This window comes from Staurois parvus, unplaced genomic scaffold, assembly GCF_062004578.1.
Source record: "Staurois parvus isolate SC_StPar_1 unplaced genomic scaffold, SC_StPar_1.0 ptg000154l, whole genome shotgun sequence".
Classification (NCBI taxonomy): domain Eukaryota; kingdom Metazoa; phylum Chordata; class Amphibia; order Anura; family Ranidae; genus Staurois; species Staurois parvus.
This window is the reverse complement of record NW_028317950.1, coordinates 15676313-15964670: the sequence shown is the minus strand read 5'-3', so window position 1 is coordinate 15964670 and position 288358 is coordinate 15676313. Positions and strand designations below refer to the sequence as shown.

Below are 288358 nucleotides of genomic sequence, written 5' to 3'. Positions count from 1 at the left end.
TGCTTTGTAGTGCTCTGCATAGCAGAACAATACAAAGCAATATGCTGACACTGTAAAACACACACACAGTACATTGTAAATCAGTACACAATTAACCCTTTGATCGCCCCAGATGTTAACCCCTTCCTACCCAGTGATATTAGTACAGTGTCAGTGCTTTTTATTAGCACTGTAACTGGGGATGTCAGTGACAGTCAGTCCCCCCCCCCCCCCCAGTGTCAGAATGCCTGCTGCAGTCCTGCTATGAGTCGCTGATCGCCGCCATTACTAGTTTAAAAAAAAAAATTTGTAGACGCTATGACTTTCACGTAAACCAATTATTTTACATGTATTGGGATTTTTTTTTACAAAGATATGTAGCATTTACATTTTGGCCTAAATTTATGACGAAATTTAATTTTTTTCAATTTTTTTACTGGACATGTTTAATAGCAAAAAGTAAAAAATATTGTTTTTTTTTCTCAAAATTGTCGGTCTTTTTTGTTTATAGTCCAAAAAATGAAAAACGCATGAAAGGCGATCAAATACCACCAAAAGAAAGCTCATTTTGTGCTGAAGAAAAGCACATAAATTTCATTTGGGTGCAACGTTGCACTACTGCGAAATTATCAGTTACAGTAACACGGCGCTGTATTGCAAAAAATGGCCTGGTCAGGAAGGGAGGTAAATCCTCTGGGGGGCAAGTGGTTAAAGAATTGAGCTCTGTCATTTCTAAGCCATTGTTCCTCTTTTTTAGGGACTCTTAAATGACTGGCATAGTACCACTGGATTTAAAAAGGGATCAAAATATTTACCAAGTAATTAGAGACCTGTTTAACTTCTATAGTTGGGAAGATACTGGAGAGTTTAGTAAAAGACCACATAGATGAGTTCTTGCTGGCAAAAAATATTTCAAGCAACAGACAGCACGGATTCATGAAAGACAAAAGTTGTCAATCAAATCTGATTTCTTTTTACGAGGAAGTGAGCAAAACCTTGGACAGAGGGGTGGTTGTGGATGTGGTATACTTGGATTTTGCAAAAGTGTTTGACACAGTTCCCCACACAGCTAATGTGTAAGGTAAAGTCTACAAGCTTGGAAAAATCAGTATGTAAATGGATAGAAAACTGGCTAAAAGATCATATTCAGAAAGCAGTGGTTAATATTCTGAATGGTCTAGGGTTGTTAGTGGTGTACCCCAAGGTTCAGTGTTGGGACCCTTACTTTTTAATATATTTATAAGTGATATAGGGTCTGTGATTAAAATTACTGTTTCAGTCTTTGCAGATGACACCAAGCTGTGCAGTGGAATAACGTCCTTACAGGATGTCTCCAACTTACAAGCCGACCTCAATGCACTGTTTAATTGGGCAACTATGTAGCAAACGAGGTTTAATGTTGAATTGTTAAATGTAAGGTTATGCACTTGGGGGCTAAGAATATACATACATCATACATACTAGGAGGGGTACAACTGGGGGAATCAATGGTGGAGAAGGATCTGGGAGTTCTGATAGATCATAAGCTTAATAATTGGCATGCAATGCCAAGCTGCGGGCAAAATCCTCTCTTGTATTAAAAGAAATATATACTCCAGAGAGAGAGAGATCATTTTACCGCAGTACAAATCATTTGTAAGACCTCTCTGGAATATGCAGTTCACTTTTGGGCACCAATTCACAAAAAGAACATTGGGGAACTTGAGAAAGTGCAGAGAAGGGCAACCAAACGGATAAGAGGTATGGAGGAGCTCAGCTATGAGGAAAGATTAGAGGAACTGAATTTATTCTCTCTTGAGAAGAGGAGATTAAGGGGGGATATGTTCAACATGTATAAATACATCAGTGGTTCATATAGTGAACTCGGTGTAGAGCTATTCACCCTGAGGCCATCACAGAGGACAAGGGGGCACTCTTTACATTTGGAGGAAACAAAATTTAATCTCCAAACACAGAAAGGTTTCTTCACAGTAAGAGATGTGGAATAGACTCCTTCAAGAGTTGGTTCTGGACAGCTGAGTGGATTGCTTTAAAAAAGGTCTGGATTATTTCCTAGATACACAGAATATAACTGGATACTAACAGTTATAGGTAAAGTTGATCCAGGCAATATCCGATTGCCTCTCGGGGGATCAGGAAGGAATTTTTTCCCCTGAAGGAGCAAATTGGATCATGCTTTGCTGAGTTTTTTTCATCCTCTGGATCAACTGTGGGTATAGGATTATAACTTTTTTTGGACTTTGGTCTTTTTTTTTTCCATCCAGACTAACTATGTAATTATGAGTACATGCAGTACTTATGTGACTAAGGATCAGCAATGGCTCAATTCCCAGCAAGAACTGCTGATGCTGTCTTGTGAGTTTGAAGACAAAGCTGTGTGATCCTGTATGTTCCCAGGTAGTAACTGTTGTCTCAGCTCCAAAGGAGGTGGCCTGTCCCATGAGGTGCTCTGTGGCTTTGAGACAAGGAATCATCTGCTGGACCAATGTGAATTCTTGAAGGCAGTCAAGCAAGAGCAATTTTCCGCTTGTTAGTGAAAGCAGCCAGTACGACTTATCAGAGCGTGAGGCAAACCGTTCAGACCGCACCTGGAAGGAATAATTAGAATCAAATATCACCTTAAACCACATTTAAATACCAACAAACCTACAAAATGCAGAAGTCTCAAGAATCCCAGCTTAGAGGAACAATTTTGTCAGTGTTTTTAAAACGGGGTCAAAGAGCTTCTCATTAATTAATTTTAATATAGACAACTTCTGGATCCTTCAGCTACTCCTATTGGGAAAGCAAAACTGAGGTGATATAATATAAAATGGTGTAGTGCTAACACATCATACTTAAATGCATAAATAATACATATATATGTGCATAAATCATAAATAACAATCTCTGGTGATATGATCCTATCAGGATCCAATAGTGAAATATATAAAGTGAAACGTGGAAAAACAGGAAAAATCCTGTTATGTGAAAACACACATCCACAAATCCACAAGCCCCCCTATCCCCAAATGAGGGATCAAAAACCAAAAATACTGAAGTGTATACTACCGTGAATCCCCTGCCAGGGAGATAATTACCTAACAAAAAGCGATAAGTGCTATGGATAAATACACTTAACCACATATGACCATCAACATAAATGAAAGTGAAAAAAATACTCATAAAAAACTTAAGTCCACATATAATTGTCCAATTTGAAGAAATCATATATAAACGTATACACTTGATCCACAGATGAAAATGATGCAGGTGATGAATTGAATAAGTGATCACAGCAATAGTGAAATATCCTCAAATGGCCAAAATGCCCCCTCACCTTCTTACAGTGACCACAAGGGTCAGCTCGCTTTTTAGGATCACACCACGATCCTTACAGGTACTAATTCGTCACAGCATAATATCGACACGGGATCCCATCAATGTTGGCACTTACGCCTCTCAGGTCCCCTCCAGATAAAGTTATCCGCAATACCGCTCACTCTCCCATAAAGGATCATATTAATGAAACAAAAAGATCCTCCATAGTGTAATCCAGTTTATTTAAATACACACATTAAAACCACCAATTGCCCACTCACATGTTATCCATAGAAAAACAGGTTTTCACCTCATGCTATGGGTGTACTGCATGGGTATTTGGTGTACCAAAATGGCGCCCTTTCCAGAAATGACATCACCGCATACTGGAAGTTCGTCACCGCATACCAATGCGTTACGTCACGCTAATCACATGACTTCATCAGGGTATCACTATTAAAACCAAGGTGATCCTGACATGAATGTGCTTGTAGACAGCTTAAATGAGGCATTAATTAATTGGTTAGCGGTAAAGTAAAGGCTGATTTGTTGGCATTTCTCGCTCGCACAATTTGAATAAGCACATTTTGTTAGTTTCCCTTATTGCCATTTTTTTATGATTCTTTCATTACTATTCCTTCTCAGTACGGTAGAACATGAGTAGATTTATTTTACTATTTACTATAACTAGTTAATAGGCTACTGAAGAGATAAACGGACAGCTGAAACAAATATGTTAGAAGTGTTGTACCTGTCACCACTCTTCCAAGTCTGCAATTTCACATTATTGGTCTGCCCCCTGTTTACTTATACAGTTAATCTAGGCAGTGTTATAAAGTGACAAAGGATCAATAAGGTAATTTTTTAACACTTTTTGACCACCAAATGTCCATCAGAGAAAAGCAACCTTTCTGCCTGCATTCGCTCATACATTCTCCCAATCAAATCACATTTGCTGGGTTCTACCAAACGACTGGACTTCTTTATGGTTAAATCCTGATGTCTGCCTTGTTTACTATGCAGTTTACTGTGCAGTCAAGGAAAGACCCTTTTTACTTTTTCAATACTTTCTTTCAATACTTTTGCAAAACTGAAACCAGCAGATTACTGGTCCAATTGCCCAGACCACCAAACTCCACAGAGTTGAAGAGAGATCCTTGCGTAAAGGTCTTCATAATACAGCACACTTCCTGAAGTGCTGAATACCCGATCCCTCGCTCCACTCTGTGGTTCCTTCCATGAAACTGTATGTAACTAGTGTAGTCTGTAGTGATGTATAGGGTCAGAAAATGGAACCTTTCTTACTCTATCCAAAACAAAAAAAAAAATCCAATCCAAAAAAATACATATAAATTATTGTCCAGAGTTCCACTTCACAGTGTAATTTTGTAAGTCAAAATATTATTATTAGTGTTATTATTAATACTATTTTTCTGCAATATTTTGTAAAAATAGCTGTAAATGACCTAATAAGGGATTTCATCAATGCACCAAATATGTGTTGTGCTGTAGACAGCTGTCTAATATGTGTTAAGGAGCTATGGACACTGTTACACAGTCTGAAACCCTCAATACACTGAGAAATGTTTGTGTCTCTGGCAGGCTTTTAGGGTAATTGTAGGCTGAGGGTGAGGTGGCCAAACTGCACATCCAAAAAAATTCGTAAAGTAGCTGTTCATATAAACTGTTTATTTAAAATTTTGATTGGAAATCTTGAAACATATTTCAAAGTTTATCCATATTTTTTCTGTCTCTCTCACATGTAAGGCAAAGGCAAATATAGTATCTATTTTGTGTCCTGTTCTTTCCTAGTTTAGATTATCAATCTTATGATTCCTCTACCCCTCATTCTGCCTTTCCCTGTACTTTGCGGTCTGCTGTTTAATCCTTTCAGGTCATCCAGTGCTGGAACAAAGCAGGACAGGAGTCTGGTTGTTTAATCAGATGCTAATACGCTCTCTGGTGAACACTTGTATAGTAATCAGACCCTGTCTGCTGACTGAAGTTGTTTTTGCTCCATGTAGCTGAGTATACCTATAATTCATTGGCCCACAGACCTCACCCATCCGTGACATGGGTAGAGTAAACATCAAAATTTAAATTCTGAAGCTGTAGTGGAGCTTGTGTAGGAGCAGCTGCACAGTTCACCAGCTCAACGTCTGTTGAGTTGATATATAAAGGGGCCCTGTTGAAGATGTTCCCTGCAGCTGATCTTTTCCCAATTAATGACTTACAGTGGGGAAAATAAGGATTTGATCCCCTGCAGATTTTGTAAGTTTTCCCACTTACAATGAAATGAAGGGTCTATAATTTTTATCATAGGTATATTTTAAATGATAGAGACAGAATATTAACCAAAAATCCAGAAAAAAACACATGATACAAATGTTATAAATTGAGTTGCAGTTCAGTGAGTAAAATATTTAATCCCCAAGCAAAACATGACTTGGTACTTGGTGGAGAAACCCTTGTTGGCAAGCAAAGAGGTAAAACATTTCTTGTAGTTGGTTACCAGGCTTGCACACATCTCAGGAGGGATTTTGGACCACTCAGATCTTCTCTAAATCCTTAAGGTTTCTTGGCTCTTGCTTGGGAATTCGAAGTTTCAGCTCCCTTCAGAAATTTTCAATAGGATTAAGGTCTGGGGAATGGCTAGGTCACTCCATGACCTTAATGTGCTTCTTTTTGAGCCACTCCTTTGTTGCCTTTGCGGTATGTTTTGGGTCATTGTCATGCTGGAAGACCCATCCACAACCCATCTTCAGTATTCTGGTTGAGAGAAGAAGGTTCTCATCCAAGAATTTACAATACATGGCCCCGTCCATTGGCCCCTCAATGCGGCAAAGTTGGCTTGTACCATTAGCAGCGAGACAACCCCAAAGCATAATGTTTCCACCTCCGTGCTTGACTGTAGGGATGGTGTTCTTAGGGTCATAGTCAGCATTTTTCTTACTCCAAACACGGCGAGTCAAGTTAATGCCAAAAAGTTAAATTTTGGTCTGATCTTACCACACCACTTTCTCCCATTTCTTCTCTGAATAACTTAGATGCTCATTGGCATGCTTCAGATGGGCCTGTAGATGTGTCTTCTTGAGGAGGAGGACCTTGCAGACGCTGCAGGATTTCAATCCATGGAGGCGTATTGTGTTACCAGTGGTTTGTTTGATGCCTGTGGTACCAACTGTTTTTAGATCATTCACAAGCTCCTCCTGTGTAGTTCTGGGCTGATCCCTCACTTTTCTCATGATCATCCTTACCCCATGAGACAAAATATTGCATGGAGCTCGAGGGCGATTGATGGCTATTTTTTATTCCATTTGCGAAAAATCGCTCCAACAGTTGTCTCCTTCTCACCAAGCTTCTTGCTGAAGATCTTGTAGCCCATTCCAGCCTTGTGCAGGTCTGCAATCTTGTCCCTGACATCCTTTGACAGCTCTTTGGTCTTGCCCATGGTGGTGCCCAAGAAAGATAAGATATACACGTATCAAGTTGTAGTTAGGAGCAACTTCTTAAATTGACAGGACTAATCTGTGTACCACAAGAGCACATAGCCAGTCTGTGGAAGCCAGAATTATTTTTCATTGGTAGGGGAAATACTTTTTACTCACTGAACTCAATTTATAACATTTGTATCATGTTTTCTTCTGGATTTTGATATTCTGTCTTAATCATCTGCAGGGTATCTAATAATTATTTTCCCTACTGTACCATGTCTTGTTCTGTACTGTGTAGAGACTGCCATCTTGGCTTTGGAGCCTTCGTCGCAATCAAGCATCAGCCGGAGACATGCAAAAATTACCAGTCCACAGAATGAATGAAGCCAAAGTAGGAAGAGTTTTCCACTGTAGGTCCTCGTGCTGTATCCTCTCCCACATCGACCACCCCCCCCCCCCGCCGCCACATTTGGAATTAGTTTTTTCTGGCTTTGGCAGGTACTATCACCAAATACCGCTCGGATTGTCTAGGTGTTCCCAGCTGAAGTTCGGCCCCCCTCCCTGCCTGCAAGCTTCTGGCTGAGACACGTCACAGGTCCAAGGAGAGTGTGGGACCATTCACAGGGCACAGCCCGGCTCACGCATGTGTAGTGGGAAGCTGGCTGTGAAGCCACAAGGAGTCACATGGGGCTTCACACAGTTAACTTGCTGATGCCGGGGACCCGAAGATCACTGAGGAACTGGCCTGAAGGAGGATGACCCTGGATCCCTGGACAGGTGAGTATCTGTTTATTAAAAGTCAGCAGCTACGTTTTTTTACTTTTAATTTTTGGAAACCTGGCTGAAACTCCTCTTTAAGCAAATAGATAATGTATATCTATTTATTATTTTTTTTAAACCAAAAAATTAATATTAAAAAAAAATTATGACTTTTTAAGTCCAGTAAATTTGAACATTATATACTAGCAACATGGTGCCTGTCTGTTGAATGAGATGCCATATAGATTTTATTTGGAGAGTATAAATGTAAACAGCTTCTGCTGTGCTCTGTAAATTCAGCATCATGGATGTGCACTATATTATACAGGTGAAACTCAAACAAATTTGACTATCGTGCAAAAGTTCATTTATTTCAGTAATGCCACTTAAAAGGTGAATGTAATATATGAGATAGACTCATTACATGCAAAGCAAGATAGTTCAAGCCGTGATTTGTCATAATTGTGATGATTATGGCTTACAGCTCATGAATACCCCAAATCCACAATCTCAGAAAATTAGAATATTGTGAAAAGGTGCAATATTCTAGGCTCAAAGTGTCCCACTCTAATCAGCTAATTAAGCCATAACACCTGCAAAGGGTTCCTGAGCCTTTAAATGGTCTGGTTCAGTAGGAATCACAATCATGGGAAAGACTGCTGACCTGACAGTTGTGCAGAAAACCATCATTGACACCCTCCATAAGGAGGGAAAGCCTCAAAAGGTAATTGCAAAAGAAGTTGGATGTTCCCAAAGTGCTGTATCAAAGCACATTAATAGAAAGTTATGTGGAAGGGAAAAGTGTGGAAGAAAAAGGTGCACAAGCAGAGAGGATTGTCAGGAAAAGGCCATTCAAAAGTGTTGGGGACTTAAACAAGGAGTGGACTGAGGCTGGAGTCAGTGCATCAAAAGCCACCACACACAGACGGATCCTGGACATGGGATTCAAATGTCATATTCCTCTTGTCAAGCCGCTCCTGAACAACAAACAACGTCAGAAGCGTCTTACCTGGGCTAAAGAAAAACAGACCTGATCTGTTGCTCGGTGGTCCAAAGTCCTCTTTTCTGATGAGAGCAACGTTCGCATCTCATTTGGAAACCAAGGACCCAGAGTATGGAGGAAGAATGGAGAGGCACACACTGCAAGCTGCTTGAAGTCCAGTGTGAAGTTTCCACAGTCTGTGTTGGTTTGGGGAGCCATGTCATCTGCTGGTGTTGGTCCACTGTGCTTCATTAAGTCCAGGGTCAACGCAGCCGTCTACCAAGAGATTTTGGAGCACTTCATGCTTCCTTCTGCAGACGAGCTTTATGGGGATGCTGACTTCATTTTCCAGCAAGACTTGGCACCTGCCCACACTGCCAAAAGCACCAAAACCTGGTTCAATGACCGTGGGATTACTGTGCTTGATTGGCCAGCAAACTCACCTGACCTGATTCTCTATGGGGCATTGCCAAGAGAAAGATGAGAGACATGAGACCGAACAATGCAGAAGAGCTGAAGGCCGCTATTGAAGCATCCTGGTCTTCCATAACACCTTAGCAGTGCCACAGGCTGATAGCTTCCATGCCACGCCGCATTGAGGCAGTAATTGCTGCAAAAGTGGCCCAAACCAAGTACTGAGTACATATGCTTATACTTTTCAGAGGTCCGATATTGTTCTATGTACAATCCTTGTTTTATCGATTGCATGTAATATTCTAGTTTTCTGAGATTGTGGATTTGGGGTTTTCATGAGCTGTAAGCCATAATCATCACAATTATGACAAATCACAGCTTGAACTATCTTGCTTTGCATGTAATGAGTCTATCTCATATATTACTTTCACCTTTTAAGTTGCTTTACTGAAATAAATGAACTTTTGCACGATATTCTAATTTTTTGAGTTTCACCTGTAGTATATCCAAAGCCAAATCTTTTTTTATAAGTTTTAGATAGAATAGGGAATGATTAAAACCAGAACAAACAGAATGGTCACCTGAACAAGTAGAACGGGTAAATCTTCCCCCCATCCTTGAAGACCCATCTCGTTGGAACAATTTAAAAATTTGTGGCGCCCCGGAGACTGTCTTATCACATCAACTTCCTCACTATGTCTGGGACCTCTTTAAGGCAGTCATTCCATCACTTACTTCTGTTGATCTTACTATAGACAGGGTAAGTAGAGTACCCAAACCGTCTTTTCCCCCATCCGATATGCCCCGAGATGAGCTGCTAAGAATACATTTTTTCCAGGTGAAAGAAAAACTCCTTGAAGCTTTCTGTTGTGCTGATAACCTGCCCGAACAAGCTGCTAACCTACAAGTGCTTTCAGACCTTTCTCAACATACCCTGCTGCAACACAGGAACCTTTCAACCATCACTAATGCAGGCCATACATGGGTCGAATTCTGAAATAATTTTCTTTAAAAAATCGGAAATTTTATGCATTTTGTAATCCGATGGCACCACTATTGATTTAGAAATTCAACCGACCAAGCCTTCAATTTTACCCTATGTTGCTACAGAAATGAATTTTCATAGCCAATAATTTTCTTTTCTTTACAGGTCACAGCTCACGCTCATTTCTTTAATATTTCACGAACGATTCTCCCATCATTGATTAGAAATTCGTTAGTTTTTCAAAAAATTTCCAACATGCCCAATCACTCAAATTCGATAGTCACACGAAAATCGGCCACTTCTGTGACCCACTAATGGTGTGAAATTCAAACGAAAATTCTTAAAAAAGATTTTCAAAAGAATATTCTTTTGGAATTCGACCTGTGTATGGCCGGCTTAAGGCTCTACGAAACAATAGGATCATTTATCACTGGAAGTACCCCACTAAGCTTAATAGCACTAACCACCTTATATCCTCTCTGGATGAAGGCCTCTGTCTCCTGCGTACCTGGAATTTAATTCCCTATGCACTGGAGCACAACCACTCCGCCACACAACAATCACCTCCTGCCCATATTTATCAAGATTGGCAAATCAAGCCACAGCATAAATCATCATCAAAGAAATCCTGAGGCCTATTATAACGTTTCCACATTACCTCAATTGGATTCTCCAAATGCAAGAGGTACCCGCCACCATACCAAGTGCCTCACTACATTGGCAGTTTTTACTGCTTAGTCCACATTGGACCCTTTTCTTAACATTTGCTTTGTTGTTTTGACCATATTTCTGGTCTTTTGAAGTTCAGGGCACCTCAGTCCATGTTCTACGTTCACATTTTTTGTCTCACTATCTTCTATTTGCCAAAAGGGTGTGTCTGCAGGAAACTTATGACTTCTTCAATGGAACGCTCACAAAATCTAATCTCCCTTCAGGAACTTATAAAAACCATCTGGCCATATCCAGCTATTTATCTCATTCATACCTACCTTAACTTGACTTTACTATGTCAACCCTCCCAATCGACTGTCCATATCTTTTGTCCACCACGTCATGGGTATTAAATTCCTCTCCATCAATGCAAGAGGACTCATTCATCCAGTTAAGAGACTATCCGTATGGCAAGAAGCGCTCCATCAAAATGCAGATGTATTGGCGATACAAGAAACACATTTTCATATGAATGCACCCCCCAAGTGCTCGCATAAGAAGTATCCTCATATCTTCACAGCTTCCATCCCAGCAAAGAAGAGAGGAGTACTAATAGCCATACGCGATCTGGTCTCTTTTACTCTCAAATCCTCCAATATTGACCCCGAGGGTCACTGTAGTATTCTGGTTTGTATTATGAATAACTTACTATTTACTTTATCAACTGTTTATGCTCCCAATGCACACCAACTGAGATTTCTCCGGAAAGTTCTCAAAAAGGTTTCACAGGTGTGAGCTGGGAACATTATTGTAGATTGTAATTTAAATAGTTCCTCCTCACTTAAGAATCGCTTTTCTTCTTTACATGCTCTTCTCAATGGTGAGGAACTTTATGACGTCTGGAGATGCCAACATGCTAATGAGAAAACTTGTTCATACTATTCTGCCAGATAGTTTCCTTATTCCCGAATAGATTTTTGCTGGCAGACAAATCATTATTACATAGTTTCTAACTCCTCTATCTGTGATATAACATGGTCCGACCATGCACCTGTCACACTACAGATAAAGGAAGGAAATAATTTTAATAAAATTTTAAATAATTTCACGCTTATGAAGATGTCAAGTACTCCAAAACACAGAAACTCAGGAGGACATTACTAGACACCTAAAATAATTCTTCCACTTTAATGACCCCCAAGTCAGAGGGTCCTTTACTAATTGGAACACCCACAATGCCTTCATAAGGGGGTATCTTCATTAAATTAAATTCCAAATTTCAAAAACCCGCTCTGCAAAATTAGACAATCTCTTATCCAAAATACACACCTTAGACTCTCTAAACCAATTTATTCCTACCACTGCATTAGCTATGCAGTTATCAAAACTCTGCCATAACCTCAGAGAACTATTGTGTACCCAACATGATAATTTGTAATGAAAACTTAAGCTTCAATACTATGCTAACAATAATAAAGCAGGCAAATTCCTGACCCGTAGACTTAAAAGGACTACAGTTAAAATCTCTCATATCATTTACCTTACATCCAAAACCAAGCTTGAAAACCCCCAAGCAATTGCTGATGCCTTCGTGGACTACTACCACTCACTCTATAATTTAAAAGATGACCCTACCACTCCTTAACCTTCTGAACTAGCCATACATAAATTCTTGACATCACTTAGGCTTCCATCCTTATCAGTTTTTCAATTAGCAGCATTAAATGCTAAAGTCACCCAGGGCGAATTAGGCCATACTATTCTCTCCCTGCTGAATGGCAAAGGCCCAGATGGCCTTACCAATGAATAATATAGAACATTTAAACACATCTTAATCCTATATCTCCATCATGTAGTGCAGGAAGCATTCTCCACAAGCGCATTTCCAAAAGAGATGCTTAAGACATATATTGTCACCATTCCTAAACCTGGCACAGACCACGATCTTAGCTTGGAGAACTCTCCTGCATCAAACGGAACCAAATCCTTTAAGTACTAAAATCAGACTCCCTATTGAAACACTAGAAGTACTCATACCTTGTCTTTCTGTTAAACGATGGTTGAAGAGCGGTTTACAGTGGATAGATGAAGTATTGGAGAATGACAAGCTCAAACCCTTTACATCATTATGTAACCAATTCAATCTTCCTATTACAACCCAATTCATGTACACTCGAATTGTTTACTTTCTTTCTAAATTCACAACACCTGTAATCTACATAAATTCTAACGTGGAGATTTTATACCTCAGCTAATATGAGCACAAAAGGCATATTTCCCAGTTGTATCATACTCTACAACACACAAAAATGTATCAAATCTCCTCCTTTGCTGAAATGGGAATTTAACCCTCAATGAGCGACTGCTTCTCACTATAACTACTCGGCATCTCACTGTATTAACCATTGGGAACTTACTCAAAAAATAGTGACTAGATGGTGTAGAACTCTACATCAATTAACAAAATTCTACCCTTCTTTCTCCTCCTTGTGTTGGAGAGATTATGGACAACCAGGAAACATCTTCTACATCCTTTGGTAAAACTTTAACTAGCTTCTGGAAGAAATTATTCAACATCATGGCAGATTTTACTGGTGTAACACTACCTCCAGAACCAGCATTAGCAATCCTATATCTTGGCATAAATAAATTTCCGCTGCCATCTAGAATGGTAATCACACATATACTAATGGCAGCTAAACTGGTTATTGCCAGACACTGGAGAAACAACTTCTCCTTTAATCCCTTGGAAGTCTTAGCCCAAGTTAATCTTAATTACCACTATGAAACAGTTTTAGCTATTCGATCATCCTCTTGTAGCTCATTTGATAAAAACTGGAAAATCTGGGTCGATTGATATAAATGATACCCCATACAATCTATTGATAGTCTTTACCACTCATTCTGCTGGATGATGATTATAATGGCCCCTACATGACACACATTTTTCACACTTTTGTACTTTGTACTCTGTTTTGTACAAAGTACCTTACTATACCTTCGTAGTTCCTACTTGTAACTTAATGATACTTTAATGGTACTCTATTTGTATCTTGCACCCTCTGATGCTCTAATAGAGTTTGTATTCTAATATGACTACGCTAACTTATCACTGTACTGAAAGAAAAGTTTAATAAAAAAGTTATTATGGAAAAAACCTTTTTTTTTTTTTTTTTTTTCACAACACTGTTGAGGGGGGAGAGAAGCCGACAGGGGGAGAGAAGCTGGCTTTCCGCTGCTGCAGAGGGCTGCACAGGGTATCCTTCTGTAATTGTGCCCTGCTGCACTGATTCCTCCTGCTGTCCTGCCCCTCCATATGCCATGGCACCCTACAGGAGGACTGGTGGTGCTCCCTTTCAGTGACCCTGGTGGTAAGCACACTCCCTTCAATTCCAATTGGAGATTCCAAACCCGTGAACCATTTTGAAGGCTAGCTAGCTGTAATTAGTCACAATAAATTGGATTAATTCTGTAATATTGAAGATGTATTTTGGCTTATCCAAGGAGCTTCTTTGGTTCTAACAAACTAAAACTGGTGCAGAATATGAGAAAACAGTAAGGACACTTGCTGATTAGAACTCTGTAGGGGTCCCTCAAGTTTCTGTCCTTTAACCCCTTCTCTTCTCCATCTACACCTGCTCCCTTGGTCACTTGATAAACTCCCATGGCTTTAAGTACCATCTCTATGCTGATGACACACAAAGCTATCTACTCCTCACCTTGCTCCTTCAGTCTCCTTTCGCATTAGTAACCTACTAGGTGACATATCAGCATGGATGTCACTCCACTTCCTCAAACTAAATCTTTCCAAAACAAAGCTCATACTATTCCCTCCAGCCCGTGCCCCCTCACCTGACGTCTCCATCAAGATCAATAATACAACCATCAGTCCCTCCCCTCATGCCAGGGTACTAGGTGTAATCCTGGACTCCCATGTGTCCTTTCAGCCCCAAATACAATCACTGTCCAAATCTTGTAGACTTCACCTCCGCAATATCTCCCAGATACGCCCATTCCTAACCTCGGAAACCACTAAGCAACTTATTCACTCCCTTGTTATCTCTCGCCTTGACTATTGTAACTCCCTCCTCACTGGCCTACCTAATCACAGGCTATCCCCCCTTCAGTCTATCATGAATGCTGCTGCCAGACTCATTCGCCTTACTATCCATTCCATATCTGCCATCCCTCTCTGCCAATCCCACCACTGGCTTCCCATTGCCCAACGAATAAAATTCAAAACATTAACAATAACAAATAAAGCCATTTATAACTCTGCCCCAAATTACATCACCGATCTTGTCTCCAAATATCACCATAATCCGTCCTATTCGCTCCTCCCACAACCTCCTGCTCTCTAGCTCCCTTGTCTCCTCCTCCCATGCTCATCTCCAGGACTTCTCCAAAGCCTCTCTCATCCTCTGGAACTCTCTATGCCAATCTATCCGCCTACTCTGCCCACTTTTAGGCTATCTCTGAAAACCTATCTCTTCAGGGAAGCCTATCCTGCCTTTAGCTGAGATCCAAATCTTCTATTTCTCCTATCAGTTTATCCCCCACAGTTATTACCTTTTGTAACACGAGCCCCTCCTTCTTAGAATGTAAGCTCCAAGGAGCAGGACCCTCCTAACCCTCTTGTATTGAACTGTATCATTGCTGTATTGTCTCCCGTTATATTGTAAAGTGCTGAGCAAACTGTTGCGTTATATAAATCCTGTATAATAATAACCAGAGAAACTGAATAAGCAGTGAATGGCTTTAACATTACAGAATACGTCCAGCTGAATGTAACTATTAGCTATACCATGACCTGACATTTTTGCAGGACAAATCATCAGCTACAGATTGGCTGATTGCCACAGAAATCCCCTTTTTACCAGAGTGTAGCAACTGCACATTATCATGAGTGTAGGCATCAATCAGGTGTTTGTGGTGAGATCTCCTACAACATTCGTCAAGGCAATGTCAACATTTACTCTTCTAAGCTCCTGGCCTATGGATTGTTGACATGTTCCAATAGAGAATGTACTTTTTGCTTTCTGAAACTGAACATGTATGTTTTTGTTGTGGCAGCATCAAGGTGACAGTGATTTTAATATTTTTACTTTCTTGTTTCTCCATAGTTTATCTATTAATTGTGGAGAGTTGTGAATGAATTACTTGAGGGAACTCTCAATGGCTTATTGCAATTGCTCCTTCTCTCTATTACCAATTATAAGGATAACATATTGAGACAGGGAGTGCATTGGCTTCCCCATGTACAGGTATATAATTACAATCTGAATGTAGGGGTGATTTATTAAAGGCAAATTAGGCCATTGTACTACGCATTAGAATTTTCCCTTGAACTTAGTAATTGTGAAATTACACTTTACAAAAAATACCCAATCACATGAAAGGACAATAAAAGAAAAACAAAACGCATTTTTGCTTGTACATGATTGGATGATGGCAGTTAGCAGAGCTGCACATCATTCACCAAGCTTTGGGGATAATTCCCTTGCAAACTGATTTGCCTTTTGCAAATCATCCCCATAGACACAAGGAGGTTGAATAACTAAAGGCTAGCAGTCTGTGCACTGCACGTGTACTGTAAGTGCAGTTGCTCTAGATCTGAGGGCAAGCTCTGCTGATTTTTATCATCCAATCATGTTCAAGCAAACATGCTGTTTTTTTTTATTTCCCTTGCATGTGATTGGGATTTCTTTGCAAAGTGAAGCTTTGCCTCGTTTACTTAGTTCTGGAGCAACTGCACTATCCTGAGGAAGTCACGTGTCCACCGTGACGTAACGCGTAGATACGCTAGTAAGAGGGGCCTGAGCGGCATATGTAGTGATGTCATATCTGGCGCGGGCGCCATCTTGGTGCACCGAATTTCAATACTCACGCATGCAGTACTCCCATAGTGTGGTGTGAATGCTGACATACATCTGCTGCAATGTGAGTTGGTTTTGTTTACATTTTAAAGCTTAATAAACAGGTTTACACTATATTAGTTATCTTTTGCCTTACTGGGGGACGTGTTTGGAGTACTACCTGTCCAGCAATACTACCTATCATTGGATGCCTACCCATTAGAGGAGGAGGGAGTCCCACCACCACTGCTGAGGAGATCCTTTACTGTCCTGGAGGAATACTGTGTTGCTTGATAGGCTCATTGGTCCTGAGGGGCCTGGGCAGGAAGGTGAGGGGGCACCCCAGACACTGAGGATTGGCACGAATTTGCTCACAGCTGCATGAGGAGTGTTTTGTCCCATCTTTATGAACATTTATTGATTACCAGGCTGCCCATGGTGTTTCCGCATATTTTATCCTGTTATAATCCACCAAGTTGCATGCATCATATTCCCGGCAAGGGACACACACACTGTATTGCACTTATTGATCCCTCTATGGAGGATCCTTTTCACAAGGGGTTAGCTCTATGAGAGTGTATTGTTTTATCCTGGTGTTAATTGATGTGCTATATTTATGCTTTTCACATATATTGTTTTCACTTTATTTACATATTTTATAACGCTGCACTACACTTATATCATATTGCATCCCTTATTGGTGCCGAGGTTGTGGCATTTTAGTGCTAGCTGCTTATTAGCTCAATACGCATAGTAGCGCAGGAGGATTTCACTTTTTTCTGGTGCCCACTGCGCATGCGCGAGTCACACTGTACATCCCGACTGGTCCGGCAGTCTTCTGGGACCTGTGAAGGCACTCAGTAGACTGCAGAAGGAAGGGGGGTGCTGAACTTCAAAACTGGGTATTCGGTCCACACCCCCCCCCCCCAAAGACAAAAGGTGCCAAATATGGCAGTGTGGGAGGAGGAACAAGCGGAGCTTCCACTTTTGAGTGAAACTCCATTTTAATTTGAGATAAGCTGCAGTGTGCCAGGTCACTGCCTGGTTTGGCCTCAGAGGTGAAAGGTCAGAACAAAGACAGAGCAAGTACATACTGAGTTTCTTCCTTCAGTTCTGTAAGAATAAGTTCCTTAGTAGTAGGACAAGATAGATTCCTGATCTGGCTGGTTTATGAACTGGTCAGGCTACAAAATCAGGAACCCAGCAACTTTGCAGCTAGTGGATACAGTTGATCAGACTGATTAGGAAACCTGGCCCAATCATTATAGTGCCCTATAAGACAAGTGGTGCTGTCTGTCTCCGTCTGCGTCAATCAGCTTCCGTATTTAGCAATATATATGAAGATCTGTCATACCTGACACCAGAACCTTTATTTTTAATGGTGGTTGGATCATGAATACTTTTGTCTGGGGGCTATTTTACTCATATCTCCAGAATAGTGAGATGCAAACAGTGTTTAAATGCAACTATTTTTTGCAAATGTTAAAAAAGCTTAACATTACATTGTCCCTTTGTATATACTGTACATACAGATACAACTAGATACAACTTAGAGAAACTACACATAAATAACAACGATATAGAAAGACTAAGTTTGAAAATTTTTAACACGTATTAACATGATTTTTTTACATAACTAACCATCAATAAATACTGTATCTAAAAAAATTGAATCCATTCCATGTGTAAAGGATTGTGTTGTCTTTTTATTTATTTTTTTTAATAAACATGTCATATCTGCTTGATGTATAATCAGGCATAATCTTATCAGTGTGTGTATTTGTTATAAAATCCTTGTTTATGCATATGTCTATACAGTTGTGTCCAAAATTATTCAACCCCCACTGAAATTGAGTGTTTTGGCCAGTTTGACATTGCTTTTGATCATTCAGTCATCTTGCTTACATTTACATTAAAGAGGCACTTGTAGGTCAGACAAATATAACATAACAGTTATAATGAAATAACCACAAATGTCTTTTCTGTGCTCACAGCATTATCAGTTTTATTCAACCCCCAAGTGACATTCAATCTTAGTACTTAGTACAGCATCCTTTTACAGTTATAACAGCTTTTAAACGTGAAGCATAGCTTGACACAAGTGTCTTGCAGCGATCTACGGGTATCTTCGCCCATTCTTCATGGGCAAAGGCCTCCAGTTCAGTCACATTCTTAGGCTTGCGCACTGCAACTGCTTTCTTTAAGTCCCACCAGAGGTTCTCAATCGGATTTAAGTCTGGTGACTGCGATGGCCACTCCAAAATGTTCCAGCCTTTCCTCTGCAACCATGCTCTAGTGGACTTGGAGGTATGCTTGGGATCATTGTCCTGTTGAAAGGTCCAACGTCTCCCAAGCCTCAGGTGTGTGACGGACTGCATCACGTTTCCATCCAATATCTCCTGGTACTGAAGAGAATTCATGGTACCTTGCACACGCTGAAGCTTCCCTGTACCTGCAGAAGCAAAACAGCCCCAAAGCATGATTGACCCTCCACCATGCTTCACAGTAGGCAAGGTGTTCTTTTCATCATAGGCCTTGTTCTTCCTCCTCCAAACATAGCGTTGATCCATGGGCCCAAACAGTTCTAATTTTGTTTCATCAGTCCACAGAACACTATCCCACAACTTTTGTGGTTTGTCCACATGGCTTTTGGCATACTGCAGTCGACTCTTCTTATTCTTTGGAGACAGCAAGGGGGTACGCCTGGGAGTTCTGGCACGGAGGCCTTCATTACGCAGTGTGCGTCTTATTGTCTGGGCTGAAACTTCTGTACCCACATCTGACAAATCTTTTCTCAGTTCCTCAGCAGTCACACGGGGACTTCTCTCCACTCTACGCTTCAGGTAGCGCACAGCAGTCGAAGTCAGCATCTTCTTTCTGCCACGACCAGGTAGCGTTTCAACAGTGCCCTTTGCCTTGAATTTGCGAATGATGCTTCCTAAGGTGTCTCTTGGTATGTTTAACATCTTTGCAATCTTCTTATAGCCATTGCCCTTCCTGTGAAGAGAAATCACCTCTTCTCTTGTCTTCCTGGACCATTCTCTTGCCTTCACCATGTTTGTAACCACACCAGTAAATGTCTAGAAGGAGCTGAGTATCACAGTCATTTTAAAGCTGCCTAATTGGTGCTTATTATGCTTGATTGCTGCTCGGTGACATCCACAGGTGTTTTCAATACCTGATGGAAAGCACCTGTATGAACCTCTGTTCTTCAGAGTGGTAGTCTTTAAGGGGTTGAATAATTGTGGCAATGAAGAAACCACATAAGAACCATTTACTACTGTATTACATAAACAATTGATGTCATTTTAGTTGCATTTGGGTAGTTACAACGTCCTTGTAGGATTTGATTCTGAATACAATTCCAAATGTACACTATAGTCCCTAAACCCCTTTACAGCATTGGGGGTTGAATAATTTTGGACACAACTGTATATCCAGAACGCCTGACAATACAGGGGAGCATAGTAGTCCAGTTATTCCGGAGTATATTCTTCAATAATCGGTCTCCAAGGCAGCCACCTCATTGATGCCATTCGGGGGTCAAAGGATACTGCAAAGGCAAGGGTGCATTTAAAGTAGAATTCCAGTGAAATCCTAACTATACCCCCAATTCGAAGCCTATTCTAACTACCCTGTAAAGGAAAGCTGTCTATACTTACCTCTTCTGAAGGCGCTCCGGACCGCTCATGTCAGAGGTGGCTCTTTAAGTAGGCAAATTAGGCAGTTGCCTAAGGCCGCACGCTCACTTAATTTGCCTAACACAGTGTTTCTCAACCAGGTTTCAGGTCCTCAGGGGTTCTACATGACAATCACAGACAGCTGACAAGTAGATCAAGTCTCAGCCAACATACAGAGTAGCAAGGGAACTGGCTGTAATAAGATCTATTTCATAGCGCAATCCTTCCCACCAGCCACTCCTTTCCTCCTGTCCACCCAAGGTGCTTGTATGTGAAATCACCTGGGATGGACGAGAAGAGAGGAGAGGCTGGCAGGAAGGATTTCACTATAAGAGAGGTTCTATTACAGCCGGTTTCCATGCTACTATGCATTTGAAGAAAACTGCTATAACAGTATACCCTGCTGTGTGCCCCGTGTCCTGTTGTGTACCTTGCTGTGTGCCTTGTACCCTGCTGTGTGTCCTGTACCTTGCTGAGCCCCAAGATGTACCCTGTGTTCTTCTATGAGCCCCATGATGTGCCTCATGTTCTGCTGTGAGCTCCATGATGTGCCTCATGTTCTGCTGTGAGCTCCATGATGTGCCCCATGTTCTGCTGTGTGCCCTATGATGTGCCCCATGTTCTGTGTGATGCATGTTCTGCTGTGAGCCCCATGATGTGCCCCATGTTCTGCTATGTGCCATATGATGTGCCCAAACCCTGCTGTGTGCCCTATGATGTGCCCCATGTTCTGCTATGTGCCATATGATGTTCCCCAAACCCTGCTGTGTGCCCCATGATGTGCCCCATGTTCTGCTATGTGCCATATGATGTTCCCCAAACCCTGCTGTGTGCCCCATGATGTGCCCCATGGTCTATGTGATGCATGTTCTGCTGTGTGCCCCATGATGTGCCCCATGTTGTGCCCCATGTTCTGCTATGTGCCATATGATGTGCCCCAAACCCTGCTGTGTGCCCTATGCTGTACCCCATGTTCTGCTGTGTGCCCTATAATGTCCCTGTAAAGTGTCCTATTGTGTCCTATAATGTACCCTGCTATGCCCACCCCCCATAATGTGCCCTGGTGTGCCCCATAATTTGCCCTGCTGCCCCCCCCCCCCCCCCACCGTATTGTGTCCTGACCTCCTGTGCTCTGTTCTGCTGCCCCCTGTACACTGCTCATCTCCAGTTAAACCAGAATTGAGCATCTGTGCAGAAAAAAAACAGCACAAGTTTCACATAAAATAGGTAAGTTTTAATATTTTTTTTACTATTATTTAATGCTATTTCTTAAAATAGTTGTTATATCACAGCTCACTGATCACACCAATGTTCCTTGAGTTGTAAATTTGAACGTTATTTCAGAAGTTCCCTGAGATCTCAAACCTTTTTCCAGGGTTTACGCGAAGGTAAAAAGGTTGAGAAACACTGGCCTAACATATTACCCCAGCTTTGAGTAAAAAGAGACCTTAACGCTGCTATGCTCAGGCAGTGTTAAGAGCCCTGTCACACTCACCTCTTTTGTAACCCATCTGAAGCTCCCCTCCAGCCAATGTGGAGTGACATGGTATCCGAGCACGTCACCCCTCCCATCCATAGGACAGTATTATCAGTGCTTGGTCTACAAGGAGGGGCACTCCACAGGACAGCGTTAGTGCGGCAGAGGAGGGGTTAGTGGAGTTACAGCAGTACGGCGGTTGGCATCTCATGTCTCGCCAGTGGTTGGTATGTACTGTCAGCCAGGAAATGCTGCAGTCCTGTTTTTAATTTTGGGTGGGGTGGCAGGGGTCGGGGGCTGGCACTTTAAAGTTTTCATGAGATAAATATAGTGGCTACCATTCTTGACCTCCTTCTGAAACTCTGGTTTCTTGGCCATATAGAAATACATTACTTATGAGTCACTGATCTAGGACGAGCATGCATAAGGGCCCATTCACAGCCCGCACTCCAAAACGCTGCTGCCGGCACACTGAACCAACGCAGTTTGGTATAAGGGCAGCAGCGTTTTCAGCTGCAGAGTCGTGCTGCAGAAGGTGATGTGGTGCACTTATCGCATCACATAGCTCTCTTCTTTTATTTTGAGTGAACTTTATTTGATGTGTACAAAGTGACGCTTGATTCATGTCACTGCACTGCATTATCCATGAGAAAAAATGCAGGTAAATGCATATAGTGTGAACGGGCCCTAAAGTGAGTCAGACGTTTTCTTTTTCTGTACTTGATAAAGCACTGTTTTCCTCTATGGTAAACCCTTTTCTTTTCGCCTTCCATAAATCAGGACTGTTCTAAACAAGCTGATTATCTAGCACAGCCTTTTTTAACCAGGGTGCCTTCAGGTTTCTTCAGGGGTGCCTTGGCAAAATGCCCAAAAATTGTATACAAGCCAGTGGGTGGATCAAGCCTTTCTGTTAGTCACACAAAGCCACAGCTTTTTCATTGTGCACCTTTCTAACCTTCTAACTGCCAGTATCGTATCAACCAATTTTTGTCATCAGTTAATAAGGAGGACGTCTGCCTTGTTTGCCTCTCCCTGCCCCTCTCCGTCAACACTGGGTTCACATTAGCAGAATGAGTGAAAGAAACGAAAATGCTGGAATAATAGTCAGTACCAGTGCACAAAGGTGTACTTGCTTAGCAAGAATACATTACCTCTAATGTTTGATGTCTCATGTCTGATTGCTGCTACATTATGTAAAAATATTAGTTTAGTTTTTTTACATTTTAGAATAGGGTGCCTCGAGATTGTGCAGTTTTAAAGTGTTTCTTGACTAAAAAAAGGTTGAGAAACTCTGATCTAGCATACATCATGTTCAGATGAAGCCAAAGCTAACTTTTAATGTTCCATCGAAGAAAATTCATATCTCCCTTAGGTTATAGGCATGTGAAAACTAGGTGTGAAAATCTAAGAGTTAAAAAAAAACATGAATTTATAAATATGCAAATTGCTTATTGACTGGTGTAACTTTGATGGCTTCTGGCAGAGAGGAATGGATTATTTTAGATTTATGTAATTAGTCTTTTTCCTCCTCGAAGCTGTATTTAAAGGCAAAATGTGGCACTAGAAGAACCAGTCTGCTTTGTAGGCTTAGTTATTTTTGGGAAATACAGTCCACCAATGGCACAAAAAAGAAGGTGGCTATGTGTTACTCAAGCTGCAGAGAGTCTTGTGAATTACTTGAGCCATAGAGAGTCCTTTCCCACTTAATTTCCCATTGCTGGATTTACTCATAAGAGTTATCCATGCAGGGTAAACTTTGGCAATGTAAATATAATCAAATATTATATTATAATCAACTATTATATTATATCCAAGCTTTAGCTTGAAAAGCCCCCCTAGTTCCCCAAACTACAACACATATGGCCCTCTAAAAGATTTTATACAGTCTTTGTCTCTCCCCCTCCCAACAGCTGTTGTGTACAGCCTTCAGGACAATGATGTAAGAGGCCACTCTGATGGGGACATACATGTAGGAGGACACTCTGATGGGGACACTGATGTAAGGGGGGGTCTTCAAACTTTTCAAACAAAGGACCAGTTTCCTGTCCTTCAGACATTAGGAGGGCCAGATGGGAGTAGAAAATGTCCTGGGCCTAGCATCAGTGAGAATAAACATGGCCTCAGGGTACGTAGTCAATAGGAGGAGGAGTTGTACCCCACCATTGGTATTAGTAGAAGGAATAGTATCCAATCATTGTTGTGGAAGAAATAGTTCCCCATTGTTGGTGTCAGTGGAAAGCATAGTGCACCAAGAGCTAGATAAAGGCTTTCAAAGGAGTCGGACCATCTCTGGCCCTTGGGCTGCAGTTTAGAGACCCATGTTCTAAATCATATCAAGCTTATTACAAAAGAACTCCAAGTAAAACCTATTCATTCTTTTCAGTTTTATTCATTTATAAACTGATTTTTTTGTCCTGCAAATATTTGTAAAATATATGATGTGGCTGTCATACTGAAAAGTTTGGAGACTCCATCCTAAAATAATGAGTCTCTATGTTGTTTGGATCTGAAATTAGGAGTGGTTTAATATTTTTGAAAAAGACACTGGGTATGGCTGACACAACTCCCTCCACAAAAAAACTGTGTCAGCCTACAACAGAACTTAGCGCCGGTTCACATATATGCAGATTGGAAGCGGATTGAACCGCGTCCAATCCGCATGATATGTGAAATAACATTGCTTCCTATGGTGCCTGTTCACATATGTCCTGTGCACTGGCAGTGTGGATTCTGTGCAGTCTGGTTCAGGTGCGGATTACAAGCTATTGACTTTCATGGGTACCGTTTCTAAACCGCACATGTCATCAGTTGTGAATAGGATAAATCCCTGACCTGAACCTGATGTAAACCTGTCCTGAACCTGATGTAAACCTGACCTGAACCACTGAACAACTACTGTGTCAATTAGCTGTGCTGCACATGTGTGAATCAGCACTAAGAGTGTATTTCTGGCATATAAAACATGGGGAAATGTACATATTGTATGTTGCAGATATGTACTGCATATGTTGTTTTCTTTATTTTGTATTGACATAAGCTTTAAATTAAAAACAATCTTACACTAGGGCTGACTTTGTGAATGTCTTGGCGATAAGTGGCTGAGGTTCTAAGCAATAAATATGGAAGGAGGTGATGGAGGAGGGGATTGTGTGCACCTATGCCCCATACCCTAGGGTTGTTTTTTTTTTCCTTGAGGCTCTTGCTGCGAAATGGAACAGCAGAGAAGGGGATGCTACAAGCCGAGACAGACTCTTTATGCCACCTATTGCACTATACTTCTGATACTTTGCTTTGAATTAAATCAAACCCTGTGATTTTGGAAAAAGGAGTCAGCACTCAACAACAAATGAAATTTCTGTTGGGGCTCTGTACAAAACAGTATACACAATTACACTGTCAGGAGCGTGTAATGCATTTGTTCCATGGCAGTTTCCGGACTCATTCCAACATCCCGCTTTTGGCTGAGATGCACGCTCCTTGTCTGACCATCCACCTGCAGGGTGATTGATGTAGACACAGCCTCTGGGTGAAGATCAAACCTGTTTTAAGCCTACCAAGCCATAGGTGTCATGTTTGTGATAGTGTTTGCAACACATTCTTCAGGCTGCCTGTTTACCTGCCTTGTTCCTGTTCCTTGACCTTTACCATCACCAGATCCCCACTTTGCCAGCTAGTTTGGATTTCCTTGTTATCGACCTCAGACTAGACTTTGGACTCTCTGAACTCTGCCTGCTTTTTGACCATGGATTTGACCCTGACTATTCTGTGAACTTTGTCTGCCCTGAATCCAGACTGCCACTGGACCACTCTGCCTGTCTGCCAACTGCAAGTACCTATTTTCCATTCTTAGATTGTGCCTGCCCCATCATGGTAGCTAGGCATCATAGCGTTGTGTATAAGACCTGGGACAACTGAGTACTGGTAGGTCTGCTTGCCTTATGGGAAAGGAGGCTGCTCTAGGGGAAGAACACAGAGCCAGCTATAGTCCCTGACCACCAACACTAGAGGTAGGCGTGATAGACCCTTGTGAGGCCAAACTGCCAAGTGACATCTGAGTATTTTGAAAATGGTAAAAGTATCAAAGATTAGAATATGATGAAAGATGTTTTATGACATTAAATTACAAATTGGATTATGTCATACAGAAGAGTTTTCCTGTAAAATATGTTTCAAGAATTAAGGATGTGACAACCAGATGAATTACTGTGTATGGGCACAGTGTTGGGGTTAAGAATATTTTATGGCACTAAGAGAGCTAGGAACTGGCCACACAGAGAGAGAGTTTGTAGCAAAGAGACTGAATGTGTTAAAGAGGAACTTAATTTCCCTGCTTACTTTTTTTTTTTTGCCGTCACCTTTTACACTGGGTTATCTTTAATAAATGTACTCATGCCCAGCAAATCAAGTGTTGATCTGTTGTGATCTATCACTGCACGCTGCACACCAGGACCCACATTGCCATTGTAGGGATCTGCTGCCCTCTACTGTCTGCAATTGTAAGTGGCTGTGCTTCTTACTGTCATAGAGTTTTTATGTACATCAATTCCTTTCCCTGCTTGCTGGATCAGAAACCCCAGATTGGGGGACTTTTATATTTTTTTAAAGTTGAGGTCAGACAACAGTTGGAGGACACCACCATGACCGCTGATCATGTCTTCAGGTCTCCAACACAAAGACAGATGCCACATCATCCTCAGGGGCCCCTGCAACTGGATTTTACTGCAACATTCATCTGGAGGTATCACTATTAATAACTATATATAACCGGATATATGTGCTCCGTTCCATCAGGACGCATGTCGGGCCCTTTGCTGTTAATACCCATTTGTACATTGGATGTATGTACTGTTGTTCATCTATTCTTATATAAACCTTGTATTATTTCTATACTGGTGTGCCACTATATGCTTATGGCTAATCTTATGTCCTAGTTGCAGTAGTTCCACTGCTCCCAATTACTTTGTTTAGATTATTAATTAATTTCCCAGGAAAGGAATCCCCTCTGTTTACAGAGGTCCTGTCCTGGTTGGAGGCACTGGCAACTTTATTATTGACTGGATCAAAAAAAGAAAAAATGGTATTAAAAAAATGATAAAGTGTCTTTTTTTAAAAATAGGGAAGGGGGAGGAAAAAAATGGCGCAAAGGGGTATTTTGGAGTGAAGGTCTGCTTTAACGAAAGCAGTGCTGCTGGTCACATTAAATTCACCATGAAAAAAGAGCTGTGAACACAGTGACAAGCAGAGTAAAGAGCGCTGGGCACAGCAGTTAAGGGTGGGATCCAACGAACTGTCCTAGCTATTCTAATGAGAGTCTGATGGATTGAGGCTAGAGTACAGAAATTTGCTTGGTGAGCTAATCTCGCCTCCTGGAGGATTGCCTGTCACAGACGCACAGCTCCTTGCGGCTTTGCAGGCAGGAATTAATCATGAGACTGTAAAACAAGGGAGGAGGTCACCAATGGTGGCTGGACATTACTCCTAACTCAGCAATCAACACAGCTCTGGACAACATGAATACCAATAGGGCACACCTAAAATCTTAAGGTGGCCATTCCTCCACTAGGCAGACAGTCTTGGCATAATGGTACTCAAACAGCTGCATTAGTCAAGCAAAGTACATGTTACAAGAGACTCAAAATGTTATCCAATAATCTATGTTTTATGTCTCATCCATCCCTTGAAGACCTGAAGAAGCATACAGTGATAGAAATAATATCTATGGACAGTAAAGGCATGTACCATGACCCATGTTTAGTGTCCATACTGCCCATGACACATGCATGATGCACTGATGAAGCCTAGAAGCTCAAATAGTATTACCCACATGTCTACCATGAACATTTGACGTTTACCTACAACTCCTTTCATATTGACCTGTGTTTTCAAGGGAGCTTCCCCTGAAGTCTCCCTGCTTGTACTTTGCACTATACTGAAGGCACTTATCTGGTGCCTACATGACGACAACCAGCAGTACTGTGCTGAGGTGCAGATGATATAGTGCACAAGTCACTGTTCTATATCAGCAAAGGCTCTAAAAACCCAACTACTGAGTTGTTCACCTTAAAGCATGCTATGCCATCCTTTTTTACCCATACCTCTATCCTTTTTAAGATCTTTACCAACATATTTTGTAATCATAACTGCAGATAAAAGCCAGCAAACATTATCTAAGTCAAGATGTGGTTTGCTTTCATATATAGAGCTTTTCATTTTCCATTCTACTGTATATCATGTACAGAAAGGAAGGATGACTGATTTTTACCTCATCTATAAAGAGTCTTGTGACTCCCCTCTGATGCTTCTGTTACCTAAACCACTGTAGAAATTATCTTATGTCTGTAGGCGCTTACCAATATCTCCACAAGCCTTGGCAGTGTGTTCTTATGGGTGAAACTATAGCTATGGGCAGGGGCATATTTGCCATGAGGCAAACTAGTCATTTGCCTAGGGTGGCATTTTTCAGGGGGGTGGCACTGGCACCGCCCCCTTGTCAGCAGTGATCAGAGAGCAGTGCCGTTATCTAGGCTTGCATGTCTCCGCCACCTTCATGGGAATGGATCCGATCCGTGATAGCCTGCTGGAGGACGGGGGGAGAAGGTGTCCAGTGTCCTACTCCCCAGACCGAATCACTTGCAGATGCCGTGCCGCGATGTGTGGGCTGCTTAACCCAGCTAGACTCGCTCTGCCCGTTAGACGTTAGCATTAGCTAACCCCTCCCCTTCTCTCTTTTATCCGGCCACACCCCCAGGAATTGGGATCACTGAACAGCCGGATCTGCAGGGCAAAATTATAATATCAGAACGAGCGCTGGAATTATAAGAAGCAGCTAGCATAAAAGGTAAAAACCCCTGAACCTTCTAAAAGACTTATGTATACAACATGCGCGCTGAATAAAATTCATAACAAAGTGGTAAATTGTCAGGGTGACAGTGGTGGTAAATCATAAAAACATCATCGTCTCTAGGGTGAATAACCCAAAATTGAGTAGTGAGTACCGTATAAAATAGTGATGCATAAGCAATATAAAAGATTCATATAAAATGTATATCGTAAAGTGACAGTCAATATTAAATCATTAGTTGACAGCGGTGACTTCGGTGGTATGGTGAGTAAATGTAGATTGCACTAACCAGATAGTGCATACAAATGCGCATTTGAGTGTTTGGACCAACTCCTGGTCATCTGCGTCTAGGCATCTGGAACTCAGGATCATCTGGTGGGCTTCAGCAGGAATTACAGCGCACCCTAAGGACTTCCAGGTAACCGGAGTACAATCAAATAAACACCAGGGGGAGCCAACGCTTACAGCTGTCATCAATGGTATCCTTGAAGAGGAGGGCTCATAACAAAATGAGCCCAAGCACAGAGATATCCATAGTGCAAAATTGCTTTAATAAATGATGAATAGTAACAAAATGCAAAGAGAAATACACTCACATGTATATGATTAGAAAGAAAAATGGCCGCTGGCCATATATGGAAAGCCACATGGGTATGTCACTGAGGGCAGCTTCCTGACATGTTTCGTGCAAAAGCACGTTCTCAAAGGCAGGGCACACATGAGTCGGAAGAGAGGAGGAGCCTCCGCTGATCTGAGAGTGCTGCCTTACCTCGACTCTGTCCATTATCTGTATGGGGAATCGGGGAGAATGGAGCAGAGGGACGGGTGCTGTCTGTGGAGGAGAGAGGGAGCCCTGCCAGGGGAGGTAGATGATGCTGGCTGGAGGTGGTGCTGCTGGGGATCTGCAGGATGGAATTGGAAGGGCCCAGAAATGAGTAGCTGAGCATATGCAGTCAGCTCACTTTCCCTCTCACAGAATGTTGAGTTGTGAGAGAGAGTAGACTGTGTGTGCTGGGTAGGGAACAAAGCCAAGTGCAATTTATTTATTTTGGGGGGGGGGGGGAGGGCACGCATCCAAAAATTGGTACTTCCTGACATTTGCCATGTAGAGAGGGGAGGGCAATGAAATGTCTGGAGCTGTAAAGGTCAGTCTATCTCTCTATAGCAGGGGTGGGCGCAGCAACGGTTCGGCGGGGTGGCTAATGCTGGCTCGGTGGGGGGGGGTGGCATCCAGTTTTTTTGTTGTCTAGGGCAGCAAAAACCTAAATACACCACTGACTATGGGCCAATCTGTCGATCTCTATTGTTTCCTCTGATGATAGGCTAGCACTTTTAGTTGCATCCCCCTCCATGTTCCATTGATGGGTGTGTGTGTGTGTGTGTGTAGGTAGCTTTTAGTATATTTATATCCAAAACTGAGAAAACATCAACATTTTATCAGAACAGAGAGTAATGGGAAATCTATCAATGAGGACACCTGTTCTAGTTTTCAGGTTACTACTGAGAAATGAGATTTCCTTTCACTTCCTGACTGCAGTTTTAACACATTTTCATAATAAAAAAAAATCTCTCGTTATCGTATTGCGCCAAATTCATGAAGCACCTGCAACACTTCTGGCAGCGACTCATGCACCAAATTCAGGTAGTTCTAAAATGTGCCACTTCTACATTGTGGTGCATTCAGTGTGCCCAATTCAAAATAAAATACCAACAGTTCTTATCTTACGAAAGTGGAGATAATTAAGAACAACTCTCTTTTGGCATACAGACAGAAACTGGCACAGAGATTTTGCAAATGTGTCTTACGTGCATTCTAAAAGTAGTGCAGCATGCACCAAATTCAAGTACAAGTTCTAGACAGGTACATGGGTTTGATGTATGCTGAACCACATCTAGAACACATAAGAGATACTTTAGCAAAATCTGTCTGCATCAGTCTTTATGAATTCTAGGGAATGTTTTTACTATTGCTACGCTTTCAGGCTAGTGCTCCCATTGGCTCCTAAAAACATATTTCTAGTTCCCAGTAGGTTCCTCACTTTATTTTTTAATTGTTTTAAAACTAGTCTTTAAAATGCAGGTGAAGTCCACATCCCCCATTCTGACAACACTGTTCCTGTTTAGGAGGCAGCTCAGGGAACATAGCCACCCCCGAATAGAAGGCTGGGAAAGGCCCCTTACTGACAGGTAGAGAAAAAAAAAAGAAATTGAAAACAGTGACACTTATGTAAATACTACAATGTATACTAATATTTTTGGATTTTTAGACACTTTGGACCCGCTGGATGGTTTCTGATATACAATCTGCCCCCCTGTACCACCTTTAGGGGTTGTTGCCAGAGTAAGTACCAGTCTGATGGCACTCAGTTAGCTTTAGATATTTTATTTATTCCCCATTATTGCACGATTATCTATAAAAACCTGCGCCGTTACCTTAAAACATCCGCCGTTTGTTGCCTTTTGTAAAAGTTCTGGGAAATTTTTCTGCATCAATAATATATAGACAAAGCATCTCTGTGCCAGCATCAAGCCTCAGGCTGTTCTGGAATTATGCAAGGCCTGTCAGTAACCCCACATTCTGCGGGAGAAGGGGAGATACAGAGAAAAGAAGGCTGGGAAAATGATCATTAATTTTTTCCTCTCTAATTTGCATTTTTCGTGTTGAATAATGGATCGGCTTGGTCTATTTTTCCTCCTCTTTCTTGTGCCTGTGATAGATCAGCTTGTCTGGCTAGGCGGCACAGTATTTCAGGGCATCAAGGTGGCGAGTAAGCTGGACAAGATAGAGAACACATTAACCCACTGGAGACCAGAGGAGCGTTCAGTGCACACTCTCAACATGGAAAACAAGACATTCCATCCTATGCCCTAGCTTGTGACCTCAAAGGAACTCTATGATGTGGTAGCGATAATGATGGCATAGAATTTCCTCCTATGGCTACTGTGCTGAGCATTGGTAATTTAAAAATTGGCAACCACCCCAATTTACACAATTTAACAATGTGCATTAACAACCGATTTTAATTTACACAGCATTTGCAAATATGTGTGGAAGCCAAGGAAGCCTTATCAAGGCTTCTCTATATAATGCGATCCTAACTCTAATTTATGAGATCCTCCATACTGGAGCCTATATAGTAATGGAGAACTTTAGGGCAGGTATGCTTGAAGGGAGCCTTTCCTCAGTAAAGGAGCAGTAACACACCAGAAGCTTAGCAGAGCGTAATGGCAGTTGAAGGCGTCCAAGGTGTTCCCACACCAGATCCAGCAATCTAATGGAAAATGACAATTGTCCCAATTTATAACTAGCTTTTAGAGTAAGATGCACATGAAAGGCCTTTGCACAGAGCAAATTTATATGGTCACTTTCCAGAGCACTTCTAAAAGACCTTATTTTCCTTTAAGGTCTTGGGGTTGTTTTGTATAATACAATAACAGTTGCAACCCCCAACTGTCTTATATGAGTAAAAAGAAATTATTTAACATCTTCACTATAGACAAAAGCATATGCATATAACACCACTAGATTTAAAGACCTCTGTAATCTTTAACAAGGCTGCAAAAAAACAAAACAAAACTACAATACACCAAAGCCACATGCACTTGATGGGGACAAGGCCCCTTTCCCACAATCCCTGTCCCAGTGAATATGAGGGTCTGTGGGAATTTGCGGGGGGGGGGGGGGGGGGGATGCTGGACTTAGCAGAATCTATAAGCTTGTCTTACAATGAGATGACCTCCAGCTATCCACCTTCCATTGTACCCCTTATTCCTCATTCACTAGAAATTACTAAATAAACATATTGCAACCTTTAATAACCACTAGCCACCCGCCCGCCCACAGTACATTTACTGTGGCCAGGCAGCACCGTCAGGCTCAGCAGCATACTGTTTCGACGTCTGGCACATGCGCACTAGCTTGACATCCCATGACCGCTGTATAGACACAGTGGATCATGGTGCTCTGTACCTGATCATGTTAACAGTCAGGGTATCATGTGATCACTGTGATCAATCATAGTAAGCAAGCTGTCATGAATGAAAAGCCATTCATGGCAGATAACTATTGCTTATAACAGTGATCATCACTGTTATAAGCAATAAAAATGTAAAAGGAAACAAAATACCTTAGATTGTACACCCCTTGAGGGTTAGGGACTGATGTAAATGTACAATATATTTATATGTAAAGCGCTGCGTAAATTGATGGCACTATATAAGTATCTGAAATAAAATCCCAAATCACTGCCCCTCCCACCCCCCAGAGTAGTACAGTGTCATTATGGTGACACAGAACTACTCTGGTGAAAGTATGTAAATGCAAGTATGTATATAACAAAAAATATAAAACAAAACCCAGTGGTCATTAAATACCACCAAAAGCAATCTCTATTTGTGTGAAAAAAAGATACAAATGTAATTTGGGTACAGTGTTGCATGAATGAGAAATTGCCATTTGAAATAGCACAGTGCTGATAAGCAAAAAAATGCCCCGTTCATTAAGGGGAAAAACCTTCCGGGGTGATTAAAAAAAACATCTTGTATCTACATCACTGGATGATATAATTGGCTCCATATCATTTGGCTCCATATCATTTGACATTTTTGGCCATCAGTGATAAGGGTCTGGATATGGATATTTATTTATTTTTTGGCACCAGTTCCCCTTTAAGATCCACACTGTGTTTTTTTTTTTTTGGGGGGGGGGTTCATTAAAGTTAAGTACCAGTGCCTGTTGGCTGGCTTTTGGTCTGATATTCCAAAAGAGATAGATGTCAGATACTATCACCTGCCAAATCATGTCTTTTGTGCTGTTGTCTTTATAGTTTTTATCACTATGGTCATAAATCTTCTTGTGCTGTTGCATTAGGCTGACAAAATTGTCAATGTCTATCCAGCCAGACATTTATTTGACAGAAAATTAGAACTCCTTGTTCAAGGCACACACCTCTCTCCAAAAAGACACATCTTCCTCTCCAAGATGGCTAACTCTACAGGACAGTAGAAAAATCAAACTACTGAACATCATTTTCACTTTTAGTTACGTTCCATTTATGTGCACTTTGCATGTGTTGTGTGTTGTGACATGCTGCATTTTTACACACCTCGATGCTCCACGCCACTCTGCTTAGCTGTGGTGTGAATGGGGCAAAAAGAAAACAACTAATTTCTATGTGCCCTTGCAGAGACCTGCATTATTCAGGTACTGAAAAATGTGGTCTCTCTATATGATGTGAATGAGTCCTAAAAAGCATACCTGTCACAATGCAAAAGTACACTGTGCCTACGTGCACATTATGGAAAGGGTTGTGGGAACCACATTTCTGCTTCCAATGCATCTTCTCCTGGTCTTCTTTCAGGTCCAGAGTTTTCTGATTTCAGCCATATGTCAGCCACAGGTGACATAACTTTCACACATAACTAGATAGATAGTATATAGTGCTAATCCAATACACCACAACCATCATTTTCAAACGTATGTGACAATGAATGTCTCTATTCTTTTGGATGTAACTGGAGAATTGTAAATTATAATTACTGTTTATAGTAAATATATTTATGTTCGCCGGCTCTCATTAAGGCTCCATTTACACCAGTGTGAGTCCCAGGATTTCCAGTGCAATTTTAGGGTGTGACTTTTAATGCAACTGTGATGCAATTTTACACTCTCTGGGACTCAAGTTGCATCACAGTAGTGCAGGAACCTTTTTAAAGTCCTTGCAACTTTAGTCACATAGATCCAAACAAGTGCCATTGAAAACAATGGGCTGCAACTTGTCATGCGACTTTGTGCCCACAGTCACGTGACAAATCGCACAAGTGTTAACAGAGCCTAATTGACGGGTAGGTTACACATTAACACGCTCATGCTGGCAACCCTCCTGAAAACTGGGAGATCTGAAGAGCTTGCTACTTTACTGCAATGGGGATACCAGACTTATGCAGGCCATAGATGGGGAGAAAAACGGCAGATTTTTCTTTTAAAAAACGAAAATTCGGTCGTTCAAGCGGCCGACGTTGCCATCAATGGTAAAAAAAATCGGCCGATTTTCATCCCTTCTACAGCCAGCAAAAAGTGTCCCTGAAGAGAGCTCTGCTATTTCTGACAGTTCCTTGACATTTACAGCGGTTGAAACATTGTATCTATTTATTTCCATTTAGGATACAGATGTTTTTATTCGGAAACAAATAGATACAATGTTTCAACCGCTGTAAATGTCAAGGAACTGTCAGAGAACTGTCAGAAATAGCGGAGCTCTCTGCAGAGACACTTTTTGCTGGACTGGAATTATTCTTATTTTCATCCTACTTCTTCTTCTTCTTCTTCTTCTTCTTCATCCTCATCCTCTTCTTCTTCTTCATCCTCATCCTCTTCTTCTTCATCCTCATCCTCTTCTTCTTCATCCTCATCCTCTTCCTCTTCTTCATCCTCTTCTTCATCCTCTTCCTCTTCTTCTTTTTCTTCTTTTTGTCTTCCTCTTGCAGGTCACTGCTCATGCGCAGTTTTTTTATCGGTAAAAAATCGGCCGATTCGCCCACTAATTGCCGCGAAAATCGGCCGATCGGCAAAATCGGCCGATTTTTTTCCAACTTTACCGAAAAAAAAAAACGGCCAAAATACCGAAAAACGGCCGACCAAATCGCCCACTAACGATCCGAAAATCGGCCGATTTTCGACCCATCTATGGCCTGCATTAATGTCTGGCGAGCCAAGCTTGCAGATTTAATTTTTTTTCTAAACACCTGTTCAGCACCACGGACAGTTCCAAATGCACATTTTCTAGGAAACACATTGCTCATGCTGTATATGTGCTGCTGAAATGCACAGAAATGAAGTTACTGTGTAAGTGTCTATGCACACTGGGCTTAAAAAACACCAGAAGAAAAAAAGCTCATATAAAGCGTTTTGTGCACATGTTTAGGCTCCATGCACACCAGTGTTTTTTTTAAGCTAAAAATATGGAAAAAATGCTCTAAGTGTCTAGAAGCATTTTATTCGCATTTTTACAGTACATGTAGGAAAAATTCTGTTAGGAGTGCTTTAGTAGCATTTAGGAGCATTCAGTGTTTTTTTTTTCTGCTGGAAAAACGCTCTCAAAAACTCTACAAAAACATTTTTTCTGCTTTTAACTGCTTCCCCACCGCCGTATAGCAGATATACTGCTACATGGCGGCACGGGTGCACAAAATCACGTATCTATACATGATTTCAATTTCCAGGTAGGGGGAGTGCATCATTACCCACTGGCACCTGGTGATTACCAAAAGTAACCAACGGGGAGGAAGACTGGTTTTGTTTGCAGCTCAGGCACACTGCTCAGGATGGCTGTGCACAGCTATAAGCAACAAAAAGACTGACAATTTTGAGAAAAAAAAACAATATTTTGGACTTTTTGCTATAAAACATGCAGTAAAAAAATTTTAAAAATAAAATTTCGTTATAAATTTAAGCCAAAATGTATTCTGCTATATGTCTTTGCTAAAAAAAAACCCCAATACATGTAAATTAATTGGTTTAAGGAAAACCCCATGCCAAATTGTTTTTTTTAAATGGCCCCTTAGGTCTGAGGGACCCACACTTGAACTGAATCAGTGAATGTAATTTATTATTTGAGCTTAAAGCGGAGTTTCACTCACCTGTCAAAAAATAAAAGTCAGCAACTACAAAAACTGTAGCTGCTGACTTTCAAAAAACAGCCACTTACCTGTCCCTCGGTCCTGTGGTGTGTCCCCTGCAGCCCGTTTCACCGGCCGTCCTGGATTCCAGAAGGTCGGCATCTTTAGTGTGTGCACCCAGCTGTGACAGCTTGCGGGGTACCCACTGCACATGCGCGAGTAGCGCTGCGCTTCATGAATGGTCCTGTAGTCTTCTGGGATCTGTCACGTGTCCCAAAAGACTGCAGGGAGGGAGGGAGGACACCTTCCGTTTCCGATCACCTACGCAATTGGAACGGAAATAGGAGCGGGTACCTGTCAAATTCGGGTACCCACCCCCCAAAGGTGCCAATCCTTAATGGGGAGCAGGGGAGCAGTCCTTTAAGCGGAACTTCCCCTTTTGGGTGGAGCTCCGCTTTAACCCCTTAATGCTGGTGCCTCCCGGCCCTTTAAGGGGTTTCTGATGTTGGTAAGCGAGGTTTATGATCATGTGACCGCTGTGATTGGATATCATAGCGGTCACATGATTGGAAAGCTCCCAGTTGCTACTTGCTTTCAGTTAGGCGCTGGTAACTGTGTCTGTGTGATCTCAGCACAGGTTTGTTTATTTTATTATATTCAAATATGCAACCTCTTGGCACGAAGGGGTTAACCACAAGCCTACAGGGCACTTATACCCCCTTCCTGCCCAGGCCAATTACCAGCTTTTAGCACTGTTGCACTTTGAATGACAATTGCGCGGTCATGCAACACTGTACCCATATGAAATTTTTATCATTTTTTTGTGACAGATAGAGCTTTATGTTGGTGGTATTTAATCACCTCTGGGATTTTTATCTTTTCTTAAACAAACCAAAAACCACTGAAAATTTTGAAAAAAAAGAAAGTTTTTTCTTAGTTTTTGTTATACAATTTTGTAAATAAGTGATTTTTCTCCTTCACTGATGTGCGCTAATGAGGCTGCAGTGATGGGAACTGATAGGCTGCACTGATGGACACTGATAAGTGGCACTGATGAGGAGGCACTGATGGAAATTGACAGGCATCACTAATGGGCACTGAAAGGCAGCACTGATAGGCAGCACTGATGGGCGGCACTGATAGGTGGCACTGAAAGGCACCTCAAATGGGCACTGATATGGGGCATTGATGTGGCACTGATGGGCACTGGCACATGGCACTGATGGGCACTAATAGCTGGCACTGATGGACACTGACAGGTGGCACTGCTGGAGCTACACTGATCATCAGGGCACATTGATCATCAGTGCTCTGATGATCAGTGTACATGTCCCCTCTGCGGAATGCCGATTACCGGCTCTCCTCTCGAGCTGTCAGTGTGACAGCTCATGGGGAGAGAAATGCCGATAACACAGCTGATCACATAACCGAGCCGACATCTTTGGCTCTTTCTGTGGATCGGTGATCCGCTGTGTCCGGGGGACACAGCGCACCACCGATCGCCGCGCTCTGGGAGCCGCGCATGCGTGGTTAGAATGGAAGGACGTCATATGAACGAGAGAACCACCTTAAGTCCGTCATATTACTATATGGCGGGCGGGAGGTGGTTAAAGAACTATAGGCAAACCTTTTTTTTTTTTCATTTTGAATAGAGCAAGGGAAGTTTATAACCCCTGACAGATTTTTTTTCACCATCTGTATCTGATTGTGGAAATTTCCCTTCATTTCTAGTCCCATAGCCAAACAGGAAGTGAGAGAAAATCCCGGCAAATTAAGGAAGTTCCTTAGAGACCCCCAAGTCAGCATAACTAGTGATCCCATCGGAAGATTTTTGGCATTTTCTTTTACTTTCACTTTCAATAATAATGGTAAACAGGACAAGTGGGGGGGGGGGGGTGAATCACTTTAATGGGGGCACAGACAACAATAAAAAAATTTACAGGGTCTCTAATCCCTCACCACTCTATCCAAAACTAAAAAAAAAATTTGCCTTTAGTTATACTTTAATTTCCAGATATAGTTCATGCTTTTATATGGTATGGTAAAAACACCTATTTCAATTCTTTTATATATAAAGTGCAGCGCTATCTCTAAATATAATAAATAATAATATATAATAATAAATATAAAGTGCAAAACTAATTATACAAGTGCTGTAAATAATACCACAAGGTACTAAATTAAATGTGCAAATTAGTGCATACAAAAAGAAAGTGCAAACCGTGTATTCCAATTCTTATAAATAAAGTGCAAATTAGTGCTAATCGTAATCACTCCAACCATCTGTTGATAAATAAATCCACAGAAAATAAATAAATATAATGTCCAAATGCAACAAAAAACTATTATTTTTCTTCAATCTTCATGCATGTGTCACACGTGACCACACTGTGTAACTCCAAACTTTAGCCGTGATGGCCTCTCACCTCCTTACCCCGACCCCACAGGGTCAGCACGCTTCAAACAGGACACCTCTTTGATAGCTCACCAGGGCCTCGCCTCTAATACTCTATCAGCAGTCAGCTCCTCGGTTCATATATAGACAAGAGAGACTAACATAGTGTAAACCTGTTTATTTACTGATGAAAGTATGAAAAAGATTGCCCACTCACATTTATATTCGTCTTTTCACAGGCCTTCAATACCCCATGCTATAAATCTCCTGCATGGGTATTTTAATACAGGGATTTCAAATATGGCCGCCACGCCGGAAATGACGTCACCGCGCGTGACGCAACGCGTCGGTACGCGAGGAGGATTCTGGGAGCGCGGTGACGTCATTTCCGGCGTGGCGGCCATATTTGAAATCCCTGTATTAAAATACCCATGCAGGAGATTTATAGCATGGGGTATTGAAGGCCTGTGAAAAGACGAATATAAATGTGAGTGGGCAATCTTTTTCATACTTTCATCAGTAAATAAACAGGTTTACACTATGTTAGTCTCTCTTGTCTATATATGAACCGAGGAGCTGACTGCTGATAGAGTATTAGAGGCGAGGCCCTGGTGAGCTATCAAAGAGGTGTCCTGTTTGAAGCGTGCTGACCCTGTGGGGTCGGGGTAAGGAGGTGAGAGGCCATCACGGCTAAAGTTTGGAGTTACACAGTGTGGTCACGTGTGACACATGCATGAAGATTGAAGAAAAATAATAGTTTTTTGTTGCATTTGGACATTATATTTATTTATTTTCTGTGGATTTATTTATCAACAGATGGTTGGAGTGATTACGATTAGCACTAATTTGCACTTTATTTATAAGAATTGGAATACACGGTTTGCACTTTCTTTTTGTATGCACTAATTTGCACATTTAATTTAGTACCTTGTGGTATTATTTAGAGCACTTGTATAATTAGTTTTGCACTTTATATTTATTATTATATATTATTATTTATTATATTTAGAGATAGCACTGCACTTTATATATATATTTATTCATTCACTTTAGTTGGTTAGGAGTGTTGTGTCAGCAGCTTGGTGAATAGGGCCCCATTCCTAGCGCAGGTAGTCCTTGCATTTAGATATGTCAATTCTTTGTACTAGAAAAAACAATACTTGACTTTTTTGCCTTGTATTTTTTACATTTGCAAACCTTTATTGATTTATAGAAAAGTTTGGAGCCATGAAGGAATTCTAGTAGTTAAATAGCACGTTGCTTGCTGCCATTTCGCAGGCTATGCTGCCTACTGCTGGTCAATGTAAAATAGGCAACATAAGAGTTTTGAAATGATCATACATAGATTGTGTGTGTGTGTGTATGTATATATATATATATATATACACACACACACATAAAATGCTTGTTTCAAAATATTTTGTGTGTGTGAGAACATGTGAACATACAGCTATCATTTTAAGAAGTACTGCTGAAAGTGGAACTGAGTTCAAAAAGTGAAGACTTGTTATGTTTTAATCCTCATGCACATGTTTATACCGTGACTGTTTTTGGTTTTTGACGTTTTTTCCTACAGCCAGTAAACCCCCCAGCATGTTATTCAATGTGTCCATGAACACATAGACTGTAATCTACGTTTTTTGGCAGGGGCATTTTTGGCTGGAAAAAAAAACCCAGGACTAGTGGGTTTCTAGAGGAGTTTTTTAGCTGGAAAAATGCTCTAACGCTGAAAAATGTGGTAAATCGCACAAACCAGCATTTTTGGATGTTTTTTTGAAAAACAATTTGGGGGGGGGATAAAAAAAACACAAAAAAAACGCAAACATGGAAAAACGCAGCTAAACGCTAAAACAAAAACGCTGAAAAACTCATGTTTTTAACATGACTTTACACAGCTAACATTACCAGCAATATTAAAATGCCCAGTGTGCATGGAGCCTTAATGTTAATTGTGTCTAAGCGGTAGCCTGAAACATCTGCCTTTTTGTCTTGAATTTTGCATGGGGTCACTTGGCAAGGGGGAGGAGCCAATAACACTATGGGGACCCCAGAAGAGGAGGATCATGGCTGCTCTGTGCAAAACCACTGCACAGAGCAGGTAAGTATGAACCTGGTTGTTATTTTAAGAAATACAGTATGTTTACAATTACTTTACAGAAGCAGTTTGTGTTACGGTGCTGCGTTATTTTAACTGACAATTGCGCGGTCATGCAACACTGCACCAAAATTACATTTATGTCCTTTTTCCCCCCACAAATTGAGCTTTCTTTAGGTGGTATTTGATCGCCTGTGCATTTTTATTTTTTGCACTATAAAAAAAAAAAAAGACTGACAATTTTGAGAAAAAAACAATATTTTGGACTTTTGCTATAAAACATGTCCAGTAAAAAATGTAAAAATCTAATTTTGTCATACATTTAGGTCAAAATGCATTCTGCGACATGTCTTTGCTAAAAAAAAATCCCAATACGTGTAAATTAATTGGTTTATTTGAAAGTTATAGCGTTTACAAATGGCAGTATATACAGTTGTGTTCAAAATAACAGCAGTCAGACATCACTAACCTGATCAATCACTGTTTTTGGTAGAAATTATATTTCTACATGGCAAATAATTTACTAGCAGGTGTAGTAGAGAAATAGAAATCCAACAGACCCAACAGTCATGACATGCATGCTGCTGATTCTGTGTAATTGAATCACTAATTGAAAGGGGCATGTTCAAAATAATAGCAGTGTGGAGTTCTATTAGTGAGGTCATTCATTCTTTGAAAAACAGGTGCCAATTGTTGCCCTTATTTAAGGAAGGAAGGCAGCAAATGTTGTACATGCTGGTTACAGTGCATTTCTCTCTGAAATTCTGAGGAAAATGGGTCGTTCCAGACATTGTTCAGAAGAACAGCGTACCTTGATTAAAAAGTTGATTGGAGAGGGGAAAACATATAAAGAAGTGCAGAAAATGATAGGCTGCTCAGCTAAAATGATCGCAAATGCTTTAAAATGGCAACCAAAACCTGAAAGACGTGGGAGAAAGCCAAAAACTACCATTCGAATGGATAGAAGAATAGCCAAAATGGCAAGGACTCAGCCAACAATCAGCTCCAGGAAGATCAAAGAAGGTGTAAAGTTCCCTGTGAGTACTGTTACAATTAGAAGACACCTATGTGAAGCCAAGCTATCTGCAAGAAGCCCCCGCAAAGTCCCACTGTTGAAAAATAGACGTGCTGAAGAGGTTACAATTTGCCAGAGAGCACAATGACTGGCCTAAAGAGAAATGGCGCAACATTTTGTGGACTGATGAAAGTAAGATTGTTCTTTTTGGGTCTAGTGGCCGGAGACAGTTTGTCAGACGACCCCCAAACACTGAATTCAAGCCACAGTACACTGTGAAGACAGTGAAGCATGGTGGTGCAAACATCATGATATGGGGATGTTTCTCATACTACGGTGTTGGGCCTATTTATCGCATACCAGGGATCATGGATCAGTTTGAATACATCAGAATACTTGAAGAGGTCATGCTGCCTTATGCTGAAGAGGAAATGCCCTTGAAATGGGTGTTCCAACAAGACAACGACCCCAAACACACCAGTAAACGTGCAACATCTTGGTTCCAGACCAACAAGATTGACGTTATGGAGTGGCCAGTCCAATCCCCGGATCTTAATTCAATAGAAAACTTGTGGGGTGACATCAAAAATGCAGTTTCTGAGGCAAAACCAAGAAATAGAGAAGAACTGGAATGTAGTCCAATCATCCTGGGCTGGAATACCTGTTCACAGGTGCCAGAAGTTGGTTGACTCCATGCAACACAGATGTACAGCAGTTCTCAGAAACAGTGCTTATACAACCAAATATTCATGAAGTCATTCAAAGGAAAGCAAAATCTTCAAACATTTTTCAGTTTATATAGTGAATGTTTGAGTTTGTAAAGAAGAATACAAACACTGCTATTTTTTTGAACAGTCTAATATTCACTTTTCTTCAAATTTTTTTAGAGGAACAACACAAATTTGATATATTTTTCTTCATATTTTGATTTGGAATAGAATGTGTAGTGTTCCCAATGCATTTGTGTGTATGGAAATAAAAGCTATTAGAAGGATTTTGAGCTTTATTCACTTTTTTCAACACACTGCTATTATTTTGAACACAACTGTATACTGGGATTTTTTTTCTTAATGTGACTTATGGCAACTTCTGGCAGGACTGCGGCGGACATTCTGACACTGGGGGGAACTGACTTGGGGTCACTGACATCCCCAGTGACACCAATACAATTATCAGTGCAAAAAAAAAAACCCCTGACACTGTACTAATGGCACTGGGGAGGAAGGGGGTTAACATTTGCAGGCAATCAAAGGGTTAACTGTGTGAGGGGAGTGTTTCACTAGGGGGCGGGGGGTGTACTTCACAGGAACACACTGATCCGGAAAGCTGTGCTCAGTGATCTGGACCAGTGTGCTCAAACTGACAGGGAGGAGAGCTGCAGTGTAAACACTGCAGCCGTGCTCCATGTCAGTGATTGCCGGTAATCACCGGCCGGGACCCAGTGATTGACACCCGCGGCCATGATCGGCTGTTGCGCACCCCCTACCCGAAATGCAAAATCACGTATATATACGTGATTTTGCGCAGCGGTGCCACCCTGCCGCGGTATATATACCGGTTAAAGCAGTATTAAAGCTAAAAGCAAACATTTATTGTATTGCAGCTTACCACTTCTTAGATGTGATGGCTGCAATAGTTTTCTTTCCTTTATTTTCATCTGGTGATACAGCTGGTAAGTCTGTTGTTTTTCAAAAGAACAAGCCCTCTTGCAGATAGATGAGTTTACAGGGATGAGCCAAACCATCTAACACTGGCAGGGGTGCTTATATTAATCAGCTTTTATTGATGTAAAACCTTTATCCTAAAAGGAAAATTAACTGTTTACTGTACCTGATAATAAAATGTTAGCTGAAGTTTGGCTTCTACTTTTTAGTGTGTTTAAATCTGTTAGTACTTCTAACAGTCCTCTCCCCCAGACTGACAATGCTGCTTTTCAAATGTGCTCCTTGTGCTCCTTCATCCAGATTCATGTTCTTGGCCAGATCAACAGGTGAAAACAGAGGAGAAGTCTAAAAAATTAAAACGAATGCAGCTACCACATCTAAAGATTGATGAGCTGTAATATATTGCATTTTTGGGTTTAATACCACTTTATTTGGCCTACATGTGATGATGCTAATGGACTTTCCACAGCCTGGAGTATTGCATCCTCTTCAGCTTCCCCTAGATCTAAGGAGCCTATAACTCTTGCATGGGAAGTAGGAGTACTGCAAGGCATGCTTTTTTCTGCATCCCATAGCCGGACTTTAAAAGGGGACTAATGACTGTGCTCAGCAGAAGTTGGGCAGTCCAAGGAAGATTAGGAGATGTACAATGCACTTAGCGTATAGGAACAGATGCCAAGAATCACTTACAGAGTGGAAGACCATGCTGTGTCTTTGAAAACAAACTAACATATACTGAGAATTACATCCAGCATATGAAACCGGAGACATTCTACTGTGCAGAGTCCATACATACGGAATAATTATAGATAATTAGAATAAAGCTAGCCATACATGAATCATTTTGGGAGAATCACTCCTCCACCCTCAGAACACACTGATCAGTGTTGCCAGTTATAGCCAGTGGCACTGATTGTTCGGGAAGAACCCAAGAGGTCAGTTTTACAGAAGTCGATCGTTAGATAAACTTCTGTACAACCAGCCTTGCCCATACATGAATCGAAATTCAGCCGGTCCCTGCTGAACCAACTGAATTTCGACTTGTGTATGGCCACCTTTGCACCTACCGTGTAGGATAAGATTAGTGTTACTGTCAATCAGCCGCATACATAGAATATGAGCAGATACTAAGAATGACACCAAGCACAAAGAACATGGGAAGTTCGATTGTGCAGTGTCTGTACACACAAGGTAAGAAATAATACTGAGAATAACCCTCCATACAGTGGCTTTGTGCAGCATCCATGCATACAGAATGATTAATGATACTGAGAATTACACTTAGAATACAGAACAAGACTACTTTATACTCTGTGCAGTGTCCAGTGCTACGGCACATGTCCATTCCCCACTCTGATACAGTGGGGCAAAAAAGTATTTAGTCAGCCACCAATTTTGCAAGTTCTCCCACTTAAAAAGATGAGAGAGGCCTGTAATTGGCATCATAGGTAGACCTCAACTATGAGAGACAAAATGAGAAAACAAATCCAGACAATCACATTGGCTGATTTGGAAAGAATTTATTTGCAAATTATGGTGGAAAATAAGTATTTGTTCACCTACAAACAAGCAAGATTTCTGGCTCTCACAGACCTGTACCTTCTTCTTTAAGAGGCTGCACTGTCCTGCACTCATTACCTGTATCAATGGCACCTGTTTGAACTTGTTATCAGTATAAAAGACACCTGTCCACAACCTCAAACAGTCACACTCCAAACTCCACTATGGTGAAGACCAAAGAGCTGTCGAAGGACACCAGAAACAAAATTGTAGACCTGCACCAGGCTGGGAAGACTGAATCTGCAATAGGCAAGCATCTTGGTGTGAACAAATCAACTGTGGAAGCAATAATTAGAAAATGGAAGACATACAAAGATCACTGATAATCTCCCTCGATCTGGGGCTCCACGCAAGATCTCACCCTGTGGGGTCAAAATGATCACAAGAACAGTGAGCAAAAATCCCAGGACCACACGGGGGGACCTAGTGAATGACCTGCAGAGAGCTGGGAACAACGTAACAAAGGCTACCATCAGTAGCACACACTACGCCGCCAGGGACTCAGATCCTGCAGTGCCAGACGTGTCCCCCTGCCTAAGCCAGTACATGTTAGGGCCCGTCTGAAGTTTGCTAGAGAGCATTTGGATGATCCAGAAGAGGATTGGGAGAATGTCATATGGTCAGATGAAACCAAAATAGAACTCTTTGGTAGAAACACAACTTGTTGTGTTTGGAGGAGAGAGAATGCTGAGTTGCATCCAAAGAACACCAAACCTACTGTGAAGCATGGGGGTGGCAACATCATGCTTTGGGGCTGTTTCTCCGCAAAGGGACCAGGACGACTGATCCATGTACAGGACAGAATGAATGGGGCCATGTATCGTGAGATTTTTAGTGCAAACCTCCTTCCATCAGCAAGGGCATTGAAGATGAAATGTGGCTGGGTCTTCCAACATGACAATGATCCCAAACATACCGCCCGGGCAACGAAGGAGTGGCTTCGTAAGAAGCATTTCAAGGTCCTGGGGTGGCCTAGCCTGTCTCCAGATCTCAACCCCATAGAAAACCTTTGGAGGGAGTTGAAAGTCCGTGTTTCCCAGCGACAGCCCCAAAACATCACTGTTCTAGAGGAGATCTGCATGGAGGAATGGGCCAACATACCAGCAACAGTGTGTGCCAACCTTGTGAAGACTTACAGGAAACGTTTGACCTCTGTCATTGCCAACAAAGGATATATAACAAAGTATTGAGATGAACTTTTCATATTGACCAAATACTTTTTTTCCACCATAATTTGCAAATAAATTCTTTCCAAATCAGCCAATGTGATTGTCTGGATTTTTTTCTCATTTTGTCTCTCATAGTTGAGGTCTACCTATGATGCCAATTACAGGCCTCTCTCATCTTTTTAAGTGGGAGAACTTGCACAATTGGTGGCTGACTAAATACTTTTTTGCCCCACTGTAGATGTCCATCCTACACACAGTACATGGGTGACATGGGGATTCCAGTGTACAGTACATGGATACTGATACGAGTACATCTTGTATTTATTAGTGATAGCAGTGAGGGAATATGGGATTCTAAACCAGAAGAAGAGATTACAGGTTCTTTACCATTTGGTCCATTTAGCACTGTGATTTAGCCGTAGCATGGGTGTACCTGTAATTTTCATGAGTATTACCCACAGTTTCCCATAGACTTTCTGTTACGTCCTGTGCTTTTGCCATGTTTTTTGAAAGCACACCAAAGATCATGCAGCAGGCATGACTTTTGGTATGCTTTCAGAAAATATGCCAAAAACACACAGCATAATAAAACGGTATAGGAAACCATACATAGAAAACTGGGGGTACACCCACAGTGTAGAATCAAGCTCTCCAGTGTAGGAGGGAATGACACCATAAGAAAGGGGAATGCCCTGCCTTTTTTTACACTACAGGTTTTTTTGTGAATGAGTAGTGGTACCATGTACTGCAAACTCATTCACATAGGGGGGGCATCGGGATATGGGGTCCCCTTTGTTGAATTCCGATAAGCCCACTGCCTGCAGACTAGCTATCCTGACACTGATGAGTTGCCACCAATGACAAGATTCCTAATGCGGTGTAATCTTTGGGGCCCAGTCACATCTTTGCCTTTTGGTGATGTATGTAAAACATTTTTAAAACGTTTTAAGGCACAAACCTTAAAGAGGTTGGATAAAAAAGAAAATAATTTGTAAAAAATGACACAAAGTCACATCGCCAACCACCCATCCACCTGATATTATCCTATATGTATGGACTCTGCACAGTATTTCTCTCATCCTGTATGCTAGGTGTAATTTGCAGTATCTTACCTTATTCTGTATGTATGGACTCTGCACAGTATTTCTCTCATCCTGTATGCTAGGTGTAATTTGCAGTATCTTACCTTATTCTGTATGTATGGACTCTGCACAGTATTTCTCTCATCCTGTATGCTAGGTGTAATTTGCAGTATCTTACCTTATTCTGTATGTATGGACTCTGCACAGTAGCACTACTCATATTCTGTATACTAGGTGTAATTCTCGGTATCTGATCTTATCCTGTATATATAGACTGCACAGTTTTACTTCTCTTATTCTGTATACTGGGTGTAATTCTCGGCATCTGATCTTATCCTGTATGTATAGACTATGCATAGTATCACTTCTCATATTCTGTATACTGGGTGTAATTCTCGGTATCTGATCTTATCCTGTATGTATAGACTATGCATAGTATCACTTCTCATATTCTGTATACTGGGTGTAATTCTCGGTATCTGATCTTATCCTGTATGTATAGACTATGCATAGTATCACTTCTCTTATTCTGTATACTGGGTGTAATTCTCGGTATCTGATATTATCCTGTATATATGGACTGCACAGTTTTACTTCTCTTATTCTGTATACTGGGTGTAATTCTCGGTATCTGATCTTATCCTGTATATATGGACTGCACAGTTTTACTTCTCTTATTCTGTATACTAGGTGTAATTCTCGGTATCTGATCTTATCCTGTATATATGGAGTGCACAGTTTTACTTCTCTTATTCTGTATACTAGGTGTAATTCTCGGTATCTGATCTTATCCTGTATATATGGAGTGCACAGTTTTACTTCTCTTATTCTGTATACTGGGTGTAATTCTCGGTATCTGATCTTATCCTGTATATATGGACTGCACAGTTTTACTTCTCTTATTCTGTATACTAGGTGTAATTCTCGGTATCTGATATTATCCTGTATATATGGACTGCACAGTTTTACTTCTCTTATTCTGTATACTAGGTGTAATTCTCGGTATCTGATATTATCCTGTATATATGGACTGCACAGTTTTACTTCTCTTATTCTGTATACTAGGTGTAATTCATGATATCTGATCTTATCCTTTATATATGGACTGCTCAGTTTTTTACATGGAGAACTGTCATATTCTCCTTATTCAAACCCTTTTTCTGAAACAAGTCGGCATAGTATGATCTTACCACTCCTAGAATTCCCTCCTGAGACTCCTGCAAAATCCCCTGAGAAACCTCCAGGCCTGTTATTAATTTTTTGGTCATCTTATCCCAACAATTCTCAAAGGGATCAGGTACCCCTGAGAATCCATAATCTAATTCAAATACTAGTTCTATCTGCTATATTGATAATTATCTCAGAATTTTCTTTGATCAATTTTCCTCCCTGCTTCCACCCCACCTGAATAAAGAAACTCCAGCTCTATCCGCAGCTTGGCTATATTTACTTTTTCCCACTTTAGTTGACAGCTTCTTGAAGAGAGAAGAGATGTCCTTTTTAACATCTTCTGATTGGTCACGGTGCTAACCACTTAAAAGCCGTCTAGCCCGTACTGTCATCCCTGCAAGGAGAGCAGAGAAAGACGCTGGGATTTCGAAAGTCTGCGGCCTTCTCTCCTCTCCTTGCAACCACATGCGGCAAGTGGGAGGGAGGAAAAACAGCGCAAAATCATGGACTAAGTTCTACAGCTGAAAACCTGGAGCATTGCTGCCTAATATGCCTCCATCGTCTGTCTGATGGCCGTCACCAAGGTATACATCCCCACACACCCTTCTCTCCCACTCTCCGCCCACCATTGGATTGGTGCAGGGAGGTTTCCCACACCGCTTCTGTGTGAATAGCATGCAATTTGGACAGAAATAACATTCCTGTTCAAATCACTTGCTATTCTTTGCGGTGCAATTTGCATCCATACATTTTGTATGAACGCAAATCACATCGCAAAGTATCAATACTCGGTATCGGCATCGGTGCATCCCTAATTCTGACAGCAGGTGGCCTTCCCGGTCATCAGAATACAATGGTCAGTGTTACCAGCTATAGTCAGCACTCAGCAGCACTGATCATTCAGGAAAAACTCAACAGTCTGGTTGCATACAGATTGATCAACTTGTGTATAACCACCCTGCTCATACATGGATTGAAATTCGGTCAGTTCAGCAGGGACTTTCAATTCTTGTTTGGGCAGGAAAGAGGATCTCCACCTTAAAACAAAAATAATAATTCAGTACAAATACTGTAGCTGCTGACTTTTAATAAACACTTATCTCTTTAGGGATCCAGTGCTGTTCTTACCTGGGGCAGTTCTTTGCTGGTCTTCAGGTCCAGCATTCCAGCACCAACATTCAGCGCTTGCAGCAATTGGTTGTAGTGTATTCTGGCAGTGTGGGGTGGGGGGAGAGAGTCCCCCTGTCAGAATACACAGGGGGAGGTGTGTTGAATAGTGTTGATGCAGAGATGTGTCAGTTTTTGTGGAACAAAAAGAAAATTGTGTATACACGGCTTAAGGCTGGTCATAGATTATTTATTTATTTAATTGAACGAGAAAAAAAAAAAAAAAAGAACTGGATCCCTCATCCACACACATTCAAGATGTGGTATTGTAATCTGACAGTGAGGAGCCTTCAGAATATAATGATCATTGTTGCCAGCTAAAGCCAGTGACATTGATCGTTTGGGAAAAACCCAACAGGCTGGTTGCAAACAGGTCGATCGATGGATGAGCTTGTGTACAGCCAGCCTGCCCATACATGGATCAAAATTTGCCCAGTTCAGCAGGGAGCAGCCGAGTTTTGATCCATATATAGGCAGGCTTTAAGAGGATCTTCAGCCTGGAAAGAAAAAAAAAAGTCAGCAGCTAGAAATAGTGTAGCTGCTGACTTTTAATAAACTGACACTTACCTTCCCAGGGATCCAGCACTGTTCTCACCCGGACCGCTTCTTTGATGGTCTTTGGGTTCCCAGTGCCATCATGCTTACTGTGGGAAGCCAGCTGTGACTCCCTGCAGGAAACCGGCTCCCAACTGCACATGTGTGAACCACGCTGTGCCCTGCATGGACCTGCAGCTTCCTGGGACCAGTGACATGTTCCAAGGGGGAACTTCAGCGGATCTTGGAGCAGGTACTTGGCAGAAATAAGTTCCTGCTCCCTAAAACAAAATAACTAGGTATCTACTCCCAGAAAGCAGCAGTTTCCAAAGGTGATAGAGGAGGGTGGGAAGAGCAGGAAAAGCTGAACTTCCCCTTATAATTGAAGTTCTACTTTAAGCTGGTCAAAGATGGTTTGAAATTCAGCTGTTCGGCTCTGCTGTACAGTGACATATGATCCTGTCCAAGTGTACTTAGATAAACTGCAGCTTGTCTGCATTTTATCGCAAATTATTGCAGTGCAGCTTTGGGCTGCATTTCAGTGTGAATAGGGCATACCGCTCCATTTCTGCCACCCCCCTCTGCCAATCCCTCCACTGGCTTCCGATTGCGCAACGGATCAAATTCAAAATCCTAACACTGACGTACAAAGCCGTCCACCATACTGCCCCGAACTACATCACTGACCTAATATCCAAGTACCACCCAGCACGCACACTCCGCTCCTCACAAGTCCTCCTTCTCTCTAGTTCCCTGGTCTCCTCCTCCCTTGCCCGCCTCCAGGACTTCTCCAGGGTGTCACCCATCCTCTGGAACTCCCTGCCCCAACCCATCAGATTATCACCTACTCTCCTCTCCTTTAGGCGCACCCTGAAAACCCACCTCTTCAGGGAAGCCTACCCCACCCCCTGCTAACTTGCCAACCTCCTCCACTCTTCCTACCACCCCATCCCCCACAGCTATCTCCTCCTGTGCCACCATCCCCTCCCTCCTAGATTGTAAGCTCGAAAGAGCAGGGCCCTCGATCCCCTCATGTTTTGCATTGTATTGGTATTGTTCTGTCACATGTTCTGTCCCCCTTTGTAATGTACAGCGCTGAGCGAACTATTGGCACTTTATAAATACTGTATAATAATAATAATAATAATATAGAAAACAATTGCTTTCTGCGTGTCTTAGCAGTGACTGGCGGTTTACACTGCGGGAAGAATGCTGGTCACTGCACTAGTGTTAATTGGCTTGTAATAAACATACATTTACCACGGGATCAAGTGCTGTCTTCACATGGGCCAGTACTTTGCCAGTCTTTCAGTCCTCATTGTCAACATCTTGACTGTGGGAAGCCATTTGTGACTTCCAACTGCTTTACAGCCAGCTCCCCACTGTGGGAGTGGAGCAAACTTCTGTTTTTCTCACATAGGCAAGAAGAGCAGAAGTGGGAGCGGGTACCTGTCAAAACTAGGTACCCACTCAGAAAAAATAAAAGTTCCAATACAGGCAGAGGAGGAGTGGAGGAGGGTCAGCAGAACTTCCCTTTTTAAGTGAAGTTCTGCTTTAAAGGCGAAGTTCACCTTTTATAAAATAAATATTAAATGCACATGTGTTTGCAGGTCTAAAAATGGTCTATTTTTTTTTTTTTCTCAGGAGCCTGAAAACTATTGCACCCTCAGTCAGTGGATCATAGGTGCAAGGTCAGGCTCCTGTAGACAAGTCCTTCAGCTTTCTTCCCGTACTTGTGTATGGCCTTTCTGTTTGAAAGTTGTAGAAAGTGTCAATTAACTATGAGGGTTCTCATTAGAACTACAAGCCATCTGTGCTGGTGGCAGACGGGACTTTTATTTCATTCATTCATTTACAGACTGCTATGAATAAATGACACGGCTGTGTGGGCGGAGCCCTGCACAGCCGCGCTGTTTTCAAAATGGAGAGGATCCCCTGCCCACTGTGACAGGGAAGGGGGCTCTGGTGGTAGGAGGTGGGTGAGCAGGAGCATGTTACACCCTAAATATGGGTGTAGCATGTAACATGCTCCTAAAAGTGAACTTAGCTTTTCACAACTCCTCTATACCAAGTCATCAAAGACTAGATGTTTCAGTGTCATAGCTCTGGAGCTTTAAGTTATTCTCCAGCTAAATAACATGGGACACAAGTCCAGAAAATGTAAACCTATACACCTTACTTACAAAAGTGAAGAACGCAAAGTCTATGTGACAATTGCTTTTGTATATTGGGTTGCACAGTGGCTCAGTGATTAGCACTTGTGCCTTGCAGCACTGGGGTCCTTGGTTTAAATCCTGGTCAGGACATCATCTACATGGAGTTTGCATGTGCCCCCTGTGTTTGTGTGGGTTTTGTCCAGGTAGTACATTAATTGGCTCCTGTCTCAATTGGCCCAAGTCTGTAAGATAGGGGGCTTGAAGTATAAGTTCGAGGACCAGGACTGATGTGAATGTACAATTTGTAAAGCACTGCATAAATTGACAGTCCCGATAAACAAATGTAAAAAGAATACATCCTTGTGACCCCTGCATCTATATTACTGGGCAGCCAACTGAGGCAGATCTGTCACAGAATTAACACAGGAGATGAGACAGATTTTTACTCCAAACAGACACCCAATGAAGTTCATTCTGAAAAGCTGAAGAAGAAATTTATCAACAAATTTGCAGTCTTAAAATCAATCTGTCTCTTTGCTCCTGTTTAGCATTGCCTTGTGACAGATATGATACATGTCCCCAGTATCTGCTGTATACATTATGTAAAAGACATCAATGCAGAGTATATTAAAAATGTAAAAAAATGACAGTTCTTGATAATGAACACATTTTCCATCATCTGTATATTGTAATTGTCTCCCATACACACAGGTGGTTGCTGATAGCAATACGACTAACATACCATAGCAATTGCTTGGTGTTTGTAAACATATATGCCTGTACTGAATATGGAGGCTGCAAGTACTGACCACCTTCTGAAAATACCAGTTACCTGACTGTCTCTGACATCAATACTTTGTTAGACTTGAAATCCAGAGCTCTTTATATAAAACTCTATATATACTAGTTCATGGTCAGCGCCTCAGAAAGTACTGAAACCATTGGATCAGCATGACAGCCAGGGAACTATCACTTTCCGAAGGAGAGGTCAGCAATGGCAGCCTACATCCTTTAGCAGTGCAGGTTTTCCTGTACTTCTATTGTGGGTATATAAGGGGTTTACACTACCTTGTTCAACGCATAAAACACCATAAAGGGGATATAAGGGGCTGATATTGCTGTATCCTCCTTGGCACCAGTATTTTCCTTTCAATAGATTTTTATTGAACAATTTGTTTTTAAGAGATACAATTGCAACCGCTATCGTGTACAGGTAGGGGCATGAAATCGATGACTGACAAGTCAAAAGTGGTTGTGCATTAAATAGGCAAACTGTAACAAGCGAAAAAGTAGTCTGGTGCCAGTATTTTCCAAGTAACAAATTTGGAACCAACATAGAGTGTGAAGTCAGAACCGATTGTCCCAAATCAGTGGCTCGGAAAGTACTAAAGCTATTAGAGCACCAAGACCGCCAGGGAACTAGCATTTACAGAAGAAGAATGCATATTATCTCAGATACAGGTATCCTTTATTAGTGTAGGAGAATTAAACACTCAACAGAGTTTATATAAGCCTTTTGAGAACCATAAAATCCAGGTCTTGTGGTGGTTCCCTTTGTATCCCTTTTTCCTCCTTAGTTCCATATTTTCTAGCCTAAGTTGTTTAGGCCACATACACAGTTATATCATGGCCCACCTTGAGTCAAGCTAAATCTATTTCACTTTGGCCACAGATTGTAGTCACCACATTATTGCATTGTGAGCCTCTAGATAGGAAGACAACAAGACACTGGTGGAGATAATAGATTAAGGACCTGGATCTTAGATACCAGGACATACTATTTATGCAGACTGTGCAGCTGCACAAGGACATGCTGGGGGGTTAAGGACCTATTATTGTGAGTCTAATGGATGTAGGGAGGCCAATAGTTGAATGAGAGTGGGTCCAAAAGCTGCACAAGGACTCTGAAAGTTAAGGGTTCATTAATATATTGTATATACAGTATGTGGGTATAACAGACGTTGGGACCCCTTCCTGCTGTCATATAGACCTGGATATGGCTGACTTCTAGCTAGCTATGAATTCATGCACAGTAAAGAAATGTTTTTACTTGGGTGATGGTTCAAAAACTTGTGTCACACAGGGGTCATTTGGGGTCTCCACCGCTGCTAGATACAATGGGGTTTAAGGCTTCATTCCACACCATACGTGCAGAAAAACTGATGTGCAGATTTCACTTGCAGAGACATCAGCTTTCATGTGCGTTTCAATGAGTCTTATACACTGCAGATTCCTGCATGTGATACTAGTGCTGTGGTGTGAACAGGGCACATAGAGAACAATTGATTTTGTTGTGCTCTTGCAGAATGCGTACAGAAAGACTGACATCTCTGCAACATGGTATGAACGAGCCCTTATATAACAATAAAACAAGTTACCTTTCTGAAAAAAATGTTTGTCCAGTTGACAATTAATATTTGTCAGATTAATAATAACATGAAATTAAGGCTTCGTTGTGGCTTTTTATGGATTAGTCTGGACAGTCCTGCTAAATGCCACCAGAATTGCTGTTAGCTTAGTGATATCTCCAGCAGGTCTCTAGAGCAGCCTTTATTAACCTTTTAACCCCTGAAGAACCCCTAAAATAGTTTTTGGGTCTGAAAATGCCCCTTGCATTGGTAATCAGGAGGAAGAATGCACCGTTTACAGTGGTGGTCAGAGTTCCACCCTTACTGGCAGCTAAAAAGATCATATTGCTGGCTCTGTCTGGTGGAGTTGCCCACATGGAAGAAAAATATATTTTAAAAATATTCTTCCCAGATATATTGACATATATTTGAAACACTACAATTTTGGCCGTATTCAATATATATATATTGAAATTCGTTTTTTATATATTATAAAATATATGAAAAATATTTTTAAAAATACATTTTCAAATATACTGTATGTCTGTAAAAATACATTTAATCTACATTTTTGGAATGCATTTACAAATATATGTAAAAATATATGTTATTATTATTACATCCAGTTTATATAGCGCCAAAGGGTTTGCTCAGCGCTGTACAATATAGGGGGGACAATACATGGCACAGTACAACAATAACAAACAACGTACGAGGGGTAAGAGGGCCCTACTCTTTCGAGCTTACAATCTAGGAGGGAGGGGGTAATGGTACACTAGGAAGTGGCTGAGGGGGATGAAGTGGTGGGAGGAATGAGGGAGAATGGCCGTTAGGTGAGTGTGGGGTAGGCTTCCCTGAAGAGATGGGTTTTGAGGGAGTGCCTGAATGTGAGGAGGGAAGGCGACAGTCTGATGGATTGGGGCAGTGAGTTCCAGAGGATGGGGGAGGACCTGGAGAAGTCTTGCAGTCGTGCATGGGAGGAGGAGACCAGGGAGCAGGATAGAAAGAGGTCCTGTGAGGAGCGAAGGGTACGGGTAGGGCGGTACTCGGGGATCAGGTTGGTGATCCCCATCATTTATCATGTTAAATGATAAATCATCGTTTATCATGTTAAAATGACTTTTGTATATGGTAAGAAAAATCTGAAGGGTATATTTAAAAAAATGTTTTTTTAGATATTTATAATATATAAAAAATGCATTTCAACATACAGTGTGTGTATGTGTGTATGTGTGTATATATATATATATATATATATATATATATATATATATATATATATATACAGCTTAAATTGTAGTATTTCAGATATATGTCAATTTAAAATATATTTTTCTTCCATGTGTGTGGCCCTGGAAATATGCAGGCACCATCAAATGGGAGGTCAATCAGCTGTAGCCCTAGGAACCCCTAGCAACCTCTGGAGGAACCCTGATTGAGGGAATTTTAATGAACCAAATTCAGTCATCTCACAAGCACCATTTATCTATACTGTATGTTCACAGACCTCACATTAGTTATTACAGCCTGCAGGTGCCTATCATTGTACAATGCCCATTTTAACAGGAAAATTTTGCTCCAGAAAATGTAATGTTTATCATGAATCCAATGCAGCTCCTTTACAAACATAAATAGCTCATGCAAGCTCCAGGCTTGTCATATCAGTTTTCTGTTCATAAACTAACAACTGTAGCTATAACTGGTGCCCCATTATGGGGTATAACAGATAAATATTGATATAACTTAGTATTTGCCAAAACTCCAAAAGTAAATGGGTGATCAGGGGCTTAAAGTGCATTACAGTGTGAAGAGTTTGGCAACTATACCCGCCCAATGGGCACTGTACTGAGCAGTGTTTGCTGTACCAGCAGCATAAAAATGATTCCTTCTGTTTTGAACACAGACATGTCATCAGAAATGGGCTTTACCCATCATGGCGAGGTCAGGCTTATCTGCTTGGCATGTCTTCAATTCCCTGGGCAAAGAGCTGGATGAGCTGATGGTGTACCCTACAGTAGAAAAGAATGAGACAATGAGACCACCTCTATCTGAAAGGGAATGTATTTTTGTGTATATTTCATGTTCAGGACTAAAAAAAAATAGGTTTCACGCTTCAGATAAATATAAAGCACTGCATTAGATTATTTTTTATTTAAGGTATGCAAAACAATATAACCGCATGGTATAACAGACCATGTAGAACAACCTCTGACAGTATAGATATGTGAATCTCCACCAAACAAAGTAGAGGAAGTCTAATTAGATAATTTTTTAACATTTTCAGCCAGCAGGTGAAGCTGTAGACTCCTTTTCACAGGCTGTTCTGTCTTGCTGTGAAATGCCTTTTCTTTACAGAGCCCAATAGCTAAAGCTCAAATTACATGGTACAGAGAACAGTGCTCATCACATCAGTACTGCTCTCTGCGCCATTACACTGTGAGCACCATGGTGATCTTTACTTGGGAAGCTTGTCAATGATGATTACTTTGATGCGGTTGGCCAGCTTAAACATGTATTGCAATGTATGTGAATGAAAAATCTCTGTTTTTGTGCAGAGTTTGCTAGAAAAGGAGTGTGCAGAGGGTCCAGTCATAATTGTTAGTGTTAACATGTGGCCACACCCCTTTAGCACCTGATTGGTTATGTATGTATAAACTATTTGGATTTGAGTACAGGTATATCTTAATTCAGGGGTGTGGAAATTTTTTTTTAAAAAAACTACTTGTCCAGGGACTAAATCGGGGCCCCAATCTACTTGTCCTTATGACAATCTACTTGTCCAGTTTTTTTTTTTTTTAACCAAAACCATATTTAAACTGAGCTGCTTTTAGGAATGTCTGGGGCTTTTAAAATCAAAAGGGCTTTCTGGCAATTTAAATGTTTAATATTTTTGACATTGCACTGTTTATCTCCTCCTCCCCTCCCTGCCTGTCTCCAGCACCGCCCCCGAGGACTAGCAGGGAGGAGAGATCTTGCAGTGTGATGAGTACCGATTGGGTGTTTGTCAGGAAAGGGGAGTGTCCGGCTTATCCTTTATCCCTTTTGCTGCCAGAACCATTTTTGCATTTTTTGTACAAGTTTAAAAAAATCATTTTAGGCCTGAAGATTACATAAAACCCCCAAACATTATATATTTTCTGAAAGCAGAGACCCTAGAGAATAAAATAGTGGTAGTTCATTTTTTTTGTGTTGTTTGATATTACCGCAAAATTACAGTTAAAAATACACTTAAGTTAATTTTAGGGCACAAAGAAAAAGCAATAAATTACCCTATTTTTTGTAAAATATAAAATATGAGGTTGCACTGAGTAGATACCCAACACGTCAAACCTAAAATTTGTGCGCGCTCGTGAAATGGCGGCAAACTTCAGTACCCCTTATTTTCTATAGGAAACACTTTTAAAGCCCCTTATAGGTTATCAGTATAATGTATGGAGGAGGTCTGGTGCTAGAATTATTGCCTTCATTCTGGTGTGTGCGTTGATATGTAACATGTATATCGCAGTTGATGTTTTCATGCATCGACGCCCCAGCGTGTACTTTTACGTTTGTAGGTGCATATATGTGGGGTGGGGGGGGCCTCAATTTTTTTTGGGGGGGGGGGTGTTATGTGCTTGGGTGTAACTTTCATTTCATTACAATTAAAACAAAAAAAAACTTTTTTTTGTACTTAATTTTTTTTCATCACATAAGGGACAAAGTTCCCTATGTGATGACTTTTGGTGACAGGTTCTCTTTATTGAGTCACCCGAGGTCTAAAAGACCCTGCATGTCTCCCCTGTGCTCCACTGAATGTAATGCAGTGCACATCGCACTGCACTACGTTCTTTCCCGGCCTCTATGGCTGGAAATTTGTCAACAGGGACCTGGAAGTGCCATTATAACGTCACTTCCAGGTCAGGACAAGAAGGGGAGGGGAGCAGACATGTCCGCTGTCCTCCCTGTTCTCTAGCTGATGGCGGTGAACCAGTCTCGGGTCTGCAAATGGCCAAGCGGAGCCCGGGAGACATCACACAGGGGGAGGTTCACATGAGGGGGGAAAGGGGGGCAGAGGCTGGCACTGTGGGCTGTGTGGAAGTAATCGGTGGCAGTGCTGCCGCCCAAATGCATCCACCTGACAGGTGAGCCCTGCTAGGTTAAGAAAAAACAACCTGCCCGGCACCCGGAAGTACATGTCCCAGGTGGTGGGCAATATAAATTCAAACACTCCATCACGGGTGCAGGCCTACTGCCACAATCACCTTACGAGGCTGATACCAGGTTAAATGTTGGTACTTACACTGCTTCAATTTAAAAACATATTTAATGATTACAGAGCTGTGGTTATTTGGTCTGCCTGGAGATCAACTTTCAATTGCACTTGTTCACTCTTAGTGCTGCTATTTGCAGATTACAGTAGGCTAAGACAGAATTGGTTACACATACTAGTTCTATATGAAAATAGATATTCTAATGAATGCACAACTTTACTAAATTGTATCTATTTTTTTTTTTTTAATATGTAGAGTTCCACCTTAAAGGAACATTCAACATAGTTCATGGGATGGTTAAATTATATAGATGTTCTCCGTTTGCAAATAAAGTACATACATACAGTATCACCGTTGGTTATAATAAAAGGAATCTGTCATTTTTTACTCCTTTAATAACTAACCCTTCTCAGGCCAGTTTTTTTTTTTTTTAGAGCCTTTGAAAAGATCTGATACATCTGAATATTGGAGAGCACCAAACCTCCTCTCTCTCCTCCCAACTGCGAAACATTGTCATGTGGTGGAGGGGGCAAGGTCGTTAAAGTGTTAGTTCACCTTTACCAAAAAACTGCATATGCAGGTAAGGGGCTCTGACCAAAGTTAAATAATACGCTTGCTGTAGGTGTAGGCCATTTACACACCTCCCAAAGCCTGACTGAGAAACACCCAGCAATGGCATCATCCAATCCTGCCTTGTTGCTAGGATGTTTCTAAGACACTCCCAGACACTTCAAACCACTTGCATGCACTCTATCACAGTAGTTCAACAATGATGCAAGAGGGCGATCGTGGACCACACATGTGCGGGGGTTTGAGAGCTCACTCCTGTGATAATGGGTGTGCGCAGTAACTACTAGGAGTATCTTAGCAACAAGGATTTTGGAGGTATGTAAAGGGTCTACACTTATAACAGGGGCATTGTTCAACTTTACTTAAAGCTGCACAGTGTGTTTTTACTACTTATTTTGTAATTTCTGACACAGACAGATGTGGAGGTTATACAGAGATTAGGCCCAAGGCTTTAGCAGGCTAACACGGTCGAAGGGGAGCACAATGCAGGTACATATCTGTCCATGAGGATGGGCTTTCAGGTGAACCTGTCACTTTGTGTCTACATAGGCAGCAGACGTATCCTCCTTTTCAAACAAAATCCTGCTTTTCAAAAAGTACAGATTTCATTTTTAATAGGAGAACCTCTCTATGGATAGTTGAACCTATATTTGTCTGCAAATTCCCATTCAACAATAAAAACAACCCCTAGTGGTAGTAAAACAAACTGCATTGTCACTTTTGAGCCAACAGAGAGTATTCCTTTTCAATAACATAAAAAGACTAATGCCAGTGATGGCTACTATTTGCAAACTGTATAAAAGCACACACAGTAAGATTCGTGCCAGTGATGGTTGCTATTCATGTACAGTGTTCCCTCGCCACTTCGCGCTTCTTGTTTTGCGGCTTCAGTGCTTCGCGGGTCAGCAGCCACATTGTGGAAAGGAGCTTTGTTTCATGTTGATGCGCGAGAGAGAAGGATCCCTGCATGTTAACCAAAGAGATGAGTTGACTCAGAGTACTGTACATACCACGGGCTTTCATAAAGGCGCGTGATTGGTTTCCAGTGTGACATCGACCAATAAGAGTACAAGTGGATTTATCCCTGTGAGTTGATTGTCTGCGCATCATTGCAGCCTCACCTAGCATCTTCTCTTGTGTCTCGCCAGTCTTGTCCATGATGTAATTAGTAATTATAATTGTAATTAGCACTGACACGTTTAAGTAAATATGTATACAGTACTGTTGTAATTTTTGTCTTAAATGAGTAAAGTATGAATACTGTTTACATATTTAAAACATTCTTGTACAGTACCCACATACACAAAAATTCCTGGGGGCAAATACTACTTCGCGGTTTTTCAGCTTTCGCGGAAGGTTCTGGTCCCCATTAACAGCGAAAAACGAGGGATCACTGTACTGTATAAAAGCAAAAACAAGTACACGAGAAAATTGTTCTGCTTTACTCTTGCTCAGCACAATCTCTCTTACCTACACAAAAAATGGCAACCATCCCAACCTATAACCAGCCTTAGCAGTAAGGTGCATATGGAAGGGCAATGCACATCACAAACAAAGGATTTCCCAGCAACACTTACCAGCCAGCCTGCAAAAAAACCAATTTGGCCCTGTCACGCTGACAACTCGAGAGGAGAGCTGGTAATCGGCTTTCCATGGAGGGGACATGTACACTGATCATCAGGGCACTGATGATCAGTGTAGCCCCTGCAGTGCCACCTGTCAGTGCTCATCAGTGCCTCGTGCCAGTGCCACATCAATGTCACATATCAGTGCCTACCAGTGCACATCAATGCCACATATCAGTGCCCATCTGAGCTGCCTTTCAGTGTCACCCATTAGTGCCAGTCAGAGCCACCTATCAATGCCAATCAGTGCCACCTATCAGTGCGCATCAGTGCCAGTCAGTGCCTAGAGATAGAGAGAAAACAGGTGGCGCACACACCTAGTGCATTATCCAAGGTTTATTGTAGGAGTGAAAGAATAATAAAAACATACTCACAGACGAAGCATGTATCTAAAAAGCATAGAAAAATGACAATGGCCACAACGGCAGGCAAGGTGCTCTCACTGTCAGTGCGGTCAAATGGCTGACGCGTTTCGGGGACAAATCCCTTTCCTCAGAGCTGATGACCAGCCTCTGATGCAGATGTATGATGAATGGAAAGTGGGAGCCTTGCTGTTGATGCCTGAGTGGGATATTAAAGCACACTCCCACACCATCCCACTCAGGCATCAACAGCAAGGCTCCTACTTTCCATTCATCATACATCCGCATCAGAGGCTGGTCATCAGCTCTGAGGAAAGGGATTTGTCCCCGAAACGCGTCAGCCATTTGACCGCACTGACAGTGAGAGCACCTTGCCTGCTGTTGTGGCCATTGTCATTTTTCTATGCTTTTTAGATACATGCTTCGTCTGTGAGTATGTTTTTATACCCTTGGCTTCCCTTTTGGCTGTGCATATCCTGAGGCACTGGAGAGTACATACGATATCCGTGCCAGTCAGTGCCGCCAAACAGTGCCAGTCAGTGCCATTATATAGGGAAGATTTAGAAATGGTAATTGTGCCTAAGCAGTAACTTGAAAATCTACTTTTGGTCTGTAATCCTTTCTGAAAAGTAGCAATATACTTGGTTTGTGATTGTGCCTAGGCATTCCTGCGCTACAGCCTTCTAGCTGTATATTTGCAGTGAAGGATCTAAAGCAATTTGGTTACATTATAACGTGTGTAGTGAACTTTAAGGGGCCTTCCTCCACTGATCACCAATGTAAAGTGGTCCTTTCAATGACCACCAATCTAAAGGGGCCCTTATTCTGTGTCCACCAATCTAAAGGGGTAAATTCTGGGATGTGCACTGATGCCACTTGAGACAGAAGCATACTTGTGCCAGACACTTCTGCCATTATCCTGTGTGGGCATGCTGGTTTGTGTGAGACACTTGCAGACGCAATGCACAAATGTTGGTTCATGCCAGTGCATGTGCATCCATTTCCAGAACTGGTGCAAAATGCCCTATTTAAGGAAGGAATCAGTGACAGAAGATTGCTGGGTGATCTTCAACATGTCCATGTTCTTTGCTCCCCTGTATTCTGAGTTTATCTGATTTCTTGTTACCAATTCCACTCGCCTCTGGACTACCCTCTGCTTGACCTTTGGTTGTGACCCTGGCTCATTTGAGGACTCTGCTTCTCCTGATCAACCATGCATAACTCTGACTTGGCTTCTGACATTTCTGCTCTCTCCATCTGTTTGATCTCTATGTATAAACATTTGCTCTGGCTCCTGACCACACTGTTACTGCTTATCCTGACCACGGCCCGGATCTTGACCTTGATCATGCCTCTCCAGTTTCTCCATACCAGTGTGATCCTGCACCACCTTTATCCTCTACGGGTATCATCACACCGCCTACTGCTAAACCTAACTTACTCCATCACAAGTGTACCTTGTGTTCCTGCTGACATACTCTCCGGCTTGACCGCCTGAGAACTACCCACTTGAACACTTCCTGGAGCAGCCACCATAAAAGAAAATCTGTCAGCACCTGTGCTTCTGTGAGCCTTATACCCCCTGCCATTACTTGCAGGCTGTTTGGACCATAGCTGCAAGGGAATCCCCTAGTCACTTTGGCCTCCAGACATGTAAAGCTGACAGGGGAGAGACCTGTGTGTAAACAACATAGGTTTGTCTCCTGCCAGCAAGGACATGCTGCAGCATGTCTCCATAGTAAAACAGCACACAGTTAACCCTTTGATTGCCAAAAAAGTTTCCCCCTTCCTGCCCAGTGTCATTAGTACAGTGTCAGTGCTTTTTATTAGCACTGATCACTATATTAGTGTCACTGGGGATTTCAGTGGCAGTTACTCAGTTCCCACCCAGTGTCAAAATGCCTCCTGCAGTCCCGCTATAAGTCGCTAATCGCCGCCTTATACTAGTATAAAAAGAATTAAAATTCCAGTATATATACCGCAATTTGTAGATGCTATAACTTTCACTTAAACCAATTAATTTACAGGTATTTGGATTTTTTTTATTTAGCAAAGACGTAGCAGAATAGATTTTGGCCTAAATTTATGATGAAATTTGATTTTTTTTTTTTTATTTATTTTATTGGATATGTTTTATAGCAAAAAGTCAAACATATTGTTTTTTTTTTTCAAAATTGTCGGTCTTTTTTTGTTTATAGTGCAAAAAATAAAAACCACAGAGGCAATGAAATACCACCAAAAAAAGAGCTCTTTGTGAGAAAAAAAGGACATCAATTTAATTTATGTGCAGCTTTGCATGACTGCGCAATTGTTAAAGTAATTCAGCGCTGTATCACAAAAAATGGCCTGGTCAGGAAGGGGGGTAAATCCACTGGAGGGTAAGTTACTTACAGGATCATTGTATGCCTACCTTACCTCCTCAACAAAGAGCTGTGCTAGAAAAATTGATATTTGCAGACAAATTAACGCAAGCTCTGAAGCAGTTGAAGACCACACAGGTTACCTATGCAATAATATAAAAACTTTGATCACAATCTCTTGCCCTACTTTCTCAGAACTCACCCCTCAGTGCAACTTCTAGAGTTATGCACAATAGACAAAGACCCCACACAGGTGACAATTTACAGACTGATTTTGCTTCTCAATGTCAACTTGAAATTGTTTGCTAAAATACTGTATTAGTGATTCTCCTTCTTCCCTGTACCTTCTCCAGGCTTACTGGATAATGTAGGGTTTTTCCCTGGTAGAAAAGCCCATGATGACACTATTAAATTCCTCAGAATTCACCACTGGTTAACTCTAAACATTAATCCAGATTCCAGTTGGAATTGGATCAGATTCTAGTTATACCAGACCATTTTAGTGGAGCCTGTCACTGTTTGGAATTTGAATCATTTCTGGGCCAGAATCTATACATGGGAACCACCAAAAAAAATTAACTGAAATCATATTGGTCCATGCCCCCAAGCCACTGCATGGCTATCTATTCTTTATTCATGTGCAGTACATGATATCAACGAATAATGTGATTTTATAATTTCAGTGACCATTCCATGTGCACTCCTCCAAGTGACCCTACATATGTTTGGATCCACAAAACTAGGCAGGTCACCAATTTCTGTTCAAAACATTTTCAGAAAAATTTCTATATTAACAAGTCCTTCATTCAATTCACAGGCAGGCATAATATAAAGCAGCATGTTCCCAGTAAATGTGCCAGGTATGGGGTGAAGTGGTATTAATTGTGTGAGAGAAGCACAGATAAAATTCAGTGGAGGGATGGCAGACACTAAGTGGTTGGTAAGGTAGATGTGTCTGGCAGCAGCATTCATGATAGACTGAGGAGGGAATAGCCTATGGAGAGGTAGGCCTATGAGAAGAGAGTTGCAATAGCCAAGGTGAGAGTTAACAAGGGAGTGATTAAAGAAGCTTGCTAGTTTCATTAGTTAACAAGCTGTGATTTTTAGAGATGTAACAAGGTGAAGTCTACAAGCTTTTGACAGCGATTGGATTTGGGGTCAAACGGACAGGTCAGAGTCTAGGATTACGCTAAGTACCCTGATGTGAGAGGAGGGACTGATAGTTCTATAATTGATCTTGATGGAAAAGTCATAGAGGAGGTTGTGTGTGTGTGTGTGTGGTTCAGCTCGGTTTTAGAGAGATTTAGTTTAAGGAAGTGATTACACATCCATGTTGATCTATCAGTTAGTAAGTTAGTAATGCAAGAGGAGACTGAATGAGTGTGGTGAGGAGTATAGAGCTAGATTTTAGGGTCATCAGCGTAGAGATGGTATTGGAAGCCAAGGGAGGTTATCAAGTGACCAAGAGAGGAGGTGTAAATAGAGAAGAAAAGGGGTCCAAGAACAGAGCCTTGGGAGACCCCTACAGAAAGAGGAAGTGGATAGGAGGAAACAGAGTTATAGGTAACACTGAAGAAGAGCTGTGATAGATAGGAGGAGAACCGGAAAAGAACTGAATCTTGGAGACCAAGGGAGTGGAGTTCATTGGTGGTCAACAGTATCAAAGACCAAAGAGAGGTCTAGTAGTAAGAGTATAGAGTAGTGGCCATTGCTTTTACCAGTTAGTAAATCATTAGTGAGGTTTAGAAGGGCAGTTTCTGTGGAGTGCTGCAAGCGAAAGCCAGACTGCAAGGGGTCAAGAAGGTTTTCAGTCACGTAGGTGCTCAGATGGTTGGAGACTGAGCATTCTAAATCTTTACAGGTGAATGGGAGCAAGGAGTTGGGTCATAAAGTGGTTGTAAAGGCTCACTGTTTTTTCTATGCATGAAGGTAAAAAAACCTTCTTTGTGCAGAAGCCCCCCCCCCATACCTACCTGAGCCCCCTCTTATTCCAGCAATGTGCACGAGAGCAACGCCTCTCCCTGGGCTCTCTCTCCTCACTGGCTGAGACAGCAGCGGGAAGCTATTAGCTCCTGTGCCTGTCAATCACAGCCAGTGAGCCAAAGAGGAGAGTTTGGGGGTGGGGCCAAGCTGTGCTCTGTGTGTGAATAGACATGCAGAGCAGTGGTTCAGGAGCAAGCCTGCTTGGGAGCCCCCATAGTAAGCTGCTTGCTATGAGGGCACGTAGCAGGAGGAAGGGGGCAGGAGCACCAGCTGGGGACCTGAGAAGAGGAGCATCGGGCTGCTCTGTACAAAACCACTGCACAGAGTATGGCATGCCAAAAATTTGCCTTTAATATCACTGTAAGTTGTTCAGGTTGGTGGGGTCCAGTGAGGGCTTTTTAGGTATGAGGGTGATCTGTGCATGCTTTAGAAGGTGGCAGTAGATAGGGGGAGATTGAACATGTGAGTGGGAGAGCATAGGATAGAAGAAGAACGTGACCAAAATCGTTGCAAAGGAACAGGATCCAGGGGACAGTTGATTAGGTGGGCATGTGAGAAAACTTTGATAACCTCTTCAGTAGTAGTAGTAGGTTCAGGCTCAGTAGTAGCAGGTTCAAAAGAGGAAAATGTTGAATGTGCTGTTACAGGGTATATTAAATGGTGAAGATATCTGTACAGTGGAGGTGTCCTCATGAATTTCATCCATCTGGTTTTTTAAGTGATTGGCAATTGTGGAACGAAAATCGAAGTTCATCCCTTTTGATGAGTATATGAATAAACAAAAAGATAAAAAAATGAAACAATGTTTGTATCTTTCTGTTTTAGCTGCTGAGCAATGTTGTTAAAGCGGAGCTACACCCAAAAGGGGAAGTTCCGCTTTAAAGACTGGTCCCCCGCTCCCCATTAAAGATTGGCACGTTGGGGGAGCGGGTACCCGAATTTGACAGATACCCGCTCCCACTTCTGCTGCAATCGACTTGGCGATCGGAAGCGGAAGTTGTCCTCCCTCCCCGTAGTCTTCTGGGACATGTGACAGATCCCAGAAGACTATGGGGCCACTCAGGAAGCACAGCGCTACTCGCGCATGCGCAGTAGGCACCCGGCTGTGAAGCCGCAAGCTGTCACAGCCGGGTGCTCACACTGAAGATGCCAGTGCCTAGAACACCAGACGGCTGGTGAAACGGGCTGTGGGGAGGACACAGTGGGATCGTGGGGCAGGCGAGTGGCTGTTTTTTAAAAGTCAGCAGCTACAGTTTTGGAGCTGCTGACTTTTATTTTTTTACAGTGTGAGTGGAACTCCGCTTTAATTTTGTCAGGCTGCTTTTTTCTTTTTTTTGACAGATCCAATTGACAGGACTTTTCTTTTGTTTACACTTCAGCTGACAGCAGGGGAACTCCACACTGACAGTTGAATGAGTCATCGGTTGTTAAGGACATGGCGGCTCCGCTTCTTAACAACCGGTAATTGCCAGCTTTTTTTTGTTTTTCAGGCTTTTTTGTGTGTACATTTCAGCTGTCAGCTGGGGACTTCGGCTGAAAGCTGAAAGAACCAAAAATGAAGGTATCAGTTTCAGGTATCGGAGCATTTGCACAAGTACCAATACTTGTGCACATGCTTAGTATCGGCACCGATACCTGTATCTGTGCAACATTAGTTATAACCCTTCCTTACTCTATCCGAAATAAAAAGAAAATGTTGCTTTTAGTTCTACTTTAACTTCATAAAGGCATATGATGTCTCCCAGTTAATTCAGTAGGATACTTACAAAATGCATGGCTTCAAATTTATGGGAGTGGGGACCTATGATGTAGGAGAAAGGGTGGACACACCCAATCATATGTTGCCAGGAAGTATTTGACAGGGAATTATCCATTATCTTGACATAAGCAAACATCCTCAAAGTGTTTCTAAACATTTTTTTTTTAATAACAAGCCTGTTATACTTACCTTCTCTGTGCAATAGTTTTGCACATAGCAGCCCCAATTCTCCTCCTCTGGGGTCTCCTGATGGAGCTCCTACTTCCTCCCCCATTCAAAGTACCTCCTTCAGCAAGCTACTTGCTAAGCTTTGCCCTGCCCCCTACTTTCTTGTCATAGGACAGGGGTAGGCAACCTGCGGCTCTCCAGCTGTTGTAGGACTACAAGTTCTATCATGCCTCTGCGAGTCATAGCTGTAACTGTCAGTTTTGTAATGTTGCAATGCCTCATGGGAAATGTAGTTCCACAACAGCTGGAGAGCCGCAGGTTGCCTACCCCTGTCATAGGATATGATTGACAGCAAGCTTCCCTGTGAGGAGAGTGGAGAGAGACACTGCTCTTGTTACATAGTTGCATAGTTAATCTGGTTGAAAAAAAAAAAGGCACACACAAATGATAAAAACATTCATATACACTATCCTATACCCATAGTTATCCAAAGGAAGACAGAATAAACCCAGTAAAGCATGATCCAATTTGCTCCTGCAGGGGAAAAAATTATCCTTCCTGATCCCCCAAGAGGCAATCGGATATTCCCTGAATCTTTACCTATAAATATTAGTATCCAGTTATATTATGTGCATTTAGGAAAGAATCCAGGCCTTTTTTTAAAACAATCTACTGAGCAGGCCAGAACCAGCTCTTGAGGGAGTCTATTCTACCTTTTTCACAGCTCTTACTGTGAAGAAGTCTTTTTATATTTGGAGATTAAATCTCTTATCCTCCAGACGTAAAGAGTGCCCCCTTGTCCTCTGTGATGACCTCAGGGTGAATAGCTCTACACCAAGTTCACTATATGAACCACCGATGTATTTATACATGTTGATCATATCCCCCCTTAATCTCCTCTTCTCAAGAGAGAATAAATTCAGTTCCTCTAATCTTTCCTCATAGCTGAGCTCCTCCATGCCTCTTGTCAGTTTGGTTGACCTTCTCTGTACTTTCTCCAGTTCCCCAATGTTCTTTTTGTGAATTGGTGCCCAAAACTGAACTGCATATTCCAGATGAGGTCTTACTAATGATTTGTACAGGGGTAATATGATATCTCTCTCTCTGGAGTCTATACCTCTTTTAATACAAGAGAGGATTTTGCTCGCTTTATAAACCGCAGCTTGGCATTGCATGCCATTATTAAGCTTGTGATCTACCAGAACCCCCAGATCCTTCTCCACCATTGATTCCCCCAGTTGTCCCCCCCTTAGTATGTATGATGAATGCATATTCTTAGCCCTCAAGTGCATAACTTTACATTTAACAAGCACAATCAGCACTCAAGCCCACAGTGAATAATCCATAGAGTTCACAAGGTGGATGGATGGCTGGAATGGTGGATGAGAGAAACACGCTCTGTCCAGCAGTTCCTAGCCAGTGGATCTGGATAACCCCTCACGAGCATACAAAGGAAACAGAGCAGGGCGCCAGATTAGTGTATGGTTAGAAACAACACTTTAATGCCATTTCTCACTTACATCTGAAAGACCTGTAGACTGCTCCAGATGTCAGAGTGGTGGTGCGATATACCGTACAGCTCACCGCAATGTGGATGGACTGATAGGGCTGCAAGGCTCAAGCAGGGACCAGCTGCAAGATGGTAAATTGGCGGCGTCTCTCCTTTCACTCACAGCACTAGCAGGAAGGCAGACAGGAGAACATGATAGGCTGTGGGTGGGGGGCGGACCGCAGTCCTGCCTTTTTATGCTCGTAAATGTGTTGCAGTCCTCCACCCCCGCAGTGGGGGGCGCCTTAATGTTGTATCCACATGAACATGGACCACCTGGTCCCAGGCATTAGTGAGTGCATCAGGGCGAGTAGGCCCCGCTCACAGCCCCAACACCACAACAGCTTTTTCTTCTTACGTGACCCTGTGGATCATCTGGTTCTCCATGATTTAAAACCATTGTCTCATAAGTACTGGAGGCACACATGAACCCCTAGGGTTTTGCCCCCCACCATTGCACCCTACCCTGTTTTTTCTAACTGCACCTGGGTTCTAATCCTGCTATTCTACTCTATTCTCACCTGCTTAAAAAATCATGCAGCACTTTTCTACCTATAAATACCTTTATTTCTGCCCATATTCCTGTTAGAGAGATTCTGACCACTTCCTATTGCAGAAACTAATCAGGAAGTGTGGGGAAATCTCTTCAGTGGGGACACAGCAAAAAATCCTGATAGAAGTTCTTACCCTTCCCCACTCTATACAAAATGAAAAACGTGATCAGGCAATTAGCCAGAAAAAGGGGGTATTTTTGTACAGTCTGCTAAGTACTAAAATATGATGTTACATCTCTATTTATAAAATATATTTCCTGCCTTGTAGTCATTTATCGCTGTACCGAGTCAGCTTCTGGAAAGAAAGCAACATGACGCAACACCTTCATGCAACACTGGAGGGCACTAGTGCTTTACAAATTTTCTCTTCATCTCTTATCTCTAGCCTCTTTTTTTTTTTTTTTTTCATCTCTTCTAATATTCTGCAGAAACTTTGTGATTTGTATAGTACTGCTTGGACCTTGAAGAAGGGGACATACCCCGAAAGCTTGTCCTCAAAATTGTATGTTCGTGCAAATAAAAAAAAGTATCACGGACAGTACTCAATTGTTTTTGTCGCAAATGCACTAATACGGCTACAATCACCTCTTCAATTCTGAAACCTGAAAAAACTGACATGACAGTTCAATTCTTAGATTCTTATATTAGGCTCACGTCTCATTCTAGGTTGATGTTTTAATACTAGCAAATGTGTTCACGCTCATTAACTGAATAATTTCTGGAGTGGGTCAGGTTTCACTGTAACCCCATTGCCCCATTGTGATTTTGAAAAATTCTTTAAAATCCCATAAATCTTATACTCCTGTCCAGACTTCTGCAAGATTCCAACTGTTCAGCCCTTGGGGAGCCACACAACCACTGCTGAAAAATTCCTAGGTTCTTCTCACAAAATCCTATTCAGGCTTATGGATAGGCTGCTTATTAGTACTAGTGCAGACCGCTTCCCTATAGGAATGATTTGGAATTTTGCAGCAGTGACTGTGCAGTGTGGACAGGTGAGTGTAATTTAAAGTGATACTGAACCCTGAATTCACTCTGTATGGTCTCCCACAGTACACACAACATGGAAATGCAATTTTTTTAGTAAATATAAACTGATAAATACCTTTTCTCATCAGCAGCTAGAGCAGTCTTGTGACTTCAGCAGAGCACTGGTTAAAGCTTGTAGTAGGAGTTTTCTTTCTGCTCTAGGAAGATGCAGGACCCCCCCCCCCTCTTTCTGGACAGGGCTGATTGACCCTGTGCTGATCACATGCACTCTCCCAAGAAGAAAAAACACCTCTCTAACAATACACACCAAACTGAGCATGTGCATGTGACTACGGATTCAGTCTGTGTCAGGTGGTCATTTCAACAAGAAGCAAGGCAGAGAAGAAGGGATCAAGCAGCCTTTTTACACATCGCAGAGGATTAAACCCTTAATCCTGCATGTACAGACTGATTTTACTGTTGTGGCTTTAGTAACACTTTAAGGCTTCATGTACATGGGACACTTCTGAACTATGGAAACTGACTGCTGAAAAACGTAGGTTAAAAAAAGGTCTGTTTAGCCGCTTTTATGAGCGTTTGCATTTAGAAACGTTTTTTAAAGATAACCTCAGGAGACCTTCCAAAATGCCCAGAATGCACTGAAAAACAGTAAAAAATTAACTATTTCAGACATTTTGAGAGAGAGAGCAGAAGCAGAGAGAGCAGTATGTGTTGAGATTAGCTGTCTTTTTTTTTTTTTTTTTTGTAGTGTTTGGATGTGTTCCAGATCATTTCTGTGCAGAAATTATTGCAGCAATGTCTATCATTTTCTTTCATGCGAAACCTCAAACTATGGTGTACCGGGTCCATTTGAGTACCAGGAAAACGCTTTGCATGCATTTTTCATGATGAAAAAAAGGCTCTGGACAGCATCTGGAAATGGAAGAGTTAAAATTTTCCAAACGCTTATAAACGCGGTTAGCCGCATTTACAAGCGTTTGGAACGCTGATAAAATCTACTCCTGAACGTAAGTTTTGTGCGTTTAAAAAAACGACTGTAAACTCAACTGCCTGTAAACAACTGTAAACGATGATGTGTACATGGACACAGAGGAAAATATTAGGGAGAGTTCAGGGGCTGCTGGAAAAAATGCTGAATAGCTCCTAAACGTCAGTTTATCAGCTGCAGTGTACATGGAGCCTAAAGTGTAACTAAAGGCCCGGAGAAGACTGCAAGTTAATGTGAACAATTTGCAATAAGAGAAAACTCATTCTGTCCCTAACACTATATGGGTCATTTGAACCCTGATCAGCTGGATTAGAATGGCCAATAATGGGCCAGCCAATTGTCAGTGTGTAAGGTACTGCAAGTGGTAATGCGCTATATTGCGTTACCATGGTCTCATTCACATAGGCGTAGAGGGTTGTACACTCACAGAATTCAGCATATTCCTGCACCCGAGAGTCACAAATGTTTTTGTATAGCTGTGTCCAGCAACTTTTACAAAACAAACACAGGCTGACAGACATGGAACGTTGAGTGGAAAAATATGTGCAGTCAGCGCTAACCACATCAAATAACCAGCTGCTGTGCAATAAGTGTAGATACAGCAGGCACAATAAGTGTTAAACACGTCACCATTTTTCTCAATAAATATATTTCTAAAGGTGCTATTGACATTAAATTTTCACCACATGTCGGTAACAACCCATGCAATTCATACATACAAAGAAACCAAAACAAATACGTTCAGAAATTATGTTATGTGTAATAAAATGGAATGACACAGGGAAAAAGTACTGAACACGCTAATTGAAATGTATTTAATACTTCATACAAAATCCTTTGACAGCTTCAAGATGCCTCCTGTATGGAGAAACTAGTCACATGCATTGCTCAGGTAAATAAGCCTTTTTTTTTTTTTTTTTTTTTAAACCGCCTCCCACCCGCCATATAGTCCAATGACGGGCGCAAGGCGGTTCTCTCGTTCTGGGAGGACGTCATATGACGTCCTCCCATTCTCACCACACATGCGCGGCTCCGGGAGCTCCCTCGGACACAGCAGATCACCGATCCACGGAAAGAGCCAAAGATGTCGGCTCGGTCATGTGATCAGCTGTGTCCAATCACAGCTGATCGCATGTAAACAGGAAAATGCCGGTTATCAGCATTTCTCTCCTCACGAGCTGTCACGCTGACAGCTCAAGAGGAGAGGAGAGCCGGTAATCGGCATCCCTCAGAGGGGACATGTACACTGATCATCAGGGCACTGATGATCAGTGTATCCCCAGCAGTGCCACCCTCAATGTCCATCAGTGCTCATCCATGCCACCTGCTAGTGTCCATCAGTGCCACATCAATGCCACATATCAGTGCCTACCAGTGCACATTAATGCCACATATCAGTGCCCATCTGAGCTGCCTTTCAGTGTCACCCATCAGTGCCACCTATCAATGTCTATCAGTGCTGCCAGTCAGTGCCGCCTAACAGTGCCAGTCAGTGCCACCTATCAGTGCCATATATCAGTGCTGCCTTTCAGTGCCCATCAGTGATGCCTGTCAATGCACATCAGTGCCACCTACCAGTGCCTCCTCATCAGTGCCCATCAGTGCCACCTATCAGTGCCCATCACTACAGCCTCATTAGCGCACATCAGTGAAGAACAAAAACTAAGACATTTTTTTCAAAATTTTCAGTGGTTTTTGGTTTGTTTAAGAAAAAATAAAAAACCCAGAGGTGATTAAATACAACCAAAATAAAGCTCTATCTGTCACAAAAAAATTCAAAAAATTTCATATGGGTTCAGTGTTGCATGACCGCGCAATTGTCATTCAAAATGTGACAGTGCTGAAAGCTGGAAATTGGCCTGGGCAGGAAGGGGTATAAGTGTCCTGTAGGCTAGTGGTTAAAGCACTAGATCATTTTTGATTGAATGCTTTACATTGTAGAGGAGAGATGTGGGGTCTTATTGACCCCATATCTCTCCATAAAGAGGATCTGCCACTGCTCATTTCTATCACAGGGGATGCATGCATTCCTTGTGATAGGAATAAAAATGATTAAAAATCACAGCGTAAAAAAAATTTAAATAATTAAAACAAAGTTTAAAGTGCCCCCGTCCTCCTATGCTCGCGCCTAGTGATGAACACATATGTAGGCAACAGCCACAGATGTAAATGGTGTTCAAACCACACACGTGAGGTATCGCCACAAACGGCAGAGCAAGAGCAATAATTCTAGCACTAGACCTCCTCTGTAACTTTACACTTGTAACTTGTAGAAATTTTTAAATCATCACCCATGGAGATTTGTAAATACTGTAATTTGACGCCATTCCATAGGTGTGCGCAATTTTTCTATTAACTATATGTTTATTAATTTTTATTATACAAAACTACTTTAAACAACATCATGCAGTACAAAAATCCATACTTAATTACATCCTCCACCCCCCCCCCCCCTGCCCCTTATCTTCTAGGTCTTTCCATTTACTTCTTGTTCTTCATTTGTTGTTCTGTCTTACTATTTCCCCTCCTACCTTTTTCTTTTCCCTCCTTTCTTTCCTATCATTCCCAAACTCTTATTTATTTTCTTTTTCTACTACACTCCAACCGCTTCTAAAAATCTGTTTGTTTTTTTTAATTTATACCATCCTTCCCAGGCTTTCTTACATTTTTCCACTTTATCCTCCTCTATCTGATATAAATCTTCCGTCTTGTATATATACTCAACTCTATCCATCCAATCTTTTATTTTTGGGGACTCTGTTGTTTGCCAATATTTAGGAACAAGGCTTATGGCCAAATTTAAAAAATGGAACAGTATCATATTTTTATATTGCTTATTGATATGTGCCATTGTGCCTTACTCCCACATTCCCTCCAACACCTCTGGCCTTAATTTATGCATCACATTAGGTGTAACATACCATCTTATTAGACATTTATAATTAATTTCAGCTATATTCTTATAAACCACCCCATGTATTAAACTAAACATTTTATTTTTTTGTTGCTCGTTCCCAATTTTATTCCAAGCTCGATTTCCCACTTCCAAAAACTTTTGGGATGCTGGTCCCTCTATTTCAGTAAGGATTTTATAAATCCTAGAGATAATGTGTTTTTGTATTCTATTTGTACTACACAATTGCTCCAAAGGATACATTTCTTCCTCGGTCCTTAGTGGTTGTGGGAGCTTTGCAACAAAATGTCTTTTTTTACAATACCGCCACTCATCTAATGTGGAAAATATTTCTTTGTTATTTTTCAATTCCTGTAAAGAACATAAAACCCCCTTATCCACAATATCTTTCAAACGTGCATTTCTATCAATTATCCTTTTCCCTGAAATATTATCATTCCCGGGTGGGAAAAACTTAGTTCCTACCAACGGGATTGACAATGCATTAAACTTCCAATCCTTCTACTTGTTCATTTCAGCCCAAATCCTAAATACATTCCATGTCAATGTGCTTGTGTCCTCATCCCAAGTGCGGAATTCCTGTGGTATCCAAATAAACTTATCTAATGGTGCTTTACTAAGTGAACTCTCCATTTTTACCCAACTTCTCCCCTGTGCATTATATATCCAGTCTACAATTCATGATAGTAACACCGAATTATAATATCTCTTAAAATCTGGCATATTTAATCCCTCCTTTATTTGTTACTGCATAAAACTTCATATTTAACTCTTGTTTTTTTGTTATCCCACATACAGTTGTGTCCAAAATTATTCAACCCCCACTGAAATTGAGTGTTTTGGCCAGTTTGACATTGCTTTTGATCATTCAGTCATCTTGCTTACATTTACATTAAAGAGGCACTTGTAGGTCAGACAAATATAACATAACAGTTATAATGAAATAACCACAAATGTCTTTTCTGTGCTCACAGCATTATCAGTTTTATTCAACCCCCAAGTGACATTCAATCTTAGTACTTAGTACAGCATCCTTTTACAGTTATAACAGCTTTTAAACGTGAAGCATAGCTTGACACAAGTGTCTTGCAGCGATCTACGGGTATCTTCGCCCATTCTTCATGGGCAAAGGCCTCCAGTTCAGTCACATTCTTAGGCTTGCGCACTGCAACTGCTTTCTTTAAGTCCCACCAGAGGTTCTCAATCGGATTTAAGTCTGGTGACTGCGATGGCCACTCCAAAATGTTCCAGCCTTTCCTCTGCAACCATGCTCTAGTGGACTTGGAGGTATGCTTGGGATCATTGTCCTGTTGAAAGGTCCAACGTCTCCCAAGCCTCAGGTGTGTGACGGACTGCATCACGTTTCCATCCAATATCTCCTGGTACTGAAGAGAATTCATGGTACCTTGCACACGCTGAAGCTTCCCTGTACCTGCAGAAGCAAAACAGCCCCAAAGCATGATTGACCCTCCACCATGCTTCACAGTAGGCAAGGTGTTCTTTTCATCATAGGCCTTGTTCTTCCTCCTCCAAACATAGCGTTGATCCATGGGCCCAAACAGTTCTAATTTTGTTTCATCAGTCCACAGAACACTATCCCACAACTTTTGTGGTTTGTCCACATGGCTTTTGGCATACTGCAGTCGACTCTTCTTATTCTTTGGAGACAGCAAGGGGGTACGCCTGGGAGTTCTGGCACGGAGGCCTTCATTACGCAGTGTGCGTCTTATTGTCTGGGCTGAAACTTCTGTACCCACATCTGACAAATCTTTTCTCAGTTCCTCAGCAGTCACACGGGGACTTCTCTCCACTCTACGCTTCAGGTAGCGCACAGCAGTCGAAGTCAGCATCTTCTTTCTGCCACGACCAGGTAGCGTTTCAACAGTGCCCTTTGCCTTGAATTTGCGAATGATGCTTCCTAAGGTGTCTCTTGGTATGTTTAACATCTTTGCAATCTTCTTATAGCCATTGCCCTTCCTGTGAAGAGAAATCACCTCTTCTCTTGTCTTCCTGGACCATTCTCTTGCCTTCACCATGTTTGTAACCACACCAGTAAATGTCTAGAAGGAGCTGAGTATCACAGTCATTTTAAAGCTGCCTAATTGGTGCTTATTATGCTTGATTGCTGCTCGGTGACATCCACAGGTGTTTTCAATACCTGATGGAAAGCACCTGTATGAACCTCTGTTCTTCAGAGTGGTAGTCTTTAAGGGGTTGAATAATTGTGGCAATGAAGAAACCACATAAGAACCATTTACTACTGTATTACATAAACAATTGATGTCATTTTAGTTGCATTTGGGTAGTTACAACGTCCTTGTAGGATTTGATTCTGAATACAATTCCAAATGTACACTATAGTCCCTAAACCCCTTTACAGCATTGGGGGTTGAATAATTTTGGACACAACTGTATATCTGAGTATCACTTTTTGAGTAACCTAAAAAAAGACCCCGGTAGAGATATTGGAAGCATATTAAACTTGTATAAAATTTTTGGTACTATAATCATCTTAATAATATTTATCCACCCTATCCAAGACAGCCTTCCCACGGATGCTTACCTAAATTCATCCTTTATTTCATTTATTAATGGAATATATTTTACCTGTTATAGATTTTTTTATAGGCAATGTTAATTTTATTCCCAAGTACTTTAGTTCTTTTTCTCTCCATGTAAAGATGAATTATTTTTGTATAATTTGTTTCTCAGCCTTTGGGACATTTATATTTAAAATCTCACTTTTTCAGGGATTCATTTTTAGGTTGGATAGCTCTCTGTATTCTTTCAATTTTCTCATTAAATTTGGTAATGTTAGTCTGGGGTTTGCGATATAGAACAACATATCGTCTGCATATGCTGCCACTTTATGTTAGATGTCCCCTATCCACATTCCTTTGATGTCTGCACTATTTCTAACAGTTGCTAATAGAAGTTCCAAAGAAATCACAAACAGCAATAGGGATAGGGGACATCCCTGTCTGGTTCCATTATATATCCTAATAAATTTTGATAGTGATCTGTTTACCTTCACTGAGACTGAGGGATTCCTATATAACTCTTTTATCCACCGTATCATTCTAGGTCCAATTCCTAATGTTCTCAGCGTGTCAGTCATAAATCCCCAATCTACTCTATCGAAGGCATTTTCAGCATCAACCAATAAAATGATTCCCGGTACCCCTCCTCCTTCATTCTTTTGCAGTAATGTTCTTAGGCCATTGTCCTTTCCCTCTCTATCTTGGATAAATCCCACTTGGTCTAAGTGTATCCAGTCAGACATCAACTCTTTCATCCTTGTTGCTAGTACCTTCGCATACAGCTTTGTATCAGCATTCAACATAAATATAGGTCTATAGCATGTCACACTGAGACTAATCTTTCCCCTCCCCTGGGTATCCCTGTGATATATGCCTGCAGTGATTCCTCCCTCATCTCTGTCTCTTCTCCCAGTGCATTCATATAAATACACAGTATGGGGACTAGATGTTCTTTAAACTTCTTATAATTTCCCACGGTGAATCCATCGGGTCCGGGGCTCTTTCCTACAGCTGTACTCTTTAGTGCTAAATTGACTTCTTCCATTGATATTAAACTATCTAAAGCTGTTAATCTAGTTTAATCCAATCTAGGCAAACTGGCCTCCTTCAAATAAATCTGCCTCTTCCCCCTCCTCTCTTCTTCTGATTCCTTCTGATTCTTCCCTTCTACTCCATATAGACTGCTATAGTATCTCTGGAATGTATTGGCGATGTCAATGGTTGAATAAACCATTTCACCTTTTTCGTTTTTAATTTTATCTATAAAGTTCCTTGATTCAATTTCTTCATTAGATATTTCCCTGGTTTATTCCCCCACCGATATCTTTCTTTGGAAACCCCATTAAATATCTTCCTTGTTTCTTGTTCCATATAATCCTTTAACTCCTCTCTTTTTAATATTATCTTTTTATGTAATTGTTCCAGTTGATGTAGTTCTTACATTAATACCCTGATTCTTTTTCCCCGATCTTTCTTTATTTCCACCCCTATTGCAATCAGTATACCTCTAATATAGGCTATATGTGCTTCCCATACTGTGGCGATAGAAACCTCCTCGGATTCATTTAACTTAAAATATTGATCTATTTCCTGCTTTACTCTTTTTTCCACTTCTGCATCTTGTAAATTGGTCTCATATAATCACAACATATTTATTTTATTCTGTTCCCTTCCAAACCATAGTCTCATTGTGACAGGGGTATGGTCCGATATAGATATTACATCTATGTTAGTTTTCACCAGAGACTCCAGAAGTCTATGTTCAATCAACATATAGTCCAGTCTTACATACATCATAAGCGCCGCAGAGAAGGTATAGTCTCTTTCCCTTGGGTGTTCAACCCTCCAGGCGTCCATCAGCTGGCAATGATGTAACTTTTTTAAAATATTATTTAGACTCCTATCTCCCTCTCTCCGGGCGCACGATGAGGCATCCATCTCTGGGTCCATGCAAAAATTTAAATCGCCTCTCACAATCATACTACCCCTTTTAAAGTTTTTTTTTTTAATCATTAAAGTGTTTTTTTTTTTTAAATTGCATTTGAAAAATATATTAACTTTTAAAAACTGTCCGTTTCTGTTTTGGTTTTCGGCCAAGTGCATCCTGAATTTTTGGTTTCAGCACCAGAATTTTAATTTCGGTGCACCACTGGCAGTAAACACTTTTTTTTTTTTTTTTTTTTTTTTAAGTATGGTTTACCCATGGCTTTCTTCTCTCCACGGGTGATAAGATTGCTCCACTTCACAAGGGGTCAGTGCCAATGCTTGCATCCACACAGAGTCATCCACCATAAAAAAAAAAATGTCCATAGTATAGTCATTTTAATCGTATTCAATGGTATAAATAATAAAAACATCTACCATAAAAACAGTTATACAAATGCCTCTTTGCAAACTTACATAAGGGGCTGCCAGACAAACAAGGAATGACAGCACGACCTCTAGCCCTTAACAGTGCTGCTCAAGCTAGTCCCTTCCCCTATGTGAATGAGTACCCCTGCATATTCACAAAAACATTTACTCCTTTAACCACTGAAATACTGGGCACTTTCACCCCCTTCCTGCCCAGGCCGATTTTCAGCTTTCAGTGCTCTCACACTTTGAATGACAATTGTGTGGTCATGCAACACTGTACTCAAACAAAATGTTTATCATTTTTTTGAGTCAGAACGTTCTTTTGGTGGTATTAATTCTCCACTGGGTTTTTTATTTTTTGCTAAATAAACAAAAAAATGTTCAAATATTTTGAAAAATAAAAGTATTTCTTAGTTTCTGTTATACAATTTAGCAAATAATAATTTTTCTCCTTCACTGATGGCATGAGACTGCACTGATGGGCACTAATAGGCAGCACTGATCATCCGGGCAGTGATTATCAGTGTAAGTGTCCCCTGTGTGAATTTTCTGGTTACCGGCTCTCCTCTCATCGCGCTGTGAGGAAAGGACTGCTGATAACCAGCAGGTCTGTTTACAATGTGATCAGACACAGCTGGCAACATGGTAAAGGGTCGCTGTGATTCGCCCCTTATCGCGATCTGTGATAAGCTAAGTCCGATCACAGAGTGCACCTTAGGAGGCACGGTTGTGGGAGGATGTCTATAGATTCCCTCCCAGAACTGGACGACTGCTCTGTATCCGTCTCTTGGCTATAGCGCAGTTGGGAAGAAGTTAATATAAAACAAAGTCCCACGATGTACATCCACTGCCAATTGCTTTGTCTAGCTACAGTATGTATATTCACATCAAACACTATGTCTGACATCTGCCAGCCCAACAAAAGAAAAAATCCATTGACATAGGGCTGCTCCTGTTGCTTCACCTCTGTGAGATGACAAGTTTGGCAAATGACAGCTGACATAAACTAAGGGTTTAAAAAAGAAAAAAAAAAAAAAACTTGTCCTCCCTCTCCTGGCCTTCCAGGGATTCCCAGCCATGTACGTGAATGGGGCCAATGTCACAGGTTGTTAAAGACTTGGAACAGCCAAGGCTGTAAGCTCACCCCTACTCACCAAAAGTATTTTCTACAACACGACTGTTAGAAGACCTTCAGTTTCCAGCGTACCTCTTGTGGTGAAGCCTCTGACAGAAATCTGAGCTGTACAAGAGTATGCGTATTGTGGTTTACATTCAAGAAAGCCCATCTGCAGCCTTACTGGCTGACACATATGTGTCCATTGAAGTGGATGGAAATCGCTACATGCCAATACAGATTAGGCTGTTTCAAGCAGAAGCTGTGCAGGACTAGAGAGGCTGCACAGTGAGGATCTACAGACAGCAATGTTGTTATAATATATTTTGAAGTGGGTGGAGATAAGTGCTTTTATCCTGTAGAGCCCATTTAGATCTATGCTTGTGCATTAGACAGGTGCTGTTGTATTCCTAGTAGAGGCCAAGCTGATGAGAGGGCTTCCCTTACACCTCCTGTCCAGGAGGTGACAGGGTGTAGCAGGACAAGGAGTGGCACGTGTGCCTGTGGTAGGTCCTGACACCGGATCACACAGATGGAGCACAGGAACTCGCAAGTGCAAGAGTCAAAGCAAGCCAGAGTCAGCAAAAACTGAGAGGTACCAATTCAGAAGGCCGAAGCAGGATCGGAAGCCAGGCCTGGGCCCATATATGGGCAAAAGAAGTATAAAAAAAGCAGGCAGAGGATGGAGTCAGAAGACAAGCCTTGGTCAACAGTAGGAGATCGCAATCAAGGGCCAAGCTGGGTCAATGAACTGGATAATCAGGATGAAGGTCACTGAAGTTGATGATCACTCAGCAATTCCCTTTAGTTCTGTTATGCCTTAAATAGGCCACTGGGTGCCAAAATCCAGTGCTGGATGTGTATGCTAATGCGCATACAACCCTGCACACACAACCCTGACTCTGTGTACTGGTCCATGAACTGCTCCATGCGTACACACAGATCTTCAGGCATGGCCTGATCTCTCTGACTAGTGAATTGTTATGCTGTGACATGTGTAATTGACATGTATTTCCAAGTTAGGATTTAGCAGTTAAGGCTTAATTATAACTGTTAGCGATGCATCAAAACACATCATGACGAATTACATTACCATTGACTTCTAAAGGCTTTCCAACATACTAAAACAGACAAAAGTTGGAATTATACTTTACCATGTTGCATGGTAAAATGGGACATTAAAGTAAAGTACATGTAACCCTTGTAGTGGATTGTGATAGACAGTCCACATTTTATTAGATGATCAGTAAAATGACAATTTTATAGTCTTGCTACTTTCTGCTTCTTGCTCTTTAAATTCCTTACTCTCTTAAGAAAACAATCAGATATAAGTTGACAGAACAATGATAATTAAGATGGCGCCTTCATCCGGAGTCTCACCCTAGGTGACTTTAACATAAACAACCCCCATAAAAGGGAATGATTCGTTTTGGGGACAATGATTGGAAGATATCAACACGGATGGAAGAACACGCAGAAACCCAGTGGACTTTTCACCTAATCAATGTATATGCTTTGCCTGCATCATAAGCCCTATAAATGATACTGTTAGTTCCTCAATAAAACAGAATATTAGGAAGTTGGCAAACTGCAACAGTGTCAGTGTCTTTCTTCCACGTGCACGTAATTCTATATTAATTTGGCTCACTGGTAGATCACGGTAAATGGTCTGTAGGTGACCTAGTCCAAAACTCCCTCATTTTGTAAAACAGCCCATTCAGTTTAATCACTTGCTTACCGAGTTAGTTCTGAAACTTCTCCCCTAGATGTAAAAATCTGAATTTTTTTTACTAGAAAATGATTTAAAATCGCCAACATTATATATTTTTTTTTAAGCAGAGGACCTGGGAAATAAAATGGTGGTTGTTGCAATTTTTATGCCACACAGTATTTGCACAGCGGTTTTTCAAATGCACTTTTTTTTTTTTTTTAGAAAAAATACACTTCAATGAATTCTAATGCACAAAAAACACAATTTTTTTTATTTATTGTTTAGTCAAATATACAAGATGGTGTTTACCAAGTAAATAGATACCTAACATATCACGGTGAGAGCCAGCGCTGCAAAACGGTTTCCTTTTTTTTTCTTTTTTACACTGCCTCAATGAGTAACATCTCTTGTGATAGCATGGGTTGTGACAGGTCCTCTTTATGGAGAGATCTGGAGTCTATTAGCTGGGGAAGCTGAGGGAGGAGAAACAGCAGTACACTGATCTTCCAAGTGAATGTCTGTGCGGGTGGGGTGTCAATACAAGTCTGATTATTGGAGGAGAGCACACTAAGTTCCCAGCACAACTAGTGAACTGACCACGGTGTGCAATCCTGCCTAGTGTGGTACATTTTTATTGGGAAAGCAGAAGGTCTGGGAGGAGCAACAGGGATTCCACACAAAGGAAGTAATACAAAGGGAACAGGCTACTTTCTCATACAATTACATATTACAGTAGACACATATCAGGGATATGAAATGTTGGGTTTACATATTCTTTAAAATGGACCTAAAAGCAGCACTTACAGTGTCTGATAAAGGACTATAAATGCACTTGTCAAAAAATATCAGAGGGTATGTGTGTAATGTATAATAAACATGAAGTGCAGAGATATTGGGCAGCACAGTGGCTAAATGGTTAGCACTTCTGCCTGGCAGCACTAGGGTCATTGGTTCGAATCCCAGCCATGGCACCACCTGCCTGGAGTTTGCATGTTCTCCCTGTGCCTGCGTGGGTTTCCTCCAGTTACTCCAGTTTCCTCCCACACTCCAAAGACATGCTGGTAGGTTAATTGGATCCTGTCTAAATTGGCCCTAGTATGTGTATGTATGAATGTGAGTTAGGGACCTTAGATTGTACACCCCTTGAGGGTTAGGGACTGATGTGAATGTACAATATATATGTGTAAAGCACTGCGTAAAATGACGGCACTATATAAGTACCTGAAATAAATAAATATGGGAGATGTTTTATAATGTCAGTACTTGAAGCAGACCTTTCTCCCCACGACACAAAATGAGTACACGCACCTTTTGCATGCATGTGCATAAACATCTTGAAGCCAATTTTTTAATCCAAGGGTTTTTGAAACACTTATCTTGGCTTTTGGCTGCACAAGTGCCCCCCTGGGGAAGTCACATCACCGATGCATTCCATGGAGATCTCACTGGATTTTGCACAAGCACTTGGATCTAGCATGGCTTGTCATTCTTTAACAAACTGCCAGGTCTTTGTACTGCCCATGTGTGAGTGTGTGCAGTACAAACACAAGTGGTTTAGGGTTTTTTTGTATTGTGTAGCCCCTTCCCGTCCGCCCTACAGTAGTAGTACTGCTACAGGGCAGCACGGGTGTGCAAAATCACATATATATATACATATATACACACACACACACACGTGATTTCGCAGTTCCGGGTAGGGGGTGCACGCAAGGCGTGCCTGTGCTGCCATTTGTGGCCTCAGTTGTCAATCATCGGGTCCCGGACAGTAATTACTCGCCGGCGCCCGGTGATTGCCAAGCATCTCCGACGGGTGGGGGGGTGAACTGTTTGTAGACAACTGTTTGTAAACTCCACAGATATAGTGTTCTGTCCAGGATTCAAACCAGTAACCTCAGTGCTGTAAGGCAGAAATACTGACCACTAAACCACTGTGCTGCTCATTTGTTACACGTGTCTTCCTAACCAGCATTTAATCTGAGAAGATGCATTTTAAAACACTCCTTTTCTTATCATCCTGTGCACTCAGAGACCATGCACAGTGTAGGCAGAACATCTTCCCCAGCCAATGCTCTGCCTCTGCAGCCCCTTTCTACCAGGATGAGTGTGGCTCCCTCACAAATAGGGAAACGCAGTTGTGCTCCTTAAAGCCCCACCCTGTGCAGCAGGAAACAAAATGACCCTTGTAGTGCGTTCCCTGAAAAAGGCAAGGGTTTAATGCTTGTTAAATCTAGGGGTAGAGGAATACACTGTAATACTTGCCTTATTCCTTGCTCTGGCAGACTTCCAGCATGCATACAACTGGTCCCCCCAAACTGGCTTTCCTTTGGCACTCTGTCCGGCGGTCATACTCTGCCATCATCAGGTACAATGTTGTACCATCTATTGGGTGTGGAAAAAGTTGGGGTGGTTGGTAAAGTGGATGTCACTTCATGGTGTAGTGCAGCACCTTTCCTCCTCTGCTTTGCTACATTTTGAACATATAGGGCCTAGGGGTACACTGAAGAGAAACTGGGAGTAAAATAAGCCCCTTATCTGGTGTCAGTGGCAGCGATAGTAACCCCCGAACATTGTTGTCAGTGGAAGCAATAATAAACCCCAGCATTGGTGTCAACGGAAACAATAATAAATCCCAACATTGGTTGTCAGTGGAAGCAATAATAACCCCAGCATTGGTGTCAGTGGAAGCAATAATAACCCCAGCATTTGTGTCAGTGAAAGAAATCATAACCCCCAAGATTGGTGTCAGTTGAAGCAATAATAAACCCCAGCATTGGTGTCAGTGGAAGCAATAATAAACCCCAGCATTGGTGTCAGTGGAAGCAATAATAAACCCCAGCATTGGTGTCAGTGGAAGCAATAATAAACCCCAGAATTGGTGTCAGTGGAAGCAAAAATAAACCCGAACATTGGTGTCAATGGAAGCAATAATATACCCCAGCATTGATGTCAATGGAAGCAATAATCAACCCCAGCATTGATGTCAATGGAAGCAATAATAAATCCCAGCATTGTTGTCAGTGGAAGCAATAATAAACCCCAACATTGGGGGTCAGTGGCAGTAATATTAAAGCCCTTCCTTTCATTAGTGGTCAGTGGCAGTGTTATTTACCCATCTTTAATTGGGGGTCAGTGGCAAAGATAATTTAACATTACCACCCACGCCCCCCATTGTTGGTCAGTGGCAGTGATAAATAACCCCCCCCTTACTGTATGTTTATGGTCCGTGGAAGGTGGAATTCTCCCCCCCCCTCTTTTATTGGTCGTCAGTGATTACATAGCCCTGATTTCGAGAGACAGTCCCTCAACTGGAACAAAGTCCCTCTGTCCCTCCTTCCTCCTCATTTGTCCCTCATTTTGCTCTGATCTACTGTATATCGTTGTATGTAAAATGCACTACTTAGCTATCAAAAAGTGTTTCCCAGTGCTAAACATTTCATTCAATTTCTAAATTACCGCATTTGTAAATTCCAAAAGCCAATAGAAAGGAATAGTAGTAAAAACACACTTGTCAGTTTAACCAATTTTTTTTTTTGTACAATTCTCCTTTAAGGAGGGCATGGCAGGTGGGTGTGTTCTATGCCTACATACTTTTGCTAATAGGTGTCCCTCGTTCCCATCTCAGAAAGTTGGGAGGTGTGCTATGATAATTTGCTACATCCTTTCTTTGTTGGTCCGTGGCAGTGAAAATCTTCCCCTTCATTGGTGGTCAAAGTTAGTAATAATCTCCATTTCATTGGTCTTCACAGACAGTAATAATTACCCCCTCCCTCTTTAATTGGTGGTCCCTGTGCCTAAACTGCATGATTGGTGACAACACTTGGTCCAGAGCTGGCACAGCAAAAACAAGAAGTGAGGACCCCATGGACTATTGGATGTGGAGGATGGACCACTGGCCAAAGACAAATCCCTGATGAAGTCACATGATCAAATAATGCAACACATTGGGAGGAGCTGGTGACGTCACACCAAATAAACTGGAAGTCTACGGTCCACCTCCTGGGAAGGATGGAGATAGATTGATGAGCACCAGAGACCAGGAGGAGGGCATTGCATGTGTGGCAAGGGAGACCCCACTACTAGACCCACTTGTGAGGTCTTGTTACAAGGTGAGAGCATAGTAATGTCAGTGAAGGCATACCTGAACACGGTGAAAGTATTTTTCAATGGAGGATTATAAGTGCAGAATAAATATATAACAGATGTCACAGTTGGAATATTATATAACACACATACTTAGAAGAATATATGGACACTTGAGAGTTTTATTGTTATTATTTTATTACATTAAATGGTGTATATCATTAACGTATAAGTTGAACTTGCTCTATAGTTAATAACGCAATGGCATCCCAGTCTCAATCTGAAGGGTTCAATGTTGGCCCGCCCTTTGCAGCTTTAACAGCTTCAACTCTTCTGGGAAGGCTGTCCACAAGGTTTAGGAGGGTGTCTATGGGAATGTTTGACCATTCTTCCAGAAGTGCATTTGTGAGGTCAGGCACTGATGTCAGACGAGAAGGTCTGGCTCACAGTTTCCACTCTAATTCATCCCAAAGGAGTTCTATCAGGTTGAGGTCAGGACTCTGTGCAGGCCAGTCAAGTTCCTCCACCCCAAACTCGCTCATCCATGTCTTTATAGACCTTGCTTTGCGCCCTGGTGCGCAGTCATGTTGGAACAGGAAGGGGCCATCCCCAAACTGTTCCCACAAAGTTGGGACCATGAAATTGTCCAAAATGTCTTGGTATGCTGACGCCTTAAGAGTTCCCTTCACTGGAACTAAGGGGCCAAGCCCAACCCCTGAAAAACAACCCCATGCCATAATCCCCCCTCCACCAAACTTTACACTTGGCACAATGCAGTCAGGCAAGTACCGTTCTCCTGGCAACTGCCAAACCCAGACACGTCCATTGGATTGCCACACAGAGAAGTGTGATTCATCACTCCCGAGAACACGTCTCCACTGCTCTAGAGTCCAGTGGCGGCGTGCTTTACACCACTGCATCCAACACTTTGCATTGCACTTGGTGATGTAAGGCTTGGATGCAGCTGCTCGGCCATGGAAACCCATTCCATGAAGCTCTCTATGCACTGTTGTTGTGCTAATCTGAAGACCACATGAAGTTTGGAGGTCTTCAGCTATTGACTCTGCAGATAGTTGGTGACTTCTGCGTACTGTGCACTTCAGCATGCGCTGACCCCACTCTGTCATTTTACGTGGCCTAGCACTTGGTGACTGAGTTGCTGTTGTTCCCAGTTGCTTCCACTTTGTTATAATACCACTAACAGTTGACCGTGGAATATTTAGTAGCAAGGAAATGTCACGGATAGACTTATTGCACAGATGGCAACCTATCACAGTACCATGCTTGAATTCACTGAGCTCCTGAGAGCGACCTATTCTTTCACAAATGTTTGTAGAAGCAGTCTGCATGCCTAGGTGCTTGATTTTATACACCTGTGGCCATGGAGGTGATTGGAACACCTGAACCCAATGATTTGGAGGGGTGTCCCCAGAACTTTTGGCAAGTGTGTGTGTTATTTAGCACTGCCCTATGAATGAATGTGCTCTCTTAGAGGGCCTTCAACACATCAGGAGGATCTGGATTTCACGGAGAGGTGCATTGCTTCTAGCACCCCAACGCTTGTGTGGTGCAACTCATGGTAGAACAATGCCTTATGTGTCGTGCTGTGGAAAAAATGCACCATGCCCTAGATTGTCATGGGCTAAGGTTCTTTACAGCCCATTGATTACAAGCAAAACTAAACCCTCCTATTATGTTACATCTAAGTAAGCTTCCATCTTAACCTCTGCTTGTTCTGTACACTGCTGATGGTCCTGGAGGGCAGGTCTGGTGCGTCATCGGAGCTGGCTGTCTGAACCGAGAAGAGGCAACCAGCTGAAGATGACTAAGCTGGTGGCACTCAAACAACAGGCGGCAGCAGGACATTGTTGAATTCATTGTGAGGATATTGTTTTGAAGAGCACTATAGCACTACAGGTAAGGGCGGAACAAAACATGGAGGAGCTGAGGGAGATATGATTATTGCTTGAAGACCTGTCTAGCTCCTCCAGGCATGGCACCAGGGGTCATTTGGGCAAACAAACCATTCCACCTCAACAAGGTGGCAGTACCATCGGGAATGGCAAAATGTGTGAGAGTGGTAGCTGCTTTCTGTACACCAACCTCCCCATTTACATGCATCAGGCAGGACATCAAGAGGGAGATCTGGAACATTGACCTAGATCCTGTCATATTCTGTCATTCTAAAACACTCCATCTCCATATCTACTGGTCTGGCTGTCTGGCCTCTGGACTAAAATGCTGGCACCTGGCTCCCCATTTTACATCTACAGATGACATGTAATAACTGCACTCTATGAACTGCCATGACATGCCCACCTGGGTGAACAGGTTAGGTTCTTCAGAAAAGGTTTTTTTTTTTTTCATCCTTGAAATGTCGGGTTCTTGCTTCTCTGCCTTGTCATCAAGGTCTGGCTGTCATCTCTCATGCACATGCATGTATTGTTTTGGATAAAAATTGGAATAAACAATGTAGTAAATACTATTGCTGTTACTGGGATATGACAATACTTGGATGATGGTGCCTATGGTACTACAGTGCCTCTGGATGGATGGATGTGGGGTGATCAGCAGGGCACATATCTTGGTTTCTCTGTGGGTGATGGGTGTGGGTTACGGCTGTGAAAAGCAATGGGACTGGCGGCTGGGATGGGGGTCTCTGTATCTTGGGGGGGGGGGATGTTGTGATGGAGGTCTCTGCTACTTCTCTGGGGGGGGGTGGCTGTAATGGATGTCTTCATATCTCTGGGGAAGTTTTTGCGTTTCTGGTGGGGGGTGCCTTTGATGGGGGTCTCTGTGTTTTTTTGTGATGGGGGTCTCTGGGGGAGGGGGGAAGGATGGCTGTGATGGACGGGTCTCAGTTTTTTTTTCTCCGGTGGGTGGGTGTTACTGTAATGGGGGGTTACTGTAATGGGGGGGGGGGTTCTCTGTATCTCAGGGGCATGTTGTGATGGGAGTCTTTTCTGTTTCTCTGGGGGGTGGGGTGACTTTTATGGATGTTTCTGTATCTTTGTGGAATGGTTATGATGGGTGTCTCTGTGTTTTGGGGGGGGGGGGGTGCTGTGATGGGGATCTCAGTGTTTTGGGGGGGGGGTGGGTGCTGTGATGAGGGTGTCTGCATCTCTGGGGAAAAGATGACTGTTTAGGGAGTCTGTGTTTTTTTCGGGGGGTGCAGTGATGGGGGTCTCTGGAAAGGTGCAGTGGATGTTATGGGGAGGGGGTCGCTGTATTTCTGGAGGGGTGGGAGAATAGCTGTGATGAGGGTCTCTATAACCCGGGGGGGACGGCTGTGATGGGGGTCTCTGTGTTTTCTGCGAGGGCAGTACTGCTGTAATGGGGGTCTCTGTATCTCAGAGGGATGGCTGTAATAGGTTCTTTTTTTTCTGTGGAAGATATAGCCGTAATGGGTATCTCTGTGTTTTTGGGGGTGCTCTGTTGAGGGTCTCTGTATCTCTGGGGAAGATGGCTGTGATGGGGGTCTCTGTATCTTGGGGGCAGGGATGGCTGTGATGGGGGTCTCTGTATCTTGGGGGCAGGAATGGGGGTCTCTATATCTTGGGAGCTGTGGCTTTGATGTTGGTCTTTGTGTTTTGGCAGGGTGGAGGTTGCTGTGATGGGTGTATGATTTGATGGGGGTCTCTGTATCTTGGGGGTAGGGATGGTTGTGATGGGGGTCTCTGTATCTTGAGAGATGTGGCTTTGATGGGGGTCTTTGTTTTGGCGGGGTGGAGGTTGCTGTGATGGGTGTATGGTTGTGATGGGAGTCTCTGTATCTTGGGGGTAGGGATGGTTATGATGGGGATCTCTATATCTTGGGAGTTGTGGCTTTGATGGGGGTCTTTGTATTCTGGCGGGGTGGAGGTTGCTGTGATGGGTGTATGGTTGTGATGGGGGTCTCTGTATCTTGGGGGTAGGGATGGTTGTGATGGGGATCTCTATATCTTGGGAGTTGTGGATTTGTTGGGGGTCTTTGTATTCTGGCGGGGTGGAGGTTGCTGTGATGGGTGTATGGTTGTGATGGGGATATTTGGGAAGGGGGAATGAGGGGTCTCTGTATCTCTGGGGGGGGGGGGAGAATGGCTGTGATGGAAATCTCTGTGTTTTAGGGTATAGAGGTGGCTGTGATGGGGATTTCTGCATCTCTGGGGTGCTGTGATGGGGGTTGTTAGAATTTTGGGGGGCATGGCTGTGATGTGGATCTCTCTAGTTTTGGGGGGACTTGCTGTGATAGCAGTATCTGTATCTCTGGGGGGAGCACTGTGATGGGGCCTCTGGAAGTATGTTTGTTATGAGGGTCTCTGTATCGCTAAGGGGGAAAGGGCTGTGAAGGGTGTCTCTGGGGGAGGGGATATGTCTGTTATGATGGTCTCTGTATATCTGAAAGGTGTGTCTGTTATGGAGGGGGGGGGGTTGTATTATTGGGGGGTATCTCTGTTATGTGGGAGATTTGTATTAATTGCAGGTATGTCTGTTATGTGGGGTGTTTGTATTATGGAGGGGTATGTCTGTTAATGGGGGGGGGGTCTTTGTATTATTGGGGGTATATCTGTTATGTGGGGTCTTTGTATTACTGAGGGGTATGTCTGTTAATGGGGGGGGGTCTTTGTATTATTGGGGGTATATCTGTTATGTGGGGTCTTTGTAATACTGAGGGGTATGTCTGTTATGGGTTTTTTTTTATTATTGGGGATATGTTTGTTGTGTGGTTCGTTTTATTACTGAGGGGTATGTCTGTTATGGGGGGGTCTTTGTATTATTGAGGGGTATTTCTGTTATGGGGGGTTTTTAGTATTATTGGGGGATATGTCTGTTATTGGGAGGAGGTCTTTGTATTATTGGGGGTATGTTTGTTATGGGGGGGTCTTTGTATTATTGAGGGGTATTTCTGTTATGTGGGACATTTGTATTAATTGGGGGTATATCTGTTATGGGTTTTTTTTGTATTCTTGGGGATATGTTTGTTATGGGGGTCTTTGTATTATTGGGGGTATGTCTGTTGTGGAGTGTTTGTATTAATTGGGGGTATATCTGTTATGGGGGGGTCTTTGTATTACTGGGGGGTGTGTCTGTTGTGAGGGTATTTGTATTAATTGGGGGTATGTCTGTTATGGGGGGTCTTTGTATTATTGAGGGGTATGTCTGTTGTGGAGGTATTTGTATTACTGGGGGGTATGTTGTGGGGGTCTTTGTATAAATTGGGGGTATGTCTGTTTTGGGGGTCTTTGTATTAATTGGGGGCATGTCTGTTATGGGGGGGTCTTTGTATTATTGGGGGTATGTCTGTTGTGGGGGTCTTTGTATTAATTGGGGGTATGTCTGTTATGCGGGGTCTTTGTATTACTGGGGGGTATGTCTGTTGTGGGGTTATGTCTGTTATGGGGGGGGTTGCTGTATTTCTGAAGGGGTGGAAGAATGGCTGTGATGGGGGTCTCTGTGTTTTCTGGGGGGGGGCAGCATTGCTGTAATGGGGGTTTCCGTATCTCAGAGGGATGGCTGTGATGGGGTCTTTTTGTCTGTGGAAGATATAGCCGTAATGGGTATTTCTGTGTTTTTGGGGGTGCTGTGTTGAGGGTCTCTGTATCTTGGGGGCAGGGATGGCTGTGATGGGAGTCTCTGTATCTTGGGGGTAGGGAGGGCTGTGATGGGGGTCTCTCTATCTTGGGGGTAGGGATGGTTGTGATGTGGGTCTCTATATCTTGGGAGTTGTGGATTTGATGGGGGTCTTTGTGTTTAGGCGGGTGGAGTTTGCTGTGATGGATGTATGATTGTGATGGGGGTCTCTGTATCTTGGGGGTAGGGATGTTTGTGATGTGGGTCTCTATATCTTGGAAGTTGTGGATTTGATGGGGGTCTTTGTGTTTAGGCGGGTGGAGTTTGCTGTGATGGGTTTATGATTGTGATGGGGGTCTCTGTATCTTGGGGGTAGGGATGTTTGTGATGGGGGTCTCTATATCTTGGAAGTTGTGGATTTGATGGGGGTCTTTGTGTTTAGGCGGGTGGAGTTTGCTGTGATGGGTGTATGATTGTGATGGGGGTCTCTGTATCTTGGGGATAGGGATGGTTGTGATGGGGGTCTCTATATCTTGGGAGTTGTGGATTTGTTGGGGGTCTTTGTGTTTTGGCGGGGTGGAGGTTGCTGTGATGGGTGTATGGTTGTGATGGGGGTCTTTGGGAAGGGGGAATGTCTGTTATGAGGGGTCTCTGTATCTTGGGGGGGGGGGTTAGAATGGCTGTGATGGAAATCTCTGTGTTTTAGGGTATAGAGGTTGCTGTGATGGGGATTTCTGCATCTCTGGGGTGCTGTGATGGGGGTTGTTAGAATTTTGGGGGGCATGGCTGTGATGTAGGGGGCCCCATGAGATGCCCCTGGTACCTTTTTCATAGGCTTTTTTGAGTTTGGGCAAGGACACAGGGGCCCCATGATCCCTTATTGCCCGGGGGCCCCATGAGTTGGCAGTCCGCCCCTGGGTATGTCTGTTGTGGGGGTCTTTGTATTACTGGGGGGTGTGTCAGTTGTGGGGGTATGTCTGTTATGGGGGGGTGTTGGTATTACAGGGGGTATGTTTGTTGTGGTGTTCTTTGTATTAATGGAGGGTATACTTGTTATGGGGGTCTTCGTATAGTAATATATACTGTCCCCCTCTCACACTGGAATCAGTAGAAGGCGGTCCACGGTGCGGAGTGTCCTGGTAGGGATGACAGGTCGCCGGTCACGTGACGCGGGTGCCGCTGGCTGTCAGTACCGGGCTCGGCCGCTGGGGGCGCGGTGAGTCTCCGGAGTAGAGGCGGCACCGGGAGATCCTCTCACGCACACAGCCGCCACACCGGGACATGCTGCTTTCCTCTCCGCCGACGCTGCTGGACTAGGCCGGGGATTGTCCCCGGAACGGAAGCTGGAGCCCGGGCCTCGGGGGAGGCCTGCCCGCGGACATGTCCGGGAAAATAGAGAAAGCAGGTAAGAGAGGACGGAGGAGAGGAGGCCCCGGTGCTGGGAGAGACAGCGGAGCCCCGCCCGAGCCTGCCGGCTATCTGGTCCGCATCAGGCCGCTCCCTCCACCGCCCCGGGGAGCACATTCTACCGGAGCTCCGCCAGGCCATACTGACTGCATGCTGGAGGGAACAGTGATTGTAGAGGAGGGAGGTGAGGGGGGGACAGTGATTGTAGAGGAGGGAGGTGAGGGGGGGACAGTGATTGTACAGGAGGGAGGTGAGGGGGGACAGTGATTGTAGAGGAGGGAGGTGAGGGGGGGACAGTGATTGTAGAGGAGGGAGGTGAGGGGGGACAGTGATTGTAGAGGAGGGAGGTGAGGGGGGGACAGTGATTGTAGAGGAGGGAGGTGAGGGGGGGACAGTGATTGTAGAGGAGGGAGGTGAGGGGGGACAGTGATTGTAGAGGAGAGAGGTGAGGGGGGACAGTGATTGTAGAGGGAGGTGAGGGGGGACAGTGATGGTAGAGGAGGTAGGTGAGGGGGGACAGTGATGGTAGAGGAGGGAGGTGAGGGGGGGGACAGTGGTTGTAGAGGAGGGAGGTGAGGGGGGGACAGTGATTGTAGAGGAGGGAGGTGAGGGGGGGACAGTGATTGTAGAGGAGGAAGGTGAGGGGGGGCAGTGATTGTAGAGGAGGGAGGTGAGGGGGGGCAGTGATTGTAGAGGAGTGAGGGGGGACAGTGATTGTGGAGGGGAGAGGTAGGGGGGGGGACAGTGATTGTAGAGGAGGGGAGAGGTAAGGGGGGGCGGTGATTGTAGAGGAGAGAGGTGAGGGGGGAGGGACAGTGATTGTAGAGGAGGGAGGGGGGACAGTGATTGTAGAGGAGGGAGGTGAGGGGGGGGGACAGTGATTGTAGAGGAGGGAGGTGAGGGGGGGGGGACAGTGATTGTAGAGGAGGGAGGTGAGGGGGGGACAGTGATTGTAGCGGAGGGAGGTGAGGGGAGGGGCAGTGATTGTAGAGGAGGGAGGTGAGGGGAGGGGCAGTGATTGTAGAGGAGGGAGGTGAGGGGGGGCAGTGATTGTAGAGGAGTGAGGGGGGACAGTGATTGTGGAGGGGAGAGGTAAGGGGGGGACGGTGATTGTGGAGGGGAGAGGTGAGGGGGCGACGGTGATTGTAGAGGAGGGAGGTGAGGGGGCGACGGTGATTGTAGAGGAGGGAGGTGAGGGGGGGGGACGGTGATTGTAGAGGAGGGAGGTGAGGGGGGGGGACGGTGATTGTAGAGGAGGGAGGTGAGGGGGGGGGACGGTGATTGTAGAGGAGGGAGGTGAGGGGGGGGGACGGTGATTGTAGAGGAGGGAGGTGAGGGGGGGGGACGGTGATTGTAGAGGAGGGAGGTGAGGGGGGGGGACGGTGATTGTAGAGGAGGGAGGTGAGGGGGGGGGACGGTGATTGTAGAGGAGGGAGGTGAGGGGGGGGGACGGTGATTGTAGAGGAGGGAGGTGAGGGGGGGGGACGGTGATTGTAGAGGAGGGAGGTGAGGGGGGGGGACGGTGATTGTAGAGGAGGGAGGTGAGGGGGGGGGACGGTGATTGTAGAGGAGGGAGGTGAGGGGGGACAGTGATTGTAGAGGAGGGAGGTGGGGGGGCAGTGATTGTAGAGGAGGGAGGTGAGGGGGGAGGGACAGTGATTGTAGAGGAGGGAGGTGAGAGGGAGGGGGGACAGTGATTGTAGAGGAGGGAGGTGAGGGGGGGACAGTGATTGTAGAGGAGTGAGGGGGGGGCAGTGATTGTAGAGGAGGGAGGTGAGGGGGGAGGGACAGTGATTGTAGAGGAGGGAGGGGGGACAGTGATTGTAGAGGAGAAAGGTGAGGGGGGAGGGACAGTGATTGTAGAGGAGGGAGGGGGGACAGTGATTGTAGAGGAGAAAGGTGAGGGGGGGGGACAGTGATTGTAGAGGAGAGAGGTGAGGGGGGGGCAGTGATTGTAGAGGAGTGAGGGGGGACAGTGATTGTGGAGGGGAGAGGTAAGGGGGGGGGGGGACGGTGATTGTAGAGGAGAGAGGTGAGGGAGGTGAGGGGGGGACGGTGATTGTAGAGGAGGGAGGTGAGGGGGGGACGGTGATTGTAGAGGAGGGAGGTGAGGGGGGGACGGTGATTGTAGAGGAGGGAGGTGAGGGGGGGACGGTGATTGTAGAGGAGGGAGGTGAGGGGGGGACGGTGATTGTAGAGGAGGGAGGTGAGGGGGGGACGGTGATTGTAGAGGAGGGAGGTGAGGGGGGACGGTGATTGTAGAGGAGGGAGGTGAGGGGGGGACGGTGATTGTAGAAGAGGGAGGTGAGGGGGGGACGGTGATTGTGGAGGGGAAAGGTAAGGGGGGGATGGTGATTGGGGAGGTGAGGTGAGGGGGGGGACGGTGATTGTAGAGGAGAGAGGTGAGGGGGAACGGTGATTGTAGAGGAGAGAGGTGAGTGGGGACGGTGATTGTAGAGGAGAGAGGTGAGGGGGGACTGTGATTGTAGAGGAGAGAGGTGAGGGGGGACGGTGATTGTAGAGGAGAGAGGTGAGGGGGGGACGGTGATTGTAGAGGAGAGAGGTGAGGTGAGGGGGGGACGGTGATTGTAGAGGAGAGAGGTGAGGTGAGGGGGGGACGGTGATTGTAGAGGAGAGAGGTGAGGTGAGGGGGGGACGGTGATTGTAGAGGAGAGAGGTGAGGGGGGGACGGTGATTGTAGAGAAGAGAGGTGAGGGGGGACGGTGATTGTAGAGGAGAGAGGTGAGGGGGAACGGTGATTGTAGAGGAGAGAGGTGAGGGGGGACGGTGATTGTAGAGGAGAGAGGTGAGGGGGATAGTGATTGTAGAGGAGAGAGGTGAGGGGGGATAGTGATTGTAGAGGAGAGAGGTGAGGGGGGACGGTGATTGTAGAGGAGTGAGGGGGGACAGTGATTGTGGAGGGGAGAGGTAAGGGGGGGAAGGTGATTGTGGAGGGCAGAGGTAAGGGGGGGGACGGTGATTGTAGAGGAGAGAGGTGAGGTAAGGGGGAGACGGTGATTGTAGATGAGAGAGGTGAGGTGAGGGGGGGACGGTGATTGTAGAGGAGAGAGGTGAGGGGGGGACGGTGATTGTAGAGGAGAGAGGTGAGGTGAGGGGGGGACGGTGATTGTAGAGGAGAGAGGTGAGGTGAGGAGGGGACGGTGATTGTAGAGGAGAGAGGTGAGGTGAGGGGGGGACGGTGATTGTAGAGGAGAGAGGTGAGGTGAGGGGGGGACGGTGATTGTAGAGGAGAGAGGTGAGGTGAGGAGGGGACGGTGATTGTAGAGGAGAGAGGTGAGGGGGGACGGTGATTGTAGAGGAGAGAGGTGAGGGGGGACGGTGATTGTAGAGGAGAGAGGTGAGGGGGGACGGTGATTGTAGAGGAGAGAGGTGAGGGGGGACGGTGATTGTAGAGGAGAGAGGTGAGGGGGGACGGTGATTGTAGAGGAGAGAGGTGAGGGGGGACGGTGATTGTAGAGGAGAGAGGTGAGGGGGGACGGTGATTGTAGAGGAGAGAGGTGAGGGGGGACGGTGATTGTAGAGGAGAGAGGTGAGGGGGGACGGTGATTGTAGAGGTGAGGGGGGACAGTGATTGTAGAGGTGAGGGGGGACAGTGATTGTAGAGGTGAGGGGGGACAGTGATTGTAGAGGTGAGGGGGGACAGTGATTGTAGAGGTGAGGGGGGACAGTGATTGTAGAGGTGAGGGGGGACAGTGATTGTAGAGGTGAGGGGGGACAGTGATTGTAGAGGAGAGAGGTGAGGGGGGACAGTGATTGTAGAGGAGAGAGGTGAGGGGGACAGTGATTGTAGAGGAGAGAGGTGTGGGGGGACAGTGATTGTAGAGGAGAGAGGTGAGGGGGGACTGTGATTGTAAAGGAGAGAGGTGAGGGGGGACAGTGTAGAGGAGGGAGGTGAGGGGAGGGGGCAGTGTAGAGGAGGGAGGTGAGGGGGGACAGTGATTGTATAGGGAGGGGGGGCGATGAGAGAGGTGAGGGGGGGGGACGGTGATTGTAGAGGGGTGAGATGAGGGGGGGGGGCGGTGATTGTAGAGGAGAGAGGTGAGGGGGGACGGTGATTGTAGAGGAGGGAGGTGAGGGGGGCAGTGATTGTAGAGGTGAGGGGGGGACAGTTATTGTAGAGGAGGGAGGTGAGGGGGGACAGTGATGGTAGAGGAGAGAGGTGAGGGACAGTGATGGTAGAGGATGGAGGTGAGGGGGGACAGTGATGGTAGAGGAGGGAGGTGAGGGAGGGACAGTGATGGTAGAGGAGAGAGGTGAGGGAGGGACAGTGATGGTAGAGGAGAGAGGTGAGGGAGGGACAGTGATGGTAGAGGAGAGAGGTGAGGGAGGGACAGTGATGGTAGAGGAGGGAGGTGAGGGGGGGACAGTGATTGTAGAGGTGAGGGGGGGGCAGTGATTGTAGAGGAGGGAGGTGAGGGGGTACAGTGATGGTAGAGGGAGGTGAGGGGGGGACAGTGATGGTAGAGGGGGGGGACAGTGATTGTAGAGGAGGGAGGTGAGGGGAGGGGGGGCAGTGATTGTAGAGGAGGGAGGGGAGGGGGGGCAGTGATTGTAGAGGAGGGAGGTGGGGGGGGGGGGGCAGTGATTGTAGAGGAGGGAGGTGAGGGGGGGGCAGTGATTGTAGAGGAGGGAGGTGAGAGGTGGGGACAGTGATTGTGGAGGTGAGGGGGGGGGGAAGTGATTGTAGAGGAGGGAGGTGAGAGGGGGGGACAGTGATTGTAGAGGAGGGAGGTGAGAGGGGGGGGACAGTGTTTGTAGAGGAGGGAGGTGAGAGGGGGCGACAGTGTTTGTAGAGGAGGGAGGTTAGAGGGGGCGGCAGTGATTGTAGAGGTGATGGGGGGACAGTGATTGTAGAGGAGGGAGGTGAGGGGTGACAGTGATGGTAGAGGAGGGAGGTGAGGGAGGGACAGTGATGGTAGAGGAGGGAGGTGAGGGGGGACGGTGATTGTAGAGGAGAGAGGTGAGGGGGACGGTGATTGTAGAGGAGAGAGGGACGGTGATTGTAGAGGAGAGAGGTGAGGGGGGACTGTGATTGTAGAGGAAAGAGGTGAGGGGGACGGTGATTGTAGAGGAGAGAGGTGAGGGGGGACGGTGATTGTAGAGGAGAGAGGTGAGGGGGGACAGTGTTGAGGAGGGAGGTGAGGGGGGGCAGTGTAGAGGAGGGAGGTGAGGGGGGACAGTGATTGTATAGGGAGGGGGGTACGATAAGAGAGGAGAGAGGTGAGGGGGGGGCGGTGATTGTAGAGGGGTGAGGGGGGGACGGTGATTGTAGAGGAGAGAGGTGAGGGGGGACGGTGATTGTAGAGGAGAGAGGTGAGGGGGGACGGTGATTGTAGAGGAGAGAGGTGAGGGGGGACGGTGATTGTAGAGGAGAGAGGTGAGGGGGGACGGTGATTGTAGAGGAGAGAGGTGAGGGGGGAAGGTGATTGTAGAGGAGAGAGGTGAGGGGGGACGGTGATTGTAGAGGAGAGAGATGAGGGCGGACGGTGATTGTAGAGGAGAGAGGTGAGGGGGGACGGTGATTGTAGAGGAGAGAGGTGAGGGAGGACGGTGATTGTAGAGGAGAGAGGTGAGGGGGGATAGTGTAGAGGAGGGAGGTGAGGGGGGGCAGTGTAGAGGAGGGAGGTGAGGGGGGACAGTGATTGTATAGGGAGGGGGGACGATAAGAGAGGAGAGAGGTGAGGGGGGGGACGGTGATTGTAGAGAGGTGAGGTGAGGGGGGGATGGTGATTGTAGAGGGGTGAGGTGAGGGGGGACGGTGATTGTAGAGGAGAGAGGTGAGGGGGGACGGTGATTGTAGTGGAGAGAGGTGAGGGGGGACGTTGATTGTAGAGGAGAGAGGTGAGGGGGGACGTTGATTGTAGAGGAGAGAGGTGAGGGGGGACGTTGATTGTAGAGGAGAGAGGTGAGGGGGGACGTTGATTGTAGAGGAGAGAGGTGAGGGGGGACGTTGATTGTAGAGGAGAGAGGTGAGGGGGGACGGTGATTGTAGAGGAGAGAGGTGAGGGGGGACGGTGATTGTAGAGGAGAGAGGTGAGGGGGGACGGTGATTGTAGAGGAGAGAGGTGAGGGGGGACGGTGATTGTAGAGGGGTGAGGTGAGGGGGGGATGGTGATTGTAGAGGGGTGAGGTGAGGGGGGACGGTGATTGTAGAGGAGAGAGGTGAGGGGGGACGGTGATTGTAGTGGAGAGAGGTGAGGGGGGACGTTGATTGTAGAGGAGAGAGGTGAGGGGGGACGTGATTGTAGAGAGAGAGGTGAGGGGGGGACGTTGATTGTAGAGGAGAGAGGTGAGGGGGGACGGTGATGTAGAGAGGAGAGAGGTGAGGTGGGACGGTGATTGTAGAGGAGAGAGGTGAGGGGGGACGGTGATGTAGAGGAGAGAGGTGAGGGGACGGTGATTGTAGAGGAGAGAGGTGAGGGGGGACGGTGATTGTAGACGAGAGAGGTGAGGGGGGAAGTGTAGAGGAGGGAGGTGAGGAGGGACAGTGATTGTAGAGGAGAGAGGTGAGGGGGGACAGTGATTGTATAGGGAGGGGGGACGATAATTGTAGAGGAGAGAGGTGAGGGGGGGACGGTGATTGTAGAGGAGGGAGGTGAGGGGGGACAGTGATTGTAGAGGAGGGAGGTGAGGGGGGACAGTGATTGTAGAGGAGAGAGGCGAGGGGGGACAGTGTAGAGGAGAGAGGTGATGGGGGACAGTGATTGTATAGGAAGGGGAGACGATAATTGTAGAGGAGAAAGGTGGGTGGGAGCGGTGATTGGAGAGGTGAGGGGGGGGGGGAGCGGTGATTGGAGAGGTGAGGGGGGGGCGGTGATTGGAGAGGTGAGGGGGCGGCGGTGATTGGAGAAGAGGGAGGTGAGGGGGCGGCGGTGAATGGAGAGGAGGGAGGTGAGGGGGAGGCGGTGATTGGAGAGGAGGGAGGTGAGGGGGCGGCGGTGATTGGAGAAGAGGGAGGTGAGGGGGCGGCGGTGATTGGAGAAGAGGGAGGTGAGGGGGCGGCGGTGATTGGAGAGGAGGGAGGTGAGGGGGCGGCGGTGATTGAAGAGGAGGGAGGTGAGGGGGCGGCGGTGATTGGAGAAGAGGGAGGTGATGGGGCGGCGGTGATTGGAGAGGAGGGAGGTGAGGGGGCGGCGGTGATTGGAGAGGAGGGAGGTGAGGGGGCGGCGGTGATTGGAGAGGAGGGAGGTGAGGGGGCGGCGGTGATTGGAGAGGAGGGAGGTGAGGGGGCGGCGGTGATTGGAGAGGAGGGAGGTGAGGGGGCGGCGGTGATTGGAGAGCAGGGAGGTGAGGGGGGCGGCGGTGATTGGAGAGCAGGGAGGTGAGGGGGGAGACGGTGATTGGAGAGCAGGGAGGTGAGGGGGGAGACGGTGATTGGAGAGCAGGGAGGTGAGTGGGGAGACGGTGATTGGAGAGGATGGAGGTGAGGGGGGAGACGGTGATTGGAGAGGAGGGAGGTGAGGGGGGACGGTGATTGTAGAGGAGAGAGGTGAGGGGGGATAGTGTAGAGGAGGGAGGTGAGGGGGGGCAGTGTAGAGGAGGGAGGTGAGGGGGGACAGTGATTGTATAGGGAGGGGGGACGATAAGAGAGGAGAGAGGTGAGGGGGGGGACGGTGATTGTAGAGAGGTGAGGTGAGGGGGGGATGGTGATTGTAGAGGGGTGAGGTGAGGGGGGGATGGTGATTGTAGAGGGGTGAGGTGAGGGGGGACGGTGATTGTAGAGGAGAGAGGTGAGGGGGGACGGTGATTGTAGTGGAGAGAGGTGAGGGGGGACGTTGATTGTAGAGGAGAGAGGTGAGGGGGGACGTTGATTGTAGAGGAGAGAGGTGAGGGGGGACGTTGATTGTAGAGGAGAGAGGTGAGGGGGGACGGTGATTGTAGAGGAGAGAGGTGAGGGGGGACGGTGATTGTAGAGGAGAGAGGTGAGGGGGGACGGTGATTGTAGAGGAGAGAGGTGAGGGGGGACGGTGATTGTAGAGGAGAGAGGTGAGGGGGGACGGTGATTGTAGACGAGAGAGGTGAGGGGGGACAGTGTAGAGGAGGGAGGTGAGGAGGGACAGTGATTGTAGAGGAGAGAGGTGAGGGGGGACAGTGATTGTATAGGGAGGGGGGACGATAATTGTAGAGGAGAGAGGTGAGGGGGGGACGGTGATTGTAGAGGAGGGAGGTGAGGGGGGACAGTGATTGTAGAGGAGGGAGGTGAGGGGGGACAGTGATTGTAGAGGAGAGAGGCGAGGGGGGACAGTGTAGAGGAGAGAGGTGATGGGGGACAGTGATTGTATAGGAAGGGGAGACGATAATTGTAGAGGAGAAAGGTGGGTGGGAGCGGTGATTGGAGAGGTGATTGGAGAGGTGAGGGGGGGGCGGTGATTGGAGAGGTGAGGGGGCGGCGGTGATTGGAGAAGAGGGAGGTGAGGGGGCGGCGGTGAATGGAGAGGAGGGAGGTGAGGGGGAGGCGGTGATTGGAGAGGAGGGAGGTGAGGGGGCGGCGGTGATTGGAGAAGAGGGAGGTGAGGGGGCGGCGGTGATTGGAGAAGAGGGAGGTGAGGGGGCGGCGGTGATTGGAGAGGAGGGAGGTGAGGGGGCGGCGGTGATTGGAGAGGAGGGAGGTGAGGGGGCGGCGGTGATTGGAGAGCAGGGAGGTGAGGGGGGCGGCGGTGATTGGAGAGCAGGGAGGTGAGGGGGGAGACGGTGATTGGAGAGCAGGGAGGTGAGGGGGGAGACGGTGATTGGAGAGCAGGGAGGTGAGTGGGGAGACGGTGATTGGAGAGGATGGAGGTGAGGGGGGAGACGGTGATTGGAGAGGAGAGAGGTGAGGGGGGATAGTGTAGAGGAGGGAGGTGAGGGGGGGCAGTGTAGAGGAGGGAGGTGAGGGGGGACAGTGATTGTATAGGGAGGGGGGACGATAAGAGAGGAGAGAGGTGAGGGGGGGGACGGTGATTGTAGAGAGGTGAGGTGAGGGGGGGATGGTGATTGTAGAGGGGTGAGGTGAGGGGGGGATGGTGATTGTAGAGGGGTGAGGTGAGGGGGGACGGTGATTGTAGAGGAGAGAGGTGAGGGGGGACGGTGATTGTAGTGGAGAGAGGTGAGGGGGGACGTTGATTGTAGAGGAGAGAGGTGAGGGGGGACGTTGATTGTAGAGGAGAGAGGTGAGGGGGGACGTTGATTGTAGAGGAGAGAGGTGAGGGGGGACGGTGATTGTAGAGGAGAGAGGTGAGGGGGGACGGTGATTGTAGAGGAGAGAGGTGAGGGGGGACGGTGATTGTAGAGGAGAGAGGTGAGGGGGGACGGTGATTGTAGAGGAGAGAGGTGAGGGGGGACGGTGATTGTAGACGAGAGAGGTGAGGGGGGACAGTGTAGAGGAGGGAGGTGAGGAGGGACAGTGATTGTAGAGGAGAGAGGTGAGGGGGGACAGTGATTGTATAGGGAGGGGGGACGATAATTGTAGAGGAGAGAGGTGAGGGGGGGCAGTGTAGAGGAGGGAGGTGAGGGGGGACAGTGATTGTATAGGGAGGGGGGACGATAAGAGAGGAGAGAGGTGAGGGGGGGGACGGTGATTGTAGAGAGGTGAGGTGAGGGGGGGATGGTGATTGTAGAGGGGTGAGGTGAGGGGGGGATGGTGATTGTAGAGGGGTGAGGTGAGGGGGGACGGTGATTGTAGAGGAGAGAGGTGAGGGGGGACGGTGATTGTAGTGGAGAGAGGTGAGGGGGGACGTTGATTGTAGAGGAGAGAGGTGAGGGGGGACGTTGATTGTAGAGGAGAGAGGTGAGGGGGGACGTTGATTGTAGAGGAGAGAGGTGAGGGGGGACGGTGATTGTAGAGGAGAGAGGTGAGGGGGGACGGTGATTGTAGAGGAGAGAGGTGAGGGGGGACGGTGATTGTAGAGGAGAGAGGTGAGGGGGGACGGTGATTGTAGAGGAGAGAGGTGAGGGGGAACGGTGATTGTAGACGAGAGAGGTGAGGGGGGACAGTGTAGAGGAGGGAGGTGAGGAGGGACAGTGATTGTAGAGGAGAGAGGTGAGGGGGGACAGTGATTGTATAGGGAGGGGGGACGATAATTGTAGAGGAGAGAGGTGAGGGGGGGACGGTGATTGTAGCGGAGGGAGGTGAGGGGGGACAGTGATTGTAGAGGAGGGAGGTGAGGGGGGACAGTGATTGTAGAGGAGAGAGGCGAGGGGGGACAGTGTAGAGGAGAGAGGTGATGGGGGACAGTGATTGTATAGGAAGGGGAGACGATAATTGTAGAGGAGAAAGGTGGGTGGGAGCGGTGATTGGAGAGGTGATTGGAGAGGTGAGGGGGGGGCGGTGATTGGAGAGGTGAGGGGGCGGCGGTGATTGGAGAAGAGGGAGGTGAGGGGGCGGCGGTGAATGGAGAGGAGGGAGGTGAGGGGGAGGCGGTGATTGGAGAGGAGGGAGGTGAGGGGGCGGCGGTGATTGGAGAAGAGGGAGGTGAGGGGGCGGCGGTGATTGGAGAAGAGGGAGGTGAGGGGGCGGCGGTGATTGGAGAGGAGGGAGGTGAGGGGGCGGCGGTGATTGAAGAGGAGGGAGGTGAGGGGGCGGCGGTGGTTGGAGAAGAGGGAGGTGATGGGGCGGCGGTGATTGGAGAGGAGGGAGGTGAGGGGGCGGCGGTGATTGGAGAGGAGGGAGGTGAGGGGGCGGCGGTGATTGGAGAGGAGGGAGGTGAGGGGGCGGCGGTGATTGGAGAGGAGGGAGGTGAGGGGGCGGCGGTGATTGGAGAGGAGGGAGGTGAGGGGGCGGCGGTGATTGGAGAGCAGGGAGGTGAGGGGGGCGGCGGTGATTGGAGAGCAGGGAGGTGAGGGGGGAGACGGTGATTGGAGAGCAGGGAGGTGAGGGGGGAGACGGTGATTGGAGAGCAGGGAGGTGAGTGGGGAGACGGTGATTGGAGAGGATGGAGGTGAGGGGGGAGACGGTGATTGGAGAGGAGGGAGGTGAGGGGGGAGACGGTGATTGGAGAGGAGGGAGGTGAGGGGGGAGACGGTGATTGGAGAGGAGGGAGGTGAGGGGGGAGACGGTGATTGGAGAGGAGGGAGGTGAGGGGGGAGACGGTGATTGGAGAGGAGGGAGGTGAGGGGGGAGACGGTGATTGGAGAGGAGGGAGGTGAGGGGGGAGACGGTGATTGGAGAGGAGGGAGGTGAGGAGGGAGACGGTGATTGGAGAGGAGGGAGGTGAGGAGGGAGACGGTGATTGGAGAGGAGGGAGGTGAGGAGGGAGACGGTGATTGTAGAGGAGGGAGGTGAGGAGGGAGACGGTGATTGTAGAGGAGGGAGGTGAGGAGGGAGACGGTGATTGTAGAGGAGGGAGGTGAGGGGGGAGACGGTGATTGTAGAGGAGAGAGGTGAGGGGGGAAGGTGATTGTAGAGGAGAGAGGTGAGGGGGGACGGTGATTGTAGAGGAGAGAGATGAGGGCGGACGGTGATTGTAGAGGAGAGAGGTGAGGGGGGACGGTGATTGTAGAGGAGAGAGGTGAGGGGGGACGGTGATTGTAGAGGAGAGAGGTGAGGGGGGATAGTGTAGAGGAGGGAGGTGAGGGGGGGCAGTGTAGAGGAGGGAGGTGAGGGGGGACAGTGATTGTATAGGGAGGGGGGACGATAAGAGAGGAGAGAGGTGAGGGGGGGGACGGTGATTGTAGAGAGGTGAGGTGAGGGGGGGATGGTGATTGTAGAGGGGTGAGGTGAGGGGGGACGGTGATTGTAGAGGAGAGAGGTGAGGGGGGACGGTGATTGTAGTGGAGAGAGGTGAGGGGGGACGTTGATTGTAGAGGAGAGAGGTGAGGGGGGACGTTGATTGTAGAGGAGAGAGGTGAGGGGGGACGGTGATTGTAGAGGAGAGAGGTGAGGGGGGACGGTGATTGTAGAGGAGAGAGGTGAGGGGGGACGGTGATTGTAGAGGAGAGAGGTGAGGGGGGACGGTGATTGTAGAGGTGAGGGGGGACGGTGATTGTAGAGGAGAGAGGTGAGGGGGGACGGTGATTGTAGACGAGAGAGGTGAGGGGGGACAGTGTAGAGGAGGGAGGTGAGGAGGGACAGTGATTGTAGAGGAGAGAGGTGAGGGGGGACAGTGATTGTATAGGGAGGGGGGACGATAATTGTAGAGGAGAGAGGTGAGGGGGGGACGGTGATTGTAGAGGAGGGAGGTGAGGGGGGACAGTGATTGTAGAGGAGGGAGGTGAGGGGGGACAGTGATTGTAGAGGAGAGAGGCGAGGGGGGACAGTGTAGAGGAGAGAGGTGATGGGGGACAGTGATTGTATAGGAAGGGGAGACGATAATTGTAGAGGAGAAAGGTGGGTGGGAGCGGTGATTGGAGAGGTGAGGGGGGGGGGAGCGGTGATTGGAGAGGTGAGGGGGGGGGCGGTGATTGGAGAGGTGAGGGGGCGGCGGTGATTGGAGAAGAGGGAGGTGAGGGGGCGGCGGTGAATGGAGAGGAGGGAGGTGAGGGGGAGGCGGTGATTGGAGAGGAGGGAGGTGAGGGGGCGGCGGTGATTGGAGAAGAGGGAGGTGAGGGGGCGGCGGTGATTGGAGAAGAGGGAGGTGAGGGGGCGGCGGTGATTGGAGAGGAGGGAGGTGAGGGGGCTGCGGTGATTGAAGAGGAGGGAGGTGAGGGGGCGGCGGTGATTGGAGAAGAGGGAGGTGATGGGGCGGCGGTGATTGGAGAGGAGGGAGGTGAGGGGGCGGCGGTGATTGGAGAGGAGGGAGGTGAGGGGGCGGCGGTGATTGGAGAGGAGGGAGGTGAGGGGGCGACGGTGATTGGAGAGGAGGGAGGTGAGGGGGCGGCGGTGATTGGAGAGGAGGGAGGTGAGGGGGCGGCGGTGATTGGAGAGCAGGGAGGTGAGGGGGGAGACGGTGATTGGAGAGCAGGGAGGTGAGGGGGGAGACGGTGATTGGAGAGCAGGGAGGTGAGGGGGGAGACGGTGATTGGAGAGCAGGGAGGTGAGTGGGGAGACGGTGATTGGAGAGGATGGAGGTGAGGGGGGAGACGGTGATTGGAGAGGAGGGAGGTGAGGGGGGAGACGGTGATTGGAGAGGAGGGAGGTGAGGGGGGAGACGGTGATTGGAGAGGAGGGAGGTGAGGGGGGAGACGGTGATTGGAGAGGAGGGAGGTGAGGGGGGGAGACGGTGATTGGAGAGGAGGGAGGTGAGGGGGGAGACGGTGATTGGAGAGGAGGGAGGTGAGGGGGGAGACGGTGATTGGAGAGGAGGGAGGTGAGGGGGGAGACGGTGATTGGAGAGGAGGGAGGTGAGGGGGGAGACGGTGATTGTAGAGGAGGGAGGTGAGGGGGGAGACGGTGATTGTAGAGGAGGGAGGTGAGGAGGGAGACGGTGATTGTAGAGGAGGGAGGTGAGGGGGGAGACGGTGATTGGAGAGGAGGGAGGTGAGGGGGGAGACGGTGATTGTAGAGGAGGGAGGTGAGGGGGGAGACGGTGATTGTAGAGGAGGGAGGTGAGGGGGGAGACGGTGATTGTAGAGGAGGGAGGTGAGGGGGGAGACGGTGATTGTAGAGGAGGGGGGTGAGGGGGGAGACGGTGATTGTAGAGGAGGGGGGTGAGGAGGGAGACGGTGATTGTAGAGGAGGGAGACGGTGATTGTAGAGGAGGGAGGTGAGGAGGGAGACGGTGATTGTAGAGGAGGGAGGTGAGGAGGGAGACAGTGATTGTAGAGGAGGGAGACGGTGATTGTAGAGGAGGGAGGTGAGGAGGGAGACGGTGATTGTAGAGGAGGGAGACGGTGATTGTAGAGGAGGGAGGTGAGGGGGGAGACGGTGATTATAGAGGAGGGAGGTGAGGAGGGAGACGGTGATTGTAGAGGAGGGAGGTGAGGAGGGAGACGGTGATTGTAGAGGAGGGAGGTGAGGAGGGAGACGGTGATTGTAGAGGAGGGAGGTGAGGAGGGAGACGGTGATTGTAGAGGAGGGAGACGGTGATTGTAGAGGAGGGAGACGGTGATTGTAGAGGAGGGAGGTGAGGAGGGAGACGGTGATTGTAGAGGAGGGAGGTGAGGAGGGAGACGGTGATTGTAGAGGAGGGAGGTGAGGAGGGATGGTGATTGTAGAGGAGGGAGGTGAGGAGGGATGGTGATTGTAGAGGAGGTAGGTGAGGGGGATGGTGATTGGAGAGGAGGTAGGTGGGGGGGGGGGTGGCGGTGATTGGAGAGGAGGTAGGTGGGGGGGGGTGGCGGTGATTGGAGAGGAGGTAGGTGGGTGGGGGGTGGCGGTGATTGGAGAGGAGGTAGGTGGGGGGGGGTGGTGGTGATTGGAGAGGAGGGGGGGGAGGTTAAGGGGCGACGGTGATTGGAGAGGAGGGAGGTGAGGGGGGGCTGTGATTGGAGAGGTGAGGGAGGGGGGATGGTGATTGTAGAGGAGAGAGAGATGAGGGGGGATGGTGATTGTAGAGGAGGGAGGTGAGGGGATTATAGCAGAGGAAAGTGGGGTGAGGTGGAATTGCATTCGCAGAGGAAAGTGGGGTGAGGTGGAATTGCATTCGCAGAGGAAAGTGGGGTGAGGTGGAATTGCAGTCGCAGAGGAAAGTGGGGTGAGGTGGAATTGCAGTAGCAAAGTGGGGTGAGGGGGAACGGCAGTAGAAGAAAAAAGTGGGGTGAGGGGAACGGCAGTAGCAGAGGAAAGTGGGGTGTGGTGGAATTGCAGTTGCAGAGGATAGTGGGGTGAGGTGGAATCGCAGTCGCAGAGGATAGTGGGGTGAGGTGGAATCGCAGTCGCAGAGGATAGTGGGGTGAGGTGGAATTGCAGTCGCAGAGGAAAGTGGGGTGAGGTTGAATTGCAGTCGCAGAGGAAAATGGGGTGAGGTGGAACTGCAGTCGCAGAGGAAAATGGGGTGAGGTGGAACGGCAGTCGCAGAGGAAAGTGGGGTGAGGGGGAACGGCAGGAGCAGAGGAAAGTAGAGTGAGGGGCAACGGCAGTCGCAGAGGAAAGTGGGGTGAGGGGGAACGGCAGGAGCAGAGGAAAGTGGGGTGAGGGGCAACGGCAGGGGCAGAGGAAAGTGGGGTGAGGGGGAACGGCAGTCGCAGAGGAAAGTGGGGTGAGGGGCAACGGCAGGAGCAGAGGAAAGTGGGGTGAGGGGCAACGGCAGGAGCAGAGGAAAGTGGGGTGAGGGGCAACGGCAGGAGCAGAGGAAAGTGGGGTGAGGGGAAACGGCAGGAGCAGAGGAAAGTGGGGTGAGGGGGAATGGCAATAGCAGAGGGAATATTCTGGTAAGAGAGGTGTGATGAATACGGTAATAAAGGCTCAGGGTGATGGGAAAGGTGATACAAATTTGAGGTTTTCTTGATCCTCACATTGATGAGGTCTGATGTAAGGTAAATGATTCTACTGAATAGAATATGAGGCTTTTAGAGGTATGGATGGACAGGAAAACCCTGAGGAACATATTGTCTGCTCTTCGGGTGGAACATATGACATATTCCACCATCTGTGGCTTCACAGCCGGTTTCGCTGCGCCTTGAGATTGGCCACACAACCTTCTGGGACCTGTGAAGTGTCCCAGAAAAATGTGGGGGGGAGGAGGAGGGGGCCAAACTGCTGGCTGAGTTCCGGTACCTGTCAAAATCAGGTACCCCCAAAAAAGTGCCAAATGTGGCAGTTGAAGGGGGGGGGGGGAGGGGAGAAGTAAGACAAACTGAACTTTCCCTTTTGTGTGGAGCTCCGCTTTCATAGCATTTAGTTATATTGACAGAGTTTGTATATGTACAATCAAAATATCTTTGTTTCCGGTTTGCTATGTGTCAGTATTTAGAATTTACATTGAAGACATTTTCCTTGTTTGCATGTTATCTTTCACTTGAACACTTTGTGGTTTGTATTGAAACATGTACTTTTGCTGACAGCTTATACATTATATTCAGGGATGCTATGCGGAGGAGTGCCAATTGATTCCACTTTACATAATTCAAGTGTGGGATGATTTCTGATCGGCTAAAAGTATCCAATCATTACATTGCTTCACTGCTTCCATCCCTCCCTATAGCAGAAATACTGCAACAGGCCGGCAGGGCTGCGCAAAATCACATGTGTGTATGTATGTATAGATATATATATATATGTGTGTGTGTGATTTTGTATTTCCTGGTAGGGGGTGCGCACGCCACAATACCTGTGCCATTGGCGGCTACAGCTGTCGATCACCGGGTCCCGGCCAGAGATTCCCCGATGACACCTGGCAATCGCTGAGGAACACTGACAGGGGGAGAGGTCTGTATGTAAACAACACAGATCTCTCTCCTGTCAGCGCCAACATGCTGCTTAGTATTGCTCTGCATAGCTCTACTGCTACAGAGCAGCTGCTCTGTACAGAATCACGTATACATACGTGTTATCGCATTTCTGGGTAGGGGGTGCGCACATGCGTGAGCCAGCCTTGCTGCCCGCCCGCCCTTCATCACCGCCCATGCCGATCAGTGGGTGCTGGCCATTGATTGACCGCTGGCACCCAGCAATCAGCTCTGTATCTCACAGAACACAGCTCTGTGAGTGTAAACCACACAGAGCTATGTTCACTGTCAGGCAATCTAGTTTTTGTTCATTCCCTTAGCAGGGAATGAAAACAGCTAAATCCACAGTAAAAGCAGCACAACACAAACACTTGTTAGGCACATATTTAACCCTTTGATCACCCAGTTAACACCCTTCCTGCCCAGTGCCATTAGTACAGTGTCAGTGCTTCAGTGCTAAGCAGGGAATGAAAACCCGCTAAATCCACAGTAGAAGCAGCACAACACAAACACTTGTTAGGCACATATTTAACCCTTTGAGGACCAAGGGACGTATTGGTCCCATGTTTTTAATTGCGTGTATCATCTGAATAAGAACTTAAAACTCTTTTTTTTTTTTTTTGGTTTGAGTCAAACTATTAGTTCTTCTCAACAAACAACAAATGGATCTAGCTTTTTGCCAATTATTTCATGAAATGGCTTAGTTACAGCAACTGAAGTGTACGAACTTTAAAAACAAAAAAATTGATTCTTTTGGCGTTCCAAAATCTTACGGTCCTCAAAGGGTTAACCCTTTGATCACCCCAGTTAACCCCCTTCCTGCCCAGTGCCATTAGTACAGTGTCAGTGCTTCAATGCTTTTCATTAGCACCGATCAATGTATTGATATCACTGTTGATGTCAGTGACACTAAGTCAGTTCCCCCCAGTGTCAGAATGCCCGCCGCAGTCCCGCAATAATTCGCTGATTGCCACCGTTACTAGTATAATTTTTTTTTTCAATTCCAGTATCTATACCGCCACTTGTAGATGCTATAACTTTCACCTTAACCAATTCATTTACACTCACTGGGATTTTTTTTAGAAAAGACATATAGCAAAATACATTTTGGCCTAAATTTATGCCGAAATTTGATTTTTAAAATTTTTTTTACTGGATATGTTTTATGACAAAAAGTCAAAAATATTGTGGGTTTTTGTTTCAAAATTGTCGGGTTTTTTTGTTTATAGTTCAAAAAATAAAAAATGCAGGCGCAATCAAATACCACCAAAAGAAAGCTCCAGGCACAGATGAACCAGATTCTGAGTGCTCCAGTTTTGGTAAATCTCTCCCATAGTGTGTCAGTAGTGGTGATGGGGAGTGGAAAGAAGCTGTCTATGACCAACCTTACCGTTTCTTTGTTTAATCCATAAACGTCTTGTCCGCTGTGGGTCATGTGATCCGTGCTGCCGGGCCTGTGATGTGTTTGAGAAGAACTATTTAGCTTTGGCTTCTGATTGGTTACTTCTGCCTAAACCTTAGGACTTTTAAGTCATTCAGCAGGGATCAAGTGACCAATACCTTAGCTATGTGACTCAAGAGGCAGCAAGGGAAGCAATGGTAATGATATTCTGTGTACATGGACATTATTTTCCAGCATTTGAAATGTTCATCAAGCGCAGGTTGGCAGCTCCCATGTACCTCCATGGTGTAGTTTGGATGACAGTTCTGAGGCAGCGTTTGACCTGTCAGTGATTCCTTTTTTTGGATGAAGACTGTCCCATTGAAATGAGTTTTGTATTGAAAGAAAAGAGGCCCAAACCCAGCCTTCGGTTACAATTTTCATTTAATTGTGTTTAATACTGTAAAGTTAGCATTTTACAGCAATGGTCATGTACTCAAGTCCTAATTCCCTTGCTTCCCTTTTAGATACTGTTTTTAGCAGAAGACCAGCAAAATAAGTTATCGTGTTGCTGTCTAAGCTTCCTCCCAAACCAGATTTTAATGTGGGCCAGTGTGCATTTTAGTAATACAGTAACACCTCGGTTTACAAATTGAATTCGTTCTTCAGGACTTTTCATACAGCGAAAAATTTGTAAACCGAAACGCCATTTCCCAAAGGAATGCATTGAAAACCAATTAATCCGTTCCTGAGGTCAGAAAAAAGAAAACGCTACTAAAATACCTCATGAGTTATTTTATCAAGTCATGCAGTATTTTAGTAGTGACAACCATGTGTTAATGTTTCAGCTGTCAGCGGGGTTCCCCACTGACAGCTGAATGTAAAAGAATTGCCGGCCATTAAAATAAATAATTTAAAAAAACGGCGTGGGGTCCCCCCTCCCATCCATACCAAGCCCTTCGGGTCTGCTATGGATTTTGAGGGGAACTCCCACGCCACAATTTAAAAAAAAAAAAAAAATGGCGTGGGGGTCCCTCCAAAATCCATACCAGACCCTTATTCGAGCATGCAGCCCGGCATGTCAGAAAAGGGGGGGGGGACAAGCGAGCGCCCCCTCCCCCCTCACTATAGCTCAGAAATTCAGCTGTCACTTTCCCCCAGCTAAAAGAAAGAAAGTTTCCTTTTAGTTTATTTCCGAGTTAAGATAAACAATGTTTCCTTTTAGTTTCTTAAAAGAAACAACATTTCCGTTATCTCTGGAAAGTGACAGCTCTGTGAGCTATAGTGAAGAAAAAAAAAAAAGCCGGCAATTGCATTTAAAAATCGGCACCGACCTACGCAAAAAAATTAGTAAAAAAATTGTAAACCGAGGCATTATTTTCAATGGATTTTCATTCGTAAACTGAAAATTACGTTAACTGAGACGTTTGTAAACCGAGGCATTACTGTAATTAGATCTGCTTTTCTTATCTCATGGGCTCTAGTATGGTGACTGGGCATAGTGGAGGTACAAAATCACTCAGAGTTAGGTGGATGACTAGAGTAGACCTCTATGGGCAGCACAGTGGCTAAATGGTTAGCACTTCTGCCTGGCAGTACTAGGGTTGTTGGATGGAATCCTGCCTGGAGTTTGCATGTTTTCCCTGTGCCTGCGTGGGTTTCCTCCAGGTACTCCGGTTTCCTCCTACACTCCAAAGACATGCTGGTAGGTTAATTGGATCCTGTCTAAATTGGCCCTTGTATATGAATGTGAGTTAGGGACCTTAGATTGTACGCCCCTTGAGGGTTAGGGACTGATGTGAATGTACAATATATATATGTAAAGCACTGCGTAAATTGATGGGGCTATATAAGTACCTGAAATAAATAAATCAACCTGTCACGTGAAAAGGATGTGTAATTTCAGAATGCTTATGCCATAATGGGCAGCAGAAGGTGCCATTGCATGCCCTCACTCACACCTCCAGCTCTCTATAAGGGTACCTGGGACCCCTGCTCATAGGGGAGGCTTGTATTTACAATGCACATACTGACCTCTGCTGGTGGGTGTTTTGGTGCTCGTTGTAGGATCCATTGGTGTGCCGAGTCCCCGGACTTGCAGAAAAGGTCTGTGCTAGATCTTTCACCATTGGAGAGGTGGAGGTTCACAGGTTAGTTTAGCTCTACAGGTTTCATCTGTGTTCTCTTTCAGATTACACTGACGTGACGTTCTTTTTGAGGGAATCCTCTCCAAACTACTGACTGCTTCGTCATGGCTAGGACCCGAAAGATTATTTTCTCTAATACTGATAAACTCGCAGCTTGTTTTTACCCTGAAATCATAGAACCATTGGTTTCCAGGGAAGAAATGTACAAAAAAAATACAAATAAATATGTCCAGTTACCTAGGAGACGGAGTATTGTAGTCAATTAAGACCTTTGTTGCTGGCGTTTCCCCATTGTGACAGTCACAACATATTTATTATGTTAATCTCCATGTTGATGCTGACTTGTAGAGATGAGGCATGTTAGGATTCTTCAGGGAGAACATCTCCTATTGCAGTTTTGTTTAGAAACGTGGGCTTATAGGAATATTTGGGTGAAGAACTGTGAATGTTGAATTCAAATTACATCTGATAGTTAAATAAGCACTTTGCAAAGTAACATAGGTAGAATGAACTACCGTATATACTCGAGTATAAGCCGAGTTTTTCAGCACATTTTTTGTGCTGAAAAACGGCCCCCTCGGCTTATACTCAAGTCAACGTCTGCAGATGTCTAGCAGGGGGACAGAACAGAAGGGAAACTAAGTACAGGGGTAGGCAGGGGGCTGCTGTCTTTTACCTGGCTCCGGTCCCACGACGATCCGGTCCAGGAAGCGCGGCTGCTCCTTCATTCGGTTCGTCCACTGGATGTTCGCGCGGCTGCTCGGCTCCGCTTTCTCACTGGTGATTGGCCGCCAGAACTGTAGCTCAGGAAAGACACACAGGCGGCCAATCACCGGCGAGGAGGCAGAGCTGAGCGGCCCCGTGAAAATCGAGTGAAGGAGATGCAGGTAAGTGTGCCGTGCTTAGGTGCTGCTGCAACCACATATGCTGGCTGCAGCAGCACCATACTGGAACAGGGGTCAGCAAGTGTCAGTGGGAGGAATAGTGCCCCATCATTGGTGTCACTGATACCAATGATGGGGCATTATTCCTCCCACTGACACCAACGATGGGGCACTTTTCCTCCCCCCCACTGACACCAACGATTGGGCACTATTCCTCCCCCCCCCCACTGACACCAATGATGGGGCACTATTCCCCCCCCCCCCCCCCCCACTGAAACCAATCATGGAGCACTATTCCACCCCCCACTGACACCAATCATGGAGCACTATTCCACCCCCCACTGACACCAATCATGGGATACTATTCCTCCCCCCCCCCCCCACTGACACCAATCATGGGATACTATTCCTCCCCCCCACTGACACCAACGATGGGGCACTTTTCCTCCCCCCCACTGACACCAACGATGGGGCACTATTCCTCCACCCCCCCACTGACACCAACGATGGGGCACTATTCCTCCACCCCCCCACTGACACCAACGATGGGGCACTATTCCTCCACCCCCCACTGACACCAATGATGGGATACTATTCCTCCCACTGACACCAATGATGGGACACTATTCCTCCCACTGACACCAATGATGGGACACTATTCCTCCCACTGACACCAATGATGGGACACTATTCCTCCCACTGACACCAAAGATGGGACACTATTCCTCCCACTGACACCAAAGATGGGGCACTATTCCACTGACACCAATAATGGGGTGCCTCATTTCCCACCCTCGGCTTATACTCGAGTCAATAGTTTTTCCCAGTTTTTTGTGGTAAAATTAGGTACCTCGGCTTATATTCGGGTTGGCTTATACTCGAGTATATACGGTATTTTATAGAATCTGCTGCTTCATAACAATGATGTGTCCTGTTTATGAACTGTCTTTGCTGTCCCATTTGTGTGATCACATCATTTGCAGGCTGCTATATCTAGTCGTGGTGCCTTATAGTGGCTTTTTCTGAAAGTCCCCTGGAGATCTACGTGGCACTTGCAAACTCTAGCTTTAGGTGCTTTGCTTCTAATTCACCCCCAAATGCAAATGAATGTTTGCTGAAGGGTTGCTCATTCTGCATTTCTTTGACATTTATGTCAGATTGTCATCTTTTTGTCAAGTTGCCCTTTGTTTCAAATGTCACATGATGTATCCCAGTTAAAATGAATAAATCCACTTTTATTGAACAGGAACCATTGGGGTGTAAGCTGATCTCCTCATGCCCCATCTGTCTTGGGAAGGGTTTTAAAGCCCAACTGAACCCTCACTGTGACGCTGGAATTTACTCGAGGGCCCCTGCTCAGGCTACTATGGTCCTATAGGATAGAAGCTGCTGATTAGTGAGGGTGCAGGCTGGAGATGAGTCCACCTAGAGCAGGGGTGGGCAAACATTTTGACTTGAGGGCCGCAATGGGTTCATATATTGGACCCGGGGGCTGGACCAAGAGTAGATGAATGATGTGTATGTGTGAATTAATATAAATTAAATTAAAATTTGTAACATTAATTGTTTAGATTAAGTTAGGGTAAAAAGCATAAAAAGAGTTATTTTACAAAACTTTTATGCCCCCCACTAGCTGCTGGCCGGCCCAGCCACTACCATGCCATCCATAGTAAGTATAGTAATATTCCCCCATAGTAAGCATAGTAATTCATCCCCCTATAGTAATTCATCCCCCTATAGTAATTCATCCCCCTATAGTAATTCAACCCCCCTATAGTAATTCATCCCCCCTATAGTAATTCATCCCCCCCATAGTAATTCATTCCCCATATTAATTCATCCCCCATATTAATTCATCCCTCATATAGTATTTCATCCCCCATAGTACTATTCCCCCCCAAGTAGTAAGCCAAGTCCCCCCTGTGTCAATTCACTTACCTTTGCTCCGCGCGTTCCTCTCGCCGTGTTCCCGTGCCGTTCCGGTCTTCAGGGCGGACTGTGAGAGGAGCCTAGCTCCCCTCACGTTCGTCACGCTGCCCCGCCTACACACATCCTGACAGCCAATGTTTGCCTGCCCTGGCTGTTTTTTTTTTTTATCACGCTCCGCAGGCCGGATTAAAAGGTCCGCCGGGCCGTAGTTTGCCCATTGCTGACCTAGACCCAAAGATCGCAGCAAAGATGAAAAGGGATTTCCCAGTGTTGTTGGCAACAGCAGCAACCTCAGTTTGGTCCATCAAACCACACCCTTACACGTTTTGCCATGCCCCAGGGCTTAATCAAGGATGCAAAGCACTTGGGGGCATGGCTTTGATGGACCTAGCTGAGACTGCCCTTACTTGCTAACAACATGGCCGGGAAAGGTGTGCAGCAAGCGGGAAATCCCTTTTCATCTTCCCTACTGCACCCTCAGTTTAAATTGGCTATACATTTTTCAGATGTATCAAAACAAAAGGTGTTCAGAGTTTTTGTTTTAATTCTAAAGTAGAAAAGTCTGTCCCTTGCCAGCAGCTGCAGAGAAGGTCCCTTGCTCTTTGTGGGAAAGCAGTGGTCTTGTTGCAGATGTCTGACATGCCCTTTGCAGGGGGTGTATCAGATCTCTGCAAAGATACCACTGCTTCCAAACAGAGAGCATAGGTCCCACTCTGCTTCTGCTGAAAAGGACATACTTTTCTCCTTTCATCAAATCCCAGAGCTTTCAGGCACCTAGGAGGCATAGGTGCAGTGTCCAGCCCTGCTGCAAACTCTGTGACAGGCTGAAATACTTGGCAGCTGGGTGCACTACTGACCAAATACGTTTGTGTACATTTGCCCCAAATACAGAATTCTGTGTGCGGGGTATACATCCCTGAAAGTATATGGTTGTAAATGTGAGTACTGCCCAGCATAGTGTCCAGGTGCTGATCAGCCAAACTGCCCATGTGCATGTAGCTTTGTACTGTGGCTGCTTTAGAATAGGGGTCTCCAAATTTTCTTTTTTTTCCAATGGCCACAGTCCTACAGGCTTTAGGGGGGCTGGACTGTGGCCATTGGAAGAAGAAAATGTCCTGGCATCAATAGGAGTAAACCATGCCCCATCTTTGGTGTCAGTGAGAGGAATTGTGCCACATTGTAGGTATCATTGGGTGGGAAAAATAATGCCCCAACGTTGATGTCACTTGGAGGAATTGTGCCCCATTATTGGTGTCACTAGGAGGAACTGTTCCCAATTGTTGATGTCACTGGGAGGAATAGTGTACTTTCATGGGTGTTAGTGGAGGGAATTATGTCCCATTGTTGGTGTCAGAGGATGAAATATTGCCCCAAGGGCCAGATAGAAGCAGGCAAAGGGCTACAGTTTGGAGAACACTGATTTAGAAAGAAAACAAATTGTAAGACTATGCACACTTTTGTTTTGATGCACCTGAAATGCATTTAGCTGATTTAAACTGGTTCAATTGGGCTTCAGTGGTAGTGAAGGTAAGACTTATAAAATCTGCTGACCCTAAAGGTCTCTCCTGTCATAAATTACCCCCACCCCGCCTGGCAGTGGGTAATGTGATCTGAGCCGCACATGCGCAGCTCAGACCACATTTACAGCCCGCTCTGCGTGCTGCTGCAGTGCGACTCCCATGCGCCTCCGATAGGAAGTGCAGAAGGAGGACTGGGCATAGATGGAAGCCGCGGGGACCAGGGTGAGTCGTGACAGCGCAGCACTGGAGGGCTCTGTTTGTAGGCAAATCTTTCATCATGTACTAATATGCAGTGCATACTCGTATATTATGACTTAAAACTGGCGGGGGGGCATTTATTGTATTTTATTTTCTGAGTTTACTACCGCTTTCAGTTAGGGGTAGTCTTGGGTGGACAGTGCCTGCTGTACAAGTAGAGTGTATACCCCAGCTATGACCAACTACTTTACAACATTATGACAGCAGGAATAATGCTTTTAGATATCTTTGAAAGTGAACCTGTCTTCATGATATAATACATAAACCAGTAGGATAGCCGTCGCCTAAAAAACCTTTTATATACCATTGGATGGGTTGGACAGCTCCTAGGGAACATGGAGCAAATCTCAACCTTCTCAATGTTTGAGGAGGGGCACAATGGCATCAACTCCTATTCAGTTTGACGTGACTTGAAATTCCTATTGTATATCTGAAAACATCACAACAGTAATTTCATTACCAAAAAGATAATATAACTGGATTGTGCACCTTTGGAGCATCCGGCTGTACTGTGGAATCTTGGTATGTCAGTAGCTCTTCCACTTTCATGCAATCCAGCATCTGTTCACCAGATGTTGGCACCTGACATGCAATGAGAGAATTCATGGAATGGCCTGCAATCTGTAAACACTGCTGCATCTTACTGAAGTCAATTTGTTGGATGATCCAGAACTAACCCCTGTCCACTGAGCTCCAGAATCTGATACATCTGAGGTTAAACATTGCAGACATTGGCGGCATCCACTTCCTGCCCCCCCCCCCCTTTTTTTTTTTTTAAGCTTCTGCAGAGCTTAAAACATTTTGTCTGACGTGGAGAGGTTTTTACTTTATTGCCATTTGACATAAAAGTATCTGTCTTGTGGTTTTCCAAATCACTTTGTGCCATGTGTCTGTGACAGATAAGAAAGCTTCAGAGGGCAAGTTGAATTTTCGGCAGTTTCAAGAGACCCTTGGCTACGCAGAGCAAAGCAACAGGTTTGCTTTAATGTCCGCTCTGCCAGCTGCTCTTAATAATCGAATCCTTTTGCTTCTTTGCTGCAGCATTCGGCCTCAGGAAGTGAAGGGAGGAATGGTCATTGGTCTGTGTTCCTATTGGGGATGGTTACTGTCATTGACCTCAAGGCCTCATGCACACAGGACGTTAGAAAAAACTCTGCTAGAAGCTGTCCTCCTAGCAGTTTTTCCAGAGAAAATGCCTGACGCTTGTAAAAGTATCTAATGCTTTTACAAACGTTTAGGGGCGTTTACGAGCGTCAAGCACTTGGGTGTTCATTTCATTGGCCAGAATGATAATCTATTCTGGCCATTGAAATGAATTAATGCTCAAGCGCTAAACACGCTTCGTGTTAAGAGGCATTTAGCCACATCTTGTTTTTTTTTTTGCCAAAACACTGTTCCTGCTAGTAAACGCTACTGCTACTAAAATTTTCTAAAAGCCTGTGTGTATGGACACATAGAATAACATAGAGGGCCTTTTGGAAGCAGTAAAAAAAAAAAACGCCTGATGCTCTTAAAAGTGGCAGCAAAAACGCCCTGTGTGCATGAGGCCTAATTGGGAGGTTTTCACCAGCACAGAGTAAGATGTTGCACTTTGTTAGTGGAACAGCCGGTGAGGGGTGACAACAGGCAAAAGTGGTCTGTCCTGTAAATTCTGGAAGATTTCCATTTGCTTCCTGTTTTGTCATTAGGACAGGAGGGGTAATATACTGCAGGCAGGGACTGTCATCAGTAAAAACCAGAGAGAATCTCTACCAATTCTGTGTACAAATAACAAGATAATGTTTTGTTGGATGTCCCCCTGTAGGTTTTGTGGGCTAACAGGCCTCCTTATCTCTGCGTTCAGCTGGTGATGTGGTATACATGAATGTTCTCCTATACTTAGGCTTGAAGTAAAAAGAGGAAACGCATTGACTACATTAAAAATAAACTCTAATTTTTCTTCCACTAATTCAATTGTTTATTAAGTAAAGATGGTTTTCACTTCCACAAATGTAGCATTTGTTTTCTTCCTTCTGTATGGGACTGTGTAGGGAACTGTTAAAGCTGAGCACAAATTATTGCAGTTCTGCAAACATTGCTACCTCAAAGTGCATCTCCGGGCAAAAATAAATTTACAAAGTTGATGGTAATAGTTCTCCTTTTCATTCTTTGTCCTTGTATAAAACGTTTTCCTCCTCATTGCTGTGTATTTCTTTCTCAAAGTCACTATTTTGTGCAGACATTTACATGCGTTCATTGTAGATGGACCGTATGAGCTGCCGCCATTGCCTAGGGAATTGAAGGCCAAGGTATTGACATACAATGTGGAGATGCCGGCACAGAATTACCTTGTGCCTTGGTCATCCAGAATGATTGAAGGCCTGAGGTCATTCTGTGCATGCGCCACCGCTGACTACACATTGATGTTTACGTCTCCCCATATACGATTTGTTTACTCACCAGCAAAATGATTCAAAGCCAACGTCATTCTGCACTGCTGTCATGAGAATAACTCACTCAAGGCAAGCAATTTAAATATCACCAATGTGTGGACAGTGACACATAGTATGCATCTCAAGTCATACAGACATAAGTGCATGTATGTGCAATACAAACCACCTTTTATGTGGAATTTGCTGCTAGTATACAGCCATGTGCATGGGGCTATTCGATGGGCATATTTATGAAAATCGGCTCTATTCTGGCTGCCTGTCTCTACCCCACCCAGCTCCACCATCCTCAGTCCCACCTACCATCATTGCTAATATCTCAAATGACTATGGGACATGGATGACACATCCAGAGAATGGGACATTGGGAGGCTTGATAATCCCTGCTTCAAGCAGCTGGATGTAGCTCCAATGAGATGGGAGCTGCATTTTATTGAAGTGATTTCAGCACAAATAGGTTAGGATTCCAAGTAGTTTGTCTTGTGAATGGGAAAGGAGGGAAGTCATAGAAGAATATCTTAAAGCATCCCGGAGATGAGCTTTAAGTATATATTTTTTAATTGAAAGCAGTGTATCTGAATATAATTTGGTATCAACTTCTTGCGGCTCCAATATAGCAGAGCTCAAACTGGAAGCGGGAGGGACAGTACAAGGAGCCAGTTTGCTATTCTGCATCGCTCACATTCTAACGAGAGACATGCGTATAGGAGAAAAGAGTACAGTGAGAGTGCTGAGCTCATCAGTCTGTTACCACTTCTTTCACTGTCCAGCCACAGCTGGGGAAAGGAACATACCCCAATTTTGTTTTTTAAATCCCTGCTTACTGGGTTGCAGGTTATACACAGTTCAGATACTCACCTACCCAGCAGATCCACATTCCCCTGCTGAGATCCTCCACCGTTTGGGTCCTGCGCCGACATGCTCTTGTGTGATGTCATCAGGAAGCTGCCTTCTCTTCCAGGCTCAGCCAGTGGGCTTCCTGATGACGAGCCACTAGACAAGCCCCCACCCCCTCCTTTTGTGAACGAAAGACTGTGCCTCCTGGAAAATGTGACATGCATATCCCAGGAGGCACAGGGAGATATTTGCAAAGTGGAGGGGAGGTGGGAAGTTATTTTCAGGGTGAAGATGCCCTTTAACTGTAGCAGAATAAAATAGTCTCTTGCCTTGCCAATCAAGCGGTTGTGCTGCATGTCAAGGCTGTGTAAATCTCAGGGCTGGATGGACAGAAGTAACATTTTGGCAGGTGAAATAGCTCTGTTATGTATTTTTTTTATAGTACAATATAGCTGTTTGCCTGGAGTTTGGATTTAAAGCAGAAAAAACCCTCTGTGCTCTTAGTCTGTTTCAATTACCTATACTTTACCTTCAGAAAATAGATGTTGGCCTATAATAAACATACCCAACTGCGTGCCTTGAACCCTTCTTGTCACCCAAGTAAGTGTTTTTCCTTTCAGGAGTACAGTGCAGCATGGGGAATGGGAAATTCTAGTTGCTATGTAAATGGTGAGCAGTGCAATCATCAGATCCTATGGCCCCAACTCTGGCAGTCAGTGATGGAATCACTGACAGAGCTGTCATTGGACCTGTAAAGGTAGTGATGGTTTCCAAACATTTCCACTCGTGCATTCCAATGACAGAAGAATTCATTATAACTTCCTGTTCATGCTTATACTATCTGAAGAATGTCATACATTAGCAGCATATTCCACTGGGAAAAATGAGTTTGAAGTTTGTTTAAAATAATGTACAACTGTTGAATTTCATGTAGCAGATAAAGTCAGAGGTCCATTTTTGTATTGGCAAATTGACTTAATGTGGTAGTAAAGTCTAAGTATTCATAAAGATGTTTTCTCCCCTTCTCCTACATATCCTTCATACCCTGTACAAAAAGATCTACTGTATGTATGTACTGTATTTTTTTTTTTAAAATCCTGACCGGTTCGGTCACATGACTCAGCAGCTCTGACTCCCTTATGTAAGAAAGCAGACAACAAAGGTTGTGAATTCCGGGAGCCACAAAGTCACCAGTAGGCTCTGACACAGGGGAGCTGGAGCTGCTGGAACATGTGGACCAGATTAAAAATAGGTAAGTGCACAGATCTTTTTATATAGAGGTATATGGGGGGGCATGTTTCAAGCTTTTCTTTAACTTTAAATTAAATGTCCAGTTTTGGTATGGACAAAGCTCTTTGTTGCTGACACTTTCTGCTGCATTTGACACCATTGATATTAAAATATTACTGTATTGCTTAAACATCTCCATGATCTAGAGCAGGGGTCTCCAGACTTTCTAAAAAAGGGGCCCATTTACTGTCATTCATACTTTAGGGGGGCTGGACTTTGGCCTGTGGGAGTAGAAAATGTCCGTGTCAGTGAGAGTAATATTGCCCCATTATTGTTATCAGTGGGAGGAATAGTTCCCCATTGTTGATGTCAGTAGGAGGAGTAGTGTCCCATCATTGGTATCAGTGGGAGGAATAGTGCCCCTTCATTGGTATCAGTGGGGGAAATAGTGTTCCATCGTTGGTATCAGTGGGGGAAATAGTGTTCCATCGTTGGTATCAGTGGGGGAAATAGTGTTCCATCGTTGGTATCAGTGGGGGAAATAGTGTTCCATCGTTGGTATCAGTGGGGGAAATAGTGTTCCATCGTTGGTATCAGTGGGGGAAATAGTGTTCCATCGTTGGTATCAGTGGGGGAAATAGTGTTCCATCGTTGGTATCAGTGGGGGAAATAGTGTTCCATCGTTGGTATCAGCGGGGGAAATAGTGTTCCATCGTTGGTATCAGCGGGGGAAATAGTGCCCCATCGTTGGTATCAGCGGGGGAAATAGTGCCCCATCGTTGGTATCAGCGGGAGGAATAGTGCCCCATCGTTGGTGCCAATGGGAGGAATAGTGCCCCATCGTTGGTGCCAATGGGAGGAATAGTGCCCCATCGTTGGTGCCAATGGGAGGAATAGTGCCCCATCGTTGGTGCCAATGGGAGGAATAGTGCCCCATCGTTGGTGCCAATGGGAGGAATAGTGCCCCATCGTTGGTGCCAATGGGAGGAATAGTGCCCCATCGTTGGTGCCAATGGGAGGAATAGTGCCCCATCGTTGGTGCCAATGGGAGGAATAGTGCCCCATCGTTGGTGCCAATGGGAGGAATAGTGCCCCATCGTTGGTGCCAATGGGAGGAATAGTGCCCCATCGTTGGTGCCAATGGGAGGAATAGTGCCCCATCGTTGGTGCCAATGGGAGGAATAGTGCCCCATCGTTGGAGCCAATGGGAGGAATAGTGCCCCATCGTTGGTGCCAATGGGAGGAATAGTGCCCCATCGTTGGTGCCAATGGGAGGAATAGTGCCCCATCGTTGGTGCCAATGGGAGGAATAGTGCCCCATCGTTGGTGCCAATGGGAGGAATAGTGCCCCATCGTTGGTGCCAATGGGAGGAATAGTGCCCCATCGTTGGTGCCAATGGGAGGAATAGTGCCCCATCGTTGGTGCCAATGGGAGGAATAGTGCCCCATCGTTGGTGCCAATGGGAGGAATAGTGCCCCATCGTTGGTGCCAATGGGAGGAATAGTGCCCCATCGTTGGTGCCAATGGGAGGAATAGTGCCCCATCGTTGGTGCCAATGGGAGGAATAGTGCCCCATCGTTGGTGCCAATGGGAGGAATAGTGCCCCATCGTTGGTGCCAATGGGAGGAATAGTGCCCCATCGTTGGTGCCAATGGGAGGAATAGTGCCCCATCGTTGGTGCCAATGGGAGGAGTTGTGCCCTATTGTTGGTGCCAATGGGGGGTAATAGTGCCCCATCATTGGTATCAGTGAGAGGAATAGTTTTCCATCATTGGTGCCAGTGAGAGGAATAGTTTTCCATCATTGGTGTCAGCGGGGGGTAATAGTGTTCCATCATTGGTGCCAGCGGGGGGTAATAGTGCCCCATCATTGGTATCAGTGAGAGGAATAGTTTTCCATCATTGGTGCCAGTGAGGGGGAATAGTACCCCATCATTGGTATCAGTGAGAGGAATAGTGTCACATCATTGGTGCCAGTGAGAGGAATAGTGCCCTATCATTGGTGCCAGTGGGGGGGAATAGTGCCCCATCATTGGTATCAGTGAGAGGAATAGTGCCCCATCATTGGTGCCAGTGAGAGGAATAGTTTTCCATCATTGGTGCCAGTGAGAGGAATAGTGCCCCATCATTGGTGCCAGTGAGAGGAATAGTTTTCCATCATTGGTGCCAGTGAGAGGAATAGTGCCCCATCATTGGTGCCAGTGAGAGGAATAGTGTTCCATCATTGGTGCCAGTGGGGGGGAATAGTGCCCTATCATTGGTATCAGTGAGAGGAATAGTGTCACATCATTGGTGCCAGTGGGAGGAATAGTGTCACATCATTGGTGCCAGTGGGAGGAATAGTGTCACATCATTGGTGCCAGTGGGAGGAATAGTGTCACATCATTGGTGCCAGTGGGAGGAATAGTGTCACATCATTGGTGCCAGTGGGAGCAATAGTGTCACATCATTGGTGCCAGTGAGAGGAATAGTGTTCCATCATTGGTGCCATTGGGGGGAATAGTGCTCTATCATTGGTATCAGTGAGAGGAATAGTCACATCATTGGTGCCAGTGGGAGGAATAGTGTCCCATTGTTGGAGTCAGAAGACGGAATAGTGCCCTATCATTGGTATTAATGGCAGGGATAGTGTCCCATTGTTGCTGTCAGTGGCAATAATTATGGCCCCATTGTTGGTATCAGTAGGAGGGATAGAACCCCAAGGGCTGGATAAAGGCACGCAAAGGGCTGCATCTGGCCCCTGGGCCACAGTTTGGAGACCACTGGTCTAGAGGGTACAGTGCTCAGTTTGTTCAAATATTTCTTGTCCAAGAGATCACAAAGGGTCACAACAGGAATACATTTATCCTCTTCACCTCCAGTACATTATAGGGTGCCACAGGACTTCATTCTGTCACAAGTGTTATTGTCATATACATGATCCCACTAAGAAATTATCCAACAAAATATTCTTAGCTGTTATTGCTATGTAGATAACACACAACTCTACCTGTCCTTCAAGCCAGACTCTGCTGACCCTGTGACCAAGATCATCAGATGTCTCACTGACACATATTACTGGCTGAAGATGAACCCAGACAAGACGGAAGTGCTTTTAACTGATGGGCAGAGGCTAATGACAAAGTGGCAGCAAACATGTCCAATTGGTTTAAATCTTGGGGATACTAATCTCATATATGAAGATCATGTGCGCAGCCTGGGCTTACTCCTGGACAGTGACCTGTTGATTAAGCAACAGTTATCTGTGGCCATACTCTTTCCACCATTTCAGGAACATTAAAAGGATCAAACATCTGATTTCAGTTGAGGATATGCCAACATTGATCAATGTGTTGTAACATCCAGATTAGATCATTGCAACTTTCCTATTGTCACCCTGAGAAAGAACTACATCGCCTGCAGAATGTAGTAACCAGGCTACTGTCTGACCAACCCAGTCATTGCCACATCTCACCAGTTCTTTGCTTCCTATGCAGGCTTCCAATCAAATGGTGGATTTCATTTAAAATCGGCCTACTTATAAAGCCATAAATATCTTGGGTCCCACTCATCTGACTGAACTTCTGGTTAACCATGCTCCCACACACTCACTCTGCTTTTCAGAGAATGGAAAATTGCACCCTTGCCCAGAGTCATCTTATAATCTTTTAGATCTCGTGCATTCAGCACAAGTCATGCAGCATCCACACAATGAAACTGCCTGCTATCCATTTCCCAGCTAGCACCCTCTCTGGAAGTTTTTACAAATTGTCACATCTATTCACCCAGGGTTATAGCAATACCTGACAAATCTTGACAACCGCAATGCCAATTTGATAACTGCTTTGAGTCCCTATGAAGGAAATCGCTTCAGAAATATTATTATTAGGATGCACCATGTATTTCACAAGTACTCAAGATGCCCGAAACTGATACTTTACGGTGCGATTTGCATCTATACAAAATGGACACATAGAATAGCATGTGATATGAACAGAAATGCGGTGTGATTCCTGTCCAAATTGCATGCGGTTTCCTCACTGCTCCTGTGTGAACCCAGGCTGTCATAGCCTGAGTTCACACAGGAGCGGGAAATCTCCCTGCACTGATCCCATGCTGTCACACCAAGCACGGTGCTGACCAATCAGTAGCTGTCTAGTCTGTACTGTCATCCCTTCAAGGAGAGGAAAGAAAGCCACGGGTATTTCCAGGGGTGGACTGACAACTCATGGGGCCCCGGGCAATAGGGAATCATGAGGCCCCTGTGTCCTTGCCCAAACTAAAAAAAGCCTATGAAAAAGGTACCAGGGGCATCTCATGGGGCCCCCTACTGACCCCGGGCCCTCTGGCAGTGCCCGAGTTTCCAAATGGTCAGTCCACCCCTGGGTATTTCAAATCTCTAGATCTGTGAAGCGGCTTTTCCTTGTGTGACAGCATGGGATCAGTGCAGGGAGGTTTCCCACACCACTCCTATGACAAGCCTGGGTTCACAAAGGAGCAGTGGGGGAAACTGCATGTGATTTGGACAGGAATTGCACCACATTCCTGCTCAAATCACATGCTATTCTTTGCGGTGCGATTTCCATCCAAACATTTTGTATTGACGCAAATCACAATGCAAAGTACTGGTACTCGGTATTGGCGAGTACTTGATCAAAAGTATCGATACTCGTACTCGCTGATCAAAAAAAGGGTATTGTGTATCCCTAATATTTATTATTAATATTTTGTTTTTTGCAGGCATCTTTGAGTTTCTGTGGGAACTGTGTCATAACAGAGATACTTTGTCACCGTTTGTATTGGTATTTTAGACAGGTAGAGGTTTGTTTTAGATAAGCACTCATCCTTCTCAGTGTCTGTCACAAGTCATGTTCACATTTAAAGTTGAACTATAGGCAAATCTTTTTTTTTTTCAATTTTGGATAGAGCAAGGGAGGGTTATAACCCCTTTAGGATTTTTTTTCACCATCTGTGTCCCATTTTCAGATATTTCCCTTTACTTCTGGTCTTATAGTCAAACAGGAAGTGAGAGGAAATCCTTACAAATTAAGGGAATCCCTTGGGGACCCCCAGGTCACCAAAACTAGTGTTCCCACTGGAAGGTTTTCCCTCTTACTTTTCTGGGGACATCCTTTACTTTCACTTTGAATGATAATGGTAAACAGGACAAACAGGCATCTTCCCAACGGGGGCACAGACAGCAATAAAAACTGACGGGTTCTAATCCTTCTCTACTCTATCCAAAACTGAAAAACAGTTGTTTTGCATTTAGTTGTATTTTAATTTTCCTAGTCTTGTCTTTGTGTTTAATATGCTGCATAATACAGTACCACTTTCAGTTTTTAATTGATAAATCTAGTGCTTTTGCCTGTTCTAGCTCCAGTTAGAGCTCTGCAGCCCAATGACAGATGGGCGGTAGGGGAAAGACTGAGCAATCCTCCCTACTGTGAGAGCACTCAGTACTACCAGTCAAATATCTTCCTGATGAATCTGTTTTCATTTCAGACTCAACAGGTGCTGAAACCACATGAGAGTGAAAACCTGAGGCTCTCACAGCAACTGTGTATGGAGAAAGGGGGACATCTGGGCAGAGCACTGGCTCCAGTTATGATCTGTGAGTGGGGAGGTTTGGTGCAGGGAAGCCAAGTGATTACACCAGCTGGGGCCTGTCCATTTGCTTTGTTGCTTTCCTGATATGCAGAACCCTTGTATATCCCTTTAATGTGAACGTTTGGATAAATTGCTGAGATAAAAAACAATTTTCCCATTAGGGCTTCTGTACGCATTGCAAGGATTTTTATGCAGATTCTGCCTTTGTTAAAGAACAGTTCCAAGTATGGCATTTTATACATAATTATGTTGCTCCAGCTTGGACCAATGTACCTGTGTATGCCATACCTGTGGTATCTCTCTAGAAGCTTGAAATGACTTGTAAGGATTTCCCACTTCATTGATCCCCATTGACTTCTGGGTCCTGTTCCAAGCAATTGCCCTACTGCATTCTACACACAGTAGGTTGGCCATTTGGCATGGGCTCTGAATGAATGCAAAGCATTCTCTGATTGGACAAGGAGGAGAGGGTGACGCCACCTCCCTTCCTCTCCACCTTGCCCAGTCAGGGAACACTTTGTATTCATGGCGAAAATGCTAAACATTCTTTGGTGCTTGTGCTGAGCTATAGAGGAATCCCACAGCAATGGTATGTGCAGAGTCAGAGCCAGTTCACATATATGCAAAAAGGAGGTGTTTTATTATTATACAGGATTTATACATCGTCAACAGTTTGCGCAGCACTTTGCTATATAAAGGGAGAAACTACAGTTACAATACAATAAAAAAACAACTGGATTAAGAGGACCCTGCTCATTAGAGCTTACAATCTAATAGGGTGGGGCAAGTGGTACCAAAGGTTATAACTGAGGGATGTGCTGAAGCAAGTGATAAATGTGTAATTGGATGTGGTTTTGAACCGCATCTAATTTGCATGACATGTTAAATAACTTTGGTTTCTGTTGTGCCTGTTCACATATATGCAGTGCAACTGGAGTGCGGATTCAGTACGAAATGAAAGAGTCCTGTCAGTTTTCTGAGCAATGCGGTTCTGCTCAGGTGCAAATTCATTGACGTCTATGGGAATGCTTCTTAATCGCATGTTTCATCAGCTGTGAACAGGATAACATCCTGACCTGATCCTGATCTAAACCTGACCTGAACTACTAAACTACTATTTTTGTCAATTAGCTGTGAAAACCGAGCTTCAATTCACACTGCACATGTGTGAATCAACACTTACATTGGGCTGTGCCATAGCTAGCAGACCTATTCAATGTAGTCTGATGGTGAGGAAGTCTCCCCACTGTCAGAATACAAACATTTAGCAGGGAGGATTACCCCATCCTCCTCGAATGGTTGGATGGTAAAATGTATTTATTTTCTTTTGCTCAACCCATTGGTTGCACAAAAAAAGACAAAAAAATGAATCATCTTTGGGCTACCTTAGGTGGGCTCTGCTCGTGGATTCCTTTGTATTTTAGAGGCAAATATCTCGCCGTCTATTGATCCAGGTGAGACATTGGTCTTCGTACCAGCAGCAAAAATGAATCATCTTAGGGCTACCTTAGGTGGGCTCGGCTCTTGGATTCCTCTGTATTTTAGAAGGCAATATCTCGCCGTCTATTGATCCAGGTGAGACATTGGTCTTTGTACCAGCAGCAAAAATGAATCTTCTTAGGGCTACCTTAGGTGGGCTCTGCTCTTGGATTCCTTTGTATTTTAGAGGCAAATATCTCACCGTCTATTGATCTAGGTGAGACATTGGTCTTTGTACCAGCAGCTTCCCCCCTTTGGAGGGTGTTTTGTTAGTTTATGGTGACCTTAGCCTGCTGTGAAGGACAGCCTGCTAATCAGTATGCTTAGAAGCAGGATAAGACCCTCTCAGGGTAAAGTGTTGGTCAAACCCTTATCTGGGAGGATATGTGCTCTGGGAAGGCAGGAGAAGGGAGGTCAGCAGTGTTTCTCTAACAGAGGAAATGTATCCTTCCCAGCCACTCTTTATCAATAGCTGTCCTCATTTTGTTTCATTCAATGACTGCTTTGATCTCTGTGAGCTGGGCCCAAACTTAGATAACTGTTCATTGAACTGTGCAAAGCTTGCATCATGTGTGGGATTCTGGAGGCACCGCACTATACTGATATTGCAAAATTGCAGGCTGTTTCATGGTATTTGCTTTCTAGTTTATATTTTGATGGTTGATTCTCGTCTTTTCTTTTTTTGTTTTAGAAGTCTTGTTCAGACTGTGCTGAATATTGCTGCCTGTAACCATTTGCACCGTAGTTCTGAAACTCGTCATTCTGGCCTTTGTATCATGTGGTCTCAGTCAGGCTGTCTGGAGGGAATGCTGCTTCTGTTCCATGCTAATTGGCACTCTTGTGTCAGCCGTTTACTCCATATTCTCCTGGAAGCTTACAAGTTGGGGCAGATTTCTGCATCTACTTAACAGGGATCTTTTGGCCTGACTTTTATTTACCTGGGGAAGTTTTCATGAGCAAAAGGCACAGCTGGCAGACACTTTACAGCCTGCAGATGGGATGCTGGTTGTCCCAGGGCTTTGAAACCTTGCAAGGCATTTGTTATCCTTCAGAAGTAAATGTTGTTTTGACTCTCCCTGACATCCTTCTTGGCTTCTGGTTTGCCAAATGTTTATTGCATGTAGTGACGATATTCTCATTATAGGTCAAAATGTGAAATTATTAACGAGGAATATTAAAAGTGTTTGTGTTGGGAGTGTGATGAAAGGACAGAATTGCTTTCTGTATCATTAGGGCAGGCATGATAGGCTGGGGCTTTTTGGACCACTTGAAGTCCCCTCATTTCTTTGCAGCTTAGCTGGTTAATAGATTTAAATTGTTTGAAACCCTGGCTGCTCTCCGGGTGATAAAGGCTACAATTCCTTACATTATTTTACTGGCAAATAGTGTAGAAAAGTTCAATTTTATTTACATTGAATATTGTCTCCTAAATTAGAACTACAGCCTATTTTTTAAAAATCCAGCTCAAACTTCTATAATATAAGTCTACTGCACAATTCAAAACATGAGTTTATTCTCTTTTTTTCCTTTTTTATATATGCAGTGATTCTGCCATGAATTCCCCATCCTCTGTCATGGTGACCATGCTCATTGGCCTGCAGTAAACTGCATTGTCACTCATTCTTTCAGGGTTAGGAGGAGTGGGTGAGCTGTAGAAGGGTTGTGACTAGAGACTTACTTTAATTACCAAAGTGCTACCGTGTTTTTCTGAAACTGAGCTGTCCAGGATGATTTCATTATAATGGTTATGCCCTCCTGCAGGAAACACAAGACCGAGAACGTTTAAAGCGATTCTAAAGGTTCATTTTTTTTTCTTTTAAATAACAAACATGTCTATACTTACCTGCACTGTGTAGTGGTTTTGCACAGAGCAGCCTGGATCCTCCTTTTTTCGGTTCACCCGCAGGCTCTCCTGGCCCCTCCCTCCTGTTGGGTTCGCCCACAACAAGCAGCTTGCTGTAGAGCAGCAGGTGCCCCTATGTGTCCATTCACACACGGAGCTGTGTCTTGGCCCTACCGCCTCTCTCCTCATTGGCTGACTGGCTGTGATTGACAGCAGAAGGAGCCAATGACTCCTACTTGCTGTCTCTGCCAATGGGGAGGCAGGTAGCTGTGACAGCTGAGGTGGTCATTCTCATCACTGGATCGTGATGAGGCTCAGATAAGTATTGAGGGGCTGGGGGCACTGCTGCACACAGAAGGTTTTTTACCTTCATGAATAGAATGCATGAAGGTAAAAAACCTTCAGTCTTTACAACCACTTTAACCACTTCCCGTCCGGCCGTTGTATATAAACGGCCGGACGGTGGCACTGCAGGGTCGGGTGGCCGTCTATAAACGGCCTCCCCGCACCCTGCTTGTGCGCGCTCCCTGGGAGCGCGCAGCACCACGATCCGGTGCCCACTGTGTCCTCCGGACACAGTGAAACACAGATCGTCGGACGGGACCTCTGTACGAGGTCCCGATCATGTGATCACTGATAGGCCAATCAGTGATCACATGCAAAGTAGTAAGCAAGATGTCACTTCTGACATCATTGCTTACTACGTGTGAAATCTGTGAATGATCACAGAGGTCACATGGTACAAGGCTATTCACAAAAGCCTTGTACCATGTGACAAGCTGTGACCAATCACAGCTCACTCAGTACTTCTCAATGAGTGCAAGAATGCACACAGAGAGAAAGAGAAATGATTGCTTTTACATCCTATATGGGTGTAAAAGCAATCAGTGTAAAAAAAAAAAAAAAAAAATCTTCATCACCCCCCACAAGTAGTACAGTGTCACCATGGTGATACTGTACTGCTAGGGTGACCGTATGTAAAAAAAAATAAAAATAAAAAATAATATAAAAATGTAAAAAAACATGTTTAAAAATTATAATTTTTGCTTATAAACTAATTTGGATTTTTTTTTTTTTACTAAAAAGATAACGGAATAAATTTTGGCTAAGATTTATGATGAAATATTATTTATTTCCAAAATTTAAAAAAAAACAAACACTTTTTTTCAAAATTTTTGGACATTTCATTTACATAGCAAAAAAAATACAAATCCCAGTGGTGAATAAATACCACCAAAATAAAGCTTTATCTGTCTCAAAAAAAATGGTAAAAAATTCATTTGGGTACAGTGTTGCATGACCGCGCAATTGTCATTCAAAGTGTGATAGCACTAAAAGCTGAAAATTGCCCTGGTCAGGAAGGGGGTAAAAGTGTCTGGACAGGAAGTGGTTAAAGCCTCCCAATATCTCCCAGCCCTCAGTGATTCCTGACCCCATATACACACTCGTCTTGAGCTCCGTTTTTTTATATTTACCCACTTTGATCTTTCTGCATTTGGCACAGACCCCTGCTGCAACTTAAAAACCACATGTGTGGGCCAGTGGGATTTGGGGTGAAGGTGAGAGGGGGGTATGGAGATGGGTTGCATAGCAGTACACCATTTCTCCCTTTACTCTAGTGACCGCCATAAACATTTTCCCCATGTACGACAGCTAGTTACCTTTGTTCAGAAAGCAGACCTGGCCTGAGTGGGAAAGCCTGTCCCCTGCCAGCGATGAAGGGCCCTAGCTGTCCCTGAGGAAGCAGTACTGAGTCAGAGTTGGAACTCTGTAATTAAAAGTAAGTGTAAGCTTTGCTTATTGAGGAGCTATAGGTCTAACCTTGCAGGGGTGTGCTGAACCTCGGCAAAGAGACCACTGCTTCCACTGAGAGTACAAGGGTCCTCCTCTGCAGTAGGCTGGCAGGGAACAGGCTTATCTACTTAGGCTGCTTTCTGAAATGAACCCCAAGATTTTGTATACCTTTTTGTTTTATTGCACCCGCAATGTATTTATCTGATTTAAATTGAAGGTGTAATTGAGATCTAAAGTGAACCTGTTGCTTTATCTTTTATAGTTCATTTTAAAGCAGAGCTGTGCTTTGTTCAGTAAGGGCCCAAATATAAAAGTGCCCTAAGGCAGTTTTGTACATCTTTTCCTTAGTCCTCCATTGTCTTTTTTTCCGCATTCTTCCTAGAGTTCAGTAAACCAGGAGATGCCTATATACAGTAGTTGTGAACAGCAAACAGACGAGATCTGCTGTGATGATAGGAAAGGCCCTTTCACAAATCTGTGTGTGTTGCAGACATAATCCTTTTTGACAGCTCTGATAAATATTTTATTATTATACAATGTAACGCTATTTTCTAACAGCATATAATTTAAAATATGTTCATGTCCACTTTTACATAGTTATGTCAATTTAAAGGATGCATGGCTTGTTCTGCAAGTCTTCACATCTTGTATAACAAGCATTAACAGGAACGGTCCCCACTCTGTCCCCCAGCACATAGACATCTGGATAGTGTACAGCTATATATTGTTTATGCTCTTAAATTCTCAAAACTGAGCACTTTTCCCTTAAAGCTGACTTGTTTCTAATGTAAACAGAAAAAGCAGCATTACACTGAAGTTTTATATTCAAAGGAGAAAATTGAGGCTTCCACCTTTTCCTCTGCTAGGTGCCTGCCTACATTGCTGATTCAGTTCTTCAGTTTGTTCATAGCTAGTGGTTAAAGCGTTAAAGCCAGGTAACTATTATTAGGTGGGGGATGGCAATGGGTGCCCCATATTTCTCTCTAATTGTTTGGGTTTTTTTCCCCTTTCTTTAAATATGTCTGGCCTTCTGTTACTCTAGTATGCAGGTTTTTCTTGAACATATTGTATTATTTTGCCTTTTAATGCATTGTTGTTTTTTGTAATTGTTTGCAAATTTTTAACTATCCCATTAAGGGTTCAGCTAATTCCCAGTGCTCAAAAAAGACACTGCATTATCTGCCTGTTCTGAAGTTGCCATTGCTGACCTGTGTATAAATAACTATGGGGTTCTTTAAAAAAAAAAAAAAAAAAGTACCTAGGTGGATGCAGCATTGGTCCGATGCTGCATCTGAACCCCGCAGCTTCTAAGACTGAGATATGAGCGAGCAGAGACTGCTGATCACTCAGTTCTCAGTCTTAAGTGAGCAGAGACCATCTCTCTGCTGTGCCCCTCCAGCTCCAGGCTGTAGAGGGGAAGAAGCGTGTGGCTCACTGAGAGGCTGAGCCAGCTGCCAGTCCAGACTTCTGGATCTATCCCGACTGTAAGGTTGGGATCCCTCCAGAGACTGGACTAGCTGAATGATGTCAACCGACAGCGGGCTAAAAACAGGTCACAGGAGTGCAGAATGACCTGCACTCCTGTGATTCAGCAATTGTAGTAGGGCTAAAAAGCTTTGGCCCTACTTCTCCTTTAAAGTGTAACCACATTTCTGGTGCAGTTACACTTCTTTTGAACCTCGTCTTGCCCCAGTCCTCTTCCACCAGTCTTTCATTGCTTGCTGTGCCCATTGCCCAACCTCCAATCTTATATGATCTAGCAAGGTGAGGCAGAAGAGCTATATGTTGAAAACTTCTGTTCCATACCCACGCATGTGCTGTCATTCTCCATCCAGTCCTATAGAGAATTGCTTCATGCTCCAGTACAAATGCTTTTTTAGGAATAAATGGCTCGTGTACAACTCCTAATGGATTTAAGCCCCTTTTACACCTGCAGATGGAGCTGTGTATGATTACATATAGGAACTTGAATAAATGTGGGATGAATCCCCATTGAAAGCAATAGGAGGCTAACAACTCCCACAGCTAATTGCGGCTGCTCGCATGTAATCGTTCATGGAGCGTTTACCTACAAGTGATCAGCCCCAAGACTGATCACTCATAGGTAACTGCGGCTCTTAAGAGGTTTCATTAAAGTGTTAGTAAACTGCAAAAAAAGAAAAACAAATTTAAAAAAAAAAATCTCCCTGCAAGTTAAGAACTTAATGTGCTAGTATGCATCACATACTAGCACATTATGAAAGACTTACCTGAAAATGAAGCCCTCCAGCAGAGCGCTGTCATGGCTCCCTGAGGTTTCCATCTTCACCCGGTCTTCCTTCGGGGTTCGCAAGCTGTGGCCATCTGATTTGTCAAGCCGCGATGTTGTCACTCCCGCACATGCAGGCAGGAGTTTCAGCTGCAGCACAGCTCTCTCAATGGATGGCATGATGTCCATTGAGAGCGAAGTGCACCAGTGACATAACCAGCACTTCTACAGTAAATATCTCCTAAATGGTGCTCGCAGGGTGGATTTGATTTAAATCACTAGTGAAAAGGCTCGATTTAAATCATAATTTTTAAAGAGCAGCTGTCATCTCTGTCCCTCAGCGGCTCCTCTTCTGACCTGCTGTTGAGTCACCAACAGTGCCATTCTCTTTAATGGGATGGCTGGTGATGCGGCACTGACATAACAAGGTGAGGGATGTGGTGGCAGCAGGTGAGTGGATGACCCCTAACAGGCTCTGCCATGATGGATCTAAAATGACAGGTGCTCTTTAAGTGTAAGGAATCCAACTCATCCTTGCTGGTAGTTAGAATCTTTAATATTTGCAAACCAAATGAAGCTGTCAGTTTAGTAAAACAGCGATATCAGAACCGATTTTAGGTTAATAGGTAATCACACATAGTTGAACTACTCAAATTCTTTTATTTCATGTTTTTTCTTATGGTTACTGAGATTGTGTGAATGCATCAATGCAGTGCATGTTATCTCAGCTTGCAGAGCTTGGATTCATTGAATGAGTTTACCAAAAATATAAATATTGCAGAATACACAGCATTCTTCATAACTAAGCTCCATTTCATGCTGAATAAACTAAACTACTAATGTATCTTAAATAGAAAACTATCTTTAGATAGATTTTTATACCACAAGCATTTTATTAAAATAAATTAGATAAAAATAAAAAAAATACTAATTAAATAAAAAAAAATATTTTTAAATTTGTTTTTTTTTTCTCTAATTCATCAATTTGTATCTACCCTGGGTGCACATTTAGGAGATATTTACAGTACCTACAGGTAAGCCTTATTAAAGGCAGCACAGTGGCTAAATGGTTAGCACTTTCGCCTGGCAGTACTAGGGTCGTTGGTTTGAATCCCAACCACGGCACCACCTGCCTGGAGTTTGCATGTTCTCCCTGTGCCTGCATAGGTTTCCTCCCACACTCCAAAGACATGTTGGTAGGTGAATTGGCTTCTGTCTAAATTGGCCCTAGTATGTGTATGTAGGAATGTAAGTTAGGGACCTTAGATTGTACACCTCTTGAGGGTTAGGGACTGATGTGAATGTACAATATATATGTAAAGCGCTACATAAATTGACGGCACTATATAAGTACCTGATATAAATAATAAAATATTCAAGGCTCTCCTGTAGGTAAAAAGATACAAAATTGAGTTTACATCCACTTTAACCTTTGTGTCTCTTGGGGAGATTTGACCTAGCTTTCTGACGTGATGATCAAACAGGAAATGAAGATCTCTTCCTTACTCGGGCACTGACAGCAGTATGAAGGTCTTACCCTTCCTGAAATGTTTTGCAACTGCTGCTGCAATAAAAACCTGAGTTGGTTGTAAAGAAAAAGAAATTGGCAGGGATGTTGAATGGGTCAAACTGTCCCAGAGTCTACATTGCCAGACACCAGTCAATTGCATCCAGACTTGATTGGTTGCTCTGATACAATCCCGTGTGAAACCGTTCTGCCACTGATTTTGTCGCTGTGGTGGAGAACAGTTTACTCTCCAACACTTTACATCCTCCACACTTCACATAATAGGAAATGATATGAACACAACAGTTACCTCATCTCCTCTCCAGAACAAAGAGGGTGCGATGGAAGAGGTGGGGAGCACTCTCATTGTCACAGTGTGGGAGAGGAGAATGAGCTGAGTAATTTTAACACCCACTGCTAACCAGAGAATAAGGAAGTGGCTAAACAAAAGCCTACATGAGAATTCCCAGTAGGGAGCCCTTGTGTGATTTCTTGATAATACAGCCCTGTCTAACAATATTATGGAGTCACATAGATAGTCTTACCTCCACTTAATGGAATTAACGTACAGGTGTTAATAAATGGAGTCTGTTCAGAATGGACATTTATTGTCACTACATAATCAGTTGGTGCATGTTTTGCTGATCCTGAAACACAAAGGTTGCCACAAACTGCAAACTATGTTGTAATGCTGAAAAGGGGGCTTCCAGTACTAATCCTAATCCCATACATGTAAAGATTATGTAGTCAACCTAGGGGCTGCACCCATGCTATACAAAAGAGATGGACAAATCTCCCCCTGTGCCTAATGTATTATGAACGCTGGCCTTGTTAGCCACCTGAACTGTGGCTGCATCTGATTGAATGCTTCTGCTGTGCAGCTGACTATTTTCCACCCTGCTCCTTCAATGTTTTTAATCAACAGTTGTTGGCCGGAAGGAGAACACTGATGGAATTTCAACCGGTTCATCTGGAACTGGTCAAAATGTGGACATTCCATGGCCAGAAGTGGTTTATACTGTTTCTCTGCAGAGCGGTTCTGGGTTAATGCATGAAGTTATTTGGCTTTTTTAAGAAAAAGAAAAAGTCCAACTCCTGGGCTATATATATATTAAATATATACTTTTTCTTTTTTTGTTTAAGAAGCACCAGTACCTTTTCTCTGCCTCAAGATGTCCTCAGTCTTCTGAGTTGACTACCCAGAGGACCTACTGTAAGTTCAGAGAGTTATGGACCCACCCCTGAGGGTCTTCAGAAGAAGGCACAAAAAAAAACAGCAAATACTGTAAAGGGAGAAGCACTGGAGAATATTGGGGACTGAACCCGGGGTTGTCAAGGTACCTATAGGCATGCGAGAATGTTTACCTGCTGGACTGTTTTAGTTGGATTGATGAATAACAGTATGTTTGTAGGTCTTCCCTGATCCTGCCTGCTTGGGGAAGAACAATTAGATGGGATTGATTTTTCCACCCGTTTGCTTTTGCTTTACCCCAAGACAAGCTGTCGCTTCCATTTCTCGCCTTTCATTATAATCATTCAGTAGCTAGATGATGTACGTGTTATTGCCCACCATATTTGTGTAGGCATTTTTAGAACACCTGGTCTAAACCCTAATATCCTTTTTATATCCTAATATTATTTTAGGGATGAGTTGACATACAAAAAATCCTCTTTAAATCTCTGGCAATTTTGTAATGGTTCTCTGGCAGTAGGAAAAAAAAACCTTTCTTACAGTTAAATGAACTCTATCTTCCACTAGACTTAGGGGAGAGTTACTAAAACTGGTGAGTGCAGAATCTGGTGCAGCTGTGTATGATAACCAGTCAGGTTCCAGGTTTTATTATCAAAGCTTAACTGATCAAACTGAGGTTTGAAGCTGATTGGTTACTGTGCACCAGATTCTGTGTACTCCAGTTTTAGTAAATCAACCTGGAAGATTGAGGATACAATGTGAGTACAGAGTATCATAGAACTGCTCCCGAGAAGGTGAATGGGCATCATAATGGCACCCTGCATTTATAATGTAATTTTGTAAAGGCTGCCCCTTAAGTGTCATGTCAGCGCCACTTTTTGCATCATTGAGGTCCACCCAATAATGGAGAAGACTGCATGCCATATGACTGGCCTGAAGACTTCTGAGCAAGAGAAAAAAAAAAAAAATATATATATATATATAAATACAGCGGATAAAATAAGTATTAAACACTTCACCATTTTTCTCAGTAAATATATTTCTAAAGGTGCTACTGACATGAAATGTTCACCACATGTCAGTAACAATCCATGCAATCCATACATACAAAGAAACTAATGTAAATAAGTTCAGAAATTAAGTTATGTGTAATAAAATAGAATGACACAGGGAAAAATATTGAACACACTAAGTTTGAGGTGATTGTAAGAACACACTAAGTGAAATTTATTTAATATTTCATATAAAATCCTTTGCTGGTAATGACAGCTTCAAAACGCCCCCTGTATGGAGAAACTAGTCACATGCATTGCTCAGGTGTGATTTTGGCCTATTCTTCCACACGGTCTTCAAATCTTGAAGGTTCCGGGGGCCTCTTCTATGAACTCTGATCTTTAGTTCTTTCCATAGATTTTCTATTGGATTCAAGTCAGGTGATTGGCTGGGCCATTCTAGCAGTTTTATTTTCTTTCTTTGAAACCAAATGTAAAGTTTCCTTGGCTTTGTGTTTGGGATCATTGTCTTGCTGAAATGTCCACCTTTGTTTCATCTTCATCATCCTGGTAGATGACAGCAGATTTTTATAAGGAATGTCCTGGTACATTTTTCCATTCATCCTTCCTTCAATGACATGAAGTTTGCCAGTACCATATGCTGAAAAACAGCCCCACACCAGGATGTTCCCACCTCCAAACTTCACTGTTGGTATGGTGTTTTTGGGTTGATGTGCAGAGCCATTTGACCTCCAAGCATGGTGTGTATTATGGCTTCCAAAGAGTTACATTTTGCTGTCATCTGACCAGACTATGTTCTCCCAGTATTTCACAGACTTCTCTGCACATGTTGTACACCAAGCTTTAAAGGAACCTCAACATGCTTTTTCTTCAGCAATGGAGTGTTGCGTGGTGAGTGCGCATACAGGCCATGGTGGTTGAGTCCATTACTTATTGTTTTCTTTGAAACATTTGTACCTGCTAATTCCCGCTCTTGGACAACTCTTCTGATAATTCTTTTCACTCCTCTGTCAGAAATCTTGCGAGGAGCACCTGGTCATGGACGGTTTATGGTGAAATTATGTTCTTTCCACTTCTGGATTATGACCCCCAACAGTGCTCACTGGAACATTCAGAAGTTTAAAAATCCTGTAACCAATGCCATCAGTATGTATTGCAACAACAAGCTTGTGAAGGTCTTGAGAGAGCTCTTTGCTTTTACCCATCATGGGATTTTTCTTGTGTGACACCTTGGTAATGAGACACCTTTTTATAGGCCATCAGTTGAGACTGAACCAGCTGATATTAATTTGCACTGACAAGGGACAGGATTGCTTTCTAATTACTGATAGATCTAAGCTGGTGTCTTAGCATTATATGCCTTTTTGCACCTCCCTTTCTTCATGTGTTAAATACTTTTTTCCCTGTGTCATTCCATTTTATTACACATAACTGGGGCAGCACAGTGGCTAAATGGTTAGCACTTCTGCCTGGCAGTACTAGGGTCGTTGGTTCGAATCCCAACCACTGCACCACCTGCCTGGAGTTTGCATGTTCTCCCTGTGCCTGTGTGGGTTTCCTCCAGGTACTCCGGTTTCCTCCCACACTCCAAAGACATGCTGGTAGGTGAATTGGATCCTGTCTAAATTGTCCCTAGTATGTGTATGTATGAATGTTAGGGACCTTAGATTGTATGCCCCTTGAGGGTTAGGGACTGATGTGAATGTACAATATATATGTAAAGCGCTGCGTAAATTGATGGCGCTATATAAGTACCTGAAATAAATAAAATAACTTCTGAACTTGGATTGCATGGGTTGTTATCATCATGTGGTGACAAATTTCACGTCAGCACCTTTAGAAATATATTTACTGAGAAAAATGGTGATATGTTTAATACTTTACCCGCTGTACACACACACACATGCGTACACACACACACGCACGACTGGAGGAAGAGTTTTGGAATCCTGAATTGGGCTTAAGGCTACGTTCACACTAGTGTTGTGTGCAGGCTGCAGAGAGGCGTTTGGGAAGAGTTTTTACCGCCTGCACCCGCCTCGGACAATTCTGCACATTGCAGCACATGGTGCTGTTCTAACGGGAGCGTTAGCGTCACGGCAAAACGGACTCCTCTGGTCGAGTCAGGAGGCGTTGAAGCCTCCTATTGTAGTCTATGGTGCCGCTCCGCAAGCCCTGTTCAGCCCTGTTCCTAAAGCTGGCCATACATTGATCGAATTTCTGATCAACTGGCTCAAATTTGGGCAGTGGGTGGGCCTGTTGGCACCTTACTGCCCAACATTTTTCGATTTGATAATCGATCAAAACAGAGATTCATTGCCGAATAGGCCAGTTAGCTGCAGTCACAGTTTGGCAGCACCCACTGTATTCTGAAATTGGGCAGCGCCACCAGTCTGAATACAAACATATTACTGGGAGATTTGTCCATCCTCATCATTCAGCATGGTTGGAGGGATCTGTTAGATACTGTGAGTAGAATGAAAAAAATCTATTTGCGTATGGCGAGCTTAAAGTGGGGTGCATACTATGAGAAAATCGGAAGAAAGATGTTATATGAGGAATGATTGGTCGGTTTTTGTGTAGTGTGTACACAACTTTTGACATCTGATTCCCCAAGTGACAGACTCCAAAATTATTTTCGTACGTCAACAGAACTAACGATTCTTGTTTATGGTTTTCATATGAGAAAAATCAGATATGAAGGACTGCGCATGATCAGAAATGATGAAAAAAAAAAGCCTTTGTCGTACGAGAATTTCCATACGATTAGTGCCATCCTTGGCTTCTACCTGCTGTGAAACACAGAGGAAAACTGGACAATCGTTTGCCCAAATTGCACACGGGATGCTGGGAGATGAAAGGCCAACAGCAGATACTTGTGCTGGTACTGCCCCTAGCTTGACCTCTGCTGTGTGGGCCTCTGGTCCATTGACTTTACAGGGTTTATTGGTTTGTGTCCACACTAACCCAATTGGCTTTGTTTTCTGTGAAGTCATGAATTCAGTAGGCAGGAACAGACATTGGTTTGTTTACATTGGAGTGCTAATCAGTCTCCACAATGCCAAACAGACAAATTCTCCCCTTTTGTCTATTTTTCACCCTTCTCTCCCCTTCTTACGTTTGCTGATCCCTCCCCCACTTTTTTTTCTCTTTGCGATATAGTTTTCTTTAAGATCTTAATAGAAAAAAAATCTTTCTCCCTGCAAGGCCATGACCAGTGAGAGTGCAAGTTAATGGCAGTCTGCATCACTTCATCAGCTTAATTAGTGTAGCGTAATAACCATCCAGTATAAATGAAAGGTCTGCAGCAGAGCCATAGGCGGAGGGGTCTGTTTGGTCCTGCTTACGCATGGATGGCTCCTAACAAGACTCTTTGTTTCATTAGCCTGGTGGAAGCGATGATTATGGGGATGTGCCTAGCGTGAAGTCCAGCACCAGTTACCCTGCAGGATTAATCAAAGCCCTGTGCTTTATTTAACCCACTGAGTTACATGCAGTTTACTCCCTTTTAAAGTGGAACTCCGGGTATTCCGGGAAGTACATTTTACTCTATTATCGAACAGTAGATTTGTAAATCTGTTCAGCCAGTCTCATGATATATGCACTCCTGCCACACAATATCGTTTTGGTTGACTCCATTGTTAAAGTCTACAGTTTCTTGTGTCTTTTATAAGCCCACTGCCTGATCAATGGACAGTGACTGAACCCTATGTAGTTGGTGACATCCTCCCTGTGATCTTTCTTTTTCTTTAAGCTGCCAAGACACATTACCTTTAGGCTCCCCCAGTGCTTGCAACATGATAGTATAACAGTGCTGCAGAGAGCGGCTTTTACCATGTCCATTATTACTTCTGCGTAGACGAAGTTAAGTGTTTTAACCGTTTTTAAAGTGTAGGACAATCTGCAGTACATAGAAGTCTTGGAGGAATATGTTTAGGAGTTAATGGATCTGTGAGTTATGAGTTAATGGATCTGTGAGTTATGAGTTAATGGATCTGTGAGTTATGAGTTAATGGATCTGAGAGTTATGAGTTAATGGATCTGAGAGTTATGAGTTAATGGATCTGTGAGGTGTATGTTGGGCCTAAAAAACCCCCCAAAAACATATCAGTACATATCTTCAATATATGCACCTTTTCACAGTTTATAAATGCTGCAACTACAGAGAAGTACCTGCTGATCTGCGCTCATACCTTCCTATTTAGGAGACAGAACTCCACATATTTCCCCCCCCCCCCGTTCCTCTCTACTTGCATGCAATGTAGGTGATGTAGTTTTGGGGGGGTGCTTATGTCAGTAGGAACTGAGCTCTCAGCAGCTGCCCCTACTAGTTTTTACAAGCCTGGTGATGATGTCACAGAAAGTAATTACATCTGTTTCTGCTACAAGATCAAGATAAATGAAAAAAATATATAATACCGGGACATTCTGTAGATGAGATCAGCGAGAATTCAGGGCACATTTTGGTAATGTCTGGGCATACGCATTAAAGTAGCTTCTGCTGTCACTGTGACAGATATAATTTACATAGGGGGAGAGGAAGAGTAGAAAATTGTCAAAAATAATAAGAATTTTTTGTGCTCTGTCAAAAAAAAGAACCAAAAAACAAGATAAAGTACAAAAAAATTGAAGCTGCAGCATACGCCAGTGAATGCATTCTCACACCAAACCACAGCAGAAGCCAATGCTTTGTGAGCCCAAGAGGAGAGAGAGATGCCGCTCCCATGCACAATGCTAGATGGAGATGGGGCTCAGGTAAATATAAGGTGGGGGGAGGGAGCTGCACCCAGAAGGTTTTTTACCATAAAGGAGAAGTATAGCCAAAGCTCTCTTGGCTGTATTTCTCCTGTGAATCACAAGAGTGCAGTTTGTTCTGCACTCCTGTGACCCATTTTTCCTCACTCAGCTGGTCCAGGCTGGGGAAAGGTCCTGACTTCAATGTCGGGATTTGCCCCAGAGTCTGGAGCGGCACCTGGCTCAGCATTGTGCTGAGAGCCTGAGCCAGCCGCTCCCTTCCCCTTCACAGCCCAGAGTGGGGGGCAGAGCAGACAGTGGTGACTGATACTCCCCGCTCTCTGCTTAGAGCAGCTGTGAGAATTCAGCGATCAGTGGTCATGTTGCCATTAAGGGGAACCCACTCTTTTTTGGATTAGTTATTGTATATGGAGAATATGACAGGAGTTGCTGGAACACACACAGGTGGGGAGGGGCAGAGTTTGGAATTGTGTCAGTGAGGTCTGTCCGTTTTTTGGAATTTCCAAGACTGCCTCTGCCCACCCGTCTGATGGTCCCCCTGTAACGAAGGTGTCACACTTGGGTGGACTGACACATTTACTCCCCAATACAGCTGTATTCCATTTCCGTGGTAGGATTGGCGTCTACTTGATGCGTACGCCTAGTAGGATTTTTGTACAATTGAAGCTAATCCTAGTACCTTGAAGAGTGTGATTGTACCATGTGTCCTCCACCTACGGATATGTGCATTTCATCATAGCTGGGTGGGAGTTTGTCATTGTAGTAAACACCGTCACACCTATAGCTCAGGCTGTGATGTCAGCTTCTAGATGAATGCCTTCCAGCCCTGAATTTCTGATGGGTGATTCATGCAGTTAGGAAGGAGAAATATGCAGGCGTGTTCAGGTTATTTCTTTCACTTTCATTCATTGTCACTGTGGTCTCTCCAGCAGCTTTCATGTATGAACCAAAAATGTATATCAGTAGGGTCATAAGTGAGAGTCAAGTGTAATATAGTGTAGTGACCACAATAGGGAACCTGTCATGGGGTATACATGTTGACTGACTTCCTAAAAATACTCTTTGCCTGGTTATCATTCTGGTGCTTTGATTGTCATACCTTCTGCCACTGACTTGGATAAGTTTAGAGATGAGGGATTCTGACTTTTTCAGAAGAAGAGCAGCAGAGACATCTCCTGAGTCTCACCTAACAGGTAGTTGTCTATTAACACCGTTGATGATCTGGTGTCTTTGGAAGCCCAAAAGCTCACCCACTAAAAATGCAGATTCGGTATTTCCTTTCTGGAACTGAATGAAAATATCCTTGTGTCACACCTTTCTGGTCTTATCACCAAAGGCTTTCCTGACATCTTCAGCTTCATTAGTAGGTGGATTTGTGCAGTCTGCTGAGAATTGGCCTGTGCATTCTATTCCCTGGATGATTCCATGCTAAGCAACCAAGTTACATCATGTCTGCTGTTTGAGGAATGGGGCCCTTCATGGATTTGCTTGGAGAAAACAGTAAGTGTTTGGGCTTCATGTAGCAGAAGTGGTGTACAGCTAATTGGAATGTATACACTTTCAAATGATTTTTGTAATAAGTTACTACCCCAGCGCCTCTACAGACAGGCGCAGGCTGAGTGATTGGATAGATGCTGTGCCCTCCTGTTATATAGGTTTGGTAAATTTAAAGGAGATTGTACAATCAGATTGTATAGTGTATGGCCACCTTTATACACTTAAAATGACCTTGTTGTGCTTCAGTGTAATTAATTGTTAACGGCACACCAAACACAGAAACAAGCACAGTGACAAATGCAGTAAAAAATGTGCAATACGCATCTTGCCAATATGCCCTATGAGCTTCTTTGCCACGTATAGCACAGCCCATTGAGATCAACAGGCTGCCCTATGTGTGTCACTGGAAAAAACGAGCCAAAAACATGTGCTCCATCTACTCTAGGTGTGAATGAGGCCGGAAAGTGTAATTTGGTGCGTTTACACAGAACAACGAGGCTCCATTCACATCTGTGTGTTTCCAAATGCATGCTTTGCCATGTGTTTCAGAAACACGCTGCAAATGTGTATTGGTTGTGTTGTCATTACATGTTAAAGGCACCCCAAGTGCGGCAAACGCCAAAAACTGTGGTAACACACCATGCTCCGCTCCAAAAAAAAGTTCTGTGGTGATTGTTTCCTGAATGGGCTGCCCTATGCCTGACGCCCAAAATAAACGTATGCGGGAATGCTACATGGAGATGTGAATGGGGCCTGACAACTGACTGTCTGTCCATTCCCTCCTATGTACTTGTATAAAGATGGCTATGCAATCTGATTGTACAATTTCCTTCAGAGTTACCAGAACTATGCAATAGGACACACCTGAACAATCCATTCAATTTGGGTCAAATCAGACAGGCCCTTGTACTACATAGCTGATGGAAAGAAGGTAGTATTGTAATGAGGGAGGTGTGGTCCAGAGTGGAGAACACACCCTATCACACCCTCTGCTGTGATGCAGCAAGGAAGTGAAGGCTTCTGAGAAGTGGACTACAGGAAGTGAATGCTGAGAGACCATCAACAGGAAATAATGCAATCTGAAAATCTGTTCAAAATCTCACAAAAATTGACAAAAAAAATGACATGTCCTGTGGATGAGGTTGAGAAAAGCACATTGGGAAGGCTGGGCTAGAAATGGCATTGGAAAACACTTCTATTTATTATGAAAAGTGAAATTCTGCCCAAAAAAGGTGAATTTATCCTGTAAATGTTTCTTAATATTCCCCGATTAGTATACTTATTCCTAAATATTATAATAAATTGTATACAAGTAATTAGTCATTTACCAGCCTGTATGTACTCCTTTGCTACCAGGCCATTTTTCATGCTGTGATAGTTTGACGTTTACTTTGCCGTGTGACAATGAACCCAAACAAATTTTATATAATTTTATTTTAGAAAGCGGGAACTTTACTTTGGTAGTATTTAACCGCTTACCGTCCACCATATAGGAGAAATACTTCTACAGGGCGGCACTGGTCAGCAAAATCACGTAATTTCCTAGCAAAAAAATACTGATTTTTTTTTTTCATGTGAACAAAAAGTGTGAGAAAAGGCTTGGTCCTCAGGTGGTTAGAAGAGTGAGTTATGTGTGGCATAAACTTCTAATGCTGTGCATAAAATGTCCCCACCCCCCAAAATGACCCCTTTTTGCAAAGTAGACACTCCAAACTATTTGCTGAGAGGCATATTGAGTCAATAGAAGAATTTTATTTTTTTTACCACAAGTTTTTGGAAAATGTTTGGAAAAATTGTTTTTTTTTACACAAAATTGTCACTTAAATGATTTATTGCTCACACATGCCATGGGTATATGTGGAATTACTCCCCAAAATACATTCTGCTACTTCTCCCGAGTATGGGGGTACCACATGTGAGAGACGTTTTGGCAGTCTAGCCAAGTACAGGACCCCAAAATCCAATAAGCACCTTCAGGCTTTTAAAAGGCTTTATTTCCTCATTACACTTCCAGACTACCTATCACAATTTCGGAGGCCCGGAAATGCCAGGATAGCACCTAACACCCCCAAATGACCCCTTTTTGGAAAGTAGACACCTCAAGAAATTTGATAAGAAGCATGGTGAGTATTTTGCAGATCTCATTTGTTGCCACAAGTTTTTGGAAAATGAAGAAAGAAAACAAAAACATATTTTTTTCTTTTCTTTTTTTATATTTCAAAACCTTGTGAGAAAAAATGAGATCTGCAAAATACTCACCATGCCTCTTTTTAAATTCCTTGGGGTGTCTACTTTCCAAAAGGGGGTCATTGGGGGGGGGGGGGGGTTTGGTGCTATCCTGGCATGTCAGGGCCCTCGATAATGTGATAGGTAGTGATGAAGTTGCGCACCTTCAGGCTTTCAAAGTGGTCATTGGATTTCAGGCTCCTGTATGTGGCTAGGCTCCCAAAAAGTCTCACACATGTGGTATCCCCATACTCAGTAGAAGTAGCAGAATGTATTTTGGGGTGTAATTCTTCCTATACCCATGGCTTGTGCGAGAAATATATCATTTAAATGACACATTTGTGTAAAAAAAAAGTGTTTTTGTCATTTTCCAAAAACGTGTGGGAAAAAAAATAAATCTTCCATGGACTCAATATGCCCCTTAGCACATAGGTTAGGGTGTCTACTTTCCGAAAAGGGGTCATTTAGGGGTGTTTGTACTATCCTGGTATTTTAGCACCTCAAGAAATGTGATGGGCAGTCAGAAAGTAAAAGCTGTGTAAATCCCATTATCTATACCATAGTTTGCAGATGCTATAACTTTCACACAAAGCAATCAATATACACTTACTGGGATATTTTTTTGCCAAAGACATGTAGCAGAATACATTCTGGCCTAAATTTATGACTGACTTTGAATTTACTATATATTTTTTCATAGCCGAAAGTAAAATAAAATTTTTTTTTTAAATTTTCGGTCTTTTTTTGTTTATAGCATGAAAAATAAAAAGCGCACAGGTGATAAAATACCACCAAAAGAAAGCTCTATTTGTGTGAAAAAAAGTACATAAATTTAATTTATGTACAGCATTGCATGACCTTGCAATTGTCAGTTAAACTAGCGCAGCGCTGTATAGCAAAAAATGGCATAAATTACATTATCTATACCATAGTTTGTAGATGCTATAACTTTCACACAAAGCAATCAATATACACTTATTGGAATTTTTGTTTTACCAAAAACATGTAGCAGAATACATTTTAGCCTAACTTTATGACTAACTATATATTTTTTATAGCCGAAAATAGAAAATATTGTTTTGTTTTTTTAATTTTGTTTATAGTGCAAAAAATAAAAAGCGCACAGGTGATCAAATACCACCAAAAGAAAGCTCTGTTTGTGTGAAAAAAGGACATTAAATTTTGTTTGGGTGCAGCATTGCATGACCGCGCAATTACCAGTTGAAATAGCGCAGTGCTGTATAGCAAAAAGAAGCCTGGTCAGGAAGGGGAGTAAATCCTCAGGATGGCAAGTGATTAAAAAAAAAAAGTATTATTTTGTTATCTTAACGAGTTCCGTGTCGCTATATAGCAGAAATACTTCTACAGGGCAGCACGGGTGCGCAAAATCACGTGTATATATACGTGATTTTGCAGTTCGAGGTAGGGGGCTCACGCAGCTTGCAATTTGTGGCCTCGGTTGTCAGTCACCGGGTCCTGGACTTTGATTACTCACCGGCACCCAATGATCGCCGAGTATCTCCAACAGGGGAGCAGAGCGATACAAAGCAGTGTGCTTAAAGTGAAGCACATTGGCTCTTGCTGCTGTCAATTAAATGCGATGAAGAGGAAGTGGGATGGAGGGGTGCTAAGTCCCTTTGTGTGTGTGTGTCTATGGAGCATGACTCCGTAGACACACAGGTCGCGAGCGAGCACGCAACGCATATACCCTTGGCAAACAGCTTGCTATGGAGACACACAGAGAAGAGGAGCCAGGATCGCTGGCAAGGGACCCGAGAAGAGGAGAATCAGGGCCGCTCTGTGAAATACCACTGCACAGAGCAGGTGAGTATAAATGTTTATTTTAATTTTTTTTTTAAAATCTGCCTTTAGTAACACTTTAATGACAAAGCTACTGCCAAATAAACGGGTCCATACCAGAAATGTAAAAATTGTTGTGGTCAATGGAGGATGAACAGCTGTGATAGGCAAAGTGATTAGATAAAGTTTAAAAGAGGAGAGAAGGTCTGCTTTACCAACCTTTGTGCAAAATTTCCTTTTCTCAGTGATGTTACAATGTCCATATATATATATATATATATATATATATATCTATATATATCCATCTGGCAGAAAAAACACATTAATAGCTCAAAATATTTTTTTCCATTTTTTAGGTTATCTTAACTGCTTTCTGCCTGGCCTGTTATAATATGGCGGCCGAGCAGCACCGCTGTCATCATGAATGAACATTATATGATGTCCTCCCAGGATCGCGCCCCATGGGCCACAGCAGATGACAGATAAGTGTACTGGGATGCTGCTGGTACCATCTGATTGCTGTGACCAATCCCAGCAGATTACATGGCAATTGTACACAATGTACATGTGTCTTGCTGAATTTTTGTTCACTATATGGCACTTATTTTTAATTGGCACCATACACTTATGAATTTTTTCCCTTTTATATAAGGGAACACATATTTATCACTTAAAGTCCCTTACAGGGACAGAGGGCACTTTGTGTGTTTTTGCCATTTGGAAAAAGGGATTCACTTTATTTAGAACAGGTTATCCTGTGTTTTTTCACTTAAGTGCACCTGAGTGGATCCATTTGGATCAGAGCACTGTGTGTATGTAATATATTTTATTATTACACTGTATATATTGTATGTATGTTTGTTATCAATAACATTGGTACACTTTAATATTCGTTTACATTCTGATACATATTAGATTAGCTCTTCACCATTTGTTTACTTTGTCGTTTCATCTGTTAAGGCCAGGTCAGGTCAGCTTAATACTTGTAGGATATCCATATAGCGCAGAAGGATTTATCCAGTATTAAAGACATTTTCTGTGTTTTTTTTTTTGTTTATTTACCAAAAGATAAATAAAAAAACTCAGTGATGATTAAATACCACCAACAGAAAGCTCTATTTGTGTGAAAAAAATGATACACATTTAATTTAGGTACAGTGTTGCATGCCTGAGTATTTGTCATTCTACGTGTGTCCTGGTCAGGAAGGGGGTGAAAGTGTCTGGTGCTGAAGTGGTTAAATAACCCGAAATATAGTAAGCCTTCTACTAGCACACAGGAGGCTTTTTTAGTGATTCTTGAAGTGTCTGGGTAAACTGTCTCCGGAGATCTGCTGGGAAATTTGTGAGTTATTTTTACTCTTCCTGTCTCTTACATTTTGCATAGAAGGATGGCATTCTCCTGTCAGCTGTATGCTACATGGCACTTTGCTGACTCCACATTATTATGTACTGTTATTGTGACGCTGGCTAGTCTTGATCTGTGTAATGCCTTCTAAAGTGTATTTATTGCACAAATGTATTTTCTACTTTATTAATTTCAAACCTTTTATTTTTCTTTTGCTTTTAAAGCAGATTTTCATATTTACCGTTCCGTTAACTAGTTTGTAGCTTATATCTCCCGCTGCCGAAGATTACCCATTCACGCGAGTTAACGATTATTCATACAAGTAATATACATTTTCTTTGCAAACATCTTTGTGCTCGGCAGTCCATTGCAGACTCTAATTTTATACTGGAAGCCTGAATAGACTCTTCATAGCTGCAGGGTAAACGTGGTTTACATGTACTATTACATAATGTGCCATTTGGAATCTTGCTGGTCATAAACACATATAGACGATGGGTTTAGGTGTCTTTACTATTTTATCCCTCTGCAGTTATGCGATTCACCTTACAGGGGTTTTCTGACTGAAGCTGGCTACACACAAGTAGATTTTCAAACTAACATTCATGTGGATATTTGTATGAAAATTCTTTGTACGTTCAATGACTTGAACAAGTAGTCAACTTTTCTTCTAAGCTACTGCAACATTTTGTTTGTATTTAACAATTGATTTTGAAATGAATGTAATTTCCCAAATGAAAACCGCATACACTGTTAGAAATCTGTTCGTTTGAGAAAAATCTTCCATCTTGCTCCTTAGAATATCCTCCACACATCAGTTTGACCCCACTAACAATTAGAACATTGAATGAATGTTCTTAAAGCAAAAGCTTTCAAAATAAATTCTACTAGTGTATAGTCAGGTTTTCTGGTGATTTATCCAGTTCTTCATCTAATTGTAGAACAAGGATAGGCAGCCTTTCAGTAGTTGAGACCTATCTGGACAACATGGAGGAAATCAAATATCCCCAGGAATTTGGTGTGTGTATGTATGTGCATCGTCATGAATAAAGCCTCCAATAAGAACACATAGTATGTCACCCCCCCCCGAACACAGTAGTATCATCTGCCCAGTCTCCCCCACGCACTGTGGTGTCCTTTGCCCCCTTTCACAGCATTTTACCCCCCATAATATACTATGCCCCCCAACACACAAGTGTCCTCTGCCCCAACACATACACATGGTAGTGTCCCCAACAACCCCCCCCCCCACCTCACAGTAGTGTCCTCTGCCCCCACCCCCCGTGCATAGTACTGTCCTCTGAACCCCCCTTCCTCCCACACACACACACATAGTAGTTTCCTCCTCTGCCCCCCCATAGCACTGTCCTCTGCACCCCCCCCCAACAGTAGTGCCCTCTCCCCCCACCCCCCCACATAGCACTGTCCTCTGAACCCCCCTTCCCCACACACACAGTAGTGTTCTCCTCTGCCCACCCAACCCTCACAGCCTCCAACAGTAGTGTCTTCTGCACCACCCTTCCTAGCACTATCCTCTGCATTCACCCAGAGCGGAGTCAGAGGCAGCACAATGCTGGATGGAGGGCAGGAGCTGCCAAAGTTAACTTTTCATGTTAAGCTGATGATTGGTTGCTAGGACCGTCTAGAAACCAATCTCGTACCGGTTAACTTGCAAAGTTAATTAAAGCAGCTACCATGCTGCCGTCCTCCATCCACCACTGTTTTGCCTCTCACTCCACTCGAGAAGGAGAGCAGCGGAGACTGGGGGAAGCATGCTGGGAGAGCATGGTGATTATTGCTGGAGGCTATAGACGCTGGCAATAACTGCATCGAAAAACGGACAGGCTGGTTGTACCCAAGTCGTACAACAAATGAATTGGGTACAATCAGCCTGCCCATAGATTGTTTGTATCTTGGCTGGTCTCTGCTACCGGCCGAGATTTGAATCATCTGTGGCCAGCTTTACTGCACCTAATGCTCATCTGTTCACCTCCAATTAAGGGGAATTAAGTGATTTTCCTTCCTTCAACTAATGGTGAAGGAAAGAAAATTGCATAATCTATGGCAGGGGTCTCCAAACTTTTAAAACAAATGGCAAGTTTACTTCCCTTCAAACTTCAGGGGGATCGGATTGTGGCCATTGGGAGTAGAAATTTCTTGGCATTGGTAGGAGTAAACCATGCCATAGCCTTGGTGGTTAATGAGTGTAAAAAAAATTTACATCATTGAAGTTAGTTGGAGGAATAGTGCCCCATACTTGGAATCAGTGGGAAAATTATTTACCCATCATTGGTGTCAGTGGAAGGAATAGTTTCCCATCACTGTTGTCAGCGGGAGAAATAGTCCCTCTTCATAGAAGGAGTAGTGACCCAAGGGTCGGATAAAGACAGATAAAGGCAAACAAAGGACCACATCCGGGCCCCTGGGCCACAGTTTGGAGACCACTGCTGTCTTTAAGTGGTTGTAAGGGCTCAAGGTTTTTTACCTTCATGGGGTAAAAAACCCTTCTGTGTGCAGCAGCCCCTCAGCTCCCCCCCAATTTTTACCCATTGGCTCCCGCTGCTGTCAATCACAGCCAGTGAGCCAATTGGGGCTGGGGGGGGGGTTGGACTGAGCCGTGGCTCTATGTGTGAATGGACATGCAGAGCAGTGGATCAGGAGCCCCCATAAGCTACTTACTCTGGGGGAACTTACCAGGAGCCACAACAGGGGAGCCAAGGAGAGGAGGATCAGGGGCTGTTCTGTGCAAAACCATTACACAAAACGGGTAAGTATGACAAATTTTTTTTTTTTTTTAATTGCCTTCAATATCAATTTAAGTATAGAGACTGGAAATGTGTGTATGTGGAGAAGGGGCTGGGGGTGCTACATGTGCTTAGGGAAGTAAGGGGAAAAGGAAACTAGGTTTTAATATTTCCGAATCCTTTATGCAAAACACTGTAGTAACTCCCCAAAATATACAGTCACTGAAAATCCACTATATATTCCCCCCATCAACACAGTCAGTGTTGTTGGCGGAACCCCTCTCTTTGCACTATTGTATGCTAACAGTGGGAGGTTTCCCCGCCGTCAAAATACAATGATCACTTCCACTGACTATAAGCACTAAAAAAGAAACCCAACAGGCTGGTTGTACTGAAGTTGATTAATAAATTTCCTTCAGTACAACCGGCCTGCCCATAGATTGACCGAAATTTAACCAGTTCCTGCTGTACAAGCTGAAATTTGGATCCATCTATGCCTAGCCTTACCTAGACCCTGTAGCCAAAACCTGTGCAAATGTTTACATTCTTCCACCAGCTTCTTCACCCGATGCATGCAGCTCCCCATTGCTCTACAGTTCTCAATAGACCTATTAAAGTGCTTGTAAAGCCATTGGCTCCCACTGCTGTCAATCACAGCCAGTGAGCCAATGAGGATAAGGGGGTGGGGCCAAGCCACAGCTCTGTATGTGAATGGACACACACAGCAGTGGCTTGGGAGTGAGCCTGCTTGGGTGCCCCCATAGCAAGCTGCTTGATGTGGGAGCGCTTGGCAGGAGGTAGGGCCCAGGAGTGCCAGCGGGGGATTGGGCCTGCTCTGTGATAAACCATTGCACTGAGCAAGTAAGTATAATTAGTATTTTAAAAAATTGCCTTTTCATATCACTTTAAGGCCTCATGTACACTTCTGCCGATAAACGTGAGTTTAGGAGCTTTTGACGTTTTTTTTTTTTTTTGCCAAAGCCCATGAACTCAACTCCATAAAATAAAAGCCTATGTGTCTATTCGCTCATAGGCTTTTAGCAGAGTTTAGGGGTTATGAGGCAGTTAAACTTTCCTCTCCTGAGCACAGAAGAATCACGTTTAGGAGAGGAACGTTTTGGCCAAAAAACGCTAAACGTGACAAAAATGCGTCTAAACACTATCCGCATTTAGTGCTTTGGTGTTCATGTCAATGAAAAATACTTTGGTCAGTCATATGAATAAAAGTCCAAGTGCTAAATGTAGTACCATTTGTGGAGTTTAGCGTTTTTCTGCTTTCAGGAGAGCTAAACATATAGGGGAGTTAATGTGACAGCACAGTGACTAAATGGTTAGCACTTCCACCTGGCACTACTAGGGTCGTTGGTTCGAATCCCAACCCCAGCACCACCTGCCTGGAGTTTGCATGTTCTCCCTGTGCCTGCGTGGGTTTCCTCCGGGTACTCCAGTTTCATCCCACACTCCAAAGACATGCTGGTAGGTTAATTGGCTCCTGTCTAAATTGGCCCTAGTATGTGTATGTATGAATGTAAGTTAGGGACCTTAGATTGTACACCCCTTGAGGGTTAGGGACTGATGTGAATGTACAATATATATGTAAAGCGCTGCGTAAATTGACCGCGCTATATAAGTAGCTGAAATAAATAAAATAAATGTGTACATGAGGCCTACAAGGGAATTATTTCAAGAAAGAGCAGTAATTGCCAGCAGAGTGTAACAAACGTACACTGCAACGCAGGAGGCAGAGCATGTAATGGGTAAGTCTGAATGATCACATGTACATCTATAATTACATGTATACTTCTAGAAATACACAGATACAAGGTTTTTAATGCAATATCACTTACTGATCAGATCTACATCAAGATGCTCCTGCTCTTTTATACATTCCCTTTAAACAAAAGTGTTCTGATTCCTATGTGCTGCATGGAATGATAGCCAGAGCAAGACTGCCATCGATCTGAGTAGCTATTGTTTCTGGGCTCAGTAATTGTAGGCTGTTTTCTGTGCGCACATCAGGAATGCACCACATCATGTTCCCAGCAGAGAATCTTCCATCACCAGCTGATAGATTTAATTTAAGGTGTGAATCCTAGTTTGTCGTCATGGGATAGCTCAGAGATCACCACTATAACAGTGACAGCTGTGCTTCTGTCAGACAGGCGCCTCTCATCAGGTCAGTTTTAGTTATGTTGCCAGTGACTTCTGGCCAGCAGCTTACAGTGAAGAAATTCTGATTACAGAAATATTGCATCTTTATAGATTATAGGTTTGGTTTTGTAGAATACAGCTTGCTATATAGACAGGGATCCTATCAATCTTCCCTGCAGCATGTCACAATGCAATTACTTGATATCCAATAAAGAGGTGCCTGCATTGTGGAGTGACAAAGCTAAGTCAAGCATTTCAGGAGTGCCTCTAGATTTGAGATGCACACCAGCCCTGGGTTCATGTAGATGTATGAGCAGGCACTCATTTTTTTGCTGGCCTTTAAATATGGCAATATTATACTTTAAAGCAGACCTATAATAAAATAATGCTCGCTACTTTAAAGCTGAACCACAGGAATTTATAAAAAAAAAAAAAAAGTAACATCAATTACTAACATATATACATCAATCTGTCTTTAGCTTCCTCTACAGCAGCATTGGGGCACCACTCTGAGCCCAAAACAGGGCTTTACTGCTTTGCACCCAAGGGGGGACAGTACACATATATGGTGCTGCTGTTTTGTTATATATTAGGCAGTCTGCGTCCAGTCCTGGTACACTAAAGTCTGCAGTCTGCGTCCAGTCCTGGTACACTAAAGTCTGCAGTCTGCGTCCAGTCCTAGTACACTAAAGTCTGCAGTCTGGGTCCAGTCCTGGTACACTAAAGTCTGCAGTCTGCGTCCAGTCCTGGTACACTAAAGTCTGCAGTCTGGGTCCAGTCCTGGTACACTAAAGTCTGCAGTCTGGGTCCAGTCCTGGTACACTAAAGTCTGCAGTCTGGGTCCAGTCCTAGTACACTAAAGTCTGCAGTCTGCGTCCAGTCCTGGTACACTAAAGTCTGCAGTCTGCGTCCAGTGCTGGTACACTAAAGTCTGCAGTCTGGGTCCAGTCCTGGTACACTAAAGTCTGGGTCCAGTCCTGGTACACTAAAGTCTGCAGTCTGGGTCCAGTCCTGGTACACTAAAGTCTGCAGTCTGGGTCCAGTCCTGGTACACTAAAGTCTGCAGTCTGGGTCCAGTCCTGGTACACTAAAGTCTGCAGTCTGGGTCCAGTCCTGGTACACTAAAGTCTGCAGTCTGGGTCCAGTCCTGGTACACTAAAGTCTGCAGTCTGGGTCCAGTCCTGGTACACTAAAGTCTGCAGTCTGGGTCCAGTCCTGGTACACTAAAGTCTGCAGTCTGGGTCCAGTCCTGGTACACTAAAGTCTGCAGTCTGGGTCCAGTCCTGGTACACTAAAGTCTGCAGTCTGGGTCCAGTCCTAGTACACTAAAGTCTGCAGTCTGGGTCCAGTCCTGGTACACTAAAGTCTGCAGTCTGGGTCCAGTCCTGGTACACTAAAGTCTGCAGTCTGGGTCCAGTCCTGGTACACTAAAGTCTGCAGTCTGGGTCCAGTCCTGGTACACTAAAGTCTGCAGTCTGGGTCCAGTCCTGGTACACTAAAGTCTGCAGTCTGGGTCCAGTCCTAGTACACTAAAGTCTGCAGTCTGGGTCCAGTCCTGGTACACTAAAGTCTGCAGTCTGGGTCCAGTCCTAGTACACTAAAGTCTGCAGTCTGGGTCCAGTTCTGGTACACTAAAGTCTGGGTCCAGTCCTGGTACACTAAAGTCTGCAGTCTGGGTCCAGTCCTAGTACACTAAAGTCTGCAGTCTGGGTCCAGTTCTGGTACACTAAAGTCTGGGTCCAGTCCTGGTACACTAAAGTCTGCAGTCTGGGTCCAGTCCTGGTACACTAAAGTCTGCAGTCTGGGTCCAGTCCTGGTACACTAAAGTCTGCAGTCTGGGTCCAGTCCTGGTACACTAAAGTCTGCAGTCTGGGTCCAGTCCTGGTACACTAAAGTCTGCAGTTGGGTCCAGTCCTGGTACACTAAAGTCTGGGTCCAGTGCTGGTACACTAAAGTCTGCAGTTGGGTCCAGGGCCTAGGAGTGCTGTCCATGTTGGGAGGGTAGATTTCTCTCTCACTTCCTTTGTGGTCACCTGATCGGGAAGTGAGAGCAAATCAGTCCATCTGAGACAGAAATTGACAACAAGCTAGTGAAAATTTGAACCCCTCCGGTGCAACTGGTGGTCCGCCTTAAAAATGAGCACTTGTTCATTGAACAAGATCATTGAAGATCACGTTTGTTTTCCACGTTTTCTCTTTATATATTTTCCAGCTTTATCAGAATACCTGCGTGTGCAGTCTGGTACAAGCATGCATTAGAATCTGTTCAATCCTTATTAAGTCACCTTCTTAAAATGCCTTTCTCATTACACCATTCTTTGTCTAAGCTGCTTCTGTAAAGAAAAGCTTCGCAGTGTTCTGGTGCCCAGATATGTTACGTTGGTATAAAGAGTTAGGCTTAGGTTCACACTGCTGTTTTTTGTGTGGCTTACTTTTGCGTAGCCACAGCAGACTATTTGAATGGGCTACAGTACCTGAGAGAAAACACAAGGATGTGTCTGATGCCATGAAAAGTGGAGTGTTCACTTGGCCATCATTTACAAGATGTTTTATTGAGAGACAAAAAGGTTTAAACAAGTATACCAGCATATGACTTGTACCATACAGTCAGTACATTCAGCTAAATAGTGCCAGGACCTAACTGGGTTTTTGGGGGTATTCAGGTGTTTTTGCCTTCTTTTGGATCAACTGTAGGTATAGGATTGTGTATATGTGGTTTTGTTTGTGTTTTTTTCCTATTGGTTGATCTAGGTGGACTTGTCTTTTTTTTTTTTTTTTTTTCTTTCAACCTGATTAGGTAACTGATCAGATCTAAATGGAATGGACTGTTTAGAGCACAGGTGTCAAACACAAGGCCCAAGGGCAGAATCCAGCCCTCCAGGCCATTTCATGAGGCCCTCAGACCTCCCCTGCAGCTGTGGCACCCCTGTCGTCTCCACCTTGTCTCAGTATTCGGCAGAAGGGAGGAACGCAGAACTCCTCTGCCAAATCCTGCACTTCTCCATGCACCCGCAAGAGGTTCATCTCTGCAACCCTCTACCCCTGGTCTCAGTAGTTGGCAGCAGAGAGAAGGACAGAACTCCTCCTACAGATCCTGCGCTTCTCTGTGTAGCCGTAGCACCCCCTTGCCTCTAACTCCCCTGGTCTAGGTCGAGGCAGACTCCAGCCCTCTGGTCCTCCTCCAAACTATACCTTTGGCTTTCCAGCTCCTCCTCCAACCTCTTCCAGGGGGGTGTTCAGGACATTTAGCCCTTTGAGGGCAACCATAATGCTGATGTGGCCCGCCATGAAATTGAGTATGACACCCCTGGTTTAGAGAGTCCCTTTCACTGCATATCTGCTTAAAGCAGGGCTTGACAAATTTGCTTTGAACCTAGGAGCCAGCTAAAAAAGCTAGGAGACAGGGTTTTTTTTTTACTCACAAAGCTTTGTAACCTCAATGCATTCGGATTGGCTAATGACAATGGAAAGGGGAGTGTGGAAGAACATTTCCCCACAGCAGCAACAGATCTACTAGGGGAAGGGGCAGAGCATACATGGAGGTGTCGGTATGCGAAGAAGAAAAGAAAATATTTGAAAAACCAATATTTTTTGCTATAAAACATATCCCATAAAAAATGAACTTTCTTCACAAGTTTAGGCCAAAATGTATTCTGCTACATGTCTTTGGTAAAAAAAAAAAAAAGTGTATCTACTGGAATATATGAATATATTTACACTAGTAATGGCGGGAAATCAGTGACTTATAGTGGGACTGTGATAATATGGCGGGCATTCTGACACTGGCTAACTGACATCACCAGTCACACTAATACAGTGATCAGTGCTAATAAAATGCACTGTGTCTGTACTAATGATACGAGGTAGAAAGGGGTTAACATCTGGGGCAATCAGAGGGTTACCTGTGTGTGCCTAGGGTGTGTAATGTAACTGCACTGTGCACTGTTTTACTAAAGCTCCATACACGGGCTGAATATCGGGCGGTATCAGCTGTTTTAATAGAAGCTGGCCAACATTCGTCCCGTGTGTATGGCAGCTGATCCGACAGAAACTGGCCGAATGTCTGTCTTCTGTCAAAGGGGCATGACCGAAAAAGGTCTGCCTTTCGGCATCCGTGCAGCCATTGACTGAGAGTGCTAATTGCTGTGTTCTGGTGGGGGGGAGACCATCCCGCTTTCAGAACATAATCGCTCAGCGGGGAGATTGCTGTACTAACATCGGATTGTTACTATAGAGTGAAAATAGGTATACGAGCGCTAGGTAAAATAGAATAAGCAGCTGGCATTAAAGGCCAACCTCCAACCCTAATAAAACATACATATTCAGAAATGCATATAAAATGGTGACTTATAAAACAACCAAATAAAATATAGATATAAATATAAAAATACGTTGTGGAGCGCTACGATGAAGGTGCTAATAGCATCTAGATATGATGCATAAGGTGCGATAGTGACATCCAATATTGAAATAAACGTCCAGTATATCAAAAGGTGAACTTCCATGCTTCCAGTGAATGTAAGAATGAGTATATATTGCACTAACCAGATAGCGTATTTGAGTACATAAACCACTCCTGGTCATCAGCATCCTCAGGGATCATCTGGTATACGTCCGCACATCAGCTGATCATCCGACTGCTACTCTCCAGAATAACTCCAATCCAGAGGTATATGGACCAAAACATGTACTAAAGGAATGCACCTTAAAATGCTCATGAACAAGTGAGCCAGAAAAAGAGTGCTTGATAGTGCAGGATATTTTTGTTAGTGTGGCAAAACAAATGACAGGAAAAAACACTATGCACTCACATCCGGCAAGATGAGTATGGAAAACAGATTCAAAGATGGCCGCCAGCCATTAGGGAGGAGCCAAGCCAGTGACGTCACGCCGCACGGCCACGAGGAAGGCCGGCATGGCACTAACACAATGTTCAGCGATAATACTGTAAACTGTATTAATGACACTGGCTGGGAAGGGGTTAACTGTGTGCCTAACAATTGTAATGTGTGCTGCTTTTACTAATAAATCTGGCTGCTTTTTCTCCACTAAACTCTGATTTCAGGGAGAAGAACAGTCAGATTAATCTCTGTGTACAGAGTTCTGTTTGTCAACACAGAACTCTGTGCTTTGATTGGCCACAGCCGATCAGCAGGTTTTCCTCCATTATCATTGGCTGTGCCCTGCTGACAGGCTCCTGCTGTGCCCATTCACAGCACCAGTTAGCAGGGGGGCGCCAAACCAGGACATACACCTCGACATATGGTTACCCCCTGATGCCTGACTGTGCTGCCCATTCACAGCAAGAGTTAGCAGCGGGCGCCAAACCAGGATGTACACCTCGACATATGGTTACCCCCTGGTGCCTGGCTGTGCTGCCCATTCACAGCACAAGTTAGCAGGGGGCGCCAAACCAGGATGTACACCTTGACATATGGTTACCCCCTGGTGCCTGGCTGTGCTGCCCATTCACAGCACCAGTTAGCAGGGGGCGCCAAACCAGGATGTACACCTTGACATATGGTTACCCCCTGGTGCCTGGTTCATAACATTCTCATGCTTATTATCCCGTGCCCCTTATATGTCCTCACCTAATAATTTGTGAAGCGCTGTCATGTCCATCCAGTGGCCTCAGCTTCCTTAGTGGCCGTTGGCTGCCTGTCAGCGTGTATTACTCCAAAGACGTATGCTGGACAGCTGAGGACAGCAGCAGAGGAAAGGTGTTGTGTCTTCCCTCAGGGAACAGCTGTTGACATTATTGTGTCTGGTAGGAAGTTGGATATTCCAGCCTAGCTTGTGGGATGTACTGATTTCCTTTCTAGTGATACGTCTGCTGACACAAGGATGTGTGTAGGCCTGATTACATGGCCATTCACCAAGAGAACATATTATCAGGGGCTTGCCAAATGGCTTTAATGGGAAAGATCACTTTTCTTTCATCCTTCATTATTCTACCTATATATTAAATCAAGGAACTGAAGTTGCTGTCTGCAGATTAGAGCTCTTCCAAGAGTACATAGGTTCACAGAGGGACACATCCAAGAAGCGCTGGAACTTTAAAGCCAGGTTTACATGTACTTTTTTTTTTTTTTTTCAGCTATACAACGGGCTGAAAGAAAAAAAACTGTCAGATCCTAGCATCCACACAAGGGATGTGAGTGCAGGGATCGCCACTGCTACACTGTTGGATTCAGTCAGCAAGCCCCCCCCCCAATCGGAATACACAGATCAGTGCTACAGTCATTGATGGCAAGCACTGGTCAAAGGCTGGTTGTTCAGCATGACCATTTGACACAAGTCGGTTGTTAGACTGTCTTTTGTTGAACAGAGAGAAGTACACATTGAAAGTCGGCTGGATCGGTACGTGTGTACGGAGCTTAAAGTGATTCACAAAACAGCCATTTTTTGATGGCAACACAAGCTCCCCATTCATCAGGCCTGCAGGAAAAATACAACTATTATGTAAACATATACAAATCAAACAATTCTGTGAGAAAGACCCTCTTCTATATAGTGCCTCAAACCAGTATATAACAAATGAGAACAAAACATATCTCACATAGAAGCACCAAATTCATTTGTGAGCAGGATGAATAAAAAAAAATCATAATGGGCTAATAATATGTCCTATGATAAGATTGTGTATATAAAGCAGTCTTGTTTTTACTGAAATACCATTGATTATATATATTTGTAATAATTTTTTACATTTTTACAATTATTTTGTAGCATTTTCCCTGATGAAGGGATAGCATGTTTTGCCCCTGAAATGTGATGGCTGTTTTGTGAACCATTAAAGCTGTTTTGGTATGTATAAATTTCGGTTGAAGTTGAGTGTAAATTAGAGCTCTCTGGGATTGAAGACTTCCGGGGAGTTGTTCTAAGGCATATAAAGATTCATGCAAGATGGCAAAAAAGCCTTTAGAATCACTTTAACTTCTCACATGCTGTACATGTTTGCCCACAGTGTAGAAGATTTAAAGTGAGCTTAGGTTCACTCTAAAAAGTAACTCCTTTTTTGTTGAGAAAAAAAACCCACTAGCCTCTGGGTGATGTGTGTACATTGCAGGGGGCAAACGTTGCAGATTCCTACATTTATTAATTCTGAAGAAATAGCTGTTTGTTTGGCTGTGTCCATGTGCCGAGTGAGTCTGTATGGGAGTGGTTTCATAATTACCAATCAGCTGCTGCTCCTGCAGGAAGTGTTTCCGCATTCTGGAAGTGTTTCCGCATGTGCATTTTTGATGCGTTCCAGTTTGGTTTTTATGTGTTATTGATGCATTTTAGTGCGATTTTTGATGCATTCCAGTGCGGGTTTTTTTACGCATTCCAGTTCATTTTTTCCCCTCTTTTTCTTCAATTAAAATAGGGATATGAGCGTTGCAGTGCGTTTTTGGTGTGTTCCTTTGCATTTTTCTGCGTTCCAGTACAGTTCTGTGCAGAAAAAATGCAGCCTGTTCTACTTTTTTTTTTCTGCAACCGGAACAAACTGGAACTGCAAGTACTGATGTGAACTATGACATTGACAACCATATAACCTACTTTTTCTGTGCATTTTGGATGTAGAAAAAAAAGCAACTGAAATGCATGTAGTGTGAACTGGCCCTTAGACGTGTTTTCCCTTTGGGAGTATCTCATCAAAAGAATATTTTTGTTGCAGGGGATGCCCAAAATTTGACTTGTATCTTAGTGCAGACTGCTGGGAAATCGGTAAGCCAATTACACAAGCAGGAAACAATGTTTCTGGGGGGGCCTTCTGTACACCATCTATGTACAAAACATCTCCAGGTAACCATATTGCATTGCATTTTACATAAAATTACAAGGTAATTTTTAATAACATCCAATCACAACATGACTTTTGTGTCGCAGTTGTATATGTTATATTATTTTTTATGCACAATTTTTTTCCCCCAGGAAAGTAGAGAAACATTTGAAGTCCTACTTATTTTTCAGCCAAATGCTAAGGCCCCTTTCACACGGGCGGTTAGATTTCAGCTTTTAGCTGCAGTTAGAAGAACTTGCTTACCGCAGCTAAATGCAGACAATGCATCCCTATGGCTCCATTCACACACTGGGTTTAGCAACGTTTTCATAACATACGGTTTTATGCGTTTAGGAAAATTAAAGTGACAGCTTCCAGGAGCGATGTACCGCAGCTATCTGTACATAAATGCAGTTAATCGCAGTACAAGGAAATAAAAAAGTCAACAGTTGCATTAGAAAAGGCAAGAATTTACTACCGCAGCTAAACGCAGCCGCATGTAAACGCAGATAAACGCAATGTACAAATGCAAGTGATCTCTGTGCCAGGAGTGTTGGAATTTGTAAGCCCCAAGGAGCAGGGCCCTCCTATCCCTCTTGTATTGAACTGTATTGTTGCTGTATTGTCTCCCTTTATATTGTAAAGCTCTGAGCAAACTGTTGGCGCTATATAAATCCTGTATAATAATAATAATTTCAAAATAAACCTGCATTTACAAGCAGCAGAACAACTGCCTGTGACAAAGAGGCCTAATAGCTGCATAGTATTCCTGTTGAAGTCATTCAAAGCTCTCGGTTTACTCTTTCATACAGTCATAACATGAAACTTCTCGGTACATGCCATTTTTATTATGATGATCCCTGGCTGGATTGTGATTCACCCTCCCCATACCCTGCAGTGCATTCTTCAGCACTCAGCCGCTACAGCAGCTGCTGTGTTGTGGTTGTGGAGAAGTGCTATTTAGCGCAGGATTGTGGTCTGTAAGCCGCTATGTGTTGATGGTGGCTGTGCAGACTATTTCTAGCTGTGTGGTTTATCAGAAGAGCTTCTTTACATTACTCATGCTCGGTACTGTCCCTCCATGCCTGCAGCAGCTGCTGAGACACAATGAGACTGTGCATGTTGTGCCCACTTCTGCTTTTCACCATCTTCAGCTATGAAGGAGCATTATAAGATCATGTAGCTTTTCCTAAGGTATAGGGAGTAAATGCAGCTAGACGACCCTCCCGTTTCCATTCACAAGTGAATGCTGCTTTCTGAAGTCAGGCTGGTTGTGAAGGACCTTGATGCTGTTGTGCCTGTGCATGTTCTTGCTGCAGTTGTTATTTGGCCTGTGCTGACAAGCTTTTACCCTATAGGAGATTAAAATCATCAACATGGCTTCTTAACCAAAACAAGTCAATGAAAATTCAAAAGCAGCTTGAAGGAGGTTCAGTGCATATGTTAGGGTTCATGTACACGAGGCATTTGGAAAACTCTTCTGAATGATGGAAACGGACTGCTGGAAAACGCAGGTTAAAAAACGTCAGTTTAGCCGCGTTTGTATACCACATTTATCCGTGTTTGCGTTTAGAAGCGTATTTTGAAGATGACCTTCCCAAATGCCTAGAATGCCTTGAAAAATGGTAAAAAATTAACTATTTCAGACATTTTGAGAGGAATAGAGAGAGCAGAAGCAGAGAGAGCAGTATGTGTTGAGATGACCTGTCGTTTCTGGTTGTATTCACTGTGGATCCCATCATGAGCATAATCCGGCACGTTTTACCATTTTTTTCCTTCGCATGAAACCTAGAACTGACTGCAATGGTGTACCGGGTCCATTTGAATACATGGAAAACACTTTGCAAGCATTTCTGATGATGAAAAAAGGTTCCGGACAGCATCTGGATATGGAACAGTTAAAAAACGCTTCTATACGTAAACGCATACGTAAACGCTTATAAATGTGGTTAACCGCGTTTACAAGCATTTGTTGTTTGAAGCACCAGTAAAATCTACTCCCGAACGCAAGTTTGGTGCGTTAAAAAAAAATAAATGACTATAAACTCAACTGCCTGCAAATGACTAAATGACGTGTACACATAGGAAAACATTAGGGAGAGTTCAGGGGCTGCTGAGAAAAATGCCAAACAGCTCCTGAATGTCAGTTTAGCATCTGCAGTGTACATGGAGCCTTAACATGTACAGCCCTAAATGTGAGTGCTACTTGGTCCGGAATTCAGCCAGACATTCATTTGCCTTTTTTTTTTTTTGCCTCAAAACACCAGGTTTTCATGCCGTACATGCCAAACCACCCCTGTTCATGAGCCCTAAATGATCTCAGAGGTGTCTCAAGCTAATCTCAAAAACAAGCTACAAAGCCATTCAAAACAGCCCTGTTTAAAGCTTCATTCCAAAGCATTTGCTTCAGTGTTCAAAATTGGTGTGTATTTATCGATATTGGTGCCTGTGGCGTGTGAAGAACCTTGGGGCCCGTGTGAAATCCTTTCTTACTGTCATGAGAGCTGTGGACGCAGGCTTGTATGTGAATGAGTGTTCTGTAAGCGGCTAGACCTGCAATTCTCTGACACAATGTAAAATTTCATCACTGAGTTTGTTTCCTTCTTCATTTTAAAGGCTAACTTCACCTTGAGCATGTCACAATCTACTCTCGTATTTATGAAGTCACATGTTCCATCACTCCTCCTCATCCCTTGAGCCCCCCCCTTCCTAATAACAGTGGGTGGGGTTCTACTCCCATGCAGCGGCTGTTGCATTAAAAGAATCAGGGCAGCTGTCCAGGGAAGGACCACAGTAGACGGCTTGTAGTTCTCAGTGGTCTACGAATTTGTTGATAAGCGTGCTCGTGGTCTATTCACTCTTCTTCCAGCCTTCTAACTGAACGCCCATAAGGAGGTGCGGGAGTCTGACAAGGCACCCCTGGTCCACTGATTATGAGTGCAAAGCTTTGCAGGCTCCTGCAGGAACCAATAATAAATGCACATTTTTTATTCCTGAAAAAATAAGTTTATTTTTTCCTTTAAAGGTGAATTTGGCCTTTATAGTGGAATTCTAGCGGCACGTTTTTCAGCATTATGTAGGCTGGGAGAGGATTGGATTCTCTGCTTTTATTATAGTCTCTGCTAACATTCCTCCCCACTACCTTTCCTTGTGGCTTCTGCTGCTACTGGTACAACAAAAAGTGAAGGGAAGTAATCCCAGTACAGGCACAACAGCAAAAACTTGGAAGAAGGTCAAAGTCTTTCTCACTCTATTCACAGCAAATAAAAGATGCTCTGGAGTTCCACTTTAAAGAGTGGTTTTGCTTGTGCTCTGATTTGGAATTTGTAAACACTGCATCTTTTTACATTATTACATCTGTGCAGGTTTACTCAGAAAAATGTATATTTATGTCCTCCTAAAACCTGACAGGTTCTGCTGTGTTAGCTGCTTGGCATCAGGCTGAGAACACAAACTGCTGTCTCCCTGCTCCTGAGTTTGCACTGAAGCATCACATAACCGAGCCTCAGTGCTTGTGTACATTCTCCTTATAGACTCTCTTATTTGATGATGTGATATGCACTCATAATCTGGAAGACAGGCAGTTGACAGGCCAGCAGCTGCTGGATCTTAGACGGGCCTCTCATCTTTGATTCTCAGTAGAAGAGACCAACTGAGACAAAGCAAGTAATGCTAAATAAATAAAACCTTAGATTGTAAGCTTCTCAAGGGCCTGGAAGGCTGTGAATGTGCAATATATGTAATAGACAGTGCTTTGTAAGTACCTGTAATAAATAAATAGACATTTTTCCTATGTAAGCCCAGATTCTTGGTCTAATAATAATTGGTTCTCTGCACACCTTTGTCCGTCTGTAGAACATACCTTCTAATGCTTTTCTTTGATTTTTTTTGTTTGTAGATAGTCAGCGTTCCCACCTCTCATCTTTCACTATGAAATTGAAGGACAAGTTCCACTCTCCTAAGATCATCAAGAGAACGCCTTCTAAGAAAGGGAAACCTGCCGACCTGACTGTAAAACCTGAAGAAAAACCTGTTAATAAAGTGAGTGATCCACTTTCTTTTTCATGATCTCCTCTTTTGTATGCTGTGTTTCGGTTTCAAGAACCATAAAATTCTCTGCAAGAATGAACTAATAGGTGTTCAGCTAGAATAAGCCCCCACCAGCTGGCACACACCTTTGCCACACTACCCTACCACTACTTTGCTCTGTTGGAATCCCTTAGTAAATAGTCACATCTTCTGGGTATGGAAGAGCATGTGGCTTCCTCCCAGCATGCGGTGTTTGGGTCTAAGCATCCAGTCGCCAAGACATAAAGCTGTAGTGAGGGTAAGGAAGAAGTTATAGAAAACTTTGAGAGCTAATTTTCCAAGGCTGAGAGCTGCTCTCCAAGACTTAGACTGGGAGGGAATATTGGCATCGATGAACACAGAAATGGGAGTTCTTCAAAAAGACTATGTGAACACACTGCAAAATATATTCCCATGGGCAACAAGTTTTTAAAAGGCTAAAAATCAAACTTGTGTGGCTTACGGCCAAAGTTAAAAAAGCTATAGATAAGAAAGGAACTTTTATTAAATATAAAAATGAAGGAATGCTATCATTGTTTAAACATTACAAAGAATATAACCGAATATGCAAAAAGGAAGTAAAGGCTGCAAAAATTGAAAACGAACGACAGATTGCAAAAGATAGCAGGACCAACCCCCAAAAACTCTTCAAATACATTAATAGTAAAAAGGTCAGGACCGAGCATGTAGGCCCTTTACAAAGTAATCTAGTGTGGGTGACTGGGGATAAAGAGAAAGCAAATTTATTTAATACCTTCTTCAGCTCTGTGTATACAAAGGAGCATGGGTGAGCTCTTGTCCATAATGGACATGGTGTTGACGCAGCTCCAGATGATCCACATTGGCTCACAGCTGATATGATCCAAAAATATTTAGACAGTATAAAGGTGAATAAAGCACATAGACCGGATGGCATACACCCACGAGTCCTTAAAGAATTGAGCTCTGTCATTTCAAAGCCATTGTTTCTCATTTTTAGGAACTCTTTTAATGACTGGTGTAGTACCACTGGTTTGGCATAAGGCCAATGTGGTACCAATATTTAAAAAGGGGTCAAAATCTTTACCAAGTAATTATAGACCTGTTAGTTTAACTTCTATAGTTGGGAAGATACTGGAGAGTTTAATAAAAGACCACATAGATTTCTTTTTATGAGGAGGTGAGCAAAACCTTGGACAGAGCGATGGCAGTGGACGTGGTATACTTGGATTTTGCAAAAGCGTTTGACACAGTTCCCCACGTGGCTAATGTGTAAGGTAAAGTCTACGGGCTTGGAAAAATCTGTATATAAATGGATAGAAAACTGGCTAAAAGATCGTATTCAGAGAGTAGTAGTTAATGATTCATACTCTGAATGGTCTGGGGTCATCAGTGGTGTACCCCAAGGTTCAGTGTTGGGACCCTTACTTTTTAATATATTTATAAACAATATAGGGTCTGGGATTAAAAATCCCATTTCAGTCTTTGCAGATGACACCAAGCTGTGCAGTAGAATAACGTCCTTCCAGGATGTCCTCAATTTACAAGCCGACCTCAATGCACTGTTTAATTGGGCAACTATGTGGCAAATGAGGTTTAATATTGATAAATGTAAAGTTATGCACTTGCTAAGAATATGCATGCATCATACATACTAGGGGGGTACAACTGGGGGAATCAATGGTGGAGAAGGATCTGGGGGTTCTGGTAGATCACAAGCTTAATAATGGCATGCAATGCCAAGCTGCGGTTTGTAAAGCGAGCAAAATCCTCTCTTGTATTAAAAGAGGTATAGACTCCAGAGAGAGATATCATATTACCCCGGTACAAATCATTAGTAACACCTCATCTGGAATATGCAGTTCAGTTTTGGGCAACAATTCACAAAAAGAACATTGGGGAACTGGAGAAAGTACAGAAAAGGGCAACCAAACTGATAAGAGGCATGGAGGAGCTCAGCTATGAGGAAAGATTAGAGGAACTGAATTTATTCTCTCTTGAGAAGAGGAGATTAAGGAGGGATATGATCAACATGTATAAATACATCAGTGGTTCATATAGTGAACTCGGTGTAGAGTTATTCACCCTGAGGTCATCACAGAGGACAAGGGGGCACTCTTTACGTCTGGAGGAAAAGAAATGTAATCTCCAAATACGGAAAGGTTCCTTCACAGTGAGAGCTGTGAAAATGTGGAATAGACTCCCCTTTAAGAGTTGGTTCTGGCCAGCTCAGTGGATTGGTTTAAAAAAAAGCCTGGATTCTCTCTAAGATACACAGAATATAACTGGATACTAACATTTATAGGTAAAGTTGTTCCAGGGAATATCCGATTGCCTCTCGGGGGATCAGGAAGGAATTTTTTCCCCTGAAGGAGCAAATTGGATCATGCTTTGCTGGGTTTTTTGCCTTCCTCTGGATCAACTGTGGGTATAGGATTATAACTTTTTTTTTTGGTTGAACTGGATGGACTTTTGTATTTTTTCAGCCAGACTAACTATGTAAGAATTACAGGTATGGATATTTTATATATAGTTACATTAGTCCTGCTTGGACAAATGTACTTATGCACATACTATACCTGGCTGATGCCCTTGGAAGTTTGTAATCACTGAAGTTGACACCACTACTCCAGTGCCCTCTACTTGCCTTTGGGTCCTGTGCTGAGTGGCCGCACTTCTGCTTATTGAACACAGGAGATTGGCCGCAAAGTGTCCTGTGATTGGTTAAAGTGAAGTGGCGGACAGTTGAAGCTACTCTGAATTCTTGATGTCTCTATTTTTGTTCATATAATGTACTACATTATATTGTTGTACTGCTTTTTTAATTTTAATAAAAGTAGTTTTTTTAACATGAAGAGGCGGGCAGTGACATCATGCTCTCCACCTTGTCCAATCAGAGATCACTTTGCATTAATTCAAAAATGCAAAGCACTCTCTGCATGGCATCCGTAACAAGCAGAGTGCAGCAGGGCAGCTCGACATGGGACCTGGAAGTAAGTGGAGATGACTGGAGTTGTGGTGTCTACTTCAGTGATTTCCAGCTTCCAGGGGCATCGGCCAGATCTGGTATATATGTAGTTACATTGCTCCAAACTGTACCTGGAAGTAAGTTTAGATCAGCGGAGAAGCGTTGTCTACTTCAGTGATTTCCAGCTTCCAGGGACATCGGCCAGATCTGCTATATATGTAGTTACATTGCTCCAAACAGGACCTGGAAGTAAGTGGAGATCAGCGGAGAAGCGTTGTCTACTTCAGTGATTTCCAGCTTCCAGGGACATCGGCCAGATCTGGTATATATATGTAGTTACATTGCTCCAAACTGGACCTGGAAGTAAGTGGAGATCAGCGGAGAAGTGGTGTCTACTTCAGTGATTCAGCTAGGTGTAGTATATACAAAGTTACATTGGTTCAAGCTAGACCAATTTAATTATGTATAAAATCTCAATACATGGAATTCATCTTTAACCCTGTGTAACCTCTGACACCATGGAACCTGCAGTGTGTTAACATTTTCACCTCTGAAGGAAACAAGAGTTTATGGATGGGGAGTATCAGGGGGTTCTTCTTAAATGAGCAAAATCTCTTTAAATGTAACTTGTCATTAGAGAATCATGGAGGCTGCCAATGCTGACTTAATGCTGGTTCCCGGACTGTATTATTTCTGTGCTTTCTGTTTCACTGACATGGAACAAGTTTGCACATCTGAAGCATGAGACTTGGTTTGCTGCACACAAGTTCTCTGATTTTTTTCCCTTTCTGTGTACTGTAATTGCTCTCCTCTGCTTCTAAGAATGTACATGCTTGGCCTGAGTTTTTCATTGCACATCCATTTAAGCTGCTGTACATGGGTTTGAAGTGTTTGCTTTTATCAGGCAATGTGGATTGTGTCACCCTGTGATATTATCTGGTCTTGTTGCTTGATCTCCCACCCCACAGCTGTAGGATGGGATGTGAGTTGTACTCCTGGGAGAATGGTATTCCACCACACCCCACAGCTGAGGATTGCCTCACCCAACTGCTTGAAAGGCTCTAACTTCCATGGCCAAATGTTCACATCCCAGCGGAGAGATCTGAGCTTCAGCTGGTTCATGTCTCTCCCTGTAATAGTTGGTGCAGTCTGGCAGCCTTCTAATTCCATACATGGAGCAGGGATCAGTGCTGCCTACAACACTTGTGTGATTACAGGGTAATGTAAAAAGCCACAAAGAGTACATAAAGAGTTAATGCCATTGACCGACATTTAACCATGTCCCTGCATGTCTTCCAAACTGCCAATAATATCTACATGTACATGGTCCAGTTATCATACATTTTGGATCATTTTAGACTAAGTTCATTGTTTTATATCTCTTCTAACTTATGCAGGCCACAGACGGGTTGTTTATCGGCCGAACGAAAATTCGGCCGATATTCACACCGTTATTGGGGCAATGTCATCGGCCGATATTTTCGCGGTTCTTCTTGTTTCTTTTTATCGGTCATGCTGGAAAATCTACAAAAAATGGCTGTTTTTTATAAGCATTGGTGGCAGCAATGACCGATTTTCCATTTATCGGCCGACAATTTGGTCGATAAACGTCCCGTCTATGGCCTGCATTAGCAAAAGACTCTTTAACCTAATCTATTATGCAATTGGATTATTACCAGGTGAGACGCATAATGACCCTCATTATGTTTCCATTCCTGTTTGCGCTGTTCAGAAGTTCAGTACAGGGACTGAACATCCTAATCTGTAATATTTTGTCATGTGTACACATGGGTAAATCTGATTCAGCCCTGGTTCACACTGATGCGGTGCGGAATTCACAGCGTTTTCTATGCAAATTCCGCATCACACCCCATTCATGCGAACGGCTGCGGGTGTGTGTTAAGAACACCCCAAAAGCGGTCCACAAAACGCAGTGCGATGTGCAGAATCGGATCACATAGGTGTGAATACCCATGCGATCCAATTCTAGTGCGGACCCAAAAATGTGTGCTGCATCTTTTTGGTGCGGGTGCGATTAGAACCATACAGAATGTATGGCTCAAATCGCACCGCACACAAATCGCATGGGATTTGCACAGGAATGCGGTGCGGTTCCTGTGCGAATTGCACGTGATATACCGCACCGCATATGTAAACCCAGGCTCAAGGATGGTCCTGAGCTCACTAGAGGTTGGGCAGGTTAGTTGTCACATATAAGTACCTATTATAGAGAATACATACGTGTATGATCTTATGGTTATAAGCATGTTTAAAGCCTAGCACATTGAGCCTGTCTTTGGTCTGACACACATTATATGGACAGCAGGTTGACTCCTCAGGAACCGGCTGACATTTCAACAGTGTATGGCCAGCTTTCCAATTAACAGCGGCCTGCCAGTCTGCCGTGTGCTCGCCTTCATTTGGCCATTGGGCTGCCTTTCTGCTAGACAGATAGTCACGACAAACCTGCAGATTGATAGGGTTAAGGTTTACATATACTTTTAGCTTTCATTACAGATTACTTGCTGTGAACAGTAATCTATCTAGCACTGTAATGTATGAAATCCATTATTTTGTGTTGGATGTAAATGTGAACACTGCTCTTGTACATAGTAAGCTGTTATCTAATCATCAGCTTTAACTCTTAGCTGACTCATTAACATGGGTAAAATCACTAGCTCTGGTAATGTGTGACATTTTATGGTTTAGATGTGTGAGCCCCCTGCAGTGTCATTCAGAATACATGAGTTTGGAAAGTACAGTCAGGTCACACAATGACTGTGAAATACTCCCAGATCATAGTGAAACTCTGAGCCTCCAAGTTTCTGTTGAAACCATCTTATATTCTTGCAGAATTTGCTAGAAAGAAGCAAGAGAATTGAGTGCTCTTCGATTTCAGAGGGTTTTTTATTTTTTTTTCTCATTTTTTTTCAAGGTAGTTTTGAAAATGACACATGTAATCTTCTGTAGGGTGGGTAATTCAGGAAGAACTATGACACACTTGGATAGATGATTCCATTATATCAGTGGTCTGATGCACATGCACTTCTGCCGCAGTCTTTGTACCGTCATTTAGCCACTGTGGCTAAATGGTTAGCACTTCTGCCTGGCAGTACTAGGGTCGTTAGTTCGAATCCCAGCCACGGCACCTCCTGCCTGGAGTTTGCATGTTCTCCCTGTGCCTGCGTGGATTTCCACCGGGTACTCCGGTTTCCTCCCACACTCCAAAGTCATGCTGGTAGGTGAATTGGATCCTGTCTAACTTGGCCCTAGTATGTGTATGTATGAATGTGACTTAGGGACCGTAGATTGTACGCCCCTTGAGGGTTAGGTACTGATGTGCGCTGCGTAAATTGACGGCGCTATACAAGTACCCGAAATAAAAAGATAAATAAATAAAATATATCCAGACCACACAGTAATGGTTGTTAAACCTCCTTCTTCCCCACTTTTGCATCTCGAGCTTCTCTTATGCTACTCTCCTTCTTTAGAACACCTTTCTGTATGTCACTAGAAGTCTCAAAGCCCAAACAACTATTTTAAAACCCTCTTTTTTTAAGTAGACATAGAACAGCCAGCTTCCCTATGTACCAATATACCATTATTGTACCTTGGGTGCAGAAAAATAAAAGCTTTCTTTGATTTTGAGAACAAGGCCTTACCTTAGCCCTTACTATATTTCTTAGAAAGCTTCCTCATTCCCTGGTATGTAGATTGAGGACAGAGAAGCCAGTAAGACCCAGGAAGGAATTTACCAGGTGATCTCATTAGCACACACATCCTTCACCTATCAACTATGTTTTCCACAGCCTCCCCGGCATCTCTCCATGTGTGCATTTGATTGCCTTCCCCAGCATCCCTTCACATGGGCTCAGGCCGCATGTAGCTGGCAAGACCTGCCTGATTGGATACAGACTGATTGGATAGATGGTGTGTCCTCCTATTATATAGTTTTGGTAAATCTAAAGGAGATTGTACAATCAGATTTTACAGTGTATGGCCACATTTACTCACCTAAAATTACTCAGATGCACTTTCAGTGTCATAATTATCGGCACACTAAACACAGAAGCACACACGCATTTTGCCACGTGAAAAAACGGGTGAGAAATGCAGCAAAATGCACAGTAAAGAATGTGCGACTCACACCACGCCAAAATGTCCCATGAGCTACTTTGCCACATGTAGTGCAGCCCATTGAAATCAACAGACTACTCTATGTGTGTCACTGGAAAAAACGAGCCAAAAAACAGTCTCAAGTTATGGCTGGGGCCTGAAAGTGAAATTGTTTTTTTTTTTTTTTTACACAAGATCAATGAGACTCCATTCACATCTGTGTGTTTCTGAGTGCATGGCAAACTGCACAGAAAATGCATGCTTTTCCATGCATTTCAGAAACACACTGCAAATGTGCATCATGTTGGTGTTGTCATTACATGTTAAAGGCACTCAAAGTATTTTATTTATTTATTACAGGCACTTATATATAGTACCGGCAATTTACGCAGCGCTTTACATATATATTGTACATTCACATCAGTCCCTAACCCTCAAGAGGTGTACAATCTAAAGTCCCTAACTTACATTCATACATACACTAGGGCCAATTTAGGCAGGATCCAATTAACCTACCAGCATGTCTTTAAAGTGTGGGAGGAAACCCACACAGGCACAGGGAGAGCATGCAAACTCCAGGCAGGATTCAAACCAATGACCCTAGTACTGCCAGGCGGAAGTGCTAACCATTTAGCCACTGTGCTGCCCTTCGTGCAGCAAACACACCAAAAACGGTGACAACGCTATGTGCTCCGCTCCAAGAAAAAGTTCTGAAGCTTCTCTGGGGCAATTGTTCTGTGATTCAACAAGGAAGTAAAGGCTTCTGGGAGATGGCCTACAGAAAGTGAATGCTGAGAGATGATATACAGGAAGTGATGGAATCTGAAAATCATTAAAAAATATTCTAATAAACTGCCAAGAAATTGAATCTCCTGTGGATAAGGTAAGTGAGAGTAAATCACATTAGGATGGCTGGGTCTGAAATGGCATTGGAAAACACTTTTTTTTTATTTATGAAAAAGGATATTGTGCCCGAAAAGGTGAACTTACCTTTTTAAGTTTGCCATAGATGGATCAAAGTTCTGAAGGGACCAGCTGAGTTTAGATAATTTGGAATTTTGTTTTCAATCAGTTCTGCAGCCAGTTTGCTGCCGCGCTAATCGGTGTTTTCTGACAGTGGAGTTTTGCTGTCCATATACAACAGCGCAAAGGGGACCATTCCTCATTTCACCTCGAATGTGTGGATAGAGGAATCTATCTCTGATCCAATAAAAAGAAACTGTCCGCATGGATAAATTCCACTTGACCCCTCTTTCTAAGGGGTTTGACATGTTTGGATTAATGCGGTTTTATTTTGCACTGACTTTAACCTGCATGATCCTATACAGTTGTAGTCTCTGTGAGGCTTATTTAGGTAATATGTCTTTTCTATATGGCTCTTTTTGTGTGTTGTACATGATTTGTGGTGCACATTTTTGCCTTCTGCCACATTGTATCTAAAAGCGTTCAATAATGGATTTTTTTTTTTTTTACAGTAGAAAAAACTTTATCAGCTTTAAGCCTTGTACACATGCAGCAAAATCAGCCAGTTCAGCAGGAGCTGCCCGACTTTCGGCCCGTGTGTACAACTGACAGGCTTATGTCAAACAGGCATGCTGGAAAACCAGTACCTGCCTGGCTGCCAGCGCTGATAAGTGTGTTCAGGTGGGGAAGGGGGGGAGGCACAAAGGTTCAGTGGGGGAGACCGTTGCACTAACATAGCTTGTGTCACTGCTGCAATGTCTCATTTTCTTTTCGCTCAGCCCACCGGGCTGCACAAAAAAAACTTCTACTCACCAGGCTTTAGACAAGATTCTCATTCCCAGTTTAATTTTATTTGTGCATCTTTTGATGTTTGTCTTTAATTTGAGGTGGGGGCTCTGCAATAATTTAATTAAAGGCAGACCTGTTAATCTGTGCGATAAGATATCAACTACACAAGGAGAGCATTTAGATTTGTATTTTGATAAGGATCAAGAAAGTACACCTATTATATATCACTTCAGGCCTAAAAGCAGCACCTGCTTCTATACATATTGATATTACTACATCAAACTGATCTTCCTATAGCGCTGAGTGAAATTATATTGAATGTTCTCAATACATGACCATTCTTTCTTTTAGACTCTGAGCCGGTTGGAGGAACAGGAGAAAGAAGTCGTCAATGCCCTACGCTACTTTAAGACCATTGTAGATAAAATGGCTGTAGACAAGATGGTGCTGGTGATGCTACCGGGATCCGCCAGCAAAGTCCTGGAAGCCATTCTTCCATTGGTGCAGGCAGATACACACACGCAACAAAGGTAAACTTTTCAGTCTTGAGCTGGTGCAGATTTCACTGCAGTCTGCTATTATTGCTTTATTTGATTTGACTTACACGTGTGTATGGGAATAGTGAAAAGGGGCTTCTTGTGCAGTTACAATACTTTTTCTTTCAATGAACATCACTTGCATCAAAGATATGCGTTGCCATTGACTTAGAAGGACAGTCATATATTCAGCAATGATCAAAAGTCCTCCAATTATGCAGGCCCTATTTTTTGTTTAAAATGCACCTTTAGCTTTTTCAAGTATGCCTAAGAGTGCATTTTTATCTGAATGAAAGTCAAGTATTGGTGTGACAAATCTAGAGATGGGGAGGCCCAGAAAATTTGGGGGGTGTTTTTTTCAAAGCTTTTTTTATTCCATAAAAATTGAAAAAAAATAAGTGTGGAATATGTTTTTTACAATGATAAATATATCTGACATTGTATTCAAACTATATAACATGAAGATCTTAATGAAAGATTTCTAAGACTCTATGTAATGTCTCAAATTATTAAGTTCTTTCAGTTGAAGACAAGCAAATCCTGGAATACAGTTCAGGTAACACTGTACTTCTCAATGCAGTTGTCAAACAAGAGAAATATGGATTTCTGCCACGAGGGGGCACTGCAGGGAAAATTCTCCAATTTAGCTTACTAATGGGCTCCATCTTGTACCTCCTAGTTGGGTGATTTTTGAAATACAGTAGATAGTTTGTCCTCTCAGGCCTTAATTGACAGGTAAGAGGGTACATTTGTCTGACAAATTAGTTCATATTTATAACCTTTAAATGATTCCTATTAATGTTCACCATCACAGCATAATGTTTACCTATAGTCTGCTCAGTAAATTGGTTTTCTTTTCCTCCTCTCAGTAAAATGGTGACACCAATATCTAGAGCAGTGGTCTCCAAACTGTGGCCCTGGGATCAGATGTGGCTTTTGCTTTCCTTTATTCAGCCCTTGAGGCAATATTCCTGCCACTAGCAACAACAGTGGGGCACGATTTATTTATTGACACCAATGATGGGGCATAATTCCTTTCACTGACACCAACAATGGGGCACTATTCCTCCTACTGGCATCAACTATTTCTCCCCTTAATACCAAGAATCTTGTATTGTTTACCCGCACTGGGCACAGCCGTACCCCCAAAAGTCAGAAGAACAGTAAACTGGCCCTTTCTTTGGAAAGTTTGGAGACCCCCGATCTAGAGTTTGGAAATATTTCCACAGTACAGTTTCTGCTGAGAGCAGAGCTGCAATTTGTAAATATTGTGAGAAGAAATATTCTTTTCCAAATGATGCAAGGATGACAGACAAAACACATCCTGGCATGCCAGAGGTCCCCTGAAGACATTAAAAATGCTTTATGGAATTAAATGATGAGGACCATAATGAAAGTAGCTTTTCCCATTCCAGAAACACTCTTTTTGCTGCTTCTGGATCATCACAAAGTATTACTTCACCAGCAGCATCTTCAGATAAGGAAGTGTTACAAACCACATCCTCGCAAAAATACACAATCTCTTCATTTATAGATAAAATGACACCTGGAAATCAGAACACTGATCAAGCAATATATGTATCTGGATCAGCATGATCAACTACTAAAAATTCATACTGGCAGGAAGATATTAATTTATTGTAAGGGAAAAGAGTAAGGGGGGCGGTTACCTGTTCTCATGTATAGTTAAAATGTTCTTAGCATATACAGTCTGTGATTCTATTTTTAACAAAAAATACAATTTTAAAAAGCAAGTTTAGTTTATTTACTGAATAAGCTGTAGCTTTATTTCAAGTGTAATGCTTTTATCTATTATTATTATACAGGATTTATATAGCACCAAAAGTTTGCTGAGCGCTATACAATATAACAGGAGACAATACAGCAACAATACAGTTCAGTACAAGAGGGTTATACACTGTATTTCACATTCCCAGTGTAACAAAATGACTTTCAATTTGTAAAACTATTCCACACTAATTTGTTTTTAAATTTTTCAAAAATTTCCATTTTGAAAAAAATGTTTTTTTCCCATGGCTTTACAATTTCCAGAAATGTTACATTTCTAGGCAAGTCACCTGTCAGCTTTTTCCAGGGATGGGTAAGGGGAAGAATAGAAACTAGACAAGCACAGCAAACATATCTCTCTTCTTCATTCATCCCCCAGTTGTGCCCATAAAATGGGGTGGTTATCTGATGTGGCCCAGGCTTAGTTGGGTGTTTGTGGACAGTTATCTGTTACTGTCTACATCCATTAATTCCTAGTTTTAGCTTGAAAAGTCCAGCCTCACAGAACATTTCCCTTTCTCACCTGTTGCAGTTTTTTAAACCATACACAACAATTGTGGATTCTGAATATGTTTCTATGGACAGCAATGCTTCGGCCTGCGTAAGGGATGCCAGGTTTGATCATGTGACATACTGTTGAAGTGATTTCACTGGAGTACCAAAGTCCAAATAGGGCTACTACAGGTAGTGTTCCCTAGGAAGTAATACTCAGTATAAACCTGATAAGGCTTTATAGGACCCCAGTATTATTATTATATAGTATTTATATAGCGCTAAAAGTTTTGCTCAGCGCTGTACCAGTAGTTGAGGCATTCACAGGCTTCTCATTTCAATACTTCCTGTACCCTGAAGTTACTTTTAAGGAGACTTGTGAATCTACTACTGAGCACTGCCTAACATCCTACTGCTTTCACTTAGTTCTCAAGTTGTTCACAGCAGCACTGGAATCCAGGTTGTGTTGAACGTTAACATAGTAAATTAGCAGTTTGTGTTAAAGGACACGTGTGCCACACAAATATCCACCTGTACTCCTTTTGCCTTCCTTCAGATGATCCACAGGTACCAGTGCTGCAGAAAACTGCCAAACGGAAGCCCCACTTTTTCTTACTAGAACAGTCTTATCATTCCTATCCAAATCTAAAAAATCAACTTTGAGGGAGAGCCTGTCTCTTTGTAGGCCTACAGCAAGTCCTCATGTTCTTTAAATTCAAGCACCAACTTGTGCCATCTCCCTAAGCTAATATTCTAGGGTGCCCTTAAACCTCATGTTCCCCCTTTATACAAACAGCAGCTGTTGGAATTGAAGTCATGTTTACCACTTGCCTACCAGGCACTTTTACGCCCTTCCTGCCCAGGCCAATTTTCAGCTTTCAGAGCTGTGGCACTTTGAATGACAATTGCGCGGTCATGCAACATTGCACCCAAGTGACATTTTTAACATTTTTTTCACACAAATCGAGCTTTCTTTTGGTGGTATTTAATCACCACTAGGTGTTGTATTTTTTGCTAAACAAACAAAAATATACCCAAAATTTTGAAAAAAAAAGCGTCTTTCTTGGTTTCTGTTATACATTTTGCAAACAGGTAATTTTTCTCCTTTACTTATGTGTGCTGATGAGGCAGCAGTGATGGGCACTAATGTGCATTAATAGGCAGCACTGAAGGGCATTGATAGAAGGCACTGACTGGCAGCTCTGATGGGCACTGTTTGGCATTAATAGGCAGCGCTGATGGGTACTGTTTGGCATTAATCGGCAGTGCTGATGGGTACTATTGGGCCTGCACTGATAATCAGTGCCCTGATTATCAGTGTAGATGTCTCCTATCACACTTGCCGTTTATCGGCAGTATTTTACTCATACTGTGACAGCGTGAGGAAAGTGCTGCCGATAAACGACAAGTGTGTTTACATCGTGATCAGCTATGATTGGCCGTTTACCAACGATTGTGATCAGCTGTGTCCAAAAGACACAGCGATCACAGAGAGTGTCGGGTGCATGCTGCAGCATGTGTGCAGGGGCCATGATTCTGGGAGGATGTCAATAGACACCCTCCCAGAACTGGATGACCGCACTGTAACTGTCATTCGGCTATAGCATGGTTGGGAAGTGGTTAAGCCCACCACCTCCTGCACCTCACCGTTTGTCTATTGATTACAGCGATGGAGCAATATTGAGACAAGGGAGAGAGTGGACAGAACATGACCTCTAACTGGTATTTGCATAATATGGTGCTGCATGTTTTTGTGTCCTGGGTCACCCAAAAAGATGCTGAACTAATTTTAGGAATTGCTATTTTAAAGAGCAGATGATGTTTGGAAGAAACTTCCAGCAGAGGTAGTGAGCCAGTCAACAGTAAATAGCTTCAAACTTGCTTGGGACAAGCGTAGATCTATACTCAGACATAAAAGTTAACAAAAATAAACAAAACATCCCCCACCCCAAGAAAAAAAACCCGGCAGACTCGATGGGCCACTCGGTCTTTTTCTGCCGTCACTTTTCTATGTTTCTATGAAATGTAGGGGTAGTCCCCTCTACATAGCTGTATGTACAACCAGTTTGCAGTGTATTTTTAGTACAGGTACTCTATACACAAGTCTAATTCTGGTACATGTTCTCAAATCATCTGTAGTAAAGTTCATGAACAAAGTTTGTGTATAGCCATTTCATAAGTGTATGTTGTATTGCAATAGGCTAATGGATAAGAGAGGAGTCTTTTAATTTTTTTTCAATGAGTCATTGATTTTTTTCCTCCTTGTTCACAGTACTGCTATCGCCTCCTGCTACAACCGAGTGTACCAGTCTCTTGCCAACCTTATACGCTGGTCTGATCAGGTCATGCTGGAGGGTGTCAACTGTGAGGACAAGGAGATGGTATCCACTGTGAAAGACGTCATAAAAGCTGTGCTGGATGGTGTCAAGGTCAGGAGTTTTCTTGCAGAATATGAATTTGCTTTTGAGGGATTTCATTTGGTTCTCACATCATACACTGATCAGCCATAACTTTATGACCACTGACAGGTTAATTGAATAAAATTAATTATCTTGTTACAATGCAATCTGAAAGTCAGGATTTATTAGGCAGCAAGTAAACATGTTGTCCCTGAAGTTGATGTGTTCAAAGCAAAATAAAGGGCATCACAATCTGTTGTGTATGGGGCTGCATAGCCAAAGACTGGTCAGGGTGCCCATGCTGACCCGTCTGCAGCCTAAAACACCTAGAATGGGCACGTGAGCATCTGAACTGGACCCCAGAGCAATGGAAGATGGCGGCCTGGTCAGATGAATCTCATTTTCTCTTACATCATGTGGATGGCCAGGTGTGTGCATCACCTGGGAAAGAGATTGCATCAGGATGCAGTATGGGAAGAAGGCAAGCTGGCAGAGGCAGTGAGATGCAGTGTTCTGATGGAAAATCCTTGGGTCCTGCTCATCATGTAGCAGGATCTATACCACCTACCTATACAGTAGATTGTTGCAGACCAAGTATATCCCTTCATGAAATCCGTATTCCCTGATAGCAGTGGTCGCTTTCAGCAGGACAATGTTCCCTGTCACACTGCAAAAATGGTTCAAGAATGGTTTGAGGTGTTGACTTGGCTTCCAAATTCTCCAGATCCCAATCCAATTGAGCATCTGTGGAATGTGCTGGAAAAATGTCTGATCCATGGAGATCTCACCTTGCAACCTATAGGACTTAAAGGATCCACTACTGACGGCTTGGTGTCAGCTACCAAAGCATACCTTCAGAGGTCTAGTGGCGTCAATGCCTCGATGGGTCAGGGATGTTTTGGCAAAGGTGGACCTGCTCAGTATTAGGTGGGTGACCATAGACGTATGGCTGATTGGTGTATAATGAAGATACACTCAATTTACTAAGCAGTTACAGTCATTATTTGCCATGTTATTTGTGCCAGTGAGTGTCAGCAAGAGTAGAATAAATCAGTCACATTGCTAGACAGAACAATTGTTATAACCAGGAACACATGTCTTTATAATAGCTTTGTAGTTTCCACGTATTCTACTAAACCAAGTCCACAATGCAATTTTTACAGAATACACTGATCATTAAAGTGGAGTTCCATTCACTCTGTAAAAAAAAATAAAAGTTAGCAGCTACAAAAACCGTAGTTGCTGACTTTTAAAAAAAACAGCCACTCACTTGTCCCACGATCCCGCGTTTCCCCCGCCGCAGCCTGTTTCACCAGTCGTCCTGTATGCCAGGCGACAGCATCTTAAGTGTGGGCACCCGGCTGTGACAGCTTGCGGCTTCACAGCTGGGTGCCCACTGCACATGCGCGAGCAGCGCTGCGCTACCTGAATGGCCCCGTCATCTTCTGGCACCTGTCATGTGTCCCACAAGACTTCGGGGAGGGAGGGTAGGAGGACAACTTCCGCTTCCGATCACCTAGGCGATTGCAGCGGAAGTGGGGGTGGGTACCTGTCAAATTCGGGTACCCGTTCCCCCAACCCCCCCCTTCCCAAAGGTGCCAATCCTTAATGGGGAGCGGGGGACCAATCTTTAAAGCGGAAGTTCCCCGGGTAATCAGTTCAATAGACTGGCTAAACAGAATTAAATATCTTTGCTAAGTAAGAGTTCAAATAAAGTGCCTTGCAAAAGTATTCATACCCCTTGACATTTTTCACATTTTGTCATTTTACAGTCAAAAATGTAAATGTATTTTATTGGGATTTTATGTGATAGACCAATACAAAGTGGTACATAATTGTGAAGTGGAAGGAAACTGATAAATGGTTTTCAAAATTTTTAACAAATATCTGAAAAGTGTGGCGTGCATTTGTATTCCGCCCTCTTTACTCTAATACCCCTAACTAAAATCTAGTGGCACCAATTGCCTTCAGAAGTCACCTAATTAGTAAATAGAGTCCACCTATGTGTAATTTAATCTTAATATAAATACAGCTGTTCTGTGACGCCTTCAGTGGTTTGTTAGGGAACATTAGTGAACAAACAACATCATGAAGACCAAGGAACACATCAGACAGGTCAGGGATAAAGTTGTGGAGAAGTATAAAGCAGGGTTAGGTTAAAAAAAATATATCAAAAGGGATAACAGGCACATGGTGTGGCAGTCCATGTATGTTTGATGAGTCCCAAATGGGCAGGGGTGAAGGTAGTCCAGTAGGCACTAAGGGCAAGCTGCGTAGGAGCGAAGCATAACTCTGCAGAAGGGAAAACGTTACCCATGGCTACAGACTTCTCACCCTTTTACCCATGAGCCTGTTTTTAAATTCTATGATGTGAGTTACTACTTATCTTTTTATTAAATACCTTCACAGTACACACTTAGAGGCACTGTGTTTCTTTGTTTATAAAAAAAATATCCCAAGCTTTGAACATCTTAAGGAACACTGTTCAATCCATCATCCAAAAATGGAAAGAGTATGGCTCAACTGCAAACCTACCAAGACATTGCCATTCACCTAAACTGACAGGCCAGGCAAGGAGAGCATTGATCAGAGAAGCAGCCAAGAGGCCCATGGTAACTCTGGAGGAGCTGCAGAGATCCACAGCCCAGGTGGGAGAATCTGTCCACAGGACAACTATTAGTCGTGCACTCCACAAATCCGACCTTTTATAGAAGAGTGGCAAGAAGAAAACCATTGTTGAAAGAAAGCCATAAGAAGTCCCATTTGAAGTTCGAGAGAAGCCATGTGGAGGACACAGCAAACGTGGAAAAGGTGCTCTGGTCAAATGAGACCAAAATTTAACTTTTTGGCCTAAAAGCAAAGCGCTATGTGTGGTGGAAAACTAACACTGCACATCACTCTGAACACACCATCCCCACTGTGAAACATGGTGGTGGCAGCATCATGTTGTGGGGATGCTTTTATTCAGCAGGGACAGTGAAGCTGGTCAGAGTTGATGGGAAGATGGATGGAGCCAAATACAGGGCAATCTTAGAAGAAAACCTGTTACAGTCTGCATAAGACTTGAGACTGGGGCGGAGGTTCACCTTCCAGCAGGACAACGACCCTAAACATACAGCCAGAGCTACAATGGAATGGTTTGGATCAAAATATTTTCATGTGTTAGAATGGCCCAGTCAAAGTCCAGACCTAAATCCAATTGAAAATCTGTAGTTAGTCATGAAAATTACTGTTCACAGACGCTCTCCATCCAATCTAACAGATCTTGAGCTATTTTGCAAAGAAGAATGGGCAAAAATGTCACTCTCTAGATGTGCAAAGCTGGTAGAGACATCCCCAAAAAGACTCGCAGCTGTGAAAGGTGGTTCTACAAAGTATTGGCCTGGGGTCTGAATACAAATACATTCCATACTTTTCACATATTTATTTGTAAAACATTTTTAAAATCATTTCTCATTTTCCTTCCACTTCACAATTATGTGCCACTTTGTGTTGCTCTATCACATAAAATCCCAATAAAATACAATTACGTTTTAGGTTGTAACATGACAAAATGTGGAAAATGTCAAGGGGTATGAATACTTTTTCAAGGCACTATATGTGAACTCTCTTACTTAGCAAAGATGTTTAATTCTGTTTAGCCAGTCTTTTGAACCAGTTACCCCTTCCAGGCACCAGAAATTCCACTTACACAGTACATCTTCGCCTGGGCTTGTGAGTTAACAAAGATGAAGATGAATAATGCAGTTTTAAATAGATCTATTTAATTATATAGATCATAATGACAACTGTTACAGTGTAAGTTTACCTTTTCACAAAAAATAAAAATGTGAATGAGCACCCTGCACTCGTGAATGTACTAATTTAATGCATGACCAGAGTATTCCTTTAAATAGAAATATTTATTACACTGTGATGTTTCCAGTTAGGGGCTGTGGTGCCTGTGCACACCCCTGTCCCTTTCTGAACAGCATTACAAAATCCTACAATGACAGCATGTTTAGTGGATTATTCCATCTGAACATGTGCAAAGTACTTGGCTGCCCTCATTTTTCCAGCAGCCAGGGGGTTAAACCAAGCCATGCGCCTGGCAGCCTGCATGTCCCCTCTGGGGAGACACAGCTGGAGTCTGAGTCTGTGAGGTCATCCAGGCAATGAAGTCAGATATTTGGGAGACTTCCAGGCCTCCTCTCCCTCCTTGCTCAGCACTGTATAGCCTTTGTTTAACCTTTCAGCTCCCCCCATCTTTTCCTGCTGTCAGTAAGCTGTTGGGGTCTCTGCAACCTTATTATCAGATTGTGCCTATAGTACAAAATGTGATCCTCACAATGCTGTGCATGGCCTGCTTTCCTGAATCTGCTGACTTCTTATTTATACCAGCTGAAATGTTTGCAAATTTTGCTCCAACACAGTGGGGCTCACATCTGTCTACTGTGAGCACAAATGTACACCAGATTGTAGGATCCAAGGAGCTCACAGCTTATCAACACCTGAGCTGCCTTTGTTAGTCATTTGTTTTCTTTCTTTGCCTGTTGCTCTGAAGCTGTGTAGTTTGTTTTTAGTATAGCTGGATTTCCTTTCATATTCAACATTATAAGAATTCTCCAGACTTTCTGCTGTAGGTCATGAAAGACTGGTTTGAAGGACTACAAATGGAACTCAAAATAAAGCTGTGACTAGGCCACGTGCAGCTAAAGACATGTACTTTCATGTTGAATGCTCTAGCTTGCAGAATCAGATTTTATCTGCTGTAGATCTTCTTTTAGTAGTCATTTGATTGTGCAGGCATAAAATGTACTCCTCTGGGCAAACTGTCCTCAAGGTAATGCACAGCAGTTTATTCATTGACTAACTTGGCTCATCAGGAAAAACTGTGGAGTTTGGAATAGGTTTTCTGACTTGGATGACATTCTCCCACCCAACAGTGGCAGGCATGATGCCAATTGAAGGAGGGAGGGAGTGTCATTCATCCAGGTTACAAAACCTGTTCCAGTCAATATTCTCCCTGAGATAAGTGATGCTGGCAGCCATGAAGAGAGTGAAGGATAAATGTGCCCTATTCTAATAAAACACAAAAAAGGCAAAGGGTTAATTTACAGTTAGGTCCATATATATTTGGATACAGGCACCATTTTAGTTTTTTTCAGGTATTTACCAAAACATATTCAATCTATAGTTCTATAATGGATATGGGCTGAAAGTGCACACTCTCAGGTTTAATTTGAGGGTATGTACATCCAAATTGGAATTACAGCTCTTAAGAGTAGCCATCCCCCCCTTTTTCAAGGCACCAAATGTAATTAGACAATTGAATATAATCATAAATAAAATGTTCATTTGTAATATTTTGTTGAGGATCCTTTACTGTCAATGACTGCCTGAAGTCTAGAACCCATGGACATTACCAAAGACTGGGTTTCCTCCTTTCTGATGCTTTACCAGGCTCTAACTGCAGCTGTCTTCAGTTGTTCTTTGTGGGTCTTTCTGCCTTTAGTTTTGCCTTCAGCAAGTGAAATGCATGCTCAATTGGGTTGAGATCAGGTGGCTGACTCAGCCATTGCAGAATATTCCACTTCTTTTCCTTCAAAAGCTCCTGGGTTGCTTTTGCAGTGTGTTTTGGATTATTGTCCATCTGTACTGTGAAGAGCCATCCAATCAACTTTGCTGCATTTGGCAGAATCTGGGCTGACAGTATATCTCTAAATACTGCAGAATTCATCCGGCTGCTTCTGTCTTCTGTCACATCATCAATAAACACCAATGACGCAGTGCCACTGGAAGCCATGCATGCCCATGCCATCACACTGCCTCCACCATGTTTTACAGATGACATTATGTGCTTTGGATAATGAGCTGTTCCAAGCCTTCTCCACACTTTTTTCTTCCCGTCATTCTGGTACAGATTAATCTTAGTTTCATCTGTCCAAAGAATACTTTTCCAGAACTGGTCTGGATTTTTTAGATTTTTTTTTTTTTTTTGGCAAAGTCTAATCTGGCTTTCTATTCTTCAGGTTTATGAATGGTTTGCACCTTGAGGTGAACCCTCTGTATTTGTTCTCATGAAGTCTTCTCTTGATTGTAGACTGACAATGTTACTGCCACCTCCTGGAGAGTGTCTTTCACTTCTCTGGATGTTGTGAATGGGTTTTTCTTTACCAAAGAGAGGATCCTACGATCATCCACCACTGTTATCTTCTATGGACATCCATGCCTTTTTATGTTGCTGAGCTCACCAGTGCGGTCTTCTTTCCTCAGAATGCACCAGACTGTTGATTTGGCCTCTCCTAATGTTGCTGCTATCTCTCTGATGGATTTGTTTCATTTTTTAAGCCTTTCAATGGTCTGTTTCACTTGCATGGACATCTCCTTTGAACGCATGATGTAGGTTCACAGCAATAGATTCCAAATGCAAATACCACACTTAGAATCAACTCCAGACCTTTTACCTGCTTAATTGCAGGTAAAAGAGCTGTAATTCCTAAACCCTTCCTCCAGTTTGGATGTTCATACCCTCAAATTATACCCGAGAGTGTGCACTTTCAGCCCATATCCATGATATAACTATAGCTTGAATATGTTTTGGTAAATACCTGAAAAAAACTAAAATTGTGCCTGTTTCCAAATATATATGGACCTAACTGTATTTTCAGAAGCATATAGGCTTCAAGCTCATTGAGGGGTGGAAGGATCCTGAAACTTTCATAGTTTGTCCTCAGCAGTGTATAGTCTTCAGGTTCAGATAAGAAGGAAAAAAAAAAATCATGAAACACTCATTTTGTTATCTAGGTATCTGGAAGCATGTTACTTGCCTCCACTCTTCCTGCATGGTCGCATTGGTACGTGGCAATTGTTCAGTTTCACTGTAAAGAGGGTCACAGACATTATGCTCTTTTATATATATATATATATATATATATATATATATATACAGTCATGGCCGAAATTGTTGGCACCCTTGATATTTCTCCAGGAAATCATGTATTTCTCACGAAACGTATTGCATTAACACATGTTTTGCTATACACATGTTTATTCCCTTTGTGTGTATTGGGACAAAACAAAAAAAGGGAGGAAAGAAAGCAAATTCGACATAATGTCACACAAACCTCCAAAAATGGGCTGGACAAAAGTATTGGCACCCTTTCACAACTGCGGATAAATAAGAATGTTACAAGCATGTGATGCTCCTGTAAACTCACCTGGGGCAAGTAACAGGTGTGGGCAATATAGAAATCACACCTGAAAGCAGATAAAAAGGAGAGACGTTCACTTAACCTTTGCATTGTGTGTCTGTCTGTGCCACACTAAGCATGGACAACAGAAAGAGGAGACGAGAACTGTCTGAGGACCTGAGAACCAAAATTGTGGCAAAATATCAACAATCTCAAGGTTACAAGTCCATCTCCAGAGAACTAGATTTGCCTTTGTCCACAGTGCGCAACATTATCAAGAAGTTTGCAACCCATGGCACTGTAGCTAATCTCCCTGGTCGTGGACGGATGAGGAAAATTGATGAAAGATTGCAACGCAGAATAGTCCGGATGGTGGATAAGCAGCCCCAAACATGTTCCAAAGACATTCAAGCTGTCCTGCAGGCTCAGGGAGCATCAGTGTCAGCGCGAACTATCCGTCGACATTTAAATGAAATGAAACGCTATGGCAGGAGACCCAGGAGGACCCCACTGCTGACACAGAGACATAAAAAAGCAAGACTACAGTTTGCCAAAATGTACTTGAGTAAGCCAAAAGCCTTCTGGGAAAACGTCTTGTGGACAGATGAGACCAAGATAGAGCTTTTCGGTAAAGCACATCATTCTACTGTTTACCGAAAACGGAATGAGGCCTACAAAGAACAAAACACAGTACCTACGGTAAAATATGGTGGAGGTTCAATGATGTTTTGGGGTTGTTTTGCTGCCTCTGGCACTGGGTGCCTTGACTGTGTGCAAGGCATCATGAAATCTGAGGATTACCAAAGGATTTTGGGTCGCACTGTAGGGCCCAGTGTCAGAAAGCTGGGTTTGCGTCCAAGATCCTGGGTCTTCCAGCAGGACAATGACCCCAAACATACGTCAAAAAGCACTCAGAAATGGATGGCAAAGAAGCGCTGGAGAGTTCTGAAGTGGCCAGCAATGAGCCCAGATCTAAATCCCATTGAACACCTGTGGAGAGATCTTAAAATTGCTGTTGGGAAAAGGTGTCCTTCCAATAAGAGAGACCTGGAGCTGTTTGCAAAGGAAGAGTGGTCCAAAATTCCGGGTGAGAGGTGTCAGAAGCTTATTGATGGTTATAGGAAGCGACTGATTTCAGTTATGTTTTCCAAAGGGTGTGCAACCAAATATTAAGTTAAGGGTGCCAATACTTTTGTCCAGCCCATTTTTGGGGTTTTGTGTGACATTATGTCATATTTGCTTTTCTGCCTCTGTTTTATATTTGTTCCAATACATACAAAGGGAATAAACATGTGTATAGCAAAACATGTGTTAATGCAATACCTTTTTTGTGTGAAATACTTGATTTTCAGGAAAAATATCAAGGGTGCCAACAATTTCGGCCATGACTGTATATATATATATATATATGTGTATATGTATTGGGTATTCTGTTGTATTGTATCAGCATGCTGATTTCCATTATTTGGTCCTTTCAGGAACTGGTGCGATTGATGATTGAGAAGCAGGAGCGGCCATCACCAACCAGTCCAGTGAAACCAGCCTTACCTGCATGCAAATCAGACAGGTGAGCCTCAGAAAGTGCTATGTGCCTTTTTATTTGGAGTAGAATAATGGCGGCAGTCACTAGATTTTTGGGTTTTTTTGCAGCACGCAAGAGTTGCCTTTGTCTGAGAGAGAGCTGGAGATTCTTAACAAGTCACCTGAGCCACCTTGTAAGGATGTTCCAGTAGACTGCGTGGAGACTGATGAGCTTGCTCCACCCAAACCCCCTTTACCTGGCATACGGGTGATGGAAAATGGGTAATTTAATGGTTTTTAGTTCAAACAGATATTCAGCTATAGAAGTTGTTTCTAAGTAGAATTGGACTGTCTTCCCCAAGTGCCGATGTCACCCTCCCCATAATTTGGCCTTTCTAGACAGTAGCCTTGTGTAACTATGGCCTGACAATTCGATAAAATATTCGGTTCTGTAATTTTTTCTTTTGCAGCCCACCTCCTGCGTTACCTCCAAAGAAAAGACAATCTGCACCTTCTCCCACCCGTGTGGCTGTTGTAGCACCTATGAGCCGAGCTACAAGTGGCTCCAGTTTACCTATAGGCATCAATACACCGGTAAGATGTTGCTGGTAAAAGTCCTGCTTCAAAAATTACGATGAGGTCTTTTCATGGCTCTCTAATTGTCCTTTTTCCACTAAGGATTTTGAAGTGAATTGTTATGCACATCGACGGTTATCCGGAGGTAGTCAGTCATATGGTGGTGAATCCCCGCGCCTTTCTCCATGTAGTAGTATAGGAAAACTTAGCAAGTCTGACGAACAGCTCTCTTCCCTGGACAGAGACAGTGGTCAGTGCTCCCGAAACACCAGCTGTGAGACTTTAGGTAAGACCAAGTAACAGATTGTCATTATTTAGCATAACTGGCTTTGCTCTTCTCAGAAGGAGACTGTTTCCTGTTTGTGGTTTTTTGGGAGTTTGAGGTCTCACATACATGAGTTAAAAGACAAAAGTGACAGTTCTAAGAAATGAGCAAGGCACAGACTTTGTATAGTGTCAGAAGGGTGAGAAACCAGAAGAAGCAGCTTCCTTTATTGCAACTCACTATTCTCTTCCTCCAGTAGTCATATATATGTGTGCTTAGAGACGCTAAAGCCTGGTATAGACAGGCAGTTTTTTTATCGTTCACCCCAGAGGCTGAATTAAAAAAAAAAAAAAGGAGCTACCTGTAGTACCTATGCAGTGTTAATACATCGAACTCTCCGCTGAGCTATTGCTTTCTGATAGGGGGGCTGCTCCCACGCCAAAACACATTGTTCTGTGCTCGCAGCCACTGGCTGCAAGTGCTGATCAGCTGCTGATTTTCCAGCATGCACTTTCAACAGAAGTTGGACAGGCTGCTGTACACACTAGCTGAATGTTGGCCGATTTCTGTTGAACCGGCCAATATTCAGCCTGTGTGTACCAGCCTTCAGAGATGTTGCTAGCTTTATGAACATCCATTTCAACAGCAGCTGAATAGCCAGGTTTATTCTTCCAACTAACTGAGGAAAAGGATTAGGGGCAGCTCAGCATTGGCCTCAAGGAGACACACCACTGATATGAGCACCATAATGTGTAAAACATCAGCATCTAGATCCAGTGTTCCCATTTTTCAGTAGATGCTAGAGAGTTAAATACGTGGTTTATATCTTTCAAGGTCTCTGATTTGCATTTCGAGGTTAATTGATCATCAGATTAAAAAAAAAACCTGTAAAGTCTTTAGCTGATCCAGAGAAAAGCCTTATAAGTTTGGTCCAAGGGCTTCAATTTGTTCCAGCAGGGACAAAAATCCTTCCTTATGCCCCAAAACCTGTTGGATCCTCCCTGATGAACGTTATACACTGTTACCCCTTATAATTATTAGCAGCAATTTATACTGTGGCTTAGTGGTTAGCACTTTTGCCTTGCAGCACCAGGGTTCCCAGTTCGAACCTGGTTAGGACACTATCTGCATGGAGTTTGCATGCTTGTGTGGGTTTCTTAGAGGAACTCCCGTTTTCCTCTCACATTCCTAAGACGTGATGATAGGTGAAGCGGCTCCTTTACAAATTGGTCCTAGCATGTGTATATGTGCATTTAAGATAGGGATCTTAGATTGTAAGCTCCTTGAGGACAGAAAGTGATGTGAATGTACAAATACGTTAAGCGTTTCGTAAATTGTCAATGCTTTATAAATGTTGTAACAAGTAACATATTCCTTGTGTATTTGGGAACACACCTAGCCCCTTTTGTGAAACCATTTACTAGTTCAACTATAACAAGCTCCTGGTGAAAATTGCTCTTTATTTTTACAACTCAAATGGTAAAGAACCCTTTACATGTGCAAAGATTAAATGTTTTAACATGTGCAATGATCATACACTGTGTGTGTTTTTTTTTTTATTGCATTTTAGGTCATTGAGAATGTAAGGTGAGGGGTAGATTTGCCAGTGAGGGTGGGAACACCAAAAGGTTCAAAGGGAGATGCAAAAAGTTCAGAAATTTATCAGTGATATCCCTATGGGCTATCAGGGTGGCATGTCTACTACACAATCCATCCGTACATGAAATCGCAATTCTGGGTGAACTAACCATAATTTAGCGTTGCTATGAGGGCTTAGTTATAGCAAACATTTTATTGTAATTGTTCTGATTACTTTGTCTTTTATGCCTTCATTACAGATAACTATGATCCAGATTACGAATTCCTGCAGCAAGACCTCTCTAGCACAGATCAAGTACTGGGTCAAGTAACTGGAGTCCTCAGTCCTCTCCCCGAATCCCTAGGAGAGACCGGTTCCCCTTTTCACGGACAAAACTTCCAATTACCTCCCAGCTCTCCTCAGCACTCAGAATCCTCTCACCCCTTTACTGTAGAGACCCCTCCTGCTCTTCCCGAGAAGAAACGCAGAAGTGCCGTTACCCATAACGCGGATGGCTCCCGAGTCAGCTATGAGAGACATCCCTCCCAGTATGACAATATTTCTGAGGACGATCTGCTGCTCCCCCCTTCTAGTACTCCATTTGCTGCTGTTTCCCCATTTCAACCTGGGAACACCCCTCAGGTGGATTTCCTTGGTGATTTTGTAGCAGCAGAGAATGACGACATTTCAGAAAAGCCTCCACCTCTTCCCGAAAAGAAGAACAAACACAGTGAGTTTCATGATCTTCCCACTGCTGCACAATGCTTTGTTTTGTACTGTGGGGCCCTCTGTACAGAATCATAGGGTTTGGCAAGAATTTGAGTTTGGGCCAAGGCGGCAAAATGTCAAGGGATGAAGGGCTGCCATTAGTTCCACTTTTACCGTATTTGTCTATCTAAAATGAAAGTCTAGTCATACTGCTATATATGTCATTGAAATTCATGAATGTAAACTGTAATTCTGTGCAGTCAGTCTTGTGATTGTCAGTTTCTGCCACATCGCACACCCTAGTAGTTTGCAACTCTATTTCCTGTTTCAGGTTTTGTATTTTCACTGTCACCTCTCTGCCTCCAGACTTTCTGTTGGACAATTAATTAACATGATCACAGTACTAATTCACTTTCTTGTGAGCAGGTAAAAGGGGCTCAGGTTGCTGCAAAGCTCAACCAGATAATAGTAGTCTCTGTTTGTTCGCTAGGAAGTGTGGCTGAACAGAAGTGACACAAATCTTTTGCAGCTAAAAGAAAACTTTGCTTTTGCAGCAAAATCTGCTCCCAGAGCTGTGTGCCCCCAACTGTATGGATGTAAACACTGGCATATTCAGAAAAAGATTTACAGCCATTGAGGTGGATTTACTAAAGGCAAATAGACTGCACACTTTGCAAGTGCTATTGCACTCATTTATAAATGTGCAGCTTCACTTTGTAAAAAATACCAAGTCAGGTGCAAAGAAAATAAAAACCAGCATTTTTGCTTGCACATGATTGGATGATGGAAATCAGCAGGGCTATAGCGCTTTTACAAATCTGTTGGGAAAATTAAAGAAACTGCAATTGCAAAGTGCACAGTCTATTTGCCTTTAGTAAATCCACCTTGTAGTATCTCTTGGGCTGTTGTTGATTTTGATAGGCTGGATGCATGCAACATCTGGCATTCCCCGTGCACATAAACATGACCCTCTGCACAGAGGTATGGGTCTTTAAACCCGTTTGAATATGGTCTTAATGTAATTATTCCATTTACGAGGTTCTGCGCTTGGTTAGATCATTCACTGGTAGTCAGCCTTGTGTTTGAAGTAGTGGTGCACTGAAATGAAAATTCTGGTACCAAAACCGAAAATTCAGGATGCACTTGGCCGAAAACTGAAACCGAAATGGACAGTTTTTTAAAATTTTATATATTTTTATTGCAATTTTTTTGGAAAAATATACACTTTAATGGTTGGGAGTAAAAAGGGTCGTGGAATGGCGCCAAACTACGGTACTTAAAAATCTCCATGGGTGATGCTTTAAAAATTTCTACAGATTACCAGTTTAAAGTTACAGAGGAGGTCTAGTGTGAGAATTATTTCTCTTTCTCTGACGTTCGTGGTGATACCTCACGTGTGTGGTTTGAACACCATTTACATATGTGGGTATGGCCTATGTATGCGTTCACCACTACGTGCGAGCACGGGGGGATGGGGGCACTTTAAAATTTAAAAAAAAAAAAAAAAATTTTTTTTCTTGCACTGTCCCTTTAAAAAAAAATTTAATCACTTTTGTTCTTATCGCAAGAAATGCATACATCCCTTGTGATAGAAATAATTAGTGACCGGTCCTCTTTATGTAGAGATAGAGATCTCTCCTCTACAATGTAAAGCATTCGATCAAAAAAAAAGGAATCTAGTGCTTTAAAAAAAATAAAATAAAATAAACTTACCTGCTCTGGGCAGTTGTTTTGCACACAACTGCTCCGATCCTTTTCTTTTCAGGTGCCCCGCCTGCGCTCTAGTTTCTCCCCCTCAAGCAGTTCCCCCAGAGAAAGCTGCTTGCCCTGGGGGCACGGCTGCATGCTTGCTCCTGAGCTGCTGCTCTGTGTATCCTTAAGACACATAGAACTGCAGCTCAGCCTTGCACCCCTGCTCTCCCCTCATTGGATCACTGGCTGTGATTGACAGCAGCAGTCTTCGCCAATGAGGTCCCTATACAGCTGAGGCTGTGGTGAACATTGCTGGATCGGAGGGGGCTCAGTTAAGGATTGGGAGGAGGGGGGCTGCATACAGAAAGTTTTTTTTACCTTCATGCATAGAATGCATGGAGGTAAAAACCTTGAGCCTTTAGAATCACTGTAAGCATTCCCTTACAAGTTACCCCCGGCATTGTTCATATCCTAAAATGGCGTGCGTTGGGTTTCTTTCATCGTAACATTTTGCGATATTCTTGGACAAGTGCTCATCTCTTCACATCATGCTGCTCAGAGACTGTCTGCATGAATTAGTCAGCTGTGATAGACTTGAGATGCCTTTGTCTGCCTCAGGTTGGCATAATTGAACAGCCATATAAGGAATCCCGCGCCCTTGGACGCAAGCCATCCACAGTTGTGTTGATTAAGTGGCTAAGCGTCTGCCCAGCATTTGGGAAATCCTTGCGGACCTGCTGTAGGCCTAGGCAGCTCTTGCAGGTCTGGTCATTGGCGAGTAGGATGCCTGGGTTATCCTACAGTATTGATGCCATTGCTTGAAGTGGAAATTAACTCTACAATGAAGATCATTGCAACAGCAAGGTTTTCAACTGTCATAAATGGGTTAACCATTCATGACAGCTGTGATCACTTGTGATCTGTGATTGGCTACAGCTAATCTACACTGCTAGATTGTTGACATGATCGCTGGGACCTGAGAACCGGGATCCTCATTCCACAGAGTCTGGTCCATTGAAGGAGGGGGGCGCACTGCACACCCCAGGGAGTACGCAGCACCCCCCTGAACCATAGCAGGCAAAATAACGTATGTGTATGTGATTTTGCCTGAAGGTGCTGTCCAGCCTCATATGTACTGCGGCTGGTCAGTAAGTGGTTATTGTGTTCACATTTACTATTTTGAGCCATTTGAGCCAGTTGATTAATTTCTAGGCTCTTTTTGATGTATTTACCAAGCCTACAATGACTGCACCGCTGAAATAATCCTGCTTACATGGGTGGATTGCAAAAGTGCAGGTTATTTGAATCATTCAGAGGACTGACTTCTCCCTCTCTTTCTCTGTCTCCATTTTTTGATAGTTTAAATTAGAGAAAGAAAAGGCAATAACATACTGGTCAGTGACATCAGCGTCATGTGAGCACCCTGTACTACATGTTTATTTAAAAAAAAGAAAACTGTTTAACCAGTTCCCGTCCAGCGATGTACCCATACATCACTGGACTTTCGCTGCAGACATCACCCATGTATCTTTTTCTTTTTTTTTTCTTTTTTTTTAGGTGCAATTGCTATTATAAGCAGCGGGAAGGGACACAGCTGTGACCTTTTAAGTCAAACTAATATGAGTTATGTCAGATTTGGTAATACTGGAAATTTCAGGGTTTTTTTGTATGCAAGTGGAGTTTCAGGTTACTTTTCAGAATGTTTTAAGTTTTTGCTTTACTATCTGTTTTAATAAAAAGCCTGTTTGCAGAGCTCAGCAGTTAAAAGTATTCAAAGTAAAATTTATACTGACTTGTGTATAAAGCCAGAGCAGTGATTCATCCCCTCCCACTCCAAACAAGTCTGTCCAAGGCTTCAGTCAGGTTGGCCGATCCTAAAGTCATGCTCTGGGAATCCTTTGTCCTGTGTTACATTTTTCATAAACGTTCAATTACATAAAAATTACAATTGAACCAAAACCATTATAGATTCCCATGATAGGATCCCATTGTGGACATCACTGGATCTAGAAGGGGGCTCAGATAAGTGTTAGGGGGGCTGCTACATGCAGAAGTTTGTTTCCCTTTATGCATAGAATGCATGAAGGTAAAAAAACCTTTTGCCTTCAGAACCACTTTAAAGCTAACCATACATTCAGCAACTTTCAATCGAACCACTGAGGGATTAAAAATAGTGATTTGATGATTTCAATCGACTTTAAGGAGTTGAAATTGTGGATAAACCCATTGGAATATTTTGATAATTGTAGGCAAAAGTAACCCCTCCTACACAGGAAGTATGTAAGTATTTTTGCCAATGTCAGGTGGATGGTCTGGAACAGCTCTGCTGAGAATATAGGACTTCAGGCGGATCCATTCGAAAAGCTGTTAGCCAAAATGGATGGTACCCAAGCCTCGCTGAATAGGAAAAAAACCCTAAGGATTATATCTGTAATGTAGCCATATGGTGCTGGACCCTGTGTAATGGAACCCTGTGCAGTGTTTGTTCTGACCAAGGTGCTTTCCAGCAGGGTGCTGTATGGGTCCAAGGTAGTGGCCCCCGAAGCAGAAAGGGGGACCGAGTCCTTTAAGGTCTGCATGACAGAGCCTGCCGTGATGGGTGAAGGTTGGACTCCTGTTACAATTCAGAATCCTGCGGAGGGAATGGTAACTTTACGCTTGCAGTGTTTTTTTAAAAAGAAATATAACTGGTCATTCTCATGGTGGCTGTTCTTACAGAGGCCACCTTTTGAACCAATATATCAAAATTTGTTCTGTTCTAGTCGCACAATAATAATGCACATGTGATGCTAAACCCCACAAAAATTAAACTGCACTCAATAACATTCTGTAAAACTTCTGTGATAATGAAATGATGATTTACTATGCATATAAATCAATACATATATATAAATACCGATACCAGTGATTGAATATCCCAGTCTCAAACCACAATATGCAAATAAAAAGTCCAATTATAAGCTGAAAGCCCGGCTTGCTTCAGAACTAGACTTCACCTCCGTGTAACGAAATTCAACATTAATTTCAGCACCCAGCCGTCACCAGGTGAACTCTCAGCTTAAAGATATGACCTTCCACTAAGTGTTCGGTCAACAGCGCTTTTGGTAATACCAACGGGACCAGGATTGGTTCCTCCTCTCCAGTTAGGGCTCCAATTTTACACGCGTATCTCCTCCTCCACCAAGTTCTGCTCCATGACATGCAAAGAATATTGCAAATAGTGCCTTATCCTTAAAATACTTTACCTCAAACAACATATGTATTGCACTCACATGTATAAGGTACCAGCCCGCATCGAGGTATACAGCCAATAAAATATGTCGCGATGTTCGCAATTGCGTTTCGTCACAGGGCACATGACTTCTTCAAGGGGAATTATTTCTATTGCCCTGTGACGAAAAGCGTCAGCACTGTGCTTGGATGACGTTACTACATCTATACGGAACCTGGCAAGTGGTCTGGATAGTACACAGCGGTAAATGCGAACATTGCGACATCTATTTTATTGGCTTTATACCTTGGTGTGGGATGTTGTCAGGCATACAAGCACGTGAGGGCCATACAAACTATGGAGTACCATTTTGAGTTGCTGCAATTAAAGTTCAGCGAAATGGACTAGCCCGTTGCGTCATTTTTTCACTTTGATTTTCGGGGTGTCTTTAACTTCAGTCCTCTGTAGGTTTACAATTTTCATTTCTATGAAACGATGGGGCATCCTTATGTTCCTAACACATTACCCAGTCCATATCCGTATAGATATCCAGCATGATATTTTTCCCCATTGAGATCTGATCTGTTTTCAAAGTGTTCCTTTCATTTTTTTGAGCAGTGTATATATGTATTGATTTATATGCATAGTTTTGCATCATTTCATTATCACAGAAGTTTAGAATGTTATTGCTTGTGGCTTAAGTTTTGTGAGGTTTAGTATCACATGTACAATATTACTGTGCGACTAGCGCAGCACTTATTCTTGGTTAGTATGAGAGGTCACTGAACGCACTGCGGCTAGATTTTACATTTTTGTATTATATTTTATATCGCATTTTATTTTGGTTAGTTTTTTTTCACCAGGTGTATTAATTTATTGTTTGGGATAAATCTATAGCAGCCCCATAAGGATTGGATTTTTGGATTTTCACCTTTTGAACCAATTACAGAAGTTTAATCTTTTGACTCGGAAGGTGGCTTTTTTGATTACTGTCCCTTTGGCAGGAAGAGTGTAAGAGCTGGCAGCCCTTTCATGTAAGGAGCTGTTCTTGGTCTTGCAAAATGATGAGGTGATGTTGTGTCCCCATCTTCTTGCCCAGAGTGGTTTTTAGTCTTCACTTATATCAAGACCGTGTCTTGCCTTTCTTATTTTCCTAGTCCACAGTTGACAGGGGAAAGATCTCTGCATACTCTGAATGTATTTTGGATGGTCAGGATTTACTTGGGTTTGGCAGCACAAGTCAGGATGCCTGGTTTGTGCTGCCAGAAGGGCATTGAAAGGGCAGGCGGCTTCCAGGTCAACTTTTTCTCATTGGATTCACCGGTATGACTTGAAGAATAAGGTCCCAACCTTTCAGGTGAGAGCACACTTTATCAGAAGTGTGGGGGCATCTTGGGCTGTCTGCCATAATGCATCATTTGTCAGGTTTGCAATGCCGCTACATGGTCTTCAACTCATAGTCACAAGGTTTTACCAGGTGGATGTCAGACACACGGAGGGTTCTGCCTTTGGCTGCAGTGTATTGCGAACAGCTGAGTAACTCTTTTTGGGATTAATGGCGGTGGTTATTGTGATAACACCCACCCCTCAAGGACGTCCCACATAGTCATGAATAGCCTGCTATGGTCCCATGATGTACGATAAAGAAAATTTGATTTTTTCTACATACTTACCTGTAAAGTCCATTTATTGGAGTACATCATGGGACACGAAGGTCCCGTCCCGCCCCTCTTTTTGGAGTTTCATTGCTTGCTACAGAAACTGAAGTACTTCCTGTGTAGGAGGGTTTTGTATAAGGGAGGACTTCCTCTCTGATTGGTCGGCCAGTGTCCATTCACCTATAGGTGGCATATAACCCACATAGTCATGAATAGCCTGCTCTGTGTCCTGTGATGTACTCCAAGAAATGGATTTTACAGGTAAGTATGTAGAAAAAAAAATCCAATTTTTGCAAGGTGAGTATGTACTTGGGGAAGATCGGCTAGTTTGGAAGAGCGGAACAGGCAAAGGCAATAAATGCACTTGTCTGAAAATGTACTTATCCTTTTATTCATTGGAGAGTATGTTTAGATTCCTCCACTGCATTGCCTGTCTATTACAGTATGCAATTTTATATTCCAGTGATGACATATATGCGTTTTGTGGAGGACTACTCAGAGCCCCAGCCATCTGTCTTCTATCAAACTCCGCAGAACGAGCAGGTCTACCAGCAGAAGAACAAACTTCTGCGGGAGGTGTATGGCATTCATGATTCGTTCAGTAGTGCAGAATCCGGAGTTGAACGTGCTCCACCACCTGCCCTACCCCCTAAACAGAGGCAATTGGTAAGTGCCAGCATGCCGGTCTGTCTCTACAGCTCTGCTGCTTAGTGATAAATACTGCAGATTAAAAGGCTGTCATCATATATGTAGCCTTTACATGATTGGTTTTCCTGCATTACCCTATTGTTTTTTTACCGATTATGTTGAGGATGCACATTTCACTTGCAACTAAAAATGTAATTACATGTGACAATTATCATCATTTAGTGAAGAAAACCTAGACTAAAATAAATACAGAAGCTGCCATATCGCCTGCTGAAAATACTAATTGCTGTTTGGGCTGATATGGCTACAGAACTTTGAGTTGCCAGTCCAAAACAAGTATATGCAGGAAATGAAGCCATGGTAACGGCAAAACTCCACGTACCTCAAAGCAACAGGTTCAATTTTAAGGCTGCCCTCCCCATCTGCACATACCCCACATCCATGTGCTTCCTTACCACTCTTTTTGTCCAGTAGAAGCATTGAGTGGAAGCAACCTAGAGTTTATGGGGCTAAAGACTTCCTCCCCGTTCCTGAATCACAGGCCCATACCAAAGCTGTTCAGGTGTTTCCGTTCACTTCCAGAAACTGAATGAAGTAGACTGAAAGAATGATAGATATGTACAGGTGAGTCTATTAGTACCTTAAAGAGCAGCTCTAAACAGTAGGTGAACACTACAGATTAGCAGATGGTCCTGAGCTGTGTGGATGGGGCACAGTGTGAGGGGAAACCATTATTGCATGTTTTGGATCCTCTGTGGACTGAAACATAAGTGGGTCCAGTTATGAAGATACTATTCCCAGAACACTGGGCTACCCATTTAAACTGCCAGCATCTGGGCTCCTTTTTCAGTTTTAGCTGGAGTATAGATTAGACTTAGTCTGGCTGTGCTGTGAAGTACAGCTCCTCTGCCCCTGAATCGGGCTTTAAAAATAATCTATTGTGGAGCAAAGGAAAAGAGTTTCCTAATAAAAAGAATTAGACATTATATTGAGTAATGCTTTCTAAAAATAGCCAATGAAATCACCAGTTATTTCACAATATGTGAAGCAGCTGTAGCACAATGCCTTCGTGCATCATAGATGAGCTTTTCCCCTGCATAAAGATCCATGCATTATAAAATTCTAAAACTTTATATCATTATATAGATTTAGGAACTATTACTTCTGTTTCCTAAGAATATCATATGCTGAATCAATTTGTTTATTCAGCATGACACACGGTGATGCATTAGAATAATTGGGAAGTTCAGTAATAAGGTATCCAGCATGTTAAAAGGAAACTCCACCCATTTCTTTATTTTTTTAAATCTTTTTAGCTTTGGGTGGGTGCTGTTGGGTTGAATCACCTCATATTTTCTTGTATTTTTGGCTGCCACAGTGATACATTTTCCCAGATTTAGTGTGTGCTCCTTCCCACAAGGCCACAACAAAGCATTCCTCCCTTGCATATAGAATGTGCAAATATTGCTTTGTTACACTATAGAGAGTCCATCGTGGGAGCGTGACACCATCGCTTGCTTTTGTAATAATCACAGGACTGGGAAATCAGCTGGGGATAGTTCAACCCCATCTCTGAAATGTTGAATATTACTGCATATCTGTATTATTAGTTTTTGGTAGGGTTTGGCCCACCCTACATTTTTCTTTTAGTTATCGGTCAGGTGAGTCACTGCTGGTTTCTTTATAGGTATTGGGAACTCCAGCTCACTGTTCTAGTTCTTGGCTGTATACAGTGTATCCTGGAGGAGACCTTGAGCCCTGTGGGCAGAATGAGAGGGATCACTCAATGTGCCATTCATGCTAAACAGCCTGGATGGAAGAATCTGCAGTGGTGGCTTTTTAATTCTGATAGCAGGTGACTACCAGAATACCCAAACAGTGTCTGCATTTGATAAAAGTGCACCGTTCGACTAAAATTTCTTTGGACAAAAGGCGATTGAAAGATCAACTTTTGTAGAGCTGGGTGGTGCCAACAGGGCCATCTACTAAATTAATTTCAGCTGATTCAGCAGAAATCAGCTGACATTTGGTCTTTTTATGGACCGCTTTTGTTACCGTGGCAACTAAAATGTGGTATTTCCCATTACTCTTTGTAATGGAGAAAATAAACATCAGTAGAGTGTAAAATGTTGCCTTTGAATAAACTTAATTCTCCACCTTCCTAAAATTTTAAAATACTCAGTTTTTGGTGGGTAACCCTTTAACTTATGAAAGCAGAGGAAGATCTGGCGCTCAGCGTGTAAATAAGCATTCAATAAAAGAAGGGGGGAAATTAGACGTACGTCATGTAGAGTAAATGAGGTGGTTCAACATGAACTTGCAAAGAACATGATCAAATCATATTAGCACACAGGTGGTAAATGAATAAAGTCCATAAAAAGTCTCTGAGTACTGATGTCCTATAGAGTAAGGCCAGCTCTGTATACAAAGATAAGGAAGAGAAGAAACAGGAGGTGCCTCCTGTTTCTTCTCTAACCTTTTAACTTATGTCTGGTTTGTGTTTTTAAAATGTAGACATTTTGTGTATTGTTATTGCACATTGCAATATGTCAACCACCTTCCTAGTATCTAGACTTTCATGAAAAAGTAGCTCTAATAACTTATCCAATTGACATTGTAGAACTCTTTGAGGACTATGAAGAGTTAATAAGAGGACACAATGCAGCCCCATTTAAATGCCTTTTTGGCTTGCCTGCCCGAAGAAATTGGAAGAATACCTAAAGAGAAGCACATTTGGGGTGTGCTGTGCAAGAGGGTGAATTTTTTTCCTTTCCTTGAAGTGTAAAACAGCTGGAGTTAAAAGGAAAGTGATTCAGATGTTGTTCACCGCGTGTCATATTTCACTGGAAATCTCCTCTGTCCCATATCATGGCCTTTAATCACAGTGTCCTGGGTTTTATGAAAAAGCATTTCTGGCCCAACTATAGTAGAGATATTACTGTTTAATGAAGTTAAAGAGGACATCTTCTAATCGGTGTTTGCATTTAAAGTGACAGCATAACTCCAGTGCAATTACAAGTTATTTATGAGGTCCTGGTGGCTCGATCAGTCATACACATTCAGAAGAATTTAAACAAATAGAAGCTTTGATTGTGGCCACTTATTTCTTTGCTTAGTATGAATCCGTCTTTATCACCCAAAAGAGAGCAGCATGACATGTCCTTACTGTAGCTAAACTGAGCTCTGTGGAACATGCAGCAAGCATTAAAGACGACCCTTAAAGTGGCAGATCTTTATATCAACATGTTAAATTATTTGCATGGTGGAACAGTAGGCATCTAGAGGTACCTGTATGTATTTTTATATATCTTTCTGGGAGCTCCAAAGCTGCATATTTCAGCTCAGACATTTGAGCCCTTCCCCACCCTTTTCACTACTTGCATATCATTGTTGGCCTGTCAGTGTTATAGGCAGGCTCACTAACTGATGGCAAGGTGGTTTTGGCAGGTAGGCACTAACCGCTGTTTATCTGAACTGGAATTTGCATGATTGGGATCCCCAGGTTTTGAGATTAGTGGGGCTCACCCCTTATCACAAGTGTCCTTGGAAATGCTTCCATTGCTGAGAAAGCAGGGGATGTGTCTAACAAGTTCTGTTAGCCCAGAGCAGTGAGATTGAGCACTGGGTACTATTGGACTGTACATCCATTTTTTGACACAGTGTGCAACTGTAGGAACATTGAGGTAAAATGATGTAAAAGGCTGTTATTAGTATGTTTACCACAATATTTAAGTTTGGTTCTTCATTTTATGCACCTACCTGGGGAAAATTCTTGCATATGCTGCATGCTCCTTGGAGCTCAGTCTAGCCAAACAGGGGCCATTTTTGGAACCTTACATGCTTTCTACTGCCTGGAAATGCTGGTTCATATTGAGTTGCTTAATGACAAGTGTAATTGAAATCCTCTTCATTTGATTAGAGCTCAGGCTTTATGTTGATGTGGTGCTGTTTGTATCTGCCTTCCCTTTATTTTCTCTTCCACCTGCCTCTCTATCTCACTTTTTCCAGCAGGCTCCCTTTGCTGCCTCTTCCTTCTCCTCTGTCTCGTACTGTGCACAGCCAGCCAAAGGGGTCTTCAACGTACCTGAGGACAGCAGCCACCCTCAGGGCATCAGTCTCTCAGTCTCTAACTGCTTTCTGAGCCGCCACGGCTCTTTCCCTGTGCCTTCGGTGAGTGTCTGCTCCATTGCCTGGCGCGTCTGTGGAGTGTAAGGGGAGGACTGTTGCATGTGATTGGTTCTGGGGGTGTTTAGCTGTGTGTTTCCTTAGAATGCAAGCCCTGTACTTTGCTCTCTTTGCAGCTTGACTTATCTATGTCTGTTCTTGACTTGAGCACATACTGGGGTTTATTTACTAAGGCTGGTTCACTCAGAATCTGGTGCATCTATGCATGGTAGCCAATCAGCTTCTAACCTCAGCTTGTCCAATTAAGCTTTAGCAGTAAAACCTGGAAGCCGATTGGTTTCAATGCAGAAGTGCATGAGATTCGGAGTGAACCGGCTTTAGTAAATAAGCCCCACTTATTTTGTATACTGTTAACCCTGGTTAGTAGCCATGACCTGAGTGCAATGCCCTTTTTACATGTTCATTTAGGCTGGCCATAGATGGATCCAGATTTGGCCAGTTCAACAGGGACCAGCTGATTTCTATCCATCTATGGTCATTCCCATATAAGAGGAGTCGACCTTGTGATCAACTACTCTTGAATGTTGGAAAACTTGTGTTTAATCAGCAACATACAGCCAGATGGGTGCAGTGCTGATCAGTGTATTCTGAGCAAAGTAGTTACAAAATGTCAGCTGTTACTGTGTTTCGGTGATGGTGCTTTTCAAACGCATACTTCTCCACCTGAAAAATGTCATTTTGTACACTAGACCGTACACTTTTCAGAATGATTTTTGTTATCTCGTATCCTAATGCTTGTGCTTGCTGTTGAAGTATCTCTTCAGCCCAGTGGGAGATAAAGTTTTGCAACTTGTTTCTGCCGAGTGCGTGGCAGTGTTCTGTAGACAGCTGTATGCAGCTGTGCTGTCCCTGCAGGCGATGAGGCAGATATGAGCATTTCTCACTGGAAGCAACTGATCCTTCAAAAGCGACTACAGTTCTGTTCTTAAAGGCCAGCCCCTCCCAGAAGTGAAAGTTGGATCCCATGCTGACCTCCTCCTTCTTTTTCTTTTTTTTTTATTTTATTTTAAATTGGAGAGACTCCACTGTTGAAAACTCCCCATAAGAAATCTGTTTCAGCCAAATTTCCACATCCATTACAAAGCCAAATGATGGTGTCACACACCCCCAACTGCCAAAGAGTGACACCTGTGTTATGGCCACATAGGACAAGGTTAAGGTATAACTAAAGGCAAAATGCCTTTTTAGTTTTGGGTAGAGTGGAACACCTGCCAGGCTTTTATTGCTGACTGTGCCCCCCGTTAGGGAGATTCACGCCCTCTATTTGTCCTGTTTACCACTATCATTGAAAGTGAAAGAAAATCCTAAATTTTGGGTTGTCCCCAGAAAAGTAATCAAGGGGAAATTTGCCAATGGGTACACTAGATTTGGTGACCTGGGGGTCCCCAAGGGATTCCCTTAATTTACAGGGATTTTCCTGCTTCCTGTTTTTGGCAATGGGGCAGGATGTGAAGGTATATCTCCTCAATGGGACACAGATGACAAAAACAAATCTGACGGGTTATAACCCTCCCTTGCTCTTTCCAAAATGGGGGAAAAAAAGTTTTGATTATAGCTCTACTTTAAGGTACAGACTGCACCAGGTACATTATGTCCTACCAATGAAATGTTAGACGTAATGAATTTTGAATGAAGCTGACTTTTAAAAAATTTACTGTATCTTTGTTTATCAAACACTAGCCCGAAACCCCATACAGATTAAATGGCTACTTATGCCCTAACCTAACTGGCCTAGGTTACATTGTGATCTTTGTAGTAATCCAAGCATTGGATCTAGAAATCTTTAAGGGTAACAATATACACTTGGTGGTGACAACCCCTTTTTATGTTTAAAAATGTCAGTGGGTGATTGCTTCTACTGGTCCCCAAGGTGTCAGTTTTTTCTTTTTTTTTTTTTTTTTCTTTTTTATTATTATTATTATTATTATTATTGTGTGTTTCCAATTACAAAATATTGGATGTCCGCTATAGGTCCTGGTAACCCATACTACAGTTCTGTAGTACAGGTTAGCATTTAAATAATGGCTTTTTGCTCCTTCACTGGAAAACCAGTGTGGTTGGAAGGTCCTAGTCTCATTCACACTTGGAAATAGAGCAGTCAGTGGATTCATATGGCTAGAATCACAGGTGGTTGTGAATGGCTGCAGCAGGGAAGCCTGTACACCAGCAATGACAGACTGACAGTAGCTGTGGCTGTCCACTACTGTTCACATGTATCTGCACAATCAGCCTTTACCTGCAGATAGGTGCATATGACCTACCCTGGACACAGACTGATTGCATCCAAGGTCCATCTGTCCCTTACCACAGATAACACCTGGTTATGTGCATACATTCGAACAATGGTGGATAGCCAAGCCTTCTATTAGCCTGTCATTGTCTTTTGCGGGCTTATCAACTGCAGCTTTTTGTAACCACCTATTATCCCAGCTGAAGGGTTCCACAGGTTCTTGAAGCAGGAATCCATTGACTGTTCTATTCACAAGTGTGAATGATGCCTAGGGGTGCTAAATTGCCCGGGGTTGAAAACTGCCTGGGCCAGACTCCCTGAACCTAGAACAAATGTATTAAAATGTGCACACTTTAAAAAAAAAAAAACTGCCCAGGGATGTCAGCGGAGTTGGTCTTGTGGCCAAATATCTAGGCATTGATTGCAAATACTACTGAAGGAGGACCCAAGGTTCAGGCAGAGCCACCAACTGTTTCCCACCCCCAACAGAAGTCATGTGACTGGCCGTTGTACAACCTTGGAACAATGACTTCTGATACAAAGTAGGTTTATGCTCTCCCTTTCTTTTTATCACCTTACAGAAAAGGTTTTTGATTTGGTTTTGTCTGCTTTAACAAGTATTTGACAATAACTGCACTTTTTAATATAACATACAAAATTGCTAAACAGGCCGCTTGTAACTGTAACTTAGTGTTACAGTAAATGATCTTTCTAGTTCAGTCTGTCAGCAGTGATTTTCTTGGCTCTTTGCTGTTCTCAGCGGTTTTTTTCTTATTACAACACTGGGCTGATCACGTGACTCCAGCAAGACCCTCCGCTCAGCACTCAGGATGTAGGAAATGAGTGAACTCTGTGTGTGAGTTTTAGCCCAAGCTAGAGCAGGTAGAAATCTGCAATGATATTCGCTACAGTCAGTGCAAAACATGGAACAGACCTGGAGAAGGTCATTTTATGTGCGGCAAAAGCATAGGGACACTTTAAAGATATCATAATTGTCTTTTTCATGACATTTATATTACATTTATAACTCCCAAGTGTGATAATAGAGTTAAAAAGTCAGAGAACCTCATGGGATTCTAACTCTTAAGACGTTCTCAAGCTGTCACGTTGTCTTTGATTGTATTGCTGGAGGGAACTTATGAACAGCTTGTTTTGGTGTAGCCAGACACTCACCTGTTGGTAACTAGACTCTCAGTAAAAATAACCCGGCTCAGTCAGCTTTTACACACTGCTCAGCTATGAGCACTTCGCTGTGGCCAGAGCTGGGATGCACAGCATATGGAAAGGAGATTAATTCAAGGAAGGGAGGAGGAATAGAGCCAAGTTCCAGCTTCCCCACTGTGAGAGCGCATAGCTGGGATTCCACAGGCAGACTGTGGCATGCAAGAATCTGAGGAAGGAAGGAGGCAAGGAAAGGAGGGGACGTGTGAAAGGAAGGAAGCTGGGGGTGAAGACAGAGGGTAAAATATAAAGAACATAATAAAGATTGTTATATGCGACTGTGCACATAAAGTATAAAAAGTACAATATGCCAGTGGGCACATAAAATATAAAGAGTATAATATGCCAGTGGAAACACAAAGTACACAGAGTATAATATGCCAGTGTGCACATAAAATATAAAATATAATAGGCCAGTGTGCACATGAAATATAAAAAGTATAATATGCCAGGTGTGCATGTGAAATATAAAAAGCATAATATGCCAGGTATGCACATGAAATATAAAAAGCATAATATGCCAGGTGTGCACATAAAGCATGAAGAATATAATAAAGATTGTTACATGCCAGTGGGCACAGAGCTATGTTATCTCATGACTGCTATTTCTTATTACACTAGTAGGTCACTTGCATGTAGGTGTGTAAATAAGCTGTGTTGTAAAGATAAGCCATTTAAATTTTTCCTTTTATTTCCTGGCCTGCACTGAGACAGACAGTATGATTTTGGTTGCAATGGTTAGCTCAAGCAAATGCCACTTTGACTTGTTTTATAGATGCAGGCTCCAAGGCCATCATCCTCACTTGTCTACATAGGGAGTCACTGATTTAAAAGTGCGAAAGCCAAGCGTTCACTGGGTGCTTGTTCAGAGTCAGGGACTCAATAATAAAGCATGACTGAGGATGACAATACTTTCTTGCACCTTTTAAAAAAAATCCATGACTGGTTCCCTTTAAGTAAGCCTCCTATTTATTCATCCGAGGGCTTAGTGTTTAGAGTGCAATGTTAAGTAGTGACACACAGTCACCCATATTGGCCACAGTAATATGCAGTCACTTACTTTGACCAATCAAAATTCTCGCTTCATGGATTTAGAGCAATCACCCACAAACTGTAGTTCATGGTCCTCTAGAGAGCTTCAGGCATGTAGGCTAGTTTAAGTCAAGTAGGCATTTTTACCTATGGCTGGTGGGCTGGAGAAAACCGCTATGCCTTTTATCTTTCCAGTCCTGCCAAGAGTAAATATGTTTCTTCAGTGCATAGTTCATTCAGGTCAGGAGCATAGGGAAGATAGCAACCAGGGCCCACCCCACATTGACCACCTGAGTCTACCCTGGGGTCCTCCTATAGTGAGCAGTCTTGATTTGAGCCTCCATTGTGTTTAAAATGCAAGTGGCAGACGATGAAGAGCAATATGTATTCCATTTTGTGTGGTACTCACTGCATTATTGCAAAAAATGGGTGGTGGAATGGGGGGCGGGTGGGGGGTGTTGGACAACCAAGTAAAATTGCGTAGTTTGCTGCTAGGCATCCAGGTACGGTGGGTCTGTATCATTTAGTAGAATGACAGGTATGTCTTGGTGCTGTTACCCTTTATGCTGTAATATACACTTCTATGTTCATGCTTCTAGTGAATGAATTAAGAGTGGATTGTGGAATTTGTTTCATATGTCTCCATCAGGGTTAGTTAAACTTACTCTAGGTGACATTTTCAGGGTCAGTAAATTTCCTTTTGTGCCAGCTACTAAACTGCTTTTACACTAATCTGCTTTTCTTTTTACCTTCTCTCCCCCCCCCCCCCCTTCCTTCCCGCCCATCTTCTCTCCCCAGTACAAATCTGTATTTCGCTCCTACTCCCAGGACTTTGCTCCCCAGGCTCCTGCCCTCCCCTTGCTGAGTCCTGCCATCTTCTACTCCTCCCGATACCCCCTCCCAGATTCTGTGCCCCCTCCTCCTGTTGTGCCTCCAGCCTCCCTCTGTCCTCCTTTAGCCTCCTCTCAGGGCGGCAGTGCCTGTGGGACCCCTCCTGCCTGCCTTCCTTTTGAGCCGCCTTTCAGCGGCTCTCTCCAGACATCAGCGGTGAGAAAGGGAGGGGGCTCAGCTGGACGGGTTTAATGGGGGCATTTGTGAATGGCAAACCAGCTTCTTGTCTGTCTTCCATTCTCATCAAGCCTGCGCTGTGCTGCTCCAGCTTTCATTGCCTCCCTGTGCTGTCTGTCAGTGTGCCTAGTGTGCTCATTGTACTCATACAATAATCATTTTTGGTGAAAGAATATGTCCATTAGCATCACCAACTCCTTTCTTGAGTCTAGGTCAATGTACTTATCTGGTTATATGACATGACTTCTGAATTAGAGACTAGTCTGACTCATGATAGATTGTGAAAGAATGCTGGTGATCTTCCAAAAACGTTGTTATTAAATGTTATCCAAAGGGTTATTTATTTTTATCTATTTGTGAATTTGTAGTTTTGGTATGTGGTACCACAGTTATTAGTTTCCAGATTCAGGTTATAAAGCCTTCAGTACTGGAAATCATAGATGGGGTCTAAACAGAAAACCCAACTTTATACAAAAAGTTGTTTGTTTTGGGCAGTGTGCAGAAGGGTTAGAATTGCTAAAGACAACCACACACATCTGTACAACGTCCTCTTGCTATATCAACAATAATGTAGTGCGTGGGCATGCCTGATTTGGATACACTTTGAATTGATGGGAAGACCCTCACAGTAGTTTTGGCAAATTTCGAGTGTATGTGGGTGTGTGTATATGTATGTGTGTGTGTGTGTGTGTATATGTATGTGTGTGTATATATATGTATGTATGTGTGTGTATATATGTATGTATGTGTGTGTATGTATATATATATATATATATATATATATATATATCATTTTTTTTTTTTTTTTTTTTAAACATGTAAACACAAAAGTAAACACAAAGAAACTTAGGTTGTTAGTGGACATGTCTAACCCAGGGAGTGAACGCAGGATAAAAGCCTGCAACTTCCTTGACAGTAATCAAAGCTGATATTAATCTTGGGTGGAGTTGACCTGTGAGGAAATATTCCATTATCCCAAAGCAATACCCCAGATGGAAATCAGAATAGCTATGAATTGGGGATTCCGTTTACTAAAATTCACTTTGTAAATGTGGTTGCTTAGTCCCCTCAGGACTGTAGGTGATTTTTTTGGGGGGGAGGGTGTGAAGACTGGAACAATGTCAAATTAGTAGTTTTCCTCTTAATATAAAGGCTTCATAGATTTTATAGCCCATCAGTGAGAGGTTTGGTGCCTTTATTGGAACATTTTAAACTGTGGTGCTTTGGGTTTGATGATTTTGTTTTCTCAAATATGTGGAAGTGACCGGTGACATGGCCTGAGGCATACATATGAGCATACATGTTAATGTTTTGTGCAGGCCACTCAGTGTCGGCTCTACTTTAGGGAACAACCACAGTCCGCTATGTAAAATACAGTATATCCTTGACACATGATAAAGCAGACAGCTTCTTTCCAGACAAAGGTGTGTTTCCCGATTCAACCATTTTTGTCTAATTGTGGAAGAATTAAATTGTGTCTATGGATCATAATTTTAGCCTGGATCAATTCTGTACTGAGAATCGTGTGCACTCACAAAAGCTGTTAGGAGTTCTTCCAGGTTTTTCTAGATTTCAGCTGACCTTATACTCTCTTTGCTGCCACCACACACTACAATAATTCTACATTCACAGATATGCTATTGCACATATTGATATTTGTACTTGCTGCATAGCTGGAGACAATCTCTTGTATCATTTTTCAGCCATTTCAGGCACAGAAGGGGTGCAACAGGAAATCGGCTGTAAATTAGAATATATCTCTTCTTTTAGCACAAACATCCTTAGTGCTTCTAAACATTTACATAATTATGTGAATATTTGTGAATGTGTTGAACAGTGTTATGTCATAAATTGTGAATTGGGTTTGTAGACCCCCCCTTGAGAACATATTTCTTCTGAAAGAATTATTTATCTGAAAACATCTGAACCAGCATAACAGAACCACTGCCAACCATTCCCTCCACCCTATCTATTCCCACCATAGAATGAAAATGCCAATGAGGAGGCGGGCGATGGGGAATATGTCAACCTGTATTCCTCCGGGCAAGGCAACGGAGCTCCCCTGCCCAGTGATGGTGTAAGTAAAGACGCAGCCAGGGTGAAAGGGGCACCAATGGGAATTAAAGATAAACCCAGCCCTTTGCATGCCCAGCATTATGCAACGCATGCCTCCTCTGTCCTCCCTGCTGCGCCGGACCACTGCACCGCATGACTGTGTAAGAGAAGTACCATCCTCTCCTTCTCCGACCCCTCCTTTACCTAACACTAACGTTTCAGTCCAAGATTAAGATACCCATGCACTTCCTGAAATTAACATTTTGTGCATGACTTTACCCATAACCTGTTTTCCATGTAAGAATTACACCATAATTTCATTTGTGCCATGGTATTAACTAAATAGTGCATTCTTATGTGTGATTACTGTATGTCTAAAGGTTGCTGCTTTACTCAAATGTTATGTGAAAGGGCAAAGCCTGGAGATTTCTGTGGTTGGTGTTCAGTACAAAGAACCCATAGCTAAGGCTCACTATTTTTTGTTTGTTTTTTAGCACTGAGATTATTTATAAAATATATATGGGGAGCGGGATTTATTAACATTGGAGCAGACACAATCTGGAGCAACTGTGCATGGCAAACCAATTGGCTTGTATCTTTCATTTTCAAAGCTTAAATGAACAAGCTAAAGGCAAGAGCTGATTGGTTGCCAGATGCTGTTATGCTCCAGTTCTGGTAAATTCACCCCATGGTATCCAACAAAAAGCACCGTGAAATCCTGAAAGTTAATTGGTTAGAGAAGATGGGCTTGAGGTAAAACATGTTCATTTTGCGAAGGGAATGTTCACTTACCTTAGCGAAGTAGGTGAAGTTAAGTGAAAATTCACTTTGCAAAGAATACTAAATCATATTCAAGTAAAATTTTAGATTTTTGAGATTTGTATTTGTTTTATTTTTTGCTGTCGTATATATTCAGATGACTGAAGTCCGCACCACTTTACCTCTCTACTAAGCCAAGTGAACATGCTGTTTTCCTTTAGTAAATCAACCCCATTGTATCTAAATAATAATACTGCTGGCTTTGGGATAACTGAACAGAAACTATGAGATATTTCAGTGAAAGATGTCCACTGTTCATATGTAAAGCGTTAGATTAATTGTCGGTGCTATATAGATACCTCTAATTATTATTATATAGGATTTATATAGCGCCAACAGTTTGCTCAGCGCTGTACATTACAATGGGAGGCAGTCCACGAGACAGTACTGTAACAATATGAGTCAATACATGAGGGCTTCGAGGGCCCTGCTCCTTGGAGCTTACAATCTAGGAGGGAGGGGATAGTGGTACAGGAGGAAATAGCTGTGGGGGATGGAGTGGTATGAAGAGTGGAGGCATTCAGTAATTAGCTGAGGGCGGGGTAGGCTTCCCTGAAGAGATAGATTTTCAGAGTGCGCCTAAAGGTGAGGAGAGTAGGTGATAGTCTGATGGATTGGGGTAGGGAGTTCCAATTTGAAGACTGTAAATATCCACCTCTCCTCCTACCCATGTTGCACCGTTAGGAGAAATCCTCCACTGAAGTTTCCACCAACACTTCCAGGAGTTTTTTCCCCCCTATGTTCCCTGCTGTGCTTAGTGGTTCCAAGGCAGATTCCCATGTCTCTACAAGATACATTAGTGGCACAGGAGACTGACACTCCTGGAAGTGTCGGTTATAGAAGAGACATCAGTGGAGGATTTTTCTATAATAGAGCAATGTGAGCAGCAGGAGATATAAGTACTTACAGTCGTCTTTACAGGCAGTTCTTTTGCAGGCAAATTTATTTAAGCAACATTTGATTCCAGTAAGTGTTTAAAAACCTTTTAAGTTGAAAGCATTACCCGGTAGCAGTCATTTGGTCTGTGGAATTTGTTGATGGTAATTTTTCTTTTGCTTAATAGAGCAACACAGCTTTGAAAACCCAAAACCTAGCTCCAAATACTTGGGCAGCCTCTAATCCATTAGAATGAACCAACCCTCACTTGTGAGCAGGAAAACCTCAAAATGCTGTCCTTGGTTTTTCCTGACTATGGAACATCCAGACAGCTGCCAATATTGCTTGGGGGTCGATAGGAATGGCATGCACACATCAAAAAGGCTATTGAACAATTGCATCTTAATGCCACCCAAATGATATTCAAGCAGCTAAATAGCTATTGGTCAAGCCATGGATCATCTGTAGTGGTGCTGATAGTTGGCAGTGGTGTGAAACAGGTTTTCTCTATGGGGCCATCACTTCTGTTCATAATACATTTGAAAATTTTAGGAATTCCCTAATAAGCTGTGTTCACCTTTAAAAAGTCTGCACAAGCTGGTGTGGCACTCCCATCTTTTAAAAACTTCAAGAAACTCCTCTGGGGGTCCAGCAAGACCCCACAGGTGCTGGTGAGCAGGCTCTGGGACCACAAACCACCCATCACATTAAAACGCATCCACATAAGGTTCAGCGCTCCTACATCACAAAGATCACTAATCTTATTATTTTTATACAGGATTTATATAGCACCAACAGTTTGCTCAGCACTTTACAAAATAAAGTTGTGTGTCCTCGTTAACAGCAACATAGCACCAGCCTATGAATACTTTACTTGATTTGTGCTTCAAAAGGCTTTTCAATTATCCTTTGTCAGCTAGTAAGACCATTTGTAGACAGTGTTGTAAAAGATCACCCATGAGACATTGGAGATGTTACATAAAAACTCAAGATTATAAACCGCTAATGTTCCACTGCTAAGCATATCCTCTAAATTCTTGAAGCAGCCCATCAGGAGTGTATTTTCAAGAAAGACAAGTCTCAAAATAGATTTGTACAAATGGAGGCAGAGGGTAGTGTTGATGAGGACCAGTTCCTGAAATCAGTAATAACGTGGAAGCCAGTTTTTTTTTTTTGTGTTTGTTTTTTCAACAAATGTAATTGTTAAAGTTTCCAAGCTGATAGTACTTGTTGTCATTGAATTATTTTCCAGAGTAACCATATATTCCTTCAAAGATGGAACTATATTCTGTTGTAAAGTGCCGCATAAACTGTTGTCGCTATATAAATCCTGTATAATAATAACAGTGAGGTTTTTTTTTTGTTTTTCATTTTAGATATAGTAAGGAGCTCCGCTTTCTTTCCTTTTCTGTTTTCCCGTTTCTGTGCTAACGTTACCCTGATCGGTTGGGTGTCACTGAGACAGGAAGTGATAGGAAATCTCTGCAACGAAAAATGCATTTTTAAAAACCTGATACATTTAAACCCTTAACCACTGTGCGCAAAGTTAAAAAAAAAAAACCTAAAAACATTTTGGCTGCAGTTGGGAGAAATAGATGTTTATTCAATAAGAATAGATACAGAGGGACTGGACATTAAAGCCAGGGAGGATCTGGCATGATCTGTTGCCTGCTTGTGCACAGGTCATGTGCCACCATTGCGCAACATGCTAAAATAATTTTCATTGGAATTGCAGCAAATCCTTCAGTGGTGGAATCAGCTAGTTGGGATCTGTGACAATTGTGTGCTGCCTAAACGGTACAAAAGTCCTTCTTTAGACATGAACACACACAGGGCTAGTAAAGTGTATAGTGTATTTATTCCAGCCCTTCCCTCATAGAGAAGAATCTAGAGAACTTGCTTGTTAGATTGACAAAACAGAGTGAGTTGTATGCAGCTTGGAATAAGGAGCCGCTTGTCTGTACAGACGCCTCGAAGTCAGACCTTCAACACACTGCATAATGATAAGCAATTGACTTCGCATAAGGAATACTGATGAATTGTAGTTCCAGCTGCAGACAGTTATCCATAGAGAAGTCCTTTAATTGGAAATGGACGGCTGAGAGGCTGACCCAGATATGCGATGAAGGCCTTGATAGTTATTTACTCTCCCACCAGATGGTGACTAGCTCACCCTGTGTTTGTCCTCAACAGCTAGCCAGTGTTGTGATATTTATATTTTAACAGATTAAGCCATGAATGTCATTGAGTATGTCTATAAGATCTGGACATGCATCACCCATATTAATATTTCTTGCGCACATTGGAGACAGTAGAAACAGAAGCGTGCAGTTGGTTTTCCCATTCTACGTGTTTGAAATCAACGTTGGTATGAAAAGGCAGAGAGCTGCTTGCAATGAACCCCAGGCAGGGTTCAAATGCAACAGCTGATCTAACATATGTAAGCTCGAAAGAGCAGGGCCCTTGATCCCCTCATGTTTTGCATTGTATTGGTATTGTTCTGTCACATGTTCTGTCTCCCTTTTGTAATGTACAGCGCTGAGCGAACTATTGGCGCTTTATAAATACTGTATAATAATAATAATGACCGTTCTCAGATCAACACAAATGATTCTGTTTCTTAATATGACCTGGATCATATGAAGGTTTCAAACATGCTTGAGAATCTGCAACAAAGGAGCGTTCATTTTTGCTTGCTTCTATGTAATCAGATTATTGTAACTGTTTGGGTTCAATGTCACAGCCAGTAGCACCCTCCAATGACACCTTTAGGTGTATCTTTCACAAACCTGGGCAGCATGACCATATAATGGAAAAAATGCAAATGTCAATGTTACCTTTAGTGATATCAACATGTCAGCCATAGGCAGCTGAATAATAAGAGTTGGATTTGGTCCTGCCATTTGTAACTCGAAGCTCCAAAATGCTTGAGGAGCAAAAAAATATAAATTATTTTCAATGAAAATGATTCACATCTACACTCCAAATGCCGGAAGCTCAAACAAGTTCTGCAGCTTTTTTCAGTCGCTCAAATTGGGCAGATTTGCACGGTTTTAATTGGTTTTAATCCCATGGAAATGCGATATTCGCACGTTTTTGCATGATTTTTTACTCAAATGAGAAAATAAAAAGTAATATATGAATGTAAAATACACAAAAATCACCATAAATAATAAATGTGTAATATTAAATAATAACCCCTACCTTAAAGTGACACTAAAGCTTTGTGGGGGTTTCTTTTTTATAACAAACATGTTATACTTACCTGTTCTGTGTAGTGGTTTTGCACAGAACAGCCCCGATCCTCTTCTCTTTGGTCCTGCAGGCGCTCCTGGCTCCTCCCATGAGCAGTGCACTCATGGAAAGCCGCTCGCCATGGGGGCAGCGCTGCTTGCTTGTCTTTGAGCCACTGTTCTATGCATCCGTAAGACACATAGAGCCGTCAGAAGAGTACCTAGACAGCAGAGGCTGTTGAGAACATTGCTGGAACGGAGGGGGGTTATTTATCATTTATTTATTGTATTTATGATTATTTTTATTTGACATTTAGTTACTCATTCTTTTTTATTATTTTTATTAGTAGTAGTATTAACACCCTAATAGTAAAAACAATAAATAATAAGACAAATAAAATTTTAACCCTAACCTTAACTCTAACTCCTTTCCCTAGAAAAATAATAAATAAACTTTAAAAATTTTATTTTTCTCTATTGGCTAATAAAAAAAAACGCAAATAAATGCAGCCTGAATCAGAGGAGACAGAAGGGACATAACTTCAGCTCCCTGAATCTCTTGATCTACTGATTGTTTTGATATGTGGTTTTCATGGAAGGTAACCTCTGCTTGTGGATTCTTCCCTCATACTGAGTGTCAGTTTTTCTTTTGGTGTCAGGTTTGCCATTTGTAACAAACTTCCAACTTTATATGATGTTTTAAAAGTTGTATAGCAAATATTTGATAACTGCCACTATATTTTTAAAAATATATTTTTTTTAAATATATTCTTCAGTTTTTTTAATATATAAAAAAGTAATTTTAACATATTTTTACATATATTTGTAAATGCATTCCAAAAATGTAGATTTGTATTTTTAAAGACATAACAGTATATTTGAAATTTATTTTTTATTTTTTTTTATATATTTTGTAATAAAAACACATTTCAACATGCAGTATATATATATAAATATATTGAATATGGCCAAAATTATAGCAGTTCAAATATATGTCAATATATTTGGGAAAAATATTTTAAAAATATATTTCAAATATTTTTCTTCCATGTGGGTTGGTAGTTCATTGAAGATTCCTGTCAGTATATCTGCTTGGCCGTAAATCTTGTACGGCAAGCAGATATTCTGACAGGTCTGCAGGAGACCTGCTTGGCATCAGCGATCTACTGATTGCTGGTGCAATGTTTTCCAGGCTTCTTCGGACAAAAATGTTTAATGCACATTTTTTACCGGCAAAAAATGTGTATTTATTATTTTTGTCCAAAAGGAGAACTTATCCTTTAAACCCTCGAGTCATTGATCAAGAACAAGGATGAGACCAGGAGTTCTGACTTAAGTCTACAGCCCTGTTCCAGGTCCGTGACTTTACCCATTGAAACCAGAAGGTCAACATGGTAAGCAGACTAGCAGCATTCAGAAAGTGGTTAGCAAAGACATCCTCCAATATCTCTTCATGACATTGTTGTCTTGTTTGAAAAGACAAGTGTGTCAGTTACTTTACTATTCATGTTTTCAAGTTCCTAATTTTACTGGATACATTTTTATTTTAAAGCAGAATTATACTTATGAACCCCCGGGAGGTTTATACCATAATGTGTTACTACAGTTGTGCTCAAAAGTTTGCATACCCTGGCAGAAATTGTGAAATTTTGTCTTTGATATTGAAAATATGACTGATCTTGGCAAAAAATGCTCTTTTATTGAAGGATGATGATCATATGAAGCCGTTTATTATCAAATAGTTGTTGGCTCCTATTTAAATCATAATAACAGAAATCACTCAAATGGCAAGGATCAAAAGTTTCCCTCCCCTGGAATGTTTGGCCTTGGTACAGACACACAAGGTGACACACACGGGTTAAAATGCCAATTAGAGGTTAATGTCCCACATCTGTGGCTTTTTAAATTGCAATTTGTGTCTGTGTATAAATAGCCATTGAGTTTGTTAGCTCTTACATGGAAGCACTGACTTGGCTAGATACTGAGACACTGGGGATCAGGAAAGAACTGTCAAAAGTCCTGCGTAACAAGGTAATGGAACTTTATAAAGATGGTAAAGGACATAAAAAGATGTCCAAAGCCTTGAATATGAATGAAGAGAAAGAAGCCTTTACTGCATCAATGACACAAAAGGGCCTGGTTAGGCATGTCAAGGTGTTGTCAGGCATATTGTAACTGGGCTTTTTTGTGGCGTTGGTGCAGTAAAAGCTTCTTTCTGGAACCTTGACCAAACAGCTCATTTTTGTTCAAGTATCACCGTATTGTACTCCTTAAAAACAACCACACCATCTTTTTCCAGAGCAGCCTGTTTTTCTTTTGAGGTTGCCTGTGGTTTTTCTTTGAATCCCGGACAATTCTTCTGTCAGTTATGGCTGTAATCTTTCTTGGTCTACCTGACCTTGGCTTAGTATCAAGAGATCCCCGAACTTTCCACTTCTTTATAGGCGACTTAACAGTACTGATTGGCATATTCAAGGCTTTGGACATCTTTTTATGTCCTTTACCATCTTTATAAAGTTCCATTACCTTGTTACGCAGGACTTTTTACAGTTCTTTTCTGATCCCCATGGCTCAGTATCTAGCCTATTCAGTGTTTCCACATAAGAGCTAACAAACTCATTGACTATTCATACACAAACACTTAATTGCAATTTAAAAAGCCACAGATGTGGGACATTAACCTCTAACTGGCATTTTAACCCGTGTGTGTCACCTTGTGTGTCTGTACCAAGGCCAAACATTCCAGGGGATGTAAACTTTTGATCCGGGACATTTGGGTGATTTCTGTTATCATTATGATTTAAAAAGGAGCCAAACGATTTGATAATAAATGGCTTCATATGACCATCACCCTTCAAAAAAAGAGCATTTTTTGGCATGATCAGTCATATTTTCAATATCAATGCCAAAATTTCCCAATTTCTGCCAGGGTGTAGTGCATATTACCACGGACAGGCAGAGAGAAGAAAAATAAAATTGAGTAAATTGAAATGAAAATTGTGTATGACTATTATATATTTACTACTTAAAGTGGTTGTAAAATTTAACAGCTTTTTACTTTAATGCATTATTCCCTGCATTAAGGTAAAAAAACTCCCTACTATTTATCCCTAACCCCACCCCCCAAACACTTACCTGAGTCCCGTCAGCAGTCCAATATTGTCCCAGTTGCAGCTCTTCCCCCTTTTCTTCCTTGGCTCCTGCTGCTGCCAGGCTGGAAGGAGGGATTTGGGGTGAGGGGGGGAGGCCAGGCCTGGTTGTTTGCAGCCTGCATGGGTGCCCCATAGGACATGGCTTGCTATGGGGGCACCCGCAGGAAGAAGGAGCAGACACCACCAACGGAGGACTCCAGAAGAGGATGTAAGGGACTCCTCTGTACAATACTATTGCACAGAGCAGGTAAGTATAACCTCTTTTTTATTTTAATAATACAAATAATTAGCTTTAGTATCACTTTAAACCCAGATTGGAGTAAGCTTTGGACAACAGCACAGTATTGTGCAGCTAAAAGGATTGTTTATTTTTGGAGGCGAGAGAAAATCCCTGTCAATTTTTTTTTTCTTTGTGTCCTTTTGAGGAAAAACCGTTTTGCTTCCTGTCCAGGCTACAAAGTTGTCACTGGGGAGGGTGCTGAGGGGGAATCTCCAAAGAGGATAAAGTGTTTTTTATTGCTTCTGTGTCCATTCTAAGAAGGGTCCCTCTCATTTCTATCCTGATGACAACTTTACTGGGGCAGGCAGTGAGAAGAAATCTTTTGAACAGGCTACGGACAGCAAAAATGTCTTGACTGAGGTCCTAACCATTCTCTGCTCTATGGCTGGAGAAGCGCTTTAATAACTAATGGGTTAAAATAGAATTGAAGAGCAGGCAACACCAGACTACTGAATAAATTGGGGGAGGGATGCCAACAAGTGTGCAGGCAAGCACTGGCTTTTAATATAAAAAAAGGGTGGTTTACAAAAATGCGTTTGTTTAATAAAGATTTTATGGAAACTTACAAAACGAAAAAAAAATATATATAAATTAAGTTAAATTGTTTAAATGCAATTATACCACCTTGTTAAGTATCCAAATGAATACTCATACCCTTTTTGGTCTTTGTAATGCACTTCATGTTAACTAATAGTCAGGTGTTCAGTCTGTGCTTCCTGTGTAGTTGTGTCTTAAAGTTACTAAACCCAGGACCCTGCATTCTCTCTATCTCTGGTCTCCCACAGTACACAGAACATGGAAATGCAATTATTTTAGTAAATATAAACTGATAAATACCTTTTCTCATCAGCAGTATATAGCATTCTTTTGACTCCTATTAGTGTCCAGCAGAGCACTGGTTAAAGTGTGTAGGAGAAGTTTTCATTTTGCTCTAGGAGGATGCAGAACCCCCGACCTCTGTCTGGACAGTGCTGATTTGCCCTGTGCTGATCACATGCACTCTACCAAGAAAATTAAAGATTCTTTAGCCATACACTCCAAACTGAGCATGTGTAGAGTGTCTCCCCACATATGTCTTATCAGGAGATTGGGGGGGGGGGACTGGAAGAAGGGGAGGATTGGAGAAGTCAGGATCAAACGACATATTTACACAATGCAGAGGATTAACCCCTTAGGCTCCACAGTGAGTATATCAAGCATGCTTTACTGCATATACAGATTGATTTTACTGTTGTGGGTTTAGTAACAATTTAATTCTGGTAATAGAACACAGTATGAACACAGTATGAATAGAATAGTGAATTAATGTTTGAGGGATAATGTGAATTCAAGGCTAATTTATTTGTCACTGAATAGTCTAAAAGAATAGGATAATAGGTTGCAGAGCTTGTAATGGGAGCCCTGAATGCTTTGGGCTGCACTGGGTGGTATCCCTTTAATAGAAAGTACAGAAAAGAGAGTGGTAGACGCAAGGGGTAAAGTGTCCCCCTTTATATATATAAGTTCATAAAATTGTATAAGAGTCCGTATGCTCCATCACTAGGGCATGCTGATCCAGGAGTAGAAGCAAACTCTATGGCACACAGGAAAAGACAAAAGAAAAGCACCTCTAAGTGTAGTAAGAACAATGATTTATTATACCCAAAGTAGGGTCACTCACATTTTGTAGCTTAAAAACAGGCTCATCAATATGTCCGGATTGCCAAAATGCAAGTTTGCCAAATACGGCAGCTGGAGCTCACGCCAGTTTTTCTCCCAGGGAATAGAATGGATGTCGGCTACTTTCTTCCTGGTTGTCAGGAGAATGCAGCGTGGAGAGTGGCATCGGGGGGGGGTGGCGTCACTGAGACCAGTATGCAACGCGTTTCAGAATGTGCGCCCTGCCAACAACTGGGCATGAGCGCTTCTTTTTTTTTTATCACCTCTAATAGGAGGTGATATTAACATATAATGGTTTTTAGAGCACCTCATTTGGAAGATCACTGTAAAATCATTTCTGATTGGTCACGTGTACCTTTTACTTCCCATGGTGCAAGCAGCTATTTTGCCATGTGGGTGAAGCCACATATCACTGACAGCCTGTGTACTGATGTTGTGTGTAGAAGGTAGTCAAATCTTTTCTGCATTGAATGGCAGTGACCAGCCCAGGGTTCGGCCATACAGAACATTTCTTACGTGAGGGCAAATCCCATCTCAGACAGTTGTCACTAGAACAGGTTTCTCCATTGGAGTATTTCCCACAATCTCTTGTTTCAGTGACAACTGTAAATTTTTGGATTTCATCTTCCTTTGACATGTCAGTGGTCACCACGATTAACAGGGTACATCCATAACCATAAGAGCCTGACTTCCTCACCTCATGATAGTCTAATGTCTATGGCAGTAGAAGACAACCACCTGCTGTTTTTTTGAGGTTGGGGGACTTTTGTTTGCATATTTGTCTTTCTACCAAGATAAGTTGGCATCAGTGCTGTGTTAGAGCCTCTGCCCACGCCTTGCTGTCGAAGATGTGCATTGGTTGTATACGTCTCTGTCAGAAGCAGGGTCCACAATAAGAAGCGGCTAGTCATATCATCCCTACATGACTGACCATCCTCCTATGTCCATGACCACCCATAAGGTGGTATGTACACAAATAATCCTTCTTTTAAATGATGCTTCATTCAGTGTTCCTTCTGTCCTAATCGCACAAAACCTGAAAAGACAGATCAAAAACTAAATGATCAAAGCCCCTGGCTGTACTGTAAAAGACAGACGCTGGCTGTATGAAACCTGTAAACGTTGAAATAAATGGACACACTGCTAACCTTTTTGTGTTCAATTAATTTAAAAATTGCCGTCCGGTGCTGTAGTTTCCATTCTACGTTTAGGAATTAAAAAAAAAAAAAAAAAAAAAAAAAAAAAAAAAAGCAAAACATTGAAGGCTTATGAAGAGCTGGGTTAAATCAACAATCCAAAAGTTTCCATTACGGCAGAAAGTTGTTGCTTACTAAATACCCTTTATACAGCACAAACAATACACATGATGGACAGTAGAGATGAGCTGGGGTGTCCTGGGGTGTACAGAATATAGGAGTGTGGGTTTAGGAGATTAGTTTGGAGGAGGCCTGAGTTCATTTCCAAAGTTCAGTTGCTTGCCCCTGTTTAAGTGGTTGTAAACCCATACATATAACCAGTGAAGTGACTGATTGAAAGTGATACACAGAGATTAAACAAATTCTACATAGGTCATGCCTGTTTTTTTTTTACAGTCGTCTATCCCCTACATCCATTCAGAGTACCCCCTTCACACGGAAACAGAACTGAGACTGTCAATCACAAGCTGCGCCCTCCCCTGTCACCTTTTTTCTCTTGGTGTCAGGAAAACTCATCAGAAGTGACTCTAGCTGATTTCAACACTATAGAGGGATGTGCTTTGTTCATATTTCATCTCTGAGGTTTTCAACCACTTTAGGCTATGTATTCCTGCCTGTTAGTGATGTTACTAGTTACCATTCAGCTTAAGGCCTCAGCGATGTCACCTTGCACCCCTGTATTAAAATGGCTTCCCCATTGGGTATAAGGTACATATTACCCTGGAAATCTGTTTGCTTTGTGCCCTGTGAAAGTTGCATTGCATAGGGCAAAGGTACCTTTCATTTTGTGTTTGTAGTTTCTGGGGGTTTTTTTCAGTTGAGGGTGGTAGGGAAGTGTTAGGGTGTACATTCTATGGAGTTCCATCGTAATAGAGACATAACACTAGTGTCATTCTGTATGGGTGTAGAAGAGTGCAGTGTGGTGAGGGGGTGCCTGTGTATTGGTGAGTGTGATAACATCAGTGAATGCTAAGTGTGTCATGTAGAGAACGGAAAGTGTCCCATGATCTAGCTTACAATGCCATAATATACTGTGTATGGCTTACAGTGAAAGTGATTGCTTTGGTCCTCTGCAGGAATCTCCTTTAATCGATGACGGACATCAGAGAGCTTCCCCTTCACAGCCCTGCACTCCTGGCAGCGAGAACCACGAAACCACGGACAGGTACTTTTCTATTTCTGTCCTTCCTCTTCTTTGTTTCCAGTCCTGTTTCCCACATCAAACAAAAAATGCACGTCCATCTTCACTCTTTGTTAATTTTATGCCTGACACATTTGCTCCATAGTCATCATTCCCATTTATTTTCAAAGCTCAACTCCAGATGAACAGCCAAACATACAGTTCAAATGCATATGTATCTATCAAGAAACTATGTGCTGAGCCAGTCATTTCATCTTTGCGCCGCTGCCAGACAGCATTGCCTGGTCGTGGACCCTTAAGGCAACTTTCACACTGATCTGCAGCAAAATTGTGATTTGTGATGGAGACAGTGACGAATTATTAAGGATGTTTTCTGGCTGCAACTTACTGTGCCTGGTGACGTAGTAGGTACATCTGTCATGTTTATCCCTAGTATCACACAAGAACTAACTTGCTGATTGGACATCTGTGAAAATCATGTTTGAAAATAATTTTTGGTTTTTCCATAAAGGAGCCAGCAGGGCCTCTAATTATAATGTTTTGAGACCCTGTCATTTATAGACACAGCTTGTGTTTCCTACCAGTCCTCCTCCCTCGTGTGTCTTCTCCTCCTGTACATTGTTGTGTGCTTACTGCCCTTTGATCATTCAGTTCATTCTTGTACTGTCTAGCCTGTCGTCTGTGCATCTCTCCCTATCTTCTCCTCCTCGCTCACCTTCATTCTCTCATCATCCAGGCAAATAACAGCATGTTAAATGATTGCATTTCCATGTCACGTACTTGTGTTATTTGTGGCTCGCAGTCATTCCACTTGCCACCATGACCGTGTTGGCTCCTTATTAGGAAGCATTTACCTCCTCTTCTCATTGCCATGCATAAAAAGACTCAAGTTAATTACAGTTATTTCACACTCAGTGTTCCTTTTAATGATAGACTCATTAATGACCCCTTGTACAGCTGCCGAAAGGCTGTCAGTTGTGCCTGCTCTGTAATAGAAGTGGGCTGAGCCGACTGCTATAGAGGGAGGTGTAATACAAAATTTACTGTCTTAGCATTGTCTCAATTTATACTGCATATAGGTAGCAGTGCTGGCTATTGTATTGGAAAGCTGAGCAAAGAATGAAAGCTGTGACCATAGCAGTTAGATTTCACATTCTGTGACCTGTGCTGTGATGGTCAGTTTGGTTGTTACCCTCAAACAGTGCACTTGGCAGGTACATGGGTCTGTACGCCAATGGGGCTCGTGTTGCCACATAAGAGTCCGTTATATTCCTTCCAACATCCTTCCAGCGGTTATTCTTCAAGGCAGGATTTATCTTTGATTGCAGTAGGGAAACATTTTCTTTTTTTCTTTCAGACTTTTAAAGGTAGCAAACGTGATGTCTTTAGTGCTACCAATGTACTGTAGTGTAATTTGCAGCAGAAAATGTGTGTATTTTCTGCATTCTTTTAAAATCTCTACATCTATAGAAAAGAGGGGTTGATTTGTAGCTGATATTGCAGATTGTGAACTGTTCAGAAGGACTGCACCGATAAGAGCAACATTCATGTTGACACCAGCAGACTTCTTTAACCGCTTCCCGACCGCCCTATAGCAGATATACTGCTACAGGGCAGCACGGTGCGCAAAATCACGTGTGTGTATGTATGTGTGTGTATATATATATATATATATATATATATATATAGTGTGTATGTGTGTGAGATTTTGTATTTTTGTGTAGGGGGGCGCACGCGTGTGCGCCCTACCCGTGCTTCCTTTCGCAGCTGTCAATTACCAGGTTTCGGTCGATGGTTACCCTATGGCGCCCAGTGATTGCCTAGCATTGCCGACAGGGAGGAGAACTGTATGTAAACATTGCAGTTCTCCTCCCTGTCAGCTCGTGTACACTGCTTTGGATGGCTGTGCACAACCATGCAAAGCAGTGCGATTACAGTGAAGCACAGACCCAAGTAAAACAGCACACAGTTAACCTTTGATCGCCCCTCATGTTAACCCCTTCCTGTCCAGTGCCCTTAGTACAGTGTCAGTGCTTTTGGTTTTTTTTTTTTTGTTTTGTTTTTTTTGAGCACTGATTGCTGTATTGGTGTCACTAGGGATGTCAATTCCCCCCAGTGTCAGAATGCCTGCCTCAGTCCCGCTATAAGTCGTAGATCGCCGCCATTACTAGTAAAAATAAAAAATTCCAGTATCTATACCACCATTTGTAAACACTATAACTTTCACGTAAACCAATTAATTTACACGTATTGGGATTTTTGTTTTAGCAAAGACATGTCTCAGAATAAATTTTGGCCTAAATTTATGATGAAATTTGATTTTTTTTAATTTTTATTGAACATGTTTAATAGCAAAAAGCTATAGTATTGTTTATTTTCTTCAAAATTGTCGGTCTTTTTTTTTATAGCGCTAAAAATAAAATCCGCACAAGCGATCAAATATCACCAAAAGAAAGCTCAATTCGTGGGAAAAAAAGGACGTAAATTTCATTTGGGTGCAGCATTGCATAATCGCGTAATTGTCAGTTAAAGTAATGCAGCGCCATAATGCAAAAATTGGCCTGGTCAGGAAGGGGGGTAAATCCTCAGGAGGGCAAGTGGTTAAAGAAAATGTTACACCACATGATACCTGTGTGAGAATCCTCGAGCAGAAACTATTCTGCGCCTCCAAAGTTACAGATTGGTGCTAAACCTAGTTTGCTTCACTGCAAGTGATGGTTACTTAAAGCCGACCTAAACCCTCTTATCCTTTACAGCCAAGGAAGCTGCCGTCTTAGCCTCTGTTTGATCTACAGTTGCCCATGTGATCAGTTAAGACACCAGCCACATGATGACAGTTCAGTTGAGAACACAAACAACTGTGACAGATATCATTCATGGTATGCCTTGAATGTAATATCTTTGGGAAACAGTTATGTTGATGGGTTTAGTTACGTTTTAAAAAGGTATTTAGGACTCCTTTTAAAGTACCTTTATTGACAGTAATATGGAGGCTTCTAATACTGTCTGCTGCTGGAAATGTTCTTTGCCTGGCTGCCATGCTGATATATTGGCTTTAGGACTTTGAATTGCTGCCCTGGAACAAGCATGTGGCCTGTGACGTTAAAATGGTAGTAAACCACATCCAAAAAAAAAATCCCCTGGAAGGTAAAGGCATAATGTTCTAGTATGCATTGTATACTAGAACATTATGTAATCTTACCTTAAAATGAAGCCCTCCAGCAGCACACTGTCTCCAATGTAAAGACTTCCATCCTCACCTGGTCTTCCTTCCAGGTTCGTGAGCTCCAGCCATCTGGCTGGCTGAGTCGCGATGATGTCACTCCCACGCATGCGAACCTTGGCACACGGCACAGGACTCTGAAGGAACGACACGGGTATGTTGTTCCTTCAGAGTGTATGCGCTGGCTGTAAAAGAGAACATCGAATATTTCCTAAACACTGCACGTTTAGGAGATATTTATTTTACCTACAGGTAAGCTCTATTATAAGTGGCTTGACCACGACTTTAATGGTGAGATTTATTTATTACAGGTACTTATGTAGCGCCGTCAATTTACACAGCTCTTTAAATATATAATGTACATTCACATCAGTCCCTAACCCTCAAGGGGCATACAATCTAAGGTCCCTAACTTACATTCATACATACATATACTAGGGCCAATTTAGACAGGAGCCAATTAACCTACCAGCATGTCTTTGGAGTGTGGAAGGAAACCGGAGTACCTGGAGGAAGCCCACGCAGGTACAGGGAGAACATGCAAACTCCAGGCAGGTAGTGTAATAGTTGGGATTTGAACCGATGACCCTGGTGCTGCCAGTCGGTACTTGGTATGAATGCTTGCTCCAGGCCAGTGGCTCAGAAAACACAGAAGCCAGTGAATTAGCATGACAGCCAGGCAGTGTTTTCATAGAGGCAGCCTTTATTTCTCTCACTATGGCTTTTTTAAATGAGGATCAAAGCCATACAGTAGTGACTGGTTGATTGATTTAATAAAAGGAACCAGCAGGGGTATTTAGGTCACAGTATGTTGGTCACATGGCCCCAGGGATGCTATGTGTAGCTCATGATTCTGCACAGAGTTACAGCCTTGTTTCTTTTGCCTTGTTGATCATCGTTTACAGCATGCTGATAACCTTCATTTGACAGGCTCCCCAATTCTCCTAGTGGGCATAATCATGAAGCACCAGAGGCAGAGGAGAGTGAGGAAGTGGATGAACTTTCCCTTGTAGACCACAATGAGATCATGGCAAAACTCACACTGAAACAAGAGGTGAGCAGCTCATAGTGGACGGTGGAAGTGGCTGATCCAGTTTGAATTCTTTGTCAAAAGTGAATGATGACCTTTGTACATGCAGGGTGACGATGGGCCGGATGTCAGGGGTGGTTCTGGAGATATCTTGCTTGTTCATGCCACAGAGACAGACCGGAAAGGTAAGCCCTATTCTGCACCTTATTTGCATCTATCAGAAAATATTCACACCAACAGTTCAATGTCAAACCTCATTTGCTTGCATCTGTTCCTTGCTCACCTGATGAATGAAAACAGCAGTGCTCACTTACATTTTGTAGCATTTTTGGCAGTGATGTGTCACCAGTTTGAGGGTGCCTACGAAGGGAAGGTACTTGAGTGAGCATCAGAAAAAATGAGGAGGGGTTGTAACAGCACAAACACTGCAAAGTCCTGGGAAATAGTAGTATGGGTGATCGTGGTATTAGTGGCTACTGTATGAAGAGCGTAGGATTCCGTGTGGCACTGAGGGCAAGGCTTCCAAATAAGCTGTAGCAACCTCTGTAGATGAGAAAAGGAGAGAAGCGCCTCTAAGTGCAATAAGTCTTTTTATTCAAGTCTAAATGTAGAAACACTCATGTGTGTGAAGTAATCATAAGCTTAAAAACCGTGGTTAACAATAGTTAACGGTGGGGTGGTAACCCGGGTGAAGAGCCGTCATCTTACTGCGATGTGGGGAGGTCAGCTCTCGGCTGGAACAGCGTGGTGGCTGGAGGGGAACAGCGGTGAGGCCGGCTGGCGTGCACGTCCTCCCTCAGAGCCGGATGGAACGCACGCTGGAACGTAGCGGCGGCGTGACCGTGATGACGTCAGATCCCACCGTTAACTATTGTTAACCACGGTTTTTAAGCTTAGATTACTTCACACATGTGAGTGTTTCTACATTTAGACTTGAATAAAAAGACTTATTGCACTTAGAGGCGCTTCTCTCCTTTTCTCACTTGAGTTAGCATCAGCTGTGGTCATATTAGTAGTCATCAGGAGTTATTGAATCCACAAATTAGATCCATTGTAATATTCTGTCATATAAAATATGGTTTCAGCTGTGTTCTGATATGACTGATTGTCCTTTTAAAGTTAGCCTTCTGCAGAGTAATTGTCTAGGAAGGCTGACACTTACTGCCAGCTGTTCAGTTGATTATACTTGTAGATGTGTGCACCGTTGTCGATGCACATCGCTGTTATATTCAATGTGCCGATTTTTCAAAAGAGCTCATTGTATGGGTGTTGTTCAGCGCTCGATTCAAGGTCTCAGCTGATGGAAAGCTGTGCACAGATCCCAGTTACATTCCAAGGAGTTTCCTCTCGGATAAGGATCGCCCCGGGGCTCTTCTTGCTGCAGCATGTCTGTATGACTTCACAGTTCTGAGATGCGGGCGGACTTTGGATGAAATGCTTTATCCAGCTTTCCTGCACAAAATCTGTTTTTTATTCCACAAGCACATAGCTGTTCTATGTTTTTTGTTTGATTTTTGAGACACAATAAAATGTATTTTGAATCTGAATTCTTTCTTTCAGATCTGGTTCTTTATTGCGAGGCTTTCCTGACCACGTACCGGACATTTATTACACCGGAAGAATTGATTCAGAAACTACAGTACAGATATCCTTTCTATATGGTGAAGAATTATCAACCAGCTGTGATATTATCATTGTAGAGTTTATTGGCTGAGTAAGGTAACCCTTGTTCAGCTTGTGTGTCTCATTCCCCTTCCTACTATCTCTCCCACACCAGAAGCCTTGATAGTTTCCAGGAGATTTCAAGGAAACCTGTACTAAGATTATTGAGCCTGCCTTTGCTATTCTGAAAATACTAGTTCCCTGGTTATCATGAACCAGTGGCTTTGGTACTTGCTAAGTTGACTTGAAACCTGCATGTAGATTAGTTTGCATGCTTATTCCAAGTTAGCATCTCACAAAAGCCAGAGATAGCCATACAAGTTTTATTTTTAGGAGACATTCAGTAATGGCAGCCTCTGCAATTTTTTTAATACTGGTTTTCCAGTGAACCTCTGAATTCAGAAGCACGAGAGCTCCCATTGCTGATTTGTTGTTATGGTGCATGCGCCAAAACTACCTTACTGTTTATTGCGTCTCTACCTTGGGAGTCACTAACCTGGAACAAACATACAGCAGCAGGTCAGTAACTGACTAGGCAGTGAAGCTATTTCTATGGGCTCCTATTTAAGTAGCCAGCATGTTATAAAATTGGCGTAGTTCTGGTGATGGATTTAAATATTGGCAGCAATTCCTATATTTTGATTTTCTCTTTCCTGTGCAGTGTGTGCAGTGATCAGTAACCCAAGTTATAGACTAGCACTGCCCCCTACTGTTGAGAAGGCTGTATCTGCCCATGTGGACTCTTACCTTTTCAAAGGAAAGCTTCCTCTTCATCAATCAGCTCTACCCACTGAAAAGGTGCCATTTATATATTGAATAGATTTACTTCATATTTTTATGCAAAACTGAACCGGTGACTGTTTTCTTTAACTATTTTCAACGTATGAGAGATTCTGCCACTTTCAGGACACTTTCAAGCAGCGTGTGAGCAAGAACACCTTCTTCGTGCTGGTGAGAGTGGTGGATGAGCTGTGGTAAGTACAGTGAAGTTAAGACAAGTCGTAGATAATGCAATTGCTTTGGTTGCAGGAAAGAAAATCGCTTGATTTCCCCCCCCCCCGCAGAGCTATTATGTTCTTCCAGTGGGAAGCCATCCCTGCTGGGAAAACAGAATGATTATCGCTAGTGGCTGCAGCCGCTGGCATTAATTGCATGCTAAACATCCGAAGTGATGCTTGTACCCAAATTGATCCATCAGTCAACTTGGGTACAGTCAGTCTGCCAATAGATGAATCAGATCTCGGCCGGTCCCTCTATGTCTGGCTTTGCACTGAATGATTAATTGTTATACAGTAATGACCTGCACAGAAATGGTCCCTTTGACAGTTAGTAAATAAGATATTAAAGGACCAATCTTCACATTGCTGTGTACACAGAGTAATTGGTGTCCATTAATCACTTGCCCTCCAGAGGATTTACCCCCCCCCCCCCTTCCTGACCAGGCCATTTTCTGTGTTACTGTGCTGCGCCATTTCAACTGGCAATTGCGCGGTCATGCAATGTTGTACCAAAACTAAATTTATGTCCTTTTTTTCACACAAACAGAGCTGTCTTTTGGCGGTATTTGATCACCTCTGGGTTTTTTATTTTTTGCGGTATAAATAAAAAAAGACCGAAAATGTTGAAAAACTATATTTTTTTTACTTTCAGTTGTAAAGAATATATAGTACACTCAAAGATAGTCATAAATTTTAGGCCAAAATGTATTCTGCTACATGTTTTTGGTAAAAAAATCCCAATAAGTGTATATTAATTGCTTTGTGTGAAAGTTATAGAGTCTAAAAACTATGGTATAGATACTGCAATTTACACCAATTTTTTGCTATACAGCGCTGTACTAGTTTAACTGACAATTGTGCGGTCATGCAGTACTGTACATAAAGAGCATTCTTTTGTTGGCATATGATCACCTCTGGGTTTTGTTAATTTTACGCTTTAACGAAAATGTTTAAGAAAAAAAAAATTTTATTTTTTAATTTCTGTTATAAAAACTCAAACTCAAAACTGCTCATAAATTTAGGCCAAAATGCATTTTGCTACATGTCCCAATAACTGCATATTAATTGCTTTGCGTGAAAGTTATAGCGTCTACAAACTATGGTATAGATAATGGAATTTACACAGCTTTTACTTTCTGACTGCCTCTAATATTTCTTGAGGTGCTAAAATACCAGGGCAGTACAAACACCCCCAAATTACCCCTTTTCGGAAAGTAGACACCCTAAGCTATGTGCTGAGAGGCATATTGAGTCCATGGAAGATTTAATTTTTTTTCCACAAGTTTTTGAAAAATGACATTAAAAAATGTTTTGTATTTTTTTTTTTACACAAAGTTGTCACTTAAATGATATATTGCTCACACAAGCCATGGGTATATGTGAAATTACACCCAAAAATGCATTTGCTATTTCTATCGCGTATGGGGATACCACGTGAGAGACTTTGGAGTCCCAAAATCCAATGACTACTTTCAAAACCTGAAGGTGCGTAACTTCCTCACTATCACAGTTTCGGAGGCCCTGAAATGCCAGGATAGCACCAACACCCCCCAAAATGACCCCTTTTTGTAAAGTAGACACCCCAAGGAATTTAATAAGAGGCATGGTGAGTATTTTGCAGATCTAATTTTTTCTCACAAGGTTTTGAACAAATAAAGATAAAATATGTTTTTGTTTTCTTTCTTCATATTCCAAAAACTTGTGGCAACAAATGAGATCTGCAAAATACTTACCATGCTTCTTATCAAATTCTTTGGGGTGTCTACTTTCCAAAAAGGGGGGGTGGGGGTCGTACTATTCTGAATTTCAGGGCCTCCGAAACTGTGATAGGTAGACAGGAAGTGTAATGAGGAAATAAAACCCTTTAAAAGCCAGAAAGTGCTTATTGGATTTTGGGGTCCTGTACTTGGCCAGACGGCCAACAAATATCTCACATGTGGTACCCCCATATTCGGGAGAAGTAGCAGAATGTATTTTGGGGAGTAATTCCACATATACCCACAGCATGTGTGAGCAATATATCATTTAAAGTGTAACCTAACTGGGTTAATCCTCTGCATTGTGTAAAAAGGCTGTTTGATCTTTTCTTCTCTGCCCCTCCACTTGTTCAAATGCCCACACTGAACAGTTCTCTTCTGCTCAGTTTAGTGTGTATTGCTAGAGAGGTTTTTTTTCTTGGGAGAGTGCATGTGATCAGTACAGGGCCAATCAGCACTGTCCAGACAGAGGTCAGGGGATTTCCATCCTGCTAGAGAAAACTACTACAAGCTTTATCCAGTCACAAGACTGCTCTAACTGCTGATGAGAAAAGGTAATTAGCGTTTATATTTCCTAAAATAATTGAACTTCCATGTTGTGTGTACTGTGGGAGACCAGATAATATAATGAATGCAGGGTCTTGGGTTTAGTAACACTTTAAGTGACAACTTTGTGTAAAACAAAAAGAAAAAAAATGTAATTTTCCAAAAACTTGTGGTAAAAAAATAAATTCTTCTATTGACTCAACATACCTCTCATCATATACACTGCTCAAAACAATTAAAGGAAGACTTTTTAATCAGAGTATAGCATCAAGTCAATTATACTCTGGGGATATTGATCCGGTCAGTTAAGTAGCAGAGGGGGTTGTTAATCAGTTTCAGCTGCTTTGGTGTTAATGAAAGTAACAGGTGCACTAGATGGGCAACAATGAGTTGACCCCCAAAACAGGAATGGTTTTACAGGCAGAAGCCACTGACATTTTTTCCCTACTCATCTTTTCTGACTGTATTTCACTAGTTTTTCTTTTGGTTAGGGTCAGTGTCACTACTGGTAGCATGAGGCCATACCTGGACCCTACAGAGGTTGCACAGGCAGTCCAACTCCTCCAAGATGGCACATCAATCCGTGCCATTGCCAGAAGTTTTGCTGTGTCTCCCAGCATAGTCTCAAGAGCATGAAGGAGATTCTAGGAGACAGGCAGTTACTCTAGGAGAGCTGGACAGGGCCGTAGAAGGTCCTTAACCCATCAGCAGGACCGGCATCTGCTCCTTTGTGCAAGAAGGAGCAGGATAATCACTGCAGGAGCCCTACAAAATGACCTCCAGCAGGCCACTGGTGTGAATGTCTCTGACTACACAATCAGAAACAGACTTCATAAGGGTGACCTGAGGGCCCCACATCCTCTAGTGGGCCCTGTGCTCACTGCCCGGCACCATAGAGATTGATTGGCATTTGCCATTGAACACCAGAATTGGCAGGTCCACCACTGCAGCCCTGTGCTTTTCACAGATGAGAGCAGGTTCACCCTGAGCACGTGACAGGCGTGAAAGGGTCTGGAGAAGCCGTGGAGAATGTTATGTTGCCTGTAATATTGTTCAACATGACCGTTTTGGTGCTGGGTCAGTGATGGTCTGGGGAGGCATATCCATGGATGGACGCACAGACTTCTACAAGCTAGACAATGGCACCCTGACTGCCATTAGGTAATCCTTGGACCCATTGTTAGACCCTACGCTGGTGCAGTGGGTCCTGGGATCCTCCTGGTGCACGACAATGCCCGGCCTCATGTGGTGAGAGTATGCAGGCAGTTCCTGGAGGATGAAGGAATTGATACCATTGAATGGCCCTCACACTCGCCTGACCTAAATCCAATAGAACATCTCTGGGATATCATGTTTCGGTTCATCCGACGCCGCCAGGTTTCACCTCAGACTGTCCAGGAGCTCAGTGATGCCCTGGTCCGGATCTGGGAGGAAATACCCCAGGACACCATCCGTCGTCTCATTAGGAGCATGCCCCGACATTGTCAGGCATGCATACAAGCATGTGGGGGGGCCATACAAACTACTCAGTACCATTCTGAGTTGCTGCAATGAAATTTTAGCCTGCTGCATAATTTTTTCACTTTGATTTTTGGGGTGTCTTTGAATTCCATCCTCTGTAGGTTGATAATTTTAATTTTCATCAAAAGATGGGGCATCCTTTTGTTCCTAACACTTTACCCAGTCCATATCAGTGTACCACTGAGATTTTATGTCTTTTCAAAGTGTTCCTTTAATTTTTTTGACCAGTGTAGTTTGGGGTGTCTACTTTCCAAAAATGGGTACATTTTTTTTGGGGGGGGGCGCATTAGAAGTTTATGCCACACGTTGCTCACTCTTTTAACCACCTGAATACCAAGCCTTTTCTGACACTTTTTGTTCACATGAAAAAAAATCAGTATTTTTTGCTAGGAAATTACTTTGAACCCCAAACATAATCATTTAAGTGACAATTTTGTGTAAAAAAATTTTTTTTTTTTTTTTTTTTTTTCCAGAAACTTGTGGTAAAAAAAATAAAATTCTTCTATTGACTCAATATGCCTCTCAGCAAATAGTTTGGGGTGTCTACTTTGCAAAAAGGGGTCGTTTTGGGGGGTGGGAGCATTTTATGCCCAGCATTAGAAGTTTATACCATGCATCACTCACTCTTCTAACCACCTGAAGATCAAGCCTTTTCTGACACTTTTTGTTCACATGAAAAAAATCAGTATTTTTTGCTAGGAAATTACTTTGAAACACCAACATTATATATATATATATTTTTAAAGCAGACGCCCTAATGAATAAAATGATGGGTGCTGCAAGTTTTTATGTCACGGTACTCGTGCGGCTATTTTTCAAACACAAATTTTAAAAAAAAGAAAAAACCTTTTATGCAAAAAAACAATATATTGGCCAATTGTTTGGTAAAATATAAAAGATGATGGTATGTCGAGTAAATAGATACCAAACATGACATGCTGTGAAACTGCCCACGCCACATGCAATGGCTACAAACTGCATAAATGTTTAATAACCATAGGTTCAAAGACTTCACAGGCTACCATGTTAGATTTACACAGGAGGTCTAGTGCTAGAATTACTGCCCTCAATCTGACGTTTGTGGAGATTCTTCACCGCTGTTTACATACCAGCACGGGGTCAACGCTTGTGCACGCAGTTGCGCACGTGTGGGGAGGCAAGGGTGCTTTTTTTTTTTTTTTGTTTTGTCTTGATTTTTTTTAATTATTTTTACACTATCCCTTTTTTTTTTTTAATCACTTTAATTGCTATCCCAAGGAATGTAAATATCCCCTGTGACTGTAATAGGCATTGACAGGTATTTTCTTTTTTAGAAATCTGGGGTTTTTTAGACTCTAGATATCTCCTCTGCCCTTACATCATCTGATCTCACTAGATCAGTGTGATCAGATACTTTCCCAATTTAAAAATGGCGCTGTTTATATGCTGCAAAACTGCATCTTCTCCCGCTGCTTGTAAAGGCAATCCTGCAGCTAATTACCCTCTAGGTTTGCTTTTACATGAAAGCTGATTGCCGGCTGAAAAAAACGATACCAGCTGCAGGCATCATCCTGGTATAACCACTCAAAGTCCAGTGATGTACCAGTACATCGCTGGTCCTTGTTGGGTATACATGCTATGTTCTTTTTTTTTTTTTTTTCATTTGTTTTTTATGCAGCCTGTGGGCTGAATGAAAAAAAAAGAGAAGAAATCTGTGCCAGAAAAAGTGTGTGGTGTACCCACTATTCGCATATACCGTCCTGAATCCACCCACTTCTAATGGAGAGCACACATGAAACCTAACAGATTCTTCTATTCACTTTGATCGATATGGATGAAGAAATCTGCCAAAAAATGTTTTAAAATATATGCCGAAGCATAGGGCAATCCTCCCACTAGCCACCACATGCTTGGGCATATATGCTCTTCTTTTAACTGCAGATGAAAAATCTCATCCAACAGCGCTGCATACGCTTACGTATATTCTGAGAGCAAGACCCTGTTGCTGTCAGAATAAACAGATCGGTGCTGCAGCTGAATGGCATTCATGCAAAGAAATCAACAATGGTTAACAGTAAAACAATAACTCGACCGTAATAAAACAAAAACTATTTTGGGTTTTTACTTTTTTTTTTTTTTTTTTTTTACTTTTTTAAACTTCCAGATGTTAGGGTCTCTCAAGATGTGATAGCCAGTTTCCTGACTACCGAACATCTTTTGAGACCCTGTGTAAATGTGTACCCTAGACTATGCCGTGCTGTACCCTATACTAGTAGTCCACTAGTGTATGGTAGCGACAGAAGCAGCCCTTGAGGCAGAAACCAAGTATTACTGCTATAGGGCAGACCTTAAACAGTTAAATTATATATTTGAAGGCTTTGGTCATGATAGTAAACCTGTCAGGTCCTGTAAAGTGTCCACAGCACTACATTGTAGGCATTTTTTCCTGCAAAAATACCTGCACTAATCTTTTAATCACTGGATCCTAGGAACATGCTGTGCATAGGATCTCCACTTCTGTCCAAATTGGGGCTAAGCCCTGCTCCTCACCATGACATCACTGAGCAAAGAACCAGTATTCGGCCAGTGAAATTGACACGCCAACCTGTATAATTGTTCCAAATCGGCAATCATTATTGAGAACCTTTTCCATGGGAAACACAGGCTGCCAATGCTAAATAGTTCTGAACCTGCTAGTTGCCTGGCTGTTAAGCTGTTTTTAGCACTCTGTCACTAACCCAGATGAAAAACACTTAACGACATAAAAATTTCCTGATTTGCATGCTACTTCAAGCTATTGATTCAAAGTTTTTAAAGTCAGTCAGCAATACAGCCAGGTAACTAGAATTTTTCAACAGGTGTTCAGCATCACCAACCTCCTTCTTGCTGAATGATGGGTGTATTTTTGCACTAAAAGCACAACTGGCCAGTTCCAACATGTTCTGTAAACTGAGATTTTTACTTGTATTTTTTTTTTTTACCCTGTTTTTCAGTTTGGTGGAGCTGACAGATGAAATCTTGAAGCTGCTTATGGAACTGGTGTTCAAACTGGTGTGTAAAGGGGAGCTGAGTCTAGCCCGAGTACTGCGGAAGAACATCCTGGAAAAAGTGGATAACAAGAGGATGCAGAGCCACTGCAACTCCGCCATGAGACCACTCGCTGCCAGGGGTGTTGCTGCAAGGTATACATGTCTTTCACTTTGTACAGCAGTTTGCCCATGTATAACAATATGGTGGTTAGTTTCCATGTGTGATACCCATACAGTTGTTGTTTGTCTATCTCAGAATTCCTATGCCATTCATTTCCTACAGGAAACCTTATCCTCATTGTATAGTTTGGTTTGTGGTGTTATAACCAGGAGACTAATTCTTTAATATATGCTTTTACAGACCAGGGACCCTCCATGATTTCCACAGTCATGAAATTGCAGAGCAGCTGACCCTTCTTGATGCAGAGCTTTTCTACAAGATTGAGGTGGGTTCCCTAGGAGAACACTGTTTTATCAGCATGCTTGGTTTCGCCATAGAAGTTTGAAGGCGAGAACTGTGAACACTAATAACTTTTATCACATATGTCACACATAACATCAAACAAATTTATCACATCTCAAAAATGCTCACTGATCAATAAATGAAACCTGTGCTAGGAGTATTGGAGGCTGTATGTAAGTTGTTAATGCTGATAGCTCTTCCTGAACATTCTACTTGTCGTGGTATTCCAAAGACTTCATACTAGTATGCAGATTAGGATTTCTAACTTCACTTGTTGCTTACTTGTTCTGGGCTAGTATCTCAATCTTAAACCCAGAGACAGCCAGGCAACTAATAGAAAGAGTTACGTAATGAAAGCGGCTGTCAATGTTTGCTTTCATAAAGTGGTATGTACATTATTAACCCTTAGGCTGCAGGCGCCATTTTTGCATTATATATTATTGCAAAGGTCTAGGAAACGCAATATTTCAGTAAAAATCACACTAAAATTAATTTTGCTAAAATGGTAAAATATAAAAGACAAGGTTGTGCTGAGTAAATAGATAGCCAACATTTGTGTGCACCTATGAAATTGCGTCAAACTTCATTACCCTATATTTTCTATAGATGACTCTTCAGAAGCCCCTTACAGGTCATCAGTTTAGCTTTACGGAGGTGGTCTGGTGCTATAATTATAGCTCTCATATGTAACGTGCATCGCAATCAACATTTTCACATGTAGGTGCCTTGACGTGTGTGTTTACATTCATACGTGCATATATGGAGGGGGCTAAAACATTTTTGGGGGGGAATGTTATGTGCTTGTGTAACTTTTTTTTTTTTTTTTTTTTTTAATCACATAGGGGACACAAAGCCCCCTTTGTAATGTTTTTTGGTGACAGGTTCTTTTATTGAGACATGCAGGGTTCTAAAAGACCCTGCATGTCTGTTCTGGGCTCCATTAGATATATTGCAATGCAAACAGCTATTCTAGCTGGGAAAGCGACAGCCGTGACCCGGAAGTGACGTCATAGACGTCGCCTTCCAGGTAACACAAAAAAGTGTTGCCTGGAAGCCCACCCGCCCCTCCGGCACCTGCCATGGCTCTCCCCAGGTCCGCTGATGGGCAAGCATAGCCTGGTTACATGGCAGGAGCACGCCCGCGGATGGCGGCACCGGAACTGGTGGCTGTGGAAGCATTCAGCAGCAGCGGAGTCTGCCTGTCAGTTTTATACACAATCCTGGTGGCTGCAGCCACTGGATTGTGTATAAAACCCCCTGCTGTCAAGTCTCTGTGGCGTATGGACCTGGCAGCGACAGAGTTAAAGTTTTAAAACCTTGTTTGAGGAGATCCAGATTCCAGCAACCATCAGAATTTTGCTGGCAGGGGTAGCCAGCTGCAATAGATGATAGCCTGGAAAAACATTAGACACACTTAGCTGTGTGTCTCGTTTCACCACCATGTACAGGTAATCAAAGTTTGTCACTGAAGGAGACTTTTGTGTACTGAGCTGTGGATTCTATGAGTTTAAACTGTTAGCATAGTTTGAGTGCTTAATTTCTCATCCAACCTCGCTATACATTTTACACTGATTCGAACTCATGGATATGGCAGCAGAGCACAAAATGACTACCTGCATTGAGATATCAGAACTTGGCAATAATCTGCTCTCTGGCTTCCCATTTAGATCCCTGAGGTTTTGTTGTGGGCAAAAGAGCAAAACGAGGAGAAAAGCCCAAACCTGACACAGTTCACGGAGCACTTTAACAACATGTCCTACTGGTAAGATACAAAAATGTTAAGATTTGGTAAGAGACTCACAGAAGAGAAAAAAAGAAACCCTTTGTCAGTGAAAAGCAGTGAAGTACCTGTTAAGGCTAAACTCTGCCTCATCTATTACAGGGTGCGATCCATCATCATGCTGCAAGAAAAGGCACAAGACAGAGAGAGGCTGCTGCTGAAATTCATCAAAATTATGAAGGTGAGCAATACATCATTAGCTCAGCTGCCCTTGCTTTATTACCAACTGGTCCATGGGTGGGCAAATTAATTTAGAGTTGAGGAGCCATGTCCAGGAACTAAATGAAATTAAACTCCTGCCAAAACTTTGTTTTGTTTTGGATAGAGTTGGAGCCCCTGTCAATTTTTGCAGTCTCTGTCCCTGTGTGAGAGATTTCTCCTCACTTGCTGTCTATTTAATGGGTGAGGAGAAATACTCCCAACAGGGGACATAAGGAGGGTTGAAAACAAATTTTCTAGTAGAGTTAGGAAAATTTAGATCCTTTGTAAGGATTTCATTGCTGTCTGTGTCCCATGAGTGAGATTTCACCCCAATTCCGGTCCAGGTGACAGACACAAGAGACGAAGATAAATCTTCTATAGAGATACAAACCGCTTTTAAACTCTGGCAAGAAAATCTCTTCAATAGGAATTTAGACAGCATTTAAAAAGCTGGCAGTGTATCTAACCCTTCTTTGCTCTATCTAAATCTGGCAACGGTTGGACTTTAATCTGAATCACTCTCAAGTTATATAAACTAAAGGTAAAGTTGTACTTTAGATTAATATGATAAGCAGACACCCCAACCTTGGGTGCAGCTGGAGCCCACTAGAAATCGCTGACTTATCAGAACTAAATATGACCATAAGGGGGGGCTATGGATTGGGGTGGAGGGGGGGAGGGATGCATCTTTGCAAATTGCAAAGTTCTCATAAATATATAAATGTATAAAAGAAAAAAAAAATTATTTTGCAAATCAACACGACAGGGCTATTCTATGTTATGTACATTGCAAAGAATGTCACGTTTTCTAAAAATCCCAGCACTGCCTGTTTCTTTCTGGCAGTGTGTGTCAGATGACTAATCAGATGATTTTTATGCTTGGGGCAGCAGTTCAGGTCTGTTTCAGTATGATTGCACACCTAGCTACAAGTGGGAATTTTCACTATTTTAAAGCATTGAACAGTAGTATATATGCAAACACTAGATATCCTTTAAGCTTTAATTTGGTGGGCAGATTGTCTATGTGGCTCCTAGCCGTGCCCAGCCCCGTAGGATCTTATTTGTGAGCTGCAGAGTTTTTTGACACCTTTGATCCAAGGACAGTGGCATTTTAAAGTCTCTGCTACTTCAGTAGCAGCTTTCAAAAGTGGAGCCTATAGCCAGGACATGTGTGGGTTGCATGTTGAACTTCTATCCTGGTTTGTACTGTGGAGCTTTGCATTTTCCTCTGTCTTGTGCTTGATAGTATTTGATTACCTTACCAATACTTACACCTGAAATGCATTTTACTGAACTTGTGGGATGTCGTTATATTGCTAGCTTTCAGCAAACGGGTTCACATTAGTTGTAGACTATGCATTCAGGATCTCTTTTTTGTAAAATTTTGTTCTGCAGCACCTGAGAAAACTGAACAACTTCAACTCTTACCTTGCCATCCTCTCTGCACTGGACTCTGCTCCCATCCGCCGTCTGGAGTGGCAGAAGCAGACATCAGAAGTGAGTGCTGGGAATGTATTAATGATACTATGGACTGCTGCTGGCACATTTTGGGATAATACATTGTACTTGATCTCCACAGGGCTTGGCTGAATACTGCACACTGATAGACAGCTCATCTTCCTTCCGAGCATACCGGGCAGCGCTTTCTGAGGTGGAGCCCCCGTGTATACCCTACTTGTAAGTTTTCTTCTCTGCCAACAGCTGAAAACACTATTCACTAGACCTATGCTGATCTCTATTTCCTTCCATCTAGGGGTCTGATCCTGCAGGACCTCACCTTTGTGCACCTGGGTAATCCAGACCATATTGATGGCAAAGTAAACTTCTCCAAGAGATGGCAGCAGTTTAATATCCTAGACAGCATGAGGCGATTCCAGCAAGTGTAAGTACAAAGCTATTTGCATTGTCTTCCCACTGTATTTAATGATAATTTGTGTCTTTATTGCTCGGTTACTTCTTCACTTCTATCCTTGACAAATGGGGATCAAAGTGGACATTAAAATGTGTAAAATGTGACAGATCGCTATATAATAGTAATACAATAAATATATATATATATATATATACACACACACCAGCCACTTTATTAGGTACACCTGTTCAATTGCTTGGTAACACAAATTGCTAATCAGCCAATCAAATGGCAGCAACTTAATGCATTTAAGCATCTAGACGTAGTGTGGATGACTTGCTGAAGTTTAAACCGAGCATCAGAATGGGGAAGAAAGGGGATTTAGGTGACTTTGAACTTGGCGTAGTTGGTGGTGTTCTGAGTATTTCAAAATCTGCTGATCTACTGGGACTTTCAGGTACAACCATCTCTAGGGTTTACAGGGAATAGACCGATAAAGAGAAAATGTCCAGTGAGCGGCAGTTGTATGAACGAAAATGCCTTGTTGATGTCAGAGTTTGAGGAGTGGGCAAACTGGTGCGAGATGATAGAAAGGCAATAGTAACTCATGTCAATATGGACCAAAATCTCTGAGGAATGTTTCCAACACCTTGTTGAATCTATGCCACAAAGAATTAAGGCAGTTCTGAAGGCAAAAGGGGGTCCAACCCAGTACTAGCAAGTTGTACCTAATAAAGTGGCCGGTGAGTGTATATCTCATATGTTACATAATGTTATAAGTGTGCGTATATATAATCTATAAAGTGCAGAGCAGGTTTATTTAAAAAAAAAACCAGAAACAAATTAAAGCCTGTTATGTTAATAATAAAATGTCTAAATTGTTATAGTCAAGTTAACCATTGCATATACTGATTCTGTTAAATTTGGCCGGGGCATCTAGGCTTCAGTGATTTCTGATCACCAAAGGGTTAAAGCTCTATAGAATTTGTTGTTGATCTAATTCAAGTAAATCATTTAATACAGTTATAACAATCTCTCCCACAGTCACTATGAGATTCGGCGTAATGACGAAATCATCTCTTTCTTCAATGACTTCAGCGACCACCTGGCCGAAGAGGCTCTGTGGGAACTGTCCTTAAAAATCAAACCCCGCAATATAACTCGAAGGAAAACAGAAAGAGATGAGAAGACCTAAGATATGGGGGAGGCAGGCAAGACTGCCACAAGGACTATGAAGAAGAAATCTCTCCTGAAATGGGGAGCTTGAGGCGACTGAAGGGGGCAAAAGGGGATATTCTTTGTTTACTGGTCGTCACTGACTCCCTTCCCCTCTCCCAAAGACATGGGTTACCCCATCCACAGTTGTCTTCTGTTTTATGTTATGTTGTGACCCCTGAGTCACAGATCTCTGTGCCATGTCACTATGGACCTCCCTGCCTTTCATTACCAAATGTGGACTGCAGACATGGAGGTATCGCACTGTGGTTCGAGTAACCACAATGAACCTGCCCTTTTGTTAACTAAGGACTTATGGGAAATCAGGCTAGTGAAAACTAGCTGCAGAGCCCAGATATTCATTGTAAACCTTTTCTTTTTTTTTTTTTTTTGCCAACTTTTGTTTTCAACTCTGCCAACGCTTCCCCTCCATCCACAACAGAGGGCAGCGTGCTCCTGTATATATATCAGTATTTGGGTCGGAACGGCAGATAAATGTGATGTACTATTATATTTTTTTTATGTTGCATGTTGAATATACAAAGACTGAGTGTGTAATGTACATACGAGAGTAAAACGCAAGACAGACATTAGAATCTGCGCCAGTTGAGACAAAGGCAGACAAAGGAAGTGAAAATGAAAATGTCTTACGCGGCAGGTTAAATAAATGTTTTAAACGTAGTCGTTTGTCAACACTTCCGGAAGTAGGGACATGGCAATTCTGCATCCATTGTGACAAATCTGAACATATAGGACCTGTGTACATTGACCTCTCACACCAAAAAATACCATTGCATACCTTAAGAAAAACACATGGTGGTCATGAGGTTACAGAAATATTAATTTAAATAAAAAAATGAAATTCATTAACGACTTGTGATTGCATATGGGCACAGAAAGGGGTTACCTGATCGCATGAAATTTATAGGGAATTCTTTAAAGTGTAAGTGAATTTTAAAACCAAGTGCATTTACCTTTTTATTTGTTTTGTTCTTTTCCCTGACTAAACTTCACCTAACAACCTTTGCCCTCCACAGATGTATACCTACCTTGATTAAACAGGCATGGTTCCACTGTTTGTTTACATCCAATAGACTTATTATGCAACTATCTCCTGTCATTTCTGGGGGCAAGACCCATAGATATTTAAGGTGCTGTAATGGGTAGGTGCATCCAGGCCAATGAAAACGAGTGCCCCTGTATGTAAAGAAGGAGCGCAGCCACAGCTGTCATATTTAGGCAAGTATGCATCTGTGGAGTGGGAGGGTGGGTTGGGTTAGAACACAGGAAGGGGCAAAAAGGATAAATGCACCTATCCTTTAAGCATTCATTTTTCATTTACAGTGAGTAGACAAACTTTACAGCTTGGTGTAGTGTGGTTCAGTCACGTCATATATACATTGCTCAGCCATTGAACAAAAATGACAAAGTTTTTCATAAAGTACCAAAGTAAACAGCAGACAAAACTTTTGATTTGGTTGATGTAGGGAAAGTGTTAGAATCTCTCAAGTTTTTATTGCTGTGTGTATGTCCCCATATTGGAATTTCCCCTTCACTTTCTTTCCTGGTGGTGCAACAAGAAATGAAGGGAGATACCCCCAACAGAGGACAAAGACAGCAGTGAAATCGGAGTTCCTAAGAGTTTGCGATTACATTCAAAAATTTACAAAAAGTTTTGATGTTTATATCTTTAATGCACGCAGGGCATTTGTTTAGCCCCTCTGAACGCCAGAACTCCTGGCAGGAGAAAAACTGCTACTTAAAATGTGGTAAAAGCCATGTACTGCACACGCATTTAGGCGCTTCAAGCACTCGAGCAGTAATGAAATTCCATTGGTCAGCATATTACTTTATTCTGGCAATTGAGATGCATTAACACTCAAAAGCTAGACTAGTCTAGCGTTTTTTTGTTTTTGTTTGCGCTCATCTCCTGAACACTCCTTTTGTGGCTTTTTTTTTTCAGCGTGTAAATGCTTCTCTTCTAGTGTGCCTATAAAGGCCTATATGTGCAAGGACACACAGCCTTACAAAGAGGTGCTTTTACAGGCTGAAAAAAGCCAAAAGTGGCATTAGCCCAGTGCGCATGAGGCCTTAAAGTATCGGTGTGGTTGTGGTTACATCCAGTTTTGCTTTGATGCAATTAATTTTCCTCATTTTCTTGTATGGATATGCCTATACAGTATCTCACAGAAGTGTGTCCACCCCTCACATTTTTGTAAATATTTTATTATATCTTTTCCTGTGACAACACTGAAGAAATTACACTTTGCTACAATGTAAAGTGGCATTTGAAACAGAACAGTAAAAGGACACATATCTAAAGCAATTATATTATAATCTGTGCTGCATCTGTTGAAGTTTTTACCTGTGCCTCAGCAGCACATGGTCTTGTCTGCAGTCAGAGCGCACTTGCTGCATTACATACTGTGAGATATGCTTAGAAGGAGCTGGGAATCAGATTACAGTCTACAATGATTATAGTCATCATATTGAGACAACTGGAAAAGGTAGCTACAGTATCTCACAGAAGTGAGTACACCCCTCACATTTTAGTAAATATTTTATTCTATCTTTTCATGTGACAACACTGAAGAAATGACACTTTGCTACAATGTGACGTAGTGAGTGTACAGCTTGTATAACAGTGTAAATTTGTTGTCCCCTCAAAATAACTCAACACACAGCCATTAATATCCAAACCGCTGGCAACAAAAGTGAGTACACCCCTAAGTGAAAATGTCCAAATTGGGCCCAGTTAGCCATTTTTCCCTCCCCGATGTCATGTGACTCGTTAGTGTTACAAGGTCTCAGGTGTGAATGGGGAGCAGGTGTGTTAAATTTGGTGTTATCGCTCTCACTCTCTCATACTGGTCACTGGAAGTTCAACATGGCACCTCATGGCAAAGAACTCTGAGGATCTGAAAAAAAGAATTATTGCTCTACATAAAGATGACCTAGGCTATAAGAAGATTGCCAAGACCCTGAAACTGAGCTGCAGCACGGTGGCCAAGACCATACAGTGGTTTAACAGGACAGGTTCCACTCAGAACAGGCCTCGCCATGGTCGACCAAAGAAGTTGAGTGCACGTGCTCCGCGTCATATCCTGAGGTTGTCTTTAGGAAATAGATGTATGAGTGCTGCCAGCATTGCATTGAAGGGGGGGGGGGGGGGGGGGTCAACCTGTCAGTGCTCAGACCGTACTCTGCACACTGCATCAAACTGGTCTGCATGGCTGTCATCCCAGAAGGAAGCCTCTTCTAAAGATGAGTGTGTCTTGCCTACAGTCAAGCATGGTGGTGGGAGTGTCGTGGTCTGGGGCTGCATGAGTGCTGTCAGCACTGGGGAGCTACAGTTCATTGAGGGAACCATGAACACCATCATGTACTGTGACATACTGAAGCAGAGCATGATCCCCTCCCTTTGGAGACTGGGCCGCAGGGCAGTATTCCAACATAACGACCCCAAACACACCTCCAAGATGACCATTGCCTTGCTAAAGAAGCTGAGGGTCAAGGTGATGGACTGGCCAGGCATGTCTCCAGATGTAAACCCTATTAAGCATCTGTGGGTCATCCTCAAATGGAAGGTGGAGAAGCGCAAGGTCTCTTAACATCCACCAGCTCCGTGATGTCATTATGGAGGAGTGGAAGAGGACTCCAGTGGCAACCTGTGAAGCTCTGGTGAACTCCATGCCCAAGAGGGTTAAGGTAGTGCTGTAAAATAATGGTGGCCACACAAAATATTGACACTTTGGGCCCAATTTTGGACATTTTCACTTAAGAGTATACTCACTTTTGTTGCCAGCGGTTTAGACATTAATGGCTGTGTGTTGAGTTATTTTGAGGGGACCCCAAATTTACACTGTTATACAAGCTGTACACTCACTACTTTACATTGTAGCAAAGTGTCATTTCTTCAGTGTTGTCACATGAAAAGTTAGAATAAAATATTTACAAAAATGTGAGGGGTGTACTAACTTCTGTGAGATACTGTAGCTACCTTTTCCAGTTGTCTCAATATGATGACTATAATCGTTGTAGACCGTAATCTGATTCCCAGCTCCTTCTAAGCATATCTCACAGTCTGTAATGCAGCAAGTGCGCTCTGAGTGCAGACAAGACCATGTGCTGCTAAGGCACAGGTAAAAACTTCAACAGATGCAGCACAGATTATAATATAATGGCTTTATAAATCTCTCTTTAACTGTTCTGTTCAAATGCAACTTTATGCATTGACATACTTTCTTAGACCCAGTCTGTGTGGACAGTATGGTCACCTGCTGACTTGGCACCATCCACGAGCAGGCTAACCCTTGAATAAGACGCAGACATTGAATCCAACACAGTTTAAAGTGTTACTAAACCCAGGACCCTGCGTTCACCAAATTCAGTCTTCCACAGTACACAGAATATGGAAATGCAATTATGTTAGTAAATATAGAAGAAATTCTTCTGACCGTGGGAACTGCTAGTGTACTATTTACCATGATGTGTGTGGTTTGTGAGTCTTCTAAGTTGAATGTGTCATCTTTCAACTGCTCATGTTTGCATAAACCACAAAAACTGCTCAGTTTTTTCACCGTTTGGTGTTGTCATCTTGAAAACAGGCTTTCAATTACCACCTGGGCATCAAAGACACTGCTATACCTTCTACAATGGCCATGTCTCTCAGATCTCCATATACATCATCAGCAGGAGGGAGAGATTAGATATGGAGACAAGGTCTTAACTGACAACATTGTTTTCTTAAATAGCTAAAATTAAAGTGTTACTAAACCCAGGACCCTGCATTCCCTACATCTGGTCTCACACAGTACATGGAAGTGCAACTATTTTATTAAATATAAACTGCTAAATACCTTTTTCTCATCAGCAGTTTATAGCAGTCTTATGACTTCTATCAGTGTGCAGCTGAGCACTGGTTAATCGTGTAGGAAGAGTTTTCATTCTCCTCTGACTATCCTTTGAGGCTGCATATCTCCTGACCCTCTGTCTGGACAGTGCTGATTGTGCACCCTTCCTAAAAAAAAAAAAAAAAAAAACTGTAGCAATGCACATCAAATTGAGCATGTGCTGAGTACCTCCTAGGGCTCTGTTTGAATCTGGTGGCAATGAGAAACTTCTTAGTACATACATTTCGATATAACTGGCTTTCTGTATGTGAGAGCCAGCAAAGAATCCTACATTTGGAGGCCAGTTTTTAGGCTTTCACACAACTTTCTCCTAGGATTTACACTGTTCCCCAATTGAATACAGTTTGGAAAATGTGTGAATCATGGGTGAAAGTTGTTTGATCCTTGTGAAAACATGTATAAATGGACCTGTGTTTTTAAGAATATCTCTTCCATATTGCAGATGTGTAAACAGAATGGATTCCTAAGTGACCAGATTACTAAAGGGAGTGAGGGGAACTGGTGAACTGCAGCCTGGATGAATAACTAAAGTGCTGAACAGGTAGAGTGTGTTCCCAGTGTGTGTATCAATACTTTTTTTTTTTAACTCGACAAATTTTAGACATTTTTTTTTCTGTTATGTTGTCAGGCAAAACAAAAATGGCAACCACCTGAGTCTATAACTGGCTGTGAAAGTAAGGTGCACGTGGAAGGGCTTTCCACAGAGTAAATAAGACGTGTGTCGGACTATTCAAATGTGCTGGTAGGAAGCTGGAGATCTGGGCTGCTGTTCTTCATGTAAAACATAACAGTCTAAATCCCCAGCAGTCTGTCTGCTCCCTTCACAGTTCTCCAGTCATTCTATGGGGATCCTTTTTGATTGGATCACTGCAGAGTTCATGTTGGACCACTTGACACCAGACTGTTGTGGCCTGAACTCAGCAATCCAGGGCCCTAGCGCACGTCCTGCACTGGCCAATTGATCTAATTCTAAAGCATAAACATAAAAATTATGAACTAACAGTCTTTACTTTTATGAAGCCTGGCTGCACAGCAATAAAAACATGGCTTATTTACATCTATTGGGCTTTCAGTTTTTGGGCTAGATTGTATAATTAATATAACCTCTGGTGCTGTACCACCAAACTACAGATCGTGATGAGCACTGTTTATAATAGTAGTGATCTTAACAGGACTGTATATTGTTTTTGTCTGTCTCCTTTGGTAACATGAAGTCCTCTGGGAATATTTTGTCATATATTAAATGATTATTTGTAAATGTTTATAAAAGGTAACAAAGCAAGATGGAACCAAATACAATTGCCTTGAAAGGAGAACTTGAAGCACGATATCCACTCATGTATGCTGATTAAGAGTTTCTAGTTGTCTATTGTGGGACACAGGATTCAAAGGCAATCAAGTTACACTGCCACCAACAGGAGGATATGGACACTGGCAAACATCAAAACAGTGAAGAGCCTAATAATAACCCCTTCCATTCCCAGCATGCTTCAGTTTTTTGCTAATGTCCTATGAGGATGGATGTCTTTTTTTTTTTTTTTTTTTTCCTCTGGAAAAAGGCTGTGTTTTAGCGAACCTCTTTTCCCGCTATTTTCAAGATTACATTTAATTTAAGGTTTATAGATTGTATAGTACAGGACACACATTTTTTAAATATGTGCAGCTACATTTAGGTGATTGGATACTGACAAAAATTGGGCTGCTGGGTCATCCCGCATGTATTCCCTCCCATACCCAACTAGCCACAGTTTTTCCTAGTGTCTAAGGGTGGTGAACCTCTTCTCTACTAAGAAAAACCTACCTTCTTCATTAAAGTTTTTTTTCTTTTCTGCATTTTTTCTGTGATTCTTCTATAAAGATTTGGCTGCTCCATAGCCACTGTAGCTTTCTGCATCTTCCATATTGGTTGACTCCTTGTCAGAGCCTTGGGAGTACTGTACCCAGACTCCACAACACTGAAGATGTGGGCCTAGATTATAATGTTGCTTTCAGCACTGGATCCTGCTGTGGGTGTTCCCTTTGGCACATTGTGTAATGAATGGAGTTAGCCGCAGGGTGCTGTCCAGGTCTCGAGGCCCTGGGTTCAAAGTGTTTAACACTCTGCCTCTTCCCTGATTCATGCTCTAAAACATTCCCCTTTCCCTGTCTCGACAGGCAGGTCCCCTGACTGCTATGCAACAGCATTTGCCCCAGGGGGTTATCACCCCAGTCCTACAGTGGAATTATATCAAGGGTTCTACTTAAATCTCTTTTTGCTTCCAAAGCCCAGTAGAGAAGCCTGTCCAATTCGATCTAAAAGTTCTCAACTTGTTCCAACATTTACAAAATGTTTGCATGGAGAATGCAGGGTCGGTCATTGTCTCCCTTCTTCTGGAGGCTTTTCTGGCATTTTGACTGTCTACAGGACTCAAACTTTAACAAAGGTGCTTCACCCATTGTTGGCTCTGCTCCATCCCCAAGCGACTAATGTTGTGGGTGTACCTGGATGATCATGTGTTGAGGATCTCTAGCTCTGAAGTCCAACATCTGCCAGATCCTACAGAGTTTTGGGTGGATCTCTAATCTGAAGAAATTGTTATTGGACCCCTCACAGACTGGAGTACCTGGGCTTGACTTTTGGCACAACCCTTTCCAGGATCTTTCTGCTGTGGGAAAAACTCCTGTCTCTTCAGTCTCGTGCCTAGAGCCCAGGCTCAGAGGAATCCTTTGGTTCATTCCTGCATGAGGGTTCTCATGCAGGGTCTCAGGCTCTATTCATAGTTGAGCACTTAATACTGATAGCCTGGAACAATGCCCTCTGTTTGAATCCTAAGAATCTTTTTTTCAGGTGCTGCTCCCTCCTTGGTTCTATCCCTATTGTGTCATTGCTAGGTTTTGACTGGTTAAATGAACTGACCAAAGATGCTCTGTGGGTGGTCCTGTCAGCAGCCCGACATCCCTCCATTGAAAAATTGTAGGCTTCGGGGTGGGAAATTGTTAGCCAGATAGCACATGCATCCAGCCACGTTTACTGGTGTGTTTGGGGTCGTTGTCTTGTTGGAACACCCATTTCAAGGGCATTTCCTCTTCAGCATAAGGCAGCATGACCTCTTCAAGTATTCTGATGTATTCAAACTGATCCATGATCCCTTGTATGCGATAAATAGGCCCAACGCCATAGTATGAGAAACATCCCCATATCATGATGCTTGCACCACCATGCTTCACTGTCTTCACAATGTACTGTGGCTTGAATTCAGTGTTTGGGGGTCGTCTGACAAACTGTCTCCGGCCACTAGACCCAAAAAGAACAATCATACTTTCATCAGTCCACAAAATGTTGCGCCATTTCTCTTTAGGCCAGTCAATGTGCTCTTTGGCAAATTGTAACCTCTTCAGCACATGTCTTTTTTTCAACAGTGGGACTTTGCGGGGGCTTCTTGCAGATATCTTGGCTTCACATAGGCGTCTTCTAATTGTAACAGTACTCACAGGTAACTTTAGACCTTCTTTGATCTTCCTGGAGCTGATTGTTGGCTGAGTCCTTGCCATTTTGGCTATTCTATCCATTCGAATGGTAGTTTTTCTCTTTCTTCTCTTTCATCTTTCAGGTTTTGGTTGCCATTTTAAAGCATTTGCGATCATTTTAGTTGAGCAGCCTATCATTTTCTGCACTTCTTTATATGTTTTCCCCTCTCCAATCAAGCTTTTAATCAAGGTACGCTGTTCTTCTGAACAATGTCTGGAACAACCCATTTTCCTCACAGTTTCAGCGAGAAATGCACTGTAACCAGCATGTACAACATTTGCTGCCTTCCTTCCTTAAATAAGGGCAATAATTGCCACCTGTTTTTCAAAGAATGAATGACCTCACTAATAGAACTCCACACTGCTATTATTTTGAACATGCCCCTTTCAATTAGTGATTCAATTACACAGAATCAGCAGCATGCATGTCATGGCTGTTAGGTCTGTTGGATTTCTATTACTCTACTATACCTGCTAGTAAATTATTTGCCGTGTAGAAATATCATTTCTACCAAAAACAGTGATTGATCAGGTTAGTGATGTCTGACTGCTATTATTTTGAACACAACTGTATATACTGTAGAGGTGTTTACTATTTCAGCACACACCCCATTAATTCATATGTGGATAAATACTTCAAAACTAGTGAATCAATTATTCAATAAAGTTTGAAACTCCTCCCACTAACTCAATAAAGTGCTAATCGTGCTAAAACCACAGTTCAAAAGTGTGCTAAGTGAAAATCATCTTACGTATAATACTGTGCTATATTCCAATGCAAATACATAAAACATCTATATAGATTGTATAAACAGTCCCTTGCACATGTGATAGAGCAACACAAAGTGGCACATAATTTAGAAGGAAAAGGATAAATGGTTTTCAAAATTGTTTACAAATAAATATGTGAAAAGTGTGGCATGCATTTGTATTTAGCCCCCCCCGGTCAATACTTTGTAGAACCACCTTTTGCTGCAAGTCTTTTTAGGTATGTCTCTACCAGCTCTGCACATCTTGAGAGTGAAATTTTTACCCATTCTTCTTTGCAAAATAGCTCAAGCTCAGATCGGATGGAGAGCGTCTGTGAAAATCAATTTTCAAGTCTCGCCAGAGATTCTCAATTAGACTTAGGTCTGGACTTTGACTGGGCCATTCTAACACATGAATATGCTTTGATCTAAACCATTCCATTGTAGCTCTGGCTGTATGTTTAGGGTCGTTGTCCTGCTGGAAGGTGAACCTCCTCCCCAATCTCAAGTATTTTGCAGACTGTAACAGGTTTTCTTCTAAGATTGCCCTGTATTTGGCTCCATCCATCTTCCCATCAACTCTGACCAGCTTCCCTGTCCCTGCAGAAGAAAAGCATCCCAGCAATATGATGGTGCCACCACCACGTTTCATGGTGGGGATGCTGGGTTTATGGAATGATGTGCAGTGTTAGTTTTCTGCCACACATAGCGTTTTTGCTTTTAGGCCAAAAAGTTCAATTTTGTTTTCATCTGACCAGAGCACCTTCTTCCACATGTTTGCTGTGTCCCCCACATGGCTTTTGGCAAACTGCAAATGGGTCTTCATATGGCTCTCTTTCACCAATGGCTTTCTTCTTGCCACTCTTCCACAGAGGCCAGATTTGTGAAGTGCTTGACTAATAGTTGTCCTGTGGACAGATTCTCGCACCTGCTGTGTACAGATGCTTTCTATTCAATCTGACAAAGTGTGAGGTATTTTGCAAACATTTCACGCTCTAGATGTGCAAAGCTGGTAAAGACATACCCAAAATGACTTGCAGCTGTAATTGCAGTGAAAGGGGGTTCTACAAAGTATTGACCTGTCTTGAAAACCATTTATCATTTTCCTTCCACTTCACAATTATGTGCCACTTTGTGTTGGTCTGTCATATAAAAGCCCAATAAAATACATTTACATTTTTGGTTGTAACATGACAAATTCAGGAAATGGCAAGGGGTATGAATACCTTTTCAAGGCACTGTATCAGTATGGATGTCACTCCACTTCCTCAAACTCAATCTTTCTAAAACCGAGCTTGTAAAATTTCCTGCTCCCCGATCCCTCATTCATGACTTTACCATTAGGAACAACAGCCCAACCATTGGTCCTTCCCCTCATGGAAAGGTGTAATCATAGACTCTGAGCTCTCCCTTGGGCCCCACATACAATCACTGGCTAAATTCTGCTGCCTCAACCTCTAAAATATTACCAGATTTCGCCCCTTTCTAACCATTGACACCACAAAACAACTTACCCACGCCTTGGTTTTATCTCGCCTTGATTACTGCAACTCCCTCCTCATTAGCTTACCCCTACACAGGTTATCCCCTGTTCAGTCTATTATGAATGCTGCTGCTAGACTTGTACACCTTACCAACCAATCAGTGACTGCTGCCCCTCTCTGCCAATCCCTGCACTGGCTCCCACTAGCCCAACGTATAAAATTCAAAATACTAACCACAACATACAAAGCCATCCACGATACTGCCCCTAGCTACATCACCAAAGACATCTTGCTCTCTAGCTCCCTTGTCGCCTTCCATACTCGCCTCCAGTTCTTTTCCAGAACCTCTCCCATCCTCTGGAACTCCCTACCCTAGTATGACCAGTCAACCCCCACCCTGTCCACCTTTAGGTGATCCTTGAAAACTCACTTGTTCAGGAAAGCCTACCCCACCTCCACCTAAGAACTGTACTTGAGTCACCTCCATCAGATCATCCCCCACTGCTATGGCCTTTTGTACCACCTCCCCCTTCCTTTAGATTGTAATGTCCATGAGCAAGGCCCTCCTATTCCTTCTGTATTGAACTGTATTGTAATTGCACTGTCCCCGTTTATATTGTAATGCGCTGCGCAAACTGTTAGCGCTATATAAGTTCTGTATAATAATAATATTGGTAGATCTGAAGGGTATTGTACAGCTAGATTGTAGGGTCAGCCCTAAATGTGACAAGAGTAGGTGTACCCATAGGAAGGTTTATTTTTGTCTTTTGTTAAGTTATATAGGGATCCTAACCCTTCCCTCTATCCAAAACTAAAAGAAAGGAATCCTTTAGGGTGGGGCTCTATCAAATAATAAAAAAACACATTGCTGCCATCTAGTGTTACATTTATGGAATGCACAGTACTTTATTTTGCCCATCAATGTCATTTCAGACAAAATAACCTCTACAATATTAGAAAATAGCTGTAAAGCTTTCTGTAATGGAAAAGCGAGTATATACACTGCTCAAAAAAATTAAAGGGATACTTTGAAAACACATCAGACCTCAATGGGGAAAATCTCATAGTAGATATCTATACTGATATGGACCAGGTAATGTGTTAGGAACATAAGGATGCCCCATCGTTTGATGGAAATGAAAATTATCAACCAACAGAGGACTGAATTCAAATACATCCCGAAAATCAAAGTGAAAAATCAATGCAGCAGGCTAGTCCATTTTGCTGAAATTTCATTGGAGCAACTCAAAATGGTACTCCGTAGTTTGTATGGACCCCACATGCTTGTATGCATGCCTGACAACGTCGGGGCATGCTCCTAATGAGACGATGGGTGGTGTCCTGGGGTATTTCCTTCCAGACCTCGACCAGGGTATCAATGAGCTGGACAGTCTGAGGTGCAACCTGGCGGCGTCGGATGGACCAAAACATGATATCCCAGAGGTGTTCTATTGGATTTAGGTCAGGCAAGCATGGGGGCCATTCAGTGGTATCAATTCCTTCATCCTCCAGGAACTGCCTGCATACTCTCGCCACATGGGGCTGGGCATGGTTGTGCACCAGTAGGAACCCAGGACTCGCTGTACCAGCGTAGGGTCTGACAGTGGGTCCAAGGATTTCATCCTGATACCTAATGGCAGTCAGGGTGACATTGTCTAGCCTGTAGAGGTCAGTGCATCTCTCCATGATCTCTCCATGGATATGCTTCTCCAGGCCATCACTGACCCACCAAAACGGTCATGCTGAACGATGTTACAGGCAGCATAACATTCTCCACGGCTTCTCCAGACCCTTTCAAGTCTGTCACATGTGCTCAGGGTGAACCTGCTCTCATCTGTGAAAAGCACAGGGCACCAGTGGCGGACCTGCCAATTCTGTTGTTCAATGGCAAAATCCACAGGACAACTATTAGTCGTGCACTTCACAAATCTGGCCTTTATAGAAGAGTGGCAAGAAGAAAGCCATATGAAGTCCCATTTGCAGTTTGTGAGAAGCCATGTGGGGGACACAGTGAACATGTCTAAGAAGGTGCTCTGGTCAGATGAGACCAAAACTGATTTTTTTGGCCTAAAAGCAAAGAGCTATATGTGGCAGAAAACTAACACTGCACACCACCCTGAACACACCATCCCCACTGTGAAACGTGGTGGCAGCATCATGTTGTGGGGATGCTTTTCTAAAGCAGGGACAGAGAAGCTGTTCAGAGTTTGAGAAGATGGATGGAGTCAAATACAGGCCAATCTTAGAAGAAAACCTGTTACAGTCTGCAAAAGACTTGAAACTGGGGCAAAGGTTCATCTTCCAGCAGGACAACGACCCTAAACATACAGCCAGAGCTAAAATAGAATGGTTTAGATCAAAGCATATTCATGTGCTATAATGGCCCAGTCAAAGTCCAGACCTAAATCCAATTGAGAATCTGTGGCAAGACTTGAAAATTGCTGTTCACAGACCCTCTCCATCCAATCTGACAGTCAGAGGTATTTTGCAAACATTTCACACTCTAGATGTGCAAAGCTGGTAGAGCTATACCCAAAAAGACTTGCAGCTGTAATTGCAGTGAAAGGTGGTTCTACAAAGTATTGACCTGGGGGCTAAATACAAATGCATTCCACACTTTTCAGATATTTATTTGTAAAAAAGTTTGACAACCATTTACCATTTTCCTTCCACTTCACAATTATGTTCCACTTTGTGTTCATCTATCATATAAAATCCTAATAAAATACGTTTACGTTTTTGGTTGTAACATGACAAATTTGGGAAATTTTAATGAGTGTGAATACTTTCTCAAGGCACTGTAAAAGCAAGAATCCTTAACCTCTGCTCCAACGGTTCAACATCTTTGAGATCCCTTGCTGGTGCCAACATCTTCCCATTGTGTCTGTCTTTGCTCTTGATTGCCCAGAACAGGATGGTGCCACTCCTGCGCATACACAGTAATTCATCCCCGGCACTCTGGCACTGTTTCTTTTGCAGAAGAGCTATTGCATGTCTACTTTAGAAAGACACTACTGTATGATGCCAAGAGACAACACTTGAACATACCTGGATATGAAAGGTAAAATCTGGTAACCATGGACAACAGACAACTTCCAGACTTCATTTTTATACTGGTTGATGTGTCATACATTACATCTAATGGAAAAAAAGGGAGAGAAATAAAAAAAAAAGTATATTTTTATTTAACTGTTTTCTGTACATATACACATTTCTGTATTGCCCAATCAGCAGAAAAATGTCCAGGCAATGTCTTTTATATAGTGCTGAGAGAGGCTATACATCTGGTAGGGCTTAGATGACTGTAAGTTTATCTGTTGAGTCCAGTGTTGAAGGGTTTCTGATGGAAGTAAGGCAAAACCCACGTGTGGGCTTCCCGGAACGCCGTTGCCCTTTCATAAGAAGATAGCGACCACTACATATATAATCCAGCTGACTGAAACAAAGACTCCAAATAGAAGACTGAAGAGGACAAGAGATCTGGCCTTCCGGGAGGCTTCCTGGGCCTGAAGGATGTCTCCTCTGCTCAGAGCGGTCCGAGTCTGATACAAATAAAAAAAGAAATAATTTATTGTGCATCCTAGAAAGTGAAGTTGTTCACAGCGACCAATCAAATTCCAGCTGTTGTCTGCCTAATGTAATTTATATAACAATGCTGTGCACCCAGGATCAGTCCAGCACCGCACACAAAGACCGTTCAGGGGGGGAAAAAAGACAAAATCATTTGAAATAGAATCTTAGTTCAAGGGGCCCAATTTTGATGGTCGAAAGGAAGACCACTGCTAATCTAATAAAAATGTTCTTGCTTGTTAAGTTCGTGTGAACTTCACACAACCTCCACCTTCTGATTTGATTGTGCTATCTTGCTTGGTCAGGGACTAGGAAGACAGAGCTTGTAATGCTAACTGCCCTTAGGTGTGGGACCCGATGATGAGAAAGGGCACTGGGCTGCAACACCACAACTTTTTTCTGCAGAATGCTTCAGTTCCTAGGCCTTTTGGCTGAGACCAGGGCATTTTTTTGTTAGGCCACATTGGCACTTTTTATTTATTCCTCTCCATAAGTCTGTAACCTTCACTTTTTATAAATATTATATTAGTATTTTTAATATTTCGTTAAAAGATTTAGGCAATATTGGTAGGCGGGGGCTTTAAGAAACCCATCGCTGTATCTTATGCACGATTTAATTTTAAGTTTTGTTTACTAGCCCAAGCATATCCAGCATATATACACTGTATTCAGCAATGTTGCAGGTAATTATGGATAGATTCAGGCAAGTAATTAAGTGACACAGCTGCAGCAAGTGATCTAATCACTGCTGTGTATAAATACCATCTCCAAAATGGAAGATTTTGCACTTCCTGATGACGGTCTATTGATCGAAACCTGTTGAGGTTTGATGACGCAACTTCCGCTGACGTCATTTCCGCCCTTTGGGATGCGGTGGCCATCTTGGTTCCTATTTACAGTCAGCAAGGCTGACTACACCGAGTGCCAGGTTATGGGCACTTTGCTTGTGAGTTTTATTCTTATAATTTCTCCCCATCATTAAAGTTTTTTATGGTTTTACACTCTGGGATGTTTGCTTTTGTTTTTGTTCACGTGTTGAAACTTGATTTACTGCCGGGAGGAGAGGAGAAAGTTTAAAAAGTTTATTTTGAAACTATACTGTCATTTATATCCCCGCTGGTCATCATTCTATTGGTTACTATCGGCCAGATCGCATGATTCCCAGGAATGAATATTGGTGCCATTCACGCATTGGGCTAGTCCCAAACCAGGCGCTTAAGACCAACCTAGAGATAGGTGGTCGACGGCTAACGGCGAGTGCACATCCATGTGGGGCACAGAGGAGCAGCTGTCATTTTTTGCACGAAGTTCACCAATTAGTATTCAACACCTGGGCACTTTATTTTTCCATATTGGGACTGAATGTTACAATTATTTACTTTGCATATGTGAAGCAAAATTACTCATGTATTCTCAAATTTAATGCACTTAATTTATGCGCGGTTCACATGGCCCTCCATTAAAGAGATTCACCCTCTGTATTTGTCCTGTTTTACCATTATCACTGAGACAGTCATAGAGACAAAGTGTTTGGAGGTATTTTCTCTAACGTTGTGTTTTGGCTGTGGGACAGGAAGTCAAGGTAAATGTCCCAATAGGATGCAAATGTAAAAAAAGACTGTGGTTTTACCACCATACTCTATACAAAATGATAAAAAGTTCCCATCTAAGATCTATGGATGGGGCATTCTTGAACCCTCAGAATACGTTGGCCTGTTTACTTTTACAATGAAATAAATGGAAAAAATGTTCACCCCCTTCTGCTGCCAAAGGCTTGGGGAAAAAAACATTTTGTGGTTGTTTTATTCAACCTCTAATAAACTTTCTCCTTACTGTCCCAAATGAGGAAAAACTTAATCTGCTTCATTCATCTTTCCCCTCCAAACTTCCTTCCAACACTGAGTAATAGTAAGTTTTGCATTCCCAGTATACTGTGCCCATAGTATGATGTGTTTTGGAGATTAGTCAGCCAATTACATTATGACCCTTGTATCACTTATCGATATCACAACTTGGGAAGTTGATTGAGCTTCCATATCGAAAGCAGCCCCTGAGGTACCCCATAGGATATGAATATCCCAGGATGAGAACCACAGTTCTAACCCTTCTCTATTCAGAACAAAAGCAAAATGTATTGGCTGGAGTCCTGCTCTGCTGACTGAAGCCATTCAGTGTAGTGCCTGGCATATTTCCTTCCATTGACATGAATGGTTGTGTGCTGCTGTACTCATATATACGGCGGTGCTCTAGTAAAAATAAGTACAGTGGGTGGGTGTATGCATAAAATAAAAAAAATTTGTGTACAGCGGCACACACCATTCATGTCAGTGCTAGGTTGTAGGCTGCCCAGGTGGAAGAAATATGCCAGGCATTAAGCTGAATGAGCCGAGCCATGTGGAAGAGCTCTAAATGGCACAGAGCCAGCACGATGGCTTTTTCTGAGGTATTCCAAGTTGTTGCTGTCACTTTGCCCCCACCCTGTGTCTCACCTCATGAGAGTAGACCACGGCAATGATGCCTGTTAGGAAGCAGCAGAAGAACATGACCAGCACGGACTCCACCATGTAATCTTTGGTCCTCACTTCCGGCTGGGGAGGCTGCGGCATGCCCAGCGATGCATCATTCTGCAAAGATCAGAGTATGTCAATGGGGTATAATTACACAAAACCTGGCATAGAGTACAACCTTGTGGAATTTTTAGAACTATATGAATGTCATCAATGTCCTTACTACATACTATATTGCAGTCTGATAACCATATGCTGTTGTTATATGGAATTCCTTTTGTATACTTGCTTGCAGGTAGTTCTTACTTTCCTCCACTTTTAGATGCAGTTTAGCAACAAAAACACTATTTAAGGGGGGGGGTTAAAATAAGTCAGCTTTTGTACACATAATGTCATTCTTTTTTTTTTTTTGTAGTTCTGTATACTGTAGAAAACTGATACAAGCCCCCTGCCATGTCTTTTAATTGTTGTAATGAATGCAAATCCAAAATGTTATGGTCTTCAAAACTGGTGACAGCCATCTAAGTGGGGTATTTCTTCACTATGAAGAGATTTCTTCTTCCTGTTGTATCTTTAAGGCAGGAAGTAAAGGGAGTTCTCCCCAAATAGGACACGGACAGCAACTAATTCCTACTCAATTCAAAATTAAAAAAAGAAAAAGTATGGAATTATATATACAGTACTTCGCTTCTTGGCCTTTTGGCTAAGATCAAGTGTGGTATCTGTTCTTATCTGTTTTTGGGAAGAGAGAATGGAGAGTCCCAGGAAGAAGGGGGAGGGGGGTGCTGTCTAGTATCTTATCCCAATGTAGGTTGGAACGGCGGGAGGGCCCCTTTTCTCCCAGGTGGAATCTGTCCCACAGGCTTGTCCCCAGTTGATGATAGGGCTATCCCTAAGTTCTAATGTCTTCCTGATTGGGATGGTGCTGCACTGGTCTGGCTGAGGGCCTGGGCTGTGAAAGAAGCTCATAGTGTATGTACCACTGGAGTGACAGAGTGACAGTCCAGGGGTGCCATAATTCTCATGGTGGGAGCTCACCGTGGGTTTTTGGCACCATGGTCACTGCACCATTACACACTTTTTTTGCACCTGCTTCTAGGGTCTGGCCTTTTGGCTAAGACCAGAGGGATTCTTCATTCCTGGTCGGAAGGCCCGTCATGGTTCTGCACTATGGCACTACTGCACTTATCCACTTCCCCTTTTTTTATTTGTTGTCACAGCACTTTTTTTCACAGTACGGTATGCATTTTCACTTTCCGATTTGTAGGATGTAGGTCCTCAGGCCTGTCATGAAAGTCTTGGGGAGAGGGCATGTGTCCTTTTGGTCAGGTTCTTCCCCTGCCATGGGGTCTCCCTCCTGGTGAGGCCTTCTAGTGCTTGAGTTGGCCTGTTTTGGTAGACCTCCCAAAAAAAGGGTTCCACATGGTTTTGGCTGGGTGGACCAGTGAGTACCCCAGTCCCTGTCAGGAGCCTTGCACCCTAGGGGATCAGGGCAAGGGTCCTTTCTCTTCTGAGGAGGACTATGTGTACAGTCTGTGCACATTTTTGTGTTCCACTTTTGTGTGCTCATTTTTTTTATGCACCAGGTGTTTTGTGAGTGTTTCACTACACGACGGGTCAAAAAAAATAGACATACTTTAGATGTACTTTAATTCCATACAATTAAAAGAATTGTTTGTGACCTTTTAAACATAACAGGATTTTTTAAACCAGGTTTAATTATACTGTGGCTTGTGTGATGGTTATGTTTGTTATTTTAATCTTTAACACAACTGGAGTTTTCGGATTCTTTTATTTTTGATGAAGGAATCGGCAATATCTCCCCAGTCCCCTCCATAGTTAATACAGACAACACTGGATAATGCAGAAGACACTGCTGAGCTCAGCATGGTTCACCAGTCTGCAGCCACTCAGAGACCCTCCAGTACTGCTTCATTTAGACATGAATAATTCACTGCCTTTCTGGAAGAAAGAGCTGCAACAACAGTCTTCCAAATATCTCATTTCCTTGTCATTCCTCATAGGACATGTAGAGGACAAACTCCACCATGACACATCATAATGAAGAAAGTTTTAGCAAAGAACTCAGTCCAGATGGTTTTCTGAAATGAGCTGATTGTGGATTCTGATGGTAAGTGCCACATCACAAAGCTGCAGTTATTTTTTAAGCATACATATTTTTATTTTATGGTGATAATTTTTGTGCCACAATGTTCAATTTATAAATAGATATTGCATTGGTGTGAAACTTTCATTACTATATAAACCTGCAACTCCTGAGATCAATAGCATAACTATCAGTCAATCACTGTCAAAATATTGACACCATCACCTCCATATTTCCAAAATCCAGCTCTTCTCAACCAAAGACACCACCAACATAATCATTTGTCCCCTTGTTGTTGCTTGCCTTGACTATTGCAACTACCTCCTCATTGACCTATCTCTACACAAGCTATTCCCCCTTCAGTCTATCATGAATGCTGCTGCCAGACTCATCCACCTTACCAACCTCTCAATTTCTGCTTCCCCTCTCTGCCAATCCTTCCACTGATTTCTGCTTACCGAAAAAATACAATTAAAAATACTAACAGTCAGCATCTGCTACATACAGTAAGCAACGTCAAAATACCATCAAAATTGTCTGCTTTGTTCCTCCCAAGATCTCCTGCTCTCTAGCTTTGTTGTCACCTCTACCATGTTCATCTCCAGAACCTGTCTGTGCCTCTGGAACTCCCTACTCCAGTCTGTCCAACTGTCTCCTACTTATCCCCCTTTAGGCGATTTCTAAAAAATCTCTTCAGTAAAGCCTATCCTACTTCCACCTAAAAACTGAACTTTACCTTCCCCATCAAATCTTTCCCCAGTGTATGCCTTTTGTATCACCTGTCCCTCCCTTTTAGATTGTAAATTCTCAGGAACATGGCCCTCCTAACCCTCTTGTATTGTACTGTAATTGTACTGTCTCTTTTTATTTGGTAAAGTGCTGCACAAACTGCTGGCACTATATAAATCCTGTATAATTCTAAGAGCAATAAGATATTGATGATAATGCCAGGCAGCTGTAAAATACACACATATCAGCTTTGTATTCATGATTAAATGTATTTTGTGAATGCAGCTACATAAGTACCCCAGTTTGACTTGGTGCTAGCTTCTTGCAATCCCCAATAGAGCAGAACTCAGACTGGGAGGAGGGACAGGACTGAGAGCCTGTCATGTGTGTTGCATGCAAATGTACTAATAAAGGGACAGCATGAGTAGGGAGATGACCTTATCAGTCTACTGCTCATTAACCACTTGCCTATCGGACACTTTTACCCTCTTCCTGCCCAGACCAATTTTCAACTTTCAGCGCTCTCGTACTTTGAATGACAATTGTGCAGTCATGCAACACACTGTACCCAAACTAAATTTTTATACTTTTTTTGAGTCAAATAGAGCTTTCTTTTGGTGGTCAGGACACTGATGATCATTGTAGATGTCCCCCTGTGAAATGCCGCTTACTGGCTCTCCTCTCCTCACGCTATCAGCATGAGGAGAGGACTGCCAATAATCGGTATTTCCTATTTACTCGGTGATCAGCTGTGATTTGACACAGCTGGTCAAATGGTAAACACGGCAGTGGTTGGCCTGTTCCTTAGTCATGTGATCAGCTGCGTCCAAAGGACACAGCGATCACAGATCACACGCAGTTCTGGGAGGACGTCCATGGACGCCCTCTCAGAACTAGCAAACCGCACTGTAGACATCTTTTGGCTATAGCGTGGTCGGGAACTTGTCAGCAAGCTGTGATCAGAAAAAGGACACTGCTGTATTCCATAACTGAAAGTGGGTTTATCCATCTGACTGTGCTGTGTAAATCTCAGGAATGAATGGACAGAAATACAAACCCTTTGGCAGGTTAACAAATACTGTATGTACCATTATTTATCTGTGTATGCAACTGTTTCCCTGGAGTTCATCTTTAAAAATAGCAAGCTTCTCTCATTGATACGTATTCCATCTCATGAGTCATTATTTGATCATGGCCAGTTTTCCTGCTTTCTGCAATAAAAACTTCATAGAAACTCTTCAGCCAGAAGGCAATAATATTTTTATGGGTAAAAGCCACATGATAATCTTTGTGAATTGGCTTTTATATGAAAAATGCTGCCAAAGTCCATAATATAACACACATACTATAACTTTAGCAGATCCGGGCAATAAAATTTTCAGGAATGGATACAATAAGATTGAAGGTAAATGAGCAAAAACACAGAGACGGGGAAACAGTCCAGGTATTAGGCTTTTGGGACAACTTAGGAGAATTCATGGACAGGGTTGGTGGGTGGTGAGCAGCTGCCTGAGCTGACAGTCAGCTGCACAGGTTTATATTACAAAGTATGGCACAGCATGGGTTAAGTGGTGGTCACCTGGGCAGCACACTATTGTCAGCAATTCTGTCTCCAGTAGCCATCATTCAAAATAATGAGAGCAGTTAGTAGAGCTTAGTAACGATTCTTGCTAAGCTTCAGGAAAAAGCTATAGGCATTTAGTAAGTGTTTGGACAAACCATCTGGTTGTTCTTAGTTTAATGTTGGGCCATACTGTACATGTATTGATTCCAATGCACAAAGTATCATCGTTCACCACTTGTTATATTACTTTAAGCTACCTTTACTACCAGATAAAGATAAAAATAACTGCATGGGTTGGAAACAATTGCTCAAGAGATTGCCTAGCATCATAACAAATGGAAATGCTGTTTGGGTAGCGACCATCAAACAAATTGATTAAAACGTAAAACCTCTTAACAGTGGTAGAAATCACCTTAAATAAACTACTTCAGCCATCTTCCTTGGTTGTAAAGGAAAGGAGGGTTTAGTTCCTTTTTTTTAAGGATCAGTATCTTTCAACACATACTGACTTCCAGCCTTGAAATCCCACAAAACATACTGATAAGGTGACTCTTTGGGGTTTATTTACTAAAGCTGGAGAGTCCAAAATCAGACTCCCTTCTGCATAGAAACCAATCAGCTTCTAACCTCAGCTTGTTCAATGAAGTTTTGGCAATAAAACCTGAAAGCTGATTGGTTTCTATGCAGAAGGGAGTCTGATTTTGGACTCTCCAGCTTTAGTAAATAAACCCCTTTTTGTCTATTCTAAATTTCATGTCATCAAACCAGGCTATGCAGCACACTGCCATGTCTTACCCAAATTACTTGGTTCAAAGTGTTTTAGGGCTCATTCACACCATACATGCATGAACTGACGCGCAGATTTCACTTGCAGAGACATCAGTTTTCATGCGAGCTGTAATGACATTTATACACTTTGCAGATTCCTGCACAGTAAAACATCTGCATGTGATGCATTGTGGTGTGAACAGGGCACATAGAAAACAATTGATTCTGTTGTGCCCTTATAGAATGTGTGCAGAAGAACTGACGTCTCTACACCATGGTGTGAACGAGCCCTTAACTACTTGCCGACCGCAGGTAGCCGAATGACGGCTTCACTGCGCCCAGCCAGTTCTGGTAGAGCGTCATATGTCGTCCTCCCAAAACACGCTCACCTGCGCGCCCCCGCGATATCCATGATCGCTGTGTCCTCAAGACACAGCTGATCATGTGATGTGGTAAAAGGCCAATCACAGCGACCTTTTACCACGTGATCAGCCGTGTCCAATAACACACTGATCACCATGAAATGCAATTGCCGGTTATCGGCTGCACTTTCCTCACGCTGTCACAGCTTGAGGAAAGTACTGCCGAGAACTGGCAGTTTTCAGAGGAGGGATCGGCACTGATGATCGGTGCCCTGCAGTGCCACCCATCAGTGCTGCCTATCAGTGCAGCCTCATAAACGCACATAATGAAGGAGAAAAATTTTATAATAGAAGCAAAGAAAAACTTTTTTTTGTTCAAATTTTTTGCTTATAGTGCAAAAAATAAAACACCCAGCGTAAATACCACGAAAAGAAAGCCCTATTTGTGTGAAATAAAATTATAAAAATTTCATGGGTATAATGTTGCATGACCGCGCAATTTTCATTCAAAGTGTGACAGCGCTGAAAGCTGAAAATTGGCCTGGGCAGGAAGGGGATAAAAGTGCCCAGTAGGCAAGTGGTTAAACCCAACATAAAAACGTTAAGACATAGCTTCAATCACCGATGTTACTGTGTGCTCATTGTTTTTGTTGGCAGTGTCATCTGCACCTCTCCAGTTCTGTCTGTATTGACTTCCGCCTTTGCAGTGACTCCATTCACATAGCAGGGTCCCTGTGGAATCCCTCTGTAGCCACTGCAGTGCCCTGTCCCTCCTGGGACTACAGATCAGTGTAAGGCATCGACATGGTGAATGCAAGGCAGCATTGCACATGCACATTAACAAAAGCATCATGGGACAACATAGTCCAGGCAGTGGATGCTGAGGATGGAGGCTGTGTGCGCTACCACAGGAGACATTAGAGGGCGCACTTCACCTGGAAGAATAAATGGGTGAAGTAAAGTAAAAGTAAAAATATCTTTACAAAAAGAATTAATTGAAAGTGCAATTATACAAAGGGCATTCAAGTCAAACCAGGAATTTTAATTTTACAGGTATAAAAAGGGATGCTAGAGTGGCGGTACTAAACTCATGGAAGAAAACCTCCTGCGCTGAGAATGGATGAACCCTATCAAAAGCAGCTACCACCTAAACTTTAACCACAAAGTAAATAATTGCATACAATAATAGTGGTGTAGCGCTAAATATAATAATTGAGCATGAAGAACATATAAAATCATAGACTCGTGATCCCCCCACATATATATCCCCAATCAGGGGACCAATAATAGGTGAAGTGAGTTATTCCTCACAGAGGAACACAAATAACACAAGTGAAAAAAGGTGTCCCAATATAATGCATCAGGCTGTATTGCAGTCCAAAATAGCAATTCCAAGGTGCAAGAATTTCTCGTACACACATGTGAATGTAACCACAGACAATAGGTGCCGCACACTGTGACGTAATATCCGTAAGTGGCCAAAGTGCCTCCTCACCTCCTTTCTGTGACCTCAAGGGCCTATTCGCTTAGTGGAATAACTACAACAATCCAATAGATAACCACATCTCCAGATGTACCCTCCTGGATGCCTGGTAGCCTCTAATGTTCTTGATAACTCTCCTGTAGTGTGGCACTCACATATATCCGCTTTCCATCATAGGGACATCACATACATAAAAAGAACCTCTATAGCGTGATACTGTAAAAGCTTTATTATCCGCCAGAATATGTATAAAGAAATGCCCACTCACATTGCCATAGAGTACACACAGTGTTTTCCCATGTTATGGGTATGTACACTCGATTTCCAAAATGGCGTCTTACTAAACTCAGTAGTAAGTGACAAGTGTGTCCTATAACTGACAGGCTTGGAATAATAGAAAAGAAGGAGCGCCCGATGTCCAAAAGAATGCAGTTTTGATGGTAGATAAAGAGGCAATTATTGAAAGTAATGATAAGTACATCAAGCCAACATGTTTCGGGAGAAAAGACTCTCCCTTCTTCAGGGCTATTAAAAAAATACAAAAAATATACAGAGAAACAAAAATACGAAAAGAGAAAAAAATGGTATTTGTTTAATAGCCCTGAAGAAGGGAGAGTCTTCTCTCCTGAAACGTGTTGGCTTGATGTACTTGTCGTTATTCTCAATAAATGTCTTAATCTACCATCAAAAGTGCATTCTTTTGGACATTGGGTGCTCCTTCTTTTCTATTATTCCAAGTATACGTGTGGAAACGACCTCAAGGCTGTACCAGAAAGGCAGCCCAAATCCTAAGAGGGTTGACCATCAATATCCACCATTGGGTATAACTGACTGGGGGACATCTCCCTACCCACCTACACAACCACCCACCTACGACCAATGACTGATCCAGTCAGTCCAGCGCAGGCTTCAGCACAAACAAGATACTATTATTGATAGGCGGCGGAAATGTCGTGGGTCAGTCCACAGACCATTAATCAAGATGGCAGACAACAGTGTTGGTGCATGCATGGAACAGCATGTGATGATGAATTTTCTTGTGAACGAAGGAGTAAAACCCACAGATATCTACAAAAGACTTCAAGCACAGTACGGTGATGGGACGCTCAGTCGCAGTAAGACATTTGAATGGTGTAAACATTTAAAAAATGTCCGTGCGTCCATCAGTGACTATCCCGGCTGCATTGGTTCCCAGCCCACAGCAGTCTTTCCTGTGAACATTCAGCGTGTGGAATGCCTGAGCCTAGATAATCGGTACATAACCTGTCTTGAAATTGTACAAGAGACAAATCTTTCTGTGGGAACGGTGAACACAATGATGACGAAGTGAAACAGGCTGTCCTAGGATGGTTCAGGCATCTTTCCAGGCATTAGTTAAAAGCTGGGATTAGTGTATATGTTGAAAAATAAATGCAGTTTTCACTCCTTGAAATTAGTTTTTTTTTATTATATAATCTTAAAGTCACAGTTTGACTTGAACACCCCTTGTACATTCAAACAGTAAACATACTTTTACTAAGAGGGTTTAATAACACTTCCATAGGCAGAAAACATTCAGGGAACACCAGTTGTCATGAATGGTTCCCTCTACTCCAGAAAGTACAGAATGGCAATCTGGAAACTTTAAGAGGAGTACAGGGCTAACTGTATGCCTGTATGAGCCCTCAGATAAAAATGATACACCGAACAGGAGAGCCCTCACCAGAGATCATGTTCTTGCAGACATTATATAGGCTGATTTTTTCTGTTGGGGGAGCAAAGTGGTCCCACATCTGAGAAAGGCACATGAGGGTGTCCCAAGGTCAGAAAATAAGTCAAACTTTCATGATTGCAGTTTTTCGTTCTTGACAAGCAGCCTGAAATCATCTTCTGTCTGGTGCCCGTCCCTCCTCTCCCCTTTGCAGAAATATATTGACTTCTCAAGTTAACTGAGGACACCGGGGCATTGCATTGAGGGTGGCTGGAACATATTTGTCACAGAAGCCTGGTACCTCAATTCCATGGACAGCTTTAAGGTCTGTTCATGTCAGAACCACTGCACTCCCCATAAACGTCCATGCGAATGGAAAAACAGTTCAAGGCAGGTTGATACAGCTTCGAAAGGGAAGCCTACTATGGGTTAGAATGAGGCCAGCTGCACCACTCATCAAATGATCTCAGAAGTATCTCAAAATGATTTCAATTGCAAGCTAAATGTACCTAAAAGCATGCTGCATTAATGCGTACCCTTACAAAAAAAAGTCAAGTGTCCAATTTCCATAGAGTTTTTTTTTTTTTGTCCCTGAAACAGTTACATTCAAGGCATGCCATGAAGCATAACTGTCAAGATTTGCTCTCAACCAAACGGTCAAGCCATCAAATGGCTAATCACATGAGCAGCAGCAGCATGGCAGCTGCAGATAAAACAGGGGCTAAGACTGCAGCTTCCTTGTTGCTTGTTCCTTATTGCTTTAAAAAAGGCCTGGATTCCTTGTTGGATACATAGAATATAACTGGTTACTAAAAGAGATTTAATCTCCAAACACAGAAAGGTTTCTTCACAGTAAGAGCTGTGAGAATGTGGAATAGACTCCCTCAAGAGTTGGTTCTGGCCAGCTCAGTGGATTGCTTTAAAAAAGGCCTGGATTTTTTCTTAGATACACAGAATATAACTGGATACCAACATTTATAGGTAAATTTGATCCGGGGAATCAGGAAGGAATTGTTTTCCCTGCAGGAGCAAATTGGATCATGCTTTGCTGGGTTTTTTGCCTTCCTCTGGATCAGCTGTGGGTATAGGATTATAACTTTTTCATTTTTTTAATGGTTGAACTGGATGGACTTTTGTCTTTTTTCAGCTATACGAACTATGTAACTTGTAAAGGATAGGAGGGTTTAGTTCCAATTTAAGGGTTTATTTACACCAGATGCATTTGGCTATGCTAGTCCCCCTTGCCAAGCAAAGTCCCAACACACGGAGAAGGCAAAGTGTACACCACTGTGTTGCGGTGGTGTGCCCTGAAAAAAAAAGCATTGCACTACTTCTTTTCACTGAATGGTGTTGCAACGCACTACAGCACATTGCTATGTGCTGCAATGAATAAACATGAGTGAAATGTTGTTTTGTGACATTCCAATAAAGTTAAATTAAAAAAAATATAGACTGTAATCCAGGGCTTGAAATCTCCACTCGCCTTCTCGCCAATGGTGAGTGGAAATTATGGTGGAGGCGATTGTGTCCCCCAGGGCAGTCTTGCTGAGCAGGCTTGGAGCTCAGGCCAGACCTGTCATTGGCACTGGGAGCTGTCAGACTGCTCAATAGCTGAGCGCAGTGAAAGCAAAGCAAGGAGTGTGTGCTGTGCTCTCTGCCTCCCCCTAGAGTGCAGTACCCGGATCTGTGAGTGAACAACGAAGTGTCCATGTGTGTGTGTTTGTGTGTGTCTGTGTATGCATGTACAATTGTACATGTGTGTATGTACATGTGTGTATCTGTACATGTGTCGGTGTGTGCGCATGTATAGGTGTGTGTTTGTGTGTATGTACGTACATGTGTTTGTGTGTGTATTTCTGTGTATGTACATGTATCTGTGTGTATGCGTGTCTGTATGTGACTGTGTGTGTATACATGTGTCTGTATGTGTGCGTGTCTACATGTGTCTCTGTGCGTGTGTGTACATGTATGTGTGTATGTACGTCTGTGTGTTTGTACAGGTGTTTTAGTTTGTGTGTGTTTGTTGGTGGCGAGTAACTCTAAGGCCTGGCTAGTAGCTCAGGACTTGAAATTTTAAGCCCTGCTGTAATCCGTGCACCAGCACTACATATGCCATAGCACACACCAGCGGCCGCATTATGAAGTGACTGCTGGTGTGAACAAGCCATAAGGTTCACGCATTTGTTGTGCATTTTTGCAAAAACACATGCACATGTGTTTTTTGTACACTCCTATTGAAGTCTATGGAGCCAAAAACGTGTTCTGCTGCACCAGAAGAAGCACCTGTACCTTTAAAAAAAAAAAATCACACTTCACCATGTTGCATTGATGTGGATGGGCACCACAGAAAATAATGTGATTTCCAGTGCTATGCATTGCAGCATGACAGCAGAGGTGCAACAAATCATAGTAGTGTGAACAGGGCCTAATGTTAGAATGTGGTTTGTACAGAAATACAATTCTTCTATGTTATACTGTAGTTAGTAGTTCTACCACTAGGTGGTGGTGTAAAGCGGCATTCTCTCTAGTGCAGTTCATGGCTGTGATGTCATTTCCTGTCAGAGTTCCTGTTTCCAATAAAAGCAAGAAGGGCTCCCAGCAATGTGTTCAGCAGCTTCTGACTGGTAAGAAGACATAGTATGCAGCAGATATCCAACAAAGGCAAACCTCTCTGCTCTTAAAGTGTATCCATGGTAAAAATGTAAAATTGTCTATTTATTTCCCCATTGTATTACAATTATTTCAAGCCTACTCCTATTGCTCTGAATGATCTTGAAGTGTAAACTTTCTTTGTGAAGATCTCCACACAATTTACTTCCTCAAATTCTGTGACACGTAGTCACTATGTCCTGTGAGTTGCATTACTGTGTCACACATTTCACAGAGCCTGCCTTCTGAACTACAGAGGTGCTGAGAGGAGGAGCTTCAGGAGGTGGAGTCAGTATAGGAATCACTGCTTGGTACCATGGGAGATGTAGTCCATGGAAATTGAGAAGCTGCAAGTCATGCAGAGAATCCAGGAAGTTGTGGAAAGACATGACCATCAGACAGGCAGCATGCACAAGGTGCAAGGAGATTTTTTCAAGTAAGAATATATTGGATTGTCAAGTATATATTTTTATATTGTTATTACAATGCTGATGTTATAAAATTACAGTTTTTTTGCTGTGACCATAGATCTCCTTTAATATCTGTTTTCTCAGGGGTTCATACACATAGGGTTTCCTAACCTACTGGAATCCCTGAAAAAAATGCCAATGGTGACTAAAGCATGGATGGGCAGGCTCAGTTTTGTCTCTTTATTGGTTAGTAAAGACACCCATCATTTAACATCCAAAAAATTGGGTTCAGGAGGTAGCAGCACTGGTCAGGATTTGTATAATTTCCGGTCACCAACATACAAAAAGAAAATTATGTGCAGGAGATTCTAAGTATCTTCTTCAAGTGTGTGTAAAGGCTTTTTTTTTACCGCAGTCAGTATTTTTTATTTTATTTTTATTTTTTTTTTTGCTGTCTGTGTCTCAGGGAGACATTTCTGCCCTATAAACCTCACAGGAAGTGAGAACACATTTTTCCAATGTGAGGGAAACTCCCTCTAAGGCATGGTTTTTCATCCAGGGTTCCATGGACCCCGATGGTTCCTCCAGAAGTTTCCAGGGGTTCCTTGAGCAATAAGCAATTTCTGCCTTTCAGATAAGTTCCCACTGACATCGATCTTTTTTGCTGTCTGTAAGAGGGTAATGCTTCCCAATGACCAAAAGTGTAAAGAGAATTCTTCCCATTGACCATCACACTAATGTATCACGAGTTGTAGATATAATTATTTTTAGCTGGGGTTTATTTCAAGGTTTCCTCTGTCTTGAAAAGGTTAAAGCGGTAGTAAACCGCAAGAAAGAAAAAAAAAAGTCCCCTGAAGAAAATGTCATAATGTGCTAGTGTGCATTGCATACTAGCACATTATGTAAAACTTACCTTAAAATTAGGGATGCACCGAACTTTCGGTGGCCGAAAACTAAAAAAAGCACCGATACATGTGCCGAAAAAACCCTGCTCCTCGCCGCCCACCGCCCTGTAGTTCTCAGCCTTGCCTTAGAAACCATCGATCCTGGCGCTGGGCATAGAGATGAGTGAAGGAAAGATGGCCGCCACTCATCTCTATGCCCTTAAAGGACCGGAGCGATGTCACTTCCTGTTCCGGCCATTTTTTTTTCTTAAGCACTAGATCAAAGCTTTTTTTTTTTGATCCAATGCTTTACATTGCAGAGGAGAGATATAGGGATGTGACCCCACATCTCTCCATAAAGTCACTAATTATTTCTATCACAAGGGATGTATGCATTTCTCGTGATAAGAATAAAAGTGATTTAAATATTATTTTAAAGGGATAGTGCAAAAAAAAAATTTAAATAAATAAAGTTTAACGTGCCTCCGTCCCCTGTGCTTGCACGTAGTGGTGAACTCATATGTAGGCCATGCCCACATATATAAGCAGTGTTCAAACCACACAGGTGAGGTATCGCCACGAATGTCAGAACAAGAGCAATAATTCTCACACTAGACTTCCTCTGTTACTTTACACTACTAACCTGTAGAAATTTTTAAAGCATCATCCATGGAGATTTTTAAGTACCGCAGTTTCACACCATTCCACAAGCGTGCGCAATTTTAAAGCATGACATGTTGGGTATTTATTTACACGCCTTAACATTCTTTTTCATGTTTTACAAAAAAATTGGGGTATATATATATATATATATATATATATATATATATATATATATATATTTTTTTTTTTATTAAAGTGTATTTTTTTCCCAAAAATATATTCATTTTTAAAAACTGCGTGTTTCGGTTTTCGGCCAAGTGCATTTTAAATGTTCGGTTTCGGCACCAGAATTTTCATTTCCGTGCACCACTACTTAAAACGAAGCCCTCCAGTGGCATGCTGTCACCGCTTCAGAGGCTTCCATCTTCACTCGGACCTTCTTCTGGGTTCGCGATCTCCGGCCATCTGACAGGCCAGGCCCCGATGACTTCACTCCCTTACTACGGCACACAGCTCTGAAGGAATGGCACGGGGATGCCATTCCTTCAGAGCGCATGCGCCGACTTTAGGAAAGAGCTAATATCTCCTAAATGGCGCACGTTTAGGAGATCTTAATTTTATCTACAGGTAAGCTTTATTATAAGCTTACTTGTAGGTAAAATTAAAACAAGTTTACTACAACTTTAAGCCTGCTCTAAGGGCTAGTTTACACTAGCATTGCTCTTTGAAGAGTAATCCACAGTGGGTTTTGCGTTTCAGAGGTCATTGGAGGTGTTGTTTTGCCTCAACGTCTGTTTTAACCCCTAACTGTGCACTACATGTGGTTCCGGCACAGGTCCATTCACTTGAATGGGTCGTGTTTGGCGCGAGGTACTGCCTGGCAAATGTGGCAAAAGGTTTAATCCTTGTCACAACCTGTGTACACTATGTCTGCTGGTTTTTCAGCTTAACCTCCCTAGCGGTCTGATTATGTCCATATTTCTGTGCTCAAAGCGGTACATTTTTTTGCATGGAAATATGTATTTTTTTTATTGTAGACCTGTAATTTTTAGGAATAACTTACTGAAATCTGTCCAAACAAGAGTCTAGTAAACATTCAGAGTATGTTAAAATTTGAAACACAAAATCATAAATTATAATTTAATAAATAATCATAAAAAATAATATAATAATAAATTTAATTCAATAATATAATCAAACCAAAAACACTGAAATTTGAAATATAGCACCAAGTTCGCACATCGCTGAGCAAAGTCGCAAAATCGTTTTCAGTGTCTGATGACGAATTTCCCTACGAATCATCACTCAATTCTGCAAGTAGTTCTAATTTACTATCGCTGTTCTCTAGCTGGTCTAAAACCGATTTTGACCTAAAGGGACGCATTTTTGGACGCCATGGACGTTTCTCAGTTTCCAGGCAGAAAGAACAATAAAAAAGCAGGCAGGGCACAGGACAAAGCACTAGGGACAAAATGTATGTGAAATGCTTTGATACAGTAATGTTTTACTATGTGATTTTAATGAATGTCACTTTTTGTCATTTTCAAATTTCCCGCCGTTCCGTCCCCATACGTCCTGACGTTGCAGGGAACGGAACCCAGAAGACAGGTGCCGGCATCCGCCAGAGGACATTACAGGGGACACTGCAGGAGGGACATCGCGGGAGCGCAGGACAAGGTAAGAGAAGAACAGATCCCGGAGCAGCGCTGCAGGGTATTCCCGAGTGTAGCTCAGGGTTACCATTTGTGGTACTGAAACTTTACCCCGAGCTACACTCGGGAATACCTCCAGGGAGGCTACGCCCCCCAACCAGAATTGTAAACCAGCCCTGAGAGAGCTGTGGTAAAAGAGGAGATTTTATCACAATGTTCCCAGCAAAGGACACAAAGTTGGTACATATCATTTACTGGCTACACTTATGTCTCCAAACACTGACATTTTAAGTTTCCTAACGTTCCCCTTTAAGAACAGGAGATAAACTACAGAATCTTTACAGAATAAAATCTGAAGTGACTGTAATGTAATTACAGGCGTACCTCGGTTTACGAACGCCTCGGTTAACGTAATTTTCAGTTTACGAATTAAAGTTCATTGAAAATAATGCCTCGGTTTACAAATTTTTTTCGCAATACGAATTAAGTTTCCCCAGGATGCATTGCGCCTGGGAGGTTTATAGCGCCAGCCCCATGCCTTTAAAGTGCACTATAAAGAGTTTTGAACAGAGAAGACTTTTTTTTTTTACCTCCGGAACAGATTAATTGATTTTCAGTGCATTTACGAATTAATTTTTAATCATGTCCCTGTACAGTATTTATTCCTTTAAAGTGCACTTTATAAAGAGTTTCAAACAGATAAAAAAAATACTTTTTTTACTTTTTTCTGACCTCCAGAACGAATTAATTGGTTTTCAATGCATTTCTATGGGAAACCGCATTTCGGTTAATGAATTTTTCGCAATACAAAACATCCCGGAGAACGCATTAAATTCGTAAACCGAGGTACACCTGTATATTACTTTACTATAAGACTTAGTGACTACTACATCTGTGAGATGTGAGCACAGAGCAGGCCTCGATCCTCTTTCTGTAGTCCCCCTCCAGTGCTCCTGGTTCCTCCTCTTCTCGTGTGCCACCATAGGAAGCCGCTTCCTATAGTGACACACCTGCAGACCTGATCCCTAACCGAACTGCATGTGTCTGTAGACACAAGCAAGCGTGGCTTGGCCCCGCTCCCTCTTTACAGGATTTGTCTGACAGCAGTGGAAGCCAGTGGCTCCTGCTGCTCTCAGCCAAGCCTGCAAGAGCGGGGAGAAGAGGAGAGAGCTGCTACCGATGAGCACAGCTCTGGATCAACTAAGTATAAGGGAGCAACATTACCATCTAAACTTTTATTTTTTTACTGGAAATGCATAAATACGGGTAGGCAGCTATTCTGACAGTCTATAGGAGCCTGAGATTGGACTCGCAATCTCCTGATTCCAGGTGCAATGGTCTGCAGGTTCCTTGTAAAATAAAAAATAAATAACTGCAAATTTTTTTAACCGGAAAAAAAAGCATTTATTTATTTTCAAAAGGTAAACCTATCCTTTAATGTGTGAAAAGCTCCTCTTGTGAGGTAAACATTGTGGAAAGAGTAATTACAGTAAACTGCATATGATCATTCACACTAATTTGCAGGTTCTGTGGAGCAGAATTAACATGTTTTATGACTTTTATAGGACTATTTATACTGTTATGAATTATTATGTGTTATATAATTATATGATGGTAATTTCATACAGACACATACATGTAAATATGCGGAGAATTATAATGTTCAAACTTGTGATATCTGCTCAGAAATAGTGTCAGTGTGATGCTGTTGGTAACTAACAGGTCCACTTTAAACACAGCTTTCTCATTAAGTAGTTTGGTATCTAGAGAACTTTACTTACTATGATATAGGGGTATGACCCTGGTGGCAGGTTCTGATGTGCATAGACATTCTGCAACGTTGGGCCAGACTGGTACATGACAGCCATTGAGCCAGAGAAGTTACTTTGATAATTGGGGTACAGCAGATGTGCAATCTTAGGGTCCGGGGGAGAGTATGGTGGGGGGTCCCCAACAAATGCAGTGTTCTCTATGCCTTTAGGCTCCTCTGAGGTAGGTTTGGGCTGCTGTTGTTGCGGTTGGACGAGGTCTGTACTTGGAGTGTTAGCTCTTTGGCCCATTTCCACAACTGCTTCATTCCTTTCTTCTTCTTGCTGGATCCCAACTTCCATTTCTGTCAAATGAACATAAAATGCATTAGTCTAATATGCACACTCCCTCTACTATATTTTGAACTGATGTATCAAAGTATATGTTAAGGCTTTAAAGGTGTATCAACCAGATTTAAACTGTCCTTTTCCAGTTCAGATTTGAATCCTGCTTGCTCTGAGGCAGTTTAGATTCCCAACAATTTGATGAGTGACAGCAACAGGCTTATTCAGTGGAAAATGTCACACTGATATGCAGGTGTAATAACCCAACTAACTTAGGTTGCTATGCATTGCTGCTCATCCCCTTAATAGGTCTTTTCAGGTCCCCCAACTACCCCAAAACCAGCAGATCTGTACTGGGATTTAAATAGAATCCCAGGGGCTTGCAAACCCTGGACATGTTCCAGACAAATGGCAACCCAGCCAAGCTGTCCATGTGTTGGGAATGCTGTCTTGCAATTTCCATACTTGTAGTCCAACTGGCCACTAATGTTGGGGATTTCCTCCTCCCATTGACCATCAACATTGGTGCAAATGTTCATCTCATGAACTATCAACACGGGCATTTTTCCTCCCGATGACCACTGACGATGGATTATTCTTCACCCTGACTTAATGTAGCTTTTTTAGCCACAGCGTGGATCACATATCTTCTCTGTATATAAACGGAATCTATACTCAGTCTATGAAAAATAAGATATTTATGTATCCTGAACAAACAGTAAAAGTGCTTTAAAACAAGCCTTAATTCACCTTTGTAGCTTTAAGCATTGTGGACAATTCATCTTCAAACTCTCCACAGAGGCATAGTTTTTTTCCCTAACTTCTATGGAAGCAGAATATTGGCAGTCAAGTCGTTCTCTAATGAAAAACACACAGCAGGTGTTGTAGGCTGCCAATAAACCTACTGAAACTTAACTTTAGAGTTTCTTTCGTAACCTTTGAGAATTTCCTCATAGTACAAGCAGCTAGAAAAGTCAGTACAAGCTTGCTCTAAACCACTCTTACTGCTTGTTACAAATATGCAAAAACTGTAAAGTCTCTGTTCAGGCCACAAGTGCACTTCTAATGTCTCTTTTTCTAAAGTTGGGGGGGGGGGAGCTTACTCTACAGAAATGGCTGTTACTAGTTCCTCCTCAAACACTTGTATATTTGGGGTATAACATAAGATGCACTTCCATAACCAGAAGTTGTGATAGATGTTCACAGTCTCTTAACTTAGATAAAACTATTTAGTGATTAAGAATATTATCCCAGTCTGCGGTAAACCCATATATGATGCAATGCTAAGCTGAGTTGTCATGTTTAGACACCTAATAGATAAGATCTGTAGCTCAGGGTGGTTTAAGTGTGCCTCCATATCTAATTAGCCTGCTGAAAGCTATTGTCAACCTAATGCAAACCTGTGTCACAAGTTTGCTTTACCCTCCCAACCCCCAGCAGCATATACTAGGTGAGTATATGCAGCTGGGAATGGGAGGTTAAAGAGTTACTCCTTTCCCTCCTCAACCATTCAGCAGCTGGAACTGACGGAAATTCCCCATACTTCCAGGTATGGAAAATTATGTGACTTAGTCCATATACTGCATGCTTTGGGGCACTTTTTCCTCCATCTAATGCTGTGGCATTTTTTTTTTTCCTCCAGTGCTAGAGCATTTGCTACTGATGATGAATGTCTGTTTATGCCACAATTTAGCAATGTCCAGTTTTACCAAATGTTATATTTACCAGTGATTGGAATTTTCTTGAACTCTTTGACTACCAACATCTCCCATCTCACTGATGCTGGGGCATTTTTTCCTTCCAGTGATGCTGGAGCATACCCCTTTCAGCCACGCCCAATATCTAGCCTACTTTTTGCAGCAGTACTGTGTGGATGTGCTCCACATCTTTTCTTTTCCAGGTTGTTCCTGATTATCAAACTCAAACGTTGGGAGGCATGTCATGTGACTGTGATTGGCCAATCAGGGGGGTCCATAACCCTGTGTGAGCTGGGACTCCAGCGACTTATAGCATACACAGGGCTTTGCTTTCACTGCCAGCATCTTAATGTAAAGCAGGGGGATAGCGAATGGAAGGTACAGTGTGGAAGTCTGCATTAAATAGAACCTTTTCATTTGCCCTGCAAGGGTAAAGCACATATTCCCCTTAAATTATCCATAGGATCAAAATTGGGTTGATTCAATGGAGACCAGCCGAATTTCAAACTGTACAGCAGCTTGTGTCCTAACAACCAATGAGGTCATTGGTTGATCAGGAGGATGTTGGGTGTCTACACAGAGTCCTTGTTTGCTCCTCCCCTGCCCCTTTCCATCAGCACCGAGGTCACTTTAGCTGAGGAAGGGAGAGGAACTGAAGGAGAAGAATAACATTAGAATACCAATCAGTACCAGTGTGCAAAGGTGTGTTTGCTTTGAAAGAATAAATCACCTCTAACGTTGGGTGTTCTATGTGTTGGTGTGTTATTAGTTTAGCTTTTTACACAGTATGTTAGAATGGGGTGACTTAAGATTGTGCAGAATTTTAAAGTGTTCTGCAACTGAAAAGAAGGGTGAGAAACACTGGCCTGTAGAGTTAGGCTGACCATACACGGTACCATCTTCGGCTAGTTCCTGGGGAGCCAACCAAAATTCACTCAGCGGGTGGCACTGTTGACCGTGTCCCTCCCGACATCACTCAATTGAAAAATCAAAGAAGTCTGCCTAAATTCATAAAAATTGCCAGGATAATTCCAAAAAAGCTAGGACGCTGTGTAAAATCTTCATGAAAACAGAATGCAATGATGTGCAAATCTCATCAACCCATATTTTATTTATAATAGAAAACATATCAAATGTTTAAACTGAGAAAATTTACCATTTGAAGAAAATAATAAGGCAATTATGAAATTGATGGCAGCAACACATCTCAAAAAAGGTGGGACAGGGCCTTGTTTACTACAGTGTAACAGCCACTGTTCTTTTAACAACACTCTGTAAATGTCTGGGAACTGAGGAGACCAGTGTCTAGAGTTTTGGTAGAGGAATGTTGTCCCATTGCCTGATATAGGATTCTAACTGCTCAACAGTCCTGGGCCTTATCTGTAGTATATATTCCGTTTCAAGATGCACCAAATATTTTCAATTGGTGAAAGGTCTGGACTGCAGGCAGACCAGTTAACCCTTTGAGGACCAAGGGACGTATTTGTCCCATGTTTTTAATTGCCTGTATCATCTAATTAAGAACTTAAAATACTTTTTTTTTTTTTGGTTCGAGTCAAAATATTAGTTCTTATCAACAAATGGATCTAGCTTTTTGCCAATTATTTCATGAAATGGCTTAGTTACAGCAACTGAAGTGTACGAACTTTAAAAACAAAAAATTGATTCTTTTGGCGTTCCGTAATCTTATGGTCCTCAAAGGGTTAAGCACCTGGATTCTTCTACTACTAAGCCATACTCTTGTCATAGATGCAGCATACGCTTCAGCATTGTCCTGCTAAAATATGCAAAAGACGACGTCTTTTTGCCATCAATTTCAAAATTACTTTTTTTTTAAATAGTACATTTTCTCATTTTTAACTTTTGATATGTTTTCTGTTTTCTATTGTGATAGTGATTGTAATATGGATTTATAAAAAATATAAATAAACAGCGCAAACATAGACCTCTATATCAAATCAATATACAAAGTGCAAACATATATAAAAAATTAAATAAATAGTGAAGTCCATCAAAATTAATAAACACAAAATTCAAAAATAGTTTGTGCAAACAGAAATTTTCAAATTCTTCTTCTATTATAAAGAAACTTCCACCTTCCACCCGTGAAAACCAACATCAAATGCACTCACCAGATTAAGGTGAATGAAACGCCTTTTAGGAATTTATGGGATCCTAAACCCTCTTTGGTATCCACTCTATAGGAATCCTCACCTCCAGCATAGACTCCACCATCTGGTTTAGGCTTTTTTTTTTTTTTTTACATTTCTTCAGTTGCTTCTGGTTTCTGGCCTAGACTAAAAATGATGCCATACATCCCAGGACTCTTCTTGGGAGGAGAGGCTTTCTCAGCTAAGCACACCCTCCCGCCTGCATGCCTATATATTTACCGCTGCGCAAGGTAGAGAGGCACCCAATCTCCAAGCACAACTCCTCCTGTAGGTGATAGCCCAGCTCGTGTGCTAATTCATATGGGAATGACAGTAGTCCCTGTAGCAGGCTCTAATGTAATATTATAAAATAATGTAATAGTAATATGGATTTATATTTGCAATTCGCTGCATTCTGTTTTTATGTAGATTTTACATGGCATCCCAACTTTTTTGGAATTGGGGTTGTATATATCACAGAGAGATCAGGATGTCTGAGAGATTAATCTCATCCTGACACCTTGAAGAGAAGAAATCGTCATGTTTTGTTTATTTAAACGTTATCTTCAGAGTCGACTGAACTTTGCTCAATAGCAATCTGGTTCCTCATAAAGGCAACCAGCAAATATGGAAAATATTTTATCATATTTGTCTTAGAGAAACGAGAAGGGAGTGTATGTACTATTATTGAATAGGTAAGCATATACTGTTCCCAGAGCTGGATCATCCATAGGATAACCGAGGCAGGAGTCCAGGGCTCAGTAAATGTCCAGGGGGCCCAGCTACAACTTTCATTCTCCTCTCTTAAAAAATAGTGGTATAGCTGCAGGCAGAGAACTCTGGGACTTGGCCAGCTTTATACCTGATTTTTATGAACGGGATGATGTGCAGTGAGCAAAGTGCAGTGCAACAAAGAACTTCTTGTGATATCCACTCTGAGCCCCTTAGTGTAACACAATTCATTTCTGTATCCTTCATACTAACCTTACCTGTAATCCTAACTTTAAAACTTCCTTCCCTGTAACAACCACTCTAACTCTCTTAGTAACACTAATCCTCCGGTATACCCCAAAACTACCACCCCCCCCAACACTTACAATAACTTTCCCTGTATCACTAATGACAATGTTACATGTAATGGTGACCGAAATGAAAATTCTGGTGCTGAAAATGCAAAATGCACTTGGCCATAAACCGAAATGCGCAGTGTTTAAAAATGAATATTTATTTTTTTGAAAAAATACACTTTGATTAAAAAACAATATATACCCCAATTTTTTTGTAAAATATGAAAGAGGATGTTACAGCGAGTAAATAGATAACCAACATGTCACGCTTTAAAATTGCGCACGCTCATGGAATGGCGTGAAACTGCGGTACTTAAAAATCTTCTTGGGTGATGATTTAAAAATTTCTACAAGTTAGTAGTGTAAAGTTACAGAGGAGGTCTAGTGCGAGAATTATTGCAGTTTCTCTGACGTTCGTGGCAATACCTCACATGTGTAGTTTGAAAACCATTTACATATGTGGATATGGCCTACGTATGCGTTCATCACTACGTGCGAGCACGGGAGGGATGGGGGCACTTTAAACTTTTTTTTTATTAATTATTTCATTTTTTATTTTATTTTTTTGCAGTGTCCCTTTTTAAAAAAAATTTATTGCTTTTATTTTTATCACAAGAAATGCATGCATCCCTTGTGATAGAAACAATTAGTGACAGGTCCTCTTTATGGAGAGATATTGGGGTCAATAAGACCCCTTATTTCTCATCTGCAATGTAAAGCATTGGATTAAAAAAAAGCATTCATCTATTGCTTTTAAATAAGAAAAAAAAAATATGTCAGGAACCAGAAGTGACATCGCTTCAGTCCTCCAAGGAAGGGCATAGAGATTAGTGGAGGCCATCTTTCCTTCGCTCATCTCTCTGAACAGCGCCGGGGTCGTTCAATGGGTTCTCAGGTAAGGCTGAGAACTACTGAGTAGGGGCGGTGTTTTCTCAGCACCTGTATCGATGCTTTTTTTTTTCATTTTGGCCGACGGCTGAAAGGGGTGTTTTCGGCTACCGAAATTTCGTTGCATTCCTAGTTACATGTATCCTTAACACTAATCCTCCCTGTATCCATCACATTAACCCCCTCCCCTCCGTATGCCTAACACTAATCCTCCCTGTATCCATCGCACTAACCCCCCCCCCTTGTAGGCCTAACACTAATCCTCCCTGTATCCATCGCACTAACCCCCCCCCCCCTTGTAGGCCTAACACTAATCCTCCCTGTATCCATCGCACTAACCCCCCCCCCCTTGTAGGCCTAACACTAATCCTCCCTGTATCCATCGCACTAACCCCCCCCCCCTTGTAGGCCTAACACTAATCCTCCCTGTATCCATCGCACTAACCCCCCCCCCTTGTAGGCCTAACACTAATCCTCCCTGTATCCATCGCACTAACCCCCCCCACTTGTAGGCCTAACACTAATCCTCCCTGTATCCATCGCACTAACCCCCCCCCCTTGTAGGCCTAACACTAATCCTCCCTGTATCCATCGCACTAACCCCCCTCCCCCCTTGTAGGCCTAACACTAATCCTCCCTGTATCCATCGCACTAACCCCCCCCCCTTGTAGGCCTAACACTAATCCTCCCTGTATCCATCGCACTAACCCCCCCCCTTGTAGGCCTAACACTAATCCTCCCTGTATCCATCGCACTAACCCCCCCCCCCCCTTGTAGGCCTAACACTAATCCTCCCTGTATCCATCGCACTAACCCCCCCCCTTGTAGGCCTAACACTAATCCTCCCTGTATCCATCGCACTAACCCCCCCCCCTTGTAGGCCTAACACTAATCCTCCCTGTATCCATCGCACTAACCCCCCCCCCTTGTAGGCCTAACACTAATCCTCCCTGTATCCATCGCACTAACCTCCCCTCTATATCCCTAACACTAATCCTCCCTGTATCCATCGCACTAACCCCCCCCCCCCTTGTAGGCCTAACACTAATCCTCCCTGTATCCATCGCACTAACCTCCCCTCTATATCCCTAATACTAATCCTTCCAGTAACAGATGGTAATGCATGTTGTGCTATGGCGGCCTATTCAAAAGAATACATGTTAAGGCAGTCCATTCCAAACTTGCACAGGATAAGGCCAGATAAAGCTAAGGCCAGTTATAAACTTGTAGATTGTGCCTTTGCAATGGAGGAAAGAAACCTTTCATTAACCAATTGCCCATCTCCCTATAGTAGAAATACTGCTACAAGGCGGCAGGGCTGCGCAAAATCACACATATATACATGATTTTGTATTTCCGGGTAGGGGGCACACACGCGCCCCTACCCACACCACCATTGGCGGCTTCAGCTGTCGATCACCGGGTCCCATTGCCAAGTATCACTGACAGGGGAGAGGTCTGTAAGTAAACAATACGATCTCTCCCCTGTGAGCTCCAGCACACTGCTTTGTATTGCTCTGCATAGCAGAGCAATACAAAGCAATGCGCTGACACATGTAAAACACACACACAGCACACTGTAAAACAGCACACAGGTAAGCCTTTGATCGCCCCAGATGTTAACCCCTTCCTGCCCAGTGTCATTAGTACAGTGTCAGTGCTGTTTATTACCACTGATCACTATATTAGTGTCACTGGGGATGTCAGTGGCAGTTAGTCAGTTCCCCCCCCGTGTCAGAATGCCCGCTGCAGTACTGCTATAAGTTGCTGATCGCCGCCATTACTAGTATTAAAAAAAAACATTCCAGTATTTATACCGCCATTTGTAGACGCTAGAACTTTCACGTAAACCAATTAATTTACACGTACTGGGATTTTTTTTTTCAAATGTAGCAGAATACTTTTTTTGTTTATAGTGCAAAAAAATAAAAACCTCAGAGGTGATGAAATACCACAGAAATACCACCGAAAGAAAGCTCCATTTGTGGGAAGAAAAAGGACGGAAATTTAATTTGAGTGCATAACCGCACAGTTGTCAAAGTAACGCAGTGCCATATCGCAAAAAATGGCCTGGTCAGGAAGGGGGGGGGGGGGGGGAATCCTCTGGAAGGCAAGTGGTTAAACAAGATTTTTAAACATTTTGAAAAAAATCTCTTTATTTGATATCAGACAAAGTGATGGTGGCAACACCAGTGCAGTGCAATAGCGGAACTGACTTCAGAAAAAGGGCACCTTAATATGTAAATCTACACTATTCTGGTGATTTTTTTGATGTGGACTTCAGAAACAATTTGATCATGATGTCTATGTAAAGCTAACATATTCCTTAGATGATGGTTCCTCTAGGGAATGTGTAGAAATGGGAGAATATGTGCTAAATTCCATTGTTGATGGAGGCAATTCCCTTTCACCCTCAATAGCTTATCTCTTTTACTGCAAGTCACTATCACTAATTAGCTGATATGATTATCTCTGGAATCCTATCTGGTTTATGAGGCCTGTGTCTTGCCTTTGAGGTACTCACCTGCCCCTGACTGCCAAGGCAGCTTCCAGCACATAACCAGGTGCAAGTGTGCTACTTAGTGTGAATGCCCAGGTATTACCCAAATCTATCCAAACCCCACTGTCCTCCAATATGGTTCAGCATTAGTTTTGTTCTTTTATACTTTTCTGTAGTGTGTTGAGAAACCACTTTTATCGCTCCATGGGGCATTGTCACCAGAATTGTAAAATTATTGCAGTGGAAGCTACTAGTAACATAGGCAAGCCCCAAGAACTACATCTCCCAAGTGCCCATCACCTACACAAAGAGTATGGAAAGGCTCTTGGAAGTAAAGGCAGCAGCCATTTTATATAGGTTGGATAAAAGATTTCATGTAGCATAATCCCCTTCACTGGTCACCCTAACTCTAAACTCCTGCCATGTTACTTCTACCCGCCAACCTGAAGCTCCCCTCCACCAGTCTGCTTGCCGATCTGATGTCACTAGGACTTCCTCTACTTTCTCTGGCAGTGGCCAGGGTATGCATTCTTCTAGGACTGAGTGCCGCTCATGTAATGACATGATCGCCAATCAGTCCTGAAATACTATAAGCTGAACCTGCGTGATGTGTAGTGTAAATAACAGGTTGGGCTCACAAAAATGGTCATAATGGCAATGTGTCCTCAGTCCTGAAGAGAAGCCCCAATGCTGGACCGAGTTGGAAGTTGGGGCCAACGTGGAGAGGGTAAGGGCTTGTTCACAACATGCATAAAGCACAGAAAATGCATGCTCATTGACACGTGTTGACAGACACTTTTGTGTGTTGCATAAAAATGCAGGCGTGCTACATTTTTATGCAATGCACCTGTACGGTGTGAACAGGACACACAGAAAATAGTTTCTTTCTATGATTCTTTGCATTGAACCTGGGTCGATCAAAGCAGCTTAATATACATGGTGCTAACAAGCTCTTATGTTGGCGGGGGGCGCTCCCAAAACTCCTAGTAGGGAACTAGGGCAGGGAGATCTTACTGTTGGAATATCCAAAGCATATACGAAGCCAGAGACTCCATAGGGATCCCAGACAAACCAGCCTCCCTCTTATATCTCCATCTTACTAGGTAGATAGTAATATCTAATAAAGATGCCTGAACTGTGTATTCATTTTATTCAAAATTATGTGACTCGTTCTCTTGCTGGATCTATATACATCAATATGTACAGTATCTAAATAGTGCTCTTTCTGTTCAAGAGACATAATAGAAAAGGAGAACATAGGGAATCTGTTTAGTTATTACAGGTTTTTATATAGATGTCATCCACACAGTTTGCACTGCACAGTGATTGTATCGGCTCTGAAAATTTTAAAAGTTAAAAACTGCCTGTTTGCGGCGTATATAGGTAAAAAAAACTCCTCTAGAAACCCACTAGTCCTGGGTTTTTTTTCCAGCCAGGAAGCATCTCCCTGCCAAAAAACGTTGATTACAGTCTATGTAACATGCTGGGGAGTTTACTGGCTGTAGGAAAAAAACGTCAAAAGACAAAAACGTCCAGTGTGGATGAGGACTTACATTATGGTGGCTCACAGAATGGTGATTTGCGTTAGATGATCTTCCAAGCCCTGCATTCTCATTATGTATATACGGTGGGCAGGAGAGGATATTCAGTATGTGTAGAATAAGCAGCTGCTCAAGGGCCTTCTGGCGCATAGGGACCCTTGTATCCTAGATGTGAGTTTGGAAGTTGTTGGGACCTTCTTTTGCTGTCCTGGTGAAATTCTTCTTAATGCCTTAACTACATTCCTGGTTTGTAATGTCCAAGTGGTGTCAGGCAGCCTTCCTTTCCTGTCTTATCTATTAATACACTGTGAACAAGTGTTTGCATTTGAATGGGGGGGGGGGGGACAAATTGCTTTGGCACAGGTGACTATCTGCCAATGAAAGTGTGCAAGCCTTAGTCTCTAGGCACGCTTACCTGTAGCCATTACGGCTGTGTGTCCTCAGTCCAGGTTTTCAGTCTTGGAACCCCACAGGGCAAGACAGGTTCTCTTGTCCCTTTACCAGCTGCTGGTCATCAATCAATGTCTGAGGTCCAGTAGAAATGTCACTTGTCGCCCTCCATCATCTCCTGTAAACTTGTATTGTCTTCACCTTGGTAGTACTCTCCTTGTGTCTTCTCTTCCTCACACCTTACTTATCCTGACTCCTACCTCCCTCCCCTATCTCTCTCTCTCTCCCTCCCTCTGGTCTCAGTTTCCTGGCTCTCAGCTGCCTAATTAATAATTGACAAAACTGTTTGCGGAAGGCTGTGCAAATAGGAGCTGAGCTCCCGGTGCTGATTTCACAGGGAAGGCTGGCAGTACCATTTTGCTCAATGCCATGATGGTACAAAGGGTGCAGAGAAATGAGATAGCAGTGAACTATGGGGTGAAGTCACCCTCTCCCCATATTTGTGCAGGGGCTGGATTATTCACTAACCAATGAAAATTCTTTGGCTTTCATTGTCAAAAAAAAGTATGGCTTTCATGAAAACAAAACATTTTCTTTTTAATAGACAGGCAAGATTAAGTGTCCACTAACGCACAACAACCATTTACAGATCAATTTTCATTACTACCCTTTAAAAGCTTCATTTCATTTGGCTGCTGTGTGGAAATGGATTGTACTGAGTTTCAGTATGTTATTTAAAGGGGTATTCCACCTTTGGGCTGCTCCATAGAAAACCTCTTTACTAGTCTGCAGTTATGAGAGGTGGGAGGAGGGGAGTAGCATTGCTGTTTTATACCCAAATCCGCGTAGAATTCTGAGGTTACAATATCCTTTTCCTTTGTGTCCA

At 43.0% G+C, this 288358-nt stretch overlaps 2 protein-coding genes and 1 pseudogene across 13 annotated transcripts; 2 read left to right on the top strand and 1 right to left on the bottom strand.

Moving 5' to 3' along the window:
* The first annotated feature begins 92959 nt into the window (after positions 1 to 92959).
* Positions 92960 to 244381, top strand: RAPGEF1 (Rap guanine nucleotide exchange factor 1). 12 transcript variants are annotated; one of them, XM_089675102.1, is made up of 26 exons: positions 92960 to 93156; positions 166883 to 167025; positions 176219 to 176397; positions 180956 to 181112; positions 189733 to 189821; positions 189905 to 190057; positions 190246 to 190369; positions 190454 to 190637; positions 192455 to 192925; positions 199928 to 200130; positions 204124 to 204282; positions 209579 to 209827; positions 211833 to 211925; positions 224195 to 224283; positions 228413 to 228536; positions 228622 to 228697; positions 230073 to 230157; positions 231056 to 231148; positions 237969 to 238157; positions 238366 to 238450; positions 240135 to 240229; positions 240350 to 240428; positions 241844 to 241945; positions 242028 to 242125; positions 242202 to 242330; positions 243345 to 244381. In XM_089675102.1, exons 1-26 carry the CDS (start codon positions 93132 to 93134, stop codon positions 243493 to 243495), a joined length of 3624 nt encoding a protein of 1207 aa, XP_089531228.1. In that variant the 5' UTR covers positions 92960 to 93131; the 3' UTR covers positions 243496 to 244381. The 12 variants fall into 12 exon arrangements, with proteins under 12 accessions (XP_089531228.1, XP_089531229.1, XP_089531227.1 ...); XM_089675103.1 differs by having other exon boundaries at positions 204121 to 204282; positions 228431 to 228536; XM_089675101.1 differs by having other exon boundaries at positions 204121 to 204282.
* A 12949-nt stretch (positions 244382 to 257330) lies between these two features.
* Positions 257331 to 287734, bottom strand: PRRT1B (proline rich transmembrane protein 1B). The gene is made up of 4 exons (XM_089675100.1): positions 287498 to 287734; positions 276928 to 277259; positions 260228 to 260362; positions 257331 to 257710 (listed from the first exon to the last, which is right to left on the bottom strand). Exons 1-4 carry the CDS (start codon positions 287505 to 287507, stop codon positions 257564 to 257566), a joined length of 624 nt encoding a protein of 207 aa, XP_089531226.1. The 5' UTR covers positions 287508 to 287734; the 3' UTR covers positions 257331 to 257563.
* Positions 260929 to 261140, top strand: LOC149463554 (U2 spliceosomal RNA; annotated as a pseudogene).
* Positions 287735 to 288358: the final 624 nt, after the last annotated feature.

Excerpts from the sequence above, each read along its gene's own strand:
- PRRT1B (XM_089675100.1), bottom strand. Across the intron at positions 260,363-276,927 it reads GGTCATACCCCTATATCATA|AATGATGCATCGCTGGGCAT; the intron begins GTAAGTAAAGTT and ends TGATCTTTGCAG. Across the intron at positions 257,711-260,227 it reads CCGTGGTCTACTCTCATGAG|ACTCGGACCGCTCTGAGCAG; the intron begins GTGAGACACAGG and ends TATTTGTATCAG.
- RAPGEF1 (XM_089675101.1), top strand. The coding sequence starts at position 93,132 with ATGTCCGGGAAAATAGAGAAAGCAG. Across the intron at positions 167,026-176,218 it reads AAGAAAAACCTGTTAATAAA|ACTCTGAGCCGGTTGGAGGA; the intron begins GTGAGTGATCCA and ends TCTTTCTTTTAG. Across the intron at positions 204,283-209,578 it reads GCTCTTTCCCTGTGCCTTCG|TACAAATCTGTATTTCGCTC; the intron begins GTGAGTGTCTGC and ends TTCTCTCCCCAG.